Raw genomic sequence first — 256,742 nt, forward strand, 5'->3', positions numbered from 1 at the left:
ATATGACAATGTTGGGGCACTTTTTCAGACCTATAGTGAAGCAAGCAATTAACATATTAGAATTGAATTCACTATTTTCTCTTTATTTTCTTGAGTATCTCCTTTGTAACAGGTTGCATTTCTCAACAAATCTATATCCTAATGAATTTCTCTAATCTTTTTCTTTTTCTATATTTTTTCTATCATCAACTTCACCCAAACTTCACTATTTACTCTAGTAGCACAGCCAGAATAAAAATCTGATCATTTACTTCAATTTAACACTCTTCAGTGACTTCCCAATAAATTTGATCCATTTCCTAAAAGTCCTGTCAGTATTCATAAAATAATCCATGTAATGTCTGTTTATCACTAAACATTATACTCTTTCCATACCACCTTTCTTCTTCTTGAATGACTCAAATGCCATGGCATTTTCAAAGTTTGATTTCTGACCCCGTTTTTTCTAGACAAATTCTGTTTGCTTTTTATGCCAACTTCCACATTATTTTTCCTAAATAATCCAAAACTTTATTCTGTTTCTCTCCCTTGTAATACTCAATATCTACCTCTCCAAATTAATTATAAACTCTGTAATAACAGAGACATCACACTAAACAAAAACTCAACCTTTATATTAAGTTGCAATGGCTTATTCATTTTATATTTCTACTCTGCAAGAATCCTCAAAGCAGTGAACTTCAAACAGTTCGTTAGCTTATGAATATATTTTGTCCAGTAATTATTAGCGTGCGTACAATTCTGAATTTTTCTTAGCTTTAGAACCATATGGTTAGCCAGGTGCTTCCTGAATATGGCTAACTGAATCTTTTTGAAGGAATCAAAATCAACATATTTTAAACAAGTAAAATTTTTAGAAATGGAAAGTGGGACGATTTCTATGGTCCTGCCCTTTGAAGGAGATTTTACATATCAAACCACAACAAGCAAATTTTTAGAACATATGAGTGCCTCTTAATTTAAGATTTTATCTTTATACCAGACCAGAATATTCCATAAATGTGAACATAGATTCAATGACTAACACTGTGTTAGTTACTTTTCTTGTTGCTGAGACAAAATACACAGCACCCAAAATAAAAGGGAAAAAAAGATTGATATAGCTCACAGTTCGTAGAGGTTTTAGTCAACTCAATAATGAGCTAGCTCCACCTCAGGGTGGCAGAGGTCAGAGAGAAACTACTCATGGCAGCAGAAGACCGTAAAAGCAGCAAGGAGGGACAAGTCTCTTTGTGTTCCTAGTATTGTATTGAGTGTATCAAAATTAATGAAGTGTTGATACAATCAGTGAACTGATTCAAGAATCACCTGGCCTTAATCCCAGCACCCTTAATGCTAGCACTGAACCATGAATCAATCACATAATCTAGATTCAGCCATCTCTGAAAATCCCCATCTAAAACTACATGAGACTTTGGGGGAGCATCTAGATCAAAATCACGACAGGATTAAAAAGACTTGCTTTAAAAGGTATGATTTATACTTATGCCACCTATCCAATATTTTTCTTTCTCTTCATTTTATGAGTTTTTTCAGAGCTTCTCATGATTTAGCATGGTATTAACATGGTATTAGCATGGTATGTGGAAAAAAACAGTGTTATATAATTCATATTTTTATTTGAAAATACTTTAATTGATACAATTACATCTAGACATGAGTGAAGCAAGTTCCACGAACAACTATTACTCAAAGGATATCTGAAATCACGACAGAAATGCTAGTTACTCAAATAAATTGATGACTTTGCAATATTTTTCTGTAATGAAATGTTATTATATGTTTCCATTTCAATGTTTAAATTTGTTTTACTTTGAATCTGAGTCTTTTTAAAAATCTGAGCTTTTAAAATATTTTATGGTTTTATTTACCAATTATTCCAGATAGAAGTTTTAGTAATAATAAATTAACTTTTAAAAGTTACCTAGAGCTATTATAATTCACAAAAGGTCTTTTTTCACATTAATATAGATTAGTATTAACATCTACAGGACATATTTGACACATGCAAAAAGCAGGATTATTGCAATATAATTGGTGGGTTTGCTGATATAAAAGCAAGAAAAAATTTTCAATTAATAAAATGTAATTATTTAGAAATTGCATTGTATCTCAATCTTACTCTATATGCAAATACCATTGGTTAGTAATGGAATACCAAGATAGTTGTAATAATTAAATCCTATTACTTTGAATATGTTGCAAACTTTTAGTAATATTAAAACCATGATTTTACATTTTTTGCTATTTTAATATAGCTGCATTTGTCAAAGTAAGAGCATTGTGACATTAGTTTGACATAATGTTTCTATTATCACACATATTTCAAGTGAACTTCCACTTCTCTCACAAGTGTTATATAGAGCACACTTGTACTTATGCACATGTACTGTCAGGATTTGGTATTAGGGACAAATTTGTATTGCATTTCATTCATTGCTCAGCTATTGTATATCTCTTAATTTTCTGCTCCCCCTGTTTGCTACCATAGAATATTCCAAAATTAATCATCATCTTGCTCCAAGTTCTGTCGTAGTGAGGAACTCATCTAAGCTAAGAATCCTCAAAAATATTATTCCCTTTAATTTGGAGTCTTACAATTCACTCCTAATTCCAAATCAGGGTGAATAACAATTTTTAAGGAAACCATTCCTAGTTCATTTTGGTTAGTCCATTTCTCTTCCATCATGTCATTGTTTCGCTTTTTATAAAAAATATTTAATTACAATTTTAATGTCTGTCTTCTCTATTGACTGTAATCTCATAAAGTAAGACCTGGTGTTTAAAATGTTCACCACTGTTTTCTAAACACAAAGCAATGCCTTCCTCATGCTATGGGTATACTAAATTGAATTAAATTGATTTGAGTGAAAAATTGTTAGTTGAAAGTCAGACCAAGAATAAAACTATTTCTTTAGAAAATGAGCCCATGATTTAAATATGAAAAGCAATGATGAGGAATAATAAAATAAGAAATATGAATATAATACAAGAGGTGAAAATAATTTAAGGAAAAAAAGACGAAGAAAACTCTCAAGATGTGATGCATACACTACGTTTACTAAGAAACTACATCTCCTTTCTAGAAAATGTGACTGATATATTTTAGAATTATCTTCCACTTTGCCAATGCAGCAAGAGTACTTTTAAGGTGAGTTTTTAAAATCCATTTTATAACAGTAAATTGCCAGTAATTCAGATAATGAATATTTAGACTATTCACTCAATGTGAAACTTTGAACTAAATTTACTGCACTAAGAGATAAAAGTGAAATATGCTAGACATTTTTATAATCTTTGAGTTTTGCACCGTTTAACCTCTGTGGTTCATTCTATGTCTCAGCATTTCACTAGATGTGTAGGCTTTGGAAAGACATGAGCAAAGTTCCTGTGAGATCAGGTTGCTAAGAAAATAAATTACTTAATATTTATATATATAAATAAATGTTTAAATTTAATATATTCACTAATTAAAATGCTTTATTTTACTTAGAATAAAAAATTTTTTCTCTTATATATCTGGCATACGAGAGAAACATTAAAATATTTCCTTAGAGATGGAATATGATAACACGTTGCTTGTATTTTTGCTGTGATTTATCTTCTTCCTGAAAGAATTATACCTGACCTACAACCATTCTCTCTTTAACACTTTCTATATTTTAAATTATTTTCAGTAGTCATTAAAGCATGTATGTTGCTTGTTTGAAATGCAAACTTAAAAAAAACACTGAAACTCTCTGTGCAGAGTAAAGGTCTAATTTGATTCATGGTTTCATGGTATTCTGTTCATAGTTAGATGACTCCTAAGTTGAAACATCATCAAGCCTGAGAGAGTGAAGATGGTGCATTAGATGGCTGGGAAGCAGGGTAGGGGAATGGCACCAGAGGATCAGGTCAGGGAGCATATATGGCATTCAAGATCACACTTTCTAAGCCATGCAGATGTATCTCAAAGTGTATTTTATTAATCCCTTGAAAGTTTTTAAATTAAGTCAACAGATCACAATTAATGGTTACACCCTGGGATCCAAAAGCTAAACTAAGTTGAACAGTATGAAATCATGTACACCAATATACTGCACATTCTTATTTTTCTCAGTAAACGCAGCAGGAAACCCGGCTTCAGGCATTCTCCTGCAGTGTATGGTAGTAAAATTTAATGCATACAGCAGCAGCAGGTTGTATCCTTCAGCTACCTTAAATCGCAGTCATCCCTTTTTCAATCAGAAAAGCTGCACCAAAGAGAGATCCACACCCAAGTCATTTGCACACTTCTGAAAATGGAACCAAGCACAGAGATATCTGTTTATTCATCTGTTTGACATTATGAAATCTACTTTGTTTTGATATTTACTTATGATGAATTGTTTGATAAGTTTGTATTTTGGTGATTCAATCTTTGCTTGAACTTCATAAAAGTACTCTAGGGCAAAAGTCTCTGTACCAGGCTTTATCAAATAGGAAAAAGTGTAAAACTTTTATAAGAATTATTACAATACTTTCAAATCTGGATTCTTAAGGAATAACAATATGAAAGAAAATAATGGTTTGACAAAAGTTAATGAATAAAATAATGCCAGAAGTATTTCTTGGGCATAATGGTGAGATGGCAAACTCAACAGAGTCAATCCAAACCCTAGAGTTGCCTTGTGGCAATGTGATCATATATGAAGATTTATCCTGTTTTAGAAGAATAAGTAAAATGTGTTTCCAACCTTTATCCATCCTTACTATGTCAGGCCCTGGGGTAGAAACAGGAAGCACCATAAAGTTCAGACTGACATTATCCCTGACTTGAGAATCTTATATAAGTCATAATTGAAAGTTAGAGGATAAATGAGAGAGAATGACCAAACATATAAACTGCTTTGAGCAGTCAGAGAAGACGCTTCTCTAGCTGAGACTTGAAAAGTACACAGATATTAACCTGAATGGTGTTGAGAACTCTGAAAAGCCATCCAGTTCATGGAAACAGAATGAGCAAAAGCTTAAACTGGAAAGAAATGTCCATTTACATGACCAGCAGCTTCTTATTCTGAATGTGGCTGGCTTCAGCAAAATTCTGTAGAAAGCTAAGTGTCTAAATTTTTCCCTCTATATTTTCTACACATTCTGTTTTATATTACCTATTTCAGTATGCCTGGTGTTAAGCTTATCATTTCCATGAGTAATAGTAATAAGGGAAGGCATTATATAATCTGCAAAAGAATGACACACTAAAAGAGAAACGTCATGTGCTGAAGACTTTGAGACTGCAGCAATTATTTTCCAAACTTCCTATTTTACTTTTCTAAATTATAATTTTTGAGGAAAATAAAAAATGAATATAAATTACTATGGATTTACTTTTATATATTCATCTCTAGATTATAATATTTTTAAAGCCCTCATATTATTTATTCATTGCTGTATTTTTACCTCCTGTAAGAAGTGAAATATGATTTAAAATATTGTTATTTTATGAATGCTACTGTGAAAAATAAACTGATCAATTATCATCTCTCTTTTTTTTTTTAATCGGTACCAAGGATTGAACTCAGGACTGTCTGCTTGCAAGGCAGGTTCTTATGCCACTGAGCTAAATCCTCAGCCTCAAATTATCATCTCTTAATTTAATATTTTGTACATTATATCTAATATCTCTCCATTTATACTCTGCAGTCAATTTACCCACTCTCCAGTTTTTATAGAAATAAGTACCGGAAGCTTACTAGCACATATCATGAATTAACATTCCAATTTTAAATGGTAAACTTCTCTTTCAAAGGCATTTTCAATTCCATTTATAGATGGCTTTCTTCTTTATTTTTTTTTTATAAAACCATACCAATGGGACTTTTAGATGGAGCAGTACAAAAAAAAAAAAAAGCAGAAAGTTTACCTAAGGAATAAGGAAAATTTCTCAAATATAGGAAGGGACATGATTCATATCTATGGATCCATACCAATCAAGAACAAAGAAATCTAAATAAGTTATAAACTTATTACAAAGAGATCTTTACCAAGACATACTATGATCAAGTTGTCAAAAGTTAAAGGTGAAGAAAATATTGACAAAAGCAAGAGAATAGTAATATTATATACAAACTGACTCCCATAAGACAGTCAGTAGAATTCTCAGTGGAATCCTCATAGGCCAAGAAACAATGGGTTGATATATTCAAAATGCTGAAAGAAGAATATGTACTCACTGAGAATACTATAGCACGTAAAACTTCCTTCAATATGAAGGGGATACAAAGACTTTTCCAGGTAGATTTAAATTGAGGGAATTTATCTCCACTTGGGTAAATTACAAAGATTGTTTCAAAAAACTCTTCAATTTGAAACTCAATAACACCAAACAAAATAAAAATACGTGAAGATATAAAACTCACTGGTGAAGGAAAGTTTTGGCTAAATTCAGAATACTGTAATACTGTAATAGAAATATCCAATTGTGCTTAACTCTTGAATAAAATAAGTTGCAAATAATGACAGCAAGAAAAAAAGAAAGAAAATATAAAATACCAAAAAGCCAGAAAAATAACAAATGCCAGTAAGAAGATCTTATTTATCAGTAATTTTAGATATAAAGGGATTAAATTTAGAATAAAAACCATAAAATGACTGACAAATTCAAACGTGCAAATATACACTATTTACAAAAGATTAAGTTTAGCTTTAAGGACACATAGTCTAGAAGGAAAGTAGGGAAAATGATATCTCATGTTGCTGAAAGCCAAAAAAAAGATAGGTATAACTATATTTATGCCACACAAAATTGAGTAAAAAAAACTGCCACAGTAGAGAAAGATTGTCATTATATAAAGTTAAAATGTCAAATTTTCGAGAAGACATAATAGATTTTTAACACTGAAGTAGATACTAAAAGAAGATAAAATTAGAGCCAAATACAGAAACAATAAGGAATTGTCACACTTCACTTCCAGCAATGGAAAGAACATCTAGACAGAAAAACTAATGGGGAAACATCAAACTCAACTGCACATTAGGTCAAATTAACAAATACATACAGAACATTTAATCTATTAGGTTTATATCTGCATGTTCTCCCAAAGCCTTATACACAGAGTACATGAGGTTTTTGAAAGGTGATTGGATCATGGTGGTATCACAGTTGATCTGCAATTGGGAGACTACTGAGTCTGGTTGGGAGAAACGGGTCACTGGGAATGTGACCTGGAAAGGTGTGCTTTTCTTTCCCACTTATCCCTTCTCTTTCTGCTTTCTATGGAGCATGACAAAGGCATCTCTCTGCACCACCTTGCTTTCCTTCCTTGCCAACAATGACTAAATATATGAGCCAAAATAAACCCAAGCCAGAGTTGTGGATGTTTGATATTGTTTCCCAATTACAAAAAGGTAAGTAAGCCGCCATTCAAGTGTAAAAGAATACATGCTGCTCTCAATCACATGAATTATATTTTCCAGGCGAGGTGGCATGTTAGGGCACAAAACAAGTCCTAAACTTAAGAAAATAGATATTATGTTAGGTAACCTTTCTAACTACAGGGTAGGAACTACAAATCAATTATAGCAGAAAAATCGGAGAAGTAACAGTACTGTATGTGGATATTTTTCAATTTCCTATGTTCTCATGATCCAGTATTGGTAGATTACATGCTTCTAAGACTCTTTTCAAATTTAGATTATCCAACTTGATAATGTTAGTTTCTAATTATTCATAATAGTCATAGTTTTTTTTATTTAAGGAGAAAAAGGAAAAAAAAACAGAAAAAGGGTACAAGTAATATAAAATTTAAAAAATAAACAGTAAGAAATCACTAGTTAATAGATTACATATTCTCATCTTAGAAGTAGTTATTCAAGTTACAAAATTGAAGCACATAAAGTGGATTTTTCAAACAGTGAGAGTGCAAACAGTTTTGTTCAATGATCCAAAAAAACACTTAGTAATACGGTTATCTATCTTATAATAGTCATAGTTTATCATTTCAAAAATAATTATTAAATTATCTGATCTTTTCTGGTGTTTTCTTTTCTTGATTTCTGCTATTTCTTATTTCTTTATACCTATTAACTTTGTCCTTAATTTGTTATTCTAATTCTAGTTCTCCAGTTCTTGAGGTGTAAGTGTAGATTACTTGAGTTTTCTTGCTTATTAATCCATACATTTGGTACTATTAAGTTCCCTCTTAGAATTCCTATTGCTTAAATACCAAAGTTTAATACACTGTATTTTCAGTTTTTCTTGTTACAAGATTTTTTTTTGTGTGCTAGGAATTCAATGTAGGGTATTAACACTGACAAGTTGAATCATCCCTTTTTACTATCTCCCCTTCTTTTTCTGAACCAGTTTGCACCACCACAACCAGCTTGTCCCAAAATATTTTAAAATTTCTTGTGTTTTGTTATTTGATCTGTTGGTTTCTCAGCAATGTTCTATAAATTCAAAACAATGACAATCAAAAAGGCATTTACTCTAAAGTAACATAAATAACTGAAGCAGACTTGAAAATGAATAAAGCTGGAGACAACAGATTTATTTATATCAGATCATATTACAAAGTTAAAGTAATAACATATATGTGATTTCATAGAAACAGAGACACAGTGCAGTGGAATACAGTGAAGATTCAATAAGAAAGCCCATGCATATCGATCAACCCAATTTCCAACAGGGAACCAAGATTACACCATAGAGAAAGCATAACCTCTTCAGTAGGTAGTAAATGAGCAATTAGGATGCACATGTGACGAAGAATAAAACTGGACTCTCTTTTCTACCCAACACACAAAAATTAGCTAAACCTGATTTTAGATTTAACCATATTTGAAATCTTATGGGAAAAGGATTCCTGACTATGCAGTGATTAGATATGAACCGGATATGACACCAGAAGTATGACCAATGAAAGCAAAAATATAGTGTGGATTACTTCAGACTAAAATATTCTATCTTGCAAAAGAAATAACTAACTAAATTAAATTAGCATATAAAATGAGAAAAAATATATTTAAGCCATTTATTTGTTAAATGGTTAATACCCAAAATGCACAAAATTGTATGCAACCAAATAGCCAAAAAATTCTAACTCAAAAGTAATCAAAAGATTTAAATAGATATTCCTGCAACAAATGTCTAACAGAGACAAGAAAATATGCTCAGCATCACCGAATAACAGGAAAGTGATCATCAACTCACAGTGAGACCACCTCACATCTGCTAGGAAGTGTGTGATAACACACACCTGTAATCTCAGTGTGTAAGGAGTCTGAGGGAAGGAGAATGACAAGTTCAGAGCCCACTTGAGAAACTCAGCAAGAGCTACTCACAAAAGAAACAACGTGATCAGATCTAGAGACATAAGTCAGTGTTATTTGGCCTCCTGGGTTCCATAACCAGCACCCTCTCTGAAAAAAAAAAAGAAAGAAAAGAAAAGAAAAAAAAAATGACAAAGTTGAGGATATTGAAAAAATATACAATGAAATGGTATATTATGGAATGTAAATTAATATAGCAATTATAGAATATAGTATGGAAATTCATCAAAAATTGAAAATAGAATTACCATATGATCTAATGCTTTCATTTCAGGGTGTAAAGCCAAAGGAATAGTAATTAGGATGGCTAAGAGATATCTGAATTGTCACCTTCATTACACCCAAGACATAGACACTACCTAAACCCTGTTATATACATACAGTAGAATGTTATTGAGCCTTAAAAATAAAGTAAATTTCGTGTTTATGACAACATGGATGGGCTTGGAAATATTGTATTAAATAAAGCCAGACACAGAAATACAAACACTATGTTATTTTTTTTTTTTTTTTTTTTTTTTTTATCGGTTCTGGGGATTGAACTCACGACTGTGTGCTTGCAAGGCAGGCACTTATGCTACTAAGCTAAATCCCCAGGCCCCACTATGTGATCTTGTATGTGGAACCTAGAATATTCAAACTCACACAGGCAGAGACTAGAATGGTGGTTATCAGTGCCTGGAAGCAGATGGTAGTCAAAGGGTACAAAGGTTCACTTATGCAAGATAAGTAAGTTCTGATTCTCAGAGATGTAATTATTAAATGCACAGAGCATTTATACAGTAATTCAACCCAATACCAAGACATTCACTTGTTCATGCCTGAACGTTAAACTAATGGGTGAAAATGGGTGAATGAATAATAAGCAAATTATAAAATGTATTTTTAGATCAGTCTGGCCAATCACGGGTCATCAGAAAATACCTGAGATTTCTTTCTACGACAGAATCAAGAACTTAATACTTTCTTCCCATTTCTTGTAAAAACTGTTTACAACAAAACAAAAAGGCATGTGATTTAAAATCCCTTATATTTCTGCTTTCCAATGTTTTTTGTAATAGTTTTAAGAAAGATAATTCTTTTTCTTCTAAAAAGTGGTTCAATGTCCTATAACATCTGGATCCACTCGTCTCCCAGACAGCAACATTTATACTCCCTGTCAGGAGCTGTGAGCTTCTATATCTTCTGAGTGTGTCTCACTCAGGAACGCAGGTGCAGAAACTAACCAGGCTAAGACAAGTAACGGCTCCATTTAACAGAGATGGGCTCACTTATAGTGGCTGAGAAATAAAAGCAGGCCATTTTTTCAAGCACTGACCCAGAAGTTAGCAGTGAACTCTTCAGGATGCTATTAAAAGTTGTTTGACACTGTGGCTATGTTTTCTTTTCTTTATTTATTTAATCATTGATGCTACTACTGGAATTTCTACTAACCACGAAACATGTTAGAAAAATTGAAGTGATGGAGGCAGTGGATTGGAGGAGAAGAAAAAGATAGCAACACTAGAAAAGGAAGTAGTTTTGAATTAAGATTTTTGAAGAAAGCAGTATTGTAAGTTGTATGAAAATCAAGTTTTTCTCAAGGAGAATATCATGGGCTTTTGAAAGTTGGTTGCAAATGTCTTTAAAATATATTCCTTTTCCAAAAAGCTTAAAGAATTAATTTTAAAATTTGTTAGAAATATGATTAGTAAGTAAAAGTATTCTCAATATTAATGACACAAAATTCAGGAAATGCAAGGACAAAAATTAAAAAGGAAGAAAGGAAGGGAAGGAGGGAAAGAGAAGGGGAGAGTAAAAAAAGAAATAAAACTTTTAACACCCATTTTAATATCGGGTCTAATTTTCCTAAAGTCAAACAAAGTCTTGAACCATTTTTACACATATTCCCAGCATTACAAGATAGTCAGATTTTTGACTGTGGGTATGAAACATAAAATCATTTTTAAAAATTCTGTTTATTCTCTTTGTTCTCAAATCTCGCTTACACTAGAATCTGTATTTCTTTGTTTTTCTCACTTTTCATAAAGAAATAAAATATCATAATTATCTGCACATCTTCTCATATATTTAATACAGTGTCTTTCAAAATAATCTTTGAAAATAAGTATTATTTTTTGGAACAAAACGACATAATTTTTTCAAATGACTCACTATAGTTTAAATTGAGTATGTAGCTGTTAAATTTAAATATCCATAATTTCCAAAAGCAATTCCACGGAGCTCCTTAGATATGATCTAATTTGACCAATAGTCAAATTAATCTCTGAGTGGTAATGCTTTCTCAGTAAGCAATAAAATAGTCTGGCTAATTTACTGCTTTTAGTTTTGTGAACTGAAAAAAAAAAAAATCAATCTTTTAACCTAGAATACCACGCTTTTCCAGAAATTAGTAACCAATTTGTGACAAGTACACCACGTTGTTCAACTAACACCTGATATTTATGAAGAGTATTTTAATAAACAATTTGTATATTACTGAATATTACTAAAGCTGAATATTACTAAAGTTTTCCCCAAATTTTAGCTAGCATCAGCTAAATCTCAGCTACTAATACACAAGTATAACAAGGTAGATATATCAATATAAAAAATTATCAGAACATACAATAAAGAAAACAAAATACATTCTTTCAGTTGGTTGCAGTTTTTTGTTTTTCATTTTAAACTTTCATGAGGAATAACTGATAACCGGAGCAGTGCCAGAAGAAGGGCTCAATTTTCAGGAAGTTGCACTTGTGATTTCTGCTGCTGCAGGTCAATGACAGACACTCAAGCTGAAATTACAGCACTATAAAGCTGTTGGCAGCACAACTCAATTGTATTGCCCTCACGGTCTAAGTAAGTACATCAGTAAAGGTGTTAACCAGTTGCACTCTCCTTTGTTGACACTGCTGTCTGAATATGTAATATTTTGCCCCCCCCCCTTAAGTCTTCACTTTTTAATTTTTGGTGCCAGTTTTTAATTTCACTAATGATCATCTTTTATAGAGTACATGCATGTCAGGCATACATTTATGGCTTACAGCTGAAGCAAGTAAGCTCACAAGAGATAAATAACTCACCTAAATCTTCAAGTCCTCCCCACAACATTTACACCCCAATTTGAATTGCCCTGTTAGACTCAAAACAATTTTAGGTTATAATCATTTTCCTCATAAACTAATCCCTTAAGCAAGAGGCAATAGCATCTCCTGGACAGAATACAGATTTTCAGGCTCCAACCTAGCCATTTGCAATCAAAGTTTAATTTTAGCAAAAGTCTCACAAGTCTTATACACATTCAACTCAACACTCTATGCCACTGAGGAAATTTCTGATGAACTTTGTGTTCAATTCATCTTGCCAGTGAATTAAAATCAGTGATTTATATGAAAATATATACAAAGAAATTGCAGTGCTCACATTTCCAGCTGTAGCACACAATATTTATTAAAAGCGTTTTATGAAAAAGCAACATTATAGAAAGCACTGCTAGGAGATAAAGAATAATAGATTTTTCCAAGTCAAAATTCATAAGTGTTTCATCATGTTCAAATCTCAAAAACATGGTTTCATTCTAAGAGGTAACTACATTGACTATCATGTTTTATTTCAAAATCAGTTAAATTCTTTATCATGTATTTGTCCTTTCAATCATTCAACAAATATTTGCTGGATATTACTAAAGTTTTCCCCCAATTTTAGCTAGCGTCAGAAGTAACTACAGAGCTGGTCATGACAAATTTTGGGCCCAGTCCCAGTGTTTCTAATTCTGCGTAATTCTATCTGTTACTTTGGTGATGCCAATTTTACTACTGCAGAGAGCGCACTTTGAGAACCACTGGCTCTGAAAACGGTGTACATTTTCCTAGGGATTTGAGTATATATAAAGATGAATGAGATGCTATCTGTTTCACTAGAATCTTATACACTTATTAGGGAGCTAGAATAAGTATACAAAAATATGTAAGGTCAAAAGTGACCCTCAGGATTACAAAAAAAATACAATAGTATTCAAAATGTACAGGTGTACTTCCAGCAGAAGACTTAAATTGAACTTGGGGAGCAGCAGTGTTGTGCTGGCAACAAACTGTGGATAAAATTTACATTCCTAGAATTTTATAGGAAAGAATTTCTCAAGATAAAGAACCATTAGTATAAACTAATAGAAGTATAGCAATACAAAATAAAAGCTACTTATTCCAGTAGTTTTTAATAATAGGAAATAAATATTGGAAAAATATTAGAAAATAATAAGAAATACAAAATATTGGGAAAAAAGGTTTGCAGAAACATAATAAAAAGTGAATTTAAGCATACTGGAGTTTTATTATGAAAGACGGTTCTGTTTAAATGTTTTCACAAGGTAAAGATATAATCAACCCTTTATATTAGGATATTTAATTTACAAATTATCTTACTTAAACTCCTGCATTTAAAATGTTCCACAGATAAATCATTAAAGTTTTAAATATGGGGTTTTCGATACCACAAGTCTTGTTCTTTCCATTTCTCCACTTTGTACATTTTTAGAGGTGAAGGAAATGACAGTAAATGTAGCAAGTTTGGAAACAGAATAAACAGAAGGATGAGTAGATACGGGGATGGATGGACACAAGGTGGATATGATGGAATATGGAGGAATAAAGATAAGAAAATAGAAAAGATACATGAGGAAAAGCGTGTGACCTTAAGAAAGGAAAACTAAAAGAAAATACTGATGGGGAGCTTAATATATATAATGCTAAAAAGACTGAAAAGATCAGTGGCACAGTGGCTACCTGGTTACCTGAAAGGAAGGGGAAAGGGAGGAGAAGCAGTGAAGACATAGTCAACTCTAAATGTAAAATGGATCAAAAAGGCTGTTTATCTGAAAGAGCCTCTGATTTTTAGTGAAGTATAACAGAAGGACATCTGGAAAGGGTTGAATGTGTCAAAAGTAAATGATGGAAGAATTTTTAGAAATTAAAAGAGTAGTTTGCTCAACAGAAGACACCAATTAACACTGATATAAATTTTCTACATTTCAAAGCATTGTGTTCTTATCATTCAGCATTTCTTTAAAACACAGGTTGTTACATCCAGTGGTCTGGAGTCTAGAGGTCCACAGACCACTCTCACTGTCCCTGTCTCTCTCTATATCTGATGTAGAAAGAGGAAAAGGAGTCAGAGAAGAACAGAGCAAAACAAAAACCTTTATTGCATGCAGCACAAAGGCACTCTGACGAAGGAGTTGGAGTGCTTAGAGCTGAGACACCACTGAGTGTGGGCCAACAGCCCTGTCCTTATAGTTAGGATCCCAACCCCACACTCCCTTGAAGGGTCACTACTTGATTTGTTACTAAACTTGTTGCTAGTGGCCAGAGCAAGTAGGTCAACAGGGGAATTCAGAGGAGAAAAGTTTATTTTCTTGTTTGTGTGTTTCATCTAGGGAGGAGAAGTCACCTCCTAAAGGAGGAGCTTAGGGGCAACAGCTTAGCCACACAAAGCCAGGTGTCAAAACCACAGACTGTCAGTCTGCTGTCTGGGGCTTGCTGAGATGCAGAGGCCTCTTAAAAGAACCAAGACCTTAATCTGGTCCTACCTAAGAATACCACTGTCCCTCCAAGTGGAACATCCATAATCTAAAAATTCGAAGGCTGCAAGAAAAAAAAATGTGGTAGAATTAAGATCAGCAGCAAAATTCAACCTTTATAAAACCTGGAATCAAGACACTCAGAAAAGAACATCTTAGGTGAAGAAAAAAAGTAGAAACTTGGAACCAAGAAAGAACCAATAGCAAAACTGGAAACTACAAAGAAATTGAAGAAAATGAGGACAGCACACATAGGAATAAAAGAGTGTAGAATGCTAATCCTAGTCCCCACTAACCTACAGTAACCTTGAGGAAAAAGTCCACAGCCCCAGAGAGAAACAGTGGGTCAGACTGAAGAGTTGATCCCAAGAGAAGACCAGAAGTATTGTAAACTGCAAAAACAATATGGAATTTTCCTGAAAGTAATCCCTTTCACATGGCAGGATGGAGTTGGAAAACAAATCCATTGTAGCATCCACTATATTTAAGAATGATTAATCAGGAGCCATGCCAAAGTCACTCCATGATCCACCTAGACACACCCAGAAGTGTGCTTTACTAACCCCTCAGTGGCTCCCAAATCAATTGAGTTGATTTAATGAACTTTAGCCACCATGTCAATATGATGCCGAGAATGGAAAATTCTATACATTCTGAGACACTGCAAGATCAAAGTGTCTTAGTCAAAATGAAGGTTCTGAGTTCAGATCAGCAAACTCTGTTAGACAAATGAAGATGTGAAAGACAGAATATCTTTGTCCAGGGGGCAGGTATCTTCACCAGAAAGAGTGAAACCCCAGATTGACTCAAACCCCCAGATTTATTGAGGAGCAACAAAGACATACAAGTTCTGCTTTTGAGCAGATATTTATACTACAGTGAATATGAAATGGTTGATTAGGAGCCCCCAAAATTGGTATAGCCACCAAAGTTATTTAAAAGACTTACCGAGTTAGAATAGTTGTAGATATTTGTTTACTCAAAGAAAGATTTCTTTTTCCCCCTGCAAGCCTAGGCAGAGGAGATACTTTTCCTGCAAGGGAATAGTACACAATCTTGCTCATTTTTACAGAATTGACACAATACAGAAGCAGTGGCCAGAGATCACAGAGCAGTAAGACAAAATGAATAGAGAAGACTCGATGTACACAAGCAGAGATAAAATCAACTTGTGAGACAAACAGAGGGTTTTTTTCAGAGCCAATTGCAGAGAACAAATGTCCTCTAGATTTCTTCTGATAAAACTCTGGCATTTAAATTGAACTTTGAATTTCTACACTATGAAATGGCAGACATAATGTCACTTACTTCAGAAAATCCAACAAATTTACAGGAAATAGATTTTCAAGACAAAACCTGATGAGCATGAAGTAACAGCAAAGGTAACTGAAGACAAAAGAGAGAGAAGGTGATTGACACTGAATATTCAGGAAAACCAAACCTTAGTTCAGCAAAGGAAGAAAGCTAAGAATAGTGTAGTTTCTACCACAGGCTGCTAAAAGTTTTGTGGGTTAATAATATCTGACACATCTACAAGCAGGGGTCAAGAAGCAAAAATGAAAAGATGAGAGACAGATTTTTGAGAAGCATTTCGATTGCCATTTCTACTTCTGGAGAAACAGTTCACCTCCCCATTTCTTCATCTCCACTATGTTTTCTGTAAACAATATACTGAAGCACCTCTAAGAGAGACTGTAATAGGTACATTTGATGATCTGGGCTTTACACTAAACCTAGAAGTAAAGTGAAAATATAGGAGAGATCTCTATAACTGGGTTTTTAAAAGGTGATAAACTTGTTAGTTTCTCAGAAAATGTTAAGAGATTTTCTCTGAGGCATCTGTTAAAGAGAAATGACTGAAAAATAAGGACGTGAAGACACTCTAACAAATTTTCAACCTGGATTGCTTTACTTAGAAAACATGTTTCTCAATAGCGGCATTACCACCGTTTTAGACTGGACAATTCTTTATTGAGTAAAGGTGGCTGCAGTCTCATGCATCATTAGTTGCTTTGTGATATACCCAGTTTCATCTCTTTTGATGTCAGCAGCACTTATCTCCTCTTGAGAAGCAAGTGTCTTCGGACATTATTAAATATCTTCTTAGAGGCAAAAATCTCTCTTAGTTAAGCATTCTTGCTTTGGAGTAAAATGGCACTCCAAGTATCTTCCCTCATATTCTCTAATTCCATATATTTAGAAATATCAGCTATATGGAGGAAACCTCCCTACATGGAAAACAAAGACAAAACTAAAATACACAACAAATATAACAGAGGAAAATGACTATGGAAGAAGTTTCAGAGTAGAAAATATTATTTGTAAAAATAAGAAAAAACACTGCAACAATACAACAGTCATGGAGTCTTTAAATGGCTTTATAGAGAGAACAAAAGTATGTCCTTGGAAATTAGGAGTAACAAAAGAAGGGATAAAGGGAAAATGATTTTTTAAAAACAAAGTTAAGAATATATTAAAGATCAGACTCACATTTGTAAATATTGTATTATCTCTTTAGTATAAAAAATAATAACAAAAAATGAAAGTAATAAGATCCAAAATGCATAATAGATATTGCAATAATGAAAGAGCAAGACAGTGCCCTAAAGGATATAACTGTATGTAAGTTTAACTGTGCAAGATAGATAATCATACTAAGTTTTTGCTAGTTCATCAAACAGAATAATTTGTACTGTCATTATTTGACTGTCCACTTTTTATGCTTTGATTTATAACTTAAACAAATATTTCTAAGATAACATTATGTAATTTATCAACTAGTGATTTATTACTGTTCTTTTTGACTAGTCATTTCTTGCTATTATTTTTTTGAAATTCTGTATTATTTCCACCCTTTTTTCTGCTTTGCATTTTTTCTCTAAATTAAAGAAAGAATATATTAAAGAAATAAAAGGGCACACAAAGAAAGAGAGATAAAATTAGTGAAGGAAAGATAATAAATCCATAAAAATAGTTTAGAAGCACAAATGCTAAATAATAGGAGTTTCTGAAAAAATAAAGGAAATGAGATAGAGCAAAGAAAAAGGAGATATTTCAAGTTAACTGTCAAGAAAAATTCAAATAACCAAATAAAATTCAAAATAATGTTAGTTTTAAAGGTCATGAGATAATTATTACTAGTTCGAAGGATAAATAAATGCAACACATGTCACAGCCCCCAGCAAACCAGTGTCCCAGACCTACTCCCACCAGTAGGAAGCAAAGGAATCAGAATGATTTCAGACTCCTCATAGCAACACAGCGTGTTAGTCTCTTGGAGAAGACACATCAAAATAAAAACAAAAACTAAGGATTGGGAGATTTGGTTTCTCCTTCAGGTCATCTCATTCCGCAAAAGGCTGGCAGCTTCACAGGTGTTCTCGCATGGCCAGTCACATTGAATTAGGGTCCCACCCGTATTATCTACCTTGAACTCATTAAAGGTCTTAACCCCAAAGACAGCCACATTGGGGGTCTGAATTTAACACATGAATTTTTGGCGACAATATCATTCTAACATACATGGAGAGCTAGGAAGATAAAGTACTTTCACACCTTTGAAAAATAATAATTTTAAACTTAGAATAATCATCACTTTAAAGAATGAATCAAATGGAAATCTGGATCACACACACTTTCAAGAAATTTAATTGGCTCAAGTCCACAAATCTAAACCATCCATTTATCACTTGCTACTTTAGCATTGTGTTAGCTTTCTACCATGGAATGATGAGAGAAAATAAATCATCTAAGGGAATTTACAGTAAATGAGAGATAAAAATTAGCTGGAGGATTTAACAACAGTACCTTTTGTGTGAGATCTTAGAATTCAAAACAAAATATAATAAGATCTTCAAGGGAATTCTCAGACTATCACAGCAAGTAAAACAGTTGACTTTTAAATTAAAATTAAATTACCAAATTGAAGTGCATTCACACTCCTGGTACTCAGGCTTTCGTTGTAGCACAACTGGAAGAAATGTAACAATCAAGAAGAACACACCATCACTCAAACACAGACACAGAAAGAAAGAAAGAGAAAGAAAAAAAGAAAGAAAGAAAGAAAGAAAGAAAGAGAAAGAAAGAAAATTTTTTTTAAGTTAGAGGTTGTTGCAGTCAGGGTTTGCAAAGGAAACAATTTAATACACGACACATAATTTATAAGATCATTTTGTAATATTCAGCCAGAGAATCAAAAACAAAGTGTACAAGGGATCTGTCTACACAATACAAACCCAAAAATCCAACTGAAGACCTAGAGACCATGGCAATGTCCTCCACAAGTCCAGTTGGAGGCTTAGAGTTCACAACAATGTCTCATGCAAGTCTGTTTCTCAGGTCTATGCCGGGAAGGCCCAAAGGTCAGTGGTGAAGTCTAGAAAGTCTGTGCAAGTGGGCTGAGGTTCTACACTGGAGCCAGAAAGTGAAGCTCACAGTAAAGCTCAGAGCAATTAAAATGGAATTGCAGAGCTAATGAGAAAGGAACAGTGAAGTTCTGAGCTCCTCTAATCATGTGAACAGCGAAGTTTATATCAGGAAAGCCAGTGCCAAAGACTTCTTCGAGAGACTCAATAGCACACTGTCTTCCTCTCCAGTTCTCTTTTTGTGTTGTTGGCAACAATACTCAGCAGGGACTTCCACACCCAGCACTGTGCTAATTCAGTTCAGCTGGGTGTTACAGGTCAATCATTAGTTAACTCACAACAGAGTACAAGGTCAAAAGTCATAAAATATTGATAATAATATATAAAAAAGAAAAATGAAAGAAAATATGGTATTTTTCTTGATTAAAAAACCCCTATAATTTCAGAGAAAAAAGCAAATACCAAATTCTATTAAGAATTGAAAGGAAGAAAGCATACTAGACATGAATAAAATTAGAATATCAGAAATTTTTAAAGGCCATAAAATTTAGCAAAAAATTTTTAAAAGAGAAGAAAGAGAAAAGGAAAAAAGTGAGGGGAAGTGAAGCAAAGAGAAAGAAAAAGAAAAAAAGATAAAATAAACTAAATATCATGAAATGATTCAACTGTCAGCTCCCTCAGGGGACCCATAGGAAATATTCGCAGGTAAGATCCTAAGGTTAAAAAATGCGCATGTGCAAAAATCAGCAACAGCACCCGGCAGCACAGAGCAGAGCAGAGAGCAACAGCCAGGGTTGCCTGTGTCTTTACTGTGCAATTCTTGTGTAGGTCATTATCTCATACCTACATTCTTGCATCGTGCCATTAGCAGAGCATGCGTGTTTACCATGCTAAGCCATAGTTACATAACTATTTTACTGTGCATTTGATCTACATAAGCAGAGTCAAACCTCAGATATCCTTAGATGCCCCTGAGCTTTGAAGCAGTCTGAGTGGTTCCCCCACACTGTCGTACTGAAAACTGGGGTCATACCCATACATTATCGAAAAAGGATTGCAATGCAAAGATCCTAAGCCCGATCAAAGGATTAGTTCTTTTTTGGGAGTGTGTGTGGGACACACATAAGAATAATAATCTTATAACCCATATACCTATCCTGAGTAAAATTATGGTTAAGTACTATTAAAAATAAAATTTAAAATATTTTTCTAGAAGATAAGGTAAAATCAATATTAGAAGAATCTTGGGTTATATAGTTAAATTTAAAAGGAGGCACATACTGAGATCAAGAATTTGTGACGTAAAATTTGGAGTGAGACATTAGTGCTGTTCACTAGTGTGTGTTTCTCCATTTCTGGACTCACAAGAGGATGCTGCTTCCTGGATTCCTTGCCCAGCCACGACCGTGTGACCTGCTTTGCCAGTTAAAAGCAATCTGTCCCACTTTTAACTGGGAAGCACATACATGCAATGCTGAGTTCTGTGGTATTCTCTGCTCCTCTTGAAATGGAAAAATGAAAACAGACTAATGTGGAAATACACATACACGCAGATCCACCAGCGACATTAAGGGCCCTCCAGAGCTGCAGAACCAATAAATAAAACTCTGTAGGCTTAAGCCACTGATATTTTCATAGCTATTTTTTACTGTAGCATAATCTGGTTTTCTCCGATAAAATAATACTTCTTGAATTGGACAAAATGTGAAGTAACACTTAATAATAGTCTACAAGCTCTAATCTGTCTCAGCAAAACCTGAAACAGACATTGCAGTGGTGGAGGAAGGGAGAAATGCAGAAAGAAAGAAACAGTAAAAGTGAGCGTAAAATAATTTAAAGTTGTCATCTGAGGACAGAAAAGAGGACCATTTGGCAAACGTTATTTTTTTATTAATAGCACAAAAATGTACAATTTAAAAGTAACAACTTGTAGAACTGAAAATCTTGATATTATGCCAAATGACTATGAGAAAAGGGAAGAGGAGCACCATAAGTAAGTCAGCAAAAATAAGACGAAAACAAGAAAAAGCACAAGAAACTTTGACCTAGGAGGGCAACACAGTCAAACAAATTAAATCTATGAGACAAAATCTGAACAGTCTGAATCACATCATAAAATCAAAGACTGTGGATTGGATTAAAAATTAATTCCAGTTATTTTTTGCAAATCATTTAACTAAAACACTAAAAAAATTGAAAGTGAAAGGAATTAACACAAAATTCAAATAAGTATAACGAACAGTAAAAATATTACTATCAGAAAGAGGATTTCAGAGTATAACATTCAAAAATAAAAGGGAAAAATATTTAATAATAAAATTCATAATGTTCATAGAAGATAAAGTACTGTAAGCATCACACAATATTGCATATATCATATAGATACATATGTATGCATAATTAAATAACAACACAAATATAGTGCTATATATTTTTTTTAAATTTCATTTAAGGAGAAAAAGAAAAAAAGCAGAAAAAGGGTACAAGCCATACAGAACCCCAGAAAAAAATAAACAGCAGGAAGTCACCAGCTAACAGATCACACACCGTCATCCCAGAAATACTTGCTCAAGTCACAAAACCAAAGCACACAAAGTGAACATTCAAACAGTGAGACCGCAAACAGCTCTGTCCAATGATCCAACAAAACTCAGCAATATGGTTATCTGTCCCACACACTTAAATATATATGCAGTTTATAGTGCTATATTTGAATGCATCAGTCAGAACATAACTGGTTAAACAGATCAAAAATAATCATGAAAAGTAAAATCAACAAACTCAATTTGACATAAATAAAAAATATAATATAGAATAAAAAATAATATAGAGTAATATTGTTCTTTGTGTTACATATTGTTATTTTATGGTGACATGGGAAAATTAAATATTTTATTCAAGTAGTTATTGATTGTGCAATGTTACCAGATTTTGATCCAAGAAAATTAGAAGAAAAAGGCATTAAAGAATACCTCTTAAAAATTGATGATAAAAAATGAAATCAAAACTGATAACATGTTGCATTTAGGAAAAAAATAGGCCACTCAAACAGAAACCAAGCAGTTAATAGACAATAAGCACCCAGCAAGATGCTCAAACTTGTTATTATTTAAAGGCTATCATATTTCAGTAATTTAGGAAAATAACAACACCACATATATAAAATTAAAAATTTGATCTTCAAAAAATGCTATTAAGAGAGAAAAAAGATTACCATGAATAATATTTATAAACTGTAAGTAAGAAAAAGAAAAAGAAAATATATGAAAATTCACAGATCTTGGGGCTGGAGGTTTAGCTCAGCGGCATAAGCGCCTGCCTTGCAAGCAGGCAGTCATGAGTTTAATCCCCGGTACCGATAAAAAGGAAAAAGACAAAAAAGAAAAGAAAATTCACAGATCTTAATAAAAATAACAAATTAATCAAATTTTTAAAATAAACAATAGTTTTAAATATACACTTTCTAAATGATTACATGAAAAGATGCTCCAAATCACCAACCATGTGAGAAATACAAAATTAAAACACAATGAGATACTATTACAATATCCATTAAAAGACCATGCTGTACCAACTCTCAATGAGGTTGTAGAACAACAGAAATTCACTTATCACTGTTAGGAATGTTAATAGGCACATCCACTTTGAAAAAAAAATATGACAAATTAGTTTTTAAGATTTCAAATTAAATAATACAAATTAAATAATACACATATTTTATCATTCAACCATTCCATATCTAGGTATTTATCCAAGAGAAATGAAATCATCACATGGCTTCACAAGACTTGTACATGAATGTTCACGAGAACTTTACTTTTGATAGCCAGAATCAGGAAACAACCCAAACATCCATCAGCATTTGATGAGCCAAGGATAATAAACACACTATATTGTGTTCATACAATATACTACTCAGCTATAAAAATGAAAAAGCTATTTTGCGCACACTCTAACATAGTTAAACACTGAAACAATTATACTGAGTAAATGAAGCCAGACAAGGGTTCTATTAATTTCTAAGAAATACAAATTTATTATATAGTGATAGAAACAGATGAATGCTTATGAAGATAAAAGAGGAGAGAAAATAACCAGGGAGTGAACAGTCATAGACGTGCACATTATTTTGATCATGGGTTTCCTGCATATATATGTGTCAATATATCACACTGTATAATATAAATATGTGAATTTTATCAATAAAGCTTTTTATGTTTATTTGTGTGTCTGATACTTGATTTTTCTGATACAAAGATCAAAGTTAGGAATACAGAAGGCAGTCTTCCCTAGCTCTGAAGAGCTTGCTGAAAAAAAATACTCTCTCTTCAGAGATGTGTTTTTGCTCCTGGAGGCTGTGAAATCCATAAATAGCTAGGTTAAACTTGAAGCTAGTGGATATTAAAAATAACTCAATGAGGATGGGGGAAGAAAGCAGTCTCCACTTTACAGAAGTTAGAAATACCTGAATTTATATTATAACCACATATAGGGTTTTCACTTATGTTGAATTTAAATAATTTCCATGAACTATAAAATTCCAAAGAAACCCTGGTTATGACAATGCTCAAATTCCATACTAAAAGTCCTATTCTACTTTTAGTCGTTATACACTGGTACTAATTCACTATATCCACTGATGAATGTCAGAACAAAATTTTAAAAATAAATCTTCCTAGTAGGCTTATCAGAAAGAGATTAGCAAAACAGTTGTGTCTCGTTTGTTTGACCAACCATTAATCATGAGTTCTGAAATAATTTATTTTGACGTGTTAACATTTAAATTGTTATGCAATAGGAGAGAATATTCATTTAAGAAGCATGTACCATAATATATTTGTTACTCATCATGCTTATTACAGTGCTTTTTATTAAAAAGGAACCCTATAATGTGATTCTAGATAGCTCATATCTGTTGGCTAACTTACCTATGCCACATACTACAGGTGCCTCTCACGCCAAATCTGATGCTTGAGAAGAGCTTGGCAAAGGGGAAGAACTTGGGTCCCATTTATTGTGCTCTTATATAAATCAGGACCAGTTAGGTTCAAAGAGAAGTAGCAGTTCACACAGAGTGGAAATAGAGCACCTGCCTTTCCCACTGCTATCTCCCAGGGCAGGTAAGTTGGCAAGAGGGGACAGTTCTACTAAAGAGAGGAAGGAACAGCACAAGGATTCAAGGTCCTAGAAAGTCCATCACAAAATTATTATTTTCTGAAACAATAGTGACAGTTAAGACAAAAATGACCTAAAACTATCTGAAGACACAGAAAACTTGAGTAATATAATTCTCATGACTGTAACCTGTTTTGATATCTATTATTTAAAGGATGCTTCAGTAAAGAACTAACCTAAAACTAGAACTTAAATATTCTAAAGCTTCAGAACTTTTGTTTCTTACTTAAGAATTTTGAGACACTGAATACTTTCAACTTGATTATATACTTATTTATATTTATCTTGCAAATGCCATAAAAACCTCTTTACAGAAATAATAGCATAAAACTTCCCAAACATGGATAAAGAATTTGAAATACAAATAAATGAAGCATATAGAATTCCAAACAGCATGACCAAAATAAATCTACACCAAGGCATGCAGTAATCAAAATTACAGAAATTCTGCACAAGAGAGGAATATTAAAAGTAGTTAAAGAAGCAAAGCAAATAATCTATAAAGCAAAGTCCAACAGAATCATAGCAGACTTCAACACAAATCCTCAAATAACGAGAATTTGGAGTGAGGTATTTCAAGCCTTAAAAGAAAACAATCTCCAACCCAGAAAACAACCTTTAAACCACAATACTGTCTTTCAAACCGATAGAGAAATAAGATATTTCCATGACAAATAACAAAGAAATTCATGACCACCAATCCAGCTCTTCACAATGCTCTGAAGAATATATTAGAAAGTGAAAATGAAGACCCCAATCACAAGAACACCAAAAGAAAGGAACCATGATGTAGGACAAGCAATTAAACCAAGGGAAAAGGCAGGAAATTAACCATAAAATATTACGAGAAAGATAAGTCAATACATATCAGTTATAACTATCAATGTAAATGACCTCAATTCACAAATCAAAAGAAACAGACTGACAGAATGGATCAAGAAGCAAGATCTAACAATATGCTGCACTCAAGAAATACATTTAACTCAAAAAGAAATTTGTAGAATGAAAGCAAAGGATGGAGAACAATAATACTCTATGTGACAGGATCCCAGAAAACAGCAAAGGTAATTATTCTATTTGTAGCTACTGTATTTGTATTCTATTTGTGAACTTCAAGCCAAGATCAAAAGAAGATCACTACATGCTTTTTAAGGAAAGACCTCAAGAAGAATAAATAATAATTATAAATATATGTATCTAGCAAACACTAGTGCACCCAACTATATAAAACAAATATTAACAGACATGAAAAGTCAAATAAGTACTAACATAATCAAAAATGGGAATCTTATTGCCCCAGTATCATAATTAGTTAGATCAACTAGACAAAGAATCAACAAAGAAATATTAGAATTAAACAAACCTGTGAACAAATGACCTTGCTAGGTATCTAAAGAGTGTTCCACCCCACAACATCAGAGTATGCATTCTTCTCAGCAGTGCACCAGATTTTCTAAAAAATAGACCACACAGTAGCCCATTTATCTAAAGCAAAAATTAAAGTAGTAAGGTAAGAAGTCTATTTATCACTATCAAAATTGCCCATATTCAAATGTTAACCTATTCACTTTAGCTGAAGTCTTACTTTTTGGGTGTGTTGAGGTTTACTAAAACCATGACTACCTTTATTAATGGACATTTCATTGATGTGCAAGGATTTGGGATTTCAAAGCTCATCTTTTTAAAAACAGCATTTAATCATTTTCATTGATAATGAAATAAACAATGAGTTTCTTAATACAACATAGTTGATCCTTGTCTTTTTCAAATATTGTTTTTTCCTGAATATATTTGAAGAGCAGTAAAAAGACTATGGCATATGTATGGTTAAAAGTACAACACAATGTTTAAAAAGTGATAGTATTAAATATTAAATATATGTATGTGCTAAACATATTTTTCTTGCTTAAAAGGTTTATTAACTCTAGCTTTTTTTGTTTTGTTTTTTGGTATCAGGAATCAAACTTATGACTTCACACCTACCAGTAAAGTGCTTGAACCAGTGAGCTAAACCCCCAGATGCTTTAAAGATTTCTGATTTTCTAAATGTTTTAAAATGTACATTCCATTATAACCAGAGTGGCTTATGTCTAATATGCTGAACTTGGGTTTGATTTTCAGTTTTTCCTGATATTGATTTCAGTTTATCTTTCTAATCACTTTATACTTTTAAAGTAATTTTATAAAACATTTATGTTTATAAAATAATTTTAATACCAATACAACATTTCATCTTAAAGTTAAGCAGGATCCAGAATATTTCATACTATGAATGTAGTTTTGGTAAGAGTATGTCAATTTTTCTCAGACTTCTTTTGACTAGTAATACATATCTCTTTTAAAAGCTGTCAGAGCTTTCCTTATGGGTGACAAACAAAAGTTATTTCCAATAATTAAATGAAGAATAAATCTTTATGTCTTCTCAAAGGTACAATTTATTTTTACGGTGGAATATTTTCCCTCATCAACATGAAAAGGGTAAAAATAAATAGTCACAAGTATAGCAAACAATTCATTAAAAGAATTGTAAATTGTGTCTAGAAGTGGTTATAGTAACACATTGTGACTCAGCGAAAATGACAAATGCAGCATTTCAGAGTGCTATTCCGAGTAATTTCATAAATTGATATTTGGAAATTTTGTCCTTGAAAATGCTATTTGTCCCTGCTTTAGCTCATATTGAAATAAGTTTTTCCAAACTGGTCAAGTTTGCACTGGATATGAAGATTGGGCTTTATTAATGTAATGTTTTTTATAAAGCACCATGTTTTCTACTTTTATTTTGATTATTAAAGTGACAAATGTTAAACAATTACTAATTATGTTGTAAATCATGATCTAAGAGAGGAATAGACTTATGGATAGCCTAAAACAGTCACTTATATAAAATGACTCACTACTCTGTTATAGCTTTCCTGAAGGTCTGAATTACTCATAGATTCCTCACGCTAAACTCATTAAAATCAAAGGACTTTGGAAGGTTTTCATGCTCTAAATATTTCTGTTCCTCCAAAGTGCATTTGTTGAAATCTAACCCTGCTCAAGGTGATGGCTTTAAGATATGGAGCCTTTTGAGAGCTAATTACATCATAAGGATAGAACCCTGTCGTAGTCAGAGGTTGTAAGAACAATTATATCAGGACACATAATTTAAAGTATTATTTATAATGGTCACCTAAGGAGTCAAGAACAAAAAACGTGCAGGAAATTTGTCCACAACACTAGAAATCTAGAAAATTCAGCTGAGTACTTGGATTCCATGGCAGTAACCTGCATGAGTTTAGCTGAAAACTAGAGCCGACAACAATGACTCATGCAAGTCAACTGCATGGGTCTGAACTGGGAAGGCCCAAAGATCAGTGATGGAAGCCAGAAAGTTTATGCCAACGGGGTGAAGGAGCTGTGCCAATAGGTTGAGGATTCTGCAGCAGAGCCAAAAAGCTCAAAGAAGGACCAGGTCTCCCCTGAAAGTACCACAGTCATCCTCAGTGACAATGAGGTTCCAAGGTCCTCCAAAGATGAGAACAGCTGAGTTTGTATCAGGAAGCCAGCAAAACAAACTTCTCCTGGAGATTAAACAGAACACATTTTCTCCTCCAGAGCCAAAAAGCCATGCTCAATGTTAGGGCCAGAGCTACCCCCAAAGTGAACTGCAGCCGTTCTCAGCAATAAGGTCCCAGCTCCATGGATGATAATAGCCAAGTTCATAACAGGAAAGCCAGCATAACAAGTTCCTCCAGAAGAATCAATGGCTTCAAACAACAACAAGAACAACAATTAGGAGAACCTACGCCCTACTCTTCCTCTCCAGGTCTCCTTTTTGTGCTGGCAACAGTCCTCATGGGGCCATCCATACCCAGCACCATGCTGATTCAGTTCAGCTGGTGTTTAAGTTGACCACCAGTTACCAATACACTGTAAATCCTCATGATTTTGACTAAGGGCCCTTACAAAGAAGATTCAGAGAGCTGCCTTGTCCTTTCCATCATTGAGGACACAGTGAGAAAGCACCATCTATGAGCCAAGAAGCCACAACCAACCTCTGAGTTTGCCATTGCCAGTATCTTGGGATTATTGACTTCAAGAACTTTAAGAAATAATATGTGTGTTTATAACCTGTATACTTGATGGCATTTTGCTGTACCTGTCCAAACTGACTAAAATATATAATGGGTTGAATTATATTCCCCATAAATCTATGCTCACCTGAAATATATAAATATGAATTTATTTTAGAGTAGGATCTCTACTGTTTTAAACAAAGTAAAATAATATATCTGATTCAGATGAGCCCTAATCATATAACTAATATCATTATAATAGGAAGTTCAGACATGCAGATACAAAAGGAGAGACTGCCTTAAGACTATACAGCTGTAGATTGGAATCATGCATCTGTAAGCCAGAGCAATGACAAAGATTGCTTAAAATCACCAGAATGAAGAAGAAAAACTTGAAATATTTTCTTATCAGAGTTTTTGGCAGAAACCAAGTCTGCCAACACATTGGTTTCAAACGTTAGCCTCTAGAAATGTGAGAGAAAAAATACCTGTCATTTTAAGTCAGACAGTTTATGGCAGCCTTAGGAAACTAAAACGAAAGAAAATGTATAATTTTGATGAATTTGCAATGCCCTTCACTTTTAATATCAGATTCATTCTGCTTACTGCTCAGAGAAAAGCCTCTTTCCTTTTCTAATTCCCCTATATCTTTTTATTTATGTCCATTTATCAAAAAGAAAATAACAGAGAAAGTAGATATGTGAGGAGCTTGATCAATATAAAATACTTTCATAGTATTTTATTAAATCAAAGGGTTGAGCAGTTCTTCAGAATATATTTTAAAGAAAGGGTTTTTACATTGTCTGAAAAATTTAAATTGAGTAGTAACTAATGTTAAATTTATTACCTGTGAACTTTGTAAAAAAGACTTAAAATTCTACCATGTTCTGTCTTGAACTTATTTTTTCAAAAAAGAAAATACAGCAATTATACAAAACAAAAGATGCCTTGTTTTATTTATATTATAGAAATATAGAAAAAATACTCTCTGCCAGGATCCATCTAATCCAGAATTTAAAAAATAATCAAGATATTAAAGATTTAGTCAGAAATAAAAACAGCTTGAGAGTTAGCTCAGTGGCACAAGCACCTGTCTGACAAACTTGAGATTGTGAGTTCAATCCCTGGTACCAATAGAAGAAGAGGAAGAGGAAGAGGAAGAAGAAGAAATTAAAGCAAACCTACAGGGTTTGTAAAAAGGTAGCTAGTATAATATATACTAGTATATATGTAGTCCATATATATGTCAAGAAGTGCAACTGTTCTCCATTCTTATTTGTCAATGTTCAGCTGGCAGAGAAAAAAAATATAATGTTCTTATCTTTATTAAACACTGATAAAAATAATCCTTTAGGACTTTATGCTTTAAATTTACAAGCTGTGAATGTGATTTCTTTAACATTTTCTTCTCTTTGTTATGAAATTTTGTTAACAGGAAGGATTTACATTCACCCACATGCAGCCAATATAACTCACATAACTAAAATTCTTGCACTGACTGAGGAAAAAATGCTCTTGTCAAATTGTAAAATCATTTAAGAATCAAACAAAAGAATAAGTTTTTTCTATAATTACTTAACCAAATAGCTGCCATTAACTTCTGAAGAAATGTATTAAGTATTTTTAAATGGAAGTGGACAAATATGTAATATGAGATATTTTAGAAGTCTATCATTTACAGTAATTATTTTCAACATATGTAAAACTAAGTAAATCAATTACTTAGATGCCTGAGAAATAAAATTTATCATAATAAAAGTAAAATAATTTTATAAAGAAATCTAAATTTCACTTACAACATTTGCAAACATTCAATACCAACTATAATTTTCTTTAATTCTATTTTTAATGGAATTAAAAAAAATTGTTAGTTTTACATTTCATGTGGGAAGTGGGTTCTAATCCACAGATCTATGGTTTTAGAGAAACAAGGGTAAAAGTATAAGATTAAGGTTTTCATTAAGCCTGACAATTTCTGAAAGAAGTGACTGATGGTTGATTTGTTTTTACAAGAAATAATAATACTAGACATTTTCTTTTTCTTTGTCCCCCCTTTTTACTATAGTTAATGCTTTTAAGAGCCATCACAGTTTTGAAAGCATCACAAATTGAGAATCAGCCATGTAATTCTGTGTCCTATAATATCACTCTCATACCTAAAGATTTACTAAAATGATTCCCTAATTGAGAAAAGCCATTATACATATGGTTATTCTTAGTTACAGGAAAAGAATTCAGATTCAAATCAACAAGAGGAACAAGTACAAAGGTCAGGCTCATCTGAGATTTGATATCTAGGATTGTTAGTGTGAGCTGGCCCCGTAGGTGAGGCTAGTGGCCCACATGGCTAAATAATTACCCCTACAGATGTCAAGTTTCTATCACATGGCTCGAGGCATCCTCATAACTCTCATGGTTAAGTATCTGACATCGCATATGTTTCCCACAAATATCCCTTCATCAACCTGGATATTTCAAGGGTTTTGAGATTATCTTTTAGGAACAGAGAGATGGCAAACATTTAATGTGTAATGTATGAAAAATTCTATCTGGCTGAGTTAAATGACTGAAAAGAGAACACGATAAAATGTTCTTAGTTTAAGAGATAAATTTCTAGTATATTAAATAAATACATAGGCCACTTTATATCAGAAATATAAACTAACAAATTATGAACTATCCTTTGCATCCCTGGTGGCAGGTTGTCTGGAGGATAACGAGTCCATGTTCTGTGTCACTCTGCTGCATTCCAGAGGGCAGGCCAGCTAGCAGACAGTGAGCATTCTCTACACACCTCCGTTACATGCCAGACAGTGGGGCTGGTTGGAAGATAGTGGGTTCTTGCTCCAGGCCTCCCCTATTAGTTCAGTGGATGGTGGGGCCAGCTGAAGGTGTAAGACTGATGGGAACCCAAGACCCAGGACAACAGCTTGGTGCATAGAAACACACGCACCCTTAGAGGGCGAAGTAATCAGTGAGGCCAGTAATGTGAAAGCTTCCGAAGCTGCAGTAAGGAGACAGTAGTTGGACTCTGGAGAACTCCAGGGACAGAAGACCAGTCAGCCCCCACATCCAGATTGGCTCCATACCCATCACATCTCTGGGATGTAACATGGACAACATCATATAACCAGAAGGAGGTAAACACCAGAAGAAGGTAGGTTCTTGGGACAGCTAAAAAGAACCAGCTACACCTGGAAGACATTCTTGAGGAACAGCATCCCCTTTCCTCCTTGAGAGAGGCCTTAATGCTAGTGGTAGAGTTATATATCATGTGAGCTTGGTGGGCATCAACACAAAAGACAAAATAAAAGAAAAAAGAGAAGATGGAGAATGGCAAGATGCAGAGGCAGGGTGCAGCTCCATCCCCCAGCCCACCCAGGACAGGCCTGGAACTCAATGAGTGAATGAAGTTGGAAGCTAGACATTGGAACTTTCTGAAATGGTAGCAACAGAAATGAAAAAACAAGTGGGAAAAGGCTATAGAGAAAATGATCTCTCAGGTACAGAAAGAAATTATACTAAAAAACAAAGATATTAGAGAAGACTCATATAACAGAATAGACGATCTTAGAAAAAGATGGAGACAAAAATTCTCAACATGGGAGAGAAATGAAATCCATGAAACAGATGCAAACAGAGATAAAGACCTCCATAAAAAGCATATGTAACAGATTGAATGAAGATCAGGATAAAATTTTAGATATTGAAGACAGAATTGCAACTAGTGATCATGAAAAGAAAGATAATGATAACAAGAGACCATAAAAAAATCAATCCAACAGCTACAAGAAATTGCAAGGGAAAATTATTGAGAACCCCACTGAAAGTCCCAATTATCTGTCTTAAGGATAGGGTGAAAAACTAGTAAACAGAAACAAGTTTAATAATAAATGAGTGGCTGGTAAGTCAGTGTCTCCCAATGGATCTTCTTCTGACACTCCAAAACTACCACTATTTATTAGGTGTAAACGTGATAGGTGGAGCTAGTGAAAGATTCCAATTTGATAGAAGACTCAGATTCAAGAAGGCGTAGATGATTTTATGCTAAGAAGGATCTTGTCCTGGAGTATAATCCTATGATGACTCAAGAGGGTGTTGATGATCTTATGCTAAGAAGGATCTTGTTTTGAAGTATAATCCTGTGATGACTCAAAAGGGTGTAGATGTTTTTATGCTTAGAAGAATCAATGGAAAATCTCGGATGGGTGGTACCAATAAACCCAAACTTCTGTTTAATCCCATAGAGGAGTATGCAAAATTAACCATTGTGAAGTTGTGGTCCCAACAAAAAATACCATGAGATTGACTGAGGTCAATGAGAAAACTGGAGACAGCACAAATGCCATGACAATCATAAATATGTATGTACCTAATATAGCAGCACCCAACAACATTAGACAGTTATTGGTAGACACGGAAAATCAATTAATAAATAACATGGTTGTAATGGAAGACCACAATATCCCATTGTCACAGAGAAACAAATGAAATAGACAGAAACTCACCAAAAAAGTATCAGAGCTGAACCAAATTTGTGAACAAGTAGAGGTATAAGAAGAAGCCACACCCTGAGGCTATGTGCCAGGAGCTCAGAGAGATCCTGTGAGCCCAGCACCAGCCCAAAGAAGAAACCATAGCCCAAGGCCATGTGCCAGAGGCCCAGAGAGATCTGGTGCCAGCCCGGCACCAGCCTGGAGAAGAAGCCGTGCTCCAAGGCACTTCCACCATCAGAAACATATCAATGAACCACCACCCCATGCCTCTCCATCACTTCAGGAAACACAGATTGGAAGAATCCAGGTTCCAAGTCTAATCCACTTCGCCTAGAACTGGCAGCCAACGCAGGAAGCAACAGAGATGCAACAGTGGGATGATTTGGAGGAACGCAGGAAAACATCAAGATGAAGGAACAAACTACAATCTCAGAACTACAACCTACACAGAACAAATTCAGGAGACACAGACATAGTAGAAATTAGATATCAGACACTTGAAATTTCTGAAAAGATAACAACTGAAGTAAAGAAGTAGTTTAGTTCTTATATTATTTTGTTAAATTTACATGCCTATGTCTGATGGTCTGGAGAGCTATTTTGAAGATAGCAACAGGCATTATGGTAGCCATTGTTAACTTCTTATTGTCTTGTTTTCAAGTCCTGTATTGTTTTCATTGTTTTGTTTTGTCCTGTTTTATTTTGCTTGATTTTTTTTATGTCTGATGTTGTGGACAGTTATTTTGAAGATGACAAGATGTATTATGATATCCACTGTGGATTCCCTATTATTTTAAAGTCCAGTACCACTTTCATTATTTTGTTTTGATTGGCCTTATTGTGGCTTTATTGTGTTTAATTTGATTTGGTTTTATTCTTTTTAAAATAAAAATTTAAACAATTGTGAATTATCATGTATTTGAAAATTTTATTGCCTGATTTACATTGTAAGGGAATTTACTTGCCTGATCAAAATTCTCAAATTAAGACAAATAGTAAATCATTGCAAAAAATATACTGAACAGATTTTAAAACCAAACTGACAAATGGTTAAATATAAATACTAATATTAATTTTTTACAAAGTTACATGGTAATAAAAAGACAATAATAATATGGAAATAGAATAAAACAGGAAAATCACTTCTGCAACCTCAATAAAGGAATGAGAAGGCAAGCTGAGAAAGGCATACAGATCATTTCCTTTCACTATGTACATTATGGCACATCACTTTATATCTGCCAAAATGTATCAGACTTCCTTAGAGATCCCTAAGATATTGCAGGAGCCAAGAAGGTCATTTTTCTGTGGTTTGTGTATTAATTATAACCTCAGTTTGCACTTATTATTTCTAAGAAAAGTCTTAACGTTTTTAGTTCTGAAAAGGACATCAATTATATCTTCAAAGACTTACTTTTTATGATACAAATCCATTTGTATCTTAGGGAAACAGCAAAAAAGGAGGTATTTCTTAGCTCCTTCTCTGTAGTTTCCACTGGGTTTCCTAAGACCAGTGGATTTTTAATGCATTAACATTACCTTAAAAAACATAATAGTAATTAATTTTTTTAGAATTATAAAACATTTTGAATATGCCTTTATTCAAGAATATTTATCTTGAAAATATTTCTTATCCTAAAAAATTTCCCATTTAGTAATTGATAAGGATATTGCTATTTTTTTCATTTTAAAGAGAGTAAAACAAAACAGAATAAAGCCAACCAAAACAAACCAGCATAAGTGTCACAGGACTTCAAAACAATAGAAAATCAACAATAGTTACCATAGTGCCTCTTGTGGTCTTCAGCATAACTGCAGATACCTTCAGATACAGTAAAAAATCAAACAGAACAGAACAGAATAGAACCAATCAAAACAAAACAATGAATGTAATAAAGGACTTCAAAACAAGATATGAGTAAATCCAAAACTGCTACCATGATATATCTTTTATATTTGAAATAGTTGCCCAAACAAAACAAAATAGAAAAAAATCCCAACCCAACAAAGCAGTGAAAATGATACAGGACTTCAAAGCAAGATGATAGGGAATTACCAATGGCTACCATCTTCAGAAGGAGCTCCCCCGTACCTGCTACATTGTGCATTGTTATCCTCTGACTAGGTGATCAGATTACTGGCTTTAAACCTGCAAAATGAGTGAAACACTAAATACTACAAGCATTAAATTAAATATTTTACCTCAATAGCTTTTGTCACAGCCTGTGTTTATCCAGATCTTTGGAGAGGGGGTTGGCTTTCCTTGTTTCCCAGCCCATGTGTTGGAAAGGGCTGGTATCTGCCTCTACCCACAGCAACTCAGGAATGGTGCCAATTCACAAGGAGGGCTTGAATCTTGATGACTTTTTATTCTCTTCCCCTACAGTCCATTAATGGTGCAGACTCACAGGAAAATACTGGCTTCAGGCTGACCCCTCAGTGGCCTGCACATAGCATCATTTTACAGGGAGGGCATATTTCTTGGTGACTTCTTGTTCTTGTTCCCTGCAGTCCATGAATAGCACTGACTCATGGGAAAAGGCTAGCATCTGACTCTCCTCCTGGTGGCCTGCACATGGCACTGATTTGCAGGTTGGAAATTGTTATTTCTTTAAAAATATTAAGGAAATAGATTTAAGACTGGATTTGATGGGTTTTTTTATTGTAACAGAAAAATCGATCTTTTCTAGAATCACAAATTACCACCAGAACACATTTTAAATTCATTTGTTTAATCACTAACAGACTTAAATTGAAATCTTAAAGTGTTGGAGCACAATTATAATGTGGGAACAAATTTATATGGCAGCAAACTTATAAATATTTCATGATCAATTAAAATTCTCTGACCAAGTTTGTTCTACTGTTTCTGCTGAATTCAGTTGACCTTGAAGGTGTCTGCAGCCCAGCTGCATACCTCTGATGAGCACTGACTCAGAGTAATTGTCTATACCTTAAGCCACCCAGGTCTAATTCAAGAATCCCTCCCAGAATGTTCGTATATTATGGTAGTGCCCTTAACTGTGCTCATTCTATAAAGGTCCTCTACATTTCTATATTATGGTAATGCCCTTAGCTATGCTTACTCCCTTCCCTTGTTCCCTTGTTCTATATTATGAAAACAATTCTTTTGTTTCAAGACTAGCCTGCCTGTCAATATATAACTCAATGCATGTGACAAATTATGTAACATTTTGTCATTTGCTTTTACCTCCCACTTCTAAATTCTATATAAACTTATCTCTTCTTAAACTCAGTGCTGTTGACTTTGAGGAATTATTCCACAATGGCCCACTGGCATGATTATCCAATAGTCTGCTGGTGTAAAGATTTAATCTTGCCTTCTTATCTCTTCGGTGCAAAAGGTCTTCCTTTTGGTTTGGTTTGGTTTGTTTGGTTTGGTTTGGTTTGTTTGGTCTGGCTTGTCTTGTTTTGAGAATTTTTCCACAACAAAAGCAGCCAGTTAACTATATTCTCTTCTGAGTTACCATGATGTCTTGGTTATTTTTCACTCACTGCTGAGACAAAATGCCCAGTGCCCAAAATTAAAGAAGAAAAATTTATTTAGTTCACAGTTTGTGGAGGTTTCAGTCCATAAACAGCTAGCTCCAAGGCAAGGTACATGGCACAGGGGCAACACTTCAAAGTGGCAAAGGAAAGCAAAACCAATAAAAGCAAAGGAAAAGAATGAGCCTCTTTTCTTCCCTTATACTGTAAGCAAGCCACTCCCCCAAGAGTGAGTGCATCACTCACACCATCTCTGTTCCCTCCTTTTGAATATGATGAGGATGTTTACAAAGTGAATTAAACTTCTAAATTTAAGTTGACACAATGTATCAACCATTACACATACTCATAAAGCTGACATCAGCCACTACTCTCTTTGAAATTTTACCAGTTACCAAACATTATGCCTCATCAGAAACCCTGTAAGAATAATATGATTTCTCTGTTTTGCTTAAAAATACTGTCCTACACTCTCATAATGGTGCTTACTAATCTAAGCAGTAAGTTCAGTGTTGTATGTTGTTTGAGTTAACAAGTAGCAGCATCATACTTTAAAATCCTTTAAGCCTACAAAAATCATTCTCAACTATGGTCTGCTTTACACAGTTTTTTAGATGTCATCTTGATCTTCATAATGTTAATCTTGTTACCTTTTGCCTGTGATTTTTCTATTTTGTTTCTGAAGAATTTTTATTTAAATATGCTCATTTCATATCTATGTAATTAGTAAAACTTCTCTTTGAAGTTTTGTTATTTTTATCTACAAATAGGCTGATTTCTACATGCTTCACTTGTCAAATTGACCAATTTGAATCAGAGCTTTCAATTGCAATTTCATTTTTACACAATATCTGTATTCTCATTCAGATCAAAATTCATTTTTCTTTGCACAGCCTCTACCGAGTAGAAGACCATTACATCTGGAACATTTTAAACCAAAGTTTTGTTTTGTTTTTAATGAACATTTATTCAACTAAGTTGAATATGAAGACTCAACTGAGCTTAGTAAAACACACTGAAAATATTTTGTTAGCCAAAATTTGCAAGAATAGTCCTTGAAGTGAGGAGGAAGAAATTCAGATTTGATAATCAACCAAATTCTCCTTAAACGTCACACTTTTTGAAATGACTGTTTAACTATTGCACTGAAATAAAATTTTGATAAGCTTAAAGATGTTTCCATGATACAGTTAATACTAAACTATTAACGAAATACAAGGGCAAAGTGAAAAGATCAATTTACCCATCTGTAGATTGGAAAAAATTAAAATAATGTTTTGCCATTATTGCTCTTAGACTTAGACAAGAAAAATTATTGGGCAAAATCCTACTTTTAAAGTCTCATACATCATGCACTTCATTTTTTAAAGAATATGTACTTTCTGACTGTCAAAACTCAACACTAACTGCTGAGAGCAGAATCTATAACTAAATATCAGCTTTCATTCCTAAAAAACGTTTCATTCCTCACACACAAAAAAGGTTTTAATTATCTCATGCTCATGTCCTCCAAAACAAAAGATGACTGCATCAAATGCCAGGAAAGTTTGTGAGTTGTACCCCTGCCCTGTCAGAAACAAATACTGCTTGCTAGAAAAAAGAGACTATGAATGGCATAAGTGCTTAAGTAAGACAAAAAACAGTATAATTAACTAATCAGCTTTTTCTCTGTCAGCATGAATACAATAAATTCTCACACAGCAGAGAATTTCCCGTTAGTACTTAAGAGACCAGCAGTTATAGAAAGTAGCTGAGGTGAACTTTTTGTATTAAACAAGACTCATTATTCTTAAATTTTTGTATAGATATGTTTAATAGATAACATGCTATTGATACTTCATTCTTTTATTATATGTGAAGAATTTCACTTAATGGAAATAGTTAATAAAATGTAAGTGATCAAAACAAGAACATTCAGTTTAACAATGTAATTTAAGTTAAATTTCTGAAAATCGTTTATAATTTTTTATACTTTAAAATCTTCTAAAACATGAATATACTTTTCATTTTTATGTTTAAATTAAAATATTTGAGTAGAAATATACTTAATATGTTACAATTTGAAATAATTATTTTTTCAGATGATTAAAAGTAAGTTTAAAAGATTAAGTGAGTTTTGTGCATGAAGGTATGCACAAAAATGAAGGTCAAGAAAGTTGAAAAAGTAATAAAAACTTTTGAAGAAATAGTCTCTTTTATGTTTTAAAGATGAGTTCTGTTTAACTAAATAGTCGCATGACTATTTATGGCCAAACTAAATTGGGCATACAGGACATTATAAATGAATAATTTAATGAAGATCTAATTTCTTGGAAAAATAACAAAAATAAGAGGTTATATCATCACTTTAAGAAACAGAAGTCATATGAAAACTCTGAAACTTTATTTAATCATTCTTGATAACAGAATATTAAGTGTATCATTTTAATCCACAATTAGAATAAACAGCAACCCATTTTATTCAATAAATGTATTGAAATGTCATAAAAGTGTATTAGTTCAAAATTATTTAAGGAATAAAATTATATGCTTACTATCAAATGTGACAATAATTTATACACAATATTTGCAAAAAGCAGCAGAAAATACCTGTTCAGTAGAAATTATTTCAAAATGTGACACAAAATTACTAAACACATAAATATGATAATGAAATAATAACTCCTTAGAGTTTTCTAAATGAGATTATTAACATGATGTGTGCTGGAAGAATAAAATGAAATACAAATAATGTAAAAATAAACAAAATTACTCTAGTTAACTGGACAGTCCCAGGAATGACTTGTAGAACTAATATTTATTACATAAGGAAATAAAAGTTAACTATTGTTTTAAAATTAATAAAAGATTTATAAAACCGATTTTGACTATTTGGGATTCCAACTTAAAGACTGCTGACAGTGATGTATCTCTCCTTGCCTTAACAGCAAACAGCTGTTCAACTTGGTAGGTTGATGCATTCTTCAGGCAGCAAACAAGCCACAGGGGATCACAGAGGAGTCAAACATAGCTCTCACCTAGAAAACTGAATTTTTTTGTTAAATTTACATAATTTTAGAACATCAGAACAAAGAAATTTTGGTTGAGCACTTTGCAGAACAAACATCCAAATTGTCCACTTGACCAAAAAAGTGAATGTACAGGGTCTCCAAAGCTTTATAAAAATATCCTTGGAACCTTGTAGGTGACATTTCTAGATGAAAGTTCTGACAATGGAAAGAGGAAAACTGAAAAAAAAAAGTAATTCTACAGCTGCTCTAATAGCTTACAGATTTTGCAATATCAAAGACAGAGAAATAACCATGGCATTTTAGGAGGGAACATGCCACATGGAGTGGGGCAGGGGTGATCTTATGCTTTTTAGAATTGCCCCAAGCACCTTTTGTACGAACAAAAACACCCTATCTCTCCACGTGGCTGGATTAAACTGACAAGTCACTTTTCTCTCTGTTGCCAGAGGATTTGGATGATGATTTGATCATCCTTTAATCACACTACGGAATCTTCTAGAAATAGCAGAAGCTGCATCTTCACATCCTGTCACCATTTCTGCCCTCATACTGTAGTTACTGCTCTGATGCTCCATAAGGTACATAAATATCCCCCAGCAAGGACATTCAAGAATTAATCAGCCAAACTGCCACAGATACTCTCTCCAAACACAAGGACTAGACTCAGCTATTTAGAGTAAACTGAGAACCATTCCAGATGTGAAACAGAGAGGGATTCTGTGACAGACACTGTCAACCTGTGACTCCTGACTGGTATAGGTCTCGTGCTGGGTATTTAGACAGTTTGAATCAACACTGTATTTTCACAAATCTATTGCTAGCAAGAGGGTGATATCTCTCATGCCACCATTAATTTTACTCCCTTCCAAAACTATAATGATTTGCAACTTATCATGGTTATAAAAGAGCTTCAAGTGATTAAGGGAGCTCAATCTGTAATTGACATAGTTTGTAATTGAAGACTAAAAATTCCTTTAAAATAATACTCTAGCTCCTTTGGGGAGTTTCCTGAGGGATAACTGACTCATTATTCATGAAAATGGTGTGGAAAGTTTTACTGCAATAAGAATCATTTAGTTAGAAAAGATGCTGCAAATTTGTAGAATTAAAATATATACTGTGTGTAGGACTGTACAGATAGCTTCATAACCAAAAAGCACGTTCTGGGACAAATCACCACTGATTCTGTCATCAGCACAGGCTTAGCAATTGTAGTGAACCTATCTAAAAATCATGGGTTCAGATTCCAAATGTGACACTAAGAATGGAATGATGTTGAGAAAATCAGATTACATCAATGTTTTAGAGTTTTTATTTGTGAAAATGTAGAAAACATTTCTGAAATTGGCAAACTTTTTTCTTTTTTATTTTAAAGAGATTAAGATAAAAGAGGACAGAACAAAACAGATCAGAACAGAACAATGTAAGCAACACAGCACTTCACCACAAGACAAGATATTAATAGTAGCTACCTTAACGACAAGTTAAATTAGTACATATGACAGAGTTCCCAGCAATATAATATATGCTCAAATAAATAAAGGTTCTTTTCTTTCCCTTACTACTCTTATAACATTAAATGAAAAAATACATTTTCAATTATTTTTATTAAATTATCTATTATTTCGAATAATCTTCTGATTGTCTTTAAAAGTGAAAAAGAGAAAATTTCACCTATACTAGGTGATATGATTTTCTAAAAGTTAGATGTTGGAATCTACAAATATTGACACAAATTGAGGTTCCATTACTCTGTATCAGCACAATCATGTTACTTCAATCTCTATATCTAAAATAATTAGTAAAATTATTATTGTGCTTCAAATTTCTAAGTGCATCAAGATCTTCTAAATATGGCATGCTATTACTGTCTTTTTAAAATCATTGAAATTTACTGTATTGTTAAGGATTTTGAAGTATCTATCTATTTAAACACATTGTCTATATGCTGACCTACTTAAAATTTTTTTCTGACTTTAACCATTTCTTGACAAATCAGAGTTTTCATTATGGTCACTAAATATCACAACATGCTATAACACTGGTGCAGGTTTCATGTTGGTTAAAGCTTCAAAAATACGGCAACATCCTTCAAAAAGCTGAAAAAAATATATACTCTCATTTTTAAAAATACATGTAAAAAATAGTCAAAATTTATCTTTATTTTTAAACTGAAAAATAAGACTGAACATGTGTTCATTCTAGATGGCTTTATCTAAACATAGCTACAATAAGATTTCAGACATAATTTAATTTATTAATAGAAATAATGTATTTTCAGAACATGATTAAACACTTAAACTTAGGGCATAAATGCATCCAAACAACAGAAAGATCCTTGCAGAGCTTCAGGACAGCAGGGAACTACATCTCAAGTTCAATGCAGTTTTCATAAACAAATGCTTCTGAACACAACTGTATTATAGCAGCTCTTTTCAGATACACAGCCTAAGACGAACACTCATGTCAAGGGGCTATGTTGGAGTTTTGAGGGGGAAAAAAGGTGACTATTGTATGCTACTTCATTTGAACCTATTGTCTCACTGTTTCCTTGTGTATTATTCAGATTCTTTCAGAAGCAGATATTCATACTTCCTAAAACAAACCATCTAATTGCATTAGTGTGGCAATTGAGAGGTAGTGGCAGATCCTTTTCCAGGTCTAATCTGTGATTCGCTCAATTCCCACTTTAGTGGCTTGTCTATAGGAGACCTTTGAAATGTTAAAAGAAATAGATTTGTTCAATTAAGAGCTACTATTTGAATTGTATGTCCAGCACAAGAAAAACTAGTTTCAGACAAAACATTTATATGTTAAAAATTATAACTATTACTGTTTTACTAAGCATTTGAGACAAAATAGCCATTTATTAATAGCCTCTGTTATCCTTACAGATGTCAAAGCATTCTATCCCTCACATCTCAGAGTTAGTTACATGGTCATTGAAGCAATTGTCTGCTTTAGTAATTTTTGGTCTTATTAATTGAAAACTACTCTTACATGTTCTCAGTGGCACAGTATATAAATTAAAACTATTTTTATTTTAAAAACAATTTTCTGATTTACAACAAATTTAATTTGCCTCCTCTTTCATTATATCTTAAAAGAAAAACTGATAACATTCTAGAAATTCTAGATATTTCATAATTTGGCTGAAAAAATCATTAGTTATAAAAGCACCTTTGTAATCTTTGTAAAAAATTATGTAACCAAAAGCATTTTCAAAAGAACCAGTGAACTCTTTACTGTTTGAATATGCTGACATTCATTTAAAGCAATTTGCAGGTGACTGTTTTCCAATTGTACTGGTCTGATCATTTAATGTTCTTGCATAAAATCTGCATTACCTTTAAGCAAAAGAGTACTGCATTAATAAAAATTTAAGGAAATTCTCTGAACTTTTTAATATAATATTTTCAAAATTCTCAAGTACCCTGGAAATGATATTATTACTTCCTCAAGGAAAAAAATGAAGTATTAACCTCAATATAAATAGTGGAAGGGATTCAATAAGATGGAAAAGTTAATAATAAGGGATTTGTTACCTACCTTGGAACTCCACCTGGCATATCACCATCCTGAGTACTTTGCCCACTGTGAGTCCTGAGGCATTTATGAATTTCACCCCTTTCATAACTTGCTTTCTTTGCAGAAAGACTGCTTACTACTTTCACTATCCTTTCATAAAGCTTTGTTTGTCAAGTACAAACATGAGATATATTTCTATGGAAGAATCAACAAGATCTAATGACTTATTTGATGTTGAGGCAAGAGAGAAGATGACATTTAGATAACTGCAATCTGAAAACACTGGTTACTGGCAGAAATCAAGGTAAAATTGTTATTTATTCTTACAAGTGTTAATCGCCTGCTTCACAGTTCTCTTATTGAAAAGTTGGCTGCCAGCTTCTATTCTGACATTTACCCAGATTTCTACTGCTTTCCCCAAACATTAGCAAAACGAGAATAGTAAATTAAAGTCTCCCAAGCATCCATTCAGAGTTGCCAATTATTTGAGTGAGTTTTGTCTTTTAATTGGCTCAAAAAAATTTAGATGTTTTTCTTTTGTGCTGCAACATCATAGAAAGCTTTCGACCAGATTTTGTCCATGCATTTGAAACTAGAAAGTTTATCATTTAAAAAGGAATTTCCTTTAAAATGTTTATGACTAAAGTGTTAGTGAAACTGGCATTTCTTGCCACAACTTTAATAAACTTTTACCCTCTATGGTGTCAGACATTATATTCTACTGGATATTATGATTTGGTTTTTCTACCAAAGGTCTTATGAATTCATGCTCCTTGGGTCATAGTATTGAGAGATGCTGTAGTCCTCTAAGAGGCAGGACCTAGAGTGAGGGCACAAGGTCAAGTTGTATCCTTGAAAGGAATCAAACAGTCTTTCCCAGTCTTTGTTCTTGACTCAAGATGTGACTCCATGCTCCAAAACACATTGCTATATAACTGTCATGATGTTTCAAACTTATCATGGACCCAAACCAATGGCATTGCACAATCTTGGACTTGAATCTTCAGAGAATTATGAAGATTCCAAACTAAACCTCTCTTTATTCTATAACTAGCCTTCGTATTATGTTCGAATATAGAATGTACCCACAAGTCTCATGTGCTAAAGGTTTCATATCTAATAAGCAGTAGTCAGAGGTGGGGTTTTCAAAGGAAGATTGTCTCATGAATGCTCTGGCCTCATCAATGGATTAACCCACTAATGGATTCACACTTCAGTGGGCCAGTGGGAAGTGGTGACATTCAGGCGGTAGAATTAGTAGGAGAAAGTGGATCTTCAAGGTGTTGCTCTTGCAAGCTACATCTTTCTTTGCTTCCCTTCTTGTTTCCTGACCACCACAAAGTGAACGCCATCACCACACACTTCCACTGCCATGATGTTCTGTCTTTCCTTAGACCCAAAGCAATGGAGCCGGCCAACCATGAACTGAAACTGAAACTGAGTGGAAAAATGAACCTTTCTTCTTTTAAATTGAATGCCTCAGGTATTTTATCACAGCAGTAGAAATATGAATTACACACTTTTCAGGTATTTCATTACAGTGGCACAAAGCTGATTAATACACTTTGGATCCCAAGACAACTGAAAAAGTTTTCATGTCTCCACAAAGGCTTCAAATTTAAATGGACAAAATAGAAATAAATCAATGCCAACCAATATGGCAGGTCCTTGGAAAAAAGAAGGGAGAACAATTCTATGACAAATTAACCATTTTTATTTAGAGAAGGAGTCACCATCAGTGATAAAGATTTCATAGTGATAATATTTCTACTATTTACTTTTAAGCAAGGAGTAGGAGTTTGCAGAATATAACTAAATGGATTGAAATTAGATATTAAGTTCAGGAAATGATAAACAAGTAGGTAGGTATCAAACAACAGTGCAAACAAATGTCCTGAAAGTTCAAATGGTTAAGTACGCATTTTTCTCTTTGGAAAGAGCATATGATGTTTTAAAGCATTGTGATCAGATGTTCCACACATATGTACCCCATGTCTTTTATGTTGCAATTGTATACTTTGAATATAAGTCACTTCCTTTGAATGTCAGGCATGGGAATTCTCACTCTCTGCCACAGTACTTGCTTCAATGATAAACACTAGCTAAGGTCAATGAATCAATGCCCAATGACACTTGTTCAAATAAGTCTAATTTATATGAGGCTATAGAGACTACTATTATCTTTCCTCTGCAAGAATATGAACAAATTCAGACTAAGAATGAAATTAATTCAGCAAACACAAACAAAAAGAAGAAAGGAAGGAAGGAAGGAAAGGAAAGAAAAGAAAAGAGAGAAAAAGAAAAATGTGTGTGAAGCCCACCATAAAATTTTTGTGAGGTAATTCAACCAATTTACCAATTAGACACAATTTGTGTTGCAAATTTAGAAATAGCACCCGACAAGAACCATTAAAGCATATGAGGTATATAGCTATGATATTACCAGTGTTACACTCTTGAAGGGCCATTAAAGTCACAAAAATATAATTTGTAAAACACATTTTGGGGTTAGCAGACTTTATTAAAAGCATGTTTCATGAGCCCAAGTTACGGGTGATTAAGGCCTAAAACAATGGGAGTGATTCAAGAGTGAGCAGTCACATATCCATGAGAAAATAAAACCTGTAAGACTCAATGATTTGAGGCATAGAAAAGAAGGGTCAGGAAAGAAAAGGATCATTAAACAGTTCTCAGTAGGTTTCCAGGTCTGGATACAGTATCTTTCATAACACAGAAGATGATAAAGGTCAAATGACTTCAACAAGATTTGGTCATTATGATTTTAAAACAACTATAAAAAATACAAATGAAGGTGTTAAGTAAGCATCGGATATAACCAAAATAATTTTTCTTTGTTAAAATTAGCTGTAAGAACAATAAACACCTAAAAAGAAATATGGGCTGGGGATGTAGCTCAGTGGCACAGTGTCTATCTGGCAAGCACAAGGTCCTTTCTCCATTCTTACTACCAGATAAATAAATAAAAATAAAAAGACATATTAAGTTACAACTTAATATATGATTAAGGAAAAAAAATCCAATGAGGGAAATACAGATATGGAGACAATACCAAGGAAAATAATAGAAGAAAAATAGGATGTTGGATTAGAAACTAAAGAGAGAAAGATTAATTGAAAGAGAGTGAGGAATTGGCAACAATAAGAAAAATAGAGGCATCGCTTACTTATTAACAAATGTTTTCTAAATTCTAAATTAGTTCTAGGTGATTCTGAGGACTGAGAATAACAATACAAGAGGCAGAGCAGCATGACAGTGTGTCTAATATCATATTTATATTTACTACAACTGTCTTAAATGTTTCATATGTTCTTTGCCCTGTAGTCTGGTTTTCAATCTGGTTATATGGTAATTAACTTTATATGGTCTTATAAAATAAATAAATGAATTTAATGCTGGAAAAATAAAAGGGAGCAGAGAGAAGAGCAAAAAAAGAATTGCAATATGATTATACACATTGAATGTAATCATTTTTTTGCAGCAAACATGTACTAATAAAAGTCAGGAAAGAAAGAGGTAGGCAAACATGAATATTATCAGACTTTACAATCAACTTAAATCAATCCTCACATTTGATAAAGGAGTTTCAGTGCAGTGGCCAGAAAAAGTTCTAAATTACCAATGTTTTAGAGGAAATGGAAAGAAAGGACATAAAGACCTCAGCTGCAGGCTGAAATGTTTAGAAACACGGCTCTATAATAAAGGATCAGAAAGTAGGTCAGGACCAGCCTTTCCAAAGCCATTTTTATCCTTCAAATGACAATGAGAATGTTTAGGGTTTGGGGTCAAAGAACAACATTCAAAAACCAGCTACAATACAATAAGCTAAAGAACAACAAATGTGAACTAAAGATCTTAGAAAAGATGGAATAAATCTGAAGGATGTATACAAGTGGAGAAGTTATCCCTGAAGAAGAAACAAGATAAAGATTTTATGAACACGACCTCAGTCCCACAGGAAGTATCACAAAGAATCGCAACTGGGATTTCATCTAACTAAAAAGCTTTTTGCACAGCAAAACATACCACTAACAGAGTGAAAGGACAACCACAGGGTGTGAGCTAAAATTCTTTTGCCAGCTATTCCTCAAAGGACTGCTATCTAGAATGTATAGAGAACTAAAAAATTCAGACCCCTGTATTTAAAGACCAAACCAAAAGGAGCATCTAAAATGAATAGACCCCTCTCAGAGGAGGAACTGCAAACATCAAGTAAATATATAAAAGGTGTTCAACATCACCAGTCACTTGAGAGATGCAAAGTAAAACTGCTGAAATTCCGTCTCATTCCAGAAAGAACAGCTATTACCAAGAAATCAATCAAAAACAAATGCTGGTGGGGTTTTGGGGAAAACAATTCTCCCACGTTAGCAGACCCAGTGGTGTGACCTCTGTGGAAATCAGTGCAGTGATTTCTCAAAAAACCAGAACTAGAGGTTCCATGCAACCCAGAATGCCCCTTTTGGTACCTTCCCAAAAGAATCAAATGCATCACACCACAGTGGCACATGCACACCAATGTTTATAGCAGCATAGTTGTAACAGCTATGTCTTGGAAATGCCCATCAACTGATGAAGGGATAAAGAAGATGTGGGGTTTTTTCTTATATATAATGGAGTACTACTCTATCATAAAGAGGGACAGGGCAGACACATTTCTAGCTAAAAGGGTGCACCTGGAGACCGTACTATATTTTTTTTAGGAAAAAAAAAAAGCAAAACAAAATTTTTTTAAAAAGACAGTAAGAAATCACTAGTTAATAAATTACATATTGTTACTTTAGAAGTAGTTGCTCAAGTCTAAAAATCAAAGCATAAAATGTGGACAATCAAACAATGATAGTGCAAACCATTCTGTTTGATAAACTAACAAATTTTATTAGGATAAAATTCTACCTTGCACACTTAAACATAATGTAGTTATATCCTTTAGAACACTTTCCCTATCATTATCATATCTATTATTAAAAAGTTTTTTCACTTCAAAAGAAATCACTAACAAAGTAAAACAAAAACACACAGAATGGGAAAGAATTTTAGCCAGCAGTCCCTCAAAGGACTTATATCCAGAACATACAAAGAATTGAAAAACATCAAGCCTTACAAATTCAAAGACCCTCTCCAAAAATGAGCATCTGAGATGAACACACAGTTCTCCGATGAAGATGTACAAATGGCAAATAAATACATGAAGAAAGGTTCACCATCACTGGTCATTTGAGAAATGTAAATTAAAACAACATTGAGATTTCATCTCATTCCAGAAAGAATGGCTGCCTTCAAGAAATCAGCTGCTAGCAAATATTGGCAGGGCTGTGGGGAAAAAGGAACACTTTTCCACTGCTGTTGGGAATGTAGACTGTACAGTCCCTATGGAAATCAGTATGGAGATTCCACAAAAAAACTAGGATTGGAAGTTCCATTCAATCCAGCTATTTTCCTTCCGAGTATTTTCCCAGAAAAATTGAAAAGGTCATGTCTCAGCAATATATGTGCGCCCATGTTTACAGCAGTGCTATTTGTAATAGCTAATCTTGGAAACAACCAAAATGCCCATCAACAGCAGAATGGATGAAACAGATGTGGTAACAATGGAATATTAATCAGCTATAAAAAGGATGATCTTGAGTCTTTTATAGGTAAATGGAGGCAACTTGAGACTATTCTCATAAATGAAATAAATCAGATTCATATTTGTAAATACTGCCTCTCTAGTATAAACAAAAATAAAGATTAATAAGATCCAAATATATGAGACTGTACTATTAAGTGAAATAAATCAGATATTATGATTAAATAATACATTGCTTTTCTGGTTTGAGAAACCAAAATTATAAATAAGGATTAAAGGTATAATAAATATTGGGAAGTGGGAAGAAAATATTAAAATTAGAAGGAAAACAAAGGAGTGAAGAGGAAAGAAGAATAAGAAAAAAGAGAATAGAAGGAAAAATGGAAACAAAGTTTTGCAAATGAGAGGAAGAGAGGAGAGAAGGATGCCAAAAAAAAGCAGAAATAAGACACATCATGTATGGATACAAATGTCCTATGATGAATGTTATCATTGTCATTGTCTAAAAATACCAAAAGAGGGGCTGGGGATTTAGCTCAGTGGCATAAGCACCTGCCTGGGGAGTGCGAGGTCATGAGTTCGATCCCTGGCATCAAAAAAAAAAATTATAAAAGTACCAATAGAAAAATAAATTAAAAAGTAAGAATTTTTAAATCTATCACATTTATAACAAATTACTAAGAAAAGCATAAACACATATGAAAATCTCATGAGGTCTTTTGTATTGAAAAACTTAGAGCTATTTTTCAGGAAAGCCAGGGTTCTTCCAATGCATCTCTTCATGAGTATAGTATTCTCGATAAAGGAATAGAATTTGGAATACAAACTGAGTGTTTGCCTTTATATAAATAAGCACATGGTTATATTCTTTGTTCTTGCCCTTTGTCTTTTTTCTTTCAAAATGCCCATAATCATATAAACAAAAACCCACAGTTCATAGCCCCGTGGAGAGGAATAAAGTACCTTATATTTTAAATGACATTTGAGTGAGACCTTTATTATTTTCAAAGTTGAAGTTGCTGAATTTTCCTCATGCCTAGCTGATAAATCTGTTTTAATTTCTGAAGAAGAGGAAATCAAGAAATAAAACATGAATATGTAGCTAATGCCACTGACTCCTGAAAAAGAGATTATGATGTCTATCAAGAATACAGTACTGCTATTTTCTCACAATTAAATTTCAACTACAATAAAAATTAATTATAACTTTCAAGCTTTTTACAATGACCCTTTTAATTCATGTGCTTTTCAGGAATCTTCAAATGTTAGTTTTAATTTATGTTGCCATACTACATCCTGTATTGATCTTTTCCTGTATGTGAAAGTTTTAGGAATGTAATGTACTATGTCAGAAAATTCAATTTACAATGGCTTCCATGAATAGGTGATGATTTCCTTACATAACATGTGTGATATAGAAAATGCTTGCAATAAACTCACTTTGGTCTTATCACCAAGAAGTCGGTCTTTATGTCCTTTCTGCTCTGTCAACTTCAGCATAGTAATTTTTCTTATGATTATCATGTTATAAACACAGTCTGTCTCCTGCAAGTCTGAACATCTTGTTTTCAAAGAAAAAAAAGAGGAAGTATTGTGTTTGCCACCACTGTTCACTATCTCAAGAATGAAAAAGCCTAGCTCCTATTCAAGAAAAGAAATTTCTCAGACATTTAGGTATTATTGGTCTGACTTAAATTCAAGAGATGATAGCAAAACAAAGTACAGGACATAATCTTAGACTCTTAGTCCTGTTTAGTTCAGGACTGTGATAATTTTTGTGACAAACAGAATTATAATATGAAATTTACAAACAAGGAAGAAACAGATTTTGAATAAGTAATAATATCTGTGACAATACATAATAAAGTATTTATTATCTACCATGTTTACAGAATGTAAACTTGCTTCTGCTGTTTTTTAAAGGAATTGAAGTAGTAACAATTTTATAGTAATTATAAGAAGTTTCTCAAAGCAAGGACTCTGATTTCTTTATACGTAGTTTCATTGCAGATATGACAACGAAAGTATGAGAGGTTTCTTTTACACTTCATGTGGATAAATAAGTGAATGATTAAATGAATCCATACATAAATTACTTATTTTAAAGTCTTGAGTGTCATATTTCTAAAGTTAAATTGAATAACATGATACTTTATGATATATGATGTAGTTGTGATCTTTCCACATGTCAACTTTTCTGAAGTCATGAAATTTCAAACCAGTTACCTGCATCAGAAAAGAAATACTGACTCATTTAGATGATAAGCGTACTGAGCATTACCAACAACGTGAATGTCCATGGTGAATGGAAGGAATAGTGTTTCAAAACCACAGGGAAGAACTGGTAGGAAAAAATAATAAAGAAGAAAGAAGGGAAGAAGAGAAGAAGAATAAAAGATTCAGCCACCAAAAGATTGCCAGGGTTAGAAAGCACCTACAAGTTCAAAATTAAAATACAAGCATCTTCCAAAGTCCTGGAAAAAGCAAAAACATGTACATTAATTTGTTATCTATTCTTAAGCATAAAAATAAAATTTGAATTAGACTAGTTAGTATTTTTAATATTAAACTAGAATAGAAAATGCTTTCATTATATGGAAGCATATACTTAAATGATACTTTCAATTTTCAGAACAGTATTAAGTTGCACGAAACAAACTAAGATTTTATTACCTTGCTAATCCATTTCTCCATTGCCCAACTCCCTCCCCATTATTTCACCTTCCTCAATTAGGTTGAGAAAAGCACCATGATTACAGAGCGCCAAAATAAGACTCTCAATAGGTAGAGATTTTTCACATTCTGTGTAAGCCTATGATATGCTGGCAATGTGAATTCTTCTTTTAGGAAACAGTTTGCCTGTATAAACTTGTACAAGTGCAAATGAAAGGAAACTTTATACTTCACAGTTATTTTCTCACAGATTTTTTAATATTTCTTTTTTATTTTAAAGAGAAGGAAAAAAAGTTCAAAATATGATAATTAGATGGTGACAATGGATATATGAAAAAGTTAATTTGAAACGTCTAGTAACCTATTACTCTTAAACAAGCATAATAAGACTTTTTAAGCTGACACGAATATGTCCTCCTAGTGTGGGTTTGTTCTAATTGCAGGAATAATATTTTGGAGAAACAAACACCCTCATAAATATGATTCTTTGCAAGTACAAACCATTATAGTAATGGAAAATTCAATAGAACCATAAAAACTTAAAGCAAGTCTAGTCTTTAGAGAATAATGAATCTAACCTCTTCATCTTAATGAAGAGTAAAATAATATCTAAAGCTTTATCCCTCGATGGCAGATGTCAAAACAACATCCTAGGAACCCAGTGGTGTGTGCTTAATTTATGCTATTATGTGTCAAATTTTTGGAAAGTATATTAATACCTCTTGACTGAGTCTCTCATTATGATCATCAGCTATACAAATAAATTTGTAAGTTTGTTAATTCAAAAACCAGATTGAATAATTTTTAAATACCTTGATTGCTTAGTGGCTAACAGGTAATGAATTGTAAAGCAATTCATATTAAATGAGTGTTCTTGATTTTTATCATGCATATTATTATCATTCACATAAAAATTAATGTGTGAGTTTATGTATATACATTCCTATCAAATTCTAATATGCATAATGTACATATTAAATCTGGGGTAAATTCAGTCATAATTATGCTGCAGGTGGAGAATATAATATCCCCATTTCCTCCAAGTTAATAGCAAATAACCTTGCCTGAAACTGAATAAGTAGCACTGTTACAATTTAAGATTCGTTTAAAATTGGTCAAAATTGCCTGCACGGTTGCCATAGACTAGTTTAAAAACTTACCTTTTCAATTGAAATGCTATGTGCCAATCGCCTGAAATGTTATGTGATAATTGCAAACATTGCCCTCCTGTGCCACTTTCTTTGACTGTCTATCAAATGTTTTCTCCATTATGTGGAATTATAGGAAGAATGACACTATAAGTCCTATGGCGTGTTTTTATTTAGTTAGTGATACAAAATCTACTAGAAATTTGGTCTAGGTTTTTTGTTGTTCTTTGTTTGGGAAGGGAACCTCTTTATGCTTTATTTAAAATTTAGCTGAACCTTATCCTACCAAACATTTTAGAAAAGTAAAACATAGTTCATTATAATGAAACCAAAATTGATCTGTGAACATATAACCATGTTTTAAACTCTCAATATTATATAATTTTATATTAACTTGTTACCATTCTAAACCTTCTCACTAATTTTGAGAATAAAGTACTTCTAAGACTTTTTTTGGTTCAAATGTAATTTTAATATTAGGTATGACAGAGGAGACAGAATGCTATGTTCTACAGTGCTATTTCCATTGTACCAAGTATGATTTCAAAAAATACAGTGAATGTTTAAATGCTTTATAAAATGTATTACGGTAAAGATACATTGCCATAAATTCTCTTCAAAATACCCACCCTTTCTTCAAACACTTATCCCATTGTTCTTTCAACTTTCTAAAGCAGTTCTAGAAGTCTCCTTTACTTAAAATGTCTAATTGCACTGTCATGGTTCAATTCCAAACGTTTATTTTACATGGTCATTTTGACACAGTGACAGATCGAGTGAATAAGGCCAATGAGGACACATTGCAATGTTTTTCAATGAGCATGCCCTTCTGTGGGTAGCAATCCACAGTCACATTCACTGGGTTTTTGATCATATCTCATAATAGCACTCATAAAGATTTCCAGAACTGTGACCAAAAATGTCAAGGATGATATGAGTGTGCTTGAATAAAGGGAGACTGTTTTGTTACTGTTACTGGCTGTTACTGTTACTGTTACTGGCAATGTGTCTTTTATTGCAATTTTTTTACTTAAATATTCATCTTATATTTTCATTACCTCTTGCACAAGCAGAAAAATAGATGGAGGCTGTACTTTTTAAAAAACTATACCCTGGGAGTACACCAGGCAAACCTAAATCACTGATAGCAGGAAGAAGACAGAATACTAAGAGACAAAACTGAAGATATGAGCAAAAAAAGAAGGAAAGCATAGAAATGCAAAGAGTGACACACAGGTATGAAACACTGTCATTCTGGCCTTTACAAAAAAACTGAACTGCCTGACAAAGAAAAACAAATTTCAGTTCTCAGTATTGTGTGCCGGGGAAAAGCGACAGAGAAAAGAGCATGATGACGGTCCTATCAGAACACATATTTTAGGGTTGTAATATTTACTTATACTTTGTGACTAATTTATTTATACCTATTTTCTCAGATTCAGCTCATGATTATATTCTGTTATTTGTGCCATGCCTGGCAAAGAGCTACTCCTTAGTATTTTGTGGATGAGCAAATTAGTAAGGCGGTGAGTGAAGCTTAATGAGGGAAGAAAATGCTAGCAGTCCTTCTCTGGGAGACCGAGGCAGGAAGGCTGAAAGTTCAAATCCAGCATGGGAGACTGAGCAAAACCTTGTCTCAAAATAGGAAAGGAAAAAAGGCCTGGGAATGTAGCTCAGTGCAAAGGTCATGGGTCCAGTCACTAGTATCCCCCCAAAAAAAGAAGGAGGAAAAGGAATGAAATGAAGAAAGAGGTCCTGTGACCGGCTCCAATACTGTCATTGTTGCTAGAAATTCACAGTCCTAGGCCCCATGCAAGCCAATCAAATTAGGCTCTACCTTTTAAACAGGACTGCAAATGACTCTTGTTTTGTTTTTGTTTTTTTTTTTTTTTTTTTTTTTTGGTCTTTTTCTTTTTTTATTGGTACCGGAGATCGAACTCACGACTGCCTGCTTGCGAGGTAGGTGCTTATGCCGCAGAGCTAAATCCCCAACCCCTGCAAATGACTCTTATGCATTAGAAAGTTCAAAACAGGTTGGGCTATGTTTTCATGGCCTCTGACTTTGGATAGGCACATTTAAAAGTTCAGCAAAAATAATAAACATGATTTTAGGACATGAAACTCTAGGAAGAATTATTGCAACAAATAGAATTTGAGGAACTTTAGAAAATGAAATGTTGATTGTATAAATAATCCTAACAGGTAGATGTACTTTTTTTACAAAAAGACACCAAGATGATATGGGACAAGGGATTGGTTCTCTAACAATCAAAGCTTTACAATAACAAATATGGTTGATACTGTTTAATGAGTTTCCGCATTCCAGATATTACTATAGGCTCTTTATCAACTTATTTTCAATTTATTAATTATTTAATTGCATTGAGTTCTTGCAGAGAAATGCCACCTCTATTATATAAGGGCAAAAAGAAATTTAATAAATAGGCAAAAAGGAATTTAATAAATAGCCCAAGTTTAAATAGAAAATGAATTGTGGAAGGCATTTTCAAATCCAGATTGAAAAAACTCACCTCCTTTCTGATATGACCTAGGGGAAGTGAGGGAACTACTTATAGCATTTTATAGTCTCAAGACCAGAATCAATCTTGTTTTTAGTTCCTAGTCTACAAAGAACATCAACAACAACAACAAAAAGAAAACCAAAATCTTTTTGTTTATTTTCCTTTGAAATGAGTTTGAATACTTGGAAATTTAAAGGGTAAATATTTCTCAGTATTTCACATTAAAGATACATTTACTGATGGATAAAGAAAATAGCAAATCTCCTCAATCAATATAGTATTACTTTCTTTCTTGGCAGTGACTGATATCTGCATGAAAAGAGGAAGAAAGGCATTCATAAAAATCTAAACTAAAGATGGATAAAGGACTAAAAATTTTCTGAATGATTTTTTCTCTTGCCCACAGATAACTTGCATTTCAGGTTAATAAATGTACCTAAATTGTTTTTAAAATGTTCATTTAAGAGGTCTAAAACAGGGAAAATTCTTGAAAACTAGAAAATTTAAAAATGAATAATGAACAACATAGAACATAATTTAAAAATAACGACAATTATTCTATCAAAGATATTAGAAAATTTTATATTAAAGAATGAAAAAGTCAAATATACATGAATCATATTCATTTCAATTTTGCTTTTTAGCAACAAAATAATATAGAAATAATTAAGCAAACAATAAGAAGATGTTATATAAACATATTTCCTTCCATACTGTGGAATAGTCTAGTTTAGAAAAGAGACTAAATAGAGAGCTACATGACTATGTAATGTTTAAAAACATTTAAGAGAGAGATGTGAGGCTTTAAGAGAAAGATGCTGGGCAATGGGTCAATGGAGCAGTAAAGCTAGAACAGGACTTTGCCCTGGGATTCAGTGCCAGGCATAACTCCAAAAGCACAGGAAACTAAAGCAAAATAGACAAATTGAATTTTATCAAGGCAAATAAAGTTATTAAAGGGAAAAAAACAGAGAGAAAATGCATAGAATGGGGAAAATATGTTATAAATCTTATAAAAGGTTAAAATCCAGATTATATAAGAAATATCAATAATTCAATAGCAAAATATCAAGTACAGTAAGTCCATGACTTTCCAGTTCTGTGTTTTAATATTTGTAAGTTAGATTTCTTCATAAGTCCAGTAAAGTTAGTCTTATATACCTTTAACACAAATATACAATGTAAAGCATAATAAAATCATCCATACACAGAAATGCCATAAACCTCTCCTGCTGTGTGCTATCATACTTTATAATAACCACACAGCAGCACAGCTGTGATAATATTCAACAGATGTGTGAGCTACTTCTGTGATATGTGCACGTTTTCAAATGTTCATAATTCAGTGTCTGTGTCTGGGAAAATTCATATCTCAAATGTTTGTAAGCTGGAGGACGACTGTACCCTGAGTTTAAAAATAAGCAATAAACCTAACAATAAATTTTCAAAAGAAACCATACAAATGACCAAAATGTATATTTAAACCTATTGAAACCTCACTAAGCATCAATATAATGTATAGCAACACCACAATATAGTAATACCTCACTCTAGTAAGAAAGGATATCGTCAAATAACAAAATGCAACTGATGAAAAAGTTGTGGAAAAAAATTACCCTTGGACGTGATTTACAAGAATATAAATGACAATAGTCATTACAGAAAACAGGATGAAGGTCCCTGAAAGAAGATAGAAATAGAATACTCTAAGTTCCAACAAATCTACTAATAGAAATACATCCTATCAAATGAAATCAATAAGTTGAAAAGTCATTTGTACCCTGAGTTTTATTCCAGCACTATTCACAATAGCTAAATGAAATCAGATGATGAAATCAATTTAAATATCCATCAACCAAAACAATGAATGGATAAATAAAATATGGCATGCACATATATATGAATAGAATCCAAACATTAAAAATGAATAGAAATTCTTCCATTTACCATTGTATGGATAGAACCAGAGATAATTATGTTAGATAAAATAAGTCAGGCCTAGAAAGATAAATACTATATCATCACACTCATATGAAGAAGCTACCAAAAATAATTGAACTCTAAAGTTGAGAACAGAATCCTGGTTTCCAAAGGCTGGGAAAGTAGAGGGATGCAATTTGACCGACTGGTACTCTGTGATAGTAGGATAGAAATAAGACTCTGGTGAGATACAGATAATTTTAATCTATATTTCAAGAAGTCAGAAGAAAGAATTCTGAGTACTTATAGCATAAAAAATCTTGTTTTTGAAGAAAAAGACATATTTAACCTAATTTTTTATATTACACAATATATGCACCAAAATAACATATAGCACTCCATAAACATACGTAAATTTATGTTTTTTCTATAGCAGTTAAAATAAATTTAAGTAAAAAATAAAATATAGAAAGTATATCCAATATATATGAGAATTTTTTGTTTACTTACAGTTTATGTAACAAATATATATTATCTTTGGTTTTTTTAAAAAATTCTGTGGGGGGCTGGGGATTTAGCTCAGCAGCATAAGAGCCTGCCTTGCAAGCAGGCGGTCATGAGTTCAATCCCCGGTACCGATAAAAAGTAAAGGAAAAAAAAAAAATCTGTGAAGCAATTTCAATCAAAGAGACTCTCTGTGAGGATCCCTTTTAGTACCATAATTATGAATACCTGGAAAGTTCCAATTTCTTCTTTGGAAATGAACAGAGTAGTACAAGACAGAATCAGGATGACTGTAGCATATTTATGCAAAATATAAATACTAATACCAGAGTGTAACTTCCTGAATTGGTTAAAATGATCTCCATCTCAGTGTACTCCAACTTTTAATCATAAATCAAGGTTAGCATTGTCAAAATCTTTTCATCATCTACTAAAATGCTCCTAAATGTTATCATATATTACCTTTGTATATTGTTATCATGATTGTTCTTTTTAGATTTAACTGTCAACTTGACTGTTTGGAGAGGCGACTGGACATGAGGTCACTATGAATGGTCACACTAAATATGCCGTTGGGAGCTAAGGGCCCGCTGCAGGAAGTAAATCCCTGGGTATGTGCCTTTGTAGGACATGACTGTCTCTCACTTGTGCTCTTTCCCTGTGCTCTCCTCCCAGGCACCATTAAGTGAGTAACTTTATTCTGCCAGGCTTTTCTGTCATAATGTTCCTGGTTTGGATCTAGCTGATGATGGACTCACTGAACACTGTCAAATCATGAGCCAAAATGAAGTCCCTTCCTTTAAACGTATGCCAGGTAATTTAGTCCCAGAAACAAAGAATTTTAATAATATGATGACAGATTACATTCATTTACATTAGACTATTAAACTAGTCTTTCATTCCTGTAGTAATATTTTCAATTTAATTACATGTTAAAAAGATAATGAATCACCAGCAAGCAGGATCTTCTGAAGGAACGCAACATTAGCTATTCCACATCATCTTGTTTTATTTTGGATGATTTTTCTTAATTACATTTCAATTATTATTTATTATAAATTATCATTATCACTTATGACTATCAACTTGTTTTTTATTTTTAACAGAATTACATATGGTCACAGAACACTAAAACATTTTATATTAATTGGGAGCTTCATGAGTTGGGAAAAAGCATCACTTCCACCAGTAAAATAAAACAAAAATGCTTAGATAATCTTTAAAATTACAAGTTTTCTTTGATGCAAAGTAGTTCAGGTTACAGAGAAAGTATGCAAATCAAAATCTATGGAAAGACAAAGTCTACATGAAATGAGATATCAACACTTTCTCACTTAGAGTAAATATCTAGCAAGAGAGTCTTTTTCTACAAGGGTTCTGAAACAGTGGGACATCTACATGCAAAAGGCCAAAATCTGTAGTCAGTGTATCACTCTGGCTAACGAAAGGCTGTGAGTATGTGAAGTCAGGGAAGGTAACAAAATCTCTGTATATTATTAATTTTATTGTACGCCTAGCACTCCTCTAAAATTAGTCTCTTAAAAACAAAAAGAAGAATCTCAACCCAAAGTTGCTTTCATAAAAATGAAGAGGACACAAAGATAATTTTCACACAAAACTAGATCATTCATTGCAGCTGAAATGCCACAGAAATGTAAAATGAAGTTCATCGTGGAAATATAGTGTTCAAAATTTAGATCTCTGCAAAAACATGAGGAGTGCCCCCTTATTGTGTACAAATCTCTTCATTTTCCTGTTTAAGTTCTTCTCCTAGTCATTCCATATTTTAATATTGTAGTGTGTTAATTCTTGGCCATTTGCTTTCTAGTTTCATTCCTTATAGATTATCTATTTGTGTCTTAGATACTATTCCCATTCTACAACTCTTTCTTGAACTTCAGAATCGTAGACCCAATGTTTACTTAACTAAATATCCCGTAAGTATATCAAATTCAATCTGTCCAGAACTAAAATTTTCTTTTAGTTTATCAAACCAAAATCTTCTATTCAGCTTTAATATTTTCCTTTTTATAGCACTCTACACTTAGCATATCTAAACTTTACTAGCAAAAATGTATCAAGAATCCATTTTCTTCTTACCTCTGGACTGTACATTTGTAACAATAAGCTTTTTCATAAATTATGCTGAAGAGTTTTAACCAGTCTTACTGCAACTACGTGTCTCTCCAGTCTATTCTCAACCCAGCAGCAGTGATCTTGTTAAAATATTATGACATTCTTTTATTTAAAATATCTAATCCCATCTTAGAATAACAGATGTCTCAAATGTCTCAAAAAGTCTCAAAAAAAGAAAAAAGTCCACACTTCCCCAGCCTTTCCCGCTCTACCTCTAACCTCCTGTCATGCAGCTGCATCTGCCTTCCATTCTTGTTTGCAGCATTATTCTTAATGGTGTTTCTCCAACACACCCTATCTTTGCGTTTATGGTCCCCTGGCAGGAATGCTCTGTTCCCAGACAGACATATTTATTACTTATTCTTTTACCTTCCTCATAGATTACCTTTACAGTGAGGCTTTGTCTTATTTTCTGTTTAAGATTCGAATCCTTCCAAGCACACCCTCTACTCTCTGTTCCCCTGCTGTGACCTTCCATAGCACACCGTGTTTTTCTGATTATGTCATTTATTTTCTGTCTGCTTCAGGAGGGATGTTATTGTTCAGCAAGCATTCATGCACTGCCCCTCAATTTTTCAGCTGTTTTGAAGTTCGGTGGTTTACATTGCTGTTATTCGTATGACTAGTTTTGTTAGTCTAAGTGGCAAACAACCACATCCAGGCTAAAACTATACAGTAGGGTGCATTCAAGCGCCAAATTATTCAAGGAGGAAGCTCCATGTTCTTGAAGGTACAATCACTGAATGAAAGTGTCTCTACCAACCAGAATGTCTTAAGAAAGTCAGCAGTTCCAAAACACACGATGAATATGCAGTGTGTGCCATGAGAAACAAATAAACCTCTATTAAGCTAGGTCACCGAGATTTGTTCAGCTGCTTACTTGAGTAAAATTGAATTATCTTGAGACTATACTTCCCTCTTGAAGGCAGAAATACTTTCAACTGTTCTTAATGTGCTTATTACCAGAAAGTTAAGCAACTCATTATATATAGTCAATATTTGTTGAATGGCTGAATCAATAATAAATGAAGGAATGGTTCCATATAATAATAATACATTTCTGAGTACTTCTGGGTACTGAAGTCTAAATGTGTAAAGGGTTTTTTTTAATAAGTAAGCTGTATTTGGTTTGTAAGCTTATTGAAATATGTCTTTAGATTAGATAAATGACTGGTGAAAGATTAAAAAGTGAATCTGTGGGCCCATTTCTCTTGATGTGAGATGGTTCAGCTGACAGCAGACCTGCCTGAATTCCAGCTTCATTCTGGCAATGCCTTTACCTTGCCAAGGTAACAACTTGCCAATAACAACTCCTATTTTTAAAAAATCTGCAAAGAATGAATAACCCTTTTCCACAAACTCTGTTTTTATCAAAAATAAAGGAGAATTTAAGAATCAAAACTACCATTTTAGCAGCCAGAAATTCCCTCTAAAGAAAAAGAAACATCTTTATGTAACAAAGTCACTTGAAAAACTTTTGGAAAATGATACTGTCAAAATAATGCTGAAATGCAGAGGATGGCAATTCCTTCTGGGAAAGTGCCAGTAAGAACAGTAACAGTTTTCCAGGGCATACATGGTTTGTGTCACATTTTTTGATGTTTCTGAGTGCTGCTTTGTTTTGTCTTAAATGCAGCATTTTAAAAATTGAAGGCTATGCTTATTTCTGTGGTTATAAAAAAGTAGCTGTGACTGTGGACAAAATTTAGCCTATGGGCAGGCCAAACTCAGCCAACCAAACACACAGCAACAGTTGTGAAACTCTGGTCTCTGAAACCTTGACCTTTACACTCTTAAAAGTTGTTGCAGGTTCAAAGAGAATTTGTTCATAGGGTTTATGTGGGTCAGCATTTACCATATGAAAAATTAAAACAAAAGGTTTAAAAACACTTATTTATCAATTCCCTTTAAAAGTTATAATCAATTCATTATACATCAATATAGTAATGCCTTGGTTCATGAGCTCTTCTGTTCACAAATACTTCAGTTTGTAAACAAAAACATTCCACAAAATTTTGCTTCTGGTCCCAAAGTTGGCATAGAGTGATGAGCCAGACCATGGCCATCTTCCACAGAATCGTGGAATGAATTAAGTTCATAAACCAAGGTACCATTGAATAATATGTTTTTAATCAAGGGATATTTTTCCAAACTAAAGAAATGAGATGTGACTGCTTTCTAGTCTTGTGAATTCATTTAATCTATAAACTACGGGGCTGGGGATTTAGCTCAGCAGCATAAGCGCCTGCCTTGCAAGCAAGCAGTCGTGAGTTCGATCCCTGGTACTGATAAAAAGGAAAAAGAACACACACACACACACACACACACACACACACACACACACACAAATCTATAAGCTATGACAAGATAACGAGATTCTTATAATGTTTCTGCATTCAATATATTGTGGTTATTGTCTGGCTTGAAAATATGACAAAAACAGAGGCCCCTACCAGTATATTTTTGAGAAAAGAAATATTTTAAAAATATTTGCAAATAATTGTATGATTCTATGATACTATATTGAAACCCAAAATGTGTTTTTTTACAAATTAATTACAATGAAGAATCAGAAACCGTATTAGCAAATTGTATAACTCTTTAACTTTAAAATGTATATGTTCATTTCTACTTTGAGTTACATTATTGATTTATACATTGAGTTATATTGTTGATTTATATTATAAATTTGTAAAAATTGCTATCAATACATAACATTCTAAGATTATGCATTGGTTATTTGGAAAAATGTTGGTTTGCTAAGCTGTGTAGGTCAAATCTTGACATTTTAAAATGTATAATATGAAAACAACTGCCTTCATCAGTGTCACTGCTGGTTCCTTGATAAAATTCTTAAAGAATCAAAATAACAAAATTGCTGGACATGTATTTTCCAAAATTCTAATTTTTGATTGATACCACAAATATAATTGAAAAGACTAGTACCATTGGATGTCTTTAAAATGAAAATCCCATTTTGAAGAAATTATGTACCAAAAATTCATGACTAATAAATATATTTATCAATAAAAAAGTTTTTCAGCCATCAAGCAAAACTTAGAATTGTAAAAAAAAAAAAAAAAAAAAAAACTTATATACATCTATTTACTTGTGGTTTTGCCATACATTTTTAAAAAACAATTGTATTCTTCAAAATCTTTTCAAAAAAACTGAAAACTAAGGTGTCATGTGTCAATTGATCCTATAAAGACAGTATCGTTGATACCAAATCAAAGACATTATAAGCAAAATTTTATTAAATTCTCAATAAAGGTCTACAAACCAAATACAGCAACATTTGAAAACATTTATACACAATGAGCAAGTAGGATTTATCCTAGGTATTCAAAATTAGTTTTACATTTAAATATAGTTAATATAATTAGAATGAACAGTAACAATAGAATACAAACCCAAAAACCAATATTATATAATGACAAAGATTCTCAGAAACTAAGAATAAAAGGATGTTTCCTCAATTTGATATAGGAAACCTCTGAAATCCGTATCACTAGTATTACACTTAGTAATTAAAATATAGATAAGATGGCATGCAGGAAACACCAAAAGTATTGCTCTTAACACAGGTATCCAACTTAATTCTAGAGTTTCTAGTTAGGGCAATTAAATAAGAAAATGAAATAAGAAAATGAAACAAAAGTAGGCAATTAGGAAGGAAAAACTATCTCTATTTGCACTTAAGTATCTTTTACATAGAATGCTCAAAAAAATTCCAGTGTAAACCAATTAAAACTATAGAAAGAATTTAGTACAGACTAAAAAAATCCATCCATAAAATTCAATTGTACTTCTGTGACTAATAATAACCCAATTCAAAAAATGAAATTAAGCAACAATTTCACTTTTAGTAGGATAAAACAGTAAAAACATTTAATAAAAACATAATAAGAGAAATGAAAGCTTATAGATGAAAACAAGAAAAATGTTGATAAAAACTTATGAGAACCTATATAAATGGAAAAGCACTCTATTTTCAAGGAAAAGAGTTACTAAAAAAGTTAAAGTTGGGGCAATACTCCCCAAGTTGACTTAAGAGGTTTATCTTCATATTAAACTTCATATCAAACCTCAATTGGCTTTCTCTAAAATTTTATAAGCCTAGTATAATATTTATATGAACATTCAAGGGGTTAAAGTAGCCATGTAATCATTAAATAGAAGAACAAATTTGAGTCACATTTCTCAATTTTAAAACTTCCAAAAAACTAAAGTAATTAAAGAAGTGTACTATTGGATATAACTTTGATAACAGAGGAAGATTAATGGAATAATACAGATCTCAGAAATATACTTTTACATATATAAAAAAAGTTTTTTATAAGATACTAAGACAACTCAGAAAAAACAACCATTGTCTTTACAAGATATGATGCTGGAACAATTAGATGTTCATACTAAAACTGGACACCATCATCGTACCATATCCAAAAATTAAATCAACATGGTCAAATACCTAGTTGTTAAGAGAACTGTAATAGTATGTCATTATGATTATGCTTTGGACAAAATCTTATGTGATATGACACAAAGTGTATAAAAGACAAAAAAACAAATGAATTCAATTTTAGAACTTCTCAGTAGGCCATCAAAGAAAACTTAAAAATAACCCATGGGAAATCTGAACAGAACAATGATTAGTAAAAACTTTGAATCAACAATGAAAGTTCTAATAAAGAAAAAGCTTAAAACTTCAATTCTACCAAGCAGTTAAATTAACACCAATCTTTCACAATCTTTTCCATAAAACTGAAGAGAAAATTCCTTAAAAGTTTTCTGAGGCCAATACTGGTTTAATACCAAACCCAGATAAGGACATCATAAGAAAAGAAAACTAAAAATCAATATTCCTGATGAATGCAGATGAAAAAATCATCAGACAACATTGGAAAATTGTATTAAACAATACATTAAAAGGATAATTCACCAAAGTTAGGAGAGATTTACCCCTGGGATCCAAGGATGATGCAGCCTAGACAAATCAATAAATGTAAATACTACTGACATAGTGAAGAACACAAGCTGAATGATCATCTGATTATATGCAAAAAATGCACTTGGAAAACTTCAATATCCTTTGGTGATTTAAAAAACTATAAAATAAATTTCATATAGAAACACTGTCTAGCTGGATGAAGTAGAGGTCACCTATAACCTTTGTGCTTGGGAGACTAGGGAAAGAGAAGCATACGTTTTGAGTCCTTCCTGAGCAACTTAGTAAGATCTTTTCTCAAAATAAAAAGTAAAAATGTTAAAGATCAGTGCTCAGTGCAAAGGCCTTGGGTTTAATCCCTGCATAGAGTGACTGGGGAGACGGAGAGAGGGAGGGGGAGGGGGAGGGGAGGGGAGGGGAGGGAGAGGGGAGGGGAGGGGAGGGGGAGGGAGAGGGGGAGGGGAAGGGGAGAGAACAAAGAAAGAGGGAGCCAAAGAGAAAGAAGGAGAGAAAGAACTTAAGTATGTATGTGCATCTGGTTTTTAAGATGAAAGTTTAAAACATATACAATGGTTCCTTGCTTAATGAACCTAATTCTTTCCAGTGATTTAGAAAAACATGGTGTTTATGCAGGAAAATGACCATAGTCTCATTCACCACTGATGCAGAGCTCTTAAACAAAAACAAAAGTCTGTCAAGTGCTTCTGTTTGTGAACCAAATGGTACACAAACAAAAGCATTCATGCCACTGTATTTAATAATTTTGTCTTCTATGCATTTCAAGAATTAGTAAGCTTCTTCTGATTTCTAGACATGAGGCAAGTTACTAGGGATAAAAGAAAATAAAACAGATTCTCTTCAAAGTAACTCAGAATCTGGAGGAAAAGACAAGTAATAAACACACATGATTATGATAAGGTGTGATTAACCATGAAATAAGATGAATATAGTTTGTTATTTAGTCAAAATTTGTAAATTAACATTTTGTAAAGCCTTGTTATCATTAAAACCTACTCTAAAATAAACATTCAAATACTCGTACAAATACCACATAGTACTTTTTTAAAGAAAATTTTAACTAAAATATTGAGAAAATTTTCTCTACTTAAAAAAATAGCTTCATGAGTAACCCTCCCACAATGAAACTGTCTACCTTATAATGTTCTTAGTATGACTTCAACTGTATCAGCAAAGCTTTCTCATATTAATCTTCCATTGCATTTTTTTTCTGTGAAGGCAATTTAACTGATTAAAGAATTGTCATGCAACTTTCAACAAACTGTACCTAAAGCCTTCAAAATTTCCACTTAATGTATAAGTAGTAATACATCCACAGCCATAGCAATGTAATAATTTGCCCCATTTAATATTCATAAGATGTATAAACATTATTTGATATAACTATAATTTGTTCTAGGGGGCTGGAGATCTAGCTCAGTGGCATAAGTGCCTGCCTGGCAAGCATGAGGTCAGAAGTTTGATCCTTGGCACCAAAAAAAAAAAAAAAAGAATATGTATTAATTTTCTAAATACTAATAGTTGTAGCAAATTTATTCCATTTTAAACACTGATTTTACTCTTCTGTTCCAATAAAATTCCAAGAGTACACATTAAATATACTCAATTGTTTTATATATACTATTAATAACTGGTAATGAGCCATAAGTTTTCAAAAGCATTTTTGTTTTTACTAGCATTATCTGTTTGACTACATCTATATAGAAATTACCAAAAACACATTGTGAAGGTAAAAAGAAAAAAAAAAAAACATACTACAAGTACATACTAGTATTTTCAGTAATGGTATATGTGGAGTACTCCAGTTGGTTTAGTACTCAATGGTACAAATGCATGCAAAGTACATTATTTGAGTTACCAGAAGCTACAACAAATTAAATTTTTGCAAAATACTTCTGCTTTAAAATTTTCTTTGAATGGGATGACACAATGTTTCTCATCAAAAGATTAGCAGTATCAAAAATAGCTCACTATATCTAGTTTCTCGTTGAATTTGTCCTGAATTCATTCTAGCTTTCATTCCATAAATTCAATCTTATGTTGTGTAGTATTTTATTCTCTCTATGAAGGCTCACACACATGTCCTAGTGACTCTTTTATTTAAAGAGATTAAGACAAAACTCGACATAACAGAGCAGATCAGAGCAATGTAAGCAACACAGTATTTCACCAGAAGACAACCTGTAATTAACAGTAACTACCACGATGTCTCTTTCTTTGAAATAATTGAGTATAACTTCATATACAATAGTATCTAACATAATAAAATAGTATAAAAACATTCAAGAGAATGAGAGTATTACAGGGCATTCAGAACCAAATAACAGAAAACAAACAATGGCTACTATATTACCTCATTTTCCATAGAAAATTTGTTTATACCTTCATATGTAATACAATCCAATAAGATACAACAACATGATAGGGCCAATGTTAACAGAAGAGCAAGAGCTTGGTAGGACTTCAGAATAAGATGATATTGAATCAGCACTGGCTATTTTAATGACTTGTTTCCCTCTAGGTGACTTAGAGATAGCTAAAATTGGATTATTCCCATACTAAATTTTAGGTAGCTAGAGTTGGAAGAAATTAAATTCTTTAAATATTTATATAGGTTAATGGGTCAATGAAAGTAAGAACGAAATTATTTCAATTTTAAAGCAAATTTTCCTCTAATCTTTTTGGTCAGTTTTTCTCTTGAATATAGAGATGCAACTGTTTCTTATTTCCTTACAAAGCACAGAATATCTGATAAATTGTGAAGTAGTACCAAAATATTGAGACTAATATAATAATGGCTTTAGGTAAAATACAGTAATAATTTATGAAAAGTATTAAAAATTATTGTGAAGCATGAATTCATTGATACTATCTCATGAACTAGTTTGGGTTTTTACCTGGAAGATTTGATTTTATAGTAATACAGTGTCATTAGAATCAATTTGAGCTGACTGATTCGAGCTGATTTTGTTCTCTACTCATCTACCCTATTTTAGAGATAAAATACCTGCAGCTTAATTTAACAAATGTGAGATTATTTCATAGTGACAGACTTGGAACCTTTTGACTCACCAGTATTTCTGCTCTACCATAGTGTATGCATCTATTAAAAAATTCATAAATTTATCTAACTAGAATGAAAATTTTAATCACTTAACAATTAAACCAAATTATAAACCCAAGTTTTGGTTAGTGCTTTAGATATGCAATATTGACTAGAAATCATCCTGAATATATTATTTATGTTTAAGAAAATAATATTATCTCACAACAAGGGTTATTTCCAAACCACTCTTCTTCTTCAAATTATGGAATTATTAAATTATATTTGGTCAACATTCTCAGACTTCATTTGACTTTCTTCCAAAAGAAGAACTAAGCAGTTATCTGATGAACTTAATGAATGAATGAAGCCAATCTAAATAATTACCAAAATGCCTTTCTACTACATGAAGTGAGGGATTGTTTATATAATTACTTCTATTTGATCCATAATTTTATTTCAGTTTGCATTATTTTTTCCAAAATAGAAAAAAAATGGTAATTAGAATAAAGCTCCTGTATTTTGACCCTTTGATATCATGGAATTAGTCCAGTGTATTTAATTTCTGAAATCTCTGAAGTCAGGTTAGTTTTCTGGAGTTTATCCAAGCAACTCAAAGCAAACATCAGCCATTTTAGTAAAAGGTGTATCATTTAGGCCTGCACTGTCTGTACTAATTCTGTCTATAACACTTACATCCTTTCACAGTGTCTTAGCTTTTGTGCTTAACTGTGCACTTTATGACTGCTTTTTTCATTTATTTTAAAAATGCAGTCAGCTTATTTCAAATGAACAAAAGAGCTTCAATCAGTCTTAAACAGAAATCAATATTATCAAAATAGACTGATTTTCCTTAATAAAAATCTCCTTTCTGGCAAAAACTCAAAAAAATAGAGCTTTTACCTAATTTTTTTTTTTTTTTTTTTTTTTTTTTTTTTTTTTTGCCTATTAGGATAGGTCTTCCTCATTCTGCATCTTTAAGATTAAAAATAAATGAGACTTTTAAGGATAGGCATTTTCTGGAATTTTCATTTAGTTTTCAAATATAATTTGTCTGGGGTGTCTTAATTCTTCTTGAACTTCAGAATTGTCTGAGATTCCAGTTTCTTTCTCGCTGATAATAAAGCCTTTACTATAGTCCAATATCTAAATAAGTGATCTAGTAGGATTCATTTGTAATACACACTAGTCGCTGAGAGAAACGCTCACTGAGTGCTGAGACTGTGTCCTGCCTGTTAGGTGAAGCATCTGTGTGCCGAATAGCAATGGAATACCTCTAGGGCACAAGGTCTATTGCTGCATGCAAGGTGCATTTTCATCACTGATACCTAAGCAATTTCATTTGCTGCAGTAGCCATAGCAGAAGCAACTGCAAACTTAGGTCTCCCTTTTGATTATAGGTTGGATCTTTTTCACACCTTCATTTAGTAGAATCTATATGCTAAATTCATTAGCCGATTGTTAAATGCATTTGCGCAAGGTCAAACACACCATCTGGAAACATTCCAAAGTTTGAATCTTCAATGCTCCAAATTTTAAATTGGCTCTTGTTACACTGTTAAATGGAACATACTCTGCCATGGACACCTTTACTGCATCTGTGCATCCATCATGGCCAATCCGCTCTTTGCACTGCCGTTGCAGAAACTGTAGAAGGAGAAGATTTCCTTAATCTTCTTGTTCAGGTCGTTTAACCTTGTAAGTTCACTATGGCTGTCACCTACAAGATTTGTCACAAATTGTGTTGAATGCAAATGTAAGATGAAAGTGATCAACAGCAAATCTTATAAGGCAATAACTGTTGAATTTAAAATGTTTTAAATCTTGACTTCTTCTGGAATTATTTTCACTGTACTTCCCTAGATAAGTAGCTACAACCTCATTGTCATACATTTATAAAGGGTTTAAATTTTGGCACATGGCATTATGAAAACGTGATATAAACGCTGATAATCTGAAATCATTAGTCCTAATTAAGCTAACATTTTACCAAATGCCAAGCATTATGTTTATAAGTAGTATCTCTTTTAAATATACAGAATATAAGGCTGACATCAGCACTATATGGAAAATGGGCTGGAAACACGTTTGTCTACAGGAAGTGTTGGAGGTGGGAAGGCAGAAAGGATCTCTGTAACACAAACCTCCTTTTATCATAAGTCTTGAACAAGGAGGCCTGGATGAGACTCTGGGGGAGGGGAGGCTCCTATGGAAAATCCCACCCGTCCTCCTAGCACTGGAGGTTTCTGCCTTCCAAGAAACATAGTTTCTAGGATAAATCAAAGCAGATTTGGAGAATTCCGGGTGCACTAACCGAACCGTGTTTGCGGGGTTATAAAACACTTTTCCGGGGAAAGATTTAATACCAGGATAAGGAAAAACAGTTTTCAAGGTCAAATCCAGGTCAAAATCGTCCAGGTGTCTTGGACAGCAGCTTGAGCATAAACCGCTGGAGATGTCTTAGAATAAAACAGGACCTAGACCTAGACTTGATTACTCTGCCCATCTTCCCTCTCTTACCCCCTAACCCAGTCCTTTTCCGGGAAATACCTACTTTGTAGAACTGTGGAGAGACAACCCTCTGAAGTCATCCACATGGCTGGCTCACAACTCTGCTCCCCAAAACCGCTGTCTACACCACTCCTGCCCCTTTCCTTATCTGACCTCAACTTATTCTTAGCCGCTCGACCGGATAAAAAGAGCCACTGGCATAGAGACACACAGAGGAAAAGTTAAAGGAAATGAAAGTGGTTCTATTTTGGCTGTCTTCAGAAAGGTGGCTCGCGTCATTTCCAGATTCTGTGCACAGATAATCTCCAAGGCACCGCTCAGGTGGAGGAGACCCGGTTCTTCCTGCCCTGCCCTTCTTCATGCATCCGTGGAAAGGGAGGGAGGAGACGGAGGAGCGAAGTCAAAGAAGAGGAAAAGTGAAACGAGCAAGGAGAGATAGGGGCGTGGAAAGAAGGGATGCAGGCCAGAAGAGAGAGGAGTTAGGGGCGCCAGGCCGGCCGGCCGCCACCCGGAGCCCCGCTCGCTGCGCCCAGCTCCGCAGCGCGCACTCCGCTCCGCGGCCCCGAGAGCAGCGGAGACGCGCCCAGGTCCTGCAGGCCGGGGGGACGCCGCGGGGTTCAGCCCCTGCCGCCCACGCCCAGCCCAGGACCTGGAGGTCACCTTTCTCTGCAGGACTCTTGCGGGGAGCCATCAGGGTGAGTACGAGGATCCAAAGGGAACCGGGGAGAGCGCATGGTGCCCGCGCCTGGTATGCAGGTGGGAAGGGGGAAGGGGGTCCCTGCCAGGGTTTGCGCTCTGCTAAAGAGCTGGGAAGACCTGCAGGGCTGGCAGCAACTTCCTGCAGGTGCTACTTTGATAAAGTGGCTTAGGAATTTAAGAATCTCCCTTTCCCTTTGCACCCTTCACCTCTGCTCCCTGGGGCGAACTTTTGGGGAGCCAGTGTGGTACTGCGCAGAGTAGATGATCCAGGCTGTAAGGAAAGCATCTGGCCCCGGACCCAAGGACGACGGACGGTGGTCCAAGCCCCTGATGTCCCAATTAGGGCGCAGCTCTGGGCGCTCCCGCCCAGGTCTCCGCTGGGACCGGCAGAGATGAGGCACCAGCCAGAAGCCGGCTCTGGAAGGTCAGGGAGGTCTTCGAGTATTTATCACCCGGCTGCATCTGGGGAGGATCCAGGGAGAAGGGATAAAAATAATTGTGAGAGACGGGGAGAAGCCATAGATCGAAAATCATCTGCAGTTTTCCAAGTTGGTTCCCCGGGATAGAGGGGTGAGAAGGAGCAAAGTACGGGGCCACTGCAGGTCTTGACTGAGGAATGGCTGCTGGCATCTTCCGGCTTACAGGCAAGATTGGGCAAAGAATGCGGGCCACCGCGAGGCCAGCAGGATGAGGGTCCTCCTGGGGTTCCCGCCCCACCCCAACATGAGCTGAGAGATTTGCAACTGTGTGCCTTCAAGTTTAGAAATGAAACGAAGGGGCGAAGAGGAAGAATACACGCAGACACTGGCATTTTGGGCGGCCCATACATTCGATATTTTATTACGAGTTTGTTTGCTTAAAAGAAGTGGCCAGACGGGGCACTGGGTGGAAACAGAACGTGCGCTCCCACGCACTTCGGAGGAAACCTTGATGGGAGGTAAAGGTCGTTTTCCCTGAGGTTCAGTACTTCCAAGTTCCTTGGCGACTGTAATATAATTAAAATAATTTGCTAGGTGTGTATTTAAGAGGACATAGGCAGGTAGGATATCTTTCCCTTCCCAGTTTCTCAGGAGCAGTTCATTAATTACTGCTGTTTGATCGCATTTTAGTGGGTGTGCTATCCCTAAAACCAGCAAAATGATACACATTCAAAACGTGTTTCATTCCAGTTCCAATTACATACAGGTCTTTGTGATCAATAATCTAAACGTAATTACATTGAATTTGCTGTGCTCCTCAGTGTGTAGCGGGGGAAGCAGAGCAGACTCAGCTGCCGTTCTCAGTTGCAGGGAGACTGTCCACCCCAAAGCTAATCTGCAGAAGACTCCGCATCCCCTCGGAGCTTACAGTTGTCTGTACACTCAATCCAACCCATAAGTATCATCACTTCTTACGGCAAAGGGAAATGTAGGTCTTGCTTCTCTCTGCTCAGTTCAGTCTCTGTTTCAATCTTGATCTTGAAAGTAGTTTTGCACTATTTCCAGTCAAAAGTGATTTTCTAAATTTTGGAAATGTTCACTAACCATCACAAGCATATATTTCTAGAGCAAATGATGTACTTGCCTCGTAGTACCTTAGGAGTTCCTAGATACAGCTTATTTTCATCCAAAAATTTTAGTATAATTTCCACACTCATTAGTTAACATGTATCATTTGTTTAAGCCTCAATTTTGGCTTAATACAAAGCCAATGAGTTTAAATTCTATCAAGAGTTGTTCCATGGTTTATAAAGATCTCTATTTATTGGGATTAAAACAGATAGCACAATTTTTGTCACCTTGCTGCAAGTTTGATACATGGTTAGGATTAAGCAGTAGCACAATTGTGTGGGTAGCTCTTTCAATTATTTTAAATAAATCAATAGGTTGGTGTAAGTGCCTGCCTGGCACACATGAGATGGTGAGTTTGATCCCTGGTGTCACATACTAAATAAATAAATAAATTTAATTTAAATAACTAAATACATGTATTGCTTACCTAGTTTTATAAAGTTCTTAGATATGTTGTTCCTACAAAGAGTATCATAAGGTTGCTTATAAAAGCATTCTACTTTTCCTGAGAAATATTTTTTTTAGTTTAAAATTAGATATACATGCTTTTCTTTCTCCCCAACTTCCAAACTTTATTGGACATAATAAAATAAATTTTTAAAATCTCATATAGCTGGTCCCTTTTGAATTTCATTGTCTATTGCTGAACTCATTTCAAGGATGTTTGAAGGACACTTTCTGGCATATCAGTAATAAATGGGTAATGCAAAACAATCTCGCCTTTTCTATTGCTTTACCCTTAAATTAAACAGATAACAAATATTAGTTTCTGCTCTCAAAGTTAAGAACCTACTGGAAAACTCAGAACTGTAATAAGAATGATTCGTCCACTTAAATACATACAATGAAAAATATTCAAGAGCTTAGGAAAGAACATCTATTAACAAAAATTATATCCAGTGCACATAGTGTTAAGGAGGAGAAAGCGGATGGATCTATAATTGTCCTTGTTTCCTGCTCTCCACAATAGTATATGACTTTTAAACCCAAGGTAAGGAATTCCTGTTTACTTCATATCTTTGGGGGGACACAGATCATTTTCAGAGGAAAATACCTTATTCTCTTGCTATTGCATAAAGATTACCTTTTAGAATAGAAGAGAGGGCTCAAGAATGTTAAGAAACTGTGAAAGCTTCTCAGACTACTCTTTAGCCAGAGAGAGCAATAGAAAATTGAGAATGACTAAATTCTGGATTTATTTGGAAGTAAAGGAGAGACTTGATGATAGGTTAATGTTGTTATTTATGGAAGGAAATCAGGGATCACATCTATAATTATGTTCAAAGTAACTGGAATAATAAATTTGTCAGCAATTATTGTCGGAAGCCTCGGGAGAACAGTTAAGTTTCGAGCAACTTGTTAGATATCCATGTTCAGAGATCACCAGGATTGTTGAGACAGCGCTCGGAGACAAAGTCAAAGCTGGAGATGAAAGTGTGTGAGTCATCAGTAGAAAACTGGCATTTATAACAATTGAATCTTATTAAACAATTTCAGGAGATAGTGCACTTAATGAATCAAGGTGCGAAAGAGCTCTAGAGCATTCCCAAATATAGATACTGACAAGACTAGGAATTAGAAAAGGAAACTGAAAAGGAGCTGATGAATAGGGAGAAACCCAGAAGGGTGTAATACTGTGGAACCCAAAAGACATAAGTAAGTGTTTTAAGCAGAAGCTTCACAATCAACTGTCTCCAATATTACTGGAGGGTTAACTGATATGAGTTCAAAAATTGATCTTTATATGAACTTTGTGTTAGTTTTCTATGACTGTGAAAAATTAACTGAGATGGTCAGTTTGTAAGGAGGAAACAATTTATTTTGGCTCACAGTTTTAGTACATGGCAGACAAGAATGGTAGGATTGTACAGTGCAGGAGTCCGGTTCTATTCACAGTGCTCAGGGAACAGAGAGAGATAGGAAGGGGTCCACCTCTCAGTGTCCTTCTCAAGGGCGTGCCATTAATGGCCTACCTTTCTTCAATCAGGCTACATCTTCTACAAGTCCCACCACCTCCCAACAGCCCACACCTCACGCATCTTTATGGGACATTCAGTATCCAAATTATAACAATCTTGGTAGGTATTATTTCAATCAAAATAATAGTGGCTACAGATTGATTGATGAATATTAAACAATTATTTGCAACCTAATGATTCCAATCATGGCAAATTACCTTACAAATGTTTTTAAGTACAATAGGATACATTCAAAGCAGCTTTGTACACAAGTTAAAAATAAAAAAATAACCAAAATAGACTTTATATAGTCAGTCAATAAAATACTGTGCAACTACTAAAATTATTAAGGTCACTTTATATGTATTGAAAAGAAGAGATCTTTGAGGGTATACTGAGCAAGGAAAAAGTTGCACTATAGTGTTTATTATTTATCAAAGAAAATGGAAAAATGAGCCTACATGCAAAAATCTGTTTTAAAAAACAGGAGATAATAGTATACTTGCACAAAGGGAAACTGGGTGGCAGGGCATTATAATGAGAAGCAAATGGACTCATGTATGTGCCTTAATTTCCTTGAATTACGTGCATGTAGATTGCTATTCAACACTCTAAAAATTATTCATAAATCTGAAAAGTATTTGCAATTTAAAGTAAGGGAAAAGAAAGGATGGAGCAGTAAGGAAATAAATGTTCTATATAACATTACTCTAAAGAAGTTTTCCAAAAGAAGATTAAAAGTAGCTGGAGGGAGGCGTGGAGATTTGTTTTTAAAATGAAAGCTGTTAATTATACATCAAACCAGTGAGAATGAACTACATAGAACATAAAGTTGATTTTTTAAACAATGAAGAGATCAACTGTGGGAGCATATTTCCTTAACAAGTAGTAGGGAAGGTCATTAAAATTACTAGTAAAAGAAAGAACTGACCTGACCAGGAATATAGAGTGTCATTTCCTAAAAAAGCTCCAGACAGTGTCTTCTGCTCAGCATTCTAAAGTTAAACACTGCCTGCATCACTGGTGTGAACCACTGCAGTTGATGCTACCATAAAGTCTCAGTTTCCAGTGCCATTTGCACATTCAGCATCTCATCAAAGCCATGCCTATGGTTGCTTGTTTCTCCTTTCAGTTTCCCTTAGCAGCTAGCAGAGTTGTCACTGCTGTCAGAATTAACTCTGCCTCTGCAACAGGATCCCTTCACTCTCAGCATTATTTTTGTTTACTGGGAATTTAGAGATTCTGAGGAATGAATCTCCCTGGCCACTTCTAATACTGTCCATTTATCTGTTCAGGTACGCTTCTCTTCCATTCTGTAGTCAAGCTCTAGAACCCACAGTTATCCTAATCCAATCTGAACCTTGCTTATAAAGCCATTCTTCTCCCCACCCTGCAACTTTAGCCTCTTCTTCATTGGATTACTCCATCATGTAAATGTCACTCCCATTCTTAAAACCAGAAGACAAATTTAAAAGTTTATTATGATGCTGAACTACTCCCCTCAACCCCATAACTACACCTCTAAGTCTTTTTCTCGGTCAGTTTCGGTGGAAGGAGGACTATTTTTTAAAATTTTCTGTGACCCTTTCCATTAAGTCTTCTCTCCCATCCCCAGCTGACTTCCAGTATGGCTGTGTAACTGCTTTGGCAAGGATTAGAATATCATTAAATCCAAAGATACTGATCACTGAAACCACTCTTCCCTTTGAAATCAATCATAGCACTCTCCTGGTCCCTGCTGTAAATTGTGGAATTTTATTTCACCATTTGATGATTCTTTTCCACTATGCATCCTCAGCTCTCTTCTCTATTTATTCCTATTCTTCTTCTCTTTCATTCAAAGATCCCTTTGTGATCTTTGTGAAAAAAATACAATAAATGAATAAATAAAACACAAATAGCTATTGTATCTCTTCTCTGGAAAAGGAAATTTGCATACATTCAAATATTTACAGATAATTTCAAGTAATGGACAGACTCACTGAAGCCAATGGAAATTAGGAATCTTTCCCAGAAACTCTCATAAAATAATTTCAACAGCTACTGTTATTTCTTTTAATCTTTCCAAATGAAATGATGAATCCCAGTTATCCCAAATGTGAAAATGAACCTCAGCTTTAGATATTCATTGCCAGCAAAAAAGTCTTTGGCTTGACTCTCTCTTTTTTTTTTTTTTTTTTTTTTTTGAACAATTAGCAAAAGAGAACATTAGAGAAAATAACAAAAAATTTCCCCCAACTGAATGTCTCGCCAGGGTGATAAAAAAAGAAAAGAAAAGGGAATAAAATTTAAAAAGGAAGAAATTCTTTACTCTCCCATATAATGTCTCTTGGTGCCAAGATTGAGTACATGTGCAGTAGTCATCAATAATAGCTCCACTGGGACCCGTCTCACATTTGTGTAAACTGAACTCCTTCTGACTATTCAACCCAAATCTTTCCAGTTTGCTAAAATGCATAGGGATCACTCCCTGGGCAAATCCATGACCTCTGAGTCCAGTTGGTTCATAATTAAACTTATCTTTCTCCATTAAATATTTAAGCCACTTATATTACATATCAACAGTTCTCCCAAACATCTTCTCTTTAATTCTAACTTGTACTTAAATATGAATTCTACCAGTGTATTCCCAGTATCCCATGAGTCTATCTGCTCTTCCCTTCTGACCATTCCTTTACTTGATTTAATTCAAAACACCTGTCCTGGCCTCTTCTTATACCTTCCACAGCCACCTTCCTGCATCTCATCTTGTCCCTGAGTCATTTTTCCCGTAGCACCACCAAATTAATTTTATGGTTATTACTGCTTACAATCTTCACTCAACTCTGAATGTGTTACTCTCTGGCAAATTTGTAGTCATTTTTCCATGATGTCTTGTATTTATTTTCCTTCCAAGATCTCTTCTTTTACCAGAAAGGAAGCTATTCCTCTGCATGAGCTATTCCTTTGTGAGCATACATGTTGAACTCACTACGCTGTTTCCATTTTACTCATTTAAACCTTTCCTTTCACGGTAAGCCAGTGAATCCCTAGGGAGGGACAGGAATTAAGCCTTGTTGATCTCTGTTGAGTGTCCTATAGATCTTGGCACAAAGAGCATCAAAAGGAGACTTTCAGACTCTCAAGTTGTCTGGCTGGACAGAGCTAAACAAGTCATGTAACTAAACATGTCACAGCTACCTCTGGATGGGAATAACTTTCCAGAAATCCACTCAAAAAATTCTCTCTCAATGCCAATAGTGACTTTATGAAATCTCACTCTTCGAAACTCATTTGCAAAGTTTAAATTAAAGAAAAAAAACCAGAAGCTTCCTAAACATAATCATCTGTACCTTCTGTCTCCAAGACAGATGGCTATTTCTCTTGTAAATAAAATGTCAAGGGAAGAAAATCATATGACCTCACTGAGTAAGCCACTTTAGTATGCTGCTCCCTTTATCTTTTATCATGGACACTACAAACTGACATTGCTATACTGAATTCTTTTTTTTTTTTTTTTTTTTTTGAAAAAGAAAGGCAATAGGCAGTTACATTTTCCTTATGTCAATCTTCCATCTATTTTGAAATAAAGTTGACCAATGTGAAACAAAACATCTCAATCAAATCAGAATTTAGTGATATCCACCCATCTTTTGCAAATGTATATTTCTAATTTTCTACTTTATCCAAGACTCAGGTCTTTTCCTACAGTTCAGCTTGAATTGTTCTTCTCTTTTTATCTTACAATTAATGTATCAGTTTATCAAAACACTCATAGAGAGAATTAAGTAAAATCTTCTTTGGAATATGTAAATTTTATTTGAATACAATGTATTTAATATAGCATTAAAGTAGTCACATTTATATGAAAATGTCTAGGCTTGTGAAGATCCTGCAGTATTTTATAATCATGTTTTGATCTTCTAATACCTTGCTTTCTGAGGTTCTTCTGACATTTTTGAAACAAAAATACAATTTATGACTCTCATCTAATCATCATTGCAAAGGATTGGAACTGTAGCTCTGTGGCAGAGTTGACCAGCTTGTGTAAGATCCTAAGTGAGCCCCTGCACTGAAAAAAAAAAAAAAACCATTATCCTTTCAGGTTAGACTCTTACATCGTACTTACAAGTAATAGTAGCTCAGTTACACAGTTATAATAGTGAATAGATTAATGGCACATTATCATACTTTTTATTAAATGTTTGCAATAATAGATTCTAGATTCAAAAATGGTCATTTTTAACACTCTGGTTGCATTTTATACATTGCATCTACTGCAACATGGCACTAATAATTCAAGGCATCTTTTTGATGTTCTTTGGAATTTTGGCTGCTGTGCTTGACAAGCCAAGGACCCTAATCTAATTGAAATAAAAGAAATAGAGCTCTCTATTCTTACCTGTCAAAACTAAATCTAGGTTTTATGATTTTGAGACTTTGTCTTTTAAAAAAAGAAACCAGGATTCCAAATGGCACAAAACCATTTTTTCTCTGAAATTCATCTGTGGGTCTTTCTTTCCCTCTCTTGATTAGGTTCAAACTGCCACCAGCAATATTAATAGACACCAGGTGAAAGAAACTAATCTTTCTTTCATAGTTACAACTCTAGGAAGAACCTTCAAGTGAATGAGTTAAACCTTCACAAACTTTGTTTTTATTTAAATAAGTTTGCCAAGATTAAAGGCTCGTGTCCGAGCACCTTTCCCTCCTTTTCAGATCTCTTTTCTTGCTCAAAGTAGGCACACTCTTGCATTGCACGTGGCTATTACTTCAGACCCCAAGGAAAAATTCATCAAAGTTTTCATGGTTTCTCGTATACATTTGGCAAAATGGAAGATAAATAGAAAGTAGGGAAAGGGTCAAGCAATTTTCCAAATTATCTATTCCATTGTTTTAGAAAAATTTCAATATATATGCTAATTTGTTTCATTTATACTATTAGTTTCTCCTAGTTTTTCAAAAAGAAATTTTTACATTATTAAGAGAGAATCTTTTTTTTTTTGTTTATGACTTGTGCTCTCAGTAACATCTTGGCCATTCTTTTAAGCTTATGGTGTACAGTGTATTAACCAGCATTGTCCTCTAATTGTTGTTTTACTTTTTCATAGATACAAGATGAGTTCTTTCATATTTATTTCTTAATATCTAATTCTATTACATTAAAATAAAAATTTATAAAAGACTTTTATACTTTGAAAAAATATACAAGTATTTTGTCTTTATAAAAGTATCAATAGGCAATACTTTTGCAGTAACTTAGGAAGTTTAATTTAAAACCAGTGTCACATTGAAGCATTACTTTTCCAAATAAGATATCTGATTTGTAAGATTCCAATATGTAGAATTCACAGAGAAGAGAAGTAAATGTTTTCTGAATTAAAATAGTTATGATTGTCTGTACATTCAAAAAATGATATTGCACGTGACTAAATATAAAGTGGAAAGAATGTCCTAACCCAGACACAAACTGAATAGTTACAAAAATAATTTAGAACTGTATGTATTTCCATGAGACAAATCACAGTAGTCTGAAAATGAACTGTTTGATTCCTTTCCAAGTGGCACTCAAATATATTATTGTATCTATCTTCACTTCTGTAAAAGCATGATTAGACTAAATTTACAGAAGGAAGTGATCTAAGAGAGACTCAATGGTTTATCTGACAAGCAAGGGCTGGAGGTAGGTACAAATCACATTTCACCTTGTGGAATGTTACCTTTTAATACTAAAATGTTTGAGAAAGACTACATCTTCCCCTGATTCATTTTAATATGTTTTATCTCTTCATTATCTGTTATAGTTAAATAATAATCTATTGAAATATTTTACTTATAATTAAAAGGTATATTCTTTCAGATTATTAACTTTACAGATTTTCCAATACACAAAAATAAGATTTTTAAAAATATTTTCCGGGGCTGGGGATTTAGCTCAGCGGCATAAGCGCCTGCCTTGCAAGCAGGCAGTCCTGAGTTCGATCCCTGGTACTGATAAAAACGAAAAAGACAAAAAAAAAAAAAAAATTTTTTTTCCACATTTTTGTGGAAACGACAATAGAATACACATTTTTCTCAGAAGCACATGGAAGTTTCCTCAGAATCCATCATATACTAATCTAAAAAGTAAGCATAAGTAAATACAAAAGAATTGAAATTATACCATGCATATTATCATTTTATAGTGTAATGGAACTAGATATCAATGACAAAAGAAAACAGAGGAAGTATACAAATGCATGGTAACTAAACAATACACTGTTAAATAAATGGTGATTTACAGATGAAATCAAGAAAAAAACGACAGTTTCTAGAAGTGAAAATTTCAATATAATTTAGCTGAATTCTTGAGACAATGAAAGTACTCCTAAAAGGGGAGTTTATGTTTGTGAATGCTCCCACATCACAAAAACAGAGCCCAAACAAATAAACTAATGATATATATCAAGGTCCTAGAAACGTAAGAATAGTCTCCAAACCCAAACTTAGTACAAATATGGAAATTATAACGATCAGAGCAGGAATCAATGAATTTAAATCAAAAGCACTTACAAAGGATCAATAAATTGAAGGTTGGTTTTCTGGAAGAATAAACAAAACAGACAAGCCCACAGTCAATCTAACTTTCTAAAAAAGACCCAAATAAATGCAATTGGGAATGAAAAATCAGAAATCACGATGGAAACTGTCAAAGTAAAAAGATCACCAATAACTATAACAAAAATGTAAGGGAAGAGCTAATGCTAATACATGTGAAACTCTTTAATGAAGTTGAATTGGAAAGTGTACTCCTAAAATCATTCCTGCAATGACTAGCATTACCCCGAATCCAAAACTAGACAATGATCTAGCCAAAAAAAGAGAGAGAGAGAGAATCATAGACTAATCTCCTTAATGAATATGGGAATAAAAACCCTCAATGAGATCATCACAAACAGAATGCAGTGCATCCTCAAAAAAATCATACATCATGAGGAAGTAGACCTTATCCCTGGGATGCAAGGATGTTCAACATAAGCAAATTTTAAAAAATCACGTAATCATCTTAATAGATGCAGGAAAATCCTTTGACAAATTCTAATGTCCTTTATGATAAATCATTGCAGGAAAAAAATATAGAAAGTAATTATCTCAATCCAATGTTATTTATGACAAACCCTATGGCCAACATAACAGTAAAAGGGAAAAAACTTTCCCCTAAAATCATGAAAAAGTCAAGAATGTCCACTGTCACCACTCCTGTCAATATAGTACTCAAAATATTATTGAGATCATTTAAGCAAGAAAAAGAAAGGATATGGGAAGAAAACAAAGACCTGAAATAATCATCATGTGCAGATGACATGATCTTGCACATAGAAAACCCAAAAAAGTCCACTAGAAAACTCTTAAAATTAATAACCAAATTCAGTAACATAGGTTTAAAAAACAGAAAACTCAGCAGCATTTGTATACTAATAATGAACTCACTAAAAAGAAATCAGAAAAAAATACCAAGAAAACTTAAACAGAAAGTAAGAAATTGAAAGATCTTTACAGAAAAAGGAAATAGGGGACATCAGAAAACGGAAAAATATCCTCTATTCCTGTGCAGGCAGAAACAATATAATCAAAATAGTCGTAGTTCCAAAATTGATATGTATCCCCAATCAAAGCAACAACAGCATTTTTTTTTTACAGAATTAAGGAAAATAATCCTAAAATTCATGAGGAACCAGAATAGTGATATATGTGCACCCATGTTTATAGCTTCACTATTTTTAATAACCAGATCTTGGAAATGAGCCAAATGCCATCAACTGAGGAATGGATAAAAAAGACACAGTATTTTAATACAATGTTATGCAACTCAACCATAAAAAAAATGATAAGCTCAAGGCTTTAGTAGGTAGAAACCACACTTTGAAATTTTCTTAATTTTTAAAATTTTTTATTATTTTGAAGGTGGTGAAATACAACAGAACAAAGCCAGTAGAGACAGTGCAGTGAAACTGGTACAGAACACCGCAACAGGTTACTGGGATAACAGTAGTAGGTGCCATAGTATATCTCATTATCTTCACAATAGTTGCTCTTTCAACCAGGTATAGCAAAATCAAACCAAATACAGAACATTACAGAACTTATCAAAACAGAATATTGAATAAAGCAATACAATTAATAAGAACAAAGCAAAACAGTGACAACAATGTTTGCTTTCAAAGAGATGGTAGAAGGAAATCCCCTATTTGCTATATTGCATACGGTCAGCCTCCCAAGAGATGCTCAGACTTCTGGCTCCCATTTGCTAACAGGGAGGGGGGAGGCGGGTGTTGGATTCTCAGCCTCCGCGCTGGTAGGTTCTCACTGCTTACCAAGGGGCTGGCTGGTTGCTTGGTTTCCCAGCTCCCTAAGCTCCAGCATGTCCAGGATCTCAGGATGCTGGCTGGTTCTTCCCTGGGGCGGCCACCGCTTGCCTGAACCACTAAATTTTCTTAATTTCATCATTTATATTGAACTTGTGTTGTCTAAGATTAGTCTTTTTTTGTACCAGGGATCAAAATTATGACCTCTCACTTTTAACGCAGGCACTTCTCCGCTAAATGCCTGGCCTCTAACATTAGATTTTTATATTTCCTTTGTTAGGGTTACCTAGAGTTTGTTGGCTTGAGTCATTTTATTTTTTAATTTTTCTTACAAACAAAATAACACTACAATTTATTTTACCTAATCTGCATATCTAATCTGATTATTTTCCTTCTTACTAGATTAATGATTTATTCAATTTATTTTTAAATTAGCCACCATAAATATCAGGATTCATTTTACTTGGACTAAACAATATTCAATGGTTTCAATGGTTTCTTGTTTCTTTTGTTTTTCTTTTTCTTTTTTTTTTTTTTTTTTTTTTTGTCACATCGCTTCTATTTTGTTCCTTGTCCCTTTTTCACTAATTGGTAATTGTTTTCACTCATTTTCTTAGAGGAAAATACATCTGGAAGTTCGTATTTATGACCAAATGGAGTTTATATGGCTTCTGTTAGAAATTGGTAAAGAAAGTGAAGAAGAAAACTCTGTCATCAAAATGTTACTTTTCACTGCATGTACTGTTGCCATCTTTACCATAATACACTTCAGTGGTGCCTGCTTTGATAAGTTATAATTCTTTCGCTTCTACCTCTGTGACTTCTATCAATTTAATAACATGATTTCAACCAAAGATTCCTGAAATTTTGAACAGAAAGCTGTGAGATATCAATAGTTTCTAACAATGGTTCTGTTTTATTCTCCTCTAGAGTTTTATAAATTAATTCAATGTCAAGTCAGGTGACTTAGGAACTACATTTCTTAAAAAGAAATTCCCTGAGCTCTTGACTCATTTAATATGGTAGAAATAAGGAAAAAAAATGTGGCTAGTATGTATACATACTACACTTACCTATCCGAAACTGATATTTACTTTGCTGATAGAAATTAAGAAAATGAAAATTTTCCCTTTCTCTCTCCCAAATAATATTTGGGGTTTTAAAAATATTTTAAAATAATCCTGATTTGAGAAACATCACTATCTTACTTTTTATCATAACTTGGAAGTATGCTATACTTCACAGCCTTTTTTATTCATCCTTAAAAATACTTAAATTAATAAACCATGTTCTTGAAACTGAAATTTACCCCTATCTGGTTCATTTTTTCTAAATGATTACCATAGATCTGCCTTTGCCATTTAGTTATTTCTTAGGCTTTCAATAAAGTTCTATTGTGAAAAATACTTTCTGCAAACAGACATACAAATTATTTGAAATAAGGTGGGTCCTGGTACAGCTACACAATGAATTCGCAGTTTCACAATAGAGCAAAGTAGTCCTTTAAGTAAAGTAGAGAAAAAGGAATTTCATGGGTTTTAATTATGAGTGAGATATGAAACATAAAGAGCATGACAATATTTTCAGTGTCAATAGGTGAAAACTCATCTCTCAAAGGAATACATAATAGCAAAGAAAGATTAATCTAAAACTATTTTTAAAATATGACTTTAAATAGTCTCAATGAAAGTGTTCTTTCGCTAGTGATATTCTGGTAAGTGTTTAACAACTAGGTAAAAAAAGAAAGGCCTGAGCCCGTATTTGCTGAATTTGCTGATTTTCATAGTGTAAAGCCTCCTAGCATGATCCATTTCAAGCTATCAACACTTAGTTGCTGAAATTAGAAGAAATATGCCTGGTTGCTATAAGGAACCAGTGATAGCTAGTTCCTGAAAACCACTGATAATCCATGTAACATATTTTAAAATAGTTACCCAGTTATCTGATAAAGGCAAGGGTATCTTGTGCCTGATCATAATTTAGTTTCCTCCTTAAAGTAGTGAATGAGACCATGAAAATTGTCTTATCACATTGAAAAGGACTGAGTCTGCAGGAGCAAAAATGCACAAATTTGAATCTCAGCACTATATGTACTGTGTGATTATAGAAAAATTACTAAATTTATCTAAGTGTTAAATTTAAATTTATTTTTTACTTGATAAAAATTGAGTATTTCAGGATGATGAATGTGATGTTTTTGAAAGATGTATACTTTGTAGAATGACTAAATGAAGCTACTAATATAAGAATTATTTCACATATTTATTTGTTGTAAGGACATTTAAAATCTACTCTCAGTAATTTTCAAATATACACTGCAACATTGTTAATCATAATCACCTCCTTATACAATAGGTCTTTGAAGTTTGTTCCCCCTATCTAGCTGAAATTCTGTATGCTTTGACTAAATCACTCTAATATCACCTCTCTACCCCCTAGTAACCATTTTTCTATGCTCTTTCTATGAATTTGACTTTCTTTTATTTTTTATATTCATCTGTAATATTCTAAAAACATCAGAAGATATAGCAAACATAATGGATAAAAATAGAATAAAAATGACTGTAGCTGGTATATAGATTATAAATGATTATTATTGTTTATTTTCTGCAATTGCTTATTTCCTTCTGTTCTTTATTTTTAAAAAAATAATAAATTGAGGTCATATGATACAGTAATATTGGAAAACAGATGACTTTGACTCTAATGTTTGCACACCTCTCTAACTACCTAAAAACTGCTCCTACAGAGGACAGGAGTTTAATGGAAGTGCAAATATCACAGGAAGGACTCCATAGAAAAATTAATTTTTCTCCTGTATGATTAAGAAATGTCAAAATAGCACACAGCTTGGAGGAAGCTACAGGCCATAGCACCCTAAAGTCTTTGTAGCATCATTTTTCAGCCTCTATGGTTGAAGGAAAGGAAGTTGAGGAGTGTGGAAAAGGCATTGATTGTCCATCCTATAGTTTTCACAAAAATACAATTTTTGAAAAAATAAAGACAATGTGTTATAGGAATTAATGAGAAAAACCCAACTTTTAGTTATAATAAACAGAGGAGATTGAAAATCCTGAGATTTACCAGAGTATCTGAAGTATTCATATGGATAATGAAAAAAAGAATTGACACAGAAATATAATATTTTTAATTAATAGATAAATGGCCTCATATATTCCAAACACAAAGCAATCTTAGGATAGAATTGGGATATACGCTACAAAAGTGGTTGGGTACCGAGCTAAAGCATGAACTTACAAACTTGTCTGTTCTTACGTACTTACCGTATTTAATGATACACACTCAATATTAGTTTCCACTTCCAGACCAATACTAAAAAGAAACTGTGGTTCTATCTAATAGAAGAGGAAGTGACACAGGGATGATCTGGCTTTCTACAGCATATCATTTAGGAGACATTGACAGTTTTGATGATAGAAGTAGCATGATGGAAGTGTGTAAGTTCCCACAGTGATAGGGCATTTACTAATTAAAATTCCTAGCTTGTACACTGCAAGCAAAATTACAAGCTCCCAATGACTATAGATACCAGCAGATGGTAATGTTTTAGTTGTTTCTTTATGAAAACAAGAACAAACCTTGAAGAAGTTTACTCTCTCCTTTGTCTCCAGTTGCAACATATCAGTAAAACTGCTTTTGCCCTTTCTAGAATTAAAAAAATCCCAGGTAAGTATTTCATACTTTTTAATTCAAGTTTTCACTGGAGAATAAGCTAACTCTTACAAAATACATTAGTTTTGGATAATTTTTCAGTTCCATTTTCAGAAAACTGAGGCTTGAGAAAATTTAAAATGTGACAGGAAAATATGATTAAAGAAAAGAGAGATTTTGCCAGCATATAATTCTAGTGAGGGAAAGGAACTTAGCTGACTCAGTAACTGCTGGTACCAGGCAGCAGTTGTTGCAGATTATTTCTATGCTTCTTTCAGTGGCCTCAAAATTAATAAACATAAAAATTTAATCTTTATCCTTCAACTTATCTCATCATTGGGCAGCTTGGAAGTATGATATGCAGAAGCTTTTTTTTCAATTCGCTCTTAATTCATTTCTATAGCAAGACTCTTTTTTTCTGATATTTATTCTTCCCATATTTTAAGCAGTTAATTTGTTTCTGTCTGGTTAGTACAAGGAAGATTGATAATATGTGGTAAAAACCAGGAGATAGAAGAACAATAAGCTCCAGTATCCACAGTCTGATACAGATATTCATCATAATCTGGCCCCACTCACATTTCCAAATTTATTTTTTAGAACATATCTGTTTGCTATTCTGATTTTCTCAACTTGGACTGTCTTAGCAAGCATCTCCTCAGCAAACTCTTCCCAAAGTTTCTCTAGACATTACTTAATTTACAAGCTTTTGCAGTACTTATTTGAATATTTATAATTGAATTCACCACATTTATATATAGTTTATATCTAAAAGATGTTTCCCTCATCTCCACTATGCCATGCGCTTCTAACTCGGTGACTAAAATAAGCTCTTAAAAAGCAATAAATGAAACATCGATCAATACTGCCTGGCTGTTTTAGTAGTGGTATCATCTTCAAGTCTCCAAACTTTTTATTTTTCAAATGACAAAATTACAACAGTTCAGTATAATTAGCTTTATTTATGTTCTAGAATTGGACAACATTTTGTTTCATAAAATAGAATAAATCTTCTAATGGATTGAGCAGAAAAGTTTGGTTTTCTAGACAGAGCCTGAAAAAGGCAGAAACACAACAAAAGTGATTGACTAGTTACTTTCCTCATAAGACAGGAACACATAATATGAATAATATAAAAATAAACAATTGTTTAATATCAGGTTATCTCTGGTTACTTCTTTTATGTAGCCTTTAAAACAAACGGAACAATGTTATCCCACCAAATGAAACTAGCCTGTTGAAACATGTGATTCTCGTCTTTCTAACTTCTCAGGAGGCCAAATAAAAAGTTCAGCCTCAGCTTGGTGATGTGGAATTTAGTGCGAGTGACCCATTTTAACTGTGAGCCTGCTCCATAGGGCCCTGGTGAGGGAGCTTAGTCCAAAGGAGGGCCTCTTGTAATTTTCATTTATCTTTTTATTCACTTTCAAAAGGAGGACAATGGCGCTTGCACTAACTCCTTGAAATCTCATAGTTGCTATTTGGTATCAAAATAAGAAAATTTATTTCAAAAGTGTCTGATAATTGTGAGGTATTAGATGCATTAAATACATAATTTGAATACTAAAAGCCTATGATTTGCTGAACTTTCAAATAACCATATGTACTGTGCACTGAGCACATGTGGAGATATACACATACACACACCCACAAGTGGATGAAATAAAATGCTACTGGACTTATTATTAAATTTTCCCATGGGTAGGAAAAGTGCCAACTTTGCTGATTTAGTAGTCTCACATCTGAATGTCATCAAGGAGGACACAGGTACTCCATTTTATCATTCTGAACCATCATAGTTCAAAAAATACTAATTTTTAGATTTTAAATTCTTAAAAAACTATAAACACAACTCTGTGTAGTAAATAATGGGTCATACACAGTCAAAATTTACATTTTTGACATTGAAATTCACTCAGTGAATGACTTTAAACAGCATTGGAAGAAATAGAAAACTGCTATAAAAATAAGAAAAATTAAGCAAGTCTTTACCATTCCCATTGCAAAGTTCTTTACATAATGATATACATTTTATCAAGCAAAACATTTTTTATAAGCCCTGAAACTGAAGGGTTGCTACTACTGGGAGCTCTGGCCTCATATTATTGCTCTGAATATGAACTAAAATTATTTTAGCATCGTGCACATTGGTTAAATATTACAAATGAGATGCATGACTGAAACAAGACCTGACCTCTATTGATGGCAGTGTGTTCAGTGCTGTTACTCCATATGACATAAAGGAAGTTAAACTTAAAATGTTAAAGAAAACAAATGGTGAGATTACTGAGGTGATTTAATGTTTGTCAAAGTTTTCATCATTCATTGGTTTTGCAGATGCTGCTTCGGTGATATTACTCATGCTGCTGCTGAAGTGATGCTATATAAAGCACAGCTCTGTCAAATTCAGAAGCATTAGTGGAAAGACATTCTTTGTCAGAGATGGAAGTGACAGGTACAAATTCCGCGGAAACTGATAACCCTCAGAAATGGCACTCTACTTTTCTAAGATACCAAAAAGACACTTCTTTCATAAAGAAAAACAAGAGTTGCTGTGATTTATTCTTGGGTTTTCTAGAGGAAAGCAAATGCAGTGCAACTCTGAGAATTCTGCACATACATTGTTTGCTTTTTGTTTGAAAAATTCAGAACAGAGAGATGTTAACTAACATGTAAATTAGTCTTCTGAATTATATGATCTGCAAAGAGCTGTCCTGAATACCTCCATATACACGACAAATACTCGACAGCTCGTCCAATATTAATATTATTAACACAAGTAGGCACAGAGAGTGGAGTGACTGTGACAGGGACATTAAAACTGTAATTGTCCCTCTGTATTTCTAGATTCTTCATGCATGGATTCAACTAATAGGGATCAAAAATAGGGAGAAAACAGGGATCAAAAATAGGGAGAAAAATGTCCATACTAAACGTGGAGAGATTTTTTTGTCAGTGTTACATAATCAATACAGCATAACAATTACTTACAGAGTCTTCATGTTGAATTGTATGTCATAATAAATTGAGATGATTTTGAGTATATGGCAGGATGTACATAAAGTTTAACTTTTATTTTCATTAATATGTTACAGTATATAAAGATAGAATTTATTGTGGGGAGTTGGTACATACACATAATGCATCTAAATTATTTTTTTATTTTTACTTTAAAGAGAAAAAACAATAATACAAAATTTCAAAACAAGCTAATAGGGGATTAACAATGGTTAATACATTGTGTATGATTAACTTCAAAATAGTTGCTCAGATTACAAGATGTTATAAGCAAGAAAGTTGATTAAACAATGTAAGTATAAACAATTCTTTTCAATAAACCAATAGCACTTTAAGTCTCTTAGGTGATATATATATATATAAAATGCATTCCTGTTCTATTGTATACTTTAGATCTTATTTACTCTTTCAATTTCTTACCCTAGGGAGACAATATGATGTTTATATATGCAAGTGTGGTTGATTTCACTTATGAGTATGATCTCAGTTTGCATCCATATACATATAAAAGCCTCCTTTATAGTTGAGTAGTACTCCATTGTATAAAAATATCACGTTTTATACAATCCTTGGTTGATGAGCATTTGTTTCTAAGATTTAGTTATTATAAATTGTGCTACCATAAACTTAGGTGCATATATATTACTGTGGTATAATGTTTTTAATTCTTCTGGAAAAACATGTAGAAGGGAAATAGCTGGGTCGAATTGGACCTCTAATCCTACTTTTTGAGGAATTTCCACACTGACTTCCACGGTGGTTGTACCACTCTACACAGTCACCAACAGTGGAGAAGAGTTCCTTTTTCCCACAGTTCTGCCAACATTTGTTATTGGTTGATTTTTTTGATAGCCATTTTTTCTGGAGTGAGATGGAATCTCAGTGTTATTTTAATTTGTATTTTTGAATGACTAATGACATTGAACATTTTTTCATATATTTATTTGCCATTTTTAATTCATCTGAGAAGTGCATATTCATCTCAGATGCCCGTTTTTGGATTGGGTCTTTGAATTCTGGGGATCTGATTTTGTTTCACTACTTTGTATGTTCTAGATAGAAGTCCTCTACCTTTGGGACAATTGGGTAAATTTATTACCTTCTCTTGAGTTTCCCTTTCACTCTGTTGATGATTTCTTTTGATGTGCAAAAACTTTTTAATAACGTAAGGTTCCAATTGTTGATTCTTTGAAGTACTTCCCATTTAGGTTGGATTTTGTTCATGGAAACTCTGCCTACTCTTATGTCTTCAAGGTTTCTACCTACTTTGTCTTCCATTAGGTTTAGTGTTTCAGTGTTAATATTTAGATCTTTGATCTATTTTGACTTTAGTATCTGGTGATAGACATGGTTCTAGTGTTAGTTTTTGGCATTTAGAGAACCAGTTTCTCTAGCACCATTTATTAAAGAAGCTATCTCTTCCAGTGAGCATGTTTGACCACTTTGTCAAAGATACGGTGGTTGAGTGTCTTTGTAGTTGTCTGCATTTTCTAATCTGTTCCACTGGTCGTTGGGTTTGTTGTTTTTCCCTACAAATAACTCAAATTTATCTTAATTTATGGCAAAGTAATGTTTCATTGCATACTAACATTTTCTTTATCCAAATTACAGTATCTGCAAAAGGGCTTAGACTGAATATATCATGGACACCTAGGGATAACTGTAGTCCATGTGCAAGAAGATCAGGCCAAAGGATGGGTGAGAATAGAGAGGCTTAGCCTCATTCTCAGACATAGCAAGGTTGCACATACTCCGTTTATCAAATGGAAATCCACCAAATAGCTGTATTTGAATCATCTTGCCACGTATCCCACCAAAAAATAGCTCACAAAGTGGAGCAACCCTAACACCAAAAGGATGTGGGGAGCAGGGAGAAAGGTAGAAAAATGACTCAACCTTAAATATCTGCCTAGGAGAAGATAGTGATCTGCATGGTGACTTAAACCTCTGCCATCTACACAGTGGGCTTGAAGGCTGCTTCTCTGTTACTCCTTTCTTAGTCTCCCAACTTGCTTTGCCTAACCCTGCTTCTCTCTGTGTGTGTGTTCCTATGTTTCTGTGTCCTATAAACACACCATCAAGTCTACAGGAGAAAACATAATCCAACAGGAAAGAATCCCAGAGCTCAAATTTAAGGAGGCTCTTACTCCCAGGGCCGTAAAAGTACCTCTATAAGTGTGGTGCCACAAGCCACTTCTTGAGCTGGAAGGAGAGAAAAGATCGCACAACTGGGTGTCTTTGCAATCCACTCCTTAACCTCCGTAAGAATATGACCAGCCTTAACAACTAGCACCTCAGTGGTGGATTTATAAACTATATACTGGGTACTTGTTGCCTTTTGTCTTCAGTTACAGTCAGAAATGCCACAAAAAATGTCCTCCTAAACTCTCTTAACATGTTTAACAGAGAAAATTTACTTCCAGATTTTCACTATTATGAACAGCTTAATTTATACTGCTTTATTTCATCTGAATTATTTTTTCATGATAATGACTCATCAATATGATTACTGGTCAAATGACATGAATGTTTTGGGAATGTGTTAATTCCTGCAAAAATTTTTTGAAGAATTTCACACTTGTTACTGTAAACATGGCTGTTTATTTTCCCATTACCTGACATATATGTAAATATTTTAATTGCTACTCTACTTAGGATAATATGCTATTATTGCTTAACTTTTGTATATTTTTGCATCTGTGCATTTTTTGCTTATTTTTATAAGACAACTTTATTTTTCATCAATTTTGTATATTTGGTTCTTCTAAATTTATGAAAAAAAATACTAACAGAATCTTAGTAAATTAACTCATCCAGATTGTTTTCTTCTCTCTTGTTTTTTCCAGTCCTTTAACATTATCATTTTTATGATATTTCTTTTAAAAATATTTTGTCTGCTTTTATTTTTCACACTCACATTCATGATAGGGTTTAATTTACATAAAATATTAAAATTAGTAATTATAAAAATTACAAATGACTAATGTTGCTATCTTAAAATATGGGATTATAATGTTTTAATATATAAAATAAAAAACAAAATATTTTATATCTCATAAGTTTGTACAAAACTAAAATCAATATAAATTAGTATTTCAACCAAAAATCCATGGTTATGCTTAGCAAATGAGAAAAATGAGCAAAAGTTAAATTTTGAATGTGAATAATTTCAATCTTAAATTCACTTAGCCTCTATACTAGTGACTTTCCAATCCTGGGGACAAAATTATCCCATACCTTCCACTTAAAGGAGGAGAGTTTTACAGGATTAAGACCATGGTGGGTTAGTTCCAATTTGGAAAGTACATGGCAGAAGAAAGCTACGCATCCATAATAGACAGGAAGCAGAGAAAGAGAGAGCCTGCTGTGAATCACCTCTCCAATCAGACCCCTAACCACACATGAGCTCATCAATGAATTAATCCATTGATGCATATTGTACCCTCATTATGCAATCACTTTTGAAAAGCCCTACTTCTGAACATATGAGACTGAAGGGGAAATTTTTTTATCAAAACCATAACAGTATCTTGTACAGACATTCTCCTAGTTAGTATAATATTATTGTTCATTTTAATATTCTGATTTTTTCATATTTCTGAGTTTTTAAGGTATGTGAGTTTTTAAAGGCATAGAAACATCTCAACTTTAAAAGACAACAGAAAAACAAGTCTATAACTAAAAATATGAAAAATATTTTAATTAAAATAAGAAAAAATGAAATGACATTAATCAAGATTTAACCATGACCTATGGTCATACACTGAAAAAGGTACCATTTCCAATGTGTTGAGAAATACATAACAGGATGGTCCTATAATATCAAGAGGCAATTTGGGGACTGGGGATTTAGCTCAGCAGCATAAGTGCCTGCCTTGCAAGCGGATCCCCGGTACCGATTAAAACATTTTTTTTTTTTTAAAAAGAGGCAATTAGATATTTAGAGCTATGCTAAAAAGTTGTTTTAGAATAATTTTCAAAAGCAACTCATAAAATGATCATATATTCACTTTGTTTAAATTTTAAAGATAAATTTTAGTAAGTTGCACAGTGATATTGGTATACTTGATTGAGATCAATTTAACAGATTTCTTATAATTGCCATTACTAATGTTCTCTCTTAAAGAGGAATGAATGTGCTTCATAAATAGGAAAGATTAAAGATTCAAATAGCAATGGCATTTATAATCCTATTTGTTTGATAAGGGTTTTGTTTAAATTTTAATATTTCAAGTACATCAAATTTTTCTTCAATGATACTAAATAATACTAAATAGGAGTGTAAGCATTCTTAACCATGCAAAACCAACTTATTCTTTCAAATATTCAATATTAATCCTGACTAAAAACACATGTTGAAAATGAATGCTTTTGGTGCGTGTAAATTATTTATATTAAAATTTTTGAAAAACATTGCTTTGATTTCAAGAATTATAAGCTTTCTGTATTATGCTCTTTTGTTGAAAGCCACTATGAAGTGGCTTTCAAGAAGCTATAATAAGTAAAACATATGGATCTGTATTTTTAAAGTTCTTTCAAGTGCATTACCCCTCTGTTCCTCTTATCAACTGTATGAATTGAAAAGGCCAATGTAATTAGGTCATGGATATTGTTGTTATGTTGGTTTTTCATGAGAAAGTGAGCCTCACTTAACACATCTAGTGACCTTATTGTACCTTACCTTTAATCTCACAACATATGTCAGTTAGTATGACATCGGATTATTTTAGATTAAAATGTTAATAATTAGAAGTCCCACACCTAGAAATATGTTTCCATTACCCTCCGAATTCCAAAATATGAGTGACTGCCTTTAGCTTGTTGACTAACACAAGTCCTGCTCACATGTGTAAATAATATCATAAGGAGCAGGTCAATCAATCCACTCTTCCAGAGGTCATAACTAAATTTCATTCAAATTTTCTAATTGATCATGCAGGCAAATGCCTAGTATTGACATTTCTAAGTGTTAGTTACAAAAAGAACTAATACTGTCATTATAATTCATTTCCTTTCAAGTGGAATAAGTCAGACACAAGTTTAAATATTCCCTCGTTTCACTTGTAAGAGAAACCCAAAGTGTAAACGAGGAGCACGATGGAGGATATATATAGTAAGTAGGAGGAACATTTCAAATGGGAAGGGAACAAAGGATGGGGGACAAGAGGAAAAGGAAAAAAAGAATGGGAGAAAGAATGGAAACAAATCTTATGCAAATGAAAATGCCAAGACGGGAGGAGAACTGGGAAAAATGAATTGAGATGTGTTATATACAGGTATAGTTTCCCTGTGACATCTGTGATCAATATGTATGACAAATATGCACCAATAAAAATAATAAAGTTTTTAAAAAATACAAGTATTTTAGTAGCCTTCACTAAAAAACTTACGTTTTCTCTGACTTCTCTACGTGATGTTTTGATTCATTAACAAATTGCAGTTCCTGGGGATGGGGGAAGAAAGCGCTTTAATTTAATAGACCAGAGTCAAGGTGAATTAAGGGAGGAAATTTCAGGAGAATACAAGGAAGTAATTTCTTTCTTTCTTTTTCTTTTGTAAGGAGGAGCTGAGGTGTGACTAAACTGGGCTCTGAATACTTCTCCATCTTCTTGCAAAGACAAGAACATGAGGCAGGGTGATAGAAGGCAACAATTCAACTTGTCACATATGGTGAGTATTTACAGGCTAAACCATGAAGCAAAATAAGTAAAAAATTAATAAGAAAATGCAAAAAAAAATGTACAGAATTGAAGAAATAAAAACAGAAGTGCTATTGGAGGGCTGAACCACTATTTTAAGGAAAAGGCAAGGGCACTGACTGACTGGTTCACTAAGGGCATAATGAGTCAGCAAAGGGGCCAGGTTGCTGATGAGATCCAACATGGCCCCCGGAAGCTGTGAGAAGAGGATGGGGTAGAAACAGGAAGTACTGCCAAAGGAATGTGAGGGCGAGTCCTCATAATTAAGGGAACAAAATGTAAGCCCATAGAAAGGGAAACACTCATAGAAAATGAAAAATAAGCATAAAGTACTGTATCAGAAAAAAAGACCTGCTAATTTTAAATTTAAAAAATAAATCGATCAATAACAATGATCATTTGGCAAATCCAATTTTTGGTTTTCATTACTTGGAAAGGTAATTAGACTTGATAGGCAAAAAGACCAATTTTAGGACTTATCCTTTCATGTGATAGGCTGTTTGAAGTAAGGTATATTTTAAGCAGAACTATTGTTTATATTGCTCAGTAACAAACTGCCCAAGCTCAGGACATTAAAAATAGTCTATCCATGAGAGGCACAACCTTTGTAGCTCATCCCCATTGCCTCTTATTCTAAGTGTACATAAGAAATCACATCACATAATAAATACCAGCCCTAGGGAGAGCAATGAATTAAGGAACCTATAATCCTTGCTTAGATTACAGAACAGGTCTATTAGCTCCTAATGAATATTATTCAAATCAGTAAACCTTCTGGGTCCATCGTGCTTATTAAAAGTGGAGGTGATAATATTAATTTCCCAATGAAGACTCAGTTGCCTGTGTTAATGAAAAAGTCTTTATAAAATTTGTTTTATATAAATGTATATCATATTTAGAAGAACAATGCAAACAATGCAGTAATCATGTTGTCATACTAAGCGTGACACACTACCTCATGAAAGCTGTAGTTACAAAGCTAGTATTTGTATAACAAATAAATTTTAAGTGGGTAGTCACAAAGTATTATCTATGAAATACATGTTCAACAGTTCATACCAGTTCATAATTTCATGGATTAGATTGAGATGGTCCCAGTGTTTTCTCATTCTCAGGATTATTTATACAGGTATTTGTTTTTATAGTGTTTTGTTGTTAATTTTCATGGAAAAGATAACTTATGGTTTATGATACAGGACTTTCTTATCCATGCTTTGCAGCTGATCTTCTAGGTTTTAGAATACTTTGGTAATCCATCTTCAGCTCTCCCTTCTTCATCCACACTAAGGTTTTCTCATCTGACTCCAGGGATTAAAAATGTGGGGTATGCAGAAGCCTTTCAGATTTTCAGCCCTAGCCCTGAATTCTCCATGACTTCTTGATTTGGTATTCAACAGCTCTGCTTATAACTCTAATATTAAATCGCAAAATAATTGTGTACCAAGTTAAATTTACTATATTTCATCTAAATTTGTTCTTCTCAAGCCTTCTCTAGTTTATAACATTACCACAAAACTCGTTCGTAGCTAAAGTAAAAAATGCAGGTGTCATTCTTTTTTTTTTTAATTTTATTTAAAAGGAAAAAGAGAAAAACACAAAACAAAACAAAGCGGTGTAAGGGTACAAGTAATACAAAACTACAAAAAAAAAAAAACAGTAAGAAATTACCAGTTAATAGATTACATATTATCATCTTAGAGATAGTTGCTCAAATCACAGTATCAAAGCATACAAAGTGGACATTCAAACAGTGAGACTGCAAACAGTTGTGTTCAATGATCCAACCAAAAACATTAATATGGTCAGCTATTTAACACTCCTAAACACACTTGCTGTTGTATCCTTTAGAGCTCTTTTTTTTCCCTCTCATTTTTACAACAAAATCCACACATTTCGAGTTTTATTACTCCTTAGTTCTTATTACTTTTTTTGGGGGGGGGGGAGAGAATAAAGTCAAATATGGCAAAACAAAGCTGTCAGTCAAAACCAAGGATAGACATAGCACATGATGTAAAACAGAGTACAAGGTTATCAACAATGGTTATCAACAATGTCTCTTGTTTCCTTAAAAAGAATTGTCTATCTCATTAGATACTATAAAGTTGAACAAAACAGTAGAGAACAAGACCAATAAAACTTAAGCATTGTAAACCTTACAGGACTTCCAAAGGAGACAATAGTCAAACCAGAATGGGCATCTTAGTGAATCTTATTGCCTTCAAAGTAGTTGCTTATACCCTCAAACTTGATACTATCATACAGAATGGAACAGAGTCTAATCAGTCAAAACAAGATCATGGGAGTATTACAGGACTTCAAAACAAGTTAATAGGAAATCAAAAAAAGTTACTATTATATATCCTGCTAATTTTTTTAATTTTTCCCCTTAATTAAAAAAAAAACAAAAAAATAACTAAATAACTTTTTTAATGAATAAGGGAGAGATTGAGATAAAAGAGGACATAACAATATAACAATACAGGTCAAAGCATGACTGTTTCAGCAACCTAGTGCTTCACCACCATATAACCCGACTTAATAGTAGTTACCATAGTGTCTGTCTTTTTCCTTGAAATATTTGATTAAAACTTCATATACTATAGCTTCAAATATTTCCATATCAAGAAGCCCAGAATAAAGCCTTTCCAATTAATAAGTGAAAACTTTATAGGGCTTCAAGGCCACATAATGGGGAATCATGATTACCACATATTTTTATATATTTGAATCATTACTTACATTAGGGAAACTATTCGGTATTCACACAAGGGAGATTGATTTATTTCACTTATGAGTATGGTCTCAAGCTGTGCCCATTTATTGATAAATATCTCAATGTGATTATTCTTTATAGCTGAATAATACTCCATTGTACAGAAATACCACAACTTTTTTATCCTTTCCTCAGTTCATGGACACTTGGGTTGTTTCCAAGATCTGGCGATTACAAATTGTGCTGCTATAAACATAGGTGCGCATATATCACTGTGGTATGATGCTTTCAGTTCTTCTGGGAATATGCCTAGAAGTGGAATAGCTGGAATAAATGGGACTTCCAATCCCAGCTTTTTGAGAAATCTCCAGACTGACCTCCACAAAGGCTGCACCAGTCTACACTCCCACCAACAGTGTAGGAGAGTTCCTTTTTCCCCACAGCCTCTCCAGCATTTGTTGTTGGTGGTTTTCTTGATCCTGGCTATTCTTTCAGGAGTGAGATGGTATCTCAGTGTGCTTTTAATTTGCATTTCTCTAATGACCAATGATGATGAACATTTTTTCATGTATTTATTTGCCATTTGCATTTCTTCATCTGAGAATTGCGTATTCATCTCACATGCCCATTTTTGGATTGGATCTTTGAATTTTGGAGGTCTGAGTTTTTTTTAATTCTTTATATGCTTTAGACAAGAGTCCCTTGTCTGAAAGAGAGTTCACTAAAATCTTTTCCCAGTTTGTGGGTTTTCTTTTCACTATGCTGGAGATTTCTTTTGACATGCAGAAACTTTTTAATAAGAAATGGTCCCAGTTATTGATTCTGGGAAGTATTTCCCGTGCAGTTTGAGTCCTGTTCATGAATTCTCTACCTACTCCTATGTCTTCAAGGTTTCTACCCAATTTGTCTTCCAATAGATTTAGTGTTTCTGTTTTAATATTCAGATCTTTGACCCATTTAGATTTTAATTTAGTACATGGTGATAGACATGGGTCTAGCTTTAGGTTTTGGCAAATGGAGAGCCAGTTTTTCCAGCACCATTTATTAAAGAGACTGTCGTTCTTCCAGTGAACCCACTTGGCTCCTTTATCAAAGATAAGGTGGTTGAGTGTGTTTGTAGTTGTGGTTGTATCTTCTAATCTATTCCATTGATCTTCGGCTGTGTTTTGATTCCAATACCATGTTGATTTTACTACTGTTGCTTTGTAGTATAACTTCAAGTCAGGGATTGTGATGCCTCCTGCTTTGTCTTTGCTGCTTAGATTTGCCTTTGCTATTTTAGGTCTCTTCTGGTTCCAGATGAAATTTAGGAGTGATTTCTCTAGATCTATAAGGTATGTTGATGGTATTTTTATTGGGATTGCATTGAATCTGTATAACAGTTTTGGGAGAATGGCCATTTTCACAATGTTTGTTCTTCCTATCCATGAGCAAGGGATGTCTTTCCATTTTCTGAGATCATCTTCAATTTCTTTTTTCAGTGTATTATAATTTTCACTGTATAAGTCTTTCACTTCTTTCGTGAGTAATTCCTAAATATTTCATTTTTTTTGCTTGCTAATGTGAAGAGTGTAGTTTCTCTTATTTCCCTCTCTCTGATTTTGTTGTTCATGTATAGGAATGCTATTGATTTCTGAGTATTGATTTTGTATCCAGCCACATTACTGAATTTATTTATTGTATCTAAGAGTCTTTCAATGGAGTTTAGGGGGTCTTCTATGTAGAGTATCATGTCATCTGCAAACAATGATAATTTAACTTCTTCTTTTCCTGTTTTTACCCCTTTTATTTCTCTCTCTTGCCTAATTGCTCTGACTAGTACTTCCAGTACTATATTAAATAGGAGTGGTGATAAAGGATATCCTTGTCTTGTGCCTGATTTTAAAGTAAAGGCTTTCAATTTTTGGCCATTTAGTATGATGCTGGCTATTGGTTTGTCATAAATGGCCTTCATTATATTTAGGTAAAGACCATCTATTCCAATTTTCTGTAAAGTTCTTATCATGAATAAATGTTGGACCTTATTGAAGGCTTTTTCTGCATCTATAGAAATGATCATGTGATTCTTATTTTTGGCTTTATTGATATGGTGGATTACTTTTATTGATTTGCATATGTTGAACCATCCTTGCATTCCTGGGATGAATCCCACTTGGTCATGGTGTATAATCTTCTTGATGATTTGCTGCATCCAATTTGCCAATATTTTATTGAGGATTTTTGCATCTGTGTTCATTAGGGAGATCGGTCTATAGTCCTCTTTTTTAGTTGGGTCTTTCTCAGGTTTTGGTACCAGAGTAATATTTGCTTCCAGGAATGACTTAGGAAGGATTGCTTCCCTTTCAATTTCACTGAATAGTTTGAGGAATGTTGGCATTAGGTCTTCTTTGTATTTCTTGTAGAATTCTGCAGTAAATCCATCTGGGCCTGGGCTCTTCTTTGTAGGTAAGGACTTAATTACATTTTCAATTTCATTAACAGAGATTGGGTTATTCAGCAGGTTTACATCCTCTTGATCTAGCTTTGGTACTTCATATTTTTCTAAGAATCTGTCTATTTCTTCTGTGTTATCAAACTTTTGAGAGTAGAGGTTTTCGAAATAGGTGTTGATGATCTTCTGTATTTCTATTGGGTCTGTAGTGATTTCACCTTTTTAATTTCTTATTGCATGAATTTGAGCTTTTTCTTCCCTTTTTTAAATAAGGTTGGCTAGGGGCTTATCGATTTTATTTATTCTTTCAAAGAACCAACTCTGATTCGTTGTTTCTTTGGATTGTTTTCTTTTGCATTGATCTCTATTGCATTGATTTCTGCTCTGATTTTTATAATTTCCTCTCTTCTTTTGGCTTTGGGCTTGACTTGTTCTTCTTTTTCTATCTGTTTGAGGTGTGTAGCATCAAGTTATTTATTTGTATTCGTTCTGTTTTCCTGATGTGGGAACTCAGTGCAATAAATTTTCCTCTCAGGAGCAGGTGTCATTCTTGACCCCGCTTTTGTCTTTTTCAGCCCATTTCTACCTATGGGCTAATCATGCTGATGATACTCCATGTAACAGAGAGAGAGAGACAGAGACAGACAGAGAAATAGAGACAAAGATAGACAGAGACAGAGAGAATATATTATATGCAATCATACCCCATAAAATGCCACATGATTGGATCCCTATCCACTGTTCATTTTTCAGAAATATTCATTTTCTCTTAATATTCTTCATGCTAGAAACTAGATTCATGTTTTAAGTATTTATTGTATATTGCCATCTTAAGGCAAGACTATTTTAAAAATTATTCCTAGGTTCATATCTACAATAGTGCCTGACACATTGTAGACACCCAATAATACCTGATAATGAATAAATTCACTAATATAGTATAAATCCTTGATTATGGACAGGCGTGGAATTGTTGGGAATTAGATTTACAGATGTAATTAACCACCCATTAATGTGATAGACTGCAACACATATATTGGTGTAGTTTCACAAACATATTCTCTGTTCCTGTTGGTATTACTTTTGACTAAAAAGAGCCCCAAAAAAGGCATACTAATTCAAATAAATAAACATACCTATCTTGTAACTTTTCAAAAATGAAAACGCTGAAACACAAGAAAGTTGATGTCTTTTTGTTTCTATTAGGAACCATCTCTGCATCCACTCTTCTCTACTTTCCAAATTTTTATACTTTGAGTATATTTTATATCTATCCTATTAGAGTGAAAAATTTATACTCATATTTGATTACAATGCTATTAAAAGTATTATTATGCTTTTTTATTTTAAATTGTGCCATAGACAAAGCACTTAAAAATACCACATTAATAAACTTGTTCTCCTCCTCCACAATCTCTTATTCGCCCTAACATTTTAGACATTGTGATTTGTATGTATATCTCTCACTACTAAGTTAGTATCTGAACTAGTACTGAAAGTCATACTGGAAATATTCAAATGATCCAAAATAATAATGCTCAGGAGTATTCTGACCTCACTGATAATGAATTTTGTAGCCCACTACTTTGTCATTTGCTTAGGCCCTCAGTAAGTTAATTACTAGAAATATAAGAAGTAGGATACTATGAAATCCCTGGTTCTTGCCTCCTGAATCTGGTAATAACAAAAATATGTCTGATTGTTTTCAGGTCAGATTTAATATCCTAATCACAGAGCTTATTCTGTTTTGCATATTTTGTACGTTGGTTGATGGATCCTTGCTTTATCCTGCCTCCTATACCAGAAGAGCCATTCATTAATGCCTCTCTATCCTTCATGTCATATATTAGTTGAGTCACCAGATCCTCTCAGTTCTGCATACAGACTATCTGTGGCATTTGTTCTCTTTCCTTGAGCAAAATGGCTTCTTTTAACGATTGATTCATTCTACTTCATAAAGGTACATTCACTAGATTTTGACTCTGCTGCCACTCTCCCATAAACTACGGAGGGTGCAACTCAGAACCATGTCCCAACGCCCTCTTCCTAAAAGGTGACAAAGTTTGGAAATGGTCATCTTGTCACTACACTCAGTCACAGACTTAAAGCTTGAGGCAGGAGAGTCCACGGTAAGACTGTAAGTGGCACCAGTCAGGCTTGGTATCAGACTTCTTTGCATCTTCCATTGGTATGATCTTGAGCATATTCACCAATCTAAAACTTAATTTAACCATATTTGTCTTGGAGATAATAATTTACATTGTTTTGCATTGTGTAAAGACTCAGTAAGATCACACATATTAAAAGATATTTGCTAACGTATGTTGAATACTTACCAGCAATATTGCCATTCTTTTATTCTCCTATCACCTCTAGGTATCATCAGATGGTACCTAGGAAGCTCTTTACAGCTACCATTTCAGAATCACAGGTTCTTTAATTTCTCAAACAGTGCACAGGAACCTGAATGGGACCCCATTTTGTGTCTCAGTTCACCTGCTTGTTTTCATGTGTCTGTACATCCTCATCCTACTGTACTGGAAACTGTTTCTGTCAATGTTGTTTTCTTGCTTAACAACACGTCAACAACTCCCACTGTGTTATAAGTGAAAATCACGACTTCTTAGTCTTCCCTACTCTAGTCTCATCACATTTTGACAGAATTAGTCTCTGCCACGCTTTCTTTTTGCCTGCCTGGCTTCCTCGTAAAGTTTATGGTGCCATCCTTTAGTCTCTATAATAGGTGTCCAGTCAACTCTCAGTATTCCAAAATAAAATTTTCTATAAAACTTTGCCAAAAGTTTTTATTTCACAAAATTGATTTTTTGCTACTTAATGTTTTCTATGTGCTTTGATATGTTTCTGTAAGCATGTGTCTTGCTCTGATAGCATTATTTGTCTAGTATTTATCTGACCCACTACCATAAAAATTCTTTAAATGCATAATAACAGTACCACAGTGCCTAGACTATGCCACATGAATGAATCCCTAGCCACTAGTTCATATTTCAGAAACATTCATTTTCACTTAATATTCTTCATGCTAGAAACTAGATTCATGTTTTTAAGTATTTATTGTGCCTAGACTATGCTTAAAACCCATAAATCATGCACAATATAAGTTGATATTACCACTATATCTATTGCCCTTATTTAATATTTTTTATTTTTCCAGTCATGTTTTTATCTGAATTTTGTCCAACTGTGCTACCACTTTTAATTTTGTATCATATACACATGTGATTTTTAGACAAATGCTGTCTTTATATCATCCTGAGCACCAAGACTTAAAAGATAAATAAATATTTCAGTATGTACATTTTTTCCATTTGCATGAAAATATAATTCTGTAAATGAGCTTGATGTTAAGAAATTTCAACACTCTTATTTAAAACATCCTTAATCATGTTTTTGTCATTTTATAAAATAAATAAATTGGGAACCAATGAAGCATAATTTGAACAGTCTTCAAAATAAACACTTGTGATTAATTCCCAATGTTCTTTCACATTTCTAGTTAATGCCAAACAATGTATCCCTACCTTATTGACCCTGAGCAAAATATTTTACCTGCAAAAGGGTGAAGAAATATAGGATAATCTGGCATCCAACTACTGTGATGCCTTTAACTCAGTACCACCAACTAAACAAATATCACAAATCCATAGAAACGGTACCTTTTGCCCATAGGGTAATACAGTCAACGTTTGTGTACATATGCACAGGTCCTCATCACTAAGATAAAGACCACATAGATTAGAGCATTAAAACTCCTTCCTAGCAGCTTGTTCTGTGATGGACCTAAATCAGAAAGTGTGAAGATTTACAGATCCATCTGGGCAGAGGAGAGTAACTGTACTCTTCCCTGCCGTATTTATCATATGCTTATATTATTATTTGTTTACCATCTTTTTATAAATTCTATTTCAAGAAATCTGGTAATTTATAGTATGTTTCTACATTCTTCAACTCACTGGAGAATTTTCAAAAGCCTACTTTGAGAACTAACTGACAAAGCAGAGAACTTGAACTTCCGACATAACTTGAGCTGGGAGTACCATTCAAATTTGATTGGCTAAGCATTAAATATATATATATATATATATATATATATATATATATACATATATATGTTACTCTCATGCTCAGTGAATGATAAGAATATTTTAGCTGCTTTTTATTACTTTAAAAGGAATTTTTAACAAATTCAGTTTAAGAATAAGTAGAACTCCTAGTTATCTATAACAATAGAGAATGGAAAATTGGAATCTACTGATAATCCAAAATTTTATTTTAAGAACATATTAAGCCTTTGCTCCCAGTGAGCTTCTTCACTTTTCTTAGAGCTCAGAATTAATTTATGCAGATTCTATCGTTTATATTTAGGATACCTCATGCCTTACTGATCAAGCACTGAGCCAAGAATAGCTGGGGAAAAAAATATAATCAGAAACTTAACAACTTGAATCAATCACAAATTTCATATTTAACCCTTGATAATTCAAAATACAATAAATCTTCATTTTGGTTTTTATGGTAGAAATAGACATTCTAAGATAGAATAAATGCAAAACATTTTGAGTGAATACTTTGTAAATGAATTCACAGTAAAGGCAAATATATTGCCTCTGTACCAGAACCAAGCTGCATCATCTTCAGCCCCAATGTCTGACATTTGACATTATTAAGGAGACATATTAATAAAATAATGTTTGAAAGTTATATTTCAGATATTTGAAACTTTTGTCAGAGTTTCAGAAAGGAAAAACTTCCTGGATAGTGGATAAATAAGGAAAATATTTTTGTTTGTTTTGTTTGTTGTTTTGTTTGCTGTCATCTTCAAAACTGTATAACACAGTTTTAATGTCTGAAAATCACAATTTCCTAACTCGAAGTTTCTCTTAAACTCAAAGGGTCTTAACCCATTTGCTTCAGTTGTCAAGCAACAGCTGTGCATGTGAAAGTTCTGCCCCTTGTTAAGAATGTTTAAACTGATAAGGACAACATTCTTTAACCTCTGTGTTAAGTGCTCTTCTTTCTGGCCTGAAATCGGCTGGTAATATTGCCATTCTTTCCATGAGCAGACTGCTTCCTCTGAGAGTTATTTTTAAATCAAGGCGTCTAGAGCAAAGAGGTTTCTGTCTCTGCTAAGTGCCCAGAGTTTTCTCAATCAGGAACCAGAAAAAAATAAAAACCCAAACTGTTTTCCTCATAAAACTATTTCCCAAGCGTTGTCCCTAAGCCTCCTAAATGAAAATAACCTAATCCACTTGTACAAAACCTGCGGTTTCTTAGTTTTGTTTCTGTTCTGCTGCATTGCTCCCTCCAAGCTGGAAGCAGGGAACCAATATTTTAATAGGCAACTCAGGTGATATGCATCCCCCCAAAAATGCCATTTTTTTTTTTTTTTAAGGAAAGAAGCCTTTTTGTATTTTTATATATCTGAGACTTGGTCTCAGATTTTTAACTTTTCATTTTGGAAAAAAGCATTTACTTACAATTTTAGTAAATAACTTCAGAATCAGCAGTTACAGGCTGAATCTTGAATATGTTTAAAGGAAAATTATTTTGTTCTGTCTTCAGAAAATACATAGATTGGTTGCTTAACCTAGGAGTATATGCTCATTTGTATTTACCAAGAAACTGCTTAAGACAATGAGTACTTTAACTGTCGCTATGTGGTAGTCATGTTCCTAATAAATTGTAAGGGTTGTAGTATATAACACTGATATTCAGTCAGCTTTCCATACTCAAGGTTGTGTATCTGAAGATTTAACTAACTGTGGACTGAAAACTAACTGCGTGGAATATTTATAGAATTTATCTTGCTGCTATTCACTTATTTTTGTTTGGGTTTTTTGTTGTTGTTGCTATCATTTTTTGAGACAGAGTTTCTCTATGAAGTTCAGGCTGGCCTTAATTCACTATGTAGTCCAGACTGATCTCAAATTCTTGGCAATCCTCCCGCCTCAATCTCCCCAGTGCTGGGATTATAGGAATGTACCACCAAACCCAGATTTCTTACTGTTTAAGCCCTGCTGTGTAAAAACTACTCACAAAAAATTGATGTTTATTAGCTATTCTATATCTAGAGGTGATTTAAAATATTGGAAGATATGCATAGGTTATATGCAAATACTATTTCATTTTGTAAGAGACCTGAGCATGCAAGGATTTTTTTTGGCAGAAGCCCTGTATACAACTCTTCACAAATACTGAAGGATAACTATATTGGGTGTAAAACCCAAGCTGGAGTCCTCTAACCAGTAAGCTACACATAAAATGCAACTGAACTTCTAATTTAGAATTGTAGAAGGTATATGTATATGTATATGTATATGTATATGTATATGTATATGTATATGTATATTATGATCATGTGTGATCAGAAATTTAGTGACTGCTGCTGCCTAATTCCATCCAATGGACAGATAGCTTCATAAACACTTTATGATGGATCCTCATTCACCTTATTTACACAATCCAGCACCATGTGACTCTCTCTGGCTCTTCTCCTCAGTCAAAATGACCATAAAATATAAACATTTTAAATTGGCTCAAGACAGCCACAACAGCACAACTGTAGGCATTCACCAAAGAGGATTTCAAGAACTGCTTCAGAAGGTGATAAGAATGATAAGTGTGTTTGAAGTGAGGGCAAATATTTTAAAGGGAATTAATGGCAATGTGTCTTTTACTTTAATAATTTTTTTAGATTTAAATATTTACCATAGTTTTCAATTGCATCTCAAATGTATGTGTGTATATATATGTACAAATAAATATTCATATAAATGTGATCATATACACATCAAAAATTAAAACAATTTGAGTTTAAAACCAGATATTGTTTTAGAAAAGATGGTTTTTTTTTTCATTTTTCCAAAGCTGAGATTTTTAAACTAGTACATTTTTATTTGCTTGTTTAGGCCTAGGAAAGTTAATACAGGCGGTGGTTACAAACTTCAAGGGCTATGCAAATGTTATGATCTGCAATGTTTATAACAGTGATAAACATCACAAATATCAGTGAACTCTGATGCATATGAATGAATGAAAAATGTCTTAGTCGAGGGTCAGGCAATCTATGCCTGCAATTCACGTCCAGCCTGCTACCTATGTTTCTATACCCTGGAGCAAGGAATCATTTTTAGGTTTTTTAATATCTGAAGTATCAAAATGATTTTAGTATTGTATATCAAACAAAAATGACAGGAAATTTAAATTTCCAAACCCATCAACTAGACCTTATTGGAAAGCAGCCACACTCATTTGTTTTAATCGCAAGATGTTTGCTTTCCTGCCTCAATGATACAGTTCAGGAATGACAGCAGAGATTCCATGACCTGCAAAGTTGAGAACATTACTCTCTGGCCCTTTAAAGAAAGTTTACTGATACTTTAATTTATACAAAGTGTCTTATGTCCACGATACATAAAAGTGAACAGGATCTGTAATCTAATCAAGTGATTTATCTCTATATTAAATGCCTTCCTGACATTATTCTGAACTCAAAAAATTAATTTTTTTGTTCTGGACTGTTGTTCCTGTTCTACATATTCTTGGCATGAAGTAAAACTGATTCGAGCCATAACTATTCAGGTTTGGCTATATGGTTTGTAGGTCCTAGCAGGCAGGAAACCCTCTAAACTGGAGATGTACTAAGTATGGAGTCTGCAGTCAGAGGGGCAATGCAGCTGCCAGTCCCAGCGTGAACAGCACTGTGTTTCACCTTCAGCAGAGGGTGGCAATGACCAAGGAGGGAAAGACAGATAAGTGGTATCCAGAGAACCAGAGGGAAGAAGAACAGAGATTGAACACGCACTGAAGCGCTAAGCCCTTGGCTTCTGTTCCAGTGTCCCAGTGGACTTCATTAAAATATAAAGTCGAAGATAAAATTACTAATACTTTTGAGAGAGAAACCACAGAACAATAAACTTTTTTGAGCCTGATCACACTGGCTCACTTCCTAGGACCTGCTGCCTACTACATCGTCGAATATGCCTTCATCACTTAAAGGTTCTCTCTGGTCCCCAGTTTACATAGTGACACAATGTGCTGCTGATGTCTACCCCCAAAATTTAGGAATTCACAATAGAAAATGCATATGAAACTATTTTAAAGTTCTTGGTTGTTTTTCAGTGTTTCCTTCCAGGACTGAAGCAAGAAGCAGTAGCTCCACCACAAAGACTGAATTACTATTTCCCTACTCTTAAAAAGTTCAAATTCTCTATTAACATGAACTAGTCATGGACATGTCATGCAGACTCTTAAAGAGATGATCGTACTGATCCTGAACTGATCCAGTGGTGGACACAGCCAGTTATTTGCAAATCAGTGTTCCTGGGCACTTGTTAGCTAGTCTCTTACTCTCTGGGTCTTCACACCTTAAAAAGCAAGCAGCAAACATTCCTGAAGCCCTTTTTAGAACCTTACATTCACTGTGCAAGAAATCCTAGCTTGATTTTCAAGTACACAGCTGTAATCCCAGCACTCTGCTAGGTTTAATTCCCAGTACTGAAATACACACACACACACATACACACACACACACACACACACACACACACACACACACACACAGAGATATATATTCACAAGCACCAAACTGTAATAATCCCAAAGATTATTTTCAAGGATTATATTCAAAAGCAAATGTCATCCCCTCTCTTTACCATAAGTAAGGCAGTCAGCATGCATTTCAATAGTGACCAGTGGATATACTGCTCATTTAGTCATGGATTTCATACTTGTGTTTAACATCTTTAAGGAGGATTGTGATTCTAGTAAATCAACTCAGAATTTAGGAAAAAAGGCAACAACTTTATTCTGGTCTCAGAAAACTAAGACTATGAATAAATGCAGTGTATTCATGGAAAGTGTCTTTGCCAAAAGTATTCTCTTACCCATTGTAATTTTTTTGCTTTTACCATAAACTAGGACATTTACGCTCTCAGTTTTTGCATTCTAAAATACAAGTTACTAATTTCCATTCTTAGTTCTATATTTTATAAATTACTGATTGTAAATTATTAATGTAGTATCATTATAACTAAAGAAAACTTCATGGCACAGGAAGAGCATTTCGTATAGTGATAGGTTGTGATTAAGTGTCTTAGAGGATCTTTTTCTCAAAAGTTCAGTGTGCTCACAAAAAATTAAAAGTGATATGGTCTCCCTTAACATAGCTTATTAATCAATAGATTCTATAATTAAATATTCACTTTCATTAGTATTAATTTTTTAGTTATCGATATCAGCAAACCAACAAAACCATTTTCTAAAAACTGAGGGGAAAGGGATTTAACTCACGCACCTGAACAGGTCCTGAGTTCAGGGTCTCACACAATCTCATAAAGTCTCACTTGCCGATTCCATTGCTTGGTATGGATCCACACACTATTTTAAATTTTCAGATATTTGGATCTTTACACTGACCTCTGGTGTACTGTGGATCCTTTGTACGGTTGCTTTCTGTAAGCAATAATTTAATGATCTCTCTCTAGGTCTGTGTTCTTAGCTCTCTGTACACTCCTCCACCCACTCACTCCACAATCCAATCTTCCCTATACAATCCGAACAAATTAAGTCACTGAGCTAGCAAATCACACAGACGGTTGAACACAGTTTGGCTAGGCCAAGACTGATGCTGTTTCCGTTATATTGCCCCATAGAAAAAATAATTATCTCGTTCATCTTTTTAAATCTTCCATCATTATAGGGCTTTTAAAAACAGAAGGCATATTGTCGCTGACACAAAACAAATGTTTATGTTTACCTGAAGAGTCTTGGTAAAAATGCATGAAAATTCTGTAGTCCTTTTCCTCCTCCTCACCTGACAATCCCTTACATTGTTTTGGCTAGAACATTTATTAGAATCAGTTTGTTAAATGCTGGTTTTGTGCCTTTACATTCTGAAACTTTTAATTTTTACTAAAATATAATATGCATTACATATTCCCAAAGAAATAGAAGAACAAAAGTATTATTTCAGTATCTCCCTAACTGTATGAACAAATATACAAGCATGAAAGGGGAGTGAGGATCTGTGGTCAGTGTGGCTACTGGCTTAAAGAAAATACATCCACTATGTATTATTTTAAATTCTAGACTTCTGTGAAGTCCTTAAAAATTAGAATAAAATAAACATTTTTTAAGATTTCCAAACAAACCTTCGCTCATATCTCATTCTCATTACATATATTTTTATTCTCCAAATATTATGTTTCGAGAGGAAAGATGATGAGACAGGATCTCACTATGTAGTTCATGCTGGCCTCCCGCCTCAGCCTCTGAGTGCTAGAATTATAGGGGTTAGTGGCCACGCCCGGTTACTTCCTCTAAAATTAGAGGTTAATTAGATTATGAAAGATTCCTTTTCATTAAGGTTATTCTCTGGGAAATTAAGAATCTTTCAGTATTAGCAACATAACACTCAAAAAAGTTTTGATAATGAGACGACACATTATAATATGTTATAAACATCACATAAGCTACGTGTAATAGAATTTCAAATTTCAGAAATAATTTTACGGAGGAAAATTCTAAAATAATGGCAAGTACTAAGTGATTAAGGCAGAGAAGTCATAATGAAATATTACCACGTGTGCGATGTCCTTAAAGTATCTATTTCAAAGCAGTATCCAAACAGGAGGAAAAGCAATAGACTGGAATCTCTACAGGATACAAATCAAGCCATACTTTAGATTTTCCCTTTATAAAAAAGTAATCCTTTTGAAACTCTGTCTCTAATATATGAGGAACTCTGCCCCAGGAAAAATATTTTCCTCCCCAAGAGACCAGTGTCAACTAATTTTCAAAAGCTGAAAAGCTCCTTTAAGAACTATAAAACAACAGGCACAGAAGTGAAGGACGTGCTTTATAGATGCTGTAGTTGGTCTAATAAACCAAAGTGTTGATGAGTTTCCCGTGTTCAGACAAGCTTTTATGACCTCTGCCTTCAAAGGAGACCTGGTAAACAGTTATTCAAGTTGGCCTGTAGAATTGAAACCACAGGGATTGTCTCTCTATGGGGTGTCTGGAATGATGCCAGAGTTTCTACCAGAAATAATAAAGTTATGTTCACTGAAGAACAGTATCAGAAACAAAAATATTAGTAAGTGAAAAAGTTAAAGCATCTTGTAAAATCTTTATGAAATTAATCTCTTGACTTAAGATAACTTAATTCATGTTTGACTGGATTCTGTTCAAGGTATTACTTGTTTAATATCACGTGATTTCTAGTCCAAGCTAGTAAATGTTACTTGTGTTCTTATTGAGTGTATTTTCTAATATTCTTGATGTTTACATCTTATCCATTGTTTTGAAATACCTTTTTTTTATCGGTACTGGGGATCGAACTCATGACTGCCTGCTTGCAAGGCAGATGCTTATGCCACTCAGCTAAATCCCCAGCCCCTTGAAATACCTTTTGAGCAAATGTAATAATTTTCTCGCTATAGCTATTATATATAGCTGGTTGCCAACTTCTTGACTGTGCTTTTCAAGTAAGTATGTTATTATGCATTGCTTAAGTTCTCTTTGTTTAACTAACATACTTTTCAGAGTTTATGGATATTTTATATGTTGCATTTGTTTTTAAATTATGAATTCTTACTTGGATATTAAATATACATTCTCTACAGAAAATCTTATCTTGGTATCTTCACTCAGAAATTCCTGGATTTTAAATTCTTGAGGTGCATGGGTTTCATTCATCAAATCACCGGCACTTAGCATGCAATAGGCAGCCAATTCTTCAGACATCTTTAATGGAACCCTACGTATGCTCTACCATTGTCTAGAGTGAGGGGCATACAGTAATCCAAAGTCCCTACTGTTGTAGGGCTGACATTATTCTGGAGAGGACACAAGCAGCAAACAGATAATTAAACACATAGTAAGTCATATAAAAATGGTATGAAGGCAAACCAACACAACAGACAATCCCATATTTACACATCTTTATGATTTGTGAATAAGATAAATAATGCACACAAAAGGACAAGTAGCTTCTCTACACCATCCAGCTAGATAGCCATGAAATTGGTGTACACGGTTTTATACTACAAAATATTTCCACAGTTGAGTACTGGCTTTTAGTACTGAGCCCAAAGGAAGACACTATTTGGCAGTATCACTAACTCATTTTCTTGAGCATAAAGCTTGAATGACCTTGTTCTTGTTTAGATAAAATCCCTATAAGAATAATTGTATTTCAATTGTGTAAGAATATTTACTGGCTCTGTGTTTTCAAAGATAATGTCATTTTTCTTGTGGGAGTTGAATTTTAAAATTGTTTGGTAGGGATTTTTCCAGCAGATGAAGGCATATCATTTTATGGCCATTGCCTTGTTAATTTGCTTTAATTAAAATTAAAATGATATCTTAATAAGTCTATTTTAAAATGTCGGTTTTCCATTTTATTATTCTTTTTTATGCTATATAAGGAAAAATATAATAGCATACATAGTGCAAACATCCAAATACAAAATGAAAGACAGGAATATAAAATTCATAAAGCATATAAATCTTCATTTAACTTATGAAAATGTACCACGTCACTCAAAATACAAAAATAAATAGAATTAAATGGGTATTTTACTTATCTAAAGAAAAAAGCAAAGCAGAGAAGAGGATAGAAAATACAGAATTTCAGAAAAACTAAGAAATCACTAGTTGATAAATTACATATTTTGTTATCTTAGAAGTAGGTGTTCAAGTTACAAAATCAAGACATAAGAAGTAGACAATCAAATAATGACAGTACAAACTATTCTGCTTCATGAACTAACAAAAATTTAGTAGTATGGTTATCTATCTTGCACACTTATACATACAGTTATATGCTTTAGAGCACTTTTTTCCCATTCATTATTATAATATCTATTATACATTTTGGATTTATTATTCTTTCAGTTTTTTATTTTTTATACTAGAGAGACTAGAATAATTACAAATGTCAGTCTGATTTATTTCATTTATGAGGTTAGTCTCAAGTTGGCTCTATTTACCTATAAAAGTCTCAAGATCATCCTTTTTATAGCTGAGTAATATAGTCCATTGTATAAAAATATCACATCTTTTTCATCCACTGTGTGGTTGATTAGCATTTTGGTTGTTTCTAAGATTTAACTATTACAAATTGTGCTGCTTTAAACATGGGTGCACATATATTGCTGTGACATGATCTTTTCAAATTTTCTGGGAAAATACCCAGGAGGAGCATAGCTGGATTGAATGGGAGAAAACCCACAGAAAACCCACAGAAAGAATTTTAGCCAGCAGTCCCTCAGAAAAAGGACTTATATCCAGAACATACAAAGAATTGAAAAACATCAGGCCCCCCAAATTCAAAGACATGCTCCAAAAATGGGCATCTCTCAGATAAAGATATACAAATGGCAAATAAATACATGAGGAAATATTCGCCATCACCGGTCATTCAAGAAATGCAAATTAAAACAGCATTCAGATTTCATCTCACTCCAGAAAGAACGGTTGCCATCAAGAAATCAACCAATAACAAATGTTGGTGAGGCCGTGGAGAAAAAGGAAAACTTCTCCACTGTTGGTAGGAAGGTAGATTGGTGTAGGTGTAGTCACTATTGAAATCAGTATGGAAAGCAGTATGGAGATTCTTCAAAAAGTGGGTTTTTTATTAGTCTTTCAAACAAAAGATTAAATTTATAGATAATAATGACAGTTTGCAAGAGTCATTTTCTTTTTTTCTAATTTATGTTAAAGAGAATAAAACAAAACAAAACAGAACAAAGCAGATCAGAACAAAACAATATAAGCAACACAGCGGTTCAAGACAAGACAACAGGAAATCAACCGTGACTACCATAATGTCGTCTGTTCTCCTCAAAATAGTTGCTCATATCTTCATACACAATGAATTCAAACAAAACAAAACATTATAAAACTTATTAAAACAAAAGAATGAAAGAATTACTGGCCTTCAAAACCAGATAATAGGAAAGTCAACAATGGCTTTCATAGCATCTCTTTTTTCTTCAAAATAGCTGTCCGTACTTTCACACATATTGAAAAAAAAATTGAAAATAGACTAAAACCAAACAAAAAATAAAAGCATCATTGGAATTCAAAACAAGATGATAGAAAATCAGCAATGGCTCCCATAATGTCTCATTTTCTTCAGTGTAGCTGTTCATACCATTACATGTAATAAAATCAATTCTTTTCAATCTTTTAGGAGAAGTTCTAGGCATGTATAAGCCTATATATAACATCTATCCTTTCTGTGTTAGACGGAAAAATAAAATAAAACAAAATACAAGAAAAACAGAAAAGACAAATAAATAACAATAACAAAGAGCCCAAAACAATAACAAGCAAGAGTCAGTTTCATCTTATATTTCTGGAAGAGAAGTTGTCACAAATTCACTAGAGTTCTATATGACAGTATATATCAAGTATTTCAAAAACTTTATAATTTAGATTAAGGAATTCCACTTCAGCAGTTCTTAATAAGCCTTGAGAAGATAGTATTAGGTTAGCAGGCCTCAAAAAATGCAGAATTTCATATAATATATAAAGAATGCATTTTCTTTATACAAATGTTAGATACAAGGACATGTTCATTGAAGAAACAATGATATAATTTAAATGCTTAATAATAAGACAAAATCATTTAACGAATTTAAAATTATGGTACAAGTATATCCCTAAAATTATGCATATCTATAAGAGCAATATTTTCAAAATATACTTCATGATATAGAAAACTCTTACTATATTTTACAAAACATAATGTATGAAAAAAACATGAACTTTAAGAATAGAAAATTCCATGGATATATTTTCTATTTTTAAAATATGTTGTATCTTTAGTAATAGTTCAAATTTATGGAGTATGCTATGACTTTTCCATATATATGCAATATGGAATCAAAAAGCAGAGTAATTGGTGTATCTATCACCTCAGGGGAAAAAATATATACATATATATTCACCTCATTTCTTTGTGTCAGAAAATTCAAGATCCTGTATATTATCTGTTTTGAAGCACTCACTTATTGTTGTCAATAGTAGTTGTTCCATTGTGGTATAGAATGTTGCAAGTTATTTCTCCCATTCCATTGCACCCCTGTGAGGATTGACCATCCTCTCTGTGCCATTTACCCTTCGCAGGCTGTTAGAACCATGGTTCTATCCTCTATGCCTTTGAGAACAACTTCTAGCTTCCATATATAAGTAAAATAATGCAGTAGTTGTCTATCTGTGCCTGATGTATTTCAATTAATGTCCTCTAGTCATATTTGTGTTGCTGCAAAGAATTCCATTCCTTTTCTGATGGTTGAATAATATTTTACTGCTTACATACCATATCTTCTTTATCCTTTCATCCATCCATGGGCACAAAATTGATTCCATACTTTGGCTTTTGTGATTAGTGCTGCAATGCACATGGGAGTGGGATGTCTCTTTAACTTACTAGCTTTGATTCCTTTGGATATGCTTCCATTAGTGGGGTTGCTTAATCATCTGGTACTTCTATTTCTAGTGTTTTGAGGAACTTCTGTTTTCCATAATGACTGTACCTACTCACATTCTCACTAACAGTATATAAGAGCTCATCTTTTTTTTCAACCTCTCCTGTGCTTGTTATCTTTGATTTTTTATAATAGCCATTCTAACTGAAATAAGATATATCATTATTCTTTGATTTGCTGTTCCCCTGATGATTAGTGATGTAAAAAACTTTTGCATGTATACCTTGCCCACTTGTATTTTTTTTTTTCAGAAACACTTACTCTGGTAGCTCATACATTTTAACTAATTTCTTTGTTGTTGTGGCTGTTTAGTTGGTTGAGTTCCTTATATATTCTGGAAGTTAATCCTATGTTGGCTAAGTAGTTTGAAAATATTTTCGTCCAGTCTTTAGTTTATCATTTCACTCTTCTAATTATTTCTTTTGCTGAGAAAAAAGCTTTTTAGATTAATGTGATGCCATTTGTCAGTTTTTGCTTTTGTTGCCCATCCATTAGGATGTACCCAAAAATCTTTGGCTAATGACCCGGAAGCACTCTCCCTGTTTTCTTCTTGTAGTTTCATATTCCAGGTTTCACATTAAGGTCTTTCACTCATATTGAGATGGTGTTTGTATATGATGAGAGTACAGACTTTAGTTTCTTTCTTCTGTTTATGGATATCCAGTTTCTCCAGGACTGGTTAGGACTTTCCTTTATTCAATGTAAATTCTTTTTGTCTTTATCTTTTGTCAAAACTCAATTGACTGGGCCAGAAACTTAGCTCAGTGGCTCAAGCACTTGCCTGGAAAGCGTGTGGTCAGGAGTTCGGTCTCCGTACCCAAAACAAAACAAAACAAAACAAAAAATTAATTGACCAATTGACTGTAACATGTGAATTTATTGGGGGGTCTGTTCTGTTCTATTTGTCTTTGTTCCTGTTTCTATGCCAATACCATGATGTTTTGATTATTGTTGCTTTGTAGTATGATTTTAAGTCAATCATCTTAGTGCCTCTGGGTTTGTTCTTTTTGTTCAGAATTATTTTGTCTATGTAGGGATATTTAATGTTTGATATAAATTGTGTTTTATCTTTCTGTGGTGAATATAATTGATCTTTTGATATGGATTGCTTCAAATCTATAGACAGTTTTGGGTAGTATGGACATTTAACATCGTCTTTCCAGTGTATTGTGTTCTCTTTAAGTTTCTTTCTACAGCATTTTGTTATTTTCAATGTAGATATCATTCCTTCATTAAATTTACTCCTAGATATTTTAAATTTTGTAACTATTGCTGATGATATTACTAGTTTTATCTCTTAGCAATCTCATTTTTGATGTATAGAAAAGTTATTGATTTTTTATATTGATTTGGTATCTTGCCACCATACTGAATTTACTTACTAGTTCTAACAGGGATCCTCTCTTTACCATACTTTGGAATTGTTTGAGGACTAACATTAGTCTTCCTTTAAAAGTTTCATAAAACATATCAGTGGGGCCCAGATGTTCCTCTGTAGCAAGAATTTTACTACTTCAAGTTCATTGCTCACTATTGGGCTGTTCAGATTTTGTATTTTTTTTTTTTTCTGTTTCAGTTTTGATCGGTAACATGCATACAGAAATGTATCCATACATTTCATCTGGATTTTCCAATTTGTTAGCATTTATAACATAATGCTATTGATGGTTTTTATTCTCTTTTTTGAAATTTTAATAAAGGAGGAAAAAAAAGAAAAAAAGTGTAGGTGTACACGTAATACAGAATTTCAACAGTAAGAAATCACTAGTTAATAGATTACATATTGTCATCTTAGAAATAGTTGCTCAAGTTACAGGATTAAAGCATACAAAGTCGACATTCAAACAGTGAGACTGCAAATAGTTGTGTTCAATGATCCAACAAAAACTTAGTAATATGGTCATCTATCTTAACACACCTAAACAAATTTGCAGTTGGATCCTTTAGAGCACTTTTTTCCTCTCTTTTTTACAACAACATTTACATATTTTGGATTTTATTACTTTTATCTTAAATATGTGAAAATGTAAACACAAAGGTAATACTGAAGAAAATGGTGTAACCTGTGTTCATACTTTTAAGATTGTAATCTTAAATATAAAATATAAAAATATAGTATGATCTTACCCATTTTTATTTTTCTATATTGTTTTTAACCCTATTGAGAGCTCAACAGGATAAAGGCCATTATCAATAGTACTTACTCTCAACAATGTGCATCAGGTTTCACAGTTTCTGACAATGATGTTACCAGACTTACAGCCTTTGTTGCCCATTAGTGTCCACATAATACTTAGCAATTTCCCTCTTATTCTACTTCTCTGTGATATTGCTTTACCTGGGAGTTTTTGTGAGAATCAGTCTAGATTTCAGTTCTTCAGCACTTCAAGTTTTACCTCATGTCTATGCCTTTTTACATGCTACACTACTTTCCCAAGAAAATTTTTCTCCTGCCCTCATCTAGCATATTTGTTCCCATTCTAGCTCATATCTAGAGCACTAATGATGTCTTCTGAGAAATTTTCCTTGACCATCTGGGTCCCATACTGTCTTTCTATTTCACAGCTTTAAAATATTCTGGGGTGGTTTTTTTTTTTTTTTTTTCATTGTCCTTTAAATTTTCCAAAATACTGTTTTAAAAACAAATATACAGAACATCCAAAGGAATGGTTCTATCAACATAATATCTTTATTATGGTGATTCAGACTATAGGCTATTGACTATAGAAGGAATCAAACTACAGAATGTGAAAGAAAAAACCCCACAGAATATGGATTTATCATTCACTAAAATTGATGAATCTAAGGTTTAAATTTTCACATTAAAATCACCCAGAATTTGTAGTTTATATTGGGGCTCTTATTTGGCATTATGTATTCTAGACACTTAGCCAAAAATATAAGAACATTTATCCATCATTAGAGTTCCCCACAGAATATGTTCATTACCCTTAAAATCCTCTGAACTCTACCCATTCTCCCTCTCCCTACAACAAAGATCTTGTCTCCGTTGTTTTATTCATTCCAGGAGGTCATATGATTCAAATCACAAAGCATGTACCCTTTTCAGGTTAGTTTCTTTCACTTAATAATATGTATTAAATTACTTCAAGTCTTTTCACTTGATTTCATAACTCAGTAATTTTTAGCACTGACTCATTGATCATTACCTGAATATGCAACGATTTATTTGCTCATTCACCTACCAAAGAATATCTTTGTTACTTCCAAACTGTGGAAATTATGAATAAAGCTACTATGAACATCCTATGTGTATGTTTCTCCATGGACATAAGTTCACAATTTTGGGAGAATTTATTATATCATATGGTAAGAATATATTGACTTTCAGAAGTAACTGCCAAACTCTTCTCCAAAGTGATGATATAATTTTGTATCCCCACCAGCAATCAATGAAAGTTTCTGTTCCTCTATATCTTTGCCAGTGTTTGACATCGTCAGTGTTTCACATTGGAGCAATTATAGTAAGTGTTTGTTGGTATGTCATTGAGTTGTAATTTGAATTTCCCTGAAGGCATTAATTTGTTTGTGCCATTTGTATAACTCCTGGTCAGCTATCTGCTAAGGTCTTTGACTCATTTTTAATCTGGTCTTGGTTTTCTTATTGTTGAGTTTCACGCCTATTTTTTATATTTTGGATTGCAATCTTGTATCAGATGTGTCTTTGCAAACATTTTATACTAGCCCATGGCTTGTCACTTTATTTACATTGTCTTTTGTAGAGAAGTTTTAATTTTCATAAAGTTTAGCTTTTTTGGTTCTCTTTCATGAATAATGATCTTAATAATTATCAAAAAATTTATCATAATACCTAGGATCATCTATATTTCTCCCTAGATTTTCTTCTAGAAATTTTACCATTTTCAATTTTTCACATTGCCATGTGATCTATTTCAGTTTTTGTGTTTGGTTGTGTGTGGGTATAGCATGTAATGATGTTTATTTTTGGCATGTGACTGTCCAGTTATGTTGGCACTATTTGTTGAAAAAAATTTTTTGTTTTATTTATTATTTTTGATCCTCTGTCAAAAATCAGCAGAATATGTTTATGTAGGTCTGTTTCTGGTCTGTAAGTTGTGTTCTATTTATCTGTGTATTTTTTCACAAATTCCACATTGTCTTTACTATTGCAGCTTTAGAGTGCTTCTTTAATCCAATAAAGAATGGATGTGTCACTTCTTCAAAACTACTCTTCTCTTTTGACCTTCTTAGTTCTTTGGAGCTACATATGTAACCTTTACAATCTGTATCAATAGCTTCAAAATAACTTGGCCAGATTTGTATTGAATTTCCAAGTCAATTTGAAAAGAACTTATATCCTGACAATATAAACTTCCTATCTGTTACTGTAGAATCTCTTATTTTGTTCCTTAATCTCGCTCATCAGTGTCTTATATATTCTGTGGTAGCAAAATAGACTTCCATATGTGTAAATGCCGTTTAGTTCTTGTAAGCACCTACAGTTATTTGTAAAAATGATTTTATCTGAGAAAGATGGATATCATGTGGTTCTTACAATTTGCAGTCTTTTAGTCTCCTTTTCTGCTAAAATTAAGCATGATATCAAACTGTATCTAGTTCCTCTGCAAGCCAGAGCTCCAAAAAAATTGCAGACCGGAGATAAATAGTTTCAATACTGATTTTTGTGAATTGCCCTCTTGTACAGCATATTATCTTCACTGAATTTAAGAAATTTTGGCATGAGAATTTAGTACTGCTGCTCATCACTATAGCCGATTAGACTCAAGTAAATGATCAGTCAGTCTAAGAGGATACTGCATACCACTGAATTGGCCTGATTCAGGCTTCTGGAGATAAGCAAATCAGACCAGATGGGTTTTTTGGTGTGCAGTATATTACTTTGCAGACAATGAGAATGAGGTCCTAATAAAACGTTGTTTCTACAGTAGAACCACACCAAAAAAAATGTCATTTTTACAGCCTTATGACATCTATTGACTTTTATAGCTAAAATTCTAAAGAATCTCTGAGGCTACACATAAAAGAAGCAAACACTCTTTCATGTTGTTCAAATAAGTAAATGCATCATCTGTTGCCTCTGTATTTACTCTGAGAGGATAAAGTATTTCTAAAATAGATCATTATTAATATGTCAGATATTATGTAAGAATCTAATTTCTGCAGGAGGCATGAGCTGGAGACAGATTTGTAGGTAAACTGCACTAAGTATAAAGTGGGTATAAATCATAAAGTGACCCCACTACCACTGGCATTGCCATTAATTTGTTAGATCTGCTGAATCAAAGTGGACATCATAACAAGATTCCCAGGAGGTTTATTCAATACGTTGAAACTTGTGCAACACAAAGAAATGATATACATATGAGATGAGGCTTTTGTTTTTACTTGCATAACAGTTGCCATTGGTTTGGAAGGGATGAGGTGTTGGGCTGTATAATTTTATCTTTGAGTACAAGCATGCTTTCCTTATATGAAGGCACTTAATATTTATGAAGTCCATTTTTTTACAATTACACAATGAAAGCATATTAATGAAGCCATAACTACCTTAGGAAATGAACTTATATCACTTTTGTGTCCTTGGAGCAGCCCAGTATACTGCCTGTGATTCAGCAATGCTAGATGAATTTTAAAAGCTGCTGAAGATGTATCCAGTGTGGCAAGAAGCACTGAGAGTCATAGGCATGGACCAAGCTGACCAAATGAAACTACAGCTCAGTGGTACATAAATGCAGTGTGAGGGAGGCAGAGTTGTTGTGGCGCACAGTAAACATATTAGCCCCGGGAGCCAGGCTTTATTAAGTTCCAGGCTTAGAAGGGCAAACCATACGGAGCTTACCTTAATCACAGTTCAATATTTGGTTGCTTACACAAGGAAATGATATAATTGAATTATTTAAATTTTGTGCTCTGAAACTTCTATACTCGTTATCAGATGAAAAGGGCAAAGTGACTTACTTGACATACATACAAAATACTATTGTCAGTTCAGAATACGTGGTAATTAAGTATGAAATTTTGCCTTTTTCTCATGGATAAAATACTGAATGGTGGCTTGACTTGTTTTACTTTGAATCACATTCATCCATTAAGAACATTTTTTATTGCTCCTTTCATCGTGAATGTAAATGCTTTTTAATGAAACCTAAACAATTAAATTATGAAATGGAATTAATAAAGTTTTCAAAAGTGTTTCCTTGAACAGTTTTCTGCAATGATGGTATCCTTGTACCACATTTTCTGTTTTATTTTATCTGAAAATGTCTAATTTGTATCAATACTATTTTTTAATGCTTATGGAATACTTGGGAAGCAGATCACTACTTTGAAGCAATTTTGAAATAAGTCAATAAACTTCATTTCAACATCTGGAAATAGTCTTCTATAATTTGACACCCTTTACATGATTAAGACTCCCCACTGTTCATGAAAAGTAATATATGCTTACACCACTTTATCAGCTTGTATCGTGTCTGTAGAACTTTGAAAGTCAAATATCTTCCTTAATTTTATACTCACTGTCCTTTTTTACTTTAAATTAGCAGTTTCTGATATAAAATTTCTCAGATTCATACATGGATGTTTCATGTATGTCAACAAATTTGATATATTAAAAAACAAAACACACATCTCTTCAAATATTTCCTGGACCAGTATTTTAAAGATGGTCTACTTTTTAATGGAGAATCCGCAACCCTTAAAATTGTTATTCTTCCCATACATAATGTGATGCTTTTCTCTGACCTCTATGTGTGAATTTTGATGAGATGACTTCAGGGATCTGAGTCACATGCTTAATCTTGTCAAAGAACCTTTTATATAAATGAATTCAGTGACCTAATGAGCTTTTTTAAGGATTAGCAAAAAGTCATATAAGCATACCCTCAATTGTTTTGGGTTGGATTTGGGCTGAGTTTGATTTCTTTTCTAGAGAATGTTTTCCTTATCCTGAATTTTCGTATTCTGGCGTCTTGAATCTAAATAACTTAACAATTTTCAAAGCCATCAAATTTAGTCCTTTTGCTTTTATAATAAGCCTTCCATTTTGTCTTTTTTATTTCTTGGCAGGATATACCATCAGTACTTGCTTGGGAGTGTCAGATCCAAGTCAATTTATTGTTAGTTCTATTTTCCACATAACTAAGGAACCCAATTTTGCAGAATTTTCTGCCACTATATGGCAAGGATTCCCTTTTTGCAGCTTCCAGTAACTTCTTCCTGAGTCCTCATTAGCAGACTCACTAAAACCTGTATTTTACTAACAATTTATGTAAGGTAATCTAGACGTTGCCCGCAATGCTCATAAAATTTTTTGCCAACTTTAATCCAGTGCCCAATTCCAAGACCATTTCATACTTAATTTGTAATAATAGCAGCACCCACTTCTAATATAAAAATCCACACTACTTTATGTGGCTTCTGTGTAAGTGTTCTCATTTCGTTCACTAAAGACATGAGGAATGCTGAGATTTGGAATGTTATCCTATTACACAAAATAATGTTGATCTACAGTTCCACTGGAAATTTCTTATTTCCTTTTTACTTCATGGCTTCTATATTTTATTGTCTGAAATAATGAAGATATGTGTTTAGTGATTCTGCTTCACAAATGCAATAAACCTGGGCCTAAATAAATACCGATTGTTTTGTGAAGGTTTGTGATCTACTTGGCCTTGAAATTTCCACTATAGCTTATATTTCATGTTGGTATTTTCCTTCCTTCCGTTTCTTATGGCATTGTTAATATTTGAATCCTTTCCCTATGCTACATGGCATATCAATTCATCACATAAAATATGGACAATTGCTGCCACTTTCTTTGGAACATTAAGTTTCTGAAATGCTTTGCATATAAGAAATCAGGACTTGAATGATTAAATTGGCTTTGCTGAAGGTAGAAAAATAATAACCTGAGAAATGAATAAACTTGAATACACAGAGAATATGGAAGATCATCCAACTGCTAGAAATAAAAAAGAATTGTTCTGTGAGTAAAAATAAAATTAGACATTTTAGAAAAGATAATTTTCTCTGAAATGATCAAACTAAACATGGAAGGAGTTCAGTGTACAGATATAGACCATTTAGGACCCAGTATAGATCACTGATTGCCAAATCACCTGGAAGGAAAGCAGATAAGGCTTAGGGTTCTGCTGCGTTGGGGTGGAGTTCCCTGAACAGCACTACCAGATAATCCTGGTAGGACTCATGAAGTCAGTGTTCAAACATTTGACCAAGGTGTGAAACATCTAGCTGAACACAAATGTCGGTAAAAATGATTTCCAGTAGGATAGTGATAGCACAGAAGAGATTTATTTTTGTCCCCTCATGACTCAGACTCTTATTTTTGCTCATGGTTTTACTGCACTGTACTGAAAACATGTATTAATAAAACAAAATTTTAAAAAGTAATCGTAAATATGTGTGAGAGGTGGTAGAAATTGTACATTTATCAAGACAATGCACCCATGTGTCTCTAAGTAGGTGGGAGTCACTATGCTTTCAGACTGCCTATGTTTGCGTTAACCTTGTTGCTTGTGCACACACACATGCACACACACAAAGCTACTGGGTGTTTTCCTTAATATAATAGAAAAATAAAACAAGGAAAATATGTGTAGGCTGATCCCTTTCACCATTTTTATTGTCAGTCAGCATACCTCTTGCTCTGCATCCTTACTTAAACCAAAGTCATTAAAGGACTATCACGTAGTGTCATATTGTAGCTCACAAAAGCAGCGTGCACTTTGGTAAAGCTCAGAAGCGTGAAGTGTTACTCTTTTGGTAAAAATAACACAGTCACCCCAAAATAACTGTTATGTGTATATAAATATGGAAAGGTAACTAACTATAAATGCTCTTAAGCAGTAACGGGAGGATGAATTTTGACTGTGCTTTTAAATTTTATATGCTGTCGAAACAGCATATCCTTTGAATCTGTTCTTAGCTACTTTTAAATTTCAGAAATTTAGTTTATTTCTATTATTTAAAATAAGTTGGAAAAACTGGTGACATCTGTAAACTAAGTAGGATCATGATATATAGCATTGATAATTGTTAGGCAGAATTGAAATCTGGTTTATCACAATAACATTTTCCAATTTTTCAAAGTATTTTGAGAGCCCAATGTCTTCAACCAGATTTTCACATTTATAGTATAATTTCTTTGGGGGGAGGTGTTACTGTAGAACAGTATCAATCTCAATACTGATTTATGTCAAGACATTAAATGTCATTAACATTTTATTCACTGAACATTAACACATAATCCTTGCGTGTAAAATTATCTTTTAAATATTAACTTGATTGCTTTGGAGAGTTATCAAAAGTATTACATCTCGATTGTGATATAGTTTTCAGATTAACATAACTATTAAAATATAGCAAATTATATATTTTAAATGGATACTATTTATTACACATACATTATATGTTAAGATAATTTTTTAAAAAATACTTTCAACAAAGTTAATCAACCTTAAAACAGGTAGCAAAATACAACAAAATGTTAAGAACTTAAATTGATTAAAATTGTTTTTTATTATAAGTAATGGCTATTGGAAACCTTGTATAATAACAATATTGCTTTTAGAAATCAGTTAACTGAGTTACTCCATTAATAAGAATAAAGACTTATCAAAAATTTTCCTGCTTATTCATTGGCACCTAAAATTAAAATTTGCAACCAAAATTTAAATGGCTCAGCTGCAAAAAGTGTGTGTGTGTGTGTGTGTGTGTGTGCAAAGAAAGCCTCTACCTATGGTGAGGAAGAAAGAGACAAATAGTAAATTTATATGGGTTTGTATTGTACTATTCTTACAGTTTTTCTTTCTTTCTTTCTTTCTTTCTTTCTTTTTTTTAATACTGGAGATTGAACTCACGACCTTGTGCTTGCCTGGCAGGTGCTTGTGCTGCTAAAGCCCTGGCCCTCTTTCAGTTTTTCTTTAGTTGTGAAATTTGCGAAGTGAACACTGTGATAAAACTTAATCAGAAACCTCTCAAATTTACTGAGTGTGTTCAGTGAAATTGAAATACACAGCAAAAAGTAATACTGTGATGCAAAACATGAAAGGTGTTATGGTAAAAATAGGAAGAGTATTGAGGATGAGGAAATTATGCAACAAAGCACATGGACATGATAGACTGCCAAAGAATCACATCTAATCTCCCAAATACTCTTATCGGGAAATCTCACTATTGAATTATTTCAGAAATATGATAATTACTGACTATAAATAAGCATAGGCTTTGCAGTCTCTTCTTTCATAGCCCTCACTAACTTTCTTTAAACTCAGTGTCCTTTATTAAAATGGATGAATAAATTACTTAAATTTAAGATTTACAAAGATTAAATAAGTTAATGAGCTTCCAATAATTAGCACACTATCTAATAAAAAATATTCAAGAAATGCTAGCAGCTCTAATTGATACTCTTTTAGAAAGAACCAAGAACTGTTAGGGCTGACGCCGCAGGGAAAGAGACCCCAAGGACTCAGCTCGTAGTGAGGAGTAAAAAGTTTATTTCCATGCGCATGGGGTCCCCCAGGCAAACAAGTGCAGAGGGGCCCCGAGGGGAATTTGTGTAGGGTTTTTAAGGGTACAAGCGGGAGGCAAGCAAGTTTACAGAAGCAAATCGCATTGGTTAATTTTGAGCAGCATAGGATTTGGCAGAAATTGATTGGAGGGGTTTGGGGTTGAGTAACCATGGAGACTGGGGGTCCTAGCCCAGTCACTATGTGCCCAGAACAGAACAGTTACTTGTCTTACTTATCTTGTTGAGACAGAACGACCTTGCAGGTGCATTCTTTCTTTTTTTTTTTTTCTCTGCTCTGATAGCTCTGGGGAGTTAGGCATTTCTTTCTGCTCTGCTCTGATAGCTCTGGGGAGTTAGAGAGTTAACCCTTTTATTCCCCGCTCTGGGGAGTTAGGGAGTTAACCCTTTTATTCCCCCGCTCTGGGGAGTTAGGGAGTTAACCCTTTCATTGCTGCTTTCTATAACTCGGGGAGGGGGTTATAGCAGGGGGGTCAACTCTCACATTCTCCCCTTTTCTTTTTTGATGACTTTTAATCTTAAAGGTCCTGTATTGGTAAGGGGTCATACTGTTGACGTAGCACCATAACCTTTACTTGAGAGATCTGAGCCCTCACAAACTGGGTTACTCGGTTAATGAGGTAAGGGGCTATAGCCATGACTATAATGAATCCAGCCAGGGGTCCCAGTAGAGGGAGAATATAGGGCAGGATTGATTCCCAGAAGGAGAACATTTTGGCTTCACTTGAAGGGGGCTCTCGAGATTTAATTCTCTCTCTTAGCTTTTCCATTGCATCTTTTACAATCCCAGTATGATCAGTGTAGAAGCAACATTCTTTCCTAAGTGCGGCACAGAGACCGCCTTCTTTTAAAAACAAAAGATCTAAGCCTCTTCTGTTTTGTAACACTACTTCAGATAGAGACGAGAGAGATTGTTGTAATGCAGTTATAGAAGTCTCTAAGGCCTGTAAATCCTGGTTTACTACTGCAAGAAGCTGTTGGCGAGACTGGTGTCCAGTAATGAGGGCTGCTGTACCAGTTCCTATCCCCCCTGCCACACCTATCCCTAATAAGACTGCCAGGGTCAGGGAGACAGGTTCCCGTTTATATCGACCTTTTATGAGGGGGAGCATGTCAGGAGGGAGATACTTAATGCGTGGCATAAGGTCTATGAGGATGCAGGAGCTGTCCCCTGCAAGGAGTACATTTGTGGAAACACAAGGGGTGAGCCCCGTAGTACATAACCAGAATGCCCCGGTGGGAGGGATGAGGTACTGGTTTTTGGGGAAGGAGCGGGTATATGTGAGGCAGCGATGGCGTAGATCTGCAGGCCAATTATCAAGTGTCCCTATACAGGTTCCTCGGCTAGTGAGGCCAGGTAAAGGAAGGGTGTGGAACACGTGATCCCAATCGCACTGGTCGGAATTGGGGGTCAGCGTATAGGAATCATTTAGAGCAGTCCCCTCATAATATGGAGGGTTAGCACTTAAACATAACCAACAAGCTTGGGCCAGGTCTGGATGGGTAAGATTAAGGGCTCTATGAGCCCCAAGTATAAGGTTAAGGAGAGAGTTCACAGTTGGAGGGACGAGTCCCGACTCAGGAGGATTAGTTAAATCCCCGGAGGGGGTGCGAGGTGAGGTCATGTGTTCTCGATTTTGGGTAGCCTTGGGCCCCGGGGATAAAAATCTTTTAGCAGTTGTTGGGGCCAGTGGTGGTGGGGACGGCCTTGTTTCCGGTTTTAATTCTTTTTTGATAAACAAATATCCCCCTGAGTCTTTTTCACTTTGATCATATCTAAACCCCCAAGTTTTTTCGGTGATCCATGAAGGCTCTTGGGGGGTAAGGACCGTGAGTTGTAGGTTTAGGCAGGGTCCAGGTCCCTGGCTTGACTCGGCATCCCAAGCCCCACCATAACAAGTGGGGGGCTTTGGGCGAGCTCCAGTCGACCTTGAAAGACTAATGTGTTGGTCCCTTATGGTGGGTGTCCACGCAGTGGCCACCGTCTCACATCCCCAATAAGCACAGTAATATTCTCCTGGGGAGTTACAATAGGTTCTTCCCTCCACTGAAGTTGGGCATAGGTAAACACCCTGAGATGGATCCATACAGGGGGCTTGAGGGACAATATCGCAGGAAAAGAAGGCAAAAGTGGGATTACCTGATCCTTCCCATTTGTCGACCACCTCTTGGTTGTCCCACTTAATCAATGACCAGATCCAAGGGCGGTGGGGGTTAGCTATTGCAGGGGTGACTAGCATTAACATGAGTAATCCCATTATAGCCCAGGGGGTTACAATCTGGGGTCTTTGTTGGATCATCTTGCAGAAACAGCATTAAAGAGTCTTTCGGCTCAGTTTAAGTTTCAAGGGGTTATCAGACTGTTTGAGTTCCCAGGAGCCGTCCTCTGGCGCCGAAGCAGGCTTTAGATGTGACGCGTGGATCCAAGAGGCGACTCCGTCAACCTTTACCGCTGTAGGAGTAGTTAACAGGACCTGATATGGTCCTTTCCAGCGAGGCTGCAGAGTCTCTTGTTGGTGGCGCCGGACGAACACAAAGTCTCCCACTTGGTACAGATGTGGTGCAGGGAACTCACTGGGGGCGTAGGCCGAGGCTAGTTGTGTCCACACGTCCCTCTGTAGATTGTCAAGGGCGATGAGCCTGTCAGACAGGGAGGTTGGCAACAAGGCAGCATGTTCAGTTAAGGGAATGAGATCTCGAATGGGGGGTGGAGTGCCAAAGAGGATTTCGAAGGGGGTGAGGTTAGGGGGCTTGGCAGACGGGGTATTTCGTGCGCGAAAAAGGGCATAAGGCAGGAGCATCGTCCAATCCTTTAAGCCAGTCTCATGAGCCAATTTAGTGAGGGTCTCCTTAATAGTTCTATTTATTTTCTCTACCTGCCCTGAACTTTGGGGTCTATAAGCACAATGTAACTTCCAATCAATCCCCAATATGTTGGCCAGTCCCTGACTCACCTTAGCCACAAACGCCGGCCCATTATCGGACCCTATTACCTTTGGCAATCCGAACCGGGGAAATATTTCTTTCATCAACTTTTTTGTTACCATGGCAGCAGTTTCCTTTTTGGTAGGAAAAGCCTCAGTCCATCCAGAGAAGGTGTCTACAAAAACTAGCAGATATTTTAGTCCGCATCGGGCAGGCTTAACTTCTGTAAAGTCCACTTTCCAGTATTGTCCAGGCCTGGTACCATGTAGCCTTTTGCCGGGGGCCAGCTTGGCAGGGTAGGCATTGGTCAATTGACATGCCTCACAATTAGCCACAACCCGAGTGGCGACCTGATATATGGCAGTGGGGGATGCCCCCGGGAAGTCTTGGCGTTGGGCCAGTAGGCTCAGTTTTTTAGCTCCCAAATGGGTGAGCCGGTGGGCCTGTTGTATGTAAGCAGTCAGATCAAATGTTTCAGGGGTTTGGTTAATCTGAGCTTTCTCCTTTGGAGGAGTATCTTTGACATCAGTCACCAACATCTGTGAGTCTCCCATGGCTGCAGATTTTGCTGCCTGATCGGCCAGGTTGTTTCCCCTTGTGATGGGATCAGTCCCTTTTTGGTGGCTGTTACAGTGTATTATCGCCACCTTCTGGGGCAACATAACTGCAGCGAGCAATTGAAGGATTTCCTGTTTGTGTTTTATTTTTTTTCCTGCGGAGGTCAGAAGCCCCCACTGGCGGTATATGGCCCCGTGGATATGGGCCGTTGCAAAGGCATATCGGCTATCCGTGTAAATGTTTGCTCGCTTTTCTTTGGCGAGCTCCAGAGCCTTAGTCAAAGCAATCAGTTCGGCCTTTCGGGCCGAGGACCCGTCCTCTAGTCTGGCTGTCCAGATAACATTGGAATAGTCAGTCACAGCCGCCCCCGCATACCGCTTACCTTGAATCAAAAAGCTACTCCCGTCAGTGAAGTAGGTCACCTCTGCATTGGGTAGGGGGCAATCCAATAAGTCCGGTCGTACTCCGGCCTCTTCTGCCAAGACGTCCTGGCAGGTATGGAGGACGGGTTCCGGAGCTTCTTCCAGCAGCAGGGTCACCGGGTTGAGGGTCACCGGGGGTCCAAAAGTTATCTTGTCTTTGTTGAGCAAGAGACTCTGATAATGAGTAACTCTGGCATTTGAGAGCCACCTGTCTGGAGGCTGGCGGATGATGTTTTCTAACGTATGCGGGGCAATGATTGTTATTTTTTGTCCTAAAGTCAATTTGTCAGCATCTTTGACGAGCAAGGCAGCCGCTGCGATGGCCTTTAAGCAGGGCGGCCACCCGCTCGCCACAGTGTCCAGTCTTTTCGAGAGGTAGGCCACCGGACGCCTCCATGGCCCAAAAGCCTGGGTCAGTACTCCTCTCACTACTCCTCTCTTCTCTTCAATGAAGAGAGTAAAGGGTTTATCCACATTAGGAAGGGCCAGGGCCGGAGCGGACAGGAGAGCCCGCTTGATGGCATCAAAGGCCTGTTGGTGATCCTTTTCCCAGACAAAGGGAGATCCCCCCTTCAGTAACGGGTACAGGGGAGCTGCCAAAGTTGCGAATCCGGGGATCCACAACCGGCAAAACCCCGCGGTGCCCAGGAACTCTCGTAATTGTTTTTGACTTTTTGGAGGGGGAATCTGGACCACAGTCTGCTTTCTGGCCTCAGTGAGCCATCTTTTTCCCCCTTTTAAGGAGTAGCCTAGAAAAATTACCTCTCGCTTACAAATTTGAGCCTTTTTTGCCGATGCCCTATACCCCAGGATAGCCAACTCACATAAAAGGTCCTGAGTTCCGCTTGTGCAGTCACCCTCAGAGTCCGCAGCCAGCAGCAAGTCATCTACATATTGAAGAAGGGTGAGGTTCGGGTGTTGAGCCCGAAAGGGGGCTAAATCCTTATGTAGGGCTTCATCAAAGATGATTGGGCTGTTTTTGAAGCCCTGTGGGAGGCGCGTCCAGGTCAGTTGTCCGGTGGACCCAGTCTCGGGGTCCGTCCATTCAAACGCAAACAAGGGCTGGCTATCTTTGTGCAAAGGCAAACAGAAAAAGGCATCCTTTAAATCCAGAACAGTATACCAAGTCCTTGATGGATTCAACCCGCTGAGGAGATTATAGGGATTGGGTACGGTGGGGTGAATGTCCTCCACCCTGCTATTGACCTCTCTTAAGTCCTGTACCGGTCTGTAGTCATTTGTCCCGGGCTTTCTGACCGGGAGTAACGGAGTATTCCATGCAGACCGACAAGGAGTTAATACCCCTTGGTTTAAAAGTCTCTGTATGTGCACCTTAATCCCTAGGTGAGCTTCTCTATTAATGGGATATTGTTTAACTCGAATAGGGGAGGCGGTGGCTTTTAAAGTAACCACTACAGGCGGTTGCTGGCTTGCCAGCCCGAGTCCAGCCGTCTCGGCCCAGGATTCTTTAAAATCAGTTAGCCAGGCTGGGGCGATAGGCTGGGGATCCTGGTGGTCGTAGAGCCTATATTTATCTTCCAGTTTTAGAGATAATACCGTAACCATAGGTTGCCCAACCTTTGGGTTACGGAATGTCACTTGAGGTCCTTGGGGCTCAAAGGAAATCTTTGCCCCCAGTTTGGTTAATAAGTCTCGTCCCAGGAGGGGAGCAGGGCATTTAGGAATAACTAGGAAGGAGTGTTTTACTTTTCCTTTGCCTAGGTCAACTGTGCGCTCAGTGGTCCATGAGCGATATTTGCTCCCATTAGCCCCTTGAACTAACGATTTCTTAGTTGAAAGGGCCCCTAAGGGGGCCTGAAGGGCCGAATAAACAGCTCCCGTATCGACCTCGAATTCCACGGGAGTCCCCTCCACTTTAAACATTACCCTGAGCTCGGGGAGGGGGTCCGAGCCCCGAAGTCCCTAGTCTTCTTCATCTAGGGCGAGCATGGGGGCTCGGGATCGCTGCGAGGGCTGCTTTTCTCGTTCCTCTTTGGCCCGTTTCTTTTTTAACTTTTCACAGTCTTTGATCAGGTGTCCTTTCTCCTTACAATATGCACATTGGTCAGGGTCTAATGGAGGGCGAATGGGCTTTCCCTTTCCTGGCTCAGGTTTTCCCTGAATAACTGTGGCCAACACCTTAGCTAATTCCTTGTTTCGTCTTTTGTCCCTAGCTAACTCTTTTTCTTCCTCTGTCTCCCGTTTATAGTAGACTTTTTCAGCTTCCTTAACAAGATCCCTCAGAGTTAGGTCTTGGAGACCATCTAGCCTTTGGAGCTTATGTCTTATATCAGGAGCCGATTGTCCTATGAAGGCCATAGCTATCGAGCCTTGTCGGCCTTCCTCCTCAGGGTTAAAAGGCGTATATCGCCGGTAAGCTTCCATCAGGCGTTCTAGAAAAACTGAGGGAGTCTCAGTAGGTCCTTGGGTAACTTCTCTTACCTTGGCCAGATTAGTGGGGTGCCTTGCGGCCGCCCGGAGACCTGCCATTAGAGTCTGGCGATAGGTAGAAAGACGCTGCCTACCGTTAGGTGAGTTGGGATCCCAGTTGGGGCGCTTTAAGGGGAAGGAGTCATCAATCAGGTCTGGTCTCTGGGTGGGTCTGCCATCTTCTCCAAGAACAGCTTTCCGGGCTTCCAGCAGGATGTGGTCTCTTTCCTCGGTGGTGAACAGAACCCCTAGGAGTTGTTGACAGTCGTCCCATGTGGGTTGGTGGGAGAACATAACAGAATCCATTAGACCTGTTAGCTTAGAAGGATCATCAGAAAAAGGAGGGTTATTGTTTTTCCAGTTATAAAGATCTGAGGTAGAAAAAGGCCAGTACTGTAGAGCGGGCATCTGCCCTCCATCTGTCCCATCGTCTATCATGGGCCCATAGGGGCGGAGAGGGAGGGCAACGACTGGATCCTCCGGCCGCAGCTTACTCTGGGTGTTCTGGGCTGGGCCCGTGGGCCCCGGAGGCGCGGGCTCGGGGCAAGCCATTGTAGGGAGAGGGGGATATAGAGGGGACGGGGGTATCGGAGGAAAAGAGGGATTCGGTTCAGGTGAAGAGGGGGCTGACGGAGAAGCAGCACTCGATCCGGACGAGGAGGCTGGAGGAGAGAGTGGGTACGGAGGAGGTTGAGTCAGCTGGGAAGGAGGAGGCCGGTCATAGTCAAGTAAAGGTAGATCAGGCTGAGACTCGGGCAGGACCGGAGCCGGGGTGGGAGGTCCTTTCAGAGCTAAAAGCTTTGGTACAGATGAGTCAGAAGGGGGAAGAAAGGGTTTTACCCATAGTGGGGGTTCCTCCCTGAGGTCCTGCCATACCAAGATGTAAGCGACCTGATCAGGGTGCCCCCTTTGCCCGGGGCGGAAGATGACATCCTTAACTGCTAGGATGAGGGGCAGATGAAAAGTCCCCTCTGGTGGCCATCCCACAGAGAAAGTAGGCCACTCAGTCGAGCAGAAATCCTGCCACTTATTCTTCTTGACCTGCAAGGAGAGATTGTGAGCCCTCTTCCGCACCTCCGACCAATGGTCGAGGGTGAGGGACAATGGGGATGAGGTCGATTGTCCCATGACGTTCTATTGTCACAGGGCGGTTAACGCAAGCGCGGTACAAGAAATAACCAATCACAACACCCACGACACACAAGACAATCAGGCCGGCCACTTCATTCACATGCATACGCATCAGTTTCACTCCAAATGAGACACCTTATAGGGTGTCTCCAGATTAGCCCGGACGGACCACAGACTGGGAATCGAAATCCCCCAGATGAGTCACCTCAAAGGGTGTCTCCAAATTGGCCCAGACGGACCACAGATTGGGAATCGAAATTCCCCAGATCGATAGGGAGGCCCTATCGCAGACGGTGAGCCACGGAAACCGTGTGGGGCGTCCCCCAGTCACCTGGGAACAGAGTGCAAAACAGATAACAAAAATTGCCCCTAGGTCGGAGCCATTTGGCTCGGGGCGTAAACACCGGTGGATCGATCTTCAAAATGAGAAGCGATCAGTCCTACTCACCCGCAGAGCCGTTGGGGTCACCTCCCGTGAGACGTGCTTATCTCGCTGGGGTCTCCATGATGTTAGGGCTGACGCCGCAGGGAAAGAGACCCCAAGGACTCAGCTCGTAGTGAGGAGTAAAAAGTTTATTTCCATGCGCATGGGGTCCCCCAGGCAAACAAGTGCAGAGGGGCCCCGAGGGGAATTTGTGTAGGGTTTTTAAGGGTACAAGCGGGAGGCAAGCAAGTTTACAGAAGCAAATCGCATTGGTTAATTTTGAGCAGCATAGGATTTGGCAGAAATTGATTGGAGGGGTTTGGGGTTGAGTAACCATGGAGACTGGGGGTCCTAGCCCAGTCACTATGTGCCCAGAACAGAACAGTTACTTGTCTTACTTATCTCGTTGAGACAGAACGACCTTGCAGGTGCATTCTTTCTTTTTTTTTTTTCTCTGCTCTGATAGCTCTGGGGAGTTAGGCATTTCTTTCTGCTCTGCTCTGATAGCTCTGGGGAGTTAGAGAGTTAACCCTTTTATTCCCCGCTCTGGGGAGTTAGGGAGTTAACCCTTTTATTCCCCCCGCTCTGGGGAGTTAGGGAGTTAACCCTTTTATTCCCCCGCTCTGGGGAGTTAGGGAGTTAACCCTTTCATTGCTGCTTTCTATAACTCGGGGAGGGGGTTATAGCAGGGGGGTCAACTCTCACAGAACAATATTGGTAAAATCATTAGTAAATTCACAATACAAAATTATTATATTTTCCTCCCGCCTCCCTCCAATTACAGTGGAAGGCACTTAAGCTTAACATTTTAGGTTTCCTAAGATTTTGAAAGTTTCTAAAACACAAGAAATCTAATTTTATCAGGGTAAGTCTAGGGAACACCTTTTTTCCCCTCCAGTTAGGACGTTTTCAGACAGAGAAGATTTGAAGGTTAAAAACAAATAAACAAAAACTCCTCACAAGTCCAAAGTCTCGGAAACAACAAGGGAAGACCAAGGTAGTTAAAATATCTTTTGAAAAGACAGTTTAATGACCCAGACTATAGAAAATTTGTCTTCTTATTTTATTTAAATAAGCCATGTTTGATATTTGACATTTTTCCATTTGATTGGAAAAATAGTGCTCTCGATATGTAATTTCTAACCTGATGTCTGAAAAGTGAAACTGAGGTTAATAATGTACAAATTTTACTCCATGCACCTCTGTTAAAGTATATTTTGTATTTCTGTAAAGTAATGAACCTATTTTAAAATGTCATGACAATAACATAAACTTTCCTGGCACCAAATTTTTAATACACAACTGTAACTGAGGTGACTTTTTTATTTTAATGAAAGGTTTAGGATTCTATATTGTGCGTGCAATTTTTATGTTTATATTTATATGTTTGCTGCATGTATTGATTCTTCTTTGTGAGAAATTGGTAATGTACATAATACATCCTAATTTTTTAATTCTTGTTGGAATCTGTGCCTAGATCCCCAATCCCCCAAACAGGTACACAGCAAAGGCTCAAAGGAATAAGACAAGCAGCATGGTCCTTAGGGCTGCAGGAGGAGTGAATCCTGGATAGAGCTCATAACTCTCTAGCCAGCCAGCCACCCGGTGCTAGGCAGCCCATGTTAATCAGAACAAGCAAGGAGTTGAGTGGACAGTGGAGGGAACCTGAACAACATTTTGCGAGCTGTTCAAGGACCCCTCAGAGCAACAGAGGATGCCAGTTAAGGAGAACTGTCCAGAAGATCTCTGTCTGGGTGGCCTCAGCTGTGGCCTATGTTGCCCCCTGAGGTGTCTCTTTCTCAGTTCAGTCATGCCCTGGCCGCACCAGAGCCCTGCACACGTACTCAGCCTCAACAGTCTCCACTAATTCCTCCTGCCTTCTCTTTCCTTACCCTCCATCTCTTTCTAGTTCTTCCCATTTACACAGTTATGTACCTTATAGGTGCATACCTTATAGTATTATCTATACTATGCAGTACAGTTTTCCTTCTCTTCCCTCTCCTCTCTCTCCCTCCCCTTCTGCTCGCTCTCTCTCTCTCTCTCTCTCTCTCTCTCTCTCTCTTTCTCTCTTCCACAATTCCTTGATAGGGAACTGAACGCAGGGCCTTCACACTGACTACAGTGCCAGGCCTTTTATTCATTTTTTAGACAGAATCACTAAGTCACCAACTGCCAAGGTTGAGCTCCACTTGAGGCCTTGCAGCCTCACCTCTGAGAGTCCAGTGATTACGCTGGGCTCCACCTCGCACAGCTCCCAGTGTGCGTCTTTTAAAGAGTTGTGGCAACAAAGTCAAATCCAAAGTCTGCATTTCGTTGATGGTTTTCTCTGCAGCATCTGAAGGAAGCAAAAATAACTCAAAACTATCCTCAGTATATTAATACACATAAAATTTACTCTCTTTTAAAATATATACATACTTTCACACTTAACCTCCAAAATACATTTTAATATAATTGTTTACAATTGTGCAAGTTTTATTAAAACTTTCTCCTCTATTACATATGCTCATAGCAATCCTTTAAGAATCATAAGATCACCATTGTTATCATTATGGTTTTACATTTTGGTACGAGATAAAAATTTGTAAAGCATTTTCATGACATTTAAAGTTATGCTTTTAGTTCATTGAGATCTACAGTAGGTTTTTAACACAGGTGCGAGGTATCAGATTTGTGATCTAAACCCAAGGCTACCAAGTTTAAATCATTATTCAGTTAACAGATAATTATAGATGCTGAAGTTTTTGACTGGATGGGAAAGGTACTACTCATTTTTCCAAATTATTCCAAAATAATGTTTGGAATAATGATGCTAGTGTAGAATTAAAGCTCCAAGTAAAAGAGTTACCCAACTGTACCTTAAATCAATTCTTTAATAATGTCCCCAAATATAATTTTATGCATCTAAACACAAAGGAATGCGTATAGCTATTGACATGGTAATTTATATTTAGTTTGTTAAAATTATAAGTTAAATTAGCTATTCCCAAAACTTCAAAGAGGAAAAAAAATCTCAAAAGAAATTCCATCTAATAAATGCTTGTGCAATCCAGTATTTGTTAAAATGAAGAAAATGCATTTCTCCTTTCCTTGATCAAGTCCTCAACAGACCTAAAACTGACAAATTAATTCCCCAAACACAGTCACTTATAAACTTAATTCAATTTTTTCGACATTTTAAATTAAAAATATAAATTTTGACACTTCCTAATCCCTCAAGCACTTGAAATACCTATAAAGAATGATTTACAAATCTAATGAACCATAGCCTCATATACAGTGAAACAAATACTTAGGAAACTGAATTTTTAAGCAATTTGTTATTTTAAATTATCAGGAACCATCTACAATCTCTCTTACCACTATCCATTTAAAAGTCATACGTAAAAAATATAACAATCGTTTCATCTGAAAATTAAAATTCTAATATTAAAAAACCTTAAAATAGGGGCTGGGGGTTTAGCTCAGCGGCATAAGAGCTTGCCTTGTAAGCAGGTATTCGTGAGTTCAATCTCTGGTACCGATAAAAAGGAAAAAGACAAAAAAAAATTTAAAAAAAAAAACCTTAAAATACAATTAAAACCACAAGTTTAATATAATCACGTTTTAAAACACTTAAATGCAATTGACGAAATCTAACATAAAAAATTCCCTATTGTCAAATTGTTCTGAACATTTCAAAACTTGGTAAATAAAACAATCACAAGTTATTATCAAGATTTGACAAATTATTCCTAAACAACAATTCTATGATATTCCTGACTTGAAATATTTTATATAAAATATATTCATTATTGCAAATGATTTGGAGAGCCATTTGCTCTCAAGGAGCAAAACACTACCTAATTAACAGTTTGTGACTTCAGTTCTGATAATTGAGATGAATCATCTTACTGGTAAGAGTTTATTTAATTGGATAATAAGCCAAACATTTGTAATTAAGGGGATGTTATTTAAAATGTTAAAAATATTGATAAAAAGTAGTAAAACTAGGAAATGAAATATGCTGCAAAAATATTTAGGGCTGGGGATTCAGTTCAGTGGCATAAGTGTCTGCTTGGCAAGCAGAAGGTTGCAAGTTCGATCCCCAGAACCACAAAAAATTAAACCCCTAACACACACACACACACACACACACACACACACACACACACACACTCTCATTGTCTCTGTCTCTGTCTCTCTCTGTCTCTCTCTGTCTCTCTCTGTCTCTCTCTCTCTCTCTCTCTCTCTCTCTCTCTCTCTCTCTCTCTCTCCACAGAGTATTGAGTCCCTGTGTATGCCCTGTAACCCTGCAGTTTCCAGCATCCTCAGCTGCTCAGGTCCCTCATACAAAATGGTGCACTGTGGTAAATAACTTACACTCACCCTCTCAAATATTTTAAATCACCTCTAGCATGCTTACAAGGCCTAGTGCAGTATAAATTCTATGTAAATATCTACCATGCTATATTGTTTAAGGAATAACAACAAGAAAAATTCTGTACATGTTCAGTATACTTGCAATGTTTTCCCTAATATTTTGCATCCATGTTAAGTTGAATGCAAGCAAATAAACTATGAATATGAACAGCCATACATGGAGAGTCATGAGGGTGTGCATTGTGTGAAAAAGTTTCTTCCAACTTGCATATATTACTAAAGAGACAATAGGACATCAGAGCTATGGCACAACTCTCAGTATAGGTAGCAAATCTCTGATTGAATCTAGATCTCCTGAATCCAAATGTTTTTCACAGAAAGAACATTATTTTTATCAGTGCATGTTTGTAGTATGTAAAGTTTGCAGTCATCTTGGGAAGTGGATATATATATATATCCCAGATATATATATATATCCCATATATATAACCCAGCTGGGCTTTTTAATCTCCTTCTCCTTCCCACCTGTTACCTTCCCTCTCCTTTGGCTCAACTTTTTTCCCTTTTTCATTTTTCTTCTTCTTATTGACTCATGTGTATAACACGTAATGCTTAGATTTATTGAGGTTATTAGGCTCCTGGTACGGCATATCTTAGTTCTTCTTACTTCTGCTTCCTTCCGCTTCTCCCCTCATGCTCAGCCTCGTGGACACTTTGCATTTGTGAGAGATCTAGTGCTTTGTTTCCTTCAATCCGCCCTTTATTATACTCTTTGTTTTTGGCTTGTCTTACTCAAATCAGAGATACCATACAATCTTAAGCTTATGAGTCTGATTTATTTCACTCAACATTATATTTTCCAGGTGCATCTACTTTCCTACAACTGTGTCAGATTCATCTTTCTTTATAGCCTAGTAATATTCTGTTTTATATAGACAGTACGTTTTCTTTATCCACCTGTCTATTGATAGGCATACAGGCTGTTTCTATGATTTATTTATTATGACTTGTGCTGCTGCATATGTGGGTATGCATATATGGTTGTAATATGATGTCTTTAGCACACTGTAAAAAATATCTAGAAAGAGAATGGGTGAGTCATATAAAATTTCTAATCTGAGTTCATGAAGGTATCTCTGTGCTCATTTCTGCAATGGTTGTACTAGTTGACATTGCCATTAACAATGCAGAAGGTGTACTTTTTCACCTCAACCCTGCCGCCATTTGTTTTTTGACTTCTTGGTGATTGTCATTCCTTCTGGTGTAAGACGAAATCTTAGTGTTGTTTTAATTTTCATCATCTAGTGGTCAGACGTGCTGAGCCTTTTTTCATGTTTGTTGCCCTTTTGTACTTCTGAGAAGTCTTTTCATTTCACTTGCTCAGTTATTGATTAGGTCTTTTATTTTGGGTGGTCTAATTTTTTAAGCTCTTTAAATATTCTAAATACTAGTCTTCAGAAAAATAGCTGGGAAAAATTTTTTCCACTCTGTAGGTTGTTTCTTCATTCTACTGGTAGATTCTTTTAGTGTACAGAATTTTCTTTTGCTGTAATCCCATTAATTTTTGTTATTATTTCTTGTGTAACTGGGGTTCAGTGCAGCAAATCCTTTCCTACATTCATGCCTTATGTTTTACCTTTGTTAGCTATCACTAGGTTCAATGTTTCTGTTTCCATGTGTAGGTCTGTAACTGTGTATACTTGAGGCAAGCAGCCTTGACAGATTACTTATTTCATAGGTAGTTTCCTCACTCAGAATTGTGCTAAATACTCCTTTTAACTCCACTTCCTATTAAATATGAAACTTCTCTTTTATTATATTCATTTACTTAAGTAGATAACTCAAGTCTCATATATATGTAATTTTAACCAGATTTATTCTAATTTGCTTTATTCACAAAAGCATTTATCTCAGATTGTTTAATACAATTATCTAACAAAGGCACAAATGCAAAGTACTAATTGAAAGAGCTGTAAGAGACAACTTGCTGCCTAGATTTTATTTAAAAAGGCTAAGGAGCCACCCCGTGTGAGCAGCGAGTGGCACTTTGGCACCCATTCACCACGTATTCTGGCACAACTTTCATTCTACAGGGTTCACATAAATCAGTCTGCGGCCTCAAACTCCCTCCCCAGCTGAATGACTCAAATACCTAAGGATGACGGGACCCGGGCCCCGGGACACAAGACTCACTGCTATATTTGCATTTAGAATACAAATTTTACTGGAATACCTATCACCCGGGAAATGGTGAATGTCAAGAGCTAGGACAGCCTCAAGAGCTAGAACACTGATATTTATGTTCGTGTAGAGGAGAGAAGACAAACAGCAGGGAGGATATTGAACAGATGTGTTGACAGAATCCAAATCAAAGGGCTAGGTTGTCTGAAGAGAGATGTGCGGAGCTGGCTCTTGCGCCCTGTGGCTGGCTTTTCTGCTGCCCGTACTCCCCTACATGCTTCTGATCAAAACTCTATCCCTGCACACCGGGGGATATTTCATGACGTTGCAAATATATTTCTTTTCCTTCCCAGCCCATTATCTTTTATGCTCAAATTTCTGTGTTCACAGGCATTTTTGGTTTTTGAAACTAACTCCAGGTACAAACATTAACTTGCTGTATCACCTTGGAAAAGTATTATCCTCTCTCAGTCTCATTTTCTACTCACCTCGGTGTAAGACATTTTTGTATAAGAATGTAATAGTAGTTTTAGCATAAATTAGCAAATTAGTATAGATATCACTGAAATCTACTTTTGAGAAATTAAGACTACGTTTTTAAAAACTTGCTTGCCATACAAAATGTGGCTCAGATACCAACAGTGTCAGCATCTCTGTAGCTTATTATAGATGTAGACTCTCAGGAAATTCACTAGGCCTGCTAAATACAGGTACATATGTCAACAAGACCTTCAAGTGACTTGAAAATGCTCTTTGGGAGATTATCCAGGGTACTGATAGTGTGCATGTGTGTGAGTGCATGTGCGCGTGTGTGTGTGTGTGTGTAATACATATGTGGTCAAATTATATAATTGAAATTTTTCCAAGATATTCCCCATGTGATTGTACTTTACTTATTTATTGACTATTAGTCCACTAATTATTTAAAAATGGATTTGGATAAAATAGAGGGGTTTTGCTTTGCATAAGGATACATAACTTAATAATTGGATTGTGTTATTAATGACTTACAAATATTTCAGCCTGACCATTTTGTTAATGATTATGTTTGTGACTAAAATTATATTGTTCAAATAATAATCTAATTTTCACATGCTCAGTATCTATAATATAAGCCTCCCATATCTGAGGGGGTAATATTAAAACGTTTCAGTCAGGGACTTGTATATTTGCATAGATTTATGTAAGTTCTGTACAACTTAAAATCCTAGACCATCAAAATGATCCAGAATAAACTGAACATGCTAACTAAGTTCATTTATGAAACATTACCAGTAGCAAGGTGTGGTGGTGCACAATCCCTGTACTCTGGCAGGCTGGAGCAGGAGGAACACAAGTTTGAGCCTAGTCTGGGAAACACAGCAACTTGGTGAGATCTTGACTCAGAAATAAAACATAAAAAAAGGTCTAGGACATAACTTAGGTTTCAATTTCCAGAAAAAGAAAATCATTTATTCTCTCTAGGCAAAGCTAATCATTCAAGAGCACTGCTGTATATGGAAATTTTTAACTACAATACATTAAGTATAATTGACTGTATATAATATAAATATGAATATTCTATATCATGTATTAAAAAGAGTTGTAATAGAGTTTCTACATTTTCTTAATTGATCAGAGACAACTGGCTACAAGTGTAAAAGAGTTTGGTCCCGATGCTCTTCTAGTTCTGGTCCAGCTCTTAACTAAGGCTCAGTGAATATACACTCATTCCTATCACGGTTTTAGAACTGAAATAATTAAATAGACAGTAATCTTAAACCATCAAAAGTAATTAAGCAGCTTGCAAAATTCAAAAATTGTTTTTAAGAGTATGTACCAGAGGCTACAGTAATGAAAAACCATGATGTACATCATGCACTAGTCAGGTTATTTAACATTTGTATGAGTAACATGGACTGAACAATAATTAGATTAGACAATCCATACAAAATATCATGTGGCCGTATTATTTCTTCATATTATCTCTTACATTTCCTTTCAAAAGACTTTATTTGACTATTGGGGAATTATTTCCCAATATACAAACTAGACCTTTCAATTTTTCCCAATTAATAGGAAATTCACTTTATAGATGAAATGGAATTAAGTGTATGTAAGCAATTACTGCTCCCTATAGTTTTCAACTAATTACTGTCTTCAAAATATTTATGTCCAGAAACGCGGTAAATGTTGTAGATTTTCAATAACTGTCATTAAGGAGTACTCATCATTTTTTTAAAGTATTTAAAATGAAGCTAGGTTTTTGTTGAATGTTTGGCATCTTTCTAACTGTTCATAAAATTTGGTATGGCTCAATAGTGCTGGCACCAAGAAAGACAGATGAAGAGAGAGAAACACTGACAGGTGGTATGCTGGATAACTAATTTACCATAGTAATGAATTGAAGCCCTTCCAAAAGATGTATTTACAAGAAAAGTGATTGAACATGCCACCTATTACTCAACTATAAATAGTTTTTAAAGCAAAATGGAAAAGAGAAACAGTTGTGAATTATAGACTCCTTCACCTTTGTGGGATAATGACATTGCTGGGGAACAATAGATGGTCCACTTGTCTTTCAAGGCAGTTGTGTCCCAGTGCCACCCGCTGAGACCCTCTTTGAGTAGTTCAGTCACTTCACCCTAGGGACATGGAAGAAAAGGACTTTACCTGTTCTGTGTCTATGCTAATAGTCACAGCAGCAACCTTGAAGACTTTCTGAAGAGTGGAAAGGAACCTGGAACCAGGCTTCAAGGACATAGCACACAAGTGCATCTGCTATTTTATCTGCATTCCTAACATGTGCAAGACATTTATTTTCATGTTATGATGTTGTGCAATCTAAGATAAGACATACTTTGTATGTTTATTCAAATTAATTAGCTGAAAGAATATATGTGATTCAAATTTAAAAATAGGGCCTTGTAAGGCAATGATTTCTAAGATATTTATAAGCTCAGGCTAAAAAAAAACCAAGAAATTAATGAAACAGCATCAAGTGAAAAGTGTCTTCACAGCAAAGGAAATAATCAATGAAATTAAAATCCAACCTATGGATTGAAAAATATTTTCAGATCACATATCTCATGAAGGGTTAAAGTCCAAAGTTTATAGACTTTATAAACTCAGTAGCAAGATAATATATCCAATTTAAAAATATGCAAAGTACCTGAATAGACATGTACTCCAAGATCCCATAAAATCAATTGTGGGGCAGCATGCCTGTAAGCCCAGCACTCAGGATGCTGAGACAACAGATTGCTGCAGGCCACCCAGGGTTACACAACAAGTTCAAAGCCAGCGTGAACTACACAGTGAGACCCTGTTTCCAAAAAAAAAAAAAAAAAAATGCCATAAAATTCTTAGGAAAGATATGAAAATGGACTCATTAATCACCAGGGAAATTTAAACCAAAATCACCATCCCACCTCAAAATAGTAACAATAGCTACTGTCAAAAAGATAGTTAATGTTGTCTATATTTATACAAATGAATTGTTGGTGAAGATATGCAAAAAAGGGAACTGTCACTATTTGTAGAAATGTAGCTTGATGCAGTTGTTATGAAAAATATAGTCTCCTAAGGAAATTAAAAATATAATTGCTACATGACCCAGTAATCACTCTTCTGAGTATAAATCCAAAAGAAAGGAAATTAGTATCTTGAAAACCTATCTGTATTTTTGTGTTCATTACAGCATTAATTGCTGTAGCAGTGATACAGAAATTATCTATCTGTGGATAAATGGGTAAACAAACTATGATACATACATACATACTCACACACAGAGAGAAATATTAGCCAGCTCTGAAAAGGAAAATTCAATCATGCCATCCATAACATGGATAGCTAAGAAGGATACTATCATAAGCACAATAATCCAGATGAAAAGAAAAACACTGCATGATAACATACATGAAATGCAAAACACTAAGTTTTAATACACAAAGGTAACATTGCATAAGAGAAAATAGGAAATGCTAATGAAAAGATACAAAACAATAAACTGAAAGATTTATTAAGTCTAAAGTTTCAACATAAACTTAGGACCATTGTGAATAATGGTGTACCGTATTCACCGGTTTTGCTAAATGAGTAGAGCATATATGCTCTTGCCACAGTGAGATAAGAATTAGTAACTTCCCGAGATGATGGCTATGTTAATTTGTTTCATCATAATAACCAAATTACTAAAAAAGTATTGCATAACATCCTTTTGTATACCTTACATGTATACAATAAATTTTGTATTCAGAAATAAACATTACAATCAAATTGAAAGGAAAAATATACATATTTAGCCTAACCATTGAAAACTATGAATAAATAATATTTCTCATATCATAATTGTAATTTTAAATTTTTATTTGTTCTTCTCTTTGTTAAACACTTATTTTATAATATCCTGTGTGGAAATAAATTTTTCATCAGGAAAGGATTTTTAAAACGGTTTTAATTTTTTCTATGACATTAATAAGCGTTTTGGCTACGTTGGCTTGTCCATACTAGCTCAAGAGATGAAGCAAAGAGGAGGAAGGACAGAGGATGTGAAAAGGAGTTAAGCTCTGTTAATTAAGCCGCACTGACTACACACAAGGAAGGTAACCATCATGTTCTGAAAACATACTAATAAAACAACAAATAATTAAAGAAGAAAAACACCCATGCATACCTATTAGTATCCGTAATGGTCGTAATGGTCGATGCATTGTATCAGTTTGAGATGTTTGGAAGCTTAGCTAAATAACTCACCAGTTTTACATCTTAGTGTGAAGAGGACATGCCCTTGTGTAGCTGTTTACCATCTAGGATATTGTAACAGTTGATTCATTGTGTCAATGAGAATTTAAAAAGTTTAACTGTGTGACCCAGAAGGTGGGCAGGGTCCTCACTTTGTAAACATACTGAGTCTGTGAAAGAGGAGGGTAGAAGGATGGTGTGAGCGCTTCCACAGCAGGTAGCCTGCTTATAATGTCAGAGAGGAAAAAGACCCTTAACCCTTATTTTTGTTGTTGTTGTTGTTATTGTTGCTGGGTTTTTGTTGTTGTGTTTCTCTTGCTGCCTTGAACTGTTACTCCAGTGCAACAACATCCTGCCTTGGAGCCAGCTGATTGTAGAGTGACACCTCCACACACTATGAACTAAATAAACCTTTCTTTAACTCAGAGTGTCTGGTTTTTTGTCTCAGCAATGAGAGAAAAGTAACTAAGACAGTATCTTAATATTTATGTTACTGGTCATTGTGGAACAGGTGAATAGCTTTAGTTTTTGTGGTTTTTGTTTGGATTTTTTGTTTGTTTTTGAGTAGTTCAGGCTGACCTTGAGTTCACTTTGTAGCCCAGGCAGGCCTTGAACTCCCATCAGTCCTCCTGGCTCTGCCTCGTGAGTGCTGGGATGACAGGCATGTACCACCAAACGAGGCAGAATACCTTTTAAGTTTTTAAATTTTATTTTAAACAGATTAAGACAAAAGAGGACAGAACAAAGCAGATCAGAACAGAACAATGTAAGCAACACCGCACTTCACCACAAGAAAACTGGGTATTAACAGTAGCTACCATAATATCTCTTTCTTTGAAATAGTTGAGCATATCTTCACATACAATAGTATCAAACATAACAAAACAGTATAAAACCATTCAAGAAAATTAAAGTATTACAGGGCATTCAGAACCAAATAACAGTAAATTAACAATGGCTAATATGTTATCTTATTTTCCATAAAAAAATTTGTTTATACTACCACATATTAAAATCCAATAACATGATATAATCAGTGGAAACAGAAGAACAAAATCATGGTAGGACTTCAAAGCAAGATGATATTAAATCAGCAATGGCTGCTATAATGTCTTGTTTTCTTCAAAATAACTCTTCATACCATCACACATAATAAAATCAAACAAAATATAATAAAGCCATTCCAACTAATGAATGAAAACATTATAAGGCTTCAAAGCAATGTAACGGGGTGTCATTTTTTACACTAGGGAGACTATATGGTATTTACCATTTTTTACACTAGGGAGACTATATGATATTTACACATATGAGTTTGATTTATTTAGCTTATTAAGTATGATCTCAAGTTGTGTCCATTTATTTATAAATATCTCAATGTGATCATTCTTTATAGCTGAGTACTACTCCATTGTATAAAATTACTACAAAGTTTTTATCCATTTCTCAGGTGATGGACACTTAGGTTGTTTCCAAGATCTGAACAAATTATTACATGATTATTACAAATTGTGCTGCTATAAACATGGGTATGCATATATTACTGTGATATGATGTTTTCAGTTCTTCTGGGAATATGCTTAGAAGTGGAATAGCTGGAACAAATGGGACTCCCATTCCCAGCTTTTTGAGATATCTCCAGACTGATCTCCACAGTGGTTGCACCAGTCTACACTCCTACCAACAGTGCAAGAGAGTTCCTTTTCCCCCTCAGCCTCTCCAGCAATAATTATTGGTAGTTTTCTTGATCCTGGCCATTCTTTCTGGAGTGAGATGGAATCTCAGTGTTGTTTTAATTTGCATTTCTCTAACGACGAATGGTGGTGAACATTTTTTCATGTATTTATTTGCCATTTGTGTTTCTTCATCTGATAACTGTGTATTCTTCTCAGATGCCCATTTTTGGATTGTATCTTTGAATTTCAGGGGCCTGATTTTTTAAAATTCTTTATATATTTTAGACAGAAGTCCTTTGTCTGAGGGACAGTTCACCAAGATTTTTTCCCAGTTTGTGGGTTTTCTTTACAGTATGCTGGAGATTTCTTTTGACATGCAGAAACTTTTTTAATAAGAAGTGATCCCAGCTATTGATTCTGGGAAGTATTTCCCATGCAGTTTGATTCCTGTTCATGAATTCTCTACCTACCCCTATGTCTTCAAGATTTTTACCTAATTTATCTTCCAACACATTTAGTGTTTCTGTTTTAATATTCAGATCTTTGATCCATTTAGATTTTAATTTAGTACATGGTGATAGGCATGGGTCTGGTTTTAGTTTTCAGCATATGGAGAGTCAGGTTTACCAGCACCATTTATTAAAGAGACTGTAATTCTTCCAGTGAACATGTTTGGCCCCTTTATCAAAGATAAGGTGCTTGAGTGTGTTGGTGGTTGTGGCTGTATGTTCTAATCTATTCCATTGATCTTTGGCTCTGTTTTTATTCCAGTACCATGTTGATTTTATTACAGTAGCTTTGTAGTAGAACTTCAAGTCAAGAATTGTGATGTCTCCTTCCTTGCCTTTGCTGCTTAGAATTGCCTTTGCTATTCTAGGTCTCTTCTGGTTCCAGATGAATTTTAGGAGTAGTTTCTGTAGATCTATGACGTAGGTTAGTGGTATTTTCATTGGCATTGCATTGAATTTGTATAACAGTTTGGGAGAATGGCCATTTTCACAATATTTATTCTTCCTATCCATGAACAAGGGATGCCTTTCCATTTTCTAAGGTCCTCTTCAATTTGTTTTTTTCAGTGTATTACAATTTTCTCCCTATAGATCTTTTATTTATTTCATGAGATTAATTCCTAAGTATTTCACTTTCTGGGTGCTAGAAGGGTGTGGCTTCTCTTATTTCTTTTCCGTGATTTTGTTGTTAGTGTATAGGAATGCTATTGATTTTTGAGTATTGACTTTGTATCCAGCTACATTGCTGAATTTATTTATTACATCTAAGTAGTCTTTTAATGGAGTTTTGGGGGTCTTCTATGTAGAGTATCATGTCATCTGCAAATAATGATAATTTACCTTCCTCTTTTACTATCTTTACTCCTTTTATTTTTCTCTCTTGTCTAATTGCTCTGGCTAGTATTTCCAGTACTATGTTGAATAGGAGCAGTGATAAGGGACATCCTATCTTGTTCCTGATTTTAGGGTAAAGGCTTTCTGTTTTGGGCCATTTAATATGATGCTGGCTGCTGGTTTGTCATAGATGGCCTTTATCATATTGAGGTAAAGACCATCTATTCCACTTTTCTGTGAGGTTCTTAGCATGAATGACTGTTGGACTTTATCAAATGCTATTTCTGTATCTATAGAAATGATCATGTGATTTTTACTTTTGGCTCTATTGGTATGGTGGATTACATTTATTGATTTACATGTGTTGAATCTCCCTACATGCATGGGATGGATCCCACTTGGCCATGGTGTCTAATCTTCTTGATGATTTGTTGCATCCTGTTTGCCAATATTTACTGAGAATTTTTGTATCTATGTTCATTAGGGAGATTGGCTTGTAGTTTTGGTTTTTTTTTTTTTTTAATACTTGAGTCTTTCTCAGGTTTTGGTACTAGAGTAATATTTGCTTCCAGTAATGACTTAGGAAGAATGGCTTCCCTTTCTATTTCACTGAAGAGTTTGAGGAGTTTCATCATTAAGACTTCTTTGTATTTCTTGTAGAATTCTGCAGTGAATCTGTCTGGGCCTGGGCTCTTCTTTGTAGGTAAGGACTTAATTACGTTTTCAATTTCATTAATAGAAATTGGTTTATTCAGCAGTTTTACATTTTCTTGACCCAACTTTGGTAGATCATATATTTCTAGGAATCTGTCCATTTCTTCTATGTTATCGAACCTATGAGAGTAGAGGTTTTTGAAATAGGTATTGATGATTTTTCTGTATTTCCACAGAGTCTGTAGTGATTTCACCTTTTTCATTCCTTATTGCATGAATTTGAGCTTTTTCTTTCCCTTTTTTAAATAATGTTGGCTAGGGGCTTGTCAATTTTATTTATTCTTTTAAAGAATAAATAAATCTTTGATTCATTGATTCTTTGGATAGTTCTTTTAGTCTCTATTGCATTAATTTCTTCTCTGATTTTTATAATTTCCTCCCTTCCTTTGGCTTTGGGCTTGACTTGCTCTTCTTTTTCTAAATATTTAAGGTGTAGCAGCAGGTTGTTTATTTGTGTTTGTTCTGATTTCCTGATGTAGGAACTCAGTGCAATAAATTTTCCTCTGAACCTTCCTCTGAATTTTCATTGCATCCCACAGATTCTGATAAGTTGTATTTGTATTTTCACTTGCTTGTAGGTATTGTTTAATTTCTTCTTTAAGTTCCCTTGTGACCCACTGATTGCTCAAGAGTGTATTATTCATTTCCATCTGTTTGGAGGGCTTTTGCAATTTCTTTTATCATTAATTTCTAGTTTTATGGTGCTATGACCAGATAACATGCATGGGATAATTTCAATTATTGTGCATTTACTTAAATGTGTTCTCTGGACTAGTATATGTTCTATTTTAGAGAATATCCCAGATACTACTGAGAAGAATATATATTCTGATGTTGTTAGATGGAACACTCTGTATACATTTATCAAATCCATCTGTTAACAGATGTGATTCAGTTCTGTTATTTCTTTGCTGATTTTCTGTCTGGTTGATCTGTCCCTTTGTGTCAATGGTGTGTTAAGGTATTCTGTTATAATTGTGTTTTTGCTTATTTGATTTTTTCATTTCTGTTAATACTTGCTTTGTACAGCTTGGTGCTCTGGAATTTGGTGCACATATATTTAAGATTGTTATCTCTTCCTCTTGAAGTTTTCCCCTAACTAGTATGTAGTGACCTTCTTTATCTCTTCAGATCATTCTGGTTTGAAGTTCATATTGCCTGCAATCAGAATAGCTAATCCCACTTTTGCGGGGGTTACTATTGCATGAAGTATTGTTTTCCATCCTTTGACTTTCAGTCTATGAGTTCCCTTTTGGGTTAAATGGGTTTCTTGTAGACAACATATGGCTGGATGTTGTTTCTTGATCTATCTGCCAGTCTGTTTCTTTTAATTGGTAAATTGAGACCATTTCTATTAATGGTTATAACTATTATATATTGGTTTATTGTTGGCATGTTATCTTTCTGCTGCTATATCTTTACCTTTCCATTCTGTTTCATTGTCTGCCTTGCTTAGTGTTTTTTTTTTTTTTCTAAGTGTTTTAAGAATGTCTTTCAGTGTTCTTTGCAGCGTTGGCTTGGTGATCATGAAGTTCTTCAGCTGTTCTTTGTCATGGAAGTGTCTTGTTTCTCCATTCATTTTGAAGGACAGTTTTGTAAGGTACATCAGTCTAGGTTGAAAATTATTTTCCTTTAGGATCTGAAATACTTTGCTCCATGCTTTTCTTCACTTCATTTTTTGTGTTTAAAAGACTGCTGTGATTCTGATAGGTTTTCCTTTATAGGTGATCTGTCTTTTCTCTTTAACAGCTTTTAATATTCAATTCTTATGCTGGATTTCTGGAATGGTGATTATTATATGTCTGAATGTAGTTTTATTTTGGCTATGACTATTTGGAGTTCTATATGCTTCACTAATCCATATGTCAGTTTCCATTCTCATGTTTGAGAAATTTTCAGCTCTTACTTCTTTAAATAGCCTCTTGATATCATTTGTGTTGTCTGCTCCTTTTTCATTTATCCCTATCAATCTTATGTTGTTTTTTTTTTTTTGATGCTCATCTTGCAGCTTTTGAATTGTTATTTCCCAATTCCTTGTTATTGTTAAAAGATCTTTCCTTTTTTCTTCACTAGCTACAATCTTGTCTTCGAGATCTGAAATTCTATCTTCACTTTTGTTGAGGTGGTTTTGACAACTTTCAATGAAATTTTTGATTTCTTGTATATCTCTTTGAATTTGCTTCAGGTATTCTGTTTGTTTCTTATATTGTTCATCTAGGGATTCTATTTTTTTTTTTTTTGCATTGTCCCTCTAATTTTTTAACTGTGTCTTCTTTAGATGTGTTCAGTATTTCTTTCATTACTTTTATCATTTCTTCTTTTGCCTGGGAGATTATTTCTGATTTGAATTCCTTTATAGCTTCCCGGAGCTGCTTTATTTCAGTTGCTATTATTTCAGGTATTCAGGTATATGGCTTATATTTTCTTCTATGTATGTGGCTCCTAGGCTTTCTTGGGATAGGCTGGAGGTTTGAGATTGCATTTTGGTCTTTCATCTTGTCATTTTCCTACATTTCCATGTTTCAAGTGATATTCCAAAGCTTTCCCTGGGCATGTTGGACATCACCTCCTATACCCTTGGCTCCTGTGACTGAATGGAAGTTGCTGAACGTGGTCCAGTCAGGCCTGCAGGAGCTCCCATGCCACCTCTGGTGTTCCACAAAGTTGGGCAGGCTCCTAACCACTATCAGTGATGGTCCAAAGCTCTCCCTGGGCTAGTGCCAACATGCTGGAATTCACCTTGTGTGCCCTTAGCTCCCCTGATTGAACAAAGGTTGCTGGGTATGGTCTAGTTCAGCCTGTGAAACCTCCCAAGCTTAGTCCAGTGTTTCTGGAAGCGGGGCAGGCACTTAATCACTGGGTTGATGATCTTAAACTCTCCCCAGGCCCGCACTGGTGTGCTGGAACTCACCTCCGTGGCCTCAGCTCCCCAGGTTGAAAGAAGGTTGCTGGGGGTTGTCCAGTTAGGCCCACAAAACCTGCCAAGCCTAGTCCAGTGTGGCTGGAAGCTGGGCAGACACTTAACTGCTGGGAGCAATGATCTCCCCAGGCCTGTGCTGGTGTGTTCCAAATTTATAAGTTTATAAAAGTTAAAACTAAATAATTTTATTATCTGTTACATATTTTAATCTTAAATTGGCTAATACAGATATTTGGATTAAGATGGTATATCATTTTTAAGTGCAAGAAAAACATCATTAAAGGAAGAAAATGAAAATTCATATCCATTAAAGGCTATATACATGGCAAAGGAATAAATATAAATCACAATTTTTCATTACATAGTACTGTAAATGTTTCTAAGTCATGTAAAGAAAAAAGAATAAGGAGGACAGGGAGCAGCATACTGTTATAATTTTAAACTTCTGAGTCCGAGAAAGTCTTATGGATAGGAGGCCATTTGAACAAAGACTAAAGGAGGTGTGAGGAAATACCTTTTAAGGCAGAGGCATCAAAAGTACATTCCCTGTGGCTGTTCAGAGAATAGCAAGGAAGCCTATGTAGCAGGAGTTGTGCGAATAGGACAATTATTAGGAAAGAACTCCTAATAGACAGGATTTGGGGAAGTAGATCTTTTGATTAAGTAAAATGGAAGTTTTTGTAAGGTCTGAAGTAATGGACAAGCATGATTTGACTTATTTCTGCAGGATCCATCTGGCTTCTGGATTGATGGAGGAAGCAAGATTGGAAGCATAGGGAACAATGAGCTTCTTATCTTTTTTCTGTTTGTCATGCACAAAGCTTTAAAGTGTTTAAAGACTAGGGCTCCTCTGAATATGTTTTAGGGTGATAAGGTACAAGGAAACACAGGTATACAATGTATATTTAAGTCAAATAATGGTTTCTCTTGAGGGAGAATTGGGATGACTGAGATTAGATACAAACAGGAATCAGGATGGCTGGCAAGGTCTAACATATCAACCTGAATGATGGTTACAAAAGTGTTTGAAAATTCATTGAAGTGCACTTTTGCTTTTTTGATCTATCTTACATTAGAAAAAAGACAATGTTATATATTTAATTCTCACTTGGAAAAAAATTCCTCAATCTATAATTCAGAGAAAAATATCAAAGACTAAAGATATACAGTAACTTTCCAAAATTGATCTTCTCTGACTAATATTGATTCTAATTGCTTGTCTATGGGATCTTATGAAACTTATATGTCATTGTTTATCTGTATTGATATTACTCTGAGTATGTTGTAAAAAGCAATTATTCCCAGGAAACTAGAAACAATAGCAATAGCAATTGAAGAAGTCGTCAGTGGAATGTCATGCTGTGATGGTTTGAATTTAAATGTATCCCCCAAAGCCTCATGCAGTCATGGGGATGGGCCCTTCCAAAGTGGTTGAGTCTAGCATTGTAACTGGTTCATTGTCTAGTGCTGAGAATCTAGTTCATTGTCTAGTGCTGAGAGGTATGAGTGCCACACCTACCTAGGGTCGTGTAGCTGGTATTAAATATAAAGGAAAGAAGGAGGCATGCTTTTCCCTTTTTGCCCCTCTGGCACCTTTGCTCTTGTCACTTTTGGAATCTGTTGCAGTCGCCGTGAATGGCTGCCCCTCAGACAGGCCACTCTGCCTTAGAACCAGCTGAGCATGGACTGAAACCTCCAAAAACTGAAGCTAAATAAACCTTTCCTTCCTTCATTTTGGGTGTTGGATATTTTTGCTTAAGCAATGAAAAGAAATTAACCAGAATTATGTTTTTTTATGTTCAATTTTGAAATAAGTCTTTTTGTACTGACAACCTACTATAATTGAATTGTTATAGTTTTAATTGGCTGGAATAAAGTTAATGAAATTTTAATCAATTGGTTTGAACACAACAGTGGAAAACCAATAAAATTAAATTATGTTTCCATAATTTGAAAAGTGTTAATAAATTATCTAAACAAAGTTAATTTGGGAAATCTTGAATTACAAAAAATTCATCAATGTTTTAAATGTGAAAACTAAAAAAAAAAAAATGTTTTAAAAGTGAAAACCAAAAAAAAGTCTTTTTTTAATAGAAACAGTCATACCACATATGTCATGAGAATACATTATTCTAGTTTATAAGTTGCTTCCCTCAAAAAGCCACATTTTATTAAAAGTAATAAAATAAAAATTAGTTAATTAGATTGAAGGCAAAAGAATGAAACAAATTATAACACTAAAGTTAATAGAAGTAAATAATAATGTCATTTCTGAACAATTAGTTTCTTAATATAAAAGCAATTGAATATTTTTGTATGTTAGCTACACAGAACAATGGGTTGTGCTATGATATTTCATACATACATACATACAGCATTCTGTATTAGTCATTTTTCATTTGTGGAACCAAATACCTGACCTACACAATGTAAATGAAAGGTTTATTTATTTTAGCTCACAAATCTAGAGGTTGCAGTTCATCATCAGGTGTCTGCAGGGCAAAAACAGCACAGAGGAAGAGCAGATTAAAACTGCTCGTCTCCTTGGCAGCAGGAAAGAGAGAGAAAGAGGACAGAGACAAGAATATACTCTTCCACATCATGTTCTCAGTGACCCACCTCCTCCAACTGTCTACAGCATCACTAGTAATGAACTCAATAGCGGATTAATCCATTGATGAATTGTCAATCCTGTGATTTAATTGACTTCTGAAAGCCCTACTTCTGAATATTTGAGACTTTGGGGGACATCTCAGATCTAAACTATTACATATATTTTGATCATGTTTCCCACCCTGATAATTTTTGGTGATGTTTTTAAACCAAATGAACAGCACTCAGTAAACTATATTGGAGTACAACCTGCGGATAAGTTTCTATAAACAAAAATTTAATAATTTAAAAGTGCGTGTTAAATTGTCTTTTAAATATAAGCATTCATATCCTTTTCACTAATATTTTCACTAATATTTCACTAATTATTTCCAGTACTTTTATGCCAACACATTTAGAACATACAAGTGCACTATATTTGGCAATGTCTGTATTGAGATATTTCCCAGCAGAGAATTTTTTGCAAATTGTCATTTAAAATGTTGCATTATATTACTATAAATATTGCAGAAGGCATTCTGGTCTGATACTTTGTTTTAAAACAACTCAACAACTTTTTAAGAAAACAAGAAGAGTTAGATTTATGTCTTGAAGTAAAATGCCTGTAAATTTTCACTACTGAGAAACATAGTCATCGTAGTAAGTTATACTTACAAAATATTTATATAGGAGCTTATAATCAGTTAGTGAGAAAAGTATTCTCTGTAGATTATCCCCAGAAAAATCTGTAAACAGATTTGTTTACTTGAATATATGCTTTTTAAAAGTCTTAAGTTGAAAACAATGTCAGTAGTTTCTTAATCTTGATAATGCACTTAGTTTCTAAGAACTAACTGATAATTTAAATATATGTGGAGTCTATAATATAGTTTCTGTATTCTAGAGAAACATATTTTGAGATGAAAGCTTTAAAATATTTAAAGTGATGTTCAGTTCCTTTTCTTAAACCCTGCTCCCTTGCTCTGACTTGAATGGGTCTAATCTGAATTCCACTTAACAGATGCTCGATCAGTGACTGAGAATGAGAAGATGAATAAACTCATGGGGATGCTTAGAAGTCTCTTAGAGTGAGTGCTCATCTTTTCAAGCAAAGAAATTTATTTCTAAGTCAAATTGTCTTTCACTGCTAAAAAGAGACTAGTCTTGCTGAAATTCTCATCTGAAAATGTTTTATTTTGTCCTTTCTGGGGAAAAACCTTTCTGAAGAAATTAAATTAGTTAAAGCAAAGCTATGTGTCCCCAATATTAAAAACATTACTATGCATTTAAAAGTTTTCATGTAGATTCTTCTTCAGTTTAGTAGGTGGTAAGGTTTGGGTTTGGATGTCCCCCTAAGGCCTCATGCAGTCATGGGAGCTGGTCTTTTCAGAGGCGACTAAATCTAGAGTTTATTATTAGTTCACTGTCTACTGCTGGGATTGGGAGTGCTAGGGCAGGTAGCCTGCATACAATAGGAAGGAGGAAAAGAGGCTTGATTACCCTGTTTTTCTCTTGCTGCATTTACTGTCTTCTACTGCTGTGAACTATAAACTCAGCACTACACTGAGGAAGATGAGGCAAGAGGCTCACCACAAGTTCTAAGACAGCCTGAGCTATACAGTAAGACCCTGTCTAAAAAGAAAAAGAAAAAGAAGACCTTGGAATGGCAATGTAGCTCAGTGGTACAGTATATCCCTGCTATGTGCAAAGCCTTGGATTTGATGCCCAGCAGTACAAATAAAAAGCACGTTATACTATTTGGAATTCCCAAATGGTATATTAATAACCCTCAAATATCATATATTACAGAATTTTCCATTCTGTTAATAATAAAAGAAAATGCATATGAACTTTTATAATACATGTATGTTCCGATCTTTATAAACACTTATGCTGCTTTAACACATACTAATTGTAGTAGTTAATCTTATCTAGAGGAACAGAATAGATTGAAAGCATGTGTATAGTTACACAAGGATACTTATTAGGTAGCTTACAAGATCAGTGATGGGAGGGTCTGCAGTGGTTGTCTGTATGCTGCAGAAGAGCCATGGAGTCCAGTAGATGCTCAGTCCAGGAAGATGAAAGCCACATGGATAGAGAGACAAAGGATGCATCATTGATCCAACTTCAAGAGCTTAAAAGTTCTCAGGAGAGTTACCCATGTGAGTCTGAATGAAAGGCTGAAGAAACCGGGGCCCTAGAGACAAATATCCAAAGGACACAACAGCAAAAGATGCACCCTCTCAAGGAGACCAGCACTCTTCAGAAAGAGTCACACTTCCTTTTCTTTTTCTCTTATTCCATCCACGCTACAAGCTCATTGATTGGTCCCACCCACTCCCAGCTCAACTGACATACAGTCATCCATAGATAGACCCCAAAATGTTTTACCAACTTGCTAGGCATTTCCTTATCCATGGTTAATGATATGTCAACTTACTAAATTGTTCAGACACCTATCTGAATTATTGCATTTATTCATTTATATATGAAACAATATTTACTGATGTATACCTTGGTTTAAAGCATAATAGTAGATACTGGAGATATCTCAGTAAATAAAGTAAAAACTTTTGTTCTCACAAGGAACAGTACATAGCAAGTAGAACCTTAATAAATTACATGCAAATTAACATATCAGTTAGATGTACCACTGATACTGATGATTCTACAGTACAATGGCTTAAAAACTGTTTTAAAAGCTTACATCAGAGATATCATGAAAACTGTAAACAATCTTCACTAGTTTAGTTTAGTTTAGTTTAGTTTAGTTTAGTTTAGTTTAGTTTAGTTTGATTTGTGGTACTGGCGAATGAACTCAAAGCATTCACACTGAGCTACAACCAGTCCTTTTTATTTTTTATTTTGAGATTGAATTTCATTAAGCCACTAAACTGCCCAGGTTGGACTGAACTTGAATCATATTGCTTCAGTCTCCAAGGTGTTGTGATTACAAGTTTGTGCCACTAGGTTCAGCTCAATGTACAGCTATCAGTAGTAATAAATAATCTTTATTTCTAATTTTTAAAAATGTGCTTTCTTGGGTAATGTTGTGAAATTTATGGATAGAATATGCTTTACTGGATGACCCTAGAAGTTCTAAGGAATGATAATATGTGACTTCAGATCACTTGTCCATTCCTAAAATGAATATTCCCCTGACCCTGCCATAAGCAGCCAGCTGGTTTGGAAGACAGGCTGAGTTGATAGCAACTGAGATACAAAAACAATCAAATGCTTGTAGTGTTTGATTGACTTTGCAGGCCTACGACTGGTAGTCTGAGCATCTAATAGGAGGACAAAAGTATGCAACGTAGCAAATAGGGGGGATTCCCTTCTGTTTTGTTTTTGAAATCCAATATTGTTTTTGTCCAATTTATTGGTTTTTTTAATTCAATATTCTATCTTGAGTGATTTTATTCTGTTTTGTTTTATTTGATTTTACTATGTCTGACAACTATTGTGAACATAACAAGATACATTATGGTAACCATTTCTGATTTCCTGTTATCTTGCTTCAATGTTCTGTACCATTTTCACTGCTTTGTTTGGATGGGCTTCACCCTGTTTTGTTTTATGGGATTTTATTCTCTTTAAAATAAAAAATATATAAAATAAAATAAAATGAATATTTCCAATTGTATACGTATGTACTCACTCAGAGTCAATCTATGTTCCAGAAACAAGTTCTTCTCTGTTGCCATGATGCATTTGTAATCACAATACCCACTAGGAGCACAGCAGAAGTGAGCCACTTTCCACCTTTTGACTCACCTCACTTTATGCTTTTGGAACATTCATTCTTCTATTTACTCATTTATTGAGTGCTGACCTAAATCCCCAATCTCTCAAATGAGTGTATGGTGAAGGCTTAAATAAAATGAGACAAGTGATATGATTTTAGGGCTCTAGGAGGTCAAAACCCTTTAGCTGAGTGCGAGACTCTGAGGGCTAAATCAAAGACTTCTCTGCCACCCACTTTATTTATTAGGTCCAACAACAAGGGAGCGGGGAAACTGAGGAAAGTGCAGACAATGAGCAGGACCTTGGGAGTCAAATCAAGGACATCTCCAAGTAATAAATTATGTCAATTTAAGATAATTGTCTTATCATGAAGACATGCTAGAAATGAGAATGTAGGAGTAATTTCTGCAGCTGTAGTTTCTATCTACTTAATTGATATTTGAGCCAAGTGTCCGCAGCTGTGGCTTTAACTTGCCCTTTGAGGTATCTCTGGCCTCACTGGCCACTACAGGCCTCAGCCAGGACCAGGAGCTGAGGTCTAGGACAGACTCACAGATAAACATAGAAAGCCAATTAGTTAATTTTAAATCCTGCTCAAAGCCACTTTGTAGTGGTCTCCAATACTCATTGTTTTTTACTGGCTTATTTTTTTCTCCTGAAAGAAAATAAATAAAGAAGAGCAGTGTTCCACAGGAGAAGAAAAGGTAAACACTAAACTGTAAAGAGAGAGAAATGATCTGTGTGCAGTTGTCAAGAAAGTCATCAGTGGAAAAGAGCTGTCCAAACCTAATGACTTCTCAGAGCAGCTCCATTGCTGATAATGTGGTAAAGAACACATCCATTTTCATTCACAAGAAGGCAACAAGCAAATTCGAAGAAATGAGATCTCTGTTTTTTGGACTACCTTGTCAACTACAGATAAATAGAAAAATGAGACACAATGAATTAAATATAAAGGGTAATAAGTTGAGTCTCACAGGAATCAGCATAGTCTGGGAGTAAAATTCAATAAGTGAAATGTCTCTCAGACATTGTAGCTGGGAGCTACAATGAGTGGAACAATAACCAACACCCAAGATAGAGCTCTTGGCACTGTGTGTCACTGGTGGAGACAGCACAGTGGTTTTCAGCAAGACCAGGATGGAGTTCAGTATCAAGTCCGAGCACCTTCCTTTGCTCCCTCCATAGTAATATAATTATATGCTAATACTATAAAAAATACGCTTCAATCTAATTTGCTGTACCTCAAAACTGGCTTTAAAATTCACTTGCTCTTTGACCTTTGAGCAAGTTACTCCATCTTTCTGTATCAGAAATAGTAATGGTAGTATTTATTTAATAATAGTATTTAGTATTTAATAGTAGTATCTACTTATTGAACTGGTGGGGTTAAGTAAAGCAATCATATCTGTGAAATATTTATAACAATTCTAGGCATATAATTATCTTCGTATATATAAGAACTACTATCGCAATTATCATACTCATACAGGTGTAAAGTTCTTTCTTGGTATTTTGTAAGAACAGAATCATGTCATGCTCACCTCTAACTCTCAGTTTTCACTCAGTAAGCAAATAAGAGCTTTTGGGAATTCTTCCAGATCAAGTACCTATTCTTTCTAATGACTTAATGCTATGTTGATCATCTTGCTTTTAAACTGGTATGTAAAGTGATAATTCCCAGCTCCTCCAGGCCCTGGGGAAACTATTCACCCCATATGTGATTTGGCCATAACTGCTTTGTCTTTTGCCCACATTCCAGGCCTTCCTGTTCACACTCATTTTGGCTCCACAAGTTTTTCAGTGAGTTATCTTGACTGTTTGAATCTCTGTATGAATCCATAAAACTTTAGGCAAGGAATAATAACAAAGAGTAAGTGAGGAAACATAGTGTGACAAATAACGATAACAGCTAATATAAGTAGCGAGCTCACCAGTGTCAAGACCATGCAAAGTGTTAGAGGACTGTTGGTGCTCCAGGAAGACACCATCAGATCACTGATGCCCCCACTCTATCCCGCCCCAACTACCCACACCCGTGACCTCCTCTGGAGGACTGCCTGCCTTTGAGCGCCAGGAGCTGCTTTGTCTTGAGAGCCAGAAGTACTGGGGTGTTCATGCCCTTTCACAGCAAAGTGAAAACCAGTATCCAACAGTGCATGATCGTGAACCCCTAGCTCCTGTGCTACAATCAGTTTGACTTTAAGGTGTTATGCAGACTCTGGCTTGACTCAAGAGTTCAAGTGGAAGCTACCTTCAGTGGGGCTTCACTGGAAGTTGTTTGACTTCTTCACTGAATTTCTTGTTGGTTTCTCCAAGAGTAACTTCCTCAACATGTATGCAGATCTTCACCTCAGGTTCTATTTCTGAGATATACACCGTAAAACCAAAGCATTTAATGATCTTTATCCATATTCATTTTCATATCAACCCTAAAAAGTTAAAACAATTTACCGAACATAATACCCTAACCACAGTGTTAGATTAAAAATTCAGTGAGTCTAGCTTTAAAATCTTAATTGTCTGGAACTGAGACCTAAAGGCAAACAATAACTGCAAAGGATGTAATAACAAAGACAAAAAAAAACTTAAAAGAAAGAGGATGTGTGGGTATCACATTACTTCATACCAAGTCACTGTCCCTCACCAACAGGTTCCAAATTAGGTAGCTCAGCATAGGACCATAAATTCAACCTAACAAGAGAGCAGGCGAATTGTCAGGAGTATACAATGTACTGTGTTGGCTAAGCTACAGAGTTCTGTAGGTTAGAGATACTAAGGCATTTTCAGCTTAAGGATAGATACATCAGGACATAACCCAATCAGAAGTCAAGGAGAAAGAAGCATCTAAACTTCAAACTTTGTGTGTGTGTGTGCGTGTGTGTGTGCACATGTGCATTTTGGGGTGGGGATCAAACCCAGTGTCTTGTGCATGCTAGGCAAGCACTCAACAATGGAACTGCACACCCATCTCATACAATTATTTTTGCCTATTTTTTTTTAATTTTATTTAAAGAAAGACTAAACAAAACAGAAAATAGGTAGAAATAGTACATGCATTCAGAAAAAAAAATAAACAGTAAAAAATCACTGGTTGATGTTTACATATTGTCATTTTACAAATAGTTATTCAAGATACAAAAATGGAACATGTAAAGTGAAAATTCAAACAGCAAGACTGCAAACCGTTCTGTTCAACTGTCCAATAAAAACTTAGAAATATGGTTATCAATCCTATACACTTAAACATATATGCAGTTATCCATATCTTCAATTGTGTTGAGATAGAAAAAAACCCAAGCAGGCTAATATCACTCTGAGCAGAGAATAATACTATTGCTGGATTTCACATTATGACACACCAGAATCAGCACTGGGTTCTTTAGTGACTCTTTTTCCTCAAAGTATCTGTTCATTTCATCATGTGTCATAAGATCAGCTCTCATAAACTGTTTATAGATTCTACACATGCATGAGTCTTAACATGTATTTCTGTTCTTTCTATATTAGAGGTAGAAAAGAAACAAAGCAAGACAGAACAAAACATATTCCTATAAACACATGAAACAAAAAAGACATATAAGACCATTGTGCAAGGACTTCTACCATAGTTCCTGTGTTGTCTCTTATTATATTCAATAGAACTGGCTATATCATCAGAAATAGTATAACTGAATGTATCAGTATATAACAGTATTAATAAAAACACAACTTTGTATATAGTATAGAACTTCAAAAACTGGCAGTTATCAAACCAGAATGTATATCGTAGGGTCTTGTGTTCTTCAGTGTAGTTGCCTATAATCCCAAACTTGATAGTATCAATCATATTAGTTTTTTTTTTTATTTTATAGAATCTGAAAATGATTTTACAAGTTCATGTAAGTTGCACAGAATATTGGATTACATTTTGGTGTACTGCAACTTACATATAATTTACCTGGATTTTTTTTTTTCGGAGGTATTGGCTTGGCTTCCCAGAGTCCTAAGTTCCAACGTGGCGTGGATCTCAGGAGACACTGCTAGTTCTCCCCCCTGGAAGGGCTGCAGTGGGCCACACTATCACCGCTTACCAGGGAGGGGAGGTGCTGGCTTGGCTTCCAGGAGTCCTAAGTTCCAACACGGCATGGATCTCAGGAGACACTGCTAGTTCTCCCCCTGGAAGGGCTGCAGTGGGCCACACTACCACCGCTTACCAGGGAGGGGAGATGCTGGCTTGGCTTCCCAGAGTCCTAAGCTCCAGCATGGCAAGGATCTCAGGAGACACTGCTAGTTCTCCCCCTGGAAGGGCTGCAGTGGGCCACACTACCGCCGCTTACCAGGGAGGGGAGATGCTGGCTTGGCTTCCCAGAGTCCTAAGCTCCAACTGCCTATGTATTAATTTCATCATAATGTTTTCTTCTTGTCATTCATGCTGAGTAATTTGCCATTTTATTACTGAAAGGACTATGTTGAATATGATCTTTTACTTGCAAATTTCCTAGTTAGATGTTAACATACAGAAAAAAGTGCCTAGGGTAGATAGTTTCAGATAACATAAATTATATGTAGAATATTCAAAGAGTTCTATATTTTAATTGACAAATGAAAAATAAATTCACCTTCTAAGAATCTTCAGTTATAATTGTAAGACTATAAGGAAACTGATACTTTTGTTCAAAGAACTTTAGCACAATCCTACACTTAATATTATACGAAATTGTAGCAAAAGAAAGGTTCATGTCAGTTATAGCCCAATATATCAAAGGGACACAATATATGAGAGAAGTTCTAAAGCCTAGTGTTTAAAAACTTTAGTTTTGGAGTCCAAATGACCAGCAATAGTCATTTACTAGTGAGCAGGGTAAAATGAGATAGTAACACTTGCTGCCCAGGATTTAATGAAGATTATTTGGCCCAATATATATATATATGAAAACTAGAACACTTGGTACGAACAGTAGATAAAAATATTTTCTACTGTTAAGATTTGCATCTAGATGTCCCCCAAAGCCTCTTTCTGTCAAAGAGTACTTTCAGAGGAGGCAGAATCTAGAGTGTGTGATTGCTTTGCAGTACAATGCAGTGCAAGGGTAGGTGACTGCTGGATCAGTCCACTGAATGCACTGGCACCACCCTAATCCCAGTAGACTTTAAAGGACAGAAAAAGATTCATGCCTTTGCTCTATCTTGTCTTTTTCTGTCTTCCACTGCCATGAACTATTGCCCCTCTGCCATGTACCACTTTGCCTTGGTGCCAACTATAGATTGAAATTTCTACACACTATGAGCTAAATAAATCTTTCCTTCGTTTACTTTGAGTACTTTGAAAGTCCTTTGAGTTACTTTCTTTCACCAATGGGAAAAGTAAGACAGTCACATTTATATTATCATTATTATTATGCTTATGAAAAGGTATAGTTACCATTGAAATTGATTAATGGAATGTCAATATTCCTCCCTAATGAAGCTAAGGAACCCAAATAGAATAATATTGACTTGGTACGTTAGTCTATCAAGTTCAAAGCAACTATTTGTAAACATTTATTAAACCATTTATATGTCTGTCTGCATCAAATAATGGAAAACCTGATGTCATTAAAGTTTTAATCTGATGTTTAGAAAACATTTAATCTTATCTATAATCCTAGAGAAGTAAAGCAAAGCAGAAATAACAGACCTTCTATTTGAAAGTCTTTGTATTTTAAGATTAAGTTTAATGTGATTGTTTTCACTTCTTCATTTATTTGGTCTGGCTGCCCCCAATTTTCTGAGCAGCTTTGTTGGTTACTATAATTTCTTCTGTGAACTAAATGAGTTTGAAAGACCAAATGATAGCTTCCTTCTCTTGGGAAGGAAGAGGTCAGTAGCATAAAATGTCTCCATGACATCCCACTGAGTCCAAAAATTCATCACTTTGTCGTACTAAATTACTTCATTATAGCCATTTATAGATAAATTGAAAGTCCTAAGTAAAATAAACACTTGAAGAAAATTATACTTCAGCTCTTCTGAAAGCTAGTATCCTTTTATGAAGACAAAAGAGCTCTTTTATTATTATTCTTTGGGACTACTTTGTGAATATTTTAATTTTAATATTACTTTTGCTGACTGATAGCCGTACCAAACGCCCTGGTATAGAGCTTTGCTTTAGAAGTACTAAATAAACCACAATAACAACCCTCTTGATGTTATTACACACTAAATCCATCTTGGAGCATATTTACTAAGATTTGCAAAAGAGAAACTATTTTCAAAGTAGTTTTATAAACGATTCCATTTCAAACCAAACTGTGTATCTCTTTAAACTCTATTGTTTATTTTGACACTACTTACTCTTGGGAAAAAACTGCTTTTTGAAGGTGAATCCTCCAACCAGACAAATTGACAAAATGTGTGTGTGAATTTCAAAGGTAGAAGAATTTGTGGAAATACACAAATATACACACACCCACATATCCTAGAGGATAATCACATTGCCATGAAGACCAAGTATCTTTGCCTTTGTTTTTTTTTTCTTGTTTTGTTTTGTTTTTACTATTGACCTACAAATAACTCTACTCTATTTAGGAAATGATTCATTACCAATGTGCTTCTATCTCTGACAACTCAATCAGCTACTAACTGCAGCAGCTTCAAAAATATGAGTCTACAAATCAAGAAGAGATGAGGATTTATATTCATTCCTCTTTTGCCCAGTCCACTGGGGAGGATGACTGCCAAAATCTTTCAAGTCTAAAGTAATTATTGTGGAAAAGCTGTAACATTGGGAGAATGGCAGTTTTGTAGCAAATTATAAACTCTAAACCCACAGTCATTTCTTTTTTCTGACATTTTATGGCCACTGTCAGACCTTATTCTCTCACAACTGCAGAATATCCTCCCTCTTGAAAGCCACAGCATCTCCTTGGTAACACCCTTCCTCAACTACATCATACCACCAGCTCACCTAACTTCTACAGACAATATATGGCAAGCAAGTGTTCTTTTTCTTCCATCCTCTTTCACAGCTCTTATGAATTCACAACAGAAGGCAAGATGCCCAATATAAACCACTTGTGTGTAAATTCCATCTGACCCTCTTCAAATTCCTATCACACATTGGACTTCTTATCAAATCTAATCCTTAGGAAAGCCTTGGAATTCCAAAAGCTAACGCTCTAAAATCATCTTTCTTTTCTTCTTTCAACTCTTCGCTCATAGATAATCTGTTTTTTACTCTCAGCCTTCAGTTCATCAGGAAAATGATGGCACTTTCTTCCAGGTGTATCCTGGACCTCAGAATAAATGTCAGTTATCCTTTCTGTACTCCTCAGTGTTTCCAAGTGCTGGACCAGCAGGCAGCCTGCGGAACCAGGGAAACCTGCCAATTGTTTTTATTCCTATTTCAATACTACTGAGTACAAGAGGACTCAATTTATGCAACAATCCAATTTCAGACTATAACATTTTTGTAATATTTAATCCAAGACATTCATCACATGCCCACCTCACATTATTATAACAATAGCAACATTAAGAACTACAGCAATCATATATTAAAGTTTGTTGTTTAAAGTTTACTAGGCCCTCTGCTCTTTAGATTATTACTTTAGTTAATCCTCTCAACAATCCTGGATGACAGATAATATTTCTACCCTAAAAAGAGGAAAAATAACCACTAAGAAGTCAGCACTATTCAATAAATGCAGAATCTGCTTGAAATTAATGTATGTTGGTAACTTAGCTCAGGTCTTTTAATGTAGATTTTATTTTTCAAGAAGTTTTTAGATTTGTGGCAAAATTAGCACCCAGTAAAAAAAATTGTCTACGTATTGCCTGCCCCACACAAGCACAGTCTCTCCCTGTCTCAAATGCTTGCTGAGTGGTATATTTAGTGTGATCTACGTTGACACATCATTATTACCCAGCATCCACAACTTAAGTCATGCTTGTGATGTATATTCTGCAGAATTAAGCAAAACAACAACAAACAACAAAAATAGTACAATGCAGAGTAGTTTCACTGCTTAAATAATCTGCCCATTGTTTATTCATCCATTCTTTTTCCTTTCTCTTGGCCTCTACTCATTTTTTTTTACTGTATCCATAGTTTTTCCTTTATGATTACCTCCTACAGTTGTAACCATATGTATGTAGCCTTTTCAGATTAGCTTCTTTAACTTGGTAATATGAATTAAACTTTCCCCATGTCTTTTCATGACTTGATTGCTTATCCCTGATAATTACTGAATTACTTTTCATGTCAAGAAATACTACAGTTTATCAGTTCACACACTGAAGGGCTTCTTAATTAAGTTTTTGTTTCAAAGTGGCACTAATTCCTATGTTGTTAAATCCCAATATCAACAATATTTATGGGAAACACATTGAGATTCTGAACTGACTCAAATGGATAAGATTTGTTAATATTTTACATCAATAGAATGTATGTCTGTAAAGTTCATTTTGTAGCAACAGCAATAATCATACCTTTAAAATGTAAGCAGTTTTTGCACTTCATTCTGCAGTTGCTAAAGTATTTGAATCTATCCCCAGAGTAACCAAGGCCACCCATATTTCAGATTCTCACTAATACAGTAAGATACAAATTGGAAACAACCAGACTTTGGGAAACTACTATTGTCTCAGTTTTCTCCTGTGTAAAATGGGTGTAAAAATTCTTCATATAAATATTTTAAGAAGCAAATTATAAGATTGTTTAAAACAGTGCTAAAACCTTGCTTAAAAAAATCAGTAATATGCAACCAACTCTGAACCTAATAAAAGAAAGTATTCTCAATTTCTTTTCCACATTTTACAATTTCCGTGTGAAGTTTTGGATGAAATCTTGAATATGAGTTAATATATATGGAAAAGAAATAGCCACTAGGAACTTTTAAATATTTTATAATTCGTATATTGCAGACTCTAGGATAGTGAAAAGTAATAATCTCCGACCACATCTCTTTTAAATTGCCAGAGAAATTCCCTCTGCTTCTTCTGCCGCCCCTTCCCCATAGGTAACCCTTACATTTGGCCTTCCATGGCCTTATTTCTGCATTTGTGGCTTCAGCCAACCATAGAATCCAAATTTTGTTTTGTTTTCTTTTGTTTTGTAGTACTAGGGTTTGATCCCAGGGCCTTTGCACTGATCAGTGTCCTCAGTCCTTTTTATTCTTAATTTTAAAACAGTCTAACTAAGTTGCCAAGGCTGGTCTTGAACTTGCCATCCTTCTACCTCAGCCACAGGAAGCTTCTGCCTTCTACCTTCTCCCTTCTCCCTCTGGACCTTCTACCAAAGAGCTTGCATTACAAGCGTGCACCACCAACTTCCTGTAAGCTGGCACCACGTGCAGGCCACAGGGAAGAGAACCAGACACCAGCCACTTCCTGAGAACAGTACCATGCATGGGCCATGGGGAAAAGAACAAGAAGCCAGCCACTTCCTGTAAGTCAGCACCATGTTTGGGCCACCGGGAGGAGAACTAAACACCAGCCCCTTTCAGTGCACAGGATGGGAGACAAGAAGAGTTAATCCCCCCAACCCTACCCCATAACTGGTCAGTTGATCCAGAGACACACAGGCTGAGACAATAGCTATTGAGCAAAATACAATTTAATGCTTGTAGTGTTTAGTGTTTCATTGACACTGCAGGCCTAAAGCCAGTAATCTAATCATATATTTAGAAGAAGATAACAGTATATAATATAGCTTCTATGGGGATCTCCTTCTGAAGGTGATAGCCATTGTTAATTCCTTATTATCTTGTTTTAAAGTCCTGTTTTCATTGTTATGTTTGGTTTGGTTTTATTCTATTTTGTCTTGTTTAATTTTATCATATCTGATGGCATGGGCAGCTATTTCAAAAATAACAAGATATATTTTGGTAGCCATTTTGGATTTACTATTATCTTGTCTTAAAAGTCCTGTATTGCATTCATCATTCTGTTTTTATTGGTTCTATTCTGTTCTACTTTCTTTGATTTTACTATGACGGGTGGTGTGGGCAGTTATTTTGAAGACAATAAGAGGCATTACAGTAGCCATTGTTGATTTCCTATTATCTTGTTTTGAAATCCTGTATCACACTTTTTGTTTCAATTGGCTTTATTCTGTTTTATTTTGCTTGGTTTCATTCTCTTTAAAATCCAAATAAATAAAATAAAATTAAATTAAATTAAAACCCGAACTATCATTCCTGAATTAAAAATAAGTTTTAAACACAAAAATTGTATTTCTATAGAATTTTTTCTTGTTATTATTCCCTAAATAATATAGCATAAGAAGCATTACACAGCATTTACACTGTATAGATTATAAGTAAGCTAGAGATGGTTTAAAGCCTACAGGAGGGTGTGAATAGACTACATGCGACTACCTATTTCACATGAGGGACCCAAGCATCTGCATATTTTGGTAACAATACAGTGGTGGAACCAATCTCCTACATCTAACAAGGGATGATTGTGTTTTCAACTAATAACATGATATCTGAAATATGTGCATATTCTTAATAATTATTTGTGTGTTTTACCCACGAAAGTATGCAGTAATTAAGAAACATGAAGGTAAATTTCCCAGAACCCATTTAAACAACCCTTTAATTTTGGAAAGGCCAAAGTGACAATTTGGAGCAAGATTACAGAGCAAAGCTGCCAACTGGGACCACAAAGATGCCTGCTTCATAAATGGTTATCTGTATAGGAACACAAACTCGATTGGATGGGTAAGTCCAGAAAAATAAAGTTATCATAAAATAAGCTCTGCAAGAAAAATTCAGGGAAACAAAGTTCCAGGATATGCAAAAGCAGAGATTTAAAAAATGTGGTATTACTAATCAGTGATACTGCTAACTTCTGTTATATAATTAGCTTATGACTTTTAGAATCAACTCATCTTAAGCTTCATGAACTTAACAATTAAAATATTGAAAGAAAAAATTTTCAAGCTTAGCTGCTAAAAATAGAAATTCTGTGATACAGGCAAAAGAAATTAAGGGATCAAAATATGTGTAAACATGCTCATTTCATAGTGGAGTTTCAAAAACTGATTTTTGTTACTAATAAAAGCACAGGAAAACTGATAGGATGTTACTCCAAGACAAAAATAATCAATAAAAACGTTTGGAATATAATAAAACATATATGGAATATGGAGCTCAGAAGGTGAAATAATAGAATAAACTATCATTTAGTACAATGAAAAATCAGCAGGCTATTTCTGACATGTTTTTAAAGCAGTCAGAAAAATGTTTTCAATTTTAAATTCCTTTTGCTGTTTTGAACCTCATCCTTGATGACAGCTCGTACTTGAAGATTTTTGATAGGCGGCCTTTCTAGAGTCTCCAAGATACACTGGTTATGCTTTATGCTCTAGTACACTTGGGAGATATTCTGGACAGTGGCTACTCTGTCTTATTATACTGTCTCCATTAGAATTCCTGCTTGTGTTTGAGGAAAGTGTTTCTTTACCTGCTTTTTGAGGAATAATATACAGATCAATTTTATCAATTTAAAATGCAGAAAATTATTTTAGTTTTACTAACTGTATACACTGCGAACCCACCACTAGGATCAAAATGTATGTTTAACCAGCTTAAAAAGATTCCTCAGGACTTTTTTGCAGTTCTTCTGTCCTCTTGTGTCTGAAACCAGGCAACCACTGGTATGCTTTTATATTAGTTTTCATTTTGTGTGTGTGTTAGACAAAATGTACTCATTTTATCCCTGGCTTCTTTAACCCAGCATAAGGATTTTGAGATTCCTCCATATTGCATGTATATGTTTGCCACTTTATACTAATGAGTACCATTCACTTATGAGTGGCTTATCTTGTTTGTCTATTTATAGACAGACATTTACATCATTTCTAGTCTTGGACTATTTGGAATTAAAGAATTGGACAGTCATGTCCAATTGATTTTTGTAGACATATTTTTGTTGCTTATTAGCAAATAATTAAAAAAAATAAGTGGTGGCACCATAGACCCATATATATTTAATATGGATTGCGCATATGTGTGTGATGCTGGGGATCTGTTCCCTGAGATTTGGGCTATTGAAATATCTCCTTTTGTGAAGTGTTTTCTTAAATTTCAAAAAAACTATTAATCTTCTAAATTTTGCATTGTGAGTGACTTATATAAAGTCTGGATATAAATATTCTGTCATATCTATGTCTTATTGGTATTAGCTTCTATTTTGTGGTTTGATTTTTTTCTTAATAGTGTTTTATGAGGGCTGGGGGTTCAGCTCAGTGGCACAAGCACCTGCCTGGCAAGCACAAGGTAGTGAATTCCATCTCCAGTACCAAAAAAATAGTGTTTTATGAGTCAAAAGGTTAAATCTTTGATAAAGCACAGTTTTATGATTTTCTCCCACTATAGCTTATAATTTTTAAACTGATCTAAAACAGTGTTGCATAATATAAAGTGGCTAAGATTTTCTCCCATTTTTATTCAAGGTGTTTTATAGTTTTGATTTTGTTTTTATGTCTATAGTATACTTCACAATAATCCTTTTATGTCTATGAGGGATACATATTCATTAATTTCCAAGTGACAAGCAAGACATTTCATAGACTTTTATTTCTCCTATGGATTACCTTATCATCTTCAAAACTGAAAAGTGTGAGCCTATTGTAGACTCTCTACAGTATTTTTATGATTTTTATGGCTATTCTTTCATCAATATCATATTGCTTTTATTAAAATAATTTCAGCATAAGTTTTGCAATTAATAATTGTATCTCCTTAAATATGTTCTTTAAATTCAGTTTACTGTTCCACATAAATTTTGGAAATAGTTCTGCTAGTTTCTCAAAGTAGTCTCACTTGAATTTTGACTGGAATTATATTGAATCTATGGATTTTTTGAAATAACTGACATCTTAATTTTACTTAGTCTTCAGACACGTATCTTCTTGGGGGTTTTGGGTCTTTTTAAATTTCTATAAATGATATTCTGTAGTTTTCAGAGCAGATGGTTTGCATATCTTTTTTCAGATTAATTCCAAAGTAATTCGTGTTTTTGGTGTCCTTGGATATAACTGCTTAAAACTTCACTTACCAATCACTTGCTGATAGTATACATGTAACATTTCTACAATTGATGTTATTTTTTAATTTTTATTTTAAAGAGAATAAAACCTAACAAAATAAAGCAGAATAAATCCAATCAAAACAGACACAATGACAGTTGTACAAAACTTCAAAATAGTATAATAATGAAATCTACAATGGCTGCCATAATATCTCTTGTTACCTGCACAATAGCTGTCCATGCCATCAGACAGTAAAAATCAAGGAAAAAAATAAAACCAATCAAAACAACATTAAATAAAACAAAACAATAAATCAGAACAAAACTAAACTGTGAGAACAATATTGGAATTCAAAAACAAGACAGAATATTTGCTATATTTGTTATACTGCATACTATTATCCTCCTAATAAATGCTCAGACTACTGCCCTTAGGCCTGCAAAGTCACTCAAATAATATAAGCATTTAGTTGTTTTTGTTCCTCAGTTGCTATTAACTCAGCCTGTCCTCCAAACCAGCTGGTTGTTTACTGGGACAGGGCAGAGGCAGGGGTCTTGATTCTCAGCTGCCATGCTGGCCAGCTCATAGGAGGGGCGGACTGTCTTCTCTCTTCCTGGGCCTCACATGGTTTGCCTACTCTTGTGGTTTGTTTGAGTGTCCCCACCAAAGCCCCATATGGTCATGGGAGGTGCACATTTCTAAGGCAGCTGAGTCTAGCATTTGTGATTGGTTTGTGGTCTAGTTCTGGGATTGGTAGCATTTGTGCTGCACCTGCCCAGGGGAAGGTAACTTGCATACAGTGTGGGGGACGGAAGGAGGTATGCTTGTCCTTTCTTACTGTTGTCACTTGCAGCCATTATGAAAAGCTGCCCCTCAGCCATGCCACCAGCTTGCAGCCATGCCCCTGCCTTGCAGCCAGCTGAGTGTAGAATGAAACCTTCAAAAACTGTAAGCTAAATAAATCTTTCCTTCACTAATTGTGAGCATCAGGTATTTTTTTCTCAGCAATGAAAGAAAAGTAACCTAAACAGAATTTGGTACCAGTGGAAAGGGGTCATTGCTATGACTCTACCTGACATGTGGTTCAAGGGCCTTTGGGAATGGCTTGTGAAAAGTGTTTGGAAAGTTTCAGAGGTTACAAAAATACAGTTTGTCTGTATTTTGCGCATTTCCAGAGACTTTGCTTAAGACTGAAATTAAGGGCAGCATACTACTTAATCTGGCACAAGAAATTTCAAGACAATCAAATGTTGGAGCAATGACATGGCTATAGTCAGGGGCTTTCAGCCAGACTTGTGTTGCAAATCAAGAGCACAGAGCCCAGCAGGGTGATTTAAAATGTGAGTTTGGCTAGAAAGGAAGCTCCAACAAAGTGGTGGACTGCAAAGATAGAGCTGAGGAGATCCTAATTGCTGAGAAGGAACAGAATAGAAAAGATGGCCTACAGACATTGCAGGAAGAGGTAGCTAGTCTCCATCCTTTACAACCTCAAAACTGCAAAAGTGAATGACTTTGCTTAGAAGAGAAAGCTGTAGAGTGCCAAGCTTCAGATGGCAGCAGAGGCCACAAAAGGTTCCAAAATGGCAGTAACTGCACCAGTATGGCAGCAACATAGAGACTCTGCTTCTCACAATCTGGTTCAGAGTGCTCATTAACCCAGGTACTCGACCCTTCCCTTCAAGAGAAAGGAAAGTCTGGCTACTGCTCTTGCTGGCAGCAGATCTTGGCATCATCCACATGGTACTTGTTTTAGGTACATACAGAATGCAAGAGTCTTGAGGTTTAAAAGGCTTCTACCTTGATTTCAGAAGGTCTGGGAGGCCAGCTAGTGTGCCCTGAGGGGGCAGTGTGTGAACTATGAGGGTGAATCCAAAGGTACAATGTAGAACCCAGAAGTTTGGAAAAGCCAGGAGTGTGGATCATGAAAGGAAATCTGCAAGTATTGAGCAAAGCAAGTCTAAGAGAGAACCACTGGAAGTGCCAGGGGGGTAGAGCCACCCAAGCCTTTTGGAGCTTACAAAGAGATTGTTTCAAATGCTGAGCATGAAACTCAAGGACTTAATGTTTGCCCTGCTGGATTTTGGACTTGTTTTGGTTCCAATCCTTTGTATCCTTGTTTTTACACTTTGGAATGGTAATATTTATCTTCATGCCATGGAATGTTGGAAGTGTTTAACTTTTTTTTCATTTGTACAAGGGGTTATAGCTAAGTTTGCCTTAGATCTCAGCAGAGACTTGGAACTTGAATGTTGAAACTGTCAGAACTTTGGTAACTCTTGGAGATGGACTAAATGTCTTTTGCATAAAGATGTGCATGAGTCTTTGGGGGCTCAGGGGTGTAATGTTGTGGTTTGTTTAAATGTTCCCCCCAAAGCCTCATGAGGTCATGGGAGTAGACCTTTCTAGGGTGGCAGTCTATCGTTTATGACTGTTCACTGTATAGCACTGGGATTGGTGGCATGAGTGCTGCCACTCACATGCAGCGTGGAGGAGAAGAGGTGTGTTTTTCACAACACGTTGACCCTTTTGGCTCTTGTTGCTTGTAGCTGCCATGAACAGTTGCCACTTATCCATGCCACCCTTTCTGGGAGCCAACTGAACACAGATTGAAACCTTCAAAATCTTTAAGCTAAATAAACCTTTCCTTTCCTAACTTTTGGTGCCGGGTATTTTCTCAGCAACAAGAGAAAAGTAACCAAAGCACCTGCAATTAACATTATTAACCTCCTATTCTGTAACTTGGCGAAGTACATTAATTGATTTCCACACTCTTGTAGATTTTCTAATAGATGTTTCATCTGCAATGCAGACAATTTTACCCCTTTCTTTCAATACTTAAGACTTTTTGTTATTGCAGTATTTTCATTTGATGTGGAATTTATTATTATTGTTCTTTGCTTGCTTAATTGCTTTTCTGCCACACCTGTGACACACAATGTTGAATTCAAGCAGTGAAGGCAAACATTTTTGCCATTTTCCAGTCTTAGGAGATAGTGTCCAGACTTCTTTAGAAAGTGTGATGATGTTAGGTATAATTTTTTATAGGTCTCACTTAGCAAATGTAAAAAGTTCCTTTTCTGAGAAACTTTTTAAATCATAAATGAATGTTCCATTTTGCCAAAGCCTTAAATTCTGATTCCTCTGAAAAGGTAGATTTTTCTCTTTTATCCCGTTAATATATTAAATTACATTGATTTACTTTGGGGGTGTTATTATAACTTTGCATTCATGAGATAAATCTCATTTCATTCCTCTACGTTATCCTTTTTAAATATCTCAAGACTCAGTTGTTTATGATTTGGTAAGGATTTTAACACCTATGTGGATGGGAATACTGGATATTTTGGTTTTGCTCTGGGAATTAGGTTGAATTCACAAAGTTCATTGGAATTTTCCTTATCTCCTCTTTACTGAAATACTATTTATTTAAGTAAAATTTATTTTTATGTAATTACATTGTCATCACTGGTCATTAGAGAATTTAAAACAGAGAAAATTCTTATTTTACTCTAGCAAGAATGGCTACCATCAAGAAATCAATTAATAACAAATGCTGGTGAGACCACAGAGGAAATAGAAACCATCTATGTTATTGGTGAGAATGTAAATTAACTGTCTTAGTTACTTTATGCTCGTCGCTGGGACAAAATACCTGAAGCCCAAAGTTGGGAAAGGAAAGGTTTATTTCTTACAGTTTTTGGAGGTTTCAGTCCACACTCAGTTGGCTCCAGGACAGGCAGGCATGGCTGGGCTGCAGTTCATGGCAGCCGGCAACAGCAAACTCGAACCAGCAAAGAGCAAGACACACCTTCTTCCTGCCATTACATCACATCCTGGCTCCACCCCTATGTGGGTGGAGCACTGACACCATCAATCCAAGCACTATACAATGAACCATCACAAATGAACAATGCAAACTCATGAGTCCTGGGGGACACAAACACAAACCATGACATACAATTATTATGGAAATCAATTGAATATTCTTTGAAAAATTAAAAATAGAAATTATATTTAATCCAACTGTTCCACTGTTAGGTATCTTTCCAGAAGAGTTAAAAATGTCATACAGTGATACATGCATATCACTGTTTATAGCAGCACAATTCATAATAGGTAGATCTTGGAAGTGGCCTATGTGACCATCAAGAGATAAATAGATGAAGGAAGTATGTTATTTATATACAATAGACTACTTTTCCTACATATAGAAATTATTGTAGGAAAACAGATGTACTGTCATTTGTAGGAAAATGGATGCATTTGAAACCATAAGTTTAAGTAAAATAAATCAGACACATAAACTTATATCACAGATTCTCATATATGAGAAACTCAAAATATAAATAAAAACCAAAATAAAAGATATATAAAAATAGAGAGATAGATCTTTTGCAAAAATGAAATAGATTAGTAGATGGAAGCGTGGGGAAAGGGAAGAGAAAGGCTAAAAAAAGAATTAAGCTGTGTTATGTACATGCACCAACTCCCCCACAAAGAATGTAATTATTATATACTCTAAGCTTGTGTTACTAAAAAAGTCAAAATAAAGTACATTTATCTTTAAACTTATATTTCCTGTTTTTACAGATATTAAAATTTAAAAGTGGAACCATATGGAATCAGAGTTTTCCTTGTAAGGAAGTATTTAATAACTAATTAAATTTCATTCATTGTTATAATTTCATGATTTGTATTTTTTTAGTAAATTGTGGCAATTAATGTCTTTCAAGGAAAGTGTCCATTTATCCAAATTACCTAGTTTGTCAGGTGTGTTCTTAATAGTCTACTACTCTCCATTTAATGTTTGTACTTTTTATATGGAAAGCTCATCATATTTTTCTTTTCAAATCTACTTAGAATTTTATCACTTTTATTGACCTTTTTCAAAAAATCATTTTTGGACTATACTACTTTATTTGTATCTGTTTTATTTTTATGTGTGCACTTCATTACATATTAACTTCCTGCTACTTACTTGGATTTCTTTTACTCTTCTTTCTAATTAGTGAGAATGAAATGTTAGTTTATTGATTTCTAATATAAGGAATGAACTCTCAATTTTCCTTTAAGAATCTATTTGTCTCTAGAAGCTTTAATTATCATTTAAGTAAAAAATACAATTTCCCTTGCAATTCATTAAAGCAGTACATTGTTTAGAAGTATGTTGCTTAATTTCTAAATGCCTAGGAATTTAATAAACATCCATGTATTTTGCAGTTATGGAGTGCTCTAGTACAGTAAATTAGACTAGAAACACTGTGTCGTTTAAATTCTCTATATCCATCTTTTTCTATCATTTGCTGAGAACAGAGGTTTTAATCTTCTAGTACTGTTGAGGAATTACTTATTTTCTATAAATCCTATGTGTCATTGAGTGTACAGGAATCCATAGCAGAATTGTTAACTCATTTTAAAACATGAAAATAACCTTGAAAATTGCACCACCCATAGGAACCAGTATATAAGTACTGGCTACTTCTTACCAAATACTCTTTAGTACTCAGTAAGCTAGCAAGGTCTTATTTTAGGCCTAGGAAGATATTACAATCAAATTTTAGGAGACTTTTAGCCAATCCCTTTACCAACACCTTATTCTAGTATATTTGGACTGCATGTGACACTGCTGATTACCACTCCTTTCTCTAAAACGACTCTTACCTGGGTTTCTGTGATGCATTCCCTCTGTTAATTTTTCTTTTCTTAATTTATTTATGCTCAAGTTATTTCACTATCACAGATGCTCTCTCGTGATCATTCTTACACTAGTCTCACTCCTGTCATTATTTCGTCCAGCATTACTCTTTCAGTCATCACCTCCAGGCATTGAGTACTCACACGTTTCCAACGCTGAACTTTCTGAATTTCAGGTAGAAATTGTTAACTGCCTGACAAATATTTCTTCAAGGTAGTTCCAGCACTCCAAATTAAATATGCCTAAATACAAATTTATTCCTTTTATACCCCATGTTCAAACTATTAAATAACTTGGTATGTATGTGTATGTCTTTTTGTATATATACATATATATGTCATGCATTTTATATATATAAAATACATGTATGGTTTAACATGATCCATCTTTCAGCACTCAAACTGAAAATGTTAACGTTTTGAGAAAGCCATTGATTCCACAAATGACAGGATCAAATTTCCCTGCTGTCTACTGCTGGAAGTCACCAAATTAGGGACACAGGAGTTAGAGGGAAGGACTCAGGTTAATTGAGCTTATTTAAGGCCAGCCCATAGAAAGGATTTAGCTCAGTGGGGTAGATATCTGCCTGGCAAGCACTAGGTTGTGAGTTGGATCCCCAATACCAAAAAATAACAAATAAAAAGACAGGAAAGCAAAGAAGTGAGTGAGTATTGTGTTTCAAAAGTCTATAATCCCAGATAATCAAGAGGCTGCATTGGGAAAATGGTAAGTTTGAGGCCAATCTGGGCAATTTACTGAGATCCTAATTCAAAATAAAAATGAACAGAGCTAGGAATATAGTCCAGTGGTATGGAGAGCTCATCTAGTATTCACTCATAAGCCCCCAGGTTCAGTCTCCAGAAACAGACACACACACACACACACACACACACACATGGATAAGAGTTTAGTGAGAAAAAGTTACCAGGATCAGGCAGGTTACATTGTTGACAGTGTCTTCCTCAGACTGGAGTGTGTCTGGACCTCTTGTGGTTAAGTAACATTTAAGGCAGAGTATTAGATAGGCCGTAATTGTCTAGGTGGTGCTTTTGTTCAGTAAAAAGGATTACTAGGGATGGAAGGGCAAAAGGATCAGGGCAATAACATGTCTAGGAGGTGCTTTTCTTCAGCAAAAAGGATTATTGTGGACGGAAGGACAAAAACATCAGGGCAATAGCGTTAATAGCATGATTAGTAGTGCAGGTTCTAGAAATAGCCTGGAATTAAGTGCCTGTTCTCTGAGACACATTTCTTCCATTTGCTATTAGTCGCCCAACCACCTTTAAATTCTAACATTATTAGTTAGGAGGGTTAGTCTTAGGAGACTAGGACTATACTGCTTTTAGTACACTGGGAAGTTTTGCCAGCTTTGTTACATCTAAATACTACCTTGCTTCCTGTATCCGCTCAGTGCCATCACCTGGTATTTTGAGCTCTGTATGTTAAAAACCTAATGTTACTGTTGCTACTATTACTTTATATTGTGGGTTTGTGCCTGGATGTCCCTGCAAAGCCTCATGCAATCATGGGGGTGGGGGGCATTTCAGAGGTGGTTGAATCTAGAGTTTGTGACTGACTTATGGTCTAATACCATATGGTCTAGAATTAGGGGTATGAGTGCTGCACCTACCTAGGGTGGGTGTCCTGCATACAGTGTAACAGAGTCTTGTTCTCCCTATCCTTTGTGTCTTGTTGCTTTTGGTGTCTTTCGCTAGCATGAAGTGTTGCCCCTCTGCCATGAATCACCCTGCCTTGGAGCCAGCTAATTATGGACTGATGCTTCTACAAATAGTGAGCTTAATAAATCTTTCCTCCTTTAACTTTGGATGCCAGGTAGTTTGTCTCTGCAATGAAAGAAAGTAACGATGACACTTTAGTACTTGCTTTTAAAATATGATCTCCAGTATATACTATTTTCAGAACACTTAAAGTTTTCTTTTCCATCAATTTTATATATTAGAAAAAATTGACATACAAAATTAAAGAATATTTTAAAAATATTGTAGTTATATTGAGAAAGTGATAGATGCTTAAATTCATTTTGAGATTTGCAACAGTGTTAGTATGCAACAAAGTATTTCAAAAATAGTTTTAAAATATCTTTTGTTTAAAAATGCATCCATAAAAGGATTTAAGGTATTGATATGCAGGTATTCCATGCTGTTTTCATAATATGACTTTCTAGTGGAATAATTAAATCGGCACTGGAATGCAATATGAGACTACAATGGTTTTTGCAAAGGATTATGAATTTTACAGATTAAATAGGAATGATTTAGTAACCTTACTAATGAAATAAGTATTTTACCATACAGTAAAATTTTACCATACAGTAAAATACCATACAGATATTTTACCAAATATCATTTAAATAGGAAAAGATAGCGAATTTTAACGTGTTCCATATGAAAAAATATTCTTTGACTCAGCAACTACTTTTAAAAAAATGGGTTTGTTAAATAAAAGTCAATATCAACATATTCCCTTTACTTTACTATGGAAATATCTATATGCTCTTCTTGATCCTCCCAAAACAGTGTTTCTCATTTTTACTGCACATTAAATATTTTAAAATCACAATACCCATGCCATTCTCCACACCAATTAAATCACAATTTTGGGGGCTGAAAGTGAGCAATATTTTTAAAAGTCCCAAGATGATTTTAGTGTCCAGCAGTAAACTGAGAACAGCTCCCTTTTTATCACTTTGTGAGCTGAGCCTTATCAGCAGTTAGAAAATATCTTGGATGAATCACAAAAAGTGATCACTGTAAGTACCAGAAAACAATAGCTAACCAGGTGGTTAATAGAATCTTTGCTTAAGAGTGATAATGGAAACTGACTTACATAGATTCCTGTGGGTGAGGAAAGATTTTGAAATCTATAGATCCCTAGTGAATCTCCATTTAACTGGATAAGCCACAATAATTGTCTTAGTCACCTTCTCATCACTGGGACACAATACCCAACAACCACAATTTAGAGGAAGAAAGCTTTATTTTGACTTGTGTTTCAATCCACAGTCATCTGGCTCCAAGGCAGAGAGGCAGAGACACAAGGCAGAGGAGAGCTGAGGAATAATGCCCAGGGCAGGGATATGGCAGTGGGGAGGAAGGGAGCATCAAGAGAGGATCCCTGATGGGAGATTCAACCTTCCAGGTCACATCTGCCAGGAAATGAAAGTTTTTCCAACCATGTCCAAGTTCCTAACAGCAATTCATCTTCCCAAAGTCCAGCCTATGATCACCAGAGGCTTTAGGTGGTCACCTAAGTTTATACTGTAACAGTGAATCATTAAACCTCTCTAAGTGTCATTTTCCTCAATTTTATTATAAAATAGTATAATTTTTGTTACGAAAATATGGTATTAGGAAAATCATATACATAAATTACATAAAACTTCTTGCATTCTTTATAGTGCCATTCTGGGTGCACAATCAATGTTAGTTCAGCTTTAGCTTCTTTATTTCCTGTTACTTAGACCTGGATTTATTAAGTTTAAATTAACCCATCTATAGTCAGAGTGGGCAATTTGAAACTCATTTGAGCGCTCTACTGACACTATAGTGGACTGATTTCGAATGATTGTTTACTATCCCCGTCTTTGAACCACCCACCTATCCCTTAGAAGTGAAGTGGAAAGTAGCTCCAACTTTCTTTAGAACTCCAAATTGTCTGCTCTAGAACTCTGTACCTTACAAATGTATTTGGCATGACACAAAAAGGTTCTCAAATCAAATACTTTCTCATGGCATACTGAGGACCCCTCTAAAAGACATCCATTAGAAATAACACGTTGGCGCCTCCAAAATAATTTTGTAGTTGTCTCTTCAACTCGAAATCTTCCAAGTATATTGGACCACACCTCTTCCATAGGCACTCAAAAGTGGTTTGAATAGGCAAAGTCTAAGGAGCAGAGCTTGAGAAATACTTGAGTGATATCGTCAAAGATTAGTCAAAACCCAGAAAACTAATTTAACTTTTTCCTCTTTATCATTGGAAGACAGCCCCATTTCCAATCAAAGTCTGACCAACAGAGAGGGCTTAACACCTTTTGAGAGTATTCTGAAGTACTGAGATGAAATACTAAACAGGAGATGTAATGCTGAGAATTTCCTCAGGATTGTAGCTACTTGTGCATTTGAATATTTTTATAAATTCAACACTTTCCATGTAATCATAGAATTTTTTTTATTAGAGAACCTTTTCGTGATTAGAGAACTTTTTTACCAGCTTTTTCATATGGCAAAAAAAGTACAGCCAAATGTATTGTTTTCCCATTTTTTAACCTGGAAAATGTGAAATAAAAGAAATTTGTAAAAGGACATAAGACCCAAAAAAGAAATGGAAAGTTTATGCAAATTCCATCAGTTATAGTAAATTGTATTTGGACTGCCAGATTAAACGGGATATCAAGTTAATCTTAAATTACAGATACCCAACAAATCATTTTATATGAATAAAAATTATCTATCTAAAATTCAACTTTAACTGGACATTCTTCATTTTCTAACTTGCTAAATCTGGCAATCCTTGTGCTAATATCTAAATTGGATTAAAATAACATTTATTTAAGTAATGAAAGTATGTAATTTTTCCCCTTTCAAATTTGGCATGTCATGATGAAGAAAGAAGAAAAAACAAGAGATTGTTTGAAATGTTTTATAACAAATGATAAAAATTAGGGTCTGTCTTCAAATTCAGAACAGTTAATTAGGCAACTACTACTTAGGAGAGTAATATTCCAAAGGCGGGGAGGAATGGAAAAATAATAAGCACATCACAAATAAATTCACATGAACTACTTGAAGTAATGGAGATGGATACTGTACAAAGTAGCTACAAGGGCTGCAATTAATTTTTGAATAAATGTAAAAAAATTTTTACCATAAAACCAAAGTAAGCCATAACAGAAATTCATGCCCCCTCCAAAAAGCATGAATTTCATTACAGTTAAATCAAGATGTAAGAATTACACTATCAGAGATTTGTTTCTAAAGATAAAAATGAAACTAAACATGTCTGCTATGGAATTCATTCATTATAAGTATAATAAATTTTTTTATTTTATATTTATATTAGCAGGACATGATAGAATTGCACAGCTCAGCTTCTTAATTTTAATGTTTTTTGCTTCATTTTTTATATGTACCAAATTTCTGAGATATCTAAATAATTTTAAAAAGCTGAAACAGACTGCAACTAACAGTTTACGTTTTTCTTGCTTTCCATGGTGTTTTTATTTAAATGTATTTAAAATTTAAAACTAAATCAAAATTAAATTTTTTCAAATGAATTTTAAGTGAATGCAAAAAACCTCTTTCCCAAAATTCTTTTTTAGGTTCTACAAAGTATTCTAGTGGCGCTAATTATAATATTACCTTAATTATAGAAAACTACGGAGAATTTATTACTTTTTTGTTAAATTTTTGGTAGATCAAATTACTGTATGTAATTCAATACTCTTCAATCATTTGCTCAAGATTAAAACCACTAATTTTACACTAATTTTATTGATGTTTTACTAATATTTTCAATAAATTGAAAATTAATGGTAATCCTAGGTAACATTTAGTAACTCATTTAATTTTCTAATACACCAAATGTGAATTATTGGCTTTATTCATTGAAGCATTCTTATTTTTTTGATTTGGCTTTAATAGTCAATTATTTCATAGGTAGGTCAAATGTATCCTTAAGACCATTTTCATTATTTGTTTTAAATGTTTAGAATATGTGTATAGAAGTAACATATAGGGTCTTCTCAATAAGGATAGGCTTTGACCTGTGGTCAGAAAGTTATTGTATGTTTTTTTAAAAAGGGGGATGAAATTGTATAGGGAAAAAACAGTGCCTGTCACAACTATCTCAAGAACTTTCCTACATTGCGGTATCAGGCAGGAAGCAGAGGTTGTGCCATCCCAATTTGCCTAATTGTCTAAATGTTAGGCATCCCAGAGTTGTTTTCACTACCTCTTATTTGCCCCAAAACTGGAGCCCAAAAATGAGAATGAGCCATTTGCAGTGTAGTGACCTCCCTGTGACACTAACGCCCCACCCTGCTAGGTTGTGATCTCCAGATTCTGTGCCTTGGACTTTCCATCAACCTCAAATGTTCCTCACACCATTAAAATTATTTGTAGGAAATTCATGATTTTGACCTTTGGAGCCATGAACATCTAAGTTTACCATCTTTCCAACTACATGGAGTTCAAAGGACAGCGAAAGCATCTCTATATGTGCCTGGGGGTCGGGGCTCTTAAGTAGCTCCAATTTATGGCAAAATTTTTCTAAAAGTATTAGCAATACGCATTTTGTTTTCCCGCAAAGGAGTTGTAAACGGTTTGGAAGCAGGATGTATACACTTGGTGTTTCAAAGCCCCAGGGGCAGGATCTCATAAACATTCAAATATCAGCACAAAAAAATAAAATGCATTTTTCTTGTTTAGTTCCTGGAACTTTGTCCACAGAGGCCAGGTTTCCATGCTTTACTTTTCTTCTGAACAGGAAGACCCAGGAACCCAAACCAATTTCTTTTTCCCCCCAACTCTCACACACCATTTTAGTTTATTTTCCCCTAATATTGATTTACTGGTAGGACATACTTTTTTTATTAGTACAGGTTTGCCATACCCAGTATCTCATTTGTCACAGGAAATTTGTACCTGTGCATAATATATCTTAATTCTTCTTTTTTTTCCCACTCCTCTCCCCATTTACAAAAAGTTTGCTTCTATTTTTTCCTTCCATTCTCTTTTTTAAAAAGTCTTCCCTCTTTCTTTTCTTGCCTTTTTTCCCTCCCTTGTTCCTCTTTCCATTTGAACATGTTCTTCCTATTTCTCAATATCCTCCATTTTTCTCCTTTACTATTTGGGTTTCTCACACAAGAGAAACAATCAATGTGATGTTTAAACTTGTGTGTCTGATCTGCACACACATGTTTATGGAAGCACAATTTATGATAGTTATAATTTGGAAATAGTCCATATGCTCATCAACTGGTGAATGTATATAGAAAATGTGGTATTTATATACAATTGAGTGCTACTCTGCCAAGAAGAAAGACAAACTTGAGATTTTTAGGTAAATGGATGTGTCTTAAGATGATAATTTTAAGGAACAAAATTATTGAAGTCTTTTAGTTAGTTCTACTTAAAAATTTACATTAACTTCTGAAAAATGCAAGAATGAAGGAAAGAAAGAAGGCAAAAAACATTATGTAATATCATTCACCAATATTAAGGTATAAAGATATAATGTAGCTTTTATCTTTAATCAAATTCCTCTCATTTTCAACTGGTTATATAGTCAAATAGAGTAGCCTAGCAGTTTTGTTATTATTTATTTACCTTGGCCATAGTGCATTATTAAAATAATCAACATGAAATAATTAATACTATAATTGTTCAATATTATACATTTGACATTTAGATTTATTTGACATAGTTTGGGGTAATTGCCCCTTCCCTGGAAATTTTTCACTGTGCCATAGTTATGGACTGCACTCTTCTGCCTGTATCTGACAGCACCTTATTCTACACCCAATTCAAATTCTCCCCTATCAACAGGGCAGGGAAATTCTGAATCAGTTCGCTACTAGAGAATGGAAAGGTTATATAAACTTTGAGATGAGGACTTTATATTGGCTGATAAGTAAGCCCAGAAAAATAGTAAGGGGAGAAATCTGTTGAATAATCATTTCCTATCATTTTTTCACTATTACTTTTTCATATATATTACAAAAGTAAACTTTTCTTCCAAAATAGATAATTAGCCATTTGTGAACTGGGGGTAGAGGGAACAAGGCCACATCAACAAGCAAGCCCAGGTGGGGAACTAGCACCATATGTGGGCTGCCGCCAGACTGAACAGCCAGCCCGCAGCCCCTTCTGGCACATGGGCTGGCAAACAAGAAGTACCAACACTTCTACCCTATCCCTTAAGCGACCAGCTAATGCAGAGAAACACAGCTGTGATGATAGCTCTGGATGTTTGTGGTGTTTGTTGTTTCACTAACATTGGTCTATGATCAGGGGTCTGATCACAGGTTCAGAGGATAGTGGGGTGCAGTGTGGCATCTGGGGGGATCTCCTTCTGAGGGTTACAGCCATTGTTGACTCCCTATGGTCTTATTTTGGAAGTCCTACATCGTTTCCATTGTTTTGTTGGGTTAGGTTTTATTCTCTTTTGTTTTGTTTGATTATGTCAAATCCGATGGCAAGGGCAGCTATTTTAAAGATAGCAAGATAAATTATAGTAGCAATTTTGAATTAATTATTGGCTTGTTTTGAAGTCTTTCGCTGCATTCATTGTTTTGTTTTATTGTTTCTATTCTGTTCTGTTGTTCTGTTTGACTTCTATTATGTCTGAAGTTATCTGAGGCTATTTTGAAGATATCAAGCTGCGTTATGGTAACTATTGTTGATTTTGTAATATTTTGAAGTGCTGTATCTCTTACACTGGTTTGTTTCATTCTGCCTTATTCTCTTTAAAATTAAAAAAAAAAGAAAAGAAAAAGCCTTTCAGTGTTGGTATCGAGGAGGAAAGACAAAGAGTCAGATGAAAAGACATTGGGAAGTATAAAAATAATGACTGTGTAAAGACACTCATTCGTTCAGACTTTCTCTGAGGAAAATGAGTAGGATGATCTGGTGGTCTGAATACAACAATTCATTTCTTGTGCATCTATAAGTGGCTCAAGTGCTTGAATTCCCTCCAGTTGCTTAGTAGCTCCCAAAAACCTATCAGAAAATGTGATCTCAAAATTCTTAGTTTTGCATTTAATCTCACAAAGTCTACAACCTAAATGTTGCAACCATAACTGAGATTTAAGAGGTTTTATATTTTATGTGGTAAAATAATTAGGAAGCTACAGAATCCAAATTCAGTCAGATACTTGTGAATCCAAGATCTATAGTTTTTTGCTTTTCCTATCTACAATATAAAAAAGTTATATAATGAAGAAGACATATTTGAGTGTCACCACAGAATGGATGATACAACTTCTCAGATACTTTGGCTTAAAGATGAGTGCAGATCACTGGATTCACAAATGGACCACATATCACAGAAGCTTGCTTTTGAAACTGTCAGATTTTTAATGTCTACTATGCCATGTCATTAACTGAGCTTCTGTATTTATATAGGCAATGAGAAAAGACTGCTTCTTAAGTTTCCAAGGCAAAGCTTGGTACTTGTAGGGAAACAAAAGAGACAAAAGTCAAAAACAGCTAAGAGACCAGTTAAGGCCTTTGATGCTCATATATGGGAGTATAAAGGAAGGAGTTTCCTGTTGGAATAGTCACAAAAAGCCCTGATTTTCACACAAAAAAATGTGATGGTTAACACAAATTTGAAGTGACAGTATCCTGATTTATTTTAACTTCATAAAGTGATGGATAGGATTGATCAAGTTGTTCTTACATTCTATTTCTTGATAACAGAAACATCCTACTCCTGAACATGCCATGGGTCTTTGCTCATTTCCTGTCTTCCCTGGCATCTTTTCCTTTTGCAGTAAATAAAATCCAGCCAAGGTTAAGGCTCACATCAAGTAACTTCTAGTCCATGAAGCCTTATCAGACTCCTCCCAGAAGCTATGACAAATGCCAATTGCTTCCACATTATAATTAAAATGTTTCGACAACTACTTATATATTACTTATGATGCCTTTAAATTATGCATGTATATCCATGACACAACATTCACCTCTTATGCTATCATTTTAATTTAGAATTATGTGACTATTGTGACAGAATAGTCATATGAAAAATTCAACAAATGATGACATAGTGAACCACTGTGTACGTGTGTTTTGTTTTGTTCTTTTACTTTCTACTTGCATTTAGAAGAAATTTGATTGGGTCAGTTTCACTTACCATTATTTATATTTTTCCTTGTTTCCAAAGTGTGATGAAAAAAGAATTAAGATATAAAATGTACATACCCTAACTCCCCAAGATGAATGTACTCTTTATGTACTGTAAACATGTACTAATAAAAATTTTTTAAGTTCTTTCTTAATCATAAAAAACAAAATAATTACTATCAAATTTTGAATTAGAATAATGGAAATTATAATATTGAACTCCAATAATTGAGAATATATGTCATTTCATTTTTGACCTTCCATATAGACGATAAACATTTTCATAATATGCTAGTTTCTTTAAAATAAAGTCAATTAAAGATATATTCTAAAATGCCAGATAATTCTGTCTTTGGAATAACTGGCAACATACCCAGTGACTAATAAACTTTTGCACGGCATTTAAGGGTAATAGACAAGTAGAGAATTAACACAAATTCTAAGGATAAACTTGTCAAAACACTAATTTCCAGTGGTTTTCACAGTACGAAATTTAGCTTGATGATAGTAAGGCAAATGTTATTGCCTGCATGTAGGTGTCCCCCAAAAGCCTCAGGTGCTCATAAGGTGGGACTCTGGGGAATTAGCTGAATCATAGGTGTGTGGTTCTGGGTTAAGGTGTGTGATGCTGGGATTAAAGGTGTGATAACTAAATTGCTCTACCCTAGTTCCAGGTTTTGTATCATGGAAGCCCCACCCTTGGTGTATGTGGCCCTAATTAATAGATGTATAGTATGAATGGAACAGAGAGAGACAGAAGGAAGCTAACAGATTGCTGTTGGTTGCTGGTCTCTTATCTGTTCTGCCATGGACCATTTCTTCTCCGTGATGCCCCCTCGGCCATGCTGCTCTGCCTTGCAGCCAGTTAGCTACTGCCTGAGAGCTGAAATAAACATTCCTCCTATAACTTGGGTGTTGGTGCTTTGTCCCAGCAAAGAGAAAGTAACTGAGACAGCAAATAATACTCCTGTGTCTATGAATTGTTCTTCACAATCAGTACCAAAAAGCTGTTAACTGAGGCTGACTGCACCCAGGATAGAACCACATCGGCTTGGATTGCTTACATTCCAGTTTCTTTACTTAGCTCCGCTGTGTCTCAGATGATCTATTAAATTCTCCTACAGTTATTGTGTCTCATTACAAACCTAGCAGGAAAACTGGAGAGTGTCTTCATTTATTCAGGCTGCTATAATAAAAACAGCGACCAAAAAAAACATAAACAGTACACATATTTCTCATGGTTATGGAGGCAGGGAAGTTTGAGAGAAAGACAAAGATTTGGTGTCTAATGAGGCCCTGCTGCCTTTACACACAGCCACCTTGTCACTTTAACCACAAAAAGTGGAAGGAGGAAGAGCCCATTTTTTTTAATGTATTTTCTAGCTGATATATAGAGACATAAAAATTGTACATGATAATGAAATATGACACAATGTTTCACACATTGCACAATGTTTGAATCTGTTGAAACACATTTAGCTCCTCAAACATATATCATTACTTTATGGTAAAATCCTTCAAAATCCTTTTTTTCTAGCTTTCTGAAAGATAGGGTACATTGTTATTGGTCATCAGTGTACTGCACAGCTCACTGAATGTTACTCTTACCTCGCTGCACGTAGCACCCATTGAGCAGCCTTTCCCCATCCCCTCGCACCCTCTGCAGCTCTGATCGCCATTCTGCTCTCGACTTCTCTGAGGAAACCTTTTAGCCTTCACTTATGAACAAGATCATGTGCTATTCATCTTTCCATACCTGGCTTACTTCACATAACATAAAGATGAGCAGTCTTTCTTGAGTCTCTTTACTAGAGTATTATCCCTTTTATGAATGCTCCTTTCCCATGACCTAATCCTACCCCATCCTTTCATCCTAATACTATTACCTTGAGGTAAGGTTTCTGACATATGAATTTGGAAGCATAAACATTTGGATTACAGTGAAGAGTTATCAAGACTATTGAACAGTGAACTTTTGTTTTGTTTTTTGGATTGAACTCACGACACCACGCTTGCCAGGCAGGTGCTGTGTACTGAGCTATATCCCTGGATTAAATTTTGAAATAGTCTTTCTCCCAATTTTGTGATTCTTTCATGCAAAGGAAAAACTGCCAAATATAGTGTTTTGTTCCTACTGTGTACTAAACTCCAACTTTTGTACGGAAAAGTTCTGTTGCATGGACACTTTTTCATTGTAATTTTATTATTTTATGAAAATTGATCAAGTAAAATAAACACTTGTGAATTAACTATATTATTTTGCATAATCTTTACAATGCGTAAGATAAAAGAGAACTTTGCTTTGACAGGTCTTAGAGAATGTTTCAAGAACATTAACTCATATTTAATTATTGTGCTTACTGAACCTAAAAATGAGTATGCTAGCAAAATTGTGTAAATGATTCATTGACTGAAAACTCCTGACACAATGTAATGAAAATATCAACCTAATCTATTCAATAGTAAATAAAATATGAATACAAATGGGCTGAATAACATTTAACTCATGTTTAGAGTATTTATGCTTATGGTTTGTAAACCCATCTTGAGCAAAAACATCAATCCAACAATCAAGTATACTGGGAACAAGTATTTAAGAAATAAGTGGACATTTTAGATGGATTTCGCTTTTTAAAGAAATTGTATCAGAGCAGAATATCATGACATAGTACATGCAGATTTTGTTTGATAATTATATTTTAGATGTGTATAAATATGAATATGTACAAAAGAAACAATAAGGAAAGTTGGCAGTCTGGAAGATAAGTCTAAAAGGGGATAGTAGAAAAGTATGCATCTTGACAAATATTGATTGATCCATACCATATGTCAGGCACTGTTCCAAGAATATATTAATGTTGGGATACATTAATAAACTGAATGATGATCCTGACACTCAAATCAGTTACTTTCTAGGGGATAAACACAGACAAAACACTCATGATAAACAAATACATAGGTGATTATAAATGTTAAAAGAAACTGTAGCTACATTACAAAGGCGAAGGAGAGGGTATCACAGGGAAGATGAGAGGTAAATGTAAACTCCAACATTAAGTTAAAAGGTTGAAATTTATACAAAGATTTGATGAAGATGATGGAGTTAATTAACAAAGTCGTTATCTCAAGACACCAGGAAATAGAGGAATGATTCTCCCATAAGTGTGCATCAGAATCTCCTGGGGCAGGAGTTAAAACACAGATTGCTAGACTCTGATACAAAGTTACTGACTTGGTATGTCAGTATAGGCACAAGAGTCTCCACTTCTTAATGTTCCCAGAGAGAATTTTAGGGACCAACTGAAAGATAAGAGGAGATAAAAGCTTTGCCTGAACTACTCACTTAACCAATAAACGTTGCTCCTTTTTTTAAGACACTATCGTCTCTTCTTGTAATGAAAACTTATTTTCTAATTAATGTCGTTAGTTTTCTTTTGACTTTAGCTGCTTTTCTTCTTTCCAACTTTCTTGCTACCTTGTATCTTTCCCATAACAAGATATATCAGCCAGTAATATGCTTTTTCCCTTTTATATAACTAATGAGTATTTCTCAAGAAAAATTGAATTGTAAAGATTGATGTCTATACAACTTTAAACAATACATAGAATTCTTTTATTTGTTGTTGACCATCTTTTTTCCAATAGCAACTTGATCATGTGCTCATCGTATTCTTCGTGAACTCTGCCTCTTCCCCCACACCCCGGATGATACCATGTCCCATTCAAAGAGGAAAAAGTTGACAGCATACGAAAACCACCAACTTCTTGCCAATCCACCCCATCCCCAACACTTGCATGCTAAGATACTCAGAGTCCATAAACATTTGCTTCATTTATAGCCTATCATCTAGTATAATTCAGAAACTATTCACTATTTATAAAGAACTATTTATAAGGATGTGATAGGGGTCAGAGAAATCCAGTCAATAGTTCTAAGCATGCTGCTATGTATGATGGCCAAGTGTGAACTTAACCATCAGGTTTACATATGACCTGCACACAAAGACAGTTCTTTATGACAACAATACCACCAGTGTCTCTTTGCTGTGCTGCACCACTTGGAGCAGTGAAGAACAATTGAATTGTTCAAGTTCCTGCTGACACTTTGTCTGCTCAGAAACCAACCAAACACACCAACTTCTATACAGAAACCACACTTACGCTAACCTTACTGGCATTTGCAGACAAAATGTTTGTAGAACTTGCAGTCTCAAAGAAAGAAAATCTATTAATAGCAACAACATTGCTCAGCATATTAAATCTTTCCTCAGCTTCTGCAAAACTAAAAATCTATGTAGTTTTTAAAACTGCCAACATTTTGTCACATTTTATATATCTATTATCAAAGTACAATAAAATGTAGGGATAATTTTTCATATTTGTCTTGACTTAATGACTTTATTTTAGAATTCATACTATTAAATTTACTACTTATTATAGTTTTTAACATTTGTTTACCAACTGTATAGAAACAGTTCATTATTTTTAAAATGAATGTGGCTGTTCATATATCTTCAATATAAAAAAGAAAATATTTGAATGCTTGGATTCTTAAAATGACTACCAGAATGTTTATCTTATCATATTGCAATGATTTGTGTGTGTATATATATATATATATATATATATATATATGTATATATATAATAGTAAACTATTTGAATCTTTTATGCTATATTCATTTTTATATCGAGTGCTAGCTATCCTGCTGTAAATAAAGGATTTCTCAGTAAGAATGTGTCATCTTTCCCCAATTGCTTATAAACAATATATTCCTACATGTTATGAGATGCATATTTTCCCATATGCAGAGTCCACCCAAAAATGTGTTCTCACTTTAGGAAAAGAAAAATTCATATAAATATTTTAGTATTAAATTTATTGAGGCATCAAAAAGTTTTTTAGTCACTTTTGTCCTCTATGGTTACAAGAGGTGCTCAAAGTGGTGGTCATTAGCTTCCAGACATTTATTAGTTTGGGTGGCCTTGGTCACAGAGATTGTTCCATGTCCATTTTCAGTTTCTTCTGTAAGGGCAGAAGTGTGGTGGGTTTTCTGTGATACACAACATCCTCTAGAATCCCCAGTATGAGAGTAACACCATCTGTTGAAAAACATCATGCTATTTTCCTCTTCCTGAAGTGTACACTTCTTTTTTGGCAAACTCTGTGTATTGAATCTAGTACCTAATACAATGCTTAATAAGCTTTCATTGATTGATTGTCAAAATTCAGGAAATAAACCCATAGATTCAACACTAGTGTTTTATAATTCCTTTCAGGTGCCACTTCAGATTGGCTGTATGCTAAATCACAACTAGGTACTGTAATATACAAACCATCATCACTTAATTGCATCATTTCTGACACATTCAACAAGTCTCTCCAACACACATACTTTCATTAGTCTTAGCTCAATAATAATAAATAAACTATTTTAATCTAGAGATGCTAATGGCCATTATTACACTAGTAACCAAATTAAAGAAATGTAAAAATAACAGAGATAAAAGTGAGAATTTTTAAAATTAAAAATTCTAACCCTTAAATTTTAGAAGGGAGAAAGAGTATTTGACCACAAATTTGCTATCCTTCAATAGAAAAAAATAAGTAAATTCAAAGTACATGAAGAAGAATTCTTTTTCACTTGCAACTCAAAAATAAATAAATTTGTCACAATTATCTTGGGACCCTATCTCAAAATGTTAGTATGGTAATCATGCCCTGTCCTACAAATTGTATCTTGACCTTCTATAATAGAGTATTATGTAAAAAATAGAGACAAACAAGATATTTTGTGAAACATTATGTAAATCCAACTTAAAAAAATGGAAAAATACCCTTCTTATTTAAAATCATGTCCTTCAGTGTGTATTTGGATTAAACATGTTTCAGTCAATCCCCACCTGTTTCATTCAAGTTTGAAAGTTAAATTTTTCCATATTTTAGTTACCAGTCTTAGTAAATTAGCAGGCTGGAAGACCACATTGCATTGAGGAGAGCTCCAAATCATGCTCATATAACATCTGTCTGTGTTCAGTGCTGTACATTCTATACCATTAATAAAAGATAGTGGATCTACTGCCAATTTCAACTGATAGCAATTAGCCCTCAGACTGTGTTATGAGACTTCTGCTTTGCATAAAAGACCAACCAAGCCATGAGTGCTTAATAAATGTTAATATGGTACTAATCACTTGTTTCATTTATGAGTTAATTCACTGACATTTTGTAAACCTACTTGATTTTAAAACGTACTTAAGTAAAAACTGTAAATAAAAGCACTCAAACAAGAAAAAGTGCATCAAAGGTGAAAGAAGAGAAAGAATACTTTTAACTTGACATATTTACAAAAATGTGTAATAAAATATGAATAATGATAGGATGAAATGCCTTCATTCTATTGCTTATATTTACATATAATATAGTAACAGTTTAATGCCTTTCAAGTGGTAATGAAAACCAAAACAGGAAAAATGATTTTTTTTTTTTTTGAGGGACTACCAGAGATTGAACTGACGACCTCTTGCTTACCAGGCAAGCACTTGAATCACTGAGCTAAATCCCAGGTCTGGAAGTGATTATTTTACTTGTAATTGCTTACAATTATTATGCATAAAAAAGTTGAAGTTGTTAAATCAAATATTGTTGTAAAAAGTGTCTTTTAAAGTCACAACTGCAGCCTTCTTTTTATTTGAACACATCCTAAAAGTGTGATACTTTTTCCAAATCATTACCAGAATGCTTTCATTCATGTGTTGGAAAGTTATCCCAGTGTAGCAGTGTTGGGAGGAAGGGGTCTAAAGGGAAGTGTGCAAGTCATGAATTTGGTACTCCAGGAATGAATTAGTGTCATGATTGTAGGAGTCAGTTTATTATTGTGAGAGCGGTTTATCATAAAAACAAATTTAGCCCCCTTTCACCCTAGCCCTCCCTTGACCTTCCATTTTCTGCTTTGGAATGATGCAGTGAAAGGCCCTGCCGGATACTAGCCTTCTGATCCTGGACTTCACAGCCTCCAGAATCATAAGAAATAAAATAGCTGTTCGACATAAGTTACCTAGTTTGTGGTATTTTGTTATAGTAGCACAAGACAGGCTAAGACTGTGTCTTCTTAATAAGCTGAAATCCCATCTGAGGAGTAAACATCAGCTCATATTGCCTTCATAACCCCACATTTGACATGTCTCCCAATGCCTCCTCTACCCCATAAAAACACATTTGACTTCACTCTTTAGTTCCACCGACAAACAAAAAACATCTCACAAGTCTGCATGGTCTATTATAAAATCTGCACATGCCTATTTATTTCTCTGATATAATAGGTGTTACTATAGCTAGTTTATTTAAATATAGTACAGTTTCCCTAACACTGCCATTGTTGTATTTAGTCATTTTCACAAGTGTAGCAGACTACTTAGCAGATGTCTCTTCAAAATACTAAACTGAACCAGTTAAACAACGAAATATGTATGTATGTAAATTCCATTTAAAACCAGGATTGCTGTCTTCTTTCTAGATTTTTAAAAAATTTTTATTAAAACTACTTAATGGATAGACTTAATGAATCAATAGACCCATGTTCATGTCTACCAAGAAATAGATAATCTTGCCAAAGAAACACTCTTATATGTGTGCACATTTCTCGTGGGTAAGTCGTTTTAAAAAGACTCCCTGTGATTCATTTGTCCTTTGGAAGGTCCAAAAAATGGGGAAGTGTGTGATGCCCTACTTTTTAGTATGGACTAAAAGCCAAATCTTAGCTGATTACATAAATCTTCCTCAAACACTACCATCATTCCTGTAATAATAAGACATAAGGAAAAGGATGAAGAATTAATTTCTAATATCTACTTAGAAGCATACCTGCTTATATTAATCTGAGACTGTTAGCAAAACAATAAAATATTACTGGGGTAAGGTTTAATGAAACTATTAGAGTGAATATCAATGTTGAAAAGTTTAGAGGACAAAGACCAAGAAAGTAAAAACTTACATTTAGTCTATTTACAACCTAAAGTCAAAGAAGGCAATACTTCAAATTAAAGCAACAAAGTAGGAGACTCACAGAGGTTTACTTGGGAATGATGCAGTTCTCAAAACTATCAGAGAAAACTTCTAACTACTGTTTCTCAAAGCTTATAGAAAAGATGGTCTCTATAGCCGCCCACACATCTGACTGGAACCATGATAGTCATTGACTTTCCTGCTCTTTGACCTCCCAGTCTTTATGAAAATTCTACTCTAAAGCTGGAGTGCTTGGAGAAAGAGACTTTGGGACATGCAGTACCCTTCTTCTCTACATCTGGGTATTGGGAGCTCTTAGCAATACTGAATGGATAACAAACAATCTGGAATAGTTCATATAACTCAGCATTGATAAACATGACACTGGCTTTGGGTTCATGTGATATGGAGATTGGAAAAACAGAATCAGATTATTACTGAAAACCTTCCAGTGGAGAATTGAAAGATGTTAAGAGAAAATTAGATGAATAAGAAGTAGTCAACTCACATTTAGCAACAGAACAATTTTAAAACATGTAATCTGCAAAAACCTGAAAGATAAACTATCGCTAATGAGCTTATAAGTCTGCCCAAAGGGTTTGCTAAGAAATATTCAGTACTAGCGACAAAATTTTGTAGCTGTGTAAAGTGAAAAGAAATAGAAGAACTAAAACTTGGTGCTCAAAATTTAGAAGAGATATGTAAGATACAGCATTTGCTGGATAGAAAAAAACTATTTCATATTACTGTTTTGTCCTAGTAGCAAAAGTGTGTCAAAGTAAAAATGGCTCCAGGGGGGGGAAAAAAAAAAAAGATCAAGAAGATGACTATAAAGCCTTCCATTAAGATTTAAGAAAAATTTAAGAGACACCTTGTAGAGCCCTCACGCTAGACACAAAGATATCTACATTCTTAAAGGTGTTATTTCATAGCACTAATATTCTCCCCAAAGAAGAAACTAGTGTTTCTGGCGAAAAAAAATTGTGCATGTGCTTTGGAAAATGTAATTTTGGCAGTCAGATTCATAGGAAAACACAAAGTTTTTAAGAGAATTATATTAACTTGAACTAAAATGAAAGGAATGTTTCAAAATGAAAATAGAAAGTGGGCTGAGAAGGCTGTGTAGGTGTAATACTAAACTATTTCTCATAGACCAAAAAGAACTCCAAGGACAGAGTCAAGAGCCTGGAGGGGTATTTAAGAAGTACAGAGTAGAGTCACTTATGAATACAAGTAGAAAAAGTGGGCCTTAATAAAAATGAATTTCTCACCCTCAGCAGAGAACATTCAAATAACATTTGCCTGGATGGATTTCAGGTCATTTGCATTATGTGTCTTTGTTGCCTCATCTCTTTGAACGTGAGTACCTATTTCATTTACACTGTCCCTAAATTACATACTGAGACTCAGGGAACAGATAACTTGCAATTTTAGTTCACATGTCTTTAGGTCAAGAAGAACTACAGTCTAAATACCTCACCCTTTTCTTGACCTAATAGATGGTATAAGATCATAGACTTCAAGATTGGTATCATGACTGAAAGAGTTTTGGGGAGCCCAGGCGATGAATATATATTGCATATGGAAAATATGGGAATCATTAGAGCCAAAAGACAACTAGAAAGATAATCCATAAATTGAGAATGAGATCCTGTCAAATATCTAAGATAAGCACATTATCCTGGACAGACTTATAGTACAGTATGATGGGGAGGAGTGGGTATCCGAAACCAAATGAGGGCAAACTAGAACAATGCACATTAAAAACTTCAGACACTAGATTCAGAGGCATCAGGCTGAGGAAACAGGCCAAGGACAAGTAGTTTGAGTCCTGTTGAGGTTCAGGAGCACATAGCATTAAAAAACAGGAAAGTAATGTCTACATGGAAAATGCAGTAAGATTGCCTTGACAAAAGTGTGGTAAAGCCTTTGGGTAGGCTCACATTTTCCTCTGTAAGCAGGTCTCCCCTGAAACAATGGAGTTAGAGCTCACATCTAAACTTGGAACCCCTCCTTAGCTTTCAGACCGTAATCTCAAACTCTGAACATGACTTTGAGCTTTTTCTTTTTCTTTTTTTTCAATCCTTCCACATCACATGAACTCACGTTTTGTGTGTTTCTCCTATACACCTCTTGAAGACCTCAAACTATTCAGACCTGACCTATTTTACAGCCTAACACTGTCCTGTGCCTCCTGAAATTATCAGTATCACAGCAACATCTTCCTTGGCCTTTAACTTTGAACCTAGATGCATCCCAATTCCCTATTTGATTTCTAAACAATCTACTTATCTTTCTCTTTGTGTGTAATCTATGCTGAAGGGAAAACACCAGGCCAATTTTATTCCAGTTACTTTTTAAAGTTCTAATTTCACCTACATCTGCAAGAATGCTCTGTAGTCATTTAGCTTACAACTTCTCCTAGAGGAGCAACTCCGTGTCTTGAAGCCCTGGTTTACTTGCAGATTCTCCTCTGCCTAAAAGCAGATCATATCCTTTTACCTCCCTTCTGAAACACTTAGGAGACTTCAAATTGCCTAAAAAATAAACTCCAGTCTGCTTGCCATAGCAAGCAAGTCCCTCATTATCTTTCTCAGTTAACTTCTGTCTCTCACTTCCAAAGAAGTCCTATTGTGCCTTGCAGCATTTAAGTAAGCAGTACATCAAAAACTTCATGCATATGAATGCTTCTTCCATTTCTATGCCTCTGTATTTTCTCATATTTGTCTGTCCTCTTGGAAAGGCTTTCATTGTTTTGGCATGATATGATTAGTTCTCTTTCATTAATATTTAAAAGATACTTCATACATACCTTCACAATTTACTTATTGCTTTGTATAATTGTGTTTAGCTGCTTCATTGTTGTGGCTAGCTTTGAAAAGACAGAATAATATTCTGTTTTGTTTTGTTTTGTTTTGTTTTGCTCTGCTCTGGGCTTATCTTCTACACCCATCAGATTAATCGTCACATAAATATCCTAAATATCCTCAGTAAATAGTTCTTAGAGGAATAAATGGGAGCAAAGAAAAGAAGAAAAAGCCTCGGAGTTAGAAAAGCAGTAAAAACAATGTAGAAATAACTAAAAATGTTTTTGTGTTGGTTATTACCTTCCTTTCTACTGAATATGGCTCCCATTTGAACATCCATCTCACTTTATAGCCAAATCTTCACTTTATAGAAGTACTGTATTTCACAGGCATCATAACTAAAGTAGAGCTGTTAAGTAATACATTTCCTAGCATGAAGAGCAGTTGAGAGAATACATTTGTTCCATATTTATTTGTTACCTTTATAGAGAAGCTGATTAAATTTCTATGTCTCAGTTTTCTTATCTATGAAGAAAACCATAGTAATGGGATTCACGTTACAGAGAAGCTTGAAGGATTAAATGGCTGATTACAGGTGAAACTCTTAGAGATATAAACTATAGATATAAATACTCAGGAAAGATAAATACTACTATTGATCTAACTGAAATAGCCAACTTGTAGGTTCTTGTGAGATATTGATAGAATTTAATAATACTATCTTAACTCTTCAATGTTATTATACAAATTATTTGGCTATGACACCCCCCATTAATCATATTTATGCATGTAGGAGCTAAGAGCTAATAGTTTAATCTAAAGACAAAGTGAAACATTGAGAGCAAACACACACTTTAATATCTATTAACAATTAGATTTATTTTTTAAGGGTAGAAAAATTTATTGAGGAATAGGAATGGGGAATAAGGATAGCTCCTGAGAGGCAGGAGGGGTCCTAAATGGGTTATGCTAGGTCTTAGACTTGAAAGGCTGTGTATAAACCAAAGAATAAACACATCACGTAACTAAATCACCAAAGTGATAAATATTCTTGATGAGGAAAGCCTGAGAGCATTTTTGTCCTTCTGCTATTTTCAAGAAGGCTTGATGTGCCTACTCTCCTTAGCATAATCTTGATTATTTCACAGTAAAGACATTTGAATTAAAGAATTCAGTTTACCTTTTAAAAGTAAGAGACTTAAATTCAGTAACTCAAAAGTGTTCCCTAGCACTATGAAAACACACAGTTAGAACTTAAATTATAAAGGAATAACAGAAATATCAGAACAGCTCACAGCACACAGGAATTCACATATGCTATTGCACTGGGAAAAAAAAAATTAGACAAGCAGATGAGAAGCAACCATATTGTTTCAGCCAGAAACCTGACTTCCTAGAGCACTAATATTAGCATTGTTCAGGAGCTCACAAGAGTACTGAACTTAAGGAGCTCACATCAGATTTTCTAAATCACCAAGTCCAGAGGCATAATCCGGCAATCTATGTTTTTACAAACGTTACAGGCTTATAAATTTGTAAATTTTACTAAATTTGAGAAAGACCAGCTTAGAATTATTAAGGAGAAGTTAATCTTCATTATTTATGTGGAGTTCTGTTAGTTGCCCTTTACAAATGAATGTTGATATTTTAATGTAGATAGTTATTTAACAACTCCTCAATTATACGCTAAACAAGCACTAATTTTTTCCACAGAAGACATTCAAATTTTTTCTGCCATTCAATTTGCTTGACGGAATTGCATCAATGCATATCTGAAAACCAAAACTACATTTAGTGTGGTAACCCAAACAATATTCAAGGTATTTTACAATATATTTAACCTCATCATATATATTGTTATTTATACTTTTATGAAGTAATTGATATAAAAATATTAAATACTGTTAACTATTTTGTTTCAACAATTGAAAGATTACCATTTTAAAGTAAATATCACTAGTTAATATATGTAATTTAGTAATAATTATGTGATAAATATTCATTTTTAATATTTGTAATAAATATTTGCCTAATTTAAGGTATGACAGTATAACAATTATACCTAAGAATAAAATTTCAGATTTCTACTTTTCCTCTGTCTTTCCCTAAGATCCAAGTAGCTGCTAAAGTATTATTATTAAAAGAGAAGTATACTAATTGGAAGGAAGACTATCTTACAAATGTTAATCATATTTCATTACACTCCAATTGCTCTTACTTGGCCTCTAATTAAAATAACAGAAACAAAAGCAACAATTATAAGTCAGGGGTGGAGAGTTCTCTTTCAGAAGCAAGGTAACAGTCATTACAATGGTGATTTATGTGGAAAAATCACTTTCATTTCAGAGTGAGTGCTATTGGGAACTCAACTCACTGACAAGCTCACCTCGGTAAGTGGGTTTTTTGGGCATATGTGCCGTTGATATAATAAATGTGGTTATTTGACTCCAACTGATCTCATTTTATCTCTGTAAGCCAAATTAACTACTACATCCACAAAGACTACAAACATTCTGACATTTAGCTCATTTCATAAAATTATCATGGAATGCTAGATAAATTACTTTTTAAAACTCATTTTTGTTTATGTAACCTCTATACCAAATATTTAAAGTTCTTTTAGTCTCCACAGACCCAATAAGAATGTCCTTAATGTAACTTTGAATTAAATACGTTATTTATGATTTTGAATATTGCCTTAGTATAATACTTTTTTATATTTCTTTGATTTCATAATACAAAGTACATATTTAATGACAAGTGCTTTCAAGCATTTCCTGCTATATAAAAAGAAAAAAACAGTCAGGGTTAATGTAATTATTAAAAGGAATTCTATAATACTAGACATTTTTACTGCATAACTGACTAGTTTTTTACTTGTAAAACTGGTTTTATGTCATTTTAAGAAACATTTGAAAGACTATTATTTGTTACTGCTCACACTGAACTTTTAATTATGTGAAAAATATCTGCAATCTGAACTCCATTTTTTAACCTATAAAATTTTCCGGAAAAACACGCATATACTTGTTAAAAGATTATTGTGAAAGAAAAAGATCTTGAAGCTTTCTCTGAACGCTATCCCCCTCCTTTGTTACAGGTATCCATTTTTCAACTGTATCGATTTTTTAAAACAAAAAATATGGATTTCTTAAACTCTTCTGATCAAAACTTGACCTCAGAGGAACTGCTACACAGAATGCCATCCAAAATCCTGGTGTCCCTCACTCTCTCGGGGCTGGCACTGATGACAACCACCATCAATTCCCTCGTCATTGCTGCAATAATTGTGACCAGGAAGCTGCACCACCCAGCCAATTACTTAATTTGCTCCCTGGCCGTCACAGATTTCCTTGTAGCTGTGTTGGTGATGCCCTTCAGCATTGTGTATATTGTAAGAGAGAGCTGGATTATGGGTCAAGTGCTGTGTGACATTTGGCTGAGTGTTGATATTATCTGTTGTACATGTTCCATTTTGCATCTTTCAGCAATAGCTTTGGATCGCTATCGCGCCATCACAGATGCTGTTGAATATGCTAGGAAAAGGACTCCCAAGCAAGCTGGCATTATGATTACAATAGTTTGGATTATATCTGTTTTTATCTCTATGCCTCCTCTGTTCTGGAGACACCAGGGGACAAGCCGAGATGATGAGTGCATCATCAAGCATGACCATATTGTTTCTACTATTTACTCAACATTTGGAGCATTTTACATTCCACTTGTGTTGATTTTGATCCTTTACTACAAAATATATAAGGCAGCAAAAACGTTATACCACAAAAGACAAGCAAGTAGAATTGCAAAGGAGGAGCTGAATGGCCAAGTCCTTTTGGAGAGTGGTGAGAAAAGCATTAAAATGGTTTCCACAACCTACGTGCCGGAAAAATCTTTATCTGATCCATCAACAGACTTTGATAAAATCCATAACACAGTGAAAAGTCCCAGGTGCAAATTAAGGCATGAAAAATCTTGGAGAAGGCAAAAGATCTCAGGCACAAGAGAACGCAAAGCTGCCACTACTCTGGGATTAATCTTGGGTGCATTTGTAATATGTTGGCTTCCTTTTTTTGTAAAAGAATTGGTTGTTAATGTCTGTGAAAAATGTAAAATTTCTGAAGAAATGGCAAACTTTTTGGCATGGCTTGGTTATCTGAATTCCCTTATAAATCCACTGATTTATACAATCTTTAATGAAGATTTCAAGAAAGCATTCCAAAAACTTGTACGATGTCAATACTAGTTTAAAGAAAGTTTATTATTAAAGGATAAAGTTTTCTTTGGATGAAAGTAACTAAATATTAACTAGTAAAATATGTGCACAATTAGGGGAAATATATTACAACTTCTAAAATGGATAAAAACATGATTTATATTTTAATAACACTATTAACATAAAATTTATTAATTATCCTGGGAAACTCAAAATTAGAAAATATTATATGCAGATTTAAAATAATGTTTGCCTATGCAATGTACTGAAAAAGTTAACTGATACTGATTTTCCATATTTATGTGTTACAGCAATTAAGAGGAATTTTTGATTAACAGCACACTTATATCCATAATTTCTATATAACTATTGTGCTATTATATAATTATTTTATTTTGTAGAAAAGATATATTTTGTCACAATACACACACTTCTGCTGCTTAACTGGTTTTGTCTAGTCTCCATCTTACCCTATAACAAGGGGAGGGAGGAGATAACAACTCTTACAATGAATGGAGTAAATATAAAGATCAGACACACAGCTATTGTCTTTGTGTTTAAGTAGTAAAGAATTATTAAGTGGTAAGCCATGGCAAAATAATTCTAGATACTAAAATTGTGACTATTCGATATATCCTGTGTGTTTAATGTAAGCTGGAAGAATACTAACAATATCCTATTAATATGCAAAATTGAAGTCTTACCCAAAAAGTGGTATGGAGAGGAGTTGGGTTTTTTGTTGTTATTTTTGGGGTTTTTTTGGTACCAAGGGTCAAACTCACAACCTTGTGCTTGCCAGGCAGGAGTTGTTACAATTGCCCCTTGTTTACTTAAGAATCAAATTTAAGGCATTGACTGTCCTAAGTAATTGACAATAGTTACATTTCTAATGTCTTATTTAAGATGTAAATTATATTTCATTTTGTTCAATATAAACTTAATGACTTTGTTACTTTATACCTCATCTCCATACTTTTGAACACTATTTCCTTTTCTATTAGAGTTTCTTTAGTAGAAAGTCTTAGAATTTTCCACTGAATTTTTTTTTAAAAAGTGTTCTAGTTGATAGGAAGACTTATGAGAAACCAGGACTATTTTAAAAGTATGTAATTTTTAAGTTATAATTTTGTGTGTATTGTAAACTATACTTTCCTAGTAGGGTGCTTAAGAACATTGTATATTGATTCTTTTTTATATATCTGTGTCTCATTACTCCCAATCTAAAAAATATTTACAGAGTTCCCATTTTATATAAAGTATTGAGACATGTACTGGATAGAACATATAGGCAATAAAAATATAATTCATTCATGTAATAAGTTCATATTGTAAAAGAAGAACACAGAAGTATAACATTAAAAAATATCAGGAATCAGGGAAGAAAGTTATTTATATAGTTATATATCTGGTTGAGAAAAGTCATAAAGAATGTATGTAAAATGAGTGTCAAATTCAATGGTGTCCAGGCAAGAGAAACAGAAGAGGATACTGCAGGTAGTGACAGCATCAAGAGTTCAGGCTACAACATGCAAGTGTCTATGGGACACATTCACAAAGTATTATTGAGCATGGTAGTTATTTAGAACTATAGAAGAAAAGATCAAAAGGAAAAACCAGGCATTTTGTGGCTGATTTAGCATCAAAAATAGAAGTCTGTCCGTCTTTTTGTTGTCATTAAGTGATAACACATTGCAAGTTTGGGAAAATCTAAGAAAAAATGTTCTGATCAGATTTGAGCAGAAGTTAGTAGAGATAATGACTTCTCCTTAGAAATTAAACCATTAATCAGCAGGAGATTATAAATTCCAGACAGCCTTCAGGTTACGGAATAAAAAGGAAGAAACAAATGAGAGATAATATTAAGATAGCAACTACAGATTATAGCAAATATTTTAGTACGCAGATAGAAGGGGGAGATATAAGTTACTGAAGTAAAGTCATGTTCAACTGAAAAAAAAGGAATTCAACACAGGATCTACTGTTGAAGACTTCTTTTGGGAATATGTCAAGTATATTGAAAACATATTGGAGCTTGCAGGCACTACTGACCACTTCTTGCCTAAGAAAAATGAACAGGTAAATGAGTTTTTCTCTCTGAATGTAAAACCAACAGGTTAACAAAGTTCCTGGCTGTGTATTTTGTTCTCATTCTAATTTACCTCCTAGAACCCATAAACCTTGTTGATAGATCTACTACTGTAGTCTCTGCCATTCTTTTATTATTTCCTTTCCTTTTTGACTTACTAAAATTTGATTTCTGATTCATTCTTTTCATTCATTCATTCATTCTTTTAAATTAAGACCTTTCTGCAGTTAATCCATTGTTAGTTTATTTATGTCCATCTTAGAAATTTATATACTTATACTTGGGAAACTCTAGAGACACAGATAATCAACACAAAGAAACAAATTTTCAAGTTGGGTGAGGCGCACCCAAATACAGAGACTGTCATCTGATCTGAATTCAACAGAAGCTCTGATGTAGAAAAATAATACCATAAGTGACAGAGAAGTCATATGCCCCTTCAGAGCTCAGGGGAGAATCAGTTTTGATTTTATTATGTGTATGAAACAAAGGGAGGGTCTGCAAAGCATTGTAATAATTATCACTCCAGCTATGTTTTTCCTCCACATGCTATGTTACAGCTCATACCATGCTTCATGAATAAACATGAGGACTATTGCTTTAATATATTTGATGGTAGGTAATGGAGAGATGAATAATCTAACATTTGTACTTTCTTTGAAATATATGAAAAAATTACATTTTCTTGAATAATATTACATCAATGAAAAAAATTCCAAGTTAATAAATGTTGATTTTTTTCAACAAAAAATTCCACATCTATAGTAAATGAAACAAAATGGTGATTCATATATATATACATATATACAACTGATAAAGTATGTGAAGAAAAATGTAAATATTGTAGAAAGAAATTAAATATGAAATATGAAGGTTTACCTCTTGCTAGAATTTTAATATAGCATCAAAATATTAAGCAAAGATCTTAATTTTTATTTGTTCTTAATAATTTTAAAAGATATGAGAAAAGCAAGCACAAGAAATCAAAGCAATGTTGAGTCTAATACTCTATCATTAGCTATAGTTACATACAAATTGTGCTTGAAAATCCACTTCTGCTTGTGAGACATGGTCATCATTACAGAACTGGTTTAACAATGTTGCCTAAACTTACAGGTTTTGTTTTATATTGTTTTGATTTACAGTAAATCCACCAGATTAAATCCACAGCACAAACAGCTTGGCCAGACACTGGTAGGTCATGGGCCTATCCTTAAGTAAAATCTTTTTGTCTTTAAAGTTCCAAAATGTATTTTATTTTCTGTGTTCTTGAGTTTGACTCCTCAGTCATCCACATTCCTTTATTATATCACTTATTTCAGTTACAAATTGGTTCCTTTAGCAGAGCACAATCTGCTATTCAACACGCAGTTTTAATCTTTGTATTTTTTTTTTTTTACCCGGAATCAAACTTACAACCTAATGCTTGCCAGGCAGATGCAAGGCTCAATTTATCTTCTTTTCCTAAGGTTTTACCAAAAGCAAATGGAGAAGTACTTGGAAGTCAATTACTAGGAAATGCGTTGATTTGTTCCAAATAGCATGAAAGTGAAAATGATCACAAGTTTATTGCTGAAACATATTTCAATACATTCAGGGAGAAATTTTGCTCATAAATTTATATGAGACTATTTTTGATTCACCAGTCAGAGAATCAAGTGTACTGTATCAGCAGTAGAACTGAAATCTGAAGGGTTTTTCCTTAGTACATTCCAAAGTCTTTCAAAAGTAATCTTCCTTAATTCAAAATGTGACTAAAGTAATGTGTTTTAATGTCTTCCTAACAACCAAAGTGATTATATTCAGACTCTTATTTTGCCAAAAAAAAATCGAGAAGCAAATTATATTCATGCCATATATGAAGTACTTTCTTATGGTACTGTAATAATTTTTCTTATTCTTTTGAATCACGTTTTCTCTCATTTAAATGAGAAATATTGCTGAAGGTAATTGATAATTTTTACTTATTGATATAAAATATCTCTATCCACAATATGTCAGCATTTGAAGGCCACCTAAGGATAGAAATTTTTTCAAAGAATTGATAATATCTAATCAGGTTAAGGACTGTACAAATTTTGTTAAAAGAAAATATTATAACATAATAAATACTTAATACTTTAGCAGCAGTAGCAACAGTAATAATAAATCGGGTTCAAAAACTGCCTTTTGTTCAAATTTATGCTTAATTACAGTTCCAATTTTTATCATGGAGAATTTTCACCTCTGCAAGGGTAATAAAATGAATTTATTGGTTTATATATACACAGCAAACTTTCCATGTTCTTTCCATTCTCTTCAATATCTTTTCATTACATTAATAGTCTTAAACTATTTACATTCAATATTCATAATTAAATGTTACATTTATATTTCATGTTTTATTACTATTATTATATAATTATATGGCTGAGTCAATTACAACTTAATTCTTTTAGCAGAAGAGTATAAGAACCCATGTTCTGCAGCTCAATTAATAAAGGAAAATTTTTTCACCCTCCTATGTCTACATGTAATAACCATATACTCTTTGCGTTATTTGGGTTGGCTAGAATTCAGGCCTATCACAATCCCAATATAGAGGATGTGTGTACGTGTATGTGCCAATGTTTATGTCCTTTTGCAAAGCAAGCTGATATTAAGAAATGAACTTGAAAGAAATCAATCATCTCAGCACAACACACTGTTAAGTTTGAAGATAAAGCAGGAAGAGTGGAAAGGAAGAAACTTTTCAACAGGAAGGAAATATTCTCATATTTCAAATTTCAGATTCAAAATCCACTGTGGATAAAAATTAGTGATGCTTGTTACAAAAACATATTCCAAAATCTATGTCTGTAAATTTAAACTGGATATCAAGAATTTGAGTCGTTAGCAGGAATCTTAGGTTATTCCAGAGAGTTTAGCCTGGAGATTTAGCTCTTTACACAACAGTTTTAGAGTTCCTAAATAGTTAGATTTTTTATGGGACCCATTACAGTAAGCGAAAATGAAATTTTACTAACAAATTTAGTCAGAATCCAGAACATTTTGGAGCCACAGTACATGAAAAATGCCTGATGTAAAACTGTGTATTTGCAGAAATAAAAATCACAAAAATTAAAACCTATTTTCAGTCAGAATATTGTTTAAGTTTTCTATGACCAAGAATAACTTCATTGCGTATGAATCAGCTGCTTAGAACACAGTTCTCTACATTTGAAATTTAAGCCCTGATTCTTCCACTAAGCATTAACCTGATGCTGAGCCAGTTTCATTTATGTGGCTTTGCTCAAGGTGATGACACCTTAAGAAGTTAGAATGAAATAAAGTAAATGCTCTTGAAAAATGGAAAAGGACTACAAAATATAAATTATTATTTTCTGTAAGTCTGGAATGAGTGAGAGTACACTGGACATGGGACAGTCTGGTTTGCACTGTGCACTGCCTTTTTCTGAGTCTGGAGAGACGTAGTTGATGGCTTACACTTAGCTCTGTCCTTGGGTGAACAGTAATTCCCAGCGGTCCTAGCCAAGTCACAGAAATGCTACCTCTGTGGCTATTCACCAGTGTTCTCTGTTATGTTATATCAATTAATAAAAGCCTGGCATCTTCAAAGCTTGTTTAGCTTTCTAGAAAGATGTGATTCAAATCTAGCTACTCTACTAAATTTATAATGTGTTCCAACATTAATTTCTTCTACTGGTGTATTGAGAAGTGATTTTTTTTGCATATGTCTGAGGAATAGGATTTTGTTTTAATCTATTAAATAATTAAAAGGGAAAGTTGTCCTTAAAATCAGAATTTTAAGTTAACAAAAACAACATGTTGGGCTCTGTTAAATATAAGGAAAAAAACATTACCAATTTGCATGACATTGATATTTGAAGAAAATTCTCAATGATAGCTCTTTAGGGCTTATTACATTATATACGAACTCCTTTGCCTGACTTTTAGGATCTTTGTATTAATAATGAAAAGAAAGATAACAATCTTTTAAAAAATCTTATTTTGCATTTACCAATTAATCTTATTTGTCAATTTGACCAGATTATCAAGACTCCCAGAAAAGTGGAGAGTTGATTGAAAAGGGGTTGCTCACTCATCAGTGGACTGATTCAATGCTGTCCACACAGATTTGCACTTTTTTCTTTGTACTTGGTACAAAACTCATGACTTGGTACCTGCCAGGCAGTTGCTTATGCTACTAAGCTAAATCCCCAATCCTGCTTTCTGCATCTGAATGTGCTGTAAGGACATGAGGCCTAAAGGACGCAGGTCAGGGGGCCCTCCTCTTGGAGATGATATCTCTTAAGGTTATTCTTCCCCTGTTCTCTGCTTCTGGCCCACCACGAGCTAGCAGCTTTGCTCCACTCTCCCCTTCCACCACGATGTTTCTGCCTTGGAGGCAGCATGCCACGGACTGAAACCCTGAAACTATAATCCAAATAAACCATTTCCTCCTTTAACTTGGGGAAACTTTATCACAGAAACAGGAAAATGACTAATAAATCGCTTCTCACCTACAGCCAACAAATGCTGTCTTTTCCATTCTAGGCCCTCTCTTTAGAGGCCTTACTATGCTCATTCCTCTTTCCTCACTCCATTGCTCTTTCTGCTTTTTTCTCACCCCTCCCATGTGGCATGTTCTCCATCTCCTTGATGTTAAGCAACTTAATTTTTAAAGTGCAATAAAATTCAAGCTCCTCCTTGAAAGTGAATTACCATTGTGTCTATAGTCAGTAACAATATTACCTCCAATAATTCCTTAGTTGTTCTAAATATCCCTACATTTTTCATGTTTTGTTGTTACACCAATGAAAACAACACTGTGTGTTGCTCAAGAAACACCTTTATTTTTCTACGTCCTTCTACACATTGCATGCCAAATATTTTTAGTTATGATCTCCTTCCCTAAGTAAGCCTGGTCCAGGCCCAGTTCACTGCATTTCAGTAACTAAAATATAGTTAAATGATTGATTTATCTTTACTGTTAAGAAGGCATTATCAAAAGGACACTAAAAATTTGCTTAAAAATAGAAAAGTAATTTATTTTTCAATGATTAGGAAATATTCTATTGACAATGAAATACATGCATTTCAAACATCACTAATATTCTAGAAATACCTATCTACATATAATAAATCTCAATAAACTATTATTCATTATTAATCGTATGTATACAATATATTAAAAGACTTTAAATTGCCTCTTATTAAAGATAATATTTTTATTCCTATTTTACAATATATAAATAATAAATACACCTGGCCATATCAAAATTATATGATTGATATCCAGCCCATCCAATGTGAAATGACTCCTCTTAATACTTTCTCTCTGTTCTTAGCCTCAACCTGTTCCACAGCTTGTGTGTGGATGAGAAGATAGCTTTTTACAGTAAGAAATATCTCTGCAGTAAAGCAGGAAATGCAATATGTTCTTCAGCTCCAAAGGAGGAATTCTTACTTTCAAAGAAATTCTATAACTCACTATGTGTAAGAGCTGCTGAAGCTTCTTAGCAACTTCATTTAGCCAGAGGATCCTAAAAGAGGCAATAAATGATCAGTAAAAAATACTCACTTCACCTTGCTATATGATTGTGGTAAAGCACTATCCAGCTGATCAAACGCAGAAATGTCAGTTCTGAAACTGCGTTCTACAGCATGCATCTGAGAATTAGTTTAGCTTTGGAAAACACAGGTTCTGTTAGCTGGTAACAAAACTGAATGTCTCTTGTTCTTCAAGCAGGTTTGTTTATTATGGTTGTACTTCATCTAAAAACTTGGGTTCTAATTATATGACCATAAAAAAAAACAAAACATAAATTAAAACTTCATAATTTCTTGTTTCTGTACTGATGCTTCAAAAGGAAATTAACTGAAAATTTTTGCATGAAGTTTGATTTCCTTTTCCACTATACCTTCCTATCAATCTAAAAGTTGAAATACTATTTATTCTACTTGCCATACGTACACCAAAGTAACTCTGATTAGTAATGCATGCGCACATTAGGAATCTTCTATTCTTTTCCCTGTTCTTGTATGATACGTCATATGCAAAACATCTGCAGACTCTGGTTAGATAATAGACTTCTTTATTTGTATTTTCCTCTGAGTCATGTCTGTATATGTATACACTGTAAAATCTGAGCCAAAAGTTAAATGTGTTTTCTTTCTCTAAATCTTCCCACTGATTAAAAAATAATATTTACTGTGATCTTAGTTTTAAAAACACACAAATATCCAATTGTTTATTTTAGTTATTTTAATGTGTATCAGTTGCCCAAACTATTCAAAATGTTCAAACAAGAATTTCAACAGCCTATGAAATACAAAGATCTTTTCATTTTGTTGCTGCTGTTAAGAAGGTTACAAAAAAAAAAAAAATGTATGCTGGAATTTGGTGTAACTTAGCCCCAAAACATAGTAAAATGTGAAATAAATCATATTCTTCAAATAATGAGTGCTGATTTTAACTTAATGATTTCAAAATATTCTGTAGCATTCTAATAATGCTATAGGAAGGATAAGAAAGTGCAACATACATGGATTATGTCCAAGTTTTTTCATAGTGCTGTGGCAGCCTGAGTTTTAAAGAAAATCTCCCTCATTTAATAGTCAAAACTGCAATAACTTCACCTCTGGTTCTACCTCATTTCACTAAAATTAATGTAGACTTTAAACCTAGATTTGGAATAGAAACAATCGTCTTTCTTTTTCTGAACTAAAAGAAATAAGCAAAAATAGTTATTGAGATATTCTTTCTAAATAATATTCAAATACAAATGTTCTTTCATTCCGAGTTCTAGTCTTTCAAGAACAGTTTTGAATGATATATTGGATTATATATTAAATTTTTAAAAATAGCTCTTTTCAATTTTTCCCTCCCCAAATAAATCTTCAATGAGATAAAAGGGGCAAAAGGTTGGCATTTAAAAGAATGAAAAGATTATAATGCTGGCTAAATAAATGTTTACATGTATCACATAAAGAAATATACACTATAAATCTCCATTACATATTAAGAATATCATACTAGAGGAAGAAAACAAGGAAAAGTGCAGATATTTGCATTTATTCCCAAATATGAACCAGTAATTGTACTTATGGAGAAAAGTAGTATTCTTTGATTTTATTTCTGTTTCTCCCTTTCTTCATACCTCTTATTTTTGAGTCTGGTATTATGTTAGTACATCAGGCTGAGATTTAGGAAACTAAACTTAGGAAGAGTTTTGCAAATTGCTTGCCTAGATGTTAAATGAAATCAGGAGCCAAAATTCTGTGTCAGACAGAAAACGCGTAAACATATCTGCCCCCTTTGAGCCCTCTTTGGGGACTGGCTTCCTTCAAAGGAGGCTTAGCCCATGGAGCCTGCGAACTCAGGAGCATTTAGCTTGCACCATAACTATGCTGATTGTGTGGCTTTATGTCAGCAGTGACCAGGTTTAGAAATAACTATATTAAGTGTACAAAGACCATAGTGTTTATTTCCTTCTACTAAACTTGCCGGTGATTATTATGCTACATAGTGGATCCTTCTTGAATCTTCAGAGAAAATTGGATCTTGCACTTTGTCACATTAACTCAGCTGAACTTATCTCTGCGAAACCAGCACAACTAAAATACTGTACTATAAGAAACCTTTCCAAAGGTGCAGGAGATTACAGGGTATTTCTATACTGCACTTAAAAAATCTTATAGGTGTCAACTAAAATGGAACCTGTCCAATTAATGCCCTCAAAAACAGCTCATTTCCTTTTATGAGTTTTCTTACTCTTGTTCAAGTATTTGATGCAAAGATTAATAGAATTTCTAAGAGACATGGTAAGGTACCGGATTAGAATAAATTTTTCCCTCTGAAAATGTCATCAAACTTTTGAAAGTGTTATTATTTATTTTTCTCTTTTTAGTTATTTGTAGTATAACTATGTTGAATTTTAAATTTTGGTTTTTTAAAAATCTACCTCTTTGGACCTCACTGGAGTCTCTGGAGTAATGCTTCTCAGCTCTTACATATTCGAAAATATTCTTAATATCTTCAAATATAATCTACCCCATTCTTTTCTTACAGATTCCAGCTCAATATATGTTACAACACATGTTATTGGTTCATGTTTTTTCATATTTCCTACCACTTTGATTCTCTGGGCTTCAACTACATGTTATGTTGTATAAATTCACCTATTGAATTTTAAGTTTTCATTCTATTTTTTCATTTGTAGAAATTTGTCTTCTTTAAAAAATCCTGTTACTTGTGACTTTATTTTTTACATTTGACACAAACAAATTGTATTTTTTCAGTTTTAGCTTTCTGTATCTGGAAACTTTGAGCTTTATCGTCGTCTGTGCTTGCTCTCATTAGCGATGCTTTGTTTCCTTGTGTATTCACTTTTTGCTTTGAATGTCTCACAGTTTTATTTTTGTTTTTGTTTGTGAGCTTTTCACTTTTGGTTGAACTGTATATATGGAAATTGTTTGATGTTTGAGATGAAAGTAGGTACAGTACCTTCATGGATGATCAGCAATTGCTTTTGTTAAGTATCTGTAAGCATTATCAGAGCTATAACAGTTTAAAGTAAGTCACTGTCTTAGGTTCTTTATAAATATGTTTCATAGCACCAGATGGCATGAATTCAGGATACAAGCCTGAATAGAAGCCAGATCATACTTATGAGTCTTTTGGCGAAATTTCTGACAATGAAGGTTCAATGTTAAAGTTTCAAAATGGAAAAAAAATTGTCTTGGTTCCAGATTAGTCATGTTTCATTTCTAGTTACTTCTTAAACTTAATGTGTTGGGCTTTCAGTTTCATTTTTATTTCACTGGGGATCCTCTAGTATAAACCTACACTTCACAGAGGCCTGGGCTTGTATCTCTCATCGCAGTAACTTGAACAACTCATGTTTGAGATCCACTGGCCCAAAGGAATCCCTTAAGGCTAAAAGGTAACATCAGCGCTTTCATTATCTCTCAGGCTTCCTGCTTTTAAAATTATTTTTGGCCTCAGCTGCACAGTATTTACTTACTTGGCAGAATTTTCCTACATTTACTATTTTAAAAATATTTTTAGCTTCGATACTTAGTTCACCATATTACCAGTAATGGAAGTAAAATAGCTTAAATTTACTTTTTCTTCTACATTCATTACAACTACCTTAAGCTTTTACTCAATTTTATTATAATTTATTCTATCCCTTGCTGTTTCTGTTATTATGAATTATTTATTAGATCTTTAGGGGCTGGGGATTTAACTCAGCGGCATAAGAACCTGCCTTGCATTGGAAAATGGCGGCGAGCTAGGGGATCGAGCGAAGAATCTCTCCAGAGAATTCAAACTCAAAGATAAAAAAAGACAGCATGGAGAGGACCAGACAAATCGATAGCGATTCTTATTAACCAAGACAGTACAACTGGAGGATTTAAAGTCGTGCTGAGACCGGAGGCTACAAATCCCGCGCCCTTAAATCAACAAACAGACTCCTGGACCCAGCACGAAAAGCTGAGTTGCTTTTGGAGACCGCGGGAAACTGAGACCCAGATCGAGACTCCAAGTAGCAACCAGTTCTGCACCGCTGCACCAGAGCGGATGTACAAAGCTCTGGCGATTCAAATCTAAACGGTGCACAGAAATCTGACCGGTCAGCGCTGAGCCGCGAGTGGGGGAAAAGTGGACAGCTTGGTGTGCGGCGGTCCCGGAACGAGGACTTGCACCGGACCCTGGTGAGTACAGAAAACCCCGCCGCTGCTGGGTTTGACCAGAGAACAGCTGGCCCGCCACCACGGGGAAATCAATAACACAGAATCTGGTGCAGACATATTAGCCTGGTGGCAGAAATCGCAGCTTAGTGATATCACCAGGTCCCCCTGGAGGGAGGGCTGGAGGAAGACATCTTAAGTCCTGGCAGAGCCTGATTACTTGTTGGCTTCAGCTCCACACAGAGAACTTAGTGGGAGCCATCTTTGTTTTGGGCAGATCTGCTTTTCTGGTGCACCTATCACAGAGAGGTTTGGAAGAGAACGGCTGGGACCTGGGCAGAATCCTGTGCCATTACCCAGCTGCTTCTGATTCAAAGAGAACTGGCAGGAGCTACTGGGGCTAAACCAAGCCTCTGCTTGGGGCCCAATAAGCAGATACAAAATAGTCACAACTCAGTGACAACCAGAAAGTACAGCCTAATTTATGAACTAACTGACACAGAGGCTAGAGTCTAGACTGTACTGCCCCTACATCCCAGCCTTCCCCAGATAACAGCAAATTGGGGAGGACAGCAAAAACTCAAGCCAGCACGCTTCTGAAAGGCCCTAAGCAATTCGGAGAGGGCCAGAGAACTCCAGGACACTCTGAAAGAAACCAGAAACATGACAAGAGATAAAAATAAAAAAAAACCTCCAGCTGTTCAACAGGAGAAATTAAACCCAAGAGAACTAAACACTGAAGAGAACAAGCACAGTAACCATCCTCTACTCGACACAGCATCAGCCGAAATTAAAAAGTACCTACATGATCTCATAGAGGAATTTAAAGATGTACTCCTGATCCAAGTGAGGCAAGATATAAAGAGATTAATTAAAGAAATGACAAGCCCCGCCCAAGAGAACTCAGATGGAAGAACTGAGGAAATCAGAAAAGAAAGAGAAGCATCTGAAGAAGAATTTAAGCATAACTTAGAATACATGAAACAGATCCAAAGAGAATATCAGGAAACTCAGAACTCCATTGAATATTGGCAAAATGCCTTGACAGAAACTAAAGACAACCTTCTGAAACTTGAAGAGAGATTTAGGGCTTATGAACGTGAAAGAAAAAGCCTCTTAAAAATAACAAGGAACCAGAAAGAAGCAATTCTAAAACTGGAAGATGATAAAAAGATACATAACCTAAGGATAAAAAATGTGAGTGAAGAAGCAGGAACATCCAAAAATGAAATACAAAAAATATTCACAGAGATATTAAAGCAAAATTTCCCATGTATAGCAAAAAGAAATGATATCCAGATAAAAGAAGCATACAGAACGCCAGCTACCTACAACCAAAACAGATCTACGCCTAGGCATATAATAATCGAGATCCCAGAAATCCACCAAAAAAACAGAATATTAAAAGCAGCCAGAGAAAGGATGCAGGTTACCTATAACGGGAAATCTATCAAAATAACGGCAGACTTATCATCACAAACTCTTAAGTCAAGAAGGGAGTGGGGAGAAATATTCCAAGTCCTGAAGGAAAAAAATATGCAACCTAAGTTCATATATCCGTCAAAACTCTCTCTAAAAATTAATGAAGAAATAAGATACTTTCAAGACAAGGAGGAACTGTGGGAGTTCGTGGCCACCAATCCAACCCTACAGAGAGCGCTGAAGGACATTACAGAGAAAGAGAGGAAGAGATATCAGGATTACAGCTACAGTGGCAGAGAAGCCTCAGTGAACAGGGCAGACCATGGAATGAGGGAATAAGGTGGACAAATTATAGCAGAAAAGTGGAGTAGCAGACATGAGGCAGAGACGGTAAGCTAGTCTTTAGTAGAGACAGCTCTGAAACTATATTTAAAAAAAAAAAAAGAGGTCATTGCTAATGGTGTATAACGATTTAAAAGACACAGTAGTCCTAGTGACATATTTAGATTGAATTAAATTTGTTCTGGTCTGTCCACTCATATCAGATTTGAGGACACAGACCTCTAGAACCAAAAATAGCAGGTTATACCACGGCAACTATCCTTACTTTCCTATTGATTTAGGCTGAAATTCTGTATTACTTACATTGTCTTACTATGACTGATCTTAATTGTATCTGAATCATAAGACTATTGGTTGGCCTTGACTGATCCTATTTGAAATCGGTATGCGTGTTAGAATCAACCCTAAAAGTAGAGGAAACTACTCTGAGCATGACAAGATGTAAAGGATATCCATACTGGTATGAATCAGTAACAGCTCTCAAATACTACAATGCAGTCAAAGATAAGTTTTTATAAAAATAGGTGATAGTATGTTTAACTATAATAAGCCAGTGTTGTCGACAAATCTATTGAAAATAACAAGAGAAAACATAGTAGCTACGGAAGATCATTTATATTATAGTTTTATAAGTCCTATCCATTGCATGTTTATCTAGGAAATTGTTTCGTTGTCTTGTTATGACTTGGTTTTCCCTATAATACAGAGAGGATAGGAACAAATACTCTGAGGAAGAAACCTGAAAAACCCGAGGCTTATTTTGTAGCATTATAATATAAATTCTAGCAATCTATTGCTTGCTGATTAAAATGACTCTGGACTGGTTTCTTCAGCTCAACTTCAGCATATGCAGAGATGGGGACGGCTATCACAAAGAGAATGAGAGATGCGATGGTAGTTGGTATTGTCTTCCCTAATTTGGAACTTGAGGACCTAAAAAGACTCCATCATTGTCGATGTCCGCTCCCGGCCGGCAGGAAAGACACACGACAAGGTCTGGCGGTGGTCAGGCTTTTCTTTATTCTCTCCTTATACAGTCTGCCCCGAAGCCTCTACCGGTCCGCTCTCCGCGGCTCCTTCCGTGCTTCAGTCTGCCCCGAAGCCTCTACCCGTCCGCTCCCCGCGGCTCCTTTTGTGCTTCAGTCTCTCTCTCGAAGCCTCTACCGGTCCGCTCCCCGCGGCTCCTTTTGTGCTTCAGTCTCTCTCTCGAAGCCTCTACCGGTCCGCTCCCCGCGGCTCCTTGCGTGCTTCAGTCTCTCTCTCTCTCGGGGGTGGAGGCACTGGCTATATATAGGATTAATAGCTAGGCAGACTACCCTGTGAGGCGGGAACTTAGTGGGGTGATAAGAAACAGGTGCCACACAGGCGGGCTCGATGAGAGGGGTAATCTAGCCCAGGCTTTTGTACTTTCCCACAGGCCTCGCAATCACCGCGTCTGATGACTTGACAGTGCCACGGCTCCCAACATCTCCCCCTATTTTATTTTAAATGATGGCTACGCGCATCGCAGCCCGTCCTGGATAGAGTGCAGAGGCCTATGCCCCGAACTGAGGCCCACCGTAGGCCCTTAGCGTAGACCCTGGTCGGCCGTCCCAGGGTCCACCAAGGCCCTGAGGCCCTCGTCCTTTTTTCTAGGGCCAGGAATGAACCGGACGGAACCTGGTTGCACATAGGCATGCACTCATTTCTCTCCACGAATCCCCTCGGAGAGAAATTTATCTAACAATCCAGCGGCTTTCGAGCGGAACGGGGTAGGGCCTGGCTTAGGTTGAGTCGTGCTGGGGAGGCACGCTCTTACCCGTCATTGACTCACCCACCCTGCTACATGTTGTTGGCTAGGGAGGAGAATGTGGGAAGCCTGTCACTTTTAAACGCGGTCGTAGGCCATGCGAGCGAGCCATGCGTATACAAGGGTAGCACATAGGGGAGCAAGCCGTTCCAGGCCCCCAAAAAGGGATTGTCCTGCAGTTCTTCCAGGGCTCATCTTGTTGTTGGGTCTGCGGTTGGCCTCTGGTGGAACAGGCCTGATCTTCAGTCGAGGGACTTGTCGCGTCAACCTCTCTGGGACCCACATTGGTTCTCGTCCCGATTCCTGCGGAAAGACACAAACCGCGCCTCGGCTTCCTCTTTTGTATCTCTGCCCTCCTTGACGGACCCTTCTCGGGAGCTTCCTCACTGTGCCTGTTCAAACACCTCGCGTACTTCTACAAGTTCTTGAGAGCTCCCCCCGTAACTACCCTCACTCTTTAGGCACGCGTGTATCATTTCCCACAATGGACGAGCAGAGACTGAAGCTCTACCCTCCCGCTCTGCTAGGGAAAGGTCTCTGCCCAACTTTTCCCAGGAGGGCAGGTTTACATGCCCTGTAGGCAGAAACCAGGGAGCAAAGCTGTCAATCTCTGCAAGGAAATTTTCTAAAGTCTTACGCCCCACCTTGAGGTCCTTGGACTTTAGGAGTCTCCGAAGGACCAACACCAAGGCTGTGTATCTTTACTTGGCATGTTTCCCATTTTTAATATATCTTCTGTTATTTTTACTTCTATGTTTATGTTTTACACTCTTTTATTACCTTAAGTTCTGGTGTTATGTTTCATACTCACCGCGTGAGGCCCAAGAAACCCGCCACTTACGCGTGAGGTTGAGAGGAGTCTACAAACCCTGTAGGTGCGCGCCACCCAGGGCCCAGGCTTATCCTCTACTCACCTGTCCTGCAGCTGCAGCACTGTGTAGGAGAATGCAGTCCACCGCCGCGTCTCGGGGTTGATCAATCCCCGTGCGGGCCACCAAATGTCGATGTCCGCTCCCGGCCGGCAGGAAAGACACACGACAAGGTCTGGCGGTGGTCAGGCTTTTCTTTATTCTCTCCTTATACAGTCTGCCCCGAAGCCTCTACCGGTCCGCTCCCCGTGGCTCCTTTTGTGCTTCAGTCTCTCTCTCGAAGCCTCTACCGGTCCGCTCCCCGCGGCTCCTTGCGTGCTTCAGTCTCTCTCTCTCTCGGGGGTGGAGGCACTGGCTATATATAGGATTAATAGCTAGGCAGACTACCCTGTGAGGCGGGAACTTAGTGGGGTGATAAGAAACAGGTGCCACACAGGCGGGCTCGATGAGAGAGGTAATCTAGCCCAGGCTTTTGTACTTTCCCACAGGCCTCGCAATCACCGCGTCTGATGACTTGACAGTGCCACGGCTCCCAACACATCATCCTGTAATGATTTGATTAGTTCTATAAAATGCAATAAGTATAGAAAGTGGGTGAAGTTAGGGACAACTATTTGTAAGAAGCTAGAGACAGTTAGATAAGGTAGATCTCCAGTGGACTTGCTTTGAAATCTGTATTTCTTTAAATTGTTTTTTTAATTTTTTTTAAAATGTTCTGTTCTGTTTTGATATGGTTAACCTTATCCTCTTAGAGATGTAAAACAAATAGGTGGGACTGATAATCATATTACAGAGCTTTTGTTCGGCCATAGAGCAGAATGGTTTGTAGGGTCATTTTTTTTTGAATGTCATTCTATATACTTTAATTCTATAACCTGAACAGCCATTTCGAAGATGACAATTTGTAACTTATCAACTAGCAATTTCTTACCTTTTGTTTGTCTGTAATTTAGAATTATTTCTACCCTTTTTTTTTTAAATTTCCATGTATTTTTTTTCGTTTCCTTTTCTTTAAATAAAAAAAAAAAAAAAAAAAAAAGAACCTGCCTTGCAAGCAGGTGGTCCTGAGTTCGATCCCTGGTACCGATTAAAACAAAAAAAATATCTATAATTGTATGTTGTTCTCAGATTTTTATTTCTAAAATCTTTGGATAATCTGTTCATTCTAACTGGTTTTTTAGCTCTTTTATTGAACTATTTTTTATTACATCGTTGAATCACATAAAATATTATTAGTGCCCCTCCTCTACAGTTTGACTTATGGTTAGCTCCAAACTTCTATATATTATGAACCTTAAGTCTGTCTTCTTTGTTCCTTCTCTTCTCTGTCTATTCTTCCTTCTCCTTCTTTTCCTTATTTCATTATTCCTTCCCATCTTCTTCCTTTCCTGTTTTTCTTATTTTACTCTACTGTGGCATCATAACTGTCATGCCATATTCTTACATTTATCATCAAGTATTACTTTCCAACTCAAAGCAACATAACGAATTTTTTTAAAAATCACTTACCAGTTTATTTGTAACCAACTGATCTTTCTGTCAAGTGTATAAACCTTTGGAGCTGATGAGTTTGGTGCATTGCTGTGGAGCAGTGTTAGCTAGTTTGAAGACACTGCATCTGAGTTCTTTCCTGAAATCTGTTCTTAGCATTGATCTAGTCATAGCATTATTCAAATCTTGCACAGTTCCTTTAACAACAGTCCATTGGCCCTTCTTATCTCTGATGAATTTCCAATTTCACGTTCTATTTTTATGGTCTCTCAAGGCAATCTACATGCCTCAGCTCACAAATTACCAAATTAAATGACATTAGTGAAAATTTTCACAGTACTGAATCTAGAAAGATAAATGCTGGCAGTATAATATAATGCTAAAACATTTGTAATTTCATGATTTATCATGTTTCTTTTCATTTATGATATTATTTTGTGACCCTTGTTCTATTGCTTCTGATTAGTTTTGTTTCCCTCCCTACTTTTGTAAGTTTTTGTAATTATTTATTTGATCATTTATTTGGATATTTGGGAGTACTGCTTCAATTCACTCTCCTTATCAAAGTACTTTAAATATTTTAAAATAGCATCCTGCAGTTTAAAATTAGTCATTTTTCTGAAGTTTTATTTTGAATAATCAGGTTTTAATCGTATGTCTGTGAAGTAAAATGTGCCTGTGACAGGAGGAGATATTCTGTTAAACTTGTCACTACACAGAGAAGAAAGCACAAATATAATGAAATACAAGATAATCACATTTGTTGAGCTTATACTATAGTTCAAGAGGAAAGGCACAGGGCCCAGAATCCAGAGTAACCCTGTTCACTGGAGCAGGTCCTCATTGTGTGGAAGAACTCTCCGGAAGTTCAAGGGGTATAAAGAGCTACTAACAATAAATTTGACTCTTTTTTTGTATCAACAATCAGCTTAGCACTTATTCTTACACTGAAAAAACAAGTAGCCACGAAAGTCTTCTTATGTCAAGAAAATCTTTTAGTGTTGATTTTGTGTGTGTGTGTGTGTGTGTGTGTGTGTGTGTGTTGATTTTAAACAATTGTGCTTTCAACATTTGAAAGAACAGATTTGCACTGCTATTTGCTGCCCTCTTCAGGTGAATTTGAAACTCACAGACAATATTCGAATTCTGGAGGATAAGAAAAGAAACACCTATGCAATCATGCACTGTTTAATGTCAACAATATCTTCTAAGACATGGTCAGTTTAATTGCTGTGCAAACATCAACAAGAACTTAAATTCACGTGGCATAGCCTTGTACACACCTAGGATATGTGGGATAATTTATTGTTTTCAGCCTACAACCTTGCACTGTTACTTATTTACTGCTATTTTAGGAAATTATAACAAAATGATTTGTCTATCTATATGTACCTCAAATAGAAAAGTTACAATAAAATACAATATAAAAGATAAAAATGGGTGGACCTGCGTAGAGCCCTTCCCATGAGTGAAGATCACAGGTTGCAGGACCAGAATTTGCCCTGGGTAAGTTAGTCAGTGGGAGGTGACTGAATGAGCTGCCTTGGGTAGAACCCTACGGTACTGCAGACTTACATACGCTGTGCTGAGGCTACACTGAATTCGTACAAAATGGTTTGCTCAACTATACTTCACCTTTGTTTGCTGTAATCTTTTACTTTATAAAACCTTTTTAAACTTTTTAATTCTTTTTAAATAAGTCTTAACTTAAAATATAATACACAGCTGTATTAAAAATGTTTTCTTGTGTCCTTACTGTGTAAACATTTTCATATAGTTCTTTATTTTTACCTTTTATCTACTTTGTTAAAAAAAAAATAAGAGAGACAAGCACTAGCCTAGGCCAACCCAGGCTCAGGATCAACAATGCTGCTGTCATCTACCTCTACATGCTGTTCGGAAGAAATTCCTTTAAGGACAGTAACACGTATTGAGCTCTCGTCTCTCAAGAAAGCAATGCAGTAATGACTTCTGAAATTCTTCCAGAAGGACCTGTCTCAGGCTGTTGTTGAGGACACACCACTTTCAGAAATAAATCTGCTGTAGTTTGCTAAGGCTGTTTCTTTTCTTTTTCATCACAGATTTGCTGATAAGCAGATAATACACATGAACATTCATCTCCATTTATGAAAACCTTGCAGTGCTGGGACCCATGCTTTCAAACCTTTTAGGGAGGTTTTTGAAGTCAGCAAAAGTTTATTCTGAATCTTTCTAAGTGAATTGTCCAAAGGGAGTTTTCTTTATCTTCTGCAGCTTCCTTTGTTGTTACCTCTTCTTCAGCTATGTGAAGAAGGCATTAGGAATTTTTCAGCACTGCTATAATCTTAAGGAACCACCTTTGTATATGCAGTCCATCACTGGCAGAAATACCACTAAGCGGTACATGATTATATTACATTGCGAATGTACATTAGCAGAAGAATGATCACGAAACTGCAAAAGTACTTCTATTTGTGTTGCGTTGATGTCATGTGACTTGGAACTACTACATACTGGATGATTAAGAAATAGAGTCCTTTTTTGAGGAGATTGGCAATAAAGGAAAAGAACAATGGTTTTGAAACAGAAGTTATGTGTTGATTTGTTACCATATAAAGTTATATTTCACTTTATAATACAGGTATTGAGATAAAGGAGATAATATAAGTGATGTCTTTCCCAAACCTAGATTAAAAGAGTATTAAGGAGAGAACTTGAATTTGAGTAATGTGCTAAAACCCCTGTAATATAGAGTAATTAAAATAGTTAAAATTTATCCTTCAGATAGGAAAAAAAAGGTTTTACGATGCTAATTTCACTCAGCTATAAGAAAAACAGGTTATATTTCTCACACTAGCATTTATACCTGGGAAAAAATGATTGAAAGTTTCAAATGAAGTTTTTACAACAATCTTTTCACCACTAAAACTTGACCTTACTCTTTGTTAATGATTTGTATTTATAATTTCTCCCTTCCATTGTACCTAGCCCCTCCCTTAGTTTGGACAACATTTTTCCTCTCAAAGGAGTAACATGACTATAGCTACTACATCTATTTTGTTCATTAATTGTCCTCAGAATCTACAATGGTTCCTATGTATAATGATCTATAAGTATGCATAAATATGAAATATTTTTAAAAAATATTTTAAAAAAACAGATGGTCAAATTACAGATGGGAAACCAATGTTTTGAGAAAAACACCAGATTAAGACCACATATTACTTTGAAACTCTTTTTCTCATTAATGAGCTTTAATTATTTTTTTAATATATGTCATTTTGATAGTTACTAAGGCACTATTTGGACACTGTAAGACAGTCACCATTTATCAACACAAAGGACTGGTAGGTTTTACGTTTTTCATAGCGTTATATTTTAAATGTTATAACTTACTTTCCTTTTTCAGTGTCTTTTTCGTTTTCAGTCTCTATGACTGGCAAGAGGAGGACAGGGGCCAGAGATATGTTCATTGATTCAACAAAAACAGAGGAGGCCAAATTCCAAACACTTAAAATAGTAACTCAGTAATTCAGGCAAACATTGTTATTTGCTGCCCCTTACTGGTAAGATAATAAAATTGCTAAATCACTTTTTAAAAGTATTTTTGGCACTAAAATCTTATTTTATAGTAAATAGCTCATTTATCACAAGAATTGTACAAATTGATCATCTCAGATAACTGAACACCGTATGGAAAGAGTCATCTAATACTGACAGTTTTCTAGCCTTCAGCTTGGATAACTGTAGAGAAAAGTTACATGTGAAAAATATTAAAATAAATCCTATATGCACAAAACACCCTGTTATTGGAAAACTTAACATTTGTCATTCACAACAAGTAGCCACTTTCCTTGAAACACCAGGCTCATTTTATTAATCTGAGAAAGTATCTGCCTATGCCCACATCTGACCATGGTTTATCTTCCAGTCATTCTTTCAAGTAAAAATGGTATCCCGTGAAAAGAAATAGCTCATTTAATTCAATTCAAAGTTCTAGTGATTTTTCTCAAGATATTTATCACCAAAAATGCTTTATGCACACTTCTCATGTTATCATACAAAGCACTAAGAAGAAACAGGGTTGAGCTGCTGGGAAAATGGTCTAGAAGGTGGTTTAGAATAAACCACAGTATATTGTGGGATTTCCAGAGCTGTGGGGGTTGGGCCTCCAAATGAAGACCCAGCAGTTCTGCCTTGTCTGTTGCTGGCTAATGAGTCCAGGAGTGCTGGTTAGCACAGGAATGGTCTTCTACTTCTCATTCCAGGTTAATTAGTTACAAAAGATTTTAATTCAGTCATGGAATGGCCATGGCTTTGCCAAGAGAGTGATCCAGAATTGTAGACTAACAACCCAGTATGTAAACATCCTTCAGTAAACATCCTACATCTTAGGGCTGGATTGAGATAAATATCTTCAGAAAGGACCTGATTTTTAGTTAAATGTGAACAAGATTATAGATAAGGAAATAATGCTGCAAATCGAGTCTTGAAGGTAAGACAAAGTTCAAACTGGAAATGAGTCATAAAGTCAAAAGGCAGAAGACGGGAGAGCAGGCAGAAGACAAACAACTGAAAAATTGATGTGTGCAGAAGCTGAAAACCACACAGGACTCCCAGCAGTCCTCTCTGTGTGTACCTGGTATGTGACAAGGGATTTGAAGATGTCCCCTAATTGAATTGTGCAGAATAAAATGGCCTACAGCCAAAAGGACTTAGAACTAGAAATACATGCCCCCAAAAACAGTTACAGTGAGATGACAATTCCATACAGAAACATGGCAAATCCTGTGTGATTTTAGATGTGGCATAGAATCCTATCCACCTGAGAGAAGATATTGTCTCCCCTCTTAACAACAAACTAGTGTAAGTATAATGTTGTACCTCTGTCTTCGTCTTTAGATAGTTGGTGCAGACTGCAGCCACCACACTACAACACAAACAGAAAACATGATCAGTGATTTTCTAACTGAAAATTCCCGTATATTTACTTATTTTAATTCTCACACTGCTACTGTCTTTCCATCCAATCTCTTTTCAAAAGTTTCATCAGAAGACTTTCTCTGACCAAGCTGACTAAAACATTCATTATTACTCTATCACTTTCTCCAATATTAATCTTTTTTACTCCTATTGTAGAAAATTTCAGATCTTTTAAGCAATCATTTCCCAGTGCTCACACATTGCCAAGAACAGTCCTTGTCCCCACTAGCCAGACTAGAAGTCCCATGATTTAGAAAGCACTGGAAATACAGGAGTGTTTTGTTTTGTTTTGTTTTGTTTGTTTTCCTCAAAGATAGTGATTCATTAGCAGTAGACTATGCACTGAGAAGTTCTCATTCAAGAAATCTTAAATTCAAAACCTTAAAATCACACTTTTGTCTAGTAACGAGTGAAACTCAGAACAAAGTTTAAGAAATATCTAACATATGTTCATGTTACTTAGCATCCAGTAAAAATTAGGCATAAATTTCAGTTCAAGTTCAACCTGTAATACTCATAAGACCCTGTCTCAAAACACCCCCACAGAAGAAAAAGAAGCAAAAAATATAAAACACTAAAGAAAATATAAGTAACTCAATATAAACCAAGCAGAATGAACATACTACTACAGTTAGCAAGTAAAAATATTTCAGAAGTTACAATTGTACTCCATATGCTCAAAATTCTGATTAGAAACGGATTTTTATGAAAGATCTACTAAATTTTTAAAAGGTTTGAAGGGATCTTAAGAGATTATTAGTAAGTACTTCACTATTTTTTTTCCTTAAATAAAAGTTAAGGCACAGAGTAGGTAAAAAATAATTTTTAAGTTATAACTACAATATATAAAATAAAATGTTAAATGTAATTAGTGGCACATTAGTATTTAACAAAACATTGGAAGTTTAATTTTATGAAATTTGAAAATGAGAGACTATACAAAATAAAACATATACGAACAAAGAACTTTTTTAAACATGAAAAATCTGTGAGCATAATTGAGGTAGACTAATCTACATAGACTCAGATATCACTAAAAGAGAGAAAAAATACTCTGAAAAAATATAGTGGCATTTTTTTCCAAATTTGATGAAAACTAAAAAGGCAGAGATCCAGAAAGATTAACAAACATGAGAACAAGAATCATAGAAAAAACTCTTCCATGGCACATCATAACAAAATTTATGGAAGCCAAAGTTTTTTAAAATTTAATTTTCATTTCTAACAGTACACGTTCACAGTACATGAGAATTACATTTGTCATGAGCACCGGTACACATATATAATACATTTTAACTTTTCCTGTCCCCTTCCTTTCCTCTTCTCCCCTACCCTTCCAACTCTTGGTCCCCTTCTCATTTGCAAAATGTCTATCTCTCTGTCACCTATTATGTATCTTATAATTCTCTTTTTAATTTATTTTTGTTTTGGATTTCTCATAAAAGAGAAACTATACGATATTTAAGCTCACATGTCTGATTTATTTCACTTAAAATTATAGTCTCAGAATGCTTTCATTGTGCTAAAATTACTCCGGTTTTTCTGTTTTTAGTAGAAGACTGATCTATTGTATATAAATATCGCATCTTCATTATTTATTCCTCTGTCAATGAACATAAATGTCATTTCCAAGAGTAAAATGAACTGTGCTGCTATAAACACGGATACGTGTGCACTGCTGTGATATGATGTCTTCAGATTTTTTGGAAGGATACCTAGAAGAGAAATACCTGAGTCAAATGAAATTTCTATTTTTAGGTCTTGAGGAATCTTCATACTGATTTCCATACCAGTTATATGAGTCTACATTCTCATCCACAATGTAGAGATTTGCTTTCCCCCTGACAGCCTCACCAGCATTTGCTATTATTTGACTTCCTGGAGTTAGGATTGAACCTCAGAATTGATTTAATTTACATTTGGTAGTGTCCAGAGACTTTGAACCCCTTTTTATGTATTTATTTGTACTTCTTCTGTGACTTGGCTATTCATTTCAGTTGCCTATTTTTTGATTCAGTCTTTTATTGGAGAAGGAAGACTAACATTTTTGAGTTTTTTGTATATTCTATATACACCTATGTCTGACCAACACTTGGCAAAAGTTTTACCCATTCTGTAAGTTACCCCTTTGTTGTAAAGAAGTTTTTTAATTTGATATAACTCCATTTGTTGATTCTTGATGCTATTTATCTTTTGTACTGGGGCTCTGTTCAGCACATCTTTATTTATGCCTATGTCTTTAAGAAGTTTACCTGTTTTTACCTTCTAGCAGATTATTTCCATTTTAATATTTAGATTTTTGAACTGTTTTTATTTTACTTTAATACATGATGAGAGATATGAGTCTGGATTCAATCTTCTCCATGTAGGTGGCCAGTTTTCACAGCACCATTTTTAAGAAGCTATCTTAACTGCATTATATGTTTTTGACCCTTTTGTCAAATATCAGGTGGTTGAAAGTGCCTGGAGTTGTTTCTGTATCCTCTGTTTTATTCTACTGATCCATGTCTGTTTTTATGCCAGTAACATGCTGCTTTTTAATCACTGTAATTTTGTACTCTAACTTGAAATACGGGATTGTGATGCTTTTTCCTGTTTTGCTCTTGTTGCCCAAGATTGCTTTTTCTATATTTGGTATCTTAGGAATACCATACGAAAATTTCCATATGAATTGTAGGATTGCTTTCTCCAGTTCTGTGAGGAATGTTGTTGGCATTTTGTTTGGAATTGCATTAAATCTATAAATTGTATTGGCATTACGATCTTTTTTACAATATTCATTCTACCTATCCAAGATTAGGTAGAAATTTTTAATTTTCTGCTGTCCTTTTCAATGTCTTTTTCAGAATATTATAGTTTTCATTACAGAGGCCCATTACTTCTTTTGTTAATTCCACAGCATTTAATTTTTCTTCAAGCTAATGTGAATGGTACTGTTTTCCTAATTTCATTCTCTGGAGGGTCATTATTTAGTGTAAGGAATGCTACTGATGTTGTGTGTTGATTTTCTATCCTGGTATCCTACTGAATTTGTTTAATAGTTCTAGAAGTCTTTTGGTGGCTTTTTGGATTGCCAGGTAAAGGTCATGTCAACAATGAATAATAATAGCTCTTTTTTCTTCCCTTTTTGTTTCTTTCTCTTGCCTGATCACTCCAGCTAAAGTTTTGATTTCTATTAGTGGTGATAGTGGACATCCTTGCCTTGTTCTTGATTTTACAGGAAAAGCTTTTAATTTTTCCCCAGTGTCTATAGATTTACCATTGGTAGCTTTTATCAGGTGTTTTCTTCAGAGATTTTTTTTATCAAGAATGGATGATGGGCTTTTGTTAAAGAATTTTCTGCATCTATTAAGATAATCATTTGATTTTTATCCTTTCTTCTATTTAGGTTATATATTGTATTTATTGATTTTCATATATTGAACCATCATTGCCTCCATGGGAAGAAGCATATTTGGTACTGTTATATGATTATTGGTCCTTTTGATGATTTATTATATAAACATGGTACTTGTAAAAATAAAATATATGCTCATAATAACATAAATAAGGAGGAGAAGGAAAATATAATAATTTGCTGTATTCCATTTGCCAGTATTTTATATTCAATAAAGAGATTGGTCTATAGTTTTCTTTTTTGTTGAATCCTTGTTTTGTTTTGGAATTAGGACAAAGCTGGATTCTTGAATAGCTTTAGGAGTACACCTTCCCTTTCACTTTCATTGAAGAATTTGAGATATATTGACATTCTTACAGACTTCAACAATGATTGCACCTGGTTCTAGTCTTTAATGGGTAGGTTTTTTGTTGTTGTTATTACTGACTTGATTTCATTGCTTGTTACTGGATTATCCAGGGATTTTTATGTTCTTGGCTCTGTTTTAGTAATTTATAAAGATCTAGGACTTTATCTGGATTCTTCAATTCACTGGAGTACAGGTTTTCAATGTAGTTACTGATTATCTTCTGGATTTGGGTGGTATCTGTTGTAATATTGCTTTTTTCATTTTTAATTAGATTGATTTGTATCCATTATTTCATTTTTTTAAGATTTGCTAAGAGTTTGTCCCTTCTGTTTATTCTTTTGCAGAACTAGCTATTTAATTTATTGGAGGTTTTTTTGTGGGCTTTTGGTCTCTATTTCATTAATTTCTGTTCAGATACTTATAATTTCCTTTTTTGTACTAGCTTTGGGTTTGGAGTTGGGTTGCTCTTGTTTTCCAGGACCTTAAGGTTTAAAACTAGGTTATTACATTGAAATGACTTAATTTTCTGATGTGGACATTCACAGTCACATATTCCTTGCTTTCACTGTGTATCATGGGTTGTTAAATGCTGTATTGGCATTATCATTTAATTCTAGGAAATGTGTAATTTTTTTCTATTGATTTCTTCTGTGACCCACTGATTACTCAAAAATTCTATTTAATTTAAATGTGTCAGCATAAATTCCAAGGTTTATTTTGCCATTGATTTCTAATTTTATTGCACTATGATCTTGTTATACATAATTTTTATTTTTATTCTTTTGTATTTATTTAAGATGCATTAACAGTTAGAATGTGGTCTATTTCCAAGACATGTCCATGTGCAGCAGAGCAAAATGTGCACTTGCATTGAGAGTTTTTACTCAAAGGTATTGGCTTATTATTGTCATTGTTTTTCTGGTGCTGATTTCTTTTTCTCCCCTTCTACTTAAATACTCACATTTCTTGGTGTATTCATTCCATTAGATTTCTGGCATTTTTTACTTCATTGTCTCTTTCTACAATATCCTTGAGTTTACTTTTATTAGTAATTTTTTGCTTTTTTTTTTTTAACAGCTTTTAAATTCAAATAGGTAATCAAGATTAACTGTCCCAAGGAGGGAATGAATACATTTTTCTTACTATTTAAATTTTTAAAAGATAATTGTTTCTTTAAAGAAATACAGTGACAATGTAGTATAAAGTTTAATATTCATATATGATTCCTATAAAATATATGATCACAGTATAAAGTTCAGGAAAAGGAAAAGGAAAATATAATACTATAAAATGGTGATGCTATATTTAAAGTGGTATATATCATTTGAGGTAGTCTATGACAAGTTGAAGGTACAGAGGTACCTTGGTTCACAGTCTTAATTTGCTCTACAATTTTGGAAAAGATGCTTATGGTTGTGTTTGTCATATGATGCAGAGTTTGCAAACAAAAACAAAATTTTGTCAAAAGCTTTTGCATGTGAACCAAATTGATTGTAAAGAAAAGCATTTGCAAATGGACATACCACTGTACCTACCAAACCTATTGCAACCACCAAATAACAAAACAAAGTTTGAGCTAATAAACATAGAATGGGGTAAAATGGAAATGTTTAAAATATTATATTAAATGAAATAAGGAAGAAAAATAAGGGAGCAATAAATATCAGTTAAATCAAATAGAAAGCAAATAAAATATCTTTCAATGTAGCCATGTTAATAATCACATTAAATGTACATTTTTCAAGTACTCAATGTAAAGGAAAAAAATCAATAGATTTGATTAAAAAGTCATGATGTAAATCTATCCAAACTATAGGAAGCATACTTTAAATATGAAGACACAAATTAAAAATAAAAGGATGGGAAAAGACATACCATGCTGTAATTATGCAAAAGCAAGTTGGAATAACTATATTAAATGAATTTCAGAGCAAAGAATTTTACTACAGTAAAAGATATTTCATACCAATTTGTGGGAGACAACTCCAGTGTCTCCTCTTGAATGTAAAGCAGTTATGGCAACTTTGATTATTTGGAGACTTATTTCATTATACTGACCTGTAGAGAGCTGGCTATGATATTCCCTTCTCTTTTCAATTGGCTCTAAGCATTGCAAATAAGGCGGGGGGGGGGGGGAGGATGTTGTGTAATCTCTAAAGCCTACAGACAGTCTCTGTGTAAAGGATATGAACACAGCCCACAGCCGGATGTTAGAACTAATATCTCCTGGAATGTCAGCTGGGTAGGAGCCCCAAGATAAAGAGGCTATGACTCCCCAGGGCACAAGAGTTTTCATATCAGAAACTAAAGCTACAGCCTCCCAAAACAAATTCAGTTGCTACCTTAATTAGATTACGTGATTAATGCTTCTGCATATCTTTATCTCTCCAATTTACAGAAATGCTTTTCTCTCCACCTGACTAGCGAGCTCAAGTTACTCACATAATTCCCTGCCATCCTCACTCTCACTCATCCCTGAGCCACCCCCCTTCTTCACAAGATAATAAATTTTGGGAGAGGCCTGGGATCAGGGCCTTTGCACATCCTCATGAGGATTGGATTTAGGACCCTTTGCTCCCCTTATCTTGGAATACATCTTGGTATCTTTACTCTCACCATGGGTTGCATTGATGGTGGTAGATTGGAATTAACTTGCTGGGATTCCAATAATGTCTCACTGGGATTACAAATATAAGCTTTTGGATTGTGAGGGAAACTAGAAAGAAGGTTACAATACTTGGATGACTGTATATTTAGGATTACAATATTTGGTGCTCAATGTGGCTAGAACACAGGACCGTCACAGCAGGAAAACTGACTATCATCCAAAAAACAATCCACTGGACCTTGTGCGACAAATTTTAAGGTAAGCAGAGCATTTTCCTAATTATATTGTTCAGACACAAGTAGTAATTTATACTCTAATTGCCAAGGGTAACTATGGGCCAAAAATATTCATTATCTACAGAAGAGAAAGACTTCAGTTTATTGGTTATAAAATTATTAAAAGATGCAAACATTACTAAATAAACTAAAAAAGTTTTAGACTGCCCCAACAAATAGCTATATTCTACCCTTCTTCCCTAAAGCTGGTACACTTGATATGAGAGTTTGGGATAACATAGATAAAACCCTTCAAGAAGCCACAAAAAAAAAAAAAAAAAAAAGAATAAAATAAATAAATAAACAAGTCCACCCTGAAACTATAGCTACATTTAATTTAGTAAAAGTAGCTCTCAGGTCCTTACAAATTAACTTACAAAAAGACACATACTATCATCAAATTTCCATTACAAAAGGCAAACAGCATAGTGGCTAAGGCAATTAAACTACAAAAGAGCCCTAGTGGCTAATCTGTAAAGGTGGACAATTAGTCAATGCATTTATTCCTCCTGTATACTTAGTCACCCAACAAGTTTCAAACTACACAAAGCAAAAACTGATAGAAGTGCAAAAAGAAATAGGCAGAACCTTAAACAGACTGAGTTTTCAATGCCATTTTCTCAATACGTGATGAACAATGTAGATGGAAAATCAATAATGAGTTGAAACAGAGGTCAGTGACCTTCAACTTGAATAAAACATATTAAATAAATGACTTCAGCTTATACATAAAAGTGCAATAACTGTCACAGACTTTGAGGATCACAAAGACTGTTTCCACTTTCTCTTTAAAGCATCTTAATGTATGATCTATATAGAACATAAAATAGTATAACCCACTTGAACTGATAGACACTTATAGACTATGACATTCAACAGTAGCAGAATATGCATACTAAATGTGTCTACAAAACAGCAAATTCTGAACTACAAAATAATTCTTAATTAATTCAAGTGCATTAAAGTCATACAAAGCGAGTTACTTAATCACAATTTAGATTAAAACTCCATAACCAAAATTATCTGAAAAGTCTCTAAGCATTTGGAAACTAATGGATATGATTCTAAGTAATTAGTCAAAGAGAAAACCTAAAGGAAAATTAGAAACTACTTTGTACTGGATGAGGAAACAATATACTACTTGGTGAAATACTAAAGTTGGTCATGGGGAAGTTTATTACCAAAAATCATTATTAGAAAAGAAAAAAGATCTAAAATAAATGAGTTCAGTATCTACCTTAAAAACTATTAAAAAGAAGGTCAAATTAAACTCAACGTAATAGAAAAAAGGTTATGACAAATGTCACAGCAGAAACCAATAACAGAAAAGAGGAAAACAATAGAGAAATAATAAATGAATCCAAAAGTTAATTCTTTAGGAAGATCAATAAACCTCAGACACTAATAACCAAGCCACTCCAAAAAAAAAAAAAAAAATACAATGAGAAATAAAACCTCTCAACAGAATCTACAGTTATTAAAGGATAATGAGAAAATAAGAACAACAATTTTTCTACAAATTCACAATTTAGATGAAATCAAAAAACAAAAAGAACTCCCACAACTCATACATACACTGTTATAGAAACTGAATTATAGGAATGTTCTGATCATTTCCTATATTCCCTGTTAGTGAAGGAGGGATTCTTTATCCTGTATCATGTAACATGGTAAACTTAAATCCATGACACCAGACAGATGAGAGTAGGGACAATTTATTAGGTACATATATTTATGGCCAACAGATCATGGCCCATATGCTACACAGGGCCACACAATGATTACATTTAGAAAGAGTGAACAGTAGAGATTATAGGCAGAATTTGTGTTGAAAATAGGACGGAATGACTTGTGGTTCCATAGGAAGATATTACTGTGTTGTTTCAATATTTTACCTGGCAAAGAGATAAAACATCTAAGGTTGGGAGACAATGTGGACAATATTGATCTAGCTAGCAAGGAACTAGGCAAGCAGAGAACCTTTCCCACTGAGAGAATGGAATATCTGGTAACAGCAGAGGAATTCACTATCACGCATTGGTACTCTATGAGGCTCAAACCTGTCAAGATAGCATATGAAATTTTAGGACTTACATGACAAGGAATGCATCATAATTCTTTCTATGATGCTACCTTATTATGATTAAAAGACATTGCATCAGAAAAAATTACAAATATTTATAACTGATATAGATTAAAAATTTGAAACAAAATTTTAACAAATACAAACTAACAATATGTAAGAACAATACAACAATTTAAAAGTGAAGATTATCCTGGGTCAGTAGAACAGTAGAATACAAGGTCAGTAGAACATTCAAGCCCCAAAGTATTCCGGGTGTAGTGGCACATTGTAACCCCAAGTACTCAGGAAGTTGAGCCAGGAAAATGACAAGTTTGAGTCCAACATTGGCAACTTAACTACATAACCTACTGAAACCCTGTCTCAAAATAGAAAAAAGGGCTGAGTGCATAGTTCAACATAAAGGCTCTAGATTTAGTCTCCAGTACCACAAAGCTAAATAACTAAATAAATATAAATGTAAATACAAATCAATAGAATACTACAAGTTATGCATAAATTTTAAACTGTATATTCATTTTAGTAGACATAGGAAAAGTATTTACCAAAAGCCAACAGCCATTCCTGGTTTTAAAAAGCCAAACCAAAATAACAAAAGAAAAAAAGTCCTGAGACAAGTAACAAAAATCATGAAATATCTATATCTAGCACCGTATGTAATGATGAAAAATTGAGTTCTCTTCCCCTAGGATCAAAAACAATAAACCAAAATCAAAAGTTCAATTCTCACAGTTCTATTTAACAGTGTACTACAAGTTCTGGCCAGTATGAATAGGTAAGAAAAATAAATAATAAAAGGCACACAATTTAGAAAAAAAATCTCTTTATTGGCAGTTGAGTAGATGATGTATTTAGAAATCCAATGAAATCTACAAAAGACATGAAACAATTTAGCAAGATTATAGCATAGAAAAACAATTTACAAAAATTCACTTTCATTTCTATGCACTGACAATAAATTAGAAACTACACGCCTCCAACCCCAGCATTCTGGGAGGCTGAAGCAAGAGGATCACATATTAGACTGACCCCAGCAACTTAGTGACTGGATTGCCTCAAACTAACAAAAATGTTGCCTCAAACATTTTTTTTTAATTTGAAAGTTGTGGAATACAGCTCACTGAATAGGCTTTTGATTCAATCCCCAGTACCAAAAAAGAAAATAAGTGGAGGAGGGAGTGTAAAATTTTTAAATAAGGGCACTGAAAATAGCATAATAATGAAATAGCATAAATCTCACAAAAGATATTGTATATAACTGCAAACAGTTCTTGAGAGAAAGTAAACAAGATGGAAAAAATGGAGAATTTTACCATATTAGCAAATTGTAAAATTCAATACAGTCAGGATGTTTATTCTCCCCAAATTCATCTACAAATTCAGTGCAACCTTTATGAACATTGCAAGTCTTTTTTTGTAAAATTTGCATCCATATGGGAAAGACCTAGAACACTTAAAGCAACTTAGACAAAGAAGGATATAATGAAGGACTGATGTTACCTGATATCAAGACTCATTGAAAAGCTGCCATAATCAGAACTGATGCATCATCATTTCTGCCACATTCTGTTGGCCACATAAAATTACACAGCCCACTCAATCATGAGAGGAGATAAATAATACACCTCTTGTCAAAAGCAGCTACAGCTACATTGTGAGGAACACAAATAAATACAGGGAGGTGAATCATTGGGAAATTTATTTTTAGTACTGTGGCTTGAACCCAGGGCCTCTCCACTGAACTAAATTCCCAAGCATTTTTATTATTTATTTTGGCATAAGGTCTTGCTAAGTAATTAAAGCTCAAGCTGTAGTCCTCCTGCCTCGGCCTCCCAGAGAACTAGAATTACAGGAATGCAACACCACACATGATTTACTAAGGTTATTTTTGCAATTAATCTACTGTAGGATTATTGTTAACTCTAGTTTTGTTAGTGGATAGTGCACTGTAGTCAATTGCAGTTACTATCCTTAATTGGTATTCAAGTTGTACATATTTGGAAAGTAGCTCCCTATGCCACAAACTCTAAGACTGTAAGCTGCATTTCTCAGAATCACTTTCTGTATGAGATTTATTTAATACTTGAAAGTGAAAGCAAATGTTCCATAGTTTCATAGACTTCTTTCTGAGCTCCTACCTTACTCACTGTAGGTAGAGTGATAGTGTCTCAAATTCTTTGTAAATCCTTACTTCTGAAACCACTGTGAGCTCTAGCTGAGGACATTAGTGATGGAATTTCTTTGGCTTCTTTCCAGCTTTGTCGTGTGCATGTAAATAAAACTTATCACAGTAAGCCATTTTATTTCCATAATAGTGTGTCTGAGTTAAAAAAAGATTCTTAAAGCTGACTTTCAAGTATTTTTAACACACAGCAATATGTTCCATGATTTTAAAAAAATACCTCCTTTCTCCTATCTCTGTCTCTGTCTCTCTGTCTCTCTTTCTGTCTATCTGTCTGTCTGTCTCTCTCTCTCTGTTTCTCTTTCTCTTCCCTCATTTGCTTTCTAGGGTAAAAAGACAGTCTAATCTTTTCTTGCCCAAATCTAGATTCAACCACTTCTTCAGGAATCTCTGGTTTTTAAGTCACTTGGAATAGCTTCTCTCTGACTACATGATTTATTAGTGATTGCTCCTATCACCATCTGACATTAAACCATACATTCCTTTGCTGTTTCTTCTATTAGAATGTAAGTCCAGTAACACTAAGGAATTTCTTTTGCTCATCATCATATACTTGGTGCCTAGAAAAGTACATGGCATAATACAAGCACCCAAAAAGTTGTTAAATGAAGTTTTTTTCTCAGTCCACACCTCTTTTTTTCATTTTTGGACAAATAATGTAATCGTCACACAGGGTACAAAGTGTGATCAGCACAAATAAAAGGACAACACTCGTACTGCAGCTAATGAAAATGCCTCTCTGGGGCCTGGGGATTTAGCTCAGCGGCGTAAGCACCTGCCTTGCAAGCAGGCGGTTGTGAGTTCAATCCCCGGTACCGATAAAAATGAAAAAGACCAAAAAAAAGAAAATGCCTCTCTGGGATGGTGCACATTCTCAGTAACAGTTCACAGCAGCCCTGCATCCTGCTCAATGGCCAGCTCTCACTCAGTAGCCCCTACACATTTCACACTCAAAAAGTCTCAACTCGTTATCGTTGTCTATTGCCCCATTCATCTCTTCCAAGTCTCCTTCTCTTTTAGTGCCTCCAGGATACTAGAAAAAGGTCTAATGAAGCCAGAAAGCTGAGATGCTTCCTCAGACTTCCTTTTCCTCCAGACACACAATGAGCTAGCATTAACCCTCGAGGTCTTTCCTCAGGCTCCCACTGGCCATTGCTTGTTACTGTTTCCAGATTGAAGGTCTGATTGTCTCTTACCTGCTCCCTCTCTACATTCTGTTTCATCCAAATAAAATCTATCCTCCATAAAACTTGCTGAAGGGCCAGGGATTCAGCTCAGCAGCAAAAAAAAAAAATTCTTTCTCTCCTCTTTCTCTGTCTCTCTCTGTCTCTCTCTCTCCCTGTCTCCTTCTGTCCTGAGTTCAATTTTCAATAACAAAACAACAACAACAAAAACTTGCGGAAGCCATCTTTTAAAACTCAAAGCACGATCAGGTTTTCTCTTTTTTGTACAGTGACTTCAGTGACTCCGCACTGTGTGTGAGGACTCCAAGCTGCTCACCCAGATGTACAAGGCTGACTTTAGATCTAACTTCACCTCGTACTGTGACCAAACTCCTATACTTGAATTAACTAGTCAAGGTCCCTGACCATTTTTTCTTTATTTTAAACTCAGTTGAAACAATACTTTTTTCATAAAATCTCTTTTAGTTTCCTCCAGATATTCAACTTATTTTCCCTGTAAATCCTGTGTTTACCTTTAATGCAACTTCTTTTTTATCTGTAGTTCTTGTTCTCATTTTGATTTTCTCTAAAATTCTTAATTCCTGATGAGCTAAAGGGAGACCCTGCTCTCCACCTCCACCCCTCATTTGCTTATTGCTTAGTAAAGCTCTGCAATAAATATTGAGAAAATTAATAAATGGTTACAAAAAGATGAATGGTTTTAGAAATAATAAATGATTTTATTTCATTAGGATATTTATTTCATTAGGATATTACCAAAACAATATTCAAAAACTACCAAAAACTGAAATCCCAACTACTAGCATTTCCACAAAACATTTTTATTTAAAGACCTATTAATACTAGAACATCCCTCAATGTCTGAATGAGCTGAAAAAGACTGACGTTGTGTACCAACATCCTCGCTATCGTTTCCCCTAATGCTCTGTGGCTGATATAACCTTTGTATTTTTACCCTTTGGGGAAGGGGTAAGTGATCTAATACGTGGATAAAAACAAAAGGCAGATATCTAACCAAACTAGCTAAAATGAGAGATTTTTATCATTTAAGTAAGCACACCAAGTTCAAAAAAATCCTATAACCTACATTTTGAAAAGATCAGATCTTGGTTCATTTAACATATTAATAATTTCCGCACAGCAGGGTACACTTGGTTCATTCACACTGTGCTCACTGTCTGAAAGTGAGACTGCTGTCAGCTTGTTTCTGTAGGAGGGGGAAGAGGAAGTGGTAAAAAAAAAAATAAAAGAGGCGGAGTAAGAGGAGCAGCGAGGTGGCAGCGAATTTTAGACTGCAGTTTTAGGGGAAATAGTTTACAGGAACTCCAGAGAGTCATAGTAAAAGCTAATAATAATTTTCCTTTTTTTTTTTTTGGCTATCGGGGATCAAACTCAGGACCTCACACTTGGCAGGCAGGCACTTACACCACTGAGCTAAATCCCCAGCCCTTAATTTTTCAATTGTTTGAAATACATTCATCTTTCTCCTACTTTCAACTTTTAACATAATTTATTGTCAACCGTATATTCTTTAATTTCTAAGTATTATGGAGGATCAAATTAGGAGCAAAGTTATCAGACGTCGCAGTCAAGGCACTTTCTCACAATAGCCTGTCCCTACCTTTCCTGAGCATTCGTTTACCTTGTTTTTGCCTCTTTTATTTGTCCCAAACTTACCCTGCAGAGCCAGTTTCTCCCTCAATCCTTACTTTTACTTTTTCAAATAAACTTTGCCACTGCTTTTTCACATTCTATCCAATTCTTTGTTAAAGATAAGAAGAACTTGGAATCCAACTCCAGAAGGAGAGGCAGGTGACCCAGAACCTGGTAAAGTTTGCCTGGCAAGCCACCTTTAGAAAGCGCTACCAGGCAACATTTTGGTGTAGCCAGCAGCCTCAGATCCTCCCCCACCCCGCCTCACACACGCACACACACCAGACACCAGGAAACTAGGATGTTACAGAATATTTTTCTTTCCAAGGAAAGCCTTACGATAACTTTGGAATATTGTCGTAAGAGTGCAGTGCAAGTTTGGTTTTGAGTAAGTCTGCTATGGTACAGCTATTGCATGACATCAAGTTGCTCTGTGGTTTTTGTGGGCTCAAAAAATAACCAGTGAGTTCGATAAAGTGTCCTCACAGTAGTATATTTTGCGTAAGAACGATGGTGCTAAACATTCAATACTTACCGCAAAGTGAAAAAGTCAGCATACATATTAACACGTGATTAAAACAGATGTAAATAAACATAATGGCACCACTGCAAGCCACATACTTTTCATAAAAAGTCTCCAATTCTTATGTTGACAGACTGAGCAAAGCGAAAGTCTCCAGACTAAAGAAATAAGAACTATTCACAATAAATTCAGTTCCCATAGTGTAGTGGTAATCACGTTCACCTCACACAATAAATTCCAGTGATTTGAATGGATTGGGATGGGGAGTAGATATACAATTTTTGATGTTTTATCAAATTCAAGTTGCTAGAGCTAAAATTGAAAAGTGTGGCTAGAGAGGTTCTCTACATTTAACTGAATTGGTTATTTTTTAATATAAAAAACATATTTAGTGGATGGACTACTAGGACATTATAAGCAAAATAAGCCAGCCGCTGAAAGACAAACAATATGTTTCACATGTATGCAGGACTTAAGAAAGCCAAGAATATCCAAATGGGAAAGAAAATAAGGGAGGGGAAGGGGAGGAAAGGAAAAGAAAAGGGAAAAAAAGAGAATAGGAAGGAAAAAATGAAAACAAAGCTTTTATAAATGGAAAGGGAAATAAGAGTTGAAGGGAGGAGAGGGAAATAAGGTTTAAAAAAAAGAATAATCAAGATAGATCATGTACTGGTACAAATTCCCCTTGATGAATGTGATCATTATGTATATCAAAAGTGTATCAATAAAGTTAATTTTGAATAAAATAACCAAATGCATAGAAGTTGAGAGTAGAAATAATGGTTACAAGAGGCTGGGAGAGGCCAAGATGGAAGAGAGAAGGGTAAAGAAGACAACGACCAAAGGAACAAAGCTTCAATTTGATTGGAGAAATAAATTTCAATGATGTGTTTCCCTCCTTAGTACCACAATTGAGAATGATAGTGTGCATATTTAAAAATTACTAAAAGTAAGATTTGTAACAAAGCCGTCACAAGGAAATAAATTCATAAAGTCATAGATATGTTGATTGAATCTTATACACTTATATCAAAATATCGAAAATATCAAAATAGTTATTATATGGCTAAAACACCCTAAAAATTAAAATGGTATTGGTAAAGAGCATTTCTAAAATAATCAGACTTTTAAAAGACAATTTTTATTTTTGTTTTAGGTATATATTCTTCGGTTTTCTTTATGAATGTGTTCTTATAATCTGTAAGCATATTCTGTTAGTATCTGAAACCTTGAGTTTTAGTTTAAAGCATAATACACTGAAGGTAGAAAAGGTTAGCTCTCAGTGAGTCAGAAGTCACTCACAAATTGCTTAAAGTTAAGTAAACAGGAACAGTGCAATCAGTACTGGAAAACCCATAATCTAGTTGTGATTTATGGCAAAATTGTGTTTGGTGAAGTACAAATGGGTTAGAAAGATATAGTAAGCTTTTACACACATAAGATATGCCGTGTCAAGTCAACAAAGGCTGTAGTGAAAGGGATCTATTTTAAAAATTCTATCTTTGAGAGCCCAAACTCATTTCACTCCACACTCTGATGAAGCAGAAAATAGGAAATGCATAGGATGCTTGATTATACTAGTGTAACTCCTGTGGCATCATGAGGGGGAAAATATCAAATGCAATGGGTTAGTATCACCATTTAATAAATAATGCAACATGCACTTATTTATTTTTGTCAGTTGTAGTCCTGTTCAGAAGCACACATCAGGACGAGGAGCAGAGGGAGCAAGGTTAGGGGGAGAGAGTCTCGAGCCCACCACACACACCTTGACACAGGAAGAGGAAGGGAAGAAAGATGGGGCAGCACAGACAGTGGTGCACACAGCTAGCCCTTTTCCAGACCTCATTGCGGTCCAGGAAGTTCATATTTGTAATCCCATGGAAAAGTCATTGGGATTTCAATAAATTAATCCCAATCTACCACATGCTATGCGACCCACAGCAAAAATAAAGACACTAAAACGTATTTATAGTTACGGGAAGCCAGAGGGTCCTAAATCCAACCAGGATGAAGGCTCATCAGAACAAAGGCCTCAACCCAGGGCCCAACTTGGGTTTTATTAATTTGTGAAGAAGGGAGTAGCCTGAGGATGAATGACTGAGAAAGGCAAGAATCTATGAGTATAGTGAGCTGCACTAGGCAGGAGGCCTGAAAGCACTTCTGCAGTATGCACAGAAAAGGGTATACAGAAAGACAAACCTGCAAACACAATTGAGGTAACATTTAATGCTTTGGGGCTTGTGCTTTAGTTCTGATATGTAAACTTTTCTGCCCTGGAAGTCAGCCTCTTATCTCAAGGCTCCTCGTTTGACAGTCCTGGAGCCCTGACTCTTCACTTCACCCTGCTCAACCATGTTTTGGGGTCAGGGAAACAAAGACTGTCCAGATACTGTCACCTAGTTTCAAAGATTACCCATCAGCACCTCAGCTAGCCCTATTTGCATTGCTTAGAGCCAACTGAAGGGAAAAGGAAATGGCACAGCCCACTCTGTACATATCACTACATGGTGATAGGACCAGGGTTAGCCAAAGTGGAAATAATTGTTCTTTGTTCAAGGAGTGTTGTCCAGGTGGTGCTCCACAGGTACAGCTCTGAGAAAATCTCAGTCAGCTCCAAGGAGAATTCTAGGGCAAAGACTGCTCATGGAAGAGTTTCAAATTTGAGAACAAACTGTCATGGTCTGGTACTCTTGCTGTGCTTAGTCATCTCGTAACTATGTTTCACTCAGTTTCCCAGGGATAACAGGGAGAGAGTTGGAGGCTGTCAGCTCACTGCAGGCCTGTGTTAACTTTCTCTCTCTCTCTCTCTCTCTCTCTCTCTCTCTCTCTCTCTCTCTCTGTCTCTCTCTGTCTCTCTCTCTCTCTCCCTCTCTCTGTCTCTCTCTGTACCAGGGATCGAACTCACAACTTTGTGTTTTCCAGGCAGGTGCTTATGCCACTGAGTTAAATCTCTGGCCCCTCAATTTCTCTCTTGAGCAGAGATCCATTTTGGTTTATATACAGATCTGCCCCCAAAGTTTCATGAGCTCATATAGAAGGTGTGGAGAGGTGATTGCGTCATGAGTACATGATACTATTAGTGAAATAGTCCGCTGATGAGTTTATAACTATGTGATGTGATGTTGGAAGATGAAGCCTGGTTAGAGGAGGTAGGTCGATGGGGGCACAGTGTGGAAAAATATACAATAGTGCCTCAGTTTACAGAATTAACTTGTTTTATGATTTTTGGAAGGATGGCTGTGCTTGTGTTTGTGTGGGGAAGACGGCTATGGTCCTGCTGTCACCCAATGCTGAGTTTGAAAATGGAAGCAAACATCTATTGAACACTTGTTTGTGAACCAAATTGTTTGTGAACAGAAGGATTCATGAACTGAGACACTACTGTATGTCCCTCCATCCTCCTTTAATCCATCCCTTTCTTCTTCCTGCCACCATGCCATGAGCTGTTTCTCCTCTGCCATTCCCTTCTGCCATCCCATGCTGCCTTGGAGCCAGCCAACTACGGACTGGAAATGCTTCAAGCTGGAGCCAAAACAAACTTCTTCTTCCTGAAATTGTGGGCTTTAGATATTTTGTCCCAAAAATAAAGGGGAAAAAAAAAACCCTAAAATGTCATGACTTGTACTTAGATATGCTCACAAAGCCTCATGCCCTCATAGGTGGGGCTTTTCTGGAGCTTGCTGATCTAGGATGTGTGATACTGGGATTAAGGGTGTGTGGTACTAAATTATTCTGCTGACTGGAATTAGCATAATTCTGGATGTGGCCAATTGGATTTACTGAAGCCAGAAGCCCCAATTTTATACAGCCAGCACCACTCAAAAGGTTTGTAGTCTGGATGGGATAAAAGAGAAAAGCAGACTGAAACTTTGTTGCTTGATGCTTTCTGATTGCCTTGCGATGCCATTAGCTGTTTCTCCACTGTGATTGTCTCTGCCACCCCACCCTGCTTTAGAGCCGAGTGACTCTGAACTGAAGCCTCTACACACTTTGAGCCAAATAAATCTTTCCTCTTTTAACTTTGAGTGTCAGATGTTTTTGTCTCAACAAGAAGGAAATTAACTAAGACATAAGACAAGATTTAACTGACACACCAATCTCCATGGAGGTCACATTTAGTATTCAAATTATATTGACTCTAGCCACTATTGTGCCTTGTCACTATTTCTCCTTAATAGTAAAAGTTTTGAAGGCCAAACAGAATATGTATTATCTTAATAGAAAGTCACATGAACAATTTATCTTGTAGCTATTTAAAAATAAAGCATTCACAGGAAAAATTTACTTTAAAAGATTCCAGATTGTTAGATGCATAGAGCATAATAATCAAATAATTATTCATATTTTTCCATTGTTTTGAAGACGAGTAATAAGTGCAGGGGAACCAGGTCAACATCTGCTAACCAAATTCACCTTTATATAAAAATAATCATATTTAAATTTAGTGATCGGTTTTGAAGAATAGCATAAAATTTTCTTTAGATAAAATTAATGAATACCAAAGAAATCTTGGCTTCAAGATGACAAGTCATTAAAGTTGTGTATGATCTTAAAAGTTCATGAAAACCATTTGCTGAAGGAATCATTTGTGTTACCAATATAATTTACATGATTTCATATATTAGGATTACAGACCATATTCATGAATACTTTTGCATGAAGGAAATGCTAGAACATATGATATGGTAACATATTGTTTTCATCTGAAAACCTTTTACTGAACTCCTTCCTCTGGAAAAGTAACTTGCTCTGAAAAATTCGGGAGGCAGGAGGTAGAGCCTGGAAGACAGTGCTGATGGGACAGCAGTGTGGTTTGCTACATTTTCATTTTATTTTATTTTTTAAAGGTCCTCATATTTACTGTAATAAGCCAAATTTACATCAGCAGGTGTTCCATGTTCTTGAGGGTAGAGACTTGGTGGCTTCCTGAGCTCTCACACATCAGATGTAAATACTCGTGTGTGTGTGTGTGTGTGTGTGTGTGTGTGTGTGTGTGTGTGTGTGTCTGTGTGTGCGTCCCTTAGGCATTAGCCGCCCTCCTGAGCAGTTGTCCTGATTAGTTTCAGTTTCAGTTTCTCGCAGGAGCATGGCCCGTTTTGGAAATGTCTACTGCACTGCTGGCACCAGCAGCTCAGTTTTACTACTCTTAAATATCATCAACAAAGAGCTAGCTTCGTACCCTAAATCTTTTATAACATATCTATGTAACGTTTATGCTAAGTTTGCATGTTTAATTCACTTGATTTTTTGTTGAGATATGTTTTGCTTCTGGTGTATGTCCTCAACACAAAATAGTGGTATTCATTTTGGGAAATTGATACATGTGTATAATATATCGTGATCATTTTCAATCCCTTACCTCTGTCCTCCTTTCTCATTTCCTTCCTCCCAAAGTCCCTGCCTCATCTGTAAAAGTCTGACTCTGTGTTTCTTACCATTTCTCCTTTATTTTGGTCATTTTTGTGTGTGTACTTTAAGTTTCTGATCCAAAAGAAACCATTTGATACTTAACTTTCTGTGTCTGATTTGCTTAGTAATATGATGTTTGAGAGTTAATTAAATATGTATTTATATATATATATATATATATATATATATTTGTTGTTGTTGTTGTTCTTAAATTCATAGCAGGATTTGTCTTCTGTCCATTCTATGCTTATGGTAAAATCTTACAAGCTGAATTACATATACATCATTCTATAATTTTTTTCCTGGATTTTACGTTATATTCCTATAACTTCCATGATATATAATTGTGCCCCTATATAAATGTGTCAGGTCAGAAGCTGCACAGTTCTGGAGCATGTGATTTTATGTCTAAATTTCTCCTATATCTAAGAGCTCCTCAAGGCCAGAAGCTATGATTTACCAACCTTTTGTATCTCCAGTATTTAGAGCTAAAATCTAACAGGCATGTAGTAACTGTTGATGTAAACTGAAAAAAAATAAACAGATTGGGACTTGAACCTAAGAGAAATTTATTCTAAAGTTCATATTCTTTACACACATGCATGCACACACATGCACACACACAGCTTTACTTATTACCAAGTTATTTGGTTATTTTTGGGCACACACTTTGTATGTATACCCTGTTACTGCCTTTTTTACAAGATAGAGACTATTCTCCTTTTATTTTTTAAAAATGATGGTAAATTCTGGGCTTAGAGTTTGAGTTACTGACCTGAGGTGAAATGGATCAGTGTTAAATGGTAAAATTTAATTCTATTTTATGAATCTTACCACTTTTATCTAAAATCTTGTGATAAAAAAGTAGATAGGGAATTTCTCCCAATCCCAAGATTACATCAGTCTTGAAAACAAGAATATTTTACTTTTTGAAACAAGAATATTTGCACAAGATTATCTGTTTAGAATAAATTTTGTTTGACTTACTTAGATAATGGAGTTTACGATCTCAATTAACAGATCTTAAGGAATTCTCAATACCCTCAAATTGGCACGCAACCACCCAAAAGTAGGACAGAAAAGGAGCAAAAAGATGTGCAACAGGTTAGCATTATTTCTGCAGATATAGCATTCAAAAAGTCATAAAGAAAGATTGAAAATTAGGAGGTCTGATTTCCTAAACTGTCTCCACAGGATGCCACAAATTAAAGTAAAAACTTCTGTAAAACTTCTGTAGAAAAGGGATCTACTTCTATGAATCTTTCGTCTTGTTCTAGTTACCTATTGTTACATAACAAATTATTCCCAGATTTAGTAGTGTCAAACAATTTCATCATATGTAAACTTGCAGTTTAGTAGGTAAGGCAAACAAGCAGGTCTGAGCCACAGACTTCATTTGCTTCACATGGCATTGACTGAGTTTGTTTACAACTGGTGGGTGGAGTGGTTTGGACTTTGTCCAAGATCTTCTACTCCAATGTCAGGTAACTTCATAAGAAAAACTTAGAAAGCTGACTCCAGCTAGAACTGTGGACTAGAGCATCCACGTGTGATCTTTCCAGGGTGACAGTTATGAGACAGTCAAAGTTAATATACTACAAAAGAGGGGCTCAGAAGTTTTTCAAAGAACAGGAAGTAACAGCTGCAGTCACAAAGACCACAGTGATTTAAAACGTGGGAACACAGATCTTCATCATTGGTTGGGAGGAATGTCAATAAATTTTAGATCATTTTTGATCTTCCACAAAAACTGATGGCAGTTTTTGCTTGAAGCTGATAGCCTTCATTAATTTTTTCAAAGCTAAAAGAGTCTTTTTTCCTCTATTTTCAGATTGTTATGTATAATCGTGTTACATTTTACCTTGCTTTATTGACTAGTGTCCTACACACTTCATCATTGCTAAACTTTACACAAAAATGTCTTTACATTTATGATCAAGTTGTTTATATACCAGTATGAACTAATAATACAAGCAGTAATTTCGTAAGGCCTGCAAGCTATCTCTCTCCTTGCTTCTTGGATTCCAAGTATTTAAATACTTGTGGACTCTGTTCCTCAGGGAACCTGTTATATCTACCATCATTACCAATATCTCAGCATGCACCTGATGTTTTCTCAATATTCAGTCAAAAAATATTTGTGGGACCATATGAAAGAAACTTGCCATTTCATAGAAGTAACAACTACGATTCAGAGTTTATGTAAATTTATTCAAATCATGTGAATAATTTGGAGCATCAGAACTAACATTTGGGGATTGTCAATTCTCTTCAGTTGTGTGGAATATATATATATATATATATATATAGAGAGAGAGAGAGAGAGAGAGAGAGAGTGTTACTATTTTTCACAAGAAATTTTATTAAACAACTTAAAGAGAAGATCTATTTAAAATTGTCAAATTAACAAAATTCGTAACACCAAGTCACAGTAACTACTGAATTTTCTATCTTCACTGTCTCTTATGACTGAGTCCAAATGTTATTCATGCCTCTCATTTTGAAAAAATCTGACCTTCTTCAAATCTGTCTCTCTCCATTTCTTTTCTTCATGAGTCTAATGGCAACTGTCAAACACCCGAGACAGAAGCTTTTACTGTAATACCTCTTTCTAGAAACATAGAACTAGAGTCGTGTGCAGTTATGAGTTGGTGAAGGCACCAGATGTAGCATCCTGTCATAAGATTTGTATTTGAAATGTTCAAAGCTGAGTTACAAGCATCCACTTCATTGTGTTGGGTACACCTGAAAATGAGGAGCAGTGACTATCAGGATTCTAGACACAAAGGTAAAACTAAACAGCCGCTGTGACCTCACAATAATTTGCTAGTCAGATGTGCAGCATTAAGAATCTACACGGGAAGAGATAAGGAACATTAGAGAAGAAAGAAGGTATCAGGTAGGAAAAGAGATTAAGAACAGATGACTATTAGTAGAGAGACAGATTACTACTTCAACTGTTCTATATTAATACTGAACTGAAGAGTAAAGGAACCACTATTTTATCAAGAAGCAAGGAAATTTTAGGTGATCCTTCAGTAGGAAAAGACCATCCAAAGGCTGTAAGTTCTGACAAAGAAACCTACATGAAAAGGAATAGAGGAGAGGTAGATGAAAAATGACTACCAAACATGGAGTTCTAATTCTAATCTGATACTAGCTTTCTGAAAGAGGGAATTGAGGAAGTATATACAGTTTATTAAAAGATACACAGATTCACCTGATGATGCATAGTATTCATCTTATTTCCGTTAACTGGAAATATTTTGCAGTTTTTACAGTGACTAAATTGATTTTGAAACATGTCCATAGGGTTTTAGCAGTGATTACATTTATTTGTTAGTCATTATTGAAGCACAGAGGAATAGTATAAACAACTGTTATACAAAACTGTAGGTTTCTCACAAAGTAAAAGTGTCAAGGTGCTATAGTAGGCATGTTCCACAATTAAAATTCACTAATGAACTTCGGTCATGGTGACACACGCCTGTAATCCTGGCACTCAGGAGGCTGAGGCAGGAGGATTGCTGTGAGTTCAAGGCCAGTCTGAACTGAATAGTGAAACTCTGTGTCAAAAGACCAAAAAAATTCACCAATAGTAACTAGATATTTAAAATGCCATAATATTTTATATTATATAATATTGCTATTTTTTATAAATTGGAGATAATTATTCTGTGAACTGGTTTCAATAAAAGTTACTTCATATTTTGTGTGTGTGACTAGGATATATATGCTTGTTGTGAATGAGTTGACTACATAGTACAAAGCTGATAACTATTTTCCTCCCTGACATATTCCATGTCATATATGTCAGTTACATTTATAGTACATTATTATTACATTCATCTTAGGGAGTTGGTACATGTACAGGGCATTTCTCAGTTCCCTTTTTTGACCACTATTCATCCTTCTCACCTCCTTGAACCTCATGAACTCTCTCTCTCTCTTTCTCATTCTCTCTCTCTCTCTCTCTCTCTCTGTCTCTCCCTCTCTGTCTTTCCCTCTCTGTCTCTCTGTCTCTCTCTCATTCCTCATAGGATCTGGGTGCATGTACACAGTGCTGCACAATCTCCCTTTCTTTTTGTATTATTAATCTCCCCTCCTTACCTTCTCTCCTATCTTCCTCTGCCTTTCAATTCCTTTCCTATATGCCAAAAATCCATCTTGCTATTTCCTACTGTCTATTCTTTATTTTGTACTTCATTTATATGTTGGGGTTCTCATACAAAGAAGATCTTGCAATATTTAAGCATGTATCTGGTTTACTTTATTTAACATTGTTTTCTTTCTTTTTTTTTTTTTTTTTTTTTGTCTTTTTCATTTTTATCGGTACCAGGGATTGAACTCACGACCGCCTGCTTGCAAGGCAGGTGCTTATGCCGCTGAGCTAAACCCCCAGCCCCTTAACATTGTTTTCTTAAGGAGTGTCAATTTTCCTACAAATGACTGAAATTTAGCCTTCTTTATGTCAGAGTAGTACTCTATCATATACAATCTTGTATTTTCTTTATCCACTCATCAGTTGAAAGACACTTAGGCTGTTTCTAAGATTTAGCTATTATGAACTGTGTTGTTATAAACATGGATACGCATGTACCACTGTAACATGACGTCTTTAACTCTTTGGGTAAGGTACCTAGTAGGGAAATAGCTGGGCCTAATGAAATTTGTGTTTTTTAGTTTCTTAAAGAATCTCCATATTGATTTTCACAGTGCTTTTGTCAGTTTACAAACTCATCAATAGTGCAAGGGTTGCTTTTCCCCCACAACATGGCCAGCATTTGTGATTATTTAATTTCTAGAATATAGCCATTCTGTCTGTAGTGAAATGAACGCTCATTGTTGTTCTAATCTGTGTTTCTTGAATGGTTAACAATGTTGAGCATTTTTCATACATTTAGTCGCTGTTTGTACTTCTTCATTTGACAAGTCTTTAAATTTAGGGAGTCTCATTTTTGCAGCTCTTGTGTATCTAGATATTAGTCCTTTGCCTGATGAGTGTGTTTTTCCTGTTCTGTGAATTGTCTTGTCACTGTTGATTTCCTTTGCAGTACAGAAAGTTGTTTTTTTTTTTTTAATTTGATGTGATCCTACTTGCTGATTCTTATTATTTCTAGGGCAACCAAGGTTCTGTTTAGAAACTCTTTGCCTGTATCTGTCTTCCAGAGTTTCCCTTATATTGTCTTCTTTCAGACTAAGTATATCAGTTTTAATATTTAGATTTTTGATCCATTTGTCCACATGGTGAGACATTTGGGTCTAGATTCTTCTGCATGTGAAGAGTCAGTTTTCCCAGTGTCATTCATTAAAGAGGTTCTCTTTCCTGTAGTGAAAGAATTTTGCCTGTTTCTCAAACACAAGGTAGCCCAGTGTGCCAGGAGCTGTTTCTTCATCCTCTGTTCTAGTCCACTGATTCACAAGCCTGTTTTTTGTTTTTGTTGTTTTAGTTTTGTGAAGAATGCTACTGGTATTTTGACTTGGATTGCATTAAAATTGTATAACAATTTAGAAAGTGTAGCTATACTGAAAATATTTGTACTGCTTATCCAGGGACAGGGGATACTCTTCCAATTCTTGACATCTTCTTCTTATCTCCTTTTACAGAATACTGTGATTTTCATTGTAGAGGCCTTTCTCTTCCTGGTTAGGTTGCGCTCTAAGTATTTCATTTTACTTGATGCTATTGTAAAAGGCAAAGTTTGTCTCAGTAAACATGCTATTAGTGTATAGGAATACTACTGACTTTTGAGTGTTGAGTTGTATCCTACTATGCTACAGAATTTGGTTATTAATTTTAGGAGTGTTTTTGTTGTGATTCTAGGGTCTTCTATGTACAGGGTCATGTCAATTGCAAATAATGATGATTTAATTCTTCCTTTCTTATAAATATCCCTTTTATTGCTTTCTCTTGATCGAATGTTCTAATGCTTCAATAACTGTATGGAACATAAGTGGTGACAGCCAACATCCTTTTCTTGTCCTGAGTTTAGAGGGAAACCTTTCAGCTTTTCTCCACTTAACATGATTTAGGCTGTTAATTTGTCATAGATGGCTTTTATCAGATTGAGTTAAAGAATTTTTATAGCTATTTTCTTCAGGGTTTTTAAAAATTCATTAATGGATAACTGATTTTGTCAATATTTTTTCTGTATCTATTCAAACAATTGTGTGATTTTTGTTCTTTTTTTCTATTTATGTGATATATCACATTTATTGATTTGCATGTGATGAACCAACCTTGAATCCCTGGAATGAAGCATACTGAGTCATAGTTTGTGATCTCTTTGATTATTTATTGCATTGTTTGCCAATTGCCTACTGAGAATTTTTGCATCTATTTTCATTCAGAAGATTGATCAGTAGTTCTGTTTTTTGGTTGGATCCTTTTCTGGTTTTGGAAGCAGGGTAAATGGTTGCTTCCAGGAAAGACTATAGGGAAACTGTTTCCTTTTCAATCTCACAAAAGTTCTTGTAGAATTTGACTGTAAATCTATCAGGATCTGAGATTTTATCAGTAGGTTTTTAAATCTTTTCAAATTTTTCAACTGATATTGGATTACTTGTGATTATTATATTTTCTTGCTTCAGCTCTAGTAGTTCATATGTATACAAGAATCTATCTATTTCTTCTGAATTTTCCATTTTATTGAAGTACAGGTTCTTAAAGTTGTTACTCATGGTCTGGATTTCAGCGGAAACAGGTATGATTTCACCTTCTTATTTCTAACTGCATGGATTTGAGTCTTTTCTTTGTGTGTGTGTATTCGGCTAAGGATTTATCTATTTTATTAAATCTTTTGAAGAACTAGCTCTTCTATTCATTTGATTTTTTTTTAGTTTTAATTTAATTTATTCCTACTCCAATATTTATAATTTCTTTCTTCTTGCTAGTTTGAATCTGGATTGTTTGGGGCTGGGGATTTAGCTCAGTGGCATAAGCACCTGCCTTGCAAGCAGGAGGTCATGAGTTCGATCCCCGGTAAAAAAAAAAATTAAAATTAAAAAAAAAATAAAGAATTTGGATTGTTCTTATTTTTCTAGGTTCTCAAGACGCATTAAAAGGTTATTTTTTGAGCTCATTCTGTTTTCCTGATGTGGGCATTCACAGTTACAAACTTTCCTCTCCACAATGCTTTCACTATTCCCTACAGGCTCTGGTACATTGTGTGTATTGACATTATCATTTAATTCTAGGAATTGTCTAATTTCTTAAATTCTTCTGAGACCAATTAATGACTCAAAAGAGTATTTTTAATTACCATGTGTTCGCAGAAATTCTGTAGTCTCTTTTGCCATTGATTTCTATGGTTTCTACTATCAACTGAGAGTATACATGGCATAATTTCAACTCTTTTGTATTCCCTTAAGATCCTTTACTGGCCATTATGTAATATTTTGGAGAAAGTCCCACATGCTACTGACAGCAATGTGTACTCTGTTGTTTTTGGGTGGAATGTTATAAATATCTCTTATATGCATTTGCTTATCCTGATGGTTATATTCATTCTTTTGAGTTACTGATATTGTTGGCTTCATTGTCTTTTTCTAGAATATCTCTGAAAATTTGTAATGCTGATTTGGTGGTCATGAATTTCTTGAGATGCTTCTTGTCATAAAAGTACCTTATTTCTTGATTAATTTTGAAGAAAAAATTTTGCAGAGTACATAAATTGGAATTGGAAGATGTTATCTTTCAGGGCTTGAAACACTTTACTCCAAGCCCTTCTGGTCAGTAAGATTTGTGCTGAGAAACCTGAGGTAGTTCTAATAGGTTTAACTTTCTATGTGATTCATTGCTTTTCTCTAACAGCTTTTAATATTTTCTCACTATCATGGGCCTCTGATAAGTTGAGAATTATAAGGCATGAAGAGATTCTCTTTCGCTTGTGGTTATTTGGAGCTCCATATGCCTCAATTATTTATGTTTATTTACTTACCTATATTTGGGGAATTTTCTGTCATTATTTATGTGAACAAATTGTTCATACCATTGGTCATGTATTCTTATTTTTCAGTTATTCCTATTAATCTTAGATTAGTTTTCTTAATCTAATATCTGTTGGATTAATTTTTCTTGGTCTCTTGTTGCCTTTAAGGTGTATTTCAGTAGTTGGTCTTTTTGTGTTTTTCATTTTATTGGTACATTTTAGATATGCATAATGATAGCATTCATCATAGGAAATTTGTACTTGTACATAATATATCTGGTTTCTCTTTCCCCCCTCCATTTTCCCTGCCTTCTTTTCAACCTCTCTTCCTCTCATTATTTGCCAAAGCTTTGTTTCGTTTTTCTTTTATTATCTTTTTTCTTATTCTTCCTCTTTTCCCTCTTCCCCTTCCCTTGTGCCACCTCCCACTTGGGTGTTTTCTACCCATTTCTCAATATCTAGTATACATTTTGGCCCTTATTTGTGATATTTAAACATGTGTGTCTAATTCACTTCATTTAGAAGTATGATCTCAAGGTGCATCCATTCACCTAGAAATGTCTCAAGCTTATCCTTCTTTATGGCAGAGTAGTACTCCGTTGAATAGACACTTCTTGAAGAAGTAGAAATGGCTAATAAAAATATGATAAAGTGTTGAACATCATTGATCATTTGAGGGGGTGAAAATTAAAACAATGCTGTGATTCTATTTCACCACAGAAAAAATGGCTATTATCAAGAAATCAACCAATAAGAAATGCTGGGGGGATTGTGAGGAAAAATGAACACTGCTCCACTGTTGGTGGGAGTGTAGGCTGGTGCAACCATTGTAGAAATGAGTGCAGAAATTTCTCAAAATAACTAAAACTAGAGGTTCCATTCAACCCATCTATTCTCTTTCTTGCTATCTGTTGTAATCAAGGGTTGTGAAGAGAACAATTACCTACAGGACACAGAATTTATAATACTAGAATCCATAACAATGCCTCTGACAAGCCCAACTAGAGGACTAGAGCCCACAACAAGCACTCATGCCAGTCTGTTTTATGGATTTGTGCTGGGAAGGCCCAAAGTGAGCAGTAAAGACTAGAAAGTATATGCTAGTGGGGTATAGGAGCTGTGCCAGGAGGTTCAACACAGAACACGCTGAGTGTTCTATGCTGTAGCCAAGAAGTTACACTCAAAATAAGGACCAGGGCTGCCCTGAAAAGTACCACAGCAATCCTTAGTGACAATGAAGTTCTGAGCTCCTCTGATGATGAGAACAGTTGAGTACATGTCAGGAAGCCAGCGTGACAGCTTCTTCTGGAGATTGAACAGCACATATCTTCCCTTCCAGAACCAGGAAGCGATACTCAGTATAAGGAGCAAAGCTCCTCTAAAGTGGACCACAGCCACTCTCAGTGACAAGGTCCTGAGCTCCTCCAATGATAATGGCCAAATCCATATTGGGGAGGTTCCATGACAAGCTCCTCCAGTAGAGCCAACAGATCCAAACAGCAACATTAGGAAAACCCACGAAACCTTGCTCTTCCTCTTCACATCTCCCTTTATGATGGCAACTTTCCTCAGGTGGGCTGTCTACACTTAGCACCATAATGATTTAATTCAGCTGGTATTAAGTTGACCACCAGTTTTTTTTTATCCATAACCATCCACCCATGCTCAACTTGATAAGCATACCCTTAACTATAGTCTTTAGTGGAAGATTTGTGAAGGTTGACATGTCTTGGTCTATTTAGATTTACATTAATATAACAATTGCATATATTGCAATTCTTTTTACATTTACTCTTGCATCAAAAGCAAAATATCCAAAGGGTGACCAACATTCAACCATTAAAGCACAATACTTTGATTTATTAATCTTGTTACAAACATATAAAAGCAACATTAAAATCAAACTAAAAGAACAGTTACAAGCATGGTCCTTGCTTCCTATTAACTTTTTTTTTTTTTTTTTTTTGGTCTTTTTCATTTTTATCGGTACCAGGGATCGAACTCACGACTGCCTGCTTGCAAGGCAGGCGCTTATGCCGCTGAGCTAAATCCCCAGCCCCTTTCCTATTAACTTTTAACTAATAAACAAGGCTCTCCTGAAATTCAGATATACTCTTTACTTCAGGTGAAAGACTTCAGTTCACTTTTCCATTGCTCTGCTCTTCTAAACAACTATGTTCTCCTTTGTTTCATCTTTGCAACCCACAGTTCCACTTGAACTGTAGCCAAATATTTTAAATTACTCTACTGGCTCTTTGCTCTAAATTTCTAACATAGATATGGTCTAAAGCTCTCAGAAGCAACCATGTGCTACCATCCCAACAGTAGACTGTACTGGAAGTTTTCTGCCATCCAACTAATACCTCTAAATTCAAGCAAATTGCAGAACAACTTTCAGCCAATGTACAATATACTACCTGGACTCCAGCAGCTAATGCAGCCATTCTCAATAGAAGTGTCCTGAGCTTCATCTTAACTGGCAGCATTTCAATTAGTAATCTGATTTTCCAGGCGCTGACCAGAGTCTGCAATATAGTTTTCAGCATATAGGGGTTATCTTTTTGGCCAGTCTCTCAAAAAATTTCCAAATTAATTTCCAAGACTCTTAAACCAAATGGCCAGCAATGACCCCACTCTTGTTACCAAATTCTGTCTTGGTTACTTGTCTCTTGCTGCTGAGATAAAATACCTGCTCAACATAAAGGAAGGAAAGGTTTATTTCTTACAGTTTATGGAGGTTTCAGTCCATACTCAGCTCGCTACAGGGCAGGGTGGCATGGCCAAGTCATTCATGGTGGCTGCAAAGGGCAACAGCGAAAGGGCATAAGTGCGGGGAGAAACATGCCTTCTTCCCTTCCTTATATTGTATGCCAGCTCCTCTCCAGGGTGGGTGCAGCACTCACACCATCAATCCCAGCACTAGACAATAAACCAATCACAAATGTTAGATTCAGCCCCCTCCATGACTGCATGAGGCTTGGGGGGCCACCTAGACACAAACCATAATACTGTATTTCCAAAAGAATTAAAAGCATCATAGAAATGTACATTAATGTTTATAATGACACAGTTTGTAGCAGCTAAATCTTGGAAACAGTCCAATTGCCCATCAAATGATGAAGGGATAAAGAAGGTTTTTTTTTTTTTTTTAATACAATGGAGTAGTTAGCGTTGAAGGCATCGTTATCTTCTAGTTCTCAAATTCTGTTCTCCCATTGATCACATCTGTCCATACATTCCAAGTAATTTTTAATTCTTTTGATTTCTGATTGAAACCTTTTCTTGGACTGTAATTCTATGCTAAACTGGTTATTTAGATTTTATATCATTTTGTTTAGTTCATCTAGCTTTTCATTAGTGCTTTCTGAAAACTTTTGTATCATTTTGGTTACTACTTTCATTATCTATCCATTTATACTTTCTGACATTCCCTGAGTATCACTTTGATCTCTCTTCTAACTTCCTCTATTGTCAGTCTGGTTAATTTGGGGCGTGGTTTGTAATATTTCCCCTCTCCATATTCCCTGGATTGAAAAATGGACCCAGAAGCTGTTAAATTACTCTAAGAAGACTATCTAAAAGTAATAACTGAAAAATCAGAAGACACGACAAACTGCATAAATAGCTTACTCAAAGAAATAATGGCAGTAAATTTCCTAAATATAAGGAAAGAAATAAATATACAAATAAGTGTGGTTTATAGAATCCCCAATAGCCACAACCAAAGGAAAGACTGTGTGCGTCATATAATATTCAAGGAAATTGGTACTATCATTCAAGGCAAGTTGGTTATTAGTGGGTCATGAGAACTGCCTATGTACCTAGAGAAGCAAATTCACAATTATAGAAAAAACAGCAAAACAAACCAGGTATGGACCCACAGCTAAAATGTACTAAATGTGACCGCTGTATCTCCTCTAATGATAAAAAAGCATTCAATGTAAGTCAACTATAAAAAGATCAATAGTGCGATGGCTATACTATTAAAGATACAAGGAATTGGGGTGAGGGGACTGTAAGAAAAAAATTGAGACCTTAAACTGTAGATATGAAATGGAGGAGAAAGAAGAAAGGAAAAGTATCCTAATGGGTAGTGGAATGTTTGTTCAATTAGGTAGAGGCAATAGAAAAACCTGATAAGAAATAGATGAAGCAATATGGAGAAGAGAAGAAAGTATACAGTGAATTAAAATAAGAGACAATGGGGCTGGGGATATAGCTCAGCAGCATAAGCACCTGCGTTGCAAGCAGGCGGTCGTGAGTTCGATCCCTGGTACTGATTTAAAAAAAAATAAAAATAAGAGACAAAAAGTTAAAGGGAGACAAATTAAATGAACAAAGGGGAAAGAAAAGAATAATAAAGGACAAATCCAGAAAAAAAATAAAACAATAAAAACAGATGAAAATAAAAATATGTGCGGAAAAAGGACAAGAGAGAATTACTCTACCCTCTGTAAACTAGAGAAGAAAAAGGAACAAGAAAGAGGGGAACACACGCATTCATAAAAGCAAAAAGCAAAAAGGAAAGAAGAGAGAAAAAGGTGAAATAAAAAAAATAGAAATCTATCTCTTACTTTGAATGTATGGCTTTCCTCCAGAATCTACAACTCTGGGGCAGGGTCCAA

The 256,742-nt window shown here is 34.8% G+C and overlaps 1 protein-coding gene and 1 long non-coding RNA gene across 6 annotated transcripts; one reads left to right on the top strand and one right to left on the bottom strand.

Moving 5' to 3' along the window:
* The first annotated feature begins 70,022 nt into the window (after positions 1 to 70,022).
* Htr1f (5-hydroxytryptamine receptor 1F) lies at positions 70,023 to 207,569 on the top strand. Of its 5 annotated transcripts, XM_063224768.1 has the most exons (5): positions 70,026 to 70,701; positions 88,547 to 88,664; positions 94,788 to 94,897; positions 200,015 to 200,058; positions 200,769 to 207,569. In XM_063224768.1, the coding sequence occupies exon 5, from the start codon at positions 200,811 to 200,813 to the stop codon at positions 201,909 to 201,911; it is 1,101 nt and encodes a 366-aa protein (XP_063080838.1). In that variant the 5' UTR covers positions 70,026 to 70,701; positions 88,547 to 88,664; positions 94,788 to 94,897; positions 200,015 to 200,058; positions 200,769 to 200,810; the 3' UTR covers positions 201,912 to 207,569. The 5 variants fall into 5 exon arrangements, with proteins under 5 accessions (XP_063080837.1, XP_063080836.1, XP_063080838.1 ...); XM_063224767.1 differs by lacking the exon at positions 200,015 to 200,058 and having other exon boundaries at positions 70,023 to 70,701; XM_063224769.1 differs by lacking the exon at positions 88,547 to 88,664.
* An 8,837-nt stretch (positions 207,570 to 216,406) lies between these two features.
* On the bottom strand, positions 216,407 to 218,598 carry LOC134470465 (uncharacterized). The gene is made up of 2 exons (XR_010039381.1): positions 218,113 to 218,598; positions 216,407 to 217,501 (listed from the first exon to the last, which is right to left on the bottom strand). It is a non-coding gene; the product is annotated as an uncharacterized LOC134470465 (long non-coding RNA).
* Between the last annotated feature and the right edge of the window lie 38,144 nt (positions 218,599 to 256,742).

This window comes from Cavia porcellus, unplaced genomic scaffold, assembly GCF_034190915.1.
Source record: "Cavia porcellus strain 051 isolate PalLab524CR breed Dunkin Hartley unplaced genomic scaffold, mCavPor4.1 scaffold_15, whole genome shotgun sequence".
NCBI classification, from domain to species: Eukaryota; Metazoa; Chordata; class Mammalia; order Rodentia; family Caviidae; genus Cavia; species Cavia porcellus.

Excerpts from the sequence above, each read along its gene's own strand:
- Htr1f (XM_063224767.1), top strand. The coding sequence starts at position 94,853 with ATGAGGCAGGGTGATAGAAGGCAACAATTCAACTTGTCACATATG. Across the intron at positions 94,898-200,768 it reads AATTCAACTTGTCACATATG|GTATCCATTTTTCAACTGTA; the intron begins GTGAGTATTTAC and ends CCTTTGTTACAG.